This window comes from Plutella xylostella, chromosome Z, assembly GCF_932276165.1.
Source record: "Plutella xylostella chromosome Z, ilPluXylo3.1, whole genome shotgun sequence".
Taxonomy (NCBI): Eukaryota; Metazoa; Arthropoda; class Insecta; order Lepidoptera; family Plutellidae; genus Plutella; species Plutella xylostella.
Window position 1 is genome coordinate 1111244 of NC_064012.1, and position 209593 is coordinate 1320836.

A 209593-nucleotide genomic window follows, 5' to 3' on the forward strand; every position below is an offset into this window, starting at 1 on the left:
GTAACTTCCGTGATCTGAATTTAAACTGTTATCATAAAAAACAGGGATATTTAGACAACGTATGTTACGTCATTGACTGTTATTTTTTGTAATTTCAATTTATTTTTCAACCCACATACAATATGCATAAAATGTTATATGGCATCAAGTAGTTATGTGTTTATAAGTAATATTTAACTAGTTATTAATAAAATGCTGTTGGTTCTCCACGAAAATGTAAAAAAACACACATAATATACTAAGAATGTACAGTAGTGTAGGATAGGTTACACACATTCCATACTTTCTCAAACATTACTAAATACAATCACGTGCAATCATAGAACAACGCGGACACGGGTGTTCCCTCTACTATATGCCTGCAATGAAAAAAATCAACCATCCATTGACGTTCCATATGTCACACTGGATCTTTTTCATTGCTCGTGAGCTTATTATTAGTCCAGTCAATAAATGACTCAAAATTAGGTGTAGAGTGCGTGAGCAGGTAACTAAGCGATTCCTTCAGAAACTTGTTCAGGGGGCTTAGGTTGTTAACATACCAAAAGTCCTGACTCCTAGGTGATGAGCGGGGGGGAGGAGGGGGGGATAAAGGTACGAATTTTTGGTTTTTAGCTTATATCTCGAAAACGGTGCATCGGAGAGAAATATTTTCAAGTAATTAAATAAAGTTTTTAAAATTATCTAAAACTTTTATATCATATGTTTTTTTCTAATTCCTAACCGTTTTCGAGCTATTACCCTTGGAAAAAATATGATGCAATGTTTATGAATTTTTTGACATGAATACTTTTTCTTGTAAATTTCAATTTTTTCCGATAATAGCTCGAAAACGGTTAGTAATTAGAAAAAAACATATGATATAAAAGTTTTAGATAATTTTAAGACCTCCATTTTAGTAGTTTATAATATTTGTCTCCGATGCACCGTTTTTGAGATATAAGCAAAAAACCAAAAATTCGTATCTTTATCCCCCCCTCCTCCCCCCCGCTCATCACCTAGGAGTCAGGACTTTTGGTATGTTAACAACCTAAGCCCCCTGAACAAGTTTCTGAAGGAATCGCTGAGTTACCTGCTCACGCACTCTACACCTCATTCCTTGACTGGACTATATAAAGAAAAAATATTTTTATGTGTGTATGTTTTTAATGAATAATAAACTCTAATTTAAAAAATCTAACGAATTATTTTCAATTAAGAAATTAAAGTGCTCTTGTGAAGAAAACATCGCGAGGAAACCTGCACAATTGCAATCCTAGATTCTAGATGTGTACTCTAAGTGCACTGTACTCATTCCAAATGGCGATTCCGTGAGACGAAACGGCTCACGAATGAACTATCACGTGAGTACAAATGAATTGTCGAAAGTCTTTAGCTAGCCTACGAGTCACATCTGTCTAAACTTGACGATTACAGTCATGAGAAAATGTCTGAAACTGATGTTGAATAAAATTATTGTTCATTATCGTCAAATTCAATCCGCATGTATTTAAGTGCTTCAACGATTAACAAACTCCCACTCAATATTTATTTCCATCCAAAATAATAAATAGAGGTATTTTTACAGGAATCCTTATAAGCGTTCTCTTCAAAAATTGGAAATCGCTTTCACTAATTGGTTCTACATTGAACAGTATGATAAATAAAAAGCAAATATTTCCGTTTCCAATTTCGTTACCTTGAATTTACTTGTTTTATTACATAGATACTTAGGTACTTACATTCTTTTAGATAAGCTATTTAAAATTTATTGATTTAGTTTAACTAAGCCGTATAGGGCGTAGGTAATGCACCTTACAGCTCACACTTCAGGTTATACACTCACACTTAAGGTTGTACACTCGTGAGTTATGAAATATAATAGTTCCACTTAATAATCAAAATATTAATGTTTTTACGGAAATTTTTCATTGCTCGTGAGTGCATAAGGAATATTACTTAGTAACGAACTTTTAAGCCGCAACGTATGTACATTTTTTCAGTAACCAGTTACTCTATCTTATGAATCATCATCATCATCATCATCATCAGCCAATAATCATCCACTGCTGGACATAGGCCTCTCCCAAGGATGGCCTTATGAATGAAGCAGTTTAATTCAATGAAATACACAATATATTACATAGTCGTGGTTAGTGTAACAGCGCTCTAAAGCTTAGTTTATCGTCATCGTCACCTTATCGTTTTCACGAAACGTAACGCACATAGGATTGAGACGGTGGCGTCAACAGTGATATGTGTATCTTAAATACATCATGAGTATTTTAAGATTACTTTAATATCAAAATTGCGGCCTTGGTAAGTAAATCAAAATGTAGGTTAAATAAATGTAAAAACAAGTCACGTATTTCTGTGCGCGAGATTATGTTACGTACTACTGAAGTCAGTACGAAAGGGGTTAAACAAATGCAGCCGTTATTTTTCAATGTTTTTAGGCAAAGTTTTATATAAATGTTTGCTTTATAGCTTTTTAATAAGTAATATATATATAGTGTTCGGTCAGTGTGACTGCGAGCTTCTCTCGTGTGCTCTCTGGTGGCTGTTATAGCCTAACCTAACCTAACTTATTGACGAAAGTGCGACCGCATTGACGGCAAGTCAGCACTCCTCCGACAACATGATAGCATATGGCTCTCAGTGATCTAGCCTTGAGCTCGTCACGCTTGGCGTCGAGATCTTCTCTCCGTTTTGCCTCGAACTCAAAGACCTTCTTCTGCACGGTGAGCCTCCACTCTGATAAGTAATATAACTACTTAACTAACCAACGGCAAAGTACATCGTACACTTAAATAAAATAGTTCTCAGAACGCTAAAAGTACGGCAATTCTACAATTAACTACATTTGGATTACTTTACTTGGTGGTAAAGAAACGGCTTGATTAAAGTAAAGGAAAAAATATACCGGGAAGCCACACGAACAAATAAAAAAAGCACCTAGGCTTTGCTTCAAAGGAAAGTCATTTTATCTTACACTGATGGGAAAACTTACTATCCTTGTGAAGTTATTAAGGTTTGTCTATAAAAAAATTAATGACATTGCGTTGCACTTTCCATAGTAAAAAGCCACGTAACCAACAAGGTTTCTAAAACAAAACTAAATTTTAATTTGATTAGTTTAAAAATTCATAGAATAAAAGTTTTTTTGAAAAAATTTCCGGAGTGTTGGCTTACTAGTTTACTACTATTATTTGAACACACTGTAGTTTCCTGACATTCACAGACGTGGTAGGTACTATCGGGGAAATTCATGCTTTCCCGATTTCAAAACAATATCGCTTACGCTTCCCGTCGTAACAACCGTAACAACCCCGCCCCTTCCATACGTGTGAACCAATGGCTATTAAGGAACAGGTGTATAGAGCCATGCAGTATAGAGCCATGCTGTTACTGACATGACCTCGTAATAATAACGGCCTCCTTTGTATGTATTTTCAAAAGCGTTGTTTTTTGGTTTTGTCTTTGTTACCTCATTGGTCATTGGTCGAGCGCGTGTATGTGTGGGTGCGGCCGGTAGCAGGCTGCAAGCGGTTCTAACCTTTAAGGTAGGCCAACGGCCGATTCTCCGATAGTACCTAGTGGGTACCTACATAGAATGCCAAATGGCCCAGCTGTATGTGTGTTTAGAAGTTCGTTCATGAACCACTGAACTTGAAAGCTGTGGAACAACATACAAAATACAAACTATCCCCTGTATTCATATAACTTAGAGTTTGAACCAAGGAATTCCTTTCTGAAATTCTTGGACTGATGAAAGATAAGTAGTTCAAGAACATATATTTATTGTAACCATAGACTAATACACTATTATAACCCATTCTGTATTATCTGTCGCAGGCAATTTGTAAGATCTCCCGTTTACATACGGCGTTGTCAGTTTACAAACGCTCGACATATCGATTCTGTGTTTTGGCGTGTCTTGTCGACACCAAATGTCTCATTTTTTTTACTTGGTGTTCTTCTGATTCCTTGTTAAATGTATTTCAATATTGCAGACGGCCTCATTAAGCTAGTCTTTTCCGCTAATAATTTGATAGCTACTATTAGTTATCACTGTACTATTGTGGATTCTACCTACTTATTAACGTACCTACCAACATATACATAACTTAAAATTTATATTACAGTTACTTCCTCTCACGACGGACACATATACATATTTACAGAATAAAATCTTATAAAATATAGGTTATAGCCAGTGAAAGGCTCCACTCGAGTGATCTTAGATAAGTAAAATTTTATTCCAACTGAAGGAAAGTCGAACTGGGTCGATCTCGGGCTGAATTATAACAATGCGGTGCTTTCAGAATTGAGAATAATATCACTACGCGCTTACCACTTCTTTTCAGTACAGCCAGCCACACAGATATCTGACTCCTTCCCAATTATTTCCATACATCTGTGTGGCAGAAGGTACTTCAATTCTTGGGTATTTGTGTAGGTAGTTTATTGCAAAAACGAAGAATAAACATAGTTCTGGTTTAGGCCCGGATTTAGACTATCTGTATGTGTTTTTTTTTTTAGGGTTATAGGTAAGGTGACCATACGTCCCGCTTTGGGCGGGACAGTCCCGCTTTCAAGCTGTCCGTCCCGCTGTCCCCGGCGAGGGCAAAATGTCCCGCTTTGGCCAAACGATAATTTAAATTACCTACATTTTGCACTCGATTTGCAAGTCGCAAGTTGCGACTCGCAACGCGTGGTGCTGGTGACGATGACGGCGCGGCGTACAGAAGAGAGAGAGGGATGGATCTTCCAGGAGCTAGCTATAATGTATTTTTTCTTACTTGGCGCAGATTTTGAGCAGTCTTGGAGTGTCTTTTTATTTGAATTAATTTAAACTAAGTTATAAAATAAAACATGATGACAAATGAAATACTTACAAGCGAAAATGATTGATTTTGTAATTAAACCATTTATTATAGCTGTAGTTTCTATTCTATTCTATTTTCTGTGGGGGTGTCAGTACCTGCACTGGCTGTAGTTTATTTGTTTAATAGTATTTTGATTAAAAAGACACACAAAGATTGTTACCTTTTATGCCAAATAAAAATGAATACATAGCTATTGGTATCTAGACGTGCACGGGATGCGGCCGATACCAATATGTTTTGGACAACATTTAAAAAAACTCAAGCTGCTGTAAATCGAAAACCATTTCGAGATTTAACTCTAAAGGCCACAAAAATATACAGAAAATATGTTATTTTTATGTATTATTTTCGAGAAATTCATAAAATAGTAAGAAAGTGCTGATGTCGTCATGTATCAGATGCGATGAATTTTGATGATCAAAACCTGTAGGTTTAAAAAAAAAGTACCTGCCTACTTAAATTTTTCACTTTATTTTTTTATTGACTTTCACGTTTTATCGTGACGTGTTGTTTTTTGTTTGTTGGTTGGCTAAGGGCTAGTTTCACAATAAACTGTTAGATCATTAACACCCCTGTTACATTGTGACATTTAAAATAAAATCATGAATTCTTGACAGATGTGTACCAATTCCTTGTTATAATGTAACAGGGGTGTTAATGATCTAACAGAGTATGGTGAAGCTAGGCCTTAGTTCATTGTTTACGATAAATAAACAAAGTTTATGTCACTTGTCAGTGTCATTTATGTTTTTTTTTTTCGTAACTAACTACGGCAAAGGACAATCAAATGTGAGCAAAATATGTGACGTCACTTCCGGTTACAAAATTAACAATAACAGGCAAAATGCAAAAATAAAACTACTCATATAAAAAACGATCCTCTAATTTTTTATAAATAAACTTTCCCAATAGCTAATAAATATTTTAGGGTAAAAAAATGAAATGTCCCGCTCTGACAAAAAAAATAAATGGTCACATTAGTTATAGGTAATGTTATCGCGACTGTATAGTCTGTGTATTTTAACAAAATTGGCTGAGCCGTTCAAAGAATATGCGTCTTTTAGTTTGAATATAGAGAGGTTTTAACGTTGGTAGGCTATTCATAACATAACATGATAATGACGCTAGTCAACTCTTGTGATCTTATTCATTTATGAACTTTAAATTAACTAGGTACCTACCTATATATTTTATTTTATTAAAATTATTGCAATAAATGAACTGTTCGTTTGGAAACGACTCTTGAACACAACGACTCTCGGGACATCAAGTGGAGATAATTTACCGAGTGGAGCTGGTAGGACTGTCCTGGCACGGCACAGCAACTACTTATTCCACTGGTCCAATATTTAAGTGTACCCGTGTTTGTTATATAAAAAATTAATACTATTACTTACTTGTACACTTGCGAACAAAGAATAAGTTTCTCCCAAAAAATACTTAGCTCAACCACCAAATAGCTCAAGCCCAAAAGTTTAAAAACAATTAAATTAAACAATTTAATATAAAATTTTAACGGGAAAAAATGATTTTAATACAATTTTTACGTTTTGAGTTGGTTATATTCTGATGACCTGCTAAATGTCATTAATTTTGCAGACCTTTTCCGTTTAGGAGTAAATATAGTGCTATTTCATTGGAACTTTTTTAATGCTCGCTAGCGTATTATAAAATATTGACGCTCTTTTTTTATTTCCAAGTCTTTCGACCTTTGGTTTTAATATTTGTAAATATAACATTCTCTCGTGCGCAAAATTTGTCAAGTTTTCAAGTTTAATAAGTTGCTCCACAGTCAAATCCGGCAAATTTACTTCATTTCGTGATTCGAGGCGCACCACTGGAGAAATAACGTTTCGTTCGTGGCGATGAAACAGAGACTTATGTCAATTTTAATAAGACTTCATAAGATAAAACTCTCTATACAGGGTGGATTGAAATATGTATATGGGACACCAAAGGTAGGTATTTGTAACAGTTATAGTCAGGTGAGTGTGTTACGATCTTATCGAATACCTAACTTTCATTCGTTTTAAATCATTAGTCATCAAATTATCTACAATAATATACTCGTACTCTAGTATCTAGTAGTACTAGTAGTAGATCTAGTATAACCAACCCAATTATGCATTGCCTACGATCACGCTACGAAATTGCTACGCGGTTGCTACGAAAATACTACGAGCTACGATTGCTACGAATGGGCTAATTTGGTGTAGGCCGATTATTGCGAGTTTTTAAATCTCATTAAGTATATTAAATATTATTCTATTCTATTATGTTTGATATGTACAGCACTGAAATATAATATCCACGGATAACTAAGTTATGAAAATACTAAATAAAGTGTATTAATAAAACATTCTCAACGTGTATTAAGAAACAAGTGTATTTTATTTTTTAAAAGCACTAAAATAGCAGCAATTTTTTTTTTATGTTATAAATTTAATTTGATGAATCTTGCAAGTAAATAAAAAATAACTTTAAATACAGTGTTAAAAATAAAGTAAATTCTCATTTAAGTGAAAAAAAATACTTGATTATATAATAAGGTTGTTTTTCTCCAGTGCTTGCCTTATCTCTCAACCCTGTTTATATATATAATCGGTGGTTTTCCATTTTCCCTTCAGTATTTATGAATCAGAAACAAGTGTATTTTATTTTTTAAAAGCACTTAAATAGCAGCAAATTTTTTTCTAGGTAAAAAATTTAATTTGATGAATTTTGCAAGTAAATAAAAAATAACTTTAAATGCAGTGTTAAAAATAAAGTAAATTCTCATTTAAGTGAAAAAAATACTTGATTTTATAATAAGGTTCTTTTACTCCAGTGCTGCCTTATCTCTCTACCCTGTTTATATATATAATCGGTGGTTTTCCATTTTCCCTTCAGAATTTATGAATCAGCCACACAAAAGTTGAAGTGAGGACAAATAAATCTGAAGGTTTTTGGTCACGAACCTCATAATGTATTCATAACAAAAATACTGTCCATTAGGTACCGTATCTATCATTACCACAATTATTAACTGTCTAAATTAATTTGATTTGTATAAAACGACAGTAACGGATAATGATAGAACTTTATTAGACATTCGACTGATTAGGGGCAAATGACGTCGTTACAACCTTGGCACCATTGGGCTTTATTCGTAATAATATAACAATAATATAAATATAAAATATAAAACCGGCCAAGTGTGAATCAGACTTGCGCACTAATTGTTCCGTATCTTTAAATATGTAATCAGTATCTTTAAATAGTACGGCTATATCATTTATAACCGACTCCGAAAAAAGGACGAGGTTCTCAATTCATCTTTTTTTTGTATATTCACCGATTACTCCGCCATTTATGGACCGATTTTGATAAATCTTTTTTTAACGTATTGGGTTCAGCTCAGGCTCTCTATTTTTGGTGGTACGATTCTTTTTTGAAGTTGGTGCCATATTTTCATAGCTTCACATATTCACATAGCTTCACGTTCTTCGACTTTTCTGACCGTCCTCAACGGTCAAGTCGCAATCTTCTCTTTCGTACCCCAGAGCATAATGCGGCAGGGTATTCTGATTCTTTTACTGTGACAGCGGTTCGCTTGTGGAACAAGTTACCACTGGATATAAGACAAACTAAGTCTATAGATCTTTTTAAATCTAAAGTTCGTCTCCACTACCTCCAAGAGCAGAACATTCTGCCTAACTGATCCCTATCTGTGTGATGATGATGATGATAGTAATTTTATGTATGTATGTAATGTATTTATTTAGGTATCATGTGTATATTTATATTGTATAGATAGGTATATATTAAGATATTAATATTTCGGTTAAGCACTCAATATAAACCATCTTCTTTCTTCAAAGCCTTAAGCACTACCAATCACTTTTTCAACATCACCAAAGGTTAACTGGTAGAAAATGCTGCTAGCATTAAGTTCGCCTTTGTACCAATTTACTTTGTGCAATAAATAATTTAATAATAATAATATTTCTTCAGACAAAGTTTCACCGCACCAACACCAAAAAAGAACAATATCTGCTTAGGTATATTTGTACTGTCACATAGAATTGGTGTAAACCTTAAATTAATTCTTACTTTCTAGTGGTTTTTTGAAGTCGGTTTTTTATTATTTTTTAATTATTATCATATGTACAATACACGCTAAACATAGTATGATGCAGGGCAGTCTGAGAACGGCTCAGCTTATTTATATTTAGGTAGGTATACACTTTATTGCACATAAAATAATTTTACACAATAGGTTTTGGAAACATACACAATTCTGGGACAAAGTCGTAATACCTAAAAGCAATTTCTACCAGCCAAGCTTTGATTGGTGGTGGTCGCTTGTATGTAGATAAGAAATCTCTTAAAATGTACAATAATAAATTTAGGTACTTATGTATATTGTATACAATCAAAAAAAATATAATATAAATTAATAAATGGCATTTTTACCAACGTTATAATTGGTATTGTTGAGCTACTCTTGTAATTATTATTACATTAACATAATAGCAGCATATTCAAAAGAACAAAGGAAAAATTCACTTGTAGCTTCATAATTGGCTACAAGCGGGCGAACAAAAGAAATTAAAATAAAAGAGTTGGGAGAAGACTGAGGCCGTTTGTCCACCGCCACCGTCACTTTACGGCATTGTACGCAACGGACGCATCGCAAAAATGTTTTCCACTTCGTCGGCATAGCCGCCGCCGTTTCTACATACAATTTTTCAAAATGAGTTTGGAGCAATACGTACGATACGGATAGGTCGACGCTTACCTTTAGCGACACATACATTGAATGTGCGCAATGCCCGCCCGCGACCTGAGCTTCAAAAGCCCAAAACTCGGACTGATATACAGTGAAACTATTAATTCATGAAATTAATGTTTGAGGAACTAAAATTTTCAGGAGCCTGGCACCATTAGAAAAAAAACATAAAAGTTATAACAATTGTTTATGGCAGTTGGCGGTTGGCTGTTTTTTCAATTTTCTTATTAATTATTAGGATAATCTAGACAAAAACAACTATTTACGCTTGTTTGCAATAAGGAAGAAGAATAAAAATATTCGTAGTCAAGCTAGGGAACTTATTTATCGAGTTTATATGCAATGTTTAGCGGAACATGAAGCTGGACACATTTTGTTGAATTTGGAGGATGTTTACGCACTTACAGCGTCTATGACGGGTATGTAACATTGTAAAAATTGTAATGATTCATTTTTTATCAGTACCAACGCATTATTTATCGATAAATTTAGGTTTAGAGCCCATGTCGAACATAAACAATGTTCGCAACATACCGCTGGTTGTAGGTTTGAGCTGGTTTAAGTTGAGTCAAACCATAACATTTTGATACTTGAAGTTATATTTTTTGTTTACTTACTAAATCTAAATTCCCATTCTGTAACTCTGTTTTTCTTAACTTAAATGTAGGTAGTTTCCAATAAGCATTTTTATTTTATTTTATAGGAGTATCGGCCAGTACCGTGTGGCAAAAGAGGGCTCTATAATGGAATAATTTCTAACTCCTGGAAGAAACAGAACAGGCCGTCTAAAAAGTTAAATTGATGATTTTACTATGTGTGCCCTTCGTCAACAAATCCGGATAGTTTACACAGTTGTAATAACGTTATCTAAATAAATATTTATAGGTTTCACTATTAGCCTTCATATTAACACCTTCTAGCTTGAATAATGAGCTTTTTTCAGGATGGTAAGTTGTTTTTAAATACAGAAATAGGGTAGGTAGTCACAGGCAAAATTTCAAGTATCAAAGTCAGTTTTGTTTCGCTATATAGGGTTGCTACATGAAAGATAGCTGCGCCCTCATTTAATTTCAGGACTATAGTTTCACTGTACACTCAAGAGAAAAGTTCCTTTTACAAAATAACGACACCGATATATAGTTGTTAATATTCAGATGCGCTGTTAAGTGTACTTCAATATTACAGACAGCGTCACTATAAGCTAGTCTATTCCGAATAATTTGGTGCAATTGTCACTGGTACTTTTGTGAGTGTAATGTCGTTTTCGGTGACGGCTGCGGTGGACAAACGGCCTAAGTACTCGTATTATAATGAGGACATAGTTGGCTTTACCTCATTAACTACTCAATTTGTTCACCAACCCGGGGTGGCAGAGTCTTTGGAACACCTAACTCGACGAAACTTGACGAAGATGTTATAAGTTTGAATTGTATTTATTCTTTCAGGCCCTTGACCTCACCTCTAAATTACTCTAATAAAAAACATAACCCTCCTCCTTCGGCAGTCGGGTAATAATACGCAGCATTTTAGGTATTACACGTGTGAGAAATGAAAAAGTTCTACTTACAAAATTAAGAAATTTAAAATATTTACGATTTTAGTTCGTTTATTCTGATTTCTGATACGCTGTTATAGGTACTTTAACATTGCTGATTTTCCGTTTAAAGTGGACTAGTACGGTGGGAAATTATCTTAGCTTAGGAAGGCAGTTTAGGCCTTGGGGATATGTAAGTACAAATGTTCTATTCGAGAGAGCCAGGTGCAGGTGTTGCCACTTACACCCCTACAGAGAATAGAATGGACCCCGTGAGTGACTATTCTTGCTTATAACCCTGTATATTTGACGATGTTACCCTGTATAATTGTATGGTAAATAAGCAGCATTGTCAGTAGCTTATCTTGAACGTGTAAATAGTCCGTTTGAACTGAAAATTGTATGGTCAACGCCGGCTTTTTACTTCTTCAACATTTTAATTTTCCTTTGTTTATGATTCATGAAAAAGGAAGCCAAAACGCGTGGTAGGTTAACTATGTGAAAAGTTGTTGGAATAAAAAATAGGTGAACATTTCAGTTGCTCTCTCTCCACATTGTTTTAGTGTCGGTAACATGAACCCTTGAGAGATAAATAACATGCTTCGGACATGTTACGGGCGGCGGCAGATTGACGCTTTTATTGCACGCCAAGGGCTGGGTAAAGGCTGGGTAAACGCTTTCGACATTTACAGGCTAGTTATTTATTTGACGGTACAAATTTTTAGCACAAAATATACTATTTTTTTAGATAAATACCTACCTATAGGAATAGATACCTACTACAGCGCCAGTTATGTTTAATTGTATTTTAGTTGATGCTAAATGTTGCACTAAGGGTGAATTCGTCCAAACATCACGTTACACGAGAATAACTATACCGGGATTAAAATTATACGCGAGTAAATATCTAGGATAAGTACATTTGCATTCTACCAAGTTATACCATGATTAAATTGAATGAACGAGGAACGAAACTGTAATGCAACTAAAATAAAAATAGCTGCGTTTCAAAGCATGCAATAGAAATGACATGCCAACTTAGTTTGAATGGATTATAAAAGTATGAAATTGTTTATGTTTTAAAATTTTATTCGCTGTTGTTATTCTGAGACTTTGCCTTTTAACGTACTTTTGTTTATGTTTTGACAGATGTGTTTATATGTCATTATGACGGTTTTCTAATCAGCTGATGTGCTGCCGCCATTACAAAATTACTCTCGGATAAGCTCGTTACACGGTCAATTTTGGCGGTATAACATTTTATTCTTGGGATAAGCTAGTTATCTTGTTTTCAGGTTTGGTAGAATGCAAAATCTGCTTACTCGCGAGTAACTGGTAGTTTACTCGTGAGTAAATAGTTACTCGACGTTGGCCGAATCCGCCCTAAGCCGAATTGGTTTAATTTCGGAAAAGGTTTATTTAATTATTATAGAGTATAATATCTTATGTTATAAAAAATACTGAGGCCTTATATAAGGTAACGGGTCCATATATCGCGGTATTCAAAATGGCGTCCTTATTTCGAGTTATATTTATTTTCATGATTATTACTCATTTTAATAGGTTTGGATACTCTAAAATTACATTTAATCGTTCATTATCTTTAACTGAAACTACTTGATGTAGTAAATATGTTTAAAATTGCCTAAAATTACTAAAAACTCATGTAATGTGCCGTGAGGGCGACGCCGCCATGTTTTTCTTTCGGCAGAGGGCGCCCGAATCGTAAAGATCTTTGTTTACATCGCTCTTAAAATAAAATTCTAAACCCTTGTTCAAAGTAAATAAGTTTCATAGTGACTAGTCTCATTCGCTTTAATTGAGGTTTTAGTGCATCCGCAGCATATTAGTACTGCAAAAAAACCACAACTTGAAGAAATCTGGTCAAGATTATTTTCGTTATATTTATCAACAGTGCTTGATACCCTCACACAAGAAGAAAAAAGTGATTGTGAATAACTTCTCTGTTTAAGTAAATATTGTGCATAATTCATGTTGCTGTGATAACACTGAGTGAGTTTACGCGAAACTAGCGCTTCCTATCTGAATAACTGAAAGCTGAAGACAATATTTCTACCTATATTATAACAGCGCCATCTACAATTTACACTCGGAACTAGCACACCACCTGCTCGCTGTGAATCGCTAAGTGGAACGCTGCTGCGCACACGCAGAAGTTTAATTATATTTCACTTGACACGAGGAGGGCGCTGTGTGTCTGTCTGCTACACATATTAGTACACCATGAGTGGAATTTGTTTCAATTGTTCCCAACCAACAATGGTAAAAAACCAATTGAAATGCAATGGCTGTCAACATATTCTACATTACTCCTGTGTCGGTTTAACAGAGGGAGAATTCAATAAAATGCTTCCTATGAATAAACCTAAATGGAAGTGCCCCACTTGCAAGTCTAAGAAAGAGAGTCCTCTGTCAAAGCAACAACATGAACATGGTGCTACACCAACAAACACCACTAAAAGACAAACAGACTCACTGATTCCGGATGTCCCATCATCCATGGTAAATCTCGACACAAAAGCTTTCATTGAGTTTTTTGAGAGAAGGTTTTGCTCTCTCCGGGAGGAGTGGAAGAAGGACATAAGTGAAATCCTTAAACCAGTTCAGAGCGATATAAAACTTATCTCTGAGCGACTTGAGAACTGGGAGAGCCGTCTGGATATTCTAGAGGCCAAGGTAAGCGGAATTAATGACCTGTACAGTGAAAATGAAGCGCTCAAGAAAGACCTCAATAAGATGCAGAAAAGTTTTGACACTCTGGATCAAAACTCCCGACAGTGTAATTTGGAAATCCAAAATATCCCTGAGACAAGTGGAGAGGATCTCGTCGGCTTAGTATGCAATATCGGCAGCCTAATCGGAGTGAGCGTGCCGGTGGAGAGCATTCGTAGCGTGCACCGCACGGCCCCCGGCGCCCAGCGCGACCGCCCGCGGAACATCGTGCTGCAACTCACCACCCGCCGCCTGCGCGACAACCTGCTGGCTGCAGCGCGCACTCGCCGCGAGCTCACCACCGAGCAGCTGTCTCTCCCGCCTCCAGTCCGTCGCTTCTATATAAATGAACATCTCACTTTAACAAACAAGATATTGTTCTCAAAGGCACGCGAACTGATGAAAGCCAAAGACTACAAACATGTTTGGGTAAGAAATGCCAATGTGATGATGCGTAAGACAGATACAAGCAAGATCATAAAGATTCGTTCGGAAGAGGATTTAGCAAAAGTTATCTGACTTTTAACGATATATTTTACTTATCTTTATATACCGAAAATTGCGTTAGAAAACATATTATGCATTTTATACGAGCTTTATGTAATGTTGTTACTCTCTGATTTAATATGTGATTCATTCAAGAAAGTATTATTAATACTATCCTTATCACAAGAACATTGTATTAACGTTTTACTAATACTGTACCGATTAATGTTTAAAACTCTTCAAGCTGTAAACCTATACCATATTCGTATGTATATAACTTATAACCTATGTATACTCAAACACAAAATATATACACTACACCCTAAATACATCCACAATTTCATTAAATATTATACTGCTATTGCGTATCCAAACATATTTCTAGGACTACATTTTCATAACTTAAATGAGTAGTAAAACTAAAGTACAAAATCTTAAACTGGGGCTTTTAAATATAAGATCACTCAATACGGGACAGGATGAACTACAATTCACAATGGATAAATTGAAACCAGATTTATTAGCACTTAATGAAACTTGGACTGGGGACGGACAGGATAAGTACGCGCCAAATATTCCTGGATACACTCTTAAAAACACTCCACGGCCCACCGGTGGCCGAGGAGGCGGTGTAGGATTTTATGTACGTCACGGTCTGCGCGTGCGGCACAAGCCGCACCCCCCCTCCGCGCTGGAGCAGAGGTGGCTGGAGCTGACTCTGGGCGGCGTGGGGCGTGTGGCCATCGGCACCGCATACCGCCCCGGCTCCGGGATGTCTCCAAGTATGGCCATCGATGCCTTGAGCGAATCGGTAAGTTTTTTTGGATATTGTGACTTTGTTTTCATCCTAACAGATTTTAATGTAAATTTGCTTAAACCAAACATGGACTCAGCGCCTGAGCTAATATCATTTTTATCTCAACAAAATTTATATCAATTAGTTAATGAACCAACTAGAATCCACAATAAATCGGAAACTTTATTAGACCTATTAATAACAAGTAATCCTGATCTATGTAAATCTATAAATGTTTACCATAACCCATTGCTAAGTGACCATGCACTGGTCCTGGGGGTATTCAGCATTAAGACTCCCATCAGAGCGCCCCAATTTATGTGGACCCGTTCGTTAAAAAACATAGACGAAAAAGATTTTATCTCAGACCTAAAGGGAACGAATTGGAATGATGTATACAACGCGAGAAATATACATGAAATGGTTGATGTCTTTAATGGGCTTATATGTTTAATTTTTGAAAAACATGCACCATTACACAAAATAAAAATAAAACAAAGTCCTTGTCCGTGGGTCACAGATACCATCAAACAGATGATGTCCTTACGTGATAAAGCTTTATCTCGAGCTTATTCTACAAAACGTGAGTCACATCTCAGGTATTATAAAGATCTAAAAAATACAGTAAATAGTGCCCTGAAAAGAGAAAAAGAGGCTTTTTTTACTCACTTTGTAAATAACAACAAACAAAACCCTGTGAAAATGTGGAAGTATTTGAAACAGACTTCAATTTTAGGCAACAATAATCGTTTAAATATTCCACAACATCTTAACGATCCCGATAAGATAAACGACTTCTTTTTGGATGTCCCAGGTGACCCTAAAATCGACGAAAATTTATTGAAATTTTATAAAAGGAACAAATATGGCTCAAATGAATTTAAAATTGACAGCTGTACTCAAGATCAGGTTCATAAAATAATTAAATCAATAGGTACCAACGCCTCCGGCTATGACTCTATATCAATAACAATGATTAATATGACGCTACCGATCACCCTTCCCATAATCACTGACATGGTCAATAGATCGATTTCGGAAAGCAGCTTTCCCGAAGCCTGGAAATTAGCTAGGGTTAAACCCTTGCCAAAATGTGCAACTGTAGAAAATATTAAAGATTTACGTGCCATAAGTATTTTGCCAGTAGTGTCAAAAATCTTGGAAAGAGTTGTGTGCACTCAGCTGACAAACTTTTTAGAACAGGAATCCATACTTCCTCCTTTTCAATCAGGCTTTCGAAGTTGTCACGGTACTGCTACAGCCCTAGCACATGTATGTGATGATATTTTAACAGCATCCGATACTGGTAAGGGCAGTATTTTAGTTCTGTTGGACTTCTCTCGAGCCTTCGACTGCCTCAGCTCCGAACTATTGCTTGCCAAAATGTCGTATTATGGAATCTCTGAAACGACTTGCCAATGGTTTCAATCATTTCTAACAAACCGATCCCAATACGTAGTAACTGAAGACGACCAGGGAAATGTTAGGCAGTCGCAGATTAAAAATATTTCGAGAGGTTGTCCACAGGGGTCTATACTAAGCCCTCTCCTTTTTATAATGTATACCTCAGATCTGATCACCAACTTAAGGCACTGCAAGGTGCATCTGTACGCAGACGATACTCAATTGTATTATTCCTTTGATCACCGACGCACAGACGAGGCAGTACAGCGCATAAATTCGGACTTGGATTTAGTTTACAATTGGACAAAGAGAAACTCTCTAGTTCTTAACCCCTCCAAATCAAAGTTCATGGTCCTTGGAACAAAACAACAATGCGAACAAATCACAAAAAAATCGCCTCAAATTATTATAAATAGTAAAACGGTGGAGAGAGTCTCAACGGCAAGAAATCTGGGCCTACAAATGGATGAGCAACTAAAATTTGTTGAACATATAAATCAAAAAATCAGGACTGCATTCTTTCGTCTTAAAGTTCTTTACGGAATCCGTGACTTTCTGAAAGTAGACGTAAGGGTAACACTGACGGAATCACTAATCCTTTCAATTTTTAATTACTGTGACTGTGTGTATGGGCCTAGGATCTTTGAAAAAACCAGTCGAGCTATACAGCGTGTCCAAAATGCATGTACACGTTTTTGTTTTGGCATACCCAAGCGATCCCACATAACACCCTATTTAACAGAGCTGAAAATTCTGAAAATGGAAGGGCGTAGAAAGCTGCATCTTGCAAGTCTCGTCCATAAAGTGGTTCATACAAAGAAACCAAAATACTTGCACGATAAATTTGAATGGCTCGGAGACGCTCACAACAAAGATACTCGAAGTAAGGTCCAGAGTAAAATGGCCATTCCAAGTCACAAGACAGCTAATTTCAGATCAGGGTTCAGATTCGCGGCATCAAAAATCTGGAATGATTTGCCTCCTCCACTACAACAAAACATGTCGAGCTATTGCTTCAAATTTAAACTGAAATCTTTTCTTATTAATAAACAAATTGAACTGACGGAAAATCTATATATAATATCAAAATCTGTAAAAAAGAACATTAAAAAAGTCACGAAGATAAATAGGTAGTCTAAATAGTGTACATATGCTTTTATGGATAAAAACAGGTTTATATATATTGTGTTTATACCTATGTGTATATATGTATTATTTATGTTTTAATTATAACTTTACTGTCTCTGTGTCACTATAATATGTATGCGTGTGATCATATATTTTGTTTTAAGTATAAAATAAACTCTCACTACAAAAGATTCTAACTGTAACTCATATAACAATATTAATAATCAATATACCTACTATGTAAATAAACGAAAACAAAAACATTGCATAATTTAGGTTAAATTTTTAAAGAGTACAAAATGCTAATTTACGCAATTGATAATATTATTTACTTTCTTTCTATTATTTACTTTCTTTTCTTTTCTTTTTGAGCAACCTCTGCGCTTTGTTAAACAAAATTTATTATATCCACTATAGGGATACGCTGAAAATCAGCGCTGTATGGATCATAAGTAAATTTGTGAATCCGGCAGCATTTGCTGAGCGTATTTCCAATTGCCGGAACAAACTAGTGTACACCTATGAATAAGTAGTAAGTAAGTAATTTTTTATGTTGTTTTATATAACTATAATAATATTATTGTTTAAAAATTTATGGTTTCTATGTGTAAAATGTTTAGGATTAAGTACTTATTGTGTTTGGCAATAAAAACCATTTTCTTTCTTTCTTTCTTTCTTTCTTTCATACAAACGCGACCCGGCTTACGTAAGGCCAGCCATATTTAATAATTGTGTTTTTTAATATTTATACGACGTTCAACTTTGTAAATAGTTTATATTTAGTTTATTATATTCTTATACTTACATTAAATTTAAATTTTAACTCTTTTTAAACTAATTTAACCCCTTTAAACTCAAAAACAAAATACCTCGGTATAAGGGCCTGATTTTTATACGTTGTTCCTAACTCCGAGTTACCCTCGGTATAAGGAAAAATACTATGTCATGATTTTTAGCTTATAACTTTACAAATAATAACATTTGAAGTATATACTTGATTACATAATAATAATGATGAACGTGACAAGCTTATAACCTAATTCGGCGGTACAAAATATCCTCTAGGAATCTTAATATGACACGATAATTGTTGACCCAAAAATCATGGTTACATAGAAAACCTTAACTTAGTATGTATATTTGAAATGATAAAAAACAGTGTTATTTCATCGCTATTAACGTAAGTGATACATAATTTTACCAATATTTTATGTATGATTTGAGTAACAAATCTATGTTGTTTCTAAATCGATAATTTGATAACTCGGAATATGGATTATTAAAATACTTGCTGAACCCCTAATATGGAGTATGACATTTTACATAGGTAGGTACCTCGGAAATCGGAATATGACTACATCACACCTTCGCAGTGTCATCCGATGCCGTCATCAAACCATAAAATCAAGATGAATTAGCGACTTTCTTCCTAAATATAAAAGGGGTGTGGATAGATATGCCTGACTTTACGAAACTACTACTAGATACTACCTACTTATTACTCTTTATAAAAGAAGAAAGAAAGAAATTTGTAGACGTAAACTTTTATTTGGGTCAATAAAATAACACACACGACGGTTGAGTTTTTATAACACTTATATACACAATTGCCTAATTTCATTTCTGTATTTTATTTCCATTATCCTTCTACTTCGAGGTCTGATGGCCGTTGTAATATTGTTATCCCAGAATTCCCAGATAAATGAATGTCCTGTATACTGCATTTCATGTTTGGTTTAGGGGTCTGGTTGATTTTTTCATTTTCTTGTTGTTGTCACTGAAAAATAAAGTAAGTAGGTAAATTGTATGGATAGTTGACAGAATTAAGCTTATCCTTATAAGTTGGTACCCATTTTCACAAAACTTAGTGAGTTTAGAAACGAAAACGCTAGAACAAAAACCTAGGTTAGTAACTAAACTGATGCCAAATTACTGATAAAAACATAAAAATATTTCCATTTTACGTAATTTCCTAAAATAATTCGCACACAAGCTTACCTTATCGATTTTCCAATTGCATATTGCAAATACAAACATAATAATTTAATAAAAGATGTTTGTTTTCTAATGTAAAGACTTAACAAAAATACTTTCAAAGAATAGCGGCAAACTTTTCGGCGGAAAATTGAACATGGCGCCGGCGCGCCTCCAGTCCAGCGCGCATGCGCCATAGAGATGTACCTAGTGCAATGTTCCTTGCTTCCGACCTATGCTTGAATGAAAAAATAATCGATGCTGGATCGATTCCTGGGTAGATACTTTTATTATAATCATATTCGTTTATGGTAAATACATTAGGTACTCATCGGAAATTAGTACTGATAAGGTATTTGGCTTTTGTAAGTATTCGATACTTTTCCTCATCCCTTACACATCTACTTTTATTACGTATCATCAACTTTTAAACATTTAAGTAAGAACATAAAATATCGTGGAAAAAATTTAGACCTTACTTAGATAAAAACTATAGTAAAAAATGTTTAAATCATTCGAGTTCAATAATCGATTATATTCGATTACTGTCACTATTTCATCAATTTACCCCATCTCTACTCTATTTTTTTTTAATCGCTTGGAAAAGTCCATAGAACATCATAAAAGCATTATGAATATTTTTTCTAGCCAATGTTACCAGTTGCAATAATGAATTATGAAAATGTTACATAAATAATAGAAATTATCACGAAAACCAATATAAATGGAGAGTATTTAATTCTTTTCATTATTTTCAACTACTATTTAGAATAATTAAATTTATTTGGAGTACTTTAGGGTTAAAAAAGTATATCGATATTTTAGATTGTAATTTCCTTATGTTCATGGCCACACTCATGGAGCCACTGACAGGACTAACTCGGAATATGGAACAGGCTACCTCGGTATATGGAAGAAACCATAATCCTACCTCGGTATAAGGGCAAATCGACATGTGTAATAAATTATATTTTTTTAAGTATAATTAATGTGTTATCAATGAATCTGTGTTAAGAAATATAAAATTTAACGTATATTCTTACAGAAGACAATATTTCACATCAATATTGATGGTTACAAATGCTTATTTTTCTTACTTACTTTCAAATGTTGTTATTTACCTCGGAATATGGACCCGTTACCTTAATTTTATTATCATCCAAGTTTTTTGTTGTTTGAGCAATCACCAATTGGGTCACTCGATCACATCGACTCGAGAGAGCAATTGGACTACTCGACTAGTCAATTTGTCAAAGCGGTCAATTAGTGGCACATCGCCTGTGTACAAGCGAGCCAGGTGTACGCGAGTGTACCGCGGGGGGGGGGGAGAGGGGGGGCCGTAGTAGCGCCCCGCAGCGCGCCGGCGTGCCCCCGCCCTCGCCCCCCGCCCCCCGCGCACCTACTGCGACATCCAGCGCGACCCGAGAATGAGCCTCGTAAGTAAAACCAATGGCAGCGGTGAGTGGTCGTAGTAGCCCCTGTATCTCTATGAAACTCCCTCTTCCTTTCGATGTTTCTCTTGACGGCCTTGATGCATCCGCCACTGTCCTTCCGCAGCACTGCCACAGAACTATCGCATGTTTCTATACGCATACACCTATCTGTGTTGAATGATATTGAATGATATTGACGTAAAGTACTGACCTCTCCTCGAAGCGGATGCTGGAGCGGCTTATGTCGCTCCAGGCGCTCATGGAGCGGTGGCGGCGGTAGGAGGCGGTGGCGCGGCGCGGCTCCAGCTCCGGCGGGAAGTTGACCTTGGTGGAGGCGCGCGAGGAGGGCTGGTCGGCCTCCGCCTCGGCCTCCGCCTCCGCCGACAGCTCCATGTCGTCGTCGGGCTCGCTGTTGTCGCTGGCGGGCGACAGCGCCTCGTAGCCGTAGCCGGGGCGCGCGGCGGCGACGGCGGGGCAGTCGGGCGCCGGGGCCGCCGCCTCGGGCTCGCGGCGCCGCGCGCGCCCGCCCGCCCCGCGCTGCCGCACCGCCGCCGCGCGCTGCGCGTGCCGCGCCTTGCCGTGGCGGAACGTCGTGCGGCCGGTGCTGCCCGCGCTGGACCCGCCCTCACGCACCGCACTCACGCACAGTCACTCCTGTTTATCTTACGACCGATCTGTGTACTAATAAAACTATCACCGAATGTTTTTGTTTCAATGAATTTCAAGAGTTCCGCTTCACAACAGCTCGCGCGAGCCCGCGCGCGGCTCTGGCCGCCGTCACTGGCGCGGCGGTCAGCATTTCACGATATTTTTTATTGACGGTTGCTGTGAATGTTGTGACCTTCGATCCGAGGTCGCAACGAAATTTAATCGTCCGAGAAGAAAGAATAGTGGGATGTCATGCGACGAGCGAACGCAACACATAGTCTGACGGTCGGAACGAAAAGCTTTCGTTTGTTGACCTTTTACCGTCGCCGTGCGGTAACAGATCCCGCCAATGGGACTTGGTTAAACAACAGAGTAGATTCATATATGAAGGCTATCGTCGTGAAGTGAGGCTAGATGTAGAAAGAGCATCGTGAAGTCGGCGCGGGTGCCGCGGGGGCGCGGGGGGCGCAGGGGGCGCGGGGGGCGGGGGGGTCTGATCGATGCGGGCGGAGCGTGCCGAGCCCGCGCGCGCCCTGCATGAATAAAACATGAAAATTCCTTTAAATGTCAGAAGCTTGTAGTAATTTTTTCAGGTATTTATGCTGAGGAGGTTGACGGAAGCTCGCGTCGTCGTCCACTGTTCTCACTTTAAACATTGCGTGCGCCCTCATTCCGCCCGTTAACTACACGTTATGTACATAGCTTTACCTATGTAAGGCAAAGGCAACACTTTATAAACTGTGTCGTTTTTGTAACAAAGCACTAATGGGCTGCAAGCTGCATCGATGCCGGACAGTGACAGTGACGAGACGAGGCTGTATTGCCAACTTTTGTTGCTGACGTCCATGATAGCGGCACGAGGCAGCTCGCATGCTGACGCTACTAATTAACGACTATAACGACGGTGCAGCCTCACTCGCGCCCCCTAGCGACAAACGAGACCACCTATAAATACTTTAGGTGATCTAATTCTAACATAGAACAAGGCGGGCTTGAGTGTTCAAACGACGTCCGAACTGCTCAGAACGTTGGATGTGTTTATAAATAGGAACTTATATTTAGAATCTATTTAAGCATATTACAGTAATGAACCACTTCAAATATAAAGAATCCATGACCGTTTAGAAGAAGTATAACACAGTCTAAAGTCCTTCTTCGTGGCTTTTTTAGCAACTACATAAATGGAATTGGCTTGCACTGCGGGCATTTTCAATTAGTGCCGTCGCACTGAAAGGATTCGTCAGTTGGCTGCGTGTCTTGGTCTAGCTGTACACGAAGGACTGTACACTGCAGATATCTTAGATTAACAATATACAAATCAGATGGAGGATGTATGGATAAAATGTCTCGACAAATAGCACTTCTACCACTGAGCTCTTCTTTTGAATAAAGAGTTCGGTTAGAAGATTTGCTTCTTTATTCATTGGTACCTACAATGGTTGTCATTAGACTGAAATTAAAACGGTTTGACAATAATCAATAAAAATACGGACAGAGTTTGCTTTGTTTTTGTATTGTGACACAGCATCTGGATCGTATATTGTTATTCTAATAGCTGAAATTACGCCACTTGCCCGGTTCTTTCGTAAACTAGGTTAGACCTATGACGTGCTACCTACAAATAACCAAGGGTCACTCGCACCTCTCGTGTCATAAACACCTTCAATGGACCATTTTGAGTATAAAACTTTGTAATCTGGCGTATTGTATTAAAAGCATTGACTTGCGAACTTCGACTGGTGAACTTATTTGTTTCTGGAGCGGTTTTACGGATACTATTAGATGCTCCCAACACCATTGATTTTATTATTTAATACTTATTAAAAATGAATAAAAACTCAATGAAAATGTTGTTAGCACAGGTTTTGCTACGACCGTAGCTCGTAGTACCTGCGTAGCACTTTCGTAGCCTACCCGTCTCGTAGCAAATTCACAATCTGAGTTAGGATTTTATTGCAAAATAGTCACTATTATTATTGCGTTTACGACACGGCAGTGACTGAATTAATTGTCAAGAAGCCAGTAAATTTCATAATACACTCACGGGCAATGAAAAGGTTCCACTGAGAAATGCACCATATTACTCCTAAACTGAAAAAGCTAGCTTAATGACGCCTTCTGCAACATTGAAGCACATTTATTTTAACAGAGCATTAGGATACTACCAACTAAAAACGGTAATAATTAGTTCAAATTTTAAATTAAATGTTTGAAAAAATTTGGGTTGTTTGTTGTCGGAATTTTGTGAGTGGAACTTTTTCATTGCCCGTGAGTGTAGTAAAAAGAGTTTTTTGTTTAACTTAATAAGTACTAGACCAAATAAATAAAACATCGATATGAACAATGTTTACTGGTAAGTACGTGTATTCCTTACGGGAAATCATATTTTAATTTTGTGCTATTTTTAATAACTTCTTCGGTGGCTGATTTAGCAAGTGTAAGGCTTGACATAGGTACCTGTAAATCCTAAAGACGTATGCTCCTGTCACCAAAGTATGTACGCTCTCAAAACAAAACAATGCATCCAGGGTCACAATCACAAGATTCACTATTTCGATATTTATCCATAATTTATGCGAAACAACAATTTTCTCGCACAACGCGCCCGCGGCGGCCATTGAACACTTGACTTCGTACTCGTCCGGTGTCGGCGCCGCTGATTGGTCGCGGAGTGATCCGCGTTTTTCAAACGGACCAATGGCGAGCAGGTTCACCGTTTAAAATACAAAATTCTCAAGCCTGTAAACAATGTGTCCATGTTTAGCAACCACAGGAAGTAAAATGTTACGCGTAACCATCTACTCATGGGGGTTCTGAGTTCGTTTCCGCCAATAATAATAATAACGCATCTTCACACATCTCTGGTAGTAGGTACAACGCATTCTCACATGGGATATAATAATAATAATATAATAATATGTGGGGACATCTCACACACGGCCAGCCGACCCCAAGCTAGGCAGAGCCTGTGTTATGGGTATCGGACAGCTGATATATCTACACAAATACATAGATAGATACATATTCAATATAAATATGAACACCCAAGACCCGAGTACAAATATCTGTCTTTAAACAAATATCTGCCCCAGCCGGGCATCGAACCCGGGACCTTCGGCATAGCAGTCAGGGCCACTAACCACTACGCCATTCGTAAGTCCAATATAAAGACCACGCTGTCGAAAAATACAGTCTACAATCAGCATTTTCGGGATTCTTTAATAAAATAACTTCAAGTTCGTAGGTAATCTATATTATTAAAACAGATTCTCTACCACGAAATGTTATTTCTCTAGTTGAGCATTTCTACTCAGACGAGATTAAGTAAATTTACTTCGATTTGACTATCGAGTAACTTAAAAACTCAAAAGGATAGCAAATCTTGGACCGGAAACCTTATTTACCTACCTATTAAATCTATATACTCAAACTTTCAATCGGCTTGGGTCATTTTGATGAAACACATGTAGGTATTATCATCTTATTACTAACTAAACTAGCGAACATCGGTCGGGCATTTTTATCTCAACGTAACCACAGACACTCGGACACATACCCGAATCAAACTTATAAGTAAACCCCTCAAATCTGCAGTTAGAAACACAAGCTGTTATTTCATTTGCGAAGATTGTCGAAGCCGTTTGCTTCAACTTAAGATGAGTGGGTATTAGAAGATCTGCTTTGTTGGCGCTTAACTAAGGTTCCACTAGTCGGTCGTTGGCCGTGACGGGGAGACTGAGTACTGGTAATGGTTCCGTTGCCCCGCTCGGGGTGAAATACTGGGAAAGACAAGGTCTGATATCAAAGTGTACAGATAAGATAAACATTTTAGAGAAAGAATTACCTCGTGGATGATCCGGCAAACAAAAACGATAAAATAACAAAAGTAACAACAAAAAATGTGTTGTTTTTAGTGTACCGATCGAAAGGGTCAAAACAAGTACCTAACATTCAAAAGCCATACAATTTTACATTGTTTGAAAAATTACAGTGTTAAATACGATTTGGCCTCAATTCAGTTCCTAACTTAGGACTCGTATCACATATTGATCTATATCACCTGAGAGAGACTCACTCTTCCTCACTCTTCTTTGTCTTAATACGGTCAAGTGCATACCTACATATATGTATATATATCCCAATGTAATAGGGGGCGGGCCTATTGCCATTTTACGGGCACATCCAAGACCCGAGAACAAATATCTGTGTTTAAACAAATATCTGCCCCAGCCGGGAATCGAACCCGGGACCTTCGGCTCAGTAGTCAGGGTCACTAACCACTACGCCATCTGGTCGTCTACAACTCTACACCTATATCTATACCTACACACAAAAGCAAAAAACTTTTTTTATTTCGCTTGTCTTAAAGTAACGGTAGGTACTTATACAATGTTTGCACTTCTAATTCCAAAGACGAAATGTAGCCGTGTTAAGTTCCTTCGTATTCAGTCAATATAATCTTAGTAGGCACTAGGTTTTCATCCAATATAGCTACCTAAATGATTCAATTACCCTGATAATTGGATATACTAGATAGGTACATCATCTATCTAGATAGGTACGTCATATTATTCGTATTCTTATTTTGTTGTATCGAACTGAATTTGTATTTCTAGGTACTTGGTTGATTTTCACTATGGAACCGTAATAGGAGTTTAAAACACAATAATAAGCTATTATAATCTTATACAGTCATGAATTCTGATTTTCTGTTCCCTAAATACAGCCAAATCCTAATAGCTGGTCTAAACCGGCCGGCTATCCCTGGAGACTTGTGAATAATTAAATGCATTGGGCTTATACGAACCTGTTTGGTGGGACGGAAAATAATGAACAATTGTAAATCCACCGAATTCATGACTCATAACTAATGACATACACGCATAATTTTACATATTGGTATTTTATGCTTTGGCATAATTTAATATGCATTTCCTATGTGCATAATTAATGTTAATTATTTGTATTGGATGTCATAAAATTAATCTGCTATAATATACCCGGAGGAAAGTCATTGTACCTACTCCGGGTAGGTTCGATATTGTATGTCCTAAACTCCTAAACAAATTAATAGTAAAAAAATCAAATTAGTAGTGACGGCTTGACACAAAACCAACCCATACATTAGTTGAATTCAGTTCACACAGTTCACGCAGTGGACCAGCGTGGTGGGAAATGGTCCAAGCTTAGGAAGGCAGTTTAGACCTTGGGGATATGCACAAAGGTTCCATTCGAGAGAGCCAGGTGCAAGTATCTACACCCCCACAGAGAATAGAATAGTTGAATTCATGAAATTCGGAAAAGCTTAGTTAAAAACTAGTGCTGCCCCGATACTTACTTACCTATAGTCCTGTTACTACCATGTGGAGCTGAAGGCGGAATCAGACGGTTTAATTTTCCTTACATTTAAATTTGCAGGACGCATATCGATGTATGGCAAAATATAATTTCAACTGCAACGTTAACTTTGTTTTTGAGAGTTTATCTTTGTACGGAACCCTCAATGCGAGACTCCAACTCAAAAGGTTTTTTTTGGAGGACCAAGTGTAGGTTTTTCTAAACCGATCGAGAAGTGAAAATGGACGCAATTTTGTATTGCGCGGAGCTAGTGCAGCGCGTATACCGCTAGGTGGCGACTCTCCCACGCCATACAAACTTACTCTACTCGAACGGTATAGAAACTCGCAGTCGCCATGCTGTCTCTTAATTTCCGCCTCCACGGACCTTCTTCAGCTCCTGTACTGGTCTACCCGCCCTCCTTCTTTCATGGGCTGCACAAATACACCAAATTCGTTCAACGTAGTAATGGTGTAATAGTGGTACATTATCCCCGAGGAACAATAGTAGGTAGTGTGTGCTCAGACTTTTTGGTAATTAGGTAAGTACTTTCTGTGGAACATGGCTCCCTATCGCGTATAATTGTTTTTAAAACGATTTTCGGATTCAATTTGTATTGAATTTGATACTGCTAGTCTACTACTTTACAGTGCTATGTGATTAAAATGTATAATTCTTGTTTCGAATGTCATACGAATATATTTTTGGTCCCGCGAGTAACAGCTACAGCTGGGCAACTTCTTGCGCGGCCCTCCTTGCGCGGTGAGAAATCGATCGGTAAAGTAAACAAATAACTATATATCTATTTATAATGAGTTTATTTTCCAGATATAGACACTGTTATCTTAAATGTTATACAAAAATCTTTGGTAATCCACTGTTTTTTTATTTTTTTTACACAATAATCCTGGCTAGAAATTGAGATTGGGAAATGGTGGGAAACCGATAGTTATTGACTTCGATATGTTCAGATACCTCTTTACTAACTTGTTCACCAAGTTACGGTAAAAAATTGTTTTCCAATCATTTCCCTCTATAATTATTTGTTAAAAAACTGTTTTAGGAAGTATTGAAAAGATTATGTATTGTAATGTCACACCAAGTATTTAAATCTAACAGTTATACTAGATAGATAAAATTGAGTTTAAAAGTTTTATACAAACAAAGTCTTATAGTCAAGGATATTCGAGTTATTCTGGAGATTTTAAGATATGGAGATAATTATATAGCAAATTTAAGTTCAAAAAAATATAGGAAGAAGCTTTATTGGAAATAAACTATCCAGTACTGAGGAAAATACAAGTAGGAGTTGAAAAATATCAAGTCACATGTCTTAATTACTGAAATTCAAGTTGTTTTACAACACGTAATATTATATAGAGACTCACAATCTCAAAACGCTTAACATAATATAGTCTAACATGTATTACTTACTACCTAAATATTATGATCATAATAAATCAAAACTGGGCGTATAACAATACCTTTGTCATTTATAAAATTATGTAATAAAATAATTATAAATCTAAAAATATAAATGCTCATAAAAATACAATTGATATAGAACTATTTTTGAATAAAAATATTAGTAAATAAATGCGTTAATAAACATTATAAATACGCTTATTATTATAGACACGGATGTTATACATTGTTTATTATAATGTCATAATTATAATAGAGGAGGCCGCACACGATTCCATTTTCATATACCTTCATCATCATCATCATCGTCATCATCGAAAGGCTTTAGATAATCAAATCGAGTGTGGCCACATGCGCCATAGCCTAAGTAACATTTTTCCTCAGAACCGTTGTAGTTAGTGTGTTTTTCTGAAAGTAACTCAGTAAGTAATAATGTCGTAACATTTCTTTTCGTTCTACAGAAAAAAACCTTGAGCTATGGCCCTTATCATTAAATATAATATATACTATGTTTGTTCCTATAGCTAATAATTGGCAATTTCACAGTAGAGCAGTCGTTTATGTATTTGTTAGTTAGTTGGAGCCACATAACGACCCGTCAAATTATATAGATCCAACTAACTGGACTGGGACATCGACAGGCAGTTTGTAACTTATCATTAATGACAATTTAAAAAGTTTTTTACGAATATATTTTATCAAACACATAGATGAAATCAATATTTAAGAAGTTTCTGTTCTTATTTTACTGGATTTTTCTAATATTTCAACCAACTATAGTTACTGCAAACAAAAACATATTAAACCATAAACTGCACTTACAAATTGCCCGTCGCTGCCATGGAGATGTCTTGAATAACTGCAATGACACGACAGGAGCGCGGGCGGCGTGCCTGCCGCTCGCATCTATCGCATCACTACGAGTTAGCTCCAACACCACCACGGCTCGAGTCCCAGATGTCTTACCGTAAGGTCTGAGCGATCATCGATTTAGTTACTCATTTTTGTAAGGGAGGCAAATAGTTAAGTGGTGACTGGAGAAGTGTGACTTGTCAGTGGTTGGATCAGTTACGATTTTGTAAACATAGCGATGCGGTCGGTATAACCTATTCACCGATGGTTGTGCTATAAAATGGCTATCGTACGTATCCCTAAAACCCTCCCTTCACCAATCACCTAAAAGACACCCCCAGTCACCAGTGGCGCCACTTACAACCTCAAATCCCACGCCCGCTCAGACCTCACAGCCCCGTCATTAGGGTTCTACGGGTCGACGAAGGAGATCATGATATAGCGGGTTCCGTTGGTGACCTGCAGCCCTTCATGGTAGTGAGTGACCCGGCCGGGGTGCATGAGCAGCCAGCCCTGGCGAGTGTCCCGGACGGAACAGTCGTAGCGGAGGAACTTGCAGCCGCCTCCCTCGTAGTCCACGTCTGGAAGAATGGGAGTTAGCTTGAGTTGGAGTGGAGTAGATTGTTGTGATAGTGATAGTTTTATTCATATTTATTCATTTAAAATACATACATATTACACAATATAAATCCGCCAAACTATAGACACATAGTTTGTTGGCGGAGAGAGCTCTCTTAAACATAAACCTTAAATATCTACATTACCTGCTATATCTACCTACCCATGTTAGTGACTCGACTTTATGATGATAAATTCGGGACACTAGACATAATACATAGTTACTTAAGTAAATAATTTAGTTAAGCTATGCAACATTTTTACACTTCACATTATACTCGTATCTGTCGCAGGTGAAAAGAATGAAGAGGCAATCCCTCAATGATTAAAAAAATATACATTACGATTCGTAGTCTCTGTGAAACAATCAGATCAAGCAAGCTTAGGCTAAGCAACCAATTCGTTGTTGGATTTTTTGGTAAATGATACGCCAATATGTATGAGTAAACGTAGCATCACCGTTCATATCGTTCTCTTTTAGCGCCTCAGTGACGCTTAACAACAGTGATAACTTTTCTATGTACTTTAGGACAACAAGCCTCTAGAATCGTGCGGTGTAGAATAGCACCATCTATGCTCCACAACTAATACTACTACTAGAAGGCGTATTAAGATTGAGAGTCAGGTTGATGGTGAACGTGGCCGCGTCTCGGGCCTCGTCCGCTGTAGAATAGCGCCATCTATACTGCACACCTAGAACTATATTGCATGTATAATCCTAACTAATATTATAAATGCGAATGTAACTGTGTCTGTCTGTCTGTTACTCTTTCACGCCAAAACTACTGAACGGATTTGAATGAAATTTGGTATGCATACGGTCTAAACCCTGGGAAAGAACATAGGCTACTTTTTATCCCGGAATTCCCACGGGAAAACTTTTAAAGGCGAAGCGAAGCGCGCGGGAACAGCTAGTGTAAAATATAGCACGTGAACTCACGAGGCGTGTTGAGGGCCAGGTTGATGGTGTAGGTGGACGCATCATGATGGGGGCGCAGCGACGGCTGCTCGTCGGGCCGGTAGCGGACCACGAAGTTCATCACTGATACCGGAGGCTGTGGAGGGAATTAGAATCGGTTAGCATTAGTTTCTGTCATGGCATGAAGAGGGGGCATGAGGCTTTGTTAGAACTATTACAACTACTGTTTTTGTTGTGACATCAGATGTGTGGATTATTTGCTCTGACTCCAGGGGGAATGTCTAATGTCTATCGATTTCGATTTTTGTATGAAGGTACTTGTGAATTTAGAGGGAGCGAAAGAAGTATGTCTGGGTTATGACCTGATTCTATTTGTTAAGAATTTTGTATTTAGTGTGCGAAATGTGTAAGTATGTGTACATTTTATAGTGTAATATTTTAAGCACTATCAGTGTTGGTCACACGGTCTATTCAGAGTTTTTCGGTATTACCACACTGATCAAATTCAACCATTCGTAGAAGAGTAGCAATAGAGTAGTAGATAGTACGAACAAAATGTATAAAATGACTCACATTGTGATAATACCCGATGAAACTATGTACAATATTACTCACATTGTGATAATACCCGATGAACACCATCTCCTGCAGCGGCCTCACGTACTCCTTCAGAATGTGCAGCCACTGCCGCTCGAGCCCCACTTGCGACATGTGGATGTCCCGAGTGGGCACCGCCTCGTAGCCGCCGGGGAGACGGTCGTCCTGGGGAATAGGAGGGGGTAGATTAACTTCACATTTTGGGTGTCAGATATACAGGGTGTTGCAAAAAGGGTATACTATGGCGAAAGCTACATGTGCAGCATGTTATATCTAAGCCCGAAACTGAAATCAGAATTTCGAAATTAGACCCTTTTTGCAACAACCTGTAGAAATATTTTTTCAGCTCAGAAACCTGACCTTACAGGCTTACGATATTTCAAAAGATATAACGAAAACGGTGATGCCCATTTTTCGGGGGGTTCAACTTTTTATGATACACCCTCTTCTCTTACCAAAATTATAGACGTTCATCACCTGTAAAACTTACGGATGCAATAAATTATTGAGCATTGAGAGTTACATTGTTACTGACGGGGTCAGGTTTCTATGCAGGCCACTGTACATACGTTTCCTTTATGAAATGTCGAAATTTTAGGAAACTTTATGGTGTTCATTTCTTGTCCGAAATTGTGACTTTAATATCGTTGTTTTATCATCGGTATACTTACTAAGTACTACCCAATTCATTCGTTCTATTTACCGCAATCGCCGTATAACCAATCCGGTCCGGAAGCTGTACTATAGTCCCATACGAACCCATAATGTTATGTAATGTTCTTTTTTTTTAGATTTTATTATCACTCCACAGACTTTATGTCCGTGTCTTTTTGAGAGATCAATATATTGTGAGAGTTTGGTTGTTGTTTTTTCTTCATCTTTTAACTACTCACTACTCAATTTATTATTTTTGCACTCCTGGAGGAAAATCTACACAGACATGTAATGTTGTTCATCTCACCTTGTTGTCCCCTGCGCTCCACTTGCCGTAGGCCTCCATGATGGCGATCCATTCCACGCAGAAGCGCTGCGACATCAGCGGGAACCAGTAAACGTCGGGGCAAGGCTGCAAGAATACTCGCAAGTTAGTCATGTGGAAACTGAGGGAAGATGTAGCGTGGGACGCCCTCTAGGCCGCTGGAGCGATGACCTCTGGGTGAGGCTGAGTACAGCCGTAGTGGGTGATGATTATTATTCACATTTAAACATAAATATAATAATAACCCCTTATTCAAAATGCAACTGACAGCTGTTTGATAAGCCATGAAGCTGGATTCTTGAAACCTAATGTGTCGGTGGTGGTAGGGAACCTGGCCTTACGCCAAGAAAATAATCCGATTCTCCTCAAAACTCACGTTAAACAAAACCCAACCAACCTGCAAATGCGTCCGGTTGTCCTCAAAATTCATCGCATAGTCGGGGTGCAAGTACCGCGCCTCCCACTCCTCCTTATTGTCTATGACCTGGTACATGTCGGGGTGCGTCTTCGTGACGTCATAGGACTCGGGGTTCACCAGGTGCCCGAATTGGAACTCGTTGCTCACGTGCATGAAGATTCCCTGGGGAAATGATCAGAACCATCAGATTCACATTTAACATTATTTTATCGACTTGGCTCGGTTGCCGAGAAGAAATGACGGAGAGTGATAGTTGTTTAAGGCATTGAGTGCAACACTGTGATACGGTACAGCTACGACAGAAATTCCTGTTAAGCCGCGTACAGACCGGGCCTACGAACGCCAACGAACTGGTTTCGTTGACCTTCGTTGCTGCAATCTGCCCTGTATTATGTATGATAAATATCCATCGTTGGGCGTTCCTTCGGAGTTCGTTGGCCCGGTCTGTACGCGGCTTTATTCAAAACACATTGGGTTACACCAATTTTGCGCTCAACGCATCATACTAAAGAAATATTGGCACACGAAGAGTTCGTTGTAATACCGTAATTCGATGCATTAGTAGCATTTCAATATTTTAGCGATCGTTTCTACCGCTGTGACCTGTAATTATTTAGGTCGTCGTGATAGTTAACCCAAGTTATTTGTGTGACTAAATCTACGTCATAGATCTCCTTCTTTCGACGAAACCCATTTATGCAACAGCCCAGTATAAAAATTATATTATTAAAATCATAGTGTACCAACCTAATGCATTGAATGTACACCGATTCTCATAACGTAAGTTAGGTTTTTTATATATTTTTATAGTGATTCTAAAAGTTTTAAAAATCCTTGGTGCTTAAAAACATTTACCATTATGATACTTGATCCTAGGATAAATATGTACACTAGGTTTTAAGTTGTACTGCTTATATGTAAATAAAGAACTTAAAAAAAAAATGTATCAAAATTAAAGCAGGTATACTCACAGCCTCCCTCAAGCTCTGGCAGAAGGCCATGTCGGGGTCCACCTCAGGCCGGCTGTAGGTCACTTTGCCGGAATACTTGCGCAGGACCGAGCTCTTCACCAGGTACACGTTGGTGATGAACGGCACGTTCCATATGCCCCTGGAAGTAATTAAATAAAATAAATAAATAAATATGTGGGGACATCTCACACACGGCCATCCGACCCCAAGCTAGGCAGAACCTGTGTTATGGGTGTCGGACAGCTGATATATCTACACAAATAGATAGATAGATACTAAATATAAATATCAACACCCAAGACCCGAGTACAAATATCTGTGTTTAAACAAATATCTGCCCCAGCTGGGAATCGAACCCGGGACCTTCGGCTCAGTAGTCAGGGTCACTAACCACTACGCCATTCGGTCGTCAAGTGGACACGGGGTTTTAGTCGTCATTGCTTAGGACGTTATTAGTAGGTGTACAGTCAGCTGCGTAAGTAGCTATACACTTCTGCACCTTGTCAAACTGACGAGCCGTCAATGTTTCAATGAATGGATAGGCGGTTTCAGATTAACAACGTACAAAAGTGTACAGCTTTTTATGCAGCTGACTGTACCGAAATATGCCATCATATTTTGTGCCATATAGCTTAGTTGTACGAAGAAGAAGGAGTGTCAGTTCTTAAGAAACATCTCGATAAATAACACCCCACTTCTACGGTAGTGAGCTCTTATTTCGAATTAGATCGGTTAGAATATTTGTGACTCATTGATACAGGTCGAAATTAAAACGGTTTTACTTGTTTTTGTGTGTGACACACCATCTTGTTCTGATATTATTAATCAAAGCTATGGTGTTTAGGTCGAAATACAATGAAATGTACAGAATTTTCTGCCTTATAAGGTGTTAAGGAATACTAGGTCCGAGGAATGACTGCATAGAGCATATGCCACGAAATATCTGGGCTCCTGATGTACGTATAAAGATACAGTGTTGCTGTGCTCCTTAAGAGTATGGCGTATGGCCAGCGGTGGATTGGCTCTTAATAACTATGGTATAAATTTGTAGTGAAACTAGATGACCTTGTACTATGGATACTTCTAGAAGAGTCAACAGATCATTTGAAAGCAGTTACCATATTAGAGTCAAGTGTTTACCACTTGAGGTCCAGGAAAACTGTTCCCCCCTTGATACAATTTCCATAATAGTCCACCAGTGCACTACAATGTTGCAGGTGCTATTTATTTATTTATAACAAGTAGGTATAGTTAGAATCACGTAACTTGACCAAAACAACGACATACTGTCAATAGCAGCTAGTGAGACGATAATAGTGAGGGGATCCATTCACTCAAATATTGGCTGAAAGAAATAAGCCGATTATACATAACAGAAAAAGACAGAGAATTTTTTTAAGTTACGTGTATCAAATCCTACCTACTTTTGCTACTTGTTAAATGAATACAATGTACCTAAGTTCAATATTGAGATTACAAACCGGCAGTTCAACATAACAGTATCCAAGTGATAAAAAATGAGACTTCTGATGACCTTTAGTGAAATGAATAAAAAAATGTGTAGCAACAATAGGAGATTGTAGTTTTATGCTGTACTCGTATGTTATATATTAGATGAAAAAACTACAGAATATGATCTAATGAAACTAGTAATTGGTGAAGACTGTGAAATGGCCACTTTGTTATACCTACTTATTGTACATTTTATATACCTACAGAGGTTCATTCTGCACACTAAATAGAGCAATAGTTAGCCCATAGCAAAACCCGGAAACAATGTACGGTGTTTATCCTCAAAGGGATAGCTTCATATAGAATTTCAATCCGTATTATACCAGTAAGTATCATCATCACGACCTATCACGTCCACCACGCTGGACTAGTGCGGGTTGGTGGACCCCAACACAAGCAAGCTGTGCTAAGACGGTTGTCGGGTAAGTGGGCAACCCGACTGTCAGATTTTCTTAAAAATTTGCTGCACAAACATGCGTTTTTCTGGTAAACGCATCAAATGCACATACTAATTCCTGAGGATCTCATTAGATCGTCTGCAGAAACGAACACAAACAGAGTATAAGAAATAACTTGGTGTGAACATAGTACCTATGCTTTTCTTCTCAAACATTTTAAGGTAGTTGACAAAGCTAACAATAGATCTACCATATTCAATAACTCATACTCTACAAATACGCCACCAATATTCACACCTACAGATCTAATCAGCGCACGAAATAAGCAATTTGCACTAATAGAGATCGGGGGGGTTCACAAAACGCAATAGGATATGACGAGAGGTAGATGCCGCGAAGGGGAGACGTATAGCCCTCCTGCACTGCCATTACTCAATTGAGATCCTCATGAGGCCAACACAGGACCTCACAACGTGCCAAACCGCGCGCAAATAGCACGCGTTCCGAATTTGAATTTTCGAAATTGGGATTGGCCGTTATGGTGCTTCCGAAGACCCTGGGTTTCTTGCTGGTGTGCCTGGCGCTGGTCGAGCTGGGCGCCGCCAGGCGTGGTCGCACTAGGAGCAGGACAAAGTCTAAGGTCAGTGGAGCTTTCATGGACTTAGAGCATGGGACGCCTGTCTTGACTTCTGTTGAGGTTGAACTTTGACTTATTGATGATGCGACCTGCAACATTTCTGCCGCTACCGACTGTAGTCTCCAGAGACTTTAATTATAAAGAGAATTAACAAGACAGCTTTTGCGCTGTAATATATTGTTGGTTGGTTGACATTACCTCTGGCTGGTAGGTTGATCCTTTCTGTGTTCCTCGAGGTAACCCTTGACACCATCTCGGCCAATTTCCATTCCAATCACATTTTTACTTATGTTCTGTGTACCTATTGTAGGTAACAGGGTGACTTCTGTGTTGTATGATATATGTGTAATTATACATCGATTAAACACGGGCTGATTAGGTAGGATCCATTTCAGATTTCATTATTTTTAGATGGACAGAAACTACCTGTACCAATATTTTTTCTCTTACAGGTGCAAATTGGGTTGCCGATCACAGGAAAATACAGGGACCCTGAGTCCGATCAATATTACAACAACAATGATGTAAGTATTGAATATAGAATTGACTCCTGATCCTGAAAGAGTCAGCGGCCCAGTTGTCTCCTTATTATTGGCACTGGTTCTACCTTTTTTGGCATAAGTTTTTTTTGCCTAATCTCGTATTGCATAGTAACGTTTGGTCAAAGTCTCGTTACGCCGAAAATCGTATGGCATAAATCTCGTTTAGTAAAAAGTTATTTCGCATAACATTGTTTAGCCTAATAATGGTATGGCCAAATCTTGAATAGCCTAATAATGCTATGGCATATGTTTATACAAAGTAATAATATTCGTTTGGCTTTAACTTTGACGGAGCGTCTCCCTACATAGCGCTAACTGGTGCCTTGTATTGTTTCCGCTGTTTGGAAAACGCTCCGCTCCGCTTCGCTGCGCTCCGCTTTGGTTTTGATGAACATGTGCACCTAACACGCTCCTCCTCGCTTTGCTCGTCGTCGCACCTATTTTTAGGTTTCGATCTCATGGGGTTTGTAATAACTGGTCGTTAACTTTCGATTTTTTGATCATACAATATCGTGATTTTCGGGATGTAGGAGAAAAATACCACAATTTGTTCATTTACTACATACTTAATATATTATTTATTAAGATAACATTAGGAGAAACAAGATTATACATAGGTATAGACGAACATAAATTTGAGCAAACGAAACTTAGGTGTTTAAAGATTGTGCCTAAAGAGTTTTAGACGAAACGAGCCTTATGCCACATAAGTCTTGGCAAAGTGATGGTTCGGCCAAAAAAGTTTAGACCATACGAGTTATGCGAAATGAGTTTTGGTCAATAAAGATTATGCCAGATGAGCGGAACCCATTGGCACTGCGTGATTGATCTACAGGAAGTGAACTGAATAATCGTATCGGGAGGCAATAAGGAATAATAAGAAACCAATCCATGGTTGCCAAAACATTAACTTACGGGAAATATCAAATATTTAACATAATAAGCCAGCTATTGGTTGCAAGTCCAACTAAACCACTTGAACGTGCTTAAATCAACTCATAAATAAGGCAAAATAAAAGGCGAGCTTTCTTATTATTCCTTATTGCTCTCCGATAAGTTTATTCATTCACTTCCTAGAGATAAACCACGCAGTGTAAACAATAAGGCGTAAACTAGGCCGTTGACTCTTTCAGGCAGTAAAGTTATTCTTAGCTTATACAGCGCTTTAACGACCCCGCATCCGGGTCGCACTGTGAAAACTAACTAATCACGAATTTCTAAAATGTACACGTTGGATAATTATTTTTTATCACTGGAAAATTATAATCCACAGTACGTTTTTCCGGTTCGGCCGGCCGATGACCGGCAGCCGGTAGTGGCTGGATGAGAAAGATTGAGGACATATTGTGCTGTGGCGCTACTTGGGATAGACTTTATATTCAGCCGTGAGGAATATTTATGATACAATTAAAATGTGACAAAGCAGCTGGCTGCTCATTATTCGCCAATCTCAAATTTGTACATATTCAAAATTCACTCACACACTAGGACATCCGCGAGAAAGCTCGCCAGCCTAAAGTAGTTATAGGCAGCTACTGTCATTTGCCAAGGTTTAGTTCATGGTCCAGTACTTATCCAGTTACTTTTTGGCCAAATCTGAACAACCCTTTTCATTTCAGGGCGCGAAAATACTGCTAGCCTCGCACTTCGACCTTGAGTACGTGTTGGGTCACAAGATAGCGTTCCTCTGCATCGCCAAGGGATCCCCACGACCGCACATCACCTGGTTCAAAGACGGGACGGAGATATTCGCCCATCACTATCTACATGTGAGTAGCAGCGCCACTGTGATTGTCAACAAGACAATTTATTTGACCCGGTCAGCCCCTACTGGGTCTACTACGGCTATGCGAATACTATGTTTCTCCCACACGATTCTTTGACAATATCATCTTGTTTCTTTTATTATCCTGTCTCTATTGCCAGGTTACTGAATATTTTTTACAGTATTTGTTGTCTCATGCGAATTTGAAATATTTTTATATTCATTTATAATCAGTTTAAGCGCCGTAAGCGCCGTTTGCCGCAATATTTTTTTTTACTATTTTATAATCGGAGAGAGTTATATTTTAATAAATTCAAAATAAAAAATCGATGAAGCCAAAGCTCAGTGTAATCGGGCCGTTGTTAATCACGTGTCATTGGAGGTCGCGTATCCGTGAAGTCGGCGTGACCCCACACTATGAAGTTGACACGGTACAATTTGCTATACAAACGCTATTGTTTTATTACAGCCATTAGTATCAATAGATTGAAGAGTACCGCGGGTGATTTGTTGATAGCTGCGAAGTTTAGCTACGACTTATTCAGATGTTTTACCAACAAACAGACACAATTTAAATTCGTGTTGAGATTCTGGACTAGAATGCAGAATTTCTTATAACGCTGTTTCTTGATGATTTTTAGTAAATGCATAATTCTTAGAATTAAAATAGATTTTCAATAATACAATGTCGTCATTGCCTTGATTGTTATAAAAGGAATGCGCTCCCATGACTCCCGGCATCCCATGTAACTGATTACTAATGCAGAAGCGACAGTATCATATAACTGAACATGCCTGTCGGAACACAGATACAATTACGTAATTCTAGGAAGACGCACGTTAATAATAATAAAATATTTAACTGGCTAGGTTACCCAATTATTATTTTTATCTTTCACATGTATTGATGCCGTCCGGGACATGGTTACCTAAAATTTAATAACTGGTCTCGTGCGTCGGACCTGATTAAACATTTGTTGTTTTAGGACTTGGGGTCATAGTCATTATCTTAAAAAATAGTTGTGCGAATTCAGGAATTTATGCAGCTTACTATTATATTATTAGTACTATGTAGCTTATTATAAACGAAGAGTTTGTGAACCGACATACTTTGATATCACTCATAAGTTTTATTCACCGTTTCAACAGATGTTTATCTGAGCCATCGGATGGTGTAATGCACAGTCATTATGGCAAAAACTCTGACTGTTATATCGAAGCGGATAGTAACATGATCAACTTTAGGTAGCTGTTTAAAAAGCTCTGACTGTTGTGTCGAGGCTTCCCGGTGATCAGCCGCTAACCAGTAGGTATCTATGATCTATCCGATGAACAAACCTATCCTATTAACGAGTCTATCTTCTCTCATGCAGATCCACGAATGGCCAATCGATGAAGACCGCGTGAAGTCTAAGATCGAAATCGACCCGGCGACCCAGATGGACGCCGGCGTGTACGAGTGCACCGCCGACAACATGTACTCCATCGACCGGCGCTCCTTCAAGACCGACTTCTCCATCGCCTTCGACTAAACGCCTTTCGGAGTAGAGAGTTTGCGCGGTAGAGCTTTATGTAATCTCAGGGGGTGAATCTCTGAATAGACGAACGAATGAACAAGTAATCGGCACGCTTATTGCTTGTCAATTCTCGTTCGTACGTTCGCCGATTAAGAGAGTGACACTCCTGCTATAGCCGCCGTACCAACGTCTTTTAAAGCGATAAGTAGTTTACGTAAAACTGCTTATTAGTGTTGAACGTTTGAGTTGCAAATAGATGGTGGTACGGGGGCAGATTGGCTTTATTAAAACGGGGAGAGCTATTATGTACTGTAGATTCAGCTATCGCTGACTGTAAAACTTTACTATACTAATAACTTTCTCGTTCAAACTGAAAATATAAGCTCTACTCGTTTAATCACTAATAAGTAATTATTTGTATCACATCCTAAGCGATGTGACACATTGTGAATAAATATAGGCAAACAAAATATCTTTTATACAGTGTTTAATCGCATCCCCGCTATTGTACGCGCCTTGTAAAGGACACATTTTTATTTCCATTTTGTAATGACATTAAATAGTAGTAAAACTTGACCAATAGGTAAATGGCGTTTTTATTCGAGTACCTATAGATATTGATTTAAGGTATAGATATACATTATAGGTAAGTATAAAGTTTTTGCATTAAATGAAGAAAACATAAAGCTGTACAAAGCTATTTGCGATATCTGTACAAAGCTTTTAGTGAGGAAACCAGCACATCTAGATTCTCTGTCTGAGCATCCATTCAGAAATTTACAGTCGTGAGCATGACATACAAGTATGTATATAAATGTCTGTTTGGATGATGTAACTCAGTGTTTTTCAACCTGTGGGTCGCGACCCCCTGGGGGGTCGCGAAGCTTCTGTAGGGGGGTCGCCAAGGGGCGAGAAAACTGGGAACTTTAGTACAAACAATAAAGACAATTAGTACTCATACTTTAAAAATTTAAAAAATCTTAAATGCGAAGGCTGAGCTTGTTTTTTATTAATTAAATTATCTCATGGATCTGTTTTAGTACAATAGACCACATCCACACGGTAAGGCAGATTACACAGAATACCCAAGAGTATAATCAGCCTCTGTGTCTAGCCTTTGTGGACTATGAAAACGCCTTCAACTCCATCGAGACATGGGAAATTTTGGTAACGTTGCAGTGATTTCAAATCGAATGGCGCTATATCGAGGAGTTGAGGAGTCTGTACGATGCCGCCGGACTTAGCATATGTATAAATGGCGAGTACATGACACACCTCTCTGCTTCGCGGACGATATCGTTATTATGGCAGAATCTCTGCCGGAACTCAGCTGGATGATGGACGTGGCCTAAATGCTGCTTCCCAACGTGTAGGCTTCGGGGTATAAATTTGGACAAGACGAAAGTCATATAGGTACAATGCTCACATCGAACTGGAGCCGATGATCGTTGGTGAGGCAACAATCGAATTTGTGCAAGATATGTCTACCTCGGGGAGACAAAAGGGAAATTCGGCTAGGCAGAAGCAACTTCGACAAGGAGGCTGCAAGGCGCATCCAACTGGGTTGGGCTTTATTCGGAAAACTTCGTCAGCACATATTCTCCTTGGCCATCCCTCAGAGCCTGAAGACTAAAGATTTCAACCAGTGCGTCCTGCCAGTGATGACGTATGGTGCAGAGACGTGGACACTGACGGTAGGACTGGTCCACCGATTTAAAGTCGCTCAGCGTGCTATGGAGAGAGCTATGCTTGGGGTTTCTCTGATAAATCGTATCGGAAATGAGGTTTTCCGTCAGTCAGAGGACTAAGATTACTGGCATAGCTGTCAAAATATGCAAGCTGAAGTGGCAGTGGGCTGGTCATATCTGCCGAAGAACCGATAACCGTTGGGGTAGACGAGTTCTCGAGTGGAGACCACGAATAGGCAAACGTATCGTGGGTAGGCCTTCCTGCCTGGTTCAAAGACGACGACCACAATTTTTTTTTTTTGTAAAGCCAGGTAGTTTGTCTTTTTACTTTCATTTCACCATTGAAAACTTTTATTCAAGATATTGAAATGCTCAAAAAAGTCAGATAGAAAAAGCTAATTTCGAAAAAGAAATTCCGGGTCGCAATGGCATTAGTTGTACGTACCTATGTACATGGCCACACGTTTTCTAAGTGTGTAATTCTAAAATAATGTGTTTTTAAATCCGATAAGTATGTACTACTTTGAATCCTAATCATGGAGACCATCAATACGTCGTATGGAATGAATATTGGGAATACTGTAACATACACATATTCATGATAAAAAACCGAAAGGGTCAAGGGGGTCGCGAAATATTTTTTTATACCAGGGGGGTCGCGTCATGAAAAAGGTTGAAAAACACTGATGTAACTGAATGTCTCAAAGAGTTATTATGATTATTATGACTACAAGTCTAATAACGAAACAGAATTTGCGGTGGCATACACTTTACAAAGTAGTTCAGACCACGGTTGAAGGATAGAGTTGCGGGACTTGGATTTTAAAACTTATGTTATTTTGAAAACCCTGTAATGGTGTAAACCCTGCTTAAGGTGCTTAAACAAGCAATATGGTGTGATATAACTCATGAATTGGATGCTATCTCTGCCGGTCAAATTGTCGGACTCGATAATTATCGCGCTCAGCATTCAGTATTGTATTTTATTATTACTAGTAGCAGTGATTAGATAAAACTATTCTGTAAGGGAGACTCTAGTTCAATGGTTTAGTTAACATTGGGAATGTGCTGAACATAAGTATTTTCATTGATCGTGGACGGAAATGTTTATCTTGGCGTAATGTGACGTCCTCTGCAATACACAAACTCATACTAATTTATAGATTTATCGACACAAATGGTCTGTAACTTCATTTCTTTGACGGATGATTGCTTTCTGATGTTATCCTCCAGAAAAACCCTCTGGAATGAAAAGAATAAAACTCAAAAGCCACTCACTTGATAACATTATACGCGATGTCCATGTAGTCTGTCGACCTCGCATAGAATCCAGCCGAGTTAACCGCTCCCCAGAAGTTGGACCAGGCCAGCCCTGGCCGCATGATCTTGGGCGCTATGACGTCATACCCTGACGTCACCAGGTAGCGAAGGGTGTTCTTGTCCACGCGAGCGACGCTGTCGATCGAGAATATGTACTCGCAGGCTGTGTTCAGGCATCGCTCCCTGCGGGATAACATGGGTGGATGTAAAATATGGAGATGGTCAGTTAATGTTTATTACACCCGCGAGCAATGAAAATATTCTAGTGAACTTTGAACTTTTTCATTGTCCGTTAGCATACATACAGAATGATGGCGCGGCAATTTTGAATTTTATAACTTAAGGAAATACGCAAAGCATCAAACTACAACATTACAAACAGTCGCCTGGAAGAATGCTTAGCTGCGCTTCGTAATAATGTATCATTAATTTACCAGTAGGTAACTATATCATATATATACTAATAAATAATTAACGTTTATTTGGTCAAAAAAGTCTTGTATGCAAACTGAGCTATTTGGAAACGCTATAGTTTACAAACACATTTTCATTTACTAATGTATGTACCTAGTATCATTATTTAGACTAACTTAAGAAGTGTTTTAGTTTCTTGTCCTAATGTTTTCTTCAATATTTTCAAACATGATGAAGTTCGCACAGGCATCCTACAGCGAAAACAATCAGTCGCATTGCTTCAATGTATGTTCAAATTAATATAATATGTTAAAATGAGACGCGAAATAAAGGTTTCTATGTCTCGTAAAAATACAAACTCTTTCTTAAAACTTTGATTTCGTGCCCGAAATCCATTTCAATATCATGTTTCTTGTGTGACCATGTCATCACAATTTGTGCGATGTACTCAATTATTAGATCACTGTTTATAAATAACAATGCACATAACATCGAGTCATAAATGGAACAGTGGAGCTAGCAAGTATACTAGTTATATGCTTCTGTACTTTGTGTTTAACATATTTCGTAGAAGCCATACGGTGAACCAATCATGTGTCTCAATTATAATAGTACCTAAACAATAAAGAAAATGAAATAATGGTCAATTTACGAATATTGTTTAAGACACAATGAATTGGTTATCAAATCTTTGATATATTCTACATTCCTTGGGAGGAATCTCTATTGATATTAAATTAAAACAACATTCTAGTCAATTAACAAACAAAGCCATAATCACATAACTATAATAACTCAAAGTCACTCACGTGGCCAGCTTCCTCGCCTCAGCTTCGTTCAGGAAGTCGCTCGGCTTCACTCTCTTGGCCGATATGTACTTGTCCGAATGTTCTTTGAAGAACTTGTCCACCAGTTCCTCATGGTACGGCTCGTTGTTCCTCAGGAACAGATGGAGCTTCTCCTGAGGGTAGCTGAGGTCCAGAAGTTGCTGAAGGAACTCCTCGAGGAAGGGCGTTGGCTGCTCGATGAATACGGAGAGGAGCACTGTTGGGAGGTCCTCTTCCTGTGAGGATAGACGGAGGTTTTGAGTGTGAAGAAGTGAGTTGTTCTAATAGTGTAATGAGTAGCATGTTTTGACAATGGACAAGTATTGAGCTTATCCCATTGACATTCAAACCTATGGAGGAATACAGAAATAATGTCGAAATCAAAATGGATGCTTGGACTGGCTCACAGCAATTTTTACCCTGTGAAAAGGCATTCCTTTGCTTTCTAAAATCCAAATCGAGGAATGGTTATAGACCGACCGTCAATGTGGCAAACCACATTATTATTAATAACATCCAATAATCCCCTGGATAAGGGGACTGTCTTCTGGACTTCTCTCATACAACATTAGGTACCACTAGCGACATCGTATGGAGTTTATGTGCCCTAAGATCACGAGTCCAGTAAGCTAAAACCTCGACGCTAAAACACAACCCTCTCTACTGACCTTAATCTCCAGTTTCTTCTCTTTGCACAGCTCGCACCCGTTGGTTGGGGACCAGGAGTGAGCGAGATAGTTGCCGAGCTGGTTGAGCGTGAGCTTGGCCGGCCCATTGCCGTGTACCACCAGGGGGCGCTGCTTGGTCACTGTGTTGTTGATGAACGGCCATTCTTCTGTCGTGTTGGTGTTGAGCTGGATGTCCGCTGTAGGGGAGTGGCGGGTTAGTGAATGACGAGGAACGGAGTATTTATGGATTAACCCTTCAGAGAGAATTGCCACTTTTTTTTCAACACTTGTCGTACTTAACTACGATGTGGGATCCATATTAATTTTGCCCAATTAAGTGTTAAGAAATCAAGAGGACCGTCCAAGAAGGATTACCTATAAATGTGTAAGATTGAAATAAATGAATGTTTATCATCTTCATCTCTAATGTACTAGAAAAACGAAACCCTTCAAAGCTTCAACATAATATTAGAATCATTCATTTAGATGCAAAGGTGCTATTGCTACAAACAAAATACAGATTCACACATCAAACCGCATAAGTATACATTACTCGTATCTTTTATCAGTTTAAAAACAAGTCAACATACGAATTTCCAATTAAGCGAGATGCATGCCTAAGTGAAACAGAGATAGAATACCGAATCAAGAGTCTGATTACATGAGGCTGCTTCCTGCCAGATTGAACAGTGTGGATACGCCGACGTATGTAGCTTCCCATTAATATGAATAGACGCATTGTATTAGGGTCGCCACTAAATGATCACACTATAATAACATGTACTTTAAATGCGACAGAGGCAAGATATGGATGTTGTTGGCTCTTTTTGCTGCAATGTCTGAGTAAGGTATGTCATGCTAGTATTTCACATAGTCAGCCTTTCAAAAGAAGGCAAAAGGAGACATGATGAGACATCTTCAATTTATAGGACACCTCATCAGGAAACGTACGACAGAATATCGTAATTTTCTCCATGTATTCTATGTAAAAATCTAAATCTGCCTTTATAAATTTAACTCGAAAATTATGTTGCCGGAACGGAAGTCTGGTAGGTAACTAAAATGCATTCAAATAACGAAAAATCCATCCAACAACATCTATTTTAATGCTGCAGACTGCTCACAAAAATCATCATAACAAAAATCACTTACACAAAACGCCGTTGAGATTCTGGAAGATCTGTGCGTCGTGGTCGAGGTTGATCTTGAAGGAGTCCCTGGTGGCAGGGTCCAGGTACACGCCGGTGTAGAACAGCTGGTCGTCGTCCGAGTCCTCCACAGCCTTCAGCTGAACTATCTCCAGCAACTCCGAGAGGTAACCTGGGGTGGGGGGGTAGCGTCAGCGATCGTGAGTATTATAGTCTGTTGTTTTAACAAATGAGTACTGGAGTATGCCTCTCGCACAATTTTCGGTGTTGAAAGATTGAGATGGGCCATTGCTGGGACCAATAGTATCGCAGTAAAAAAAACGTTGTTTACTCGTTTGTTAAACAAAAATATTTTATCATAAGTTTATAGAGTTTATAGTTAACCGTGAAATCAGACACCATAGAAAATCATCGTGTTCGCACGATATCGCTACTTCTGAACGCAAGAGGCTAAGTTATGAAGTAGCAACTTAATATTATAAAGAGGAAAGATTTCTGTGTGATTTGTGCACAAAAGCAAAAAATAAAAACGACCGTTGGTTTTCATGAGTTCTGAAGACATAAAGGCTATTTTTATCCTATAATTCCCACAGGAAACCCTATAAATGCGAAGCGAAGCTCGCGGAAAAAGCTTGTCTTGGTATAAATAAAAATGAGTCACCAAATTTTAATCTGTTGCTAGTTTAGTTGAATTTGAAACAACAATGCTGATGTAAGGTTACTGGGCTAGGTAAGGCTATCAGTTATGGATAAGATACCATGGAAACATAGGCTCATTTAGTAATACGGTCCAAAGACTCAGTAGTAAAACCCGATTCCCACACTATTTAGTGTCAGCTATACAATAACTGCAGTCACTGAAATATTTCAGGCATATTGAGAGCTAAACAAAATGCAATACTATACGGAACTAAGAGGATAGTAACTGATTGCAGAGCTTTATTATTTATTAAAGAACCTATGGCTGAACTATTATAAGTATGTAGTAGTAGTTAATTTCGACAGTACTGAGGAAACATAAAAGTTTTATTTAGCCTTTGTGCCAAAGTACAGCATGGAATTGGATGCATCAAACTTTCTTGAAGCCAGGTCATTGAACCCGATATACTAAACAAGTTTCATAATTAGGAACAACGTCTTTTTGTATTTGGTGTACAAAACAGTAGTACATGCAGAGTCAATACCTACTCTTTTCTATTATTATTTATTATCGTACGCATACTGGTCATGTTTCGTGATTGAATTGAAATGGGCACAGCAGAGATTGATATGAACTCTGACACTCATGTAGTTTCAAACGACGCTCTAGAGATCAATAACCTCATCACAGAAATATTAGGTTCAATAAACTGTAGCTATAATTTATTAAACTGTTAAATGAAACTGCTACTGAAATTATTGCCATCGCACTATCTTGTTTCAGTGGCCATTAACTGTATTTAAAACATGTGATTCATTGGTCATTCAGCTTATCAGATTTTTTGCCAAATCATCAAAGTGGTGTGCACATTACCACTAATATGGCTAACGAAACCCGAATACCCGCTCCTAACAGCGTCCCTGAAGTCAGCAGTCGTACCCTGGTCTAGCTCTAGTGTTAACCTCATCACAATAAGAAGAAGTGTACTCTTTCTATGGTCACCTTTTAATTATGATGTTACAAAATAGCTTCATTCTTTCCTGTTGTTATGTTATGACATGTCATCATAATAATATATCTACTTGCCATAGCTTAAGTTCATCAACATTGTATAATTTTAGTACCTACATGATTAAAAATATTAAACTGTCAAAATACATACCAATGAACATTCCGGAGTTCAGATAGGGGTTGTTGGCGTCGGTCTTGGGGTACTTGGCGGCGAGCGTGGCGTCCGGCCAGCAGTACTGCTCGGCCGAGAACAGAACCCGGGTCTCCGGGAACGACTTGAACCGCTTCACGATCTCGGGCAGCTCCGAGAGGTACATCACATCGTAGCTGTGACAGAATTAGGAACTTTAGTTTGTCACTCATTTTAGAAGTCTGGTCATGCTGGATGTGGATGGACAGTTACTAATATTGTGACAATATATGTCAAAGGACTAGAAATAGAAAGAGAAATAAAGTTTCATGGTACACCTTATAATATTTTTCTAGAAGCTGCTTGATATTGAATGAATTACACCACCCTTCTTCTTCTTGTAGAATTGATCACTGTGGTGAAAAAATCCCAGTCATATTAGATTTAGCTACTAAATGCCCAGGGTGTACCTGACATAATATGAGGAAAAGGTATACATCACACAGGGTTCATGAAAGCACCTACTGAGAAAACAATGTCATAAGACCACAAACCTGTCAGTGAACAGCACAATGGTGTCCTCCTTCATGTCCAGCGTGGTGAGCTTCTCCTTCAGCAAGTTCACCTTCATGCCGCCGCCGGGGAAGTCCATGTTGCCGCCGGTCCATTTGCGGCCCATCCCGAGCACCTCCACATCAATGTTGTACACCTTTGCTGATCGGAGGAATCTCTGCAGGCCATGATTGTCGTCAGTTGCCACAGTCAGGACCACAACTTTTTCTGTAACAATGTTTATTTTGTTAAAGTAAGAAAAAAAATGTGATTTGGGCTAGATAGAATAGGTGTGTTTTCCTGAAAAGACAATATCATAAGACCACAAACCTGAACATTCAAGTGATTAAATCATTTTGAATTGATATTTTATAAAACAGGGACTTGACTTCAAACGATAGGGGACCCACCCATTAATATACTATACTTACTGGATGTATGTAGTAGTATGTTCTCTATAGGTAGGTATATTGTTCAAGTAGTACTAAATTATGGGTTAGTTGGTCGTCTTAGGGTTGTTAAAGAAACATAGGATGTAAATAAGGTGGATAAGTAGGCAACAAATGTTAAATTGATAGGAACGAAACTTACCGCTCGAATTTTTAGCCAAACATGACGCCAGCAGTAGAACAACACAATGAACGAAAAATACAAACTTCTTCATCTTACCGGAGCATTCAGGATAAATGTCTTAAAATTTTAGGGCATTTCTGAGTACGATCAAAGTATAAACAAAAAACTTATAGCAATCGTATTTATTTGAAATGATTTTTATAACTTAAAACTATCAAGAATCAAAAGAATACTGTGGCCACAACAACAACAAACGGTCGCCGCTTGGTTTCAGTTGAACGAAATTAAATACAACATTAATTTATTAATTTAGATTCACAAAACTAACACCGTCCGGTGAAGAGTGCGTGAGAAACAATGAATTTATTAATTTTTCTCCGTCCGCGAAAGGAAGGCGGGGTGACGTAAGTTAATGGATGACATTTATTTGACAACTAAAGTGACAGCTACGTTTACTCTGTGAGGTGGCAATCAAAATTTTATATCGTGTCCATTGCACGAGCCGAGCGATCTTAGAAACTTAGAATAATAATGATTTGAAAGTTAATTTTCAACTCAAGAACATAATGTGGGTACTTACGACGACTCTTCTGACGAGAAGTAGTACCTACTACTTAGTTTCAACTGCAACTAAGTACTTTTTTGTTTCGAAAGTAAATAATATATATTTTTATGCATCACGCTGGCAGCATTACCGCGCTGCACTGCGAGGGAGATCCTCTGCATCAAGTACGCCCCAGAGCGCTTCGAAGGTGTGTTTAATCATTTAGTGTTATCTCACTAATAAAGTTTCACCCTAAATTGGTTAATAAAGATATTTAATATTTTTATGCATCTTTGATTAACAATATTTTTGCAAGATATTGGAAGATTTGGAAGGAGACCCGTGCCCCAGAAGTGGGGACTTGATGGGCCGTGATGATGATGATGATTGCAAGATATAGGGTACCTAGTTGCCAATAGCCGAGCTATGTATGACGCGGCTATCGAGTCATAGTAAATGCCCAACATGCAGATATAGATTGTGAATGGTTAGGGGTTAGGGGTTAGGGGCAGCCTAAGAAGCCTATTTGTACTGAGTATCGAACCTACTAATTACTAGTAGTACTAAAGAGCAACTTGGTCTATTAGGTCCTACCTACTAACTAGGTACTTAGTTATTTTGTTGCAAATGGTATGGTATAAGTAGTAACGGGGTGACTCAGATGATCATTTTAAAACTTTTGCTCTACGGCTTTTGAAATGTTGAAAATGATACTAAGTACTTAGGTACCTAGTTAGGTAAGTATTATAGAAAGCTGAAAGGGGGTGACTCAGGCGATCATTCTAAACAACTTTTGCTATACTTACGCTTTTGCAATATTCGTATAGTATACTTTTAGTCACCCTCGTTTAGCTTATCATTTATCATGCTATTTTTTGCAACACACTATGCAAATAAATAGGTAAGTATAGTAGGTAGAATACATAACGTCTACATAAAAAATAATAATATACCTTTCCCGAAGAAGCTGGCTTCCTTGCACACCTCATTCTGCAAGCTGTCCTTCAGACAGACCTCTTCCTCCGAGTGGACACAGCTGATGATGGAGCCGAGCACAATGAGGACCAGGGAACACTTCAGCCCCGCAGAGACAACCATCTTGTCCGCAAGTCTTTCGACAGACTGAGGTGTCCGCGACAAATAACGAAAAAGTTGCGGAGAAGAAAAAACTCAATAGATATCTGGTACTCTGGAAGGTTATTCTATGCTGACGAAAAACGAACGAACGAGAGCTGTCATGCAATCGGCATGATTAATACAACGAAATACAGTCGTGACTGGCATAGCAGCGCTCCGAAATTTCATTTTTCGTCTTAGAGAGTGACCCCTTGGTACCGGGTAATTGCGTAAAACGAAAATCTATCACGGACCGCGGAGCGCAGGAGCGAAGCGAAAGTTCTGATTCAAAGTAGAGACAGTCTTTTATTTTTCCTACTATTCTTATAAGGTGGTCTGGCTGAAATTGTTACTTACGATGTTCCTGATCTCAACAATAGCAAATGCTTAGTTACAAACAATTAATACACCTAAGTAACTACACTCGCCAGAGTCACCAGCAATGAAAAAGTTTCACGTGCCATAATGTTAGTGGAACTTTGTGTCTGTGACTGTATGAACTTTCTACCTGGATATATAACTAGAACCATGGAAGTAGATTTTTTGTACTTCCATTCCTAGCTCTTCAGACGCTAGTGACATTAAACTGAAATGAACAATGTCCATTAGGAAATACAATAGGTACCTCTACACCCTACACCATCTACACATTATGAGCAAACTGAAAAACAAAGGAAAGTGTGGGATGAGACTTGAAAACAAAGGAACGTGTGGGATAAGGTAAAAACTTAATTTCCCCCAGATTGGATTTCACGAGTAGAGAAGGCTGTGATGCCTGTGATGTGTATAAATATAGAGCCTTTATCATATCAGACTGGCGCCATGTTTCCATTGGAAGGGGGGCTTATTTACCATGACAACGAAACATTCAAGGCTTTAGTTATATGTGTAGGTAATATGATACTTTCTTCTGATGTACTTAGTAGGTACTTTCCACCACCACTCAATGTGCTCCTTGGGACAATACTCGGTGGATATTATTGATTATTGGCCGATATTATTCTTAGCGTTACGATAACCAAAATTACAGCTGGACTATGGTTTATCACCGTGGTAAAAGCCATTAGCCAGTATTTGCTTAGTAGTATGTAGTAGGTAGATATGCAGTGTGCACCAATGAAGTGCCATAAATATTTGGACGAATTTCTACTTCGTCTGGGTGATTGTTAACAGTCACAGACTGTCCAACAAAAATCGCTTTAAAAGTACAATCGAAGAAAAAAGATTGAAACGACGGATCAATAAGATAAGTGAAAGTGGTAAATGTGGGACAGCCGTGCAGTCATGCTTCAGTGCCTGTAGGCAAAATGAAAAACGGAAATTGGCTTTTATAGAGGTTCCTAGGTAGGTACATACCTATATCTACTTTATCATCTAGACACCCAAAGATATATTTCAAATACTTAGCGAAATTCTAACGGAATTTACCCGTCATAATACTATCCAGGCATGCGGACATTTTCCACCTGAAGAATATCTCCCCAATTTATCACTACCATCATTGGGATTGGCAGCTTTTTCTCATAGGTGCATAATTAATTTACACATAGGTATATAGGGGATAAGGAAAACTTAGAAAATACTGAGTAATAATCGTTGCCATTCCATACATTCTATGGTTATGGTACAATGGTACGGTACTTATGTACCGTACCTACCTTTATTTTCAAAATTATATTATAAATTGACCTAGCCACGGGACCGTTTCTGATAACGTTTCCACCCTGTAGGTAGGTACTTATAGCAAAGTTTCCCAGCGGGTGCAAAATCATCCTCCTCATTTTATTTAAAAACAAAACACAGCGCATCCAACTATGTCAGTAGAACCTGTGCGCCGCACCTATACAGCTTCCCTCCAGATATCCAATTAGCAGTAACAGGATTAGTCGGTGGCTGGCGACCCGTGTTGCAGTGGCTCAGTACTGGACCTGGTGCTGAAGAGGACACACCGCAGCCATGGTGAAGGAAGACCCTGAGACGACGGCGCTCAAGAAAGAGCTCACGGATTTGATCGCCGAAGTCAAGGTGGGTCTAGAGTTTTGTTGCATTGCGTTTTGTCTTAGTATAGGTAACTACTATAGGTACTTACTGTTTTGTGGCGATGACTTAGCTATGTCTTTTATTAATTCTTAAAAAAACTGTGTAATTTGCGAATGTAACTGATAAAATTAATGTAAAGTTTGTGGAAAATCCCCCAAGATTTAGAGGCCGCGCTACAGGCACTCCTTATTAACTTACAATAATTAAATTAAGTACTTATGAATACCTATGTAGGTAGACAGTAATGCTCCTGTATATACAATAATATACATCTCCGCCCCTAGATGTTCCAAGGGCCTCTTCTGCTTTGCGCGGAGACCCAGTGATCCTGCAGATTAGCTTACTGCTCCACTCTACATTAGGGCGAGGTCCCATTGGTTCGCGTCATCGTAAAGGAACTTTAGCGACGTATAGCACAAATAGGGCTTCACCCTGACAGAAAACACGATTTCCAAGCACAGCTTCGCTAACCAAGACTCTATGTCGTTTGCAAGCTCCTTTTCGTTTTTTTTTGTAAAGCAATATTAACGCTCTTCAAACCCGTGGTCACCGCCCGCCCGCTGAAAAAATCAATAGGCGTGTATAGATATAGATAAAACATTATTTTGTTAATAACAAGAGGCGAAATTTGAAGCAGACCAAAAAGGAGAAGCAACCGCATAATGTTGGTCCTTAGAAACAAACCAAAGATTTCCAGTTATCTCCCAGCAGTTAACCTAGATTGATATCTCTTCCCAGTCCCTCCAAGAGAAGGCCGTGGACGCGAAGCTGGCGGAGAAGTGTGGGGACCTGGGCGACGTGCCGAAGATCCGGCTGCAGGTCAAGAAGGCGCTCAAGGGACACATCAACAAGGTCAACTCCGTGCACTACAGCGGCGACTCCAGGTATTGTTGCTGTTTCAGGAATTATGAAGTAATTACCTAGGTCTTTACCTAGTTAGTCCCAAAACCATGATAGTTCCTGAAATTGGCTCCGATTTATGTGCCGAAACTTTTGTGCTTTGTCAAACTAACCAACTTTCAATCTTTTTAAAGAATGAATAGTAGTTGGTTTGTTAGTTAAACAAGGTTCAAAACTCAAAAGTAAATTTGCTGAAAACTTCAGAGCTACCAAGTTGTACCTACCATACGTTCATCAATCTTACAGAGCGGTATAGCAACAGCATAGGTAGATGCTTATAAAGAAAATAGACGTATAAAATAAATCACGTATTTTTCCATGGGGGCTTAAGGGCCCGTACAGGGTGACGTTGACGTGCCGCGCCAATTTTGGGTTTTCAATGCTCTTCACACAGCACACGCAGTGACACGCACACATGTAAGTTTGCACAGTGGGTCAATAAACTTTTACTCGCCAACTTTATTGACAATTATTTTCAAGTAGTGATTTGAGGGTAAGTATAATTTTTTATTACACTGGTAAGCACCAGAAAAGAGTAGAAATTTATAGGGGTGCCACTTTTTTCCATACTCGGACCCCGATTAGCTTTCTAAACAAATGTGGTATTTACTTACTTGTAGAAAGGTAACTACAGGTATTAAAGTGTAGATACTAAGGGTATACTAAGCCGAAAGGGGATAACTCAAGGGGACATTCTGAAAAACTTTTGTTCTACGAGTTTTGCAAATTCGCGAAAAAAAATATTCGTAATCCATGGTAAAAAGTCACGTGTCATCAAAGTTTCTAACAAAAACGTTTTTTTTTTGTTAATTTTTAAAACTCGTAGAACAAAAGTTCAGAATGACCCCCTGTCTCACTTGTTTTTACAAGACTGCCGAAGGAGGAGGGTAATATTTTTCGATTGTATGTATGTATGTTTGTAAGCATATTTTTTGGTAGCAGAATAATATTTTTTCTTATTTTTAGGGTTTCGTACCTCAAAAGGAAAAAAGCAACCGTTATAAGATCACTTTGTTGTCCGTCTGTCTGACTGACTGTCTGTCACCGCCCTTTTTCTCAGAAACGGGTAAAGATATCAAGCTGATATTTCGCATAGATATGGGGAGTACCCCAAAAAAATATTGGGGTACTCCCTCTCCCATACAAGCAAATTGGGGCTGATATTTTTTCCGGTTATTTTGATGGTGTAGGTAGGGTATCATTGAATAGGTCTTTTAATATAATAGGTATAAAAAAATGTTAAAATATAATTATTTTGCCTTTACCCTTAAATTTGGGGACCACACCATAGACAAATCCTAATTAAAAAATAAATTTCAATAGATGGCGTGTTTTTATGTTGGGTAACTCATCGTTCGGGTCTTGGATGTGCCCGTAAAATGGCAATAGGCCCGCCCCCTATTACATTGGGACTAACATAACACTCTGGCGAAAAGTGGGTGCAGCAATGCACCTCTGCCTACCCCGCAAGGGAGTACATTAGTACAAGGCGTGAGTGTGTGTGTGTGTGTGTCTGTGTAACTCAGAATAAGAAATGATGATATCTCAGAATAATAATGGTTAAAGATGCTATTCCGCTGAGCACCGAAACCGGTGGGACACAAGTGAAAAGTGGTCATGGAAATGCACTAGGGTAGACCCTGCTCCTAGAACAAGGCATGAGTTTGTGATTTGTGTGCGTGAAAAGCAAGGATGGAAACTTTGAATATTTTCTTGATTTTTTTATTATTGATGCAATAAAATATAGTATTTTTTCTGAGTTACCAACCGAAGTCACCCAGTGACAGGGTGACTAGATAGGTATTTCTGCAAATTACGCCATCTATCGTTGGTTTTTTTAGTAACTACTGTCTATAGAAGAAATTCCGTCATTGTCAATTTTACGTTACGAATGACTTTAGTAAACCCAGTAAACCTAACTAATCCAGAGGAAACCTAAAATATCTTTCTGTCTTTCTGAAAAACATACTTAATAGCCCAAACTCGATGCTTTTAGCTATTAACATCTTTGAAATAAAATTCAGTCACCACCTTGTTACTGCCCTCATCAGATCCTCACGACACCATACCTCATCCAGCACCATGAGACTGTGTTTTTGAATCCTAACCTAATGTTCCTACGTATTGTCATCACTTAGATCCATTCGCTATATTCCTGCTCCTCATCAGACCTTTACGAGACTGTAATGTCACGCGAGAACATTGCCCACTATCTAATTTAATTTAATGTATTGAATATAGTGTAAGAATTATGCTTCCTCAATTTCAAATCAAATTATGTTGGTGTCATACCTAAAAGTTGAAAAAGTGCAATGACAACCAATGTGCAGTGATTTTGTATCTGTACACGAAAAGATCGCGAGCTGTCAGTGCTGCCTAAACCGACGTGACCCTTCTTTGGAGGCCAGCGGCCGACTGAGTCAAACGTCTCTTGTGTTTATGATTTTATAACACAGAAAGCCGCCATAGATATTTGTATGAAGATTTGAGGGAAAAAAAATGCTCAAGTTTGGGATTAATTTACACAAAATAAGTGTGTGGTTATTTAAAAACAAGGTATTTAGCGCCTAGTCCAAGCATTTATCTTTATAATTTGATAAGAATCATATGAAAATTCTTGATAATTACGACACAGTTGTTACAATACGGGAGTGTGATTTACTGGTTTTTCGAAATTAATTTACAGTTATCCATAAACTTTTACTTAAATTCGAATGATTCAGCACCTAGCTAGACTCTTCGGCTACCTGTGTGATTTTTTTCAAGGCTGTAGAGCATCATTTACTACATAATTCTATGACAATGCCAACCCTCGATTACCTATTGCCGACCCTTAACAATATACTCGAATATTCCATGAACTCCTAATTGGCTGCGTATACATACTTATACGCCTACAGAGTATTGATTAGAAAGTAAATGCCTCATATTTCTTGCAAGTACTTATTAGATGTTATTAGTAAAATATTATTATAAGAACTTGGAAGCTGAAAGATCTTTTCGTAGGTACCTACTTATATAGGTATCTACCTAAGTATAAAGCTGCGTACAGACCGGCCCAACAAACGCCCAACGATGGATATTTATCATACATAATACAAGGCAGATTGCAGCAACGAAGGTCAACGAAACCCGTTCGTTGGCGTTCGTTTGGCCGGTCTGTACGCAGCTTATAACGTAGGTGCGTATAACATTACTCACCGTTTCAGGCACTGCGTGACAGGTTCCCTGGACGGGAAGCTGATCATCTGGGACACCTGGAGCGGCAACAAGGTGCAGGTCATCCCGCTGCGCTCCGCCTGGGTCATGAGTGTGGCCTTCGCACCGTCTGGGAACTATGTCGGTCAGTCAGTTATGTCAAAAGGACCTATCTGAAAACTATACTACGCGATTCTCCCTCAGCACGGGTCTGTTAACAACGTAGAGAGAACATTCATGAAAAAATACTGCGCTGTGAATGGTGGACGTCTGTAAGGCCCGTGCCGCGGGTAGATTTAAACTCCAATCGAAGCGTTGTCCCCTGATTGTTGTGGTGGCAACAACGAGCAACGTAGCTCCAAAAGTGTTAAAAAGATAATCGTCAGCGTGGTCTGAATAGGAACATAATATTTAGATATTTGAACGTTACATACGTTCCAACTCCAACTTCGAGCCACTGAGGAAACTCAGGAAGATATGGAGGAAGACTGTTCTTTTAAAAGTGGCCACATTCAGCCCACAGGGCTTATTTTTATTATTATTATTTTATTCTTTTATTGCACAATATACAGTACTTATTGTAATTGGCTCAACGATTTCTCTCTCCAGTCTTCTTTAGTACAACATATCTCTGAGTACAACACGTTCTCCCGCAGCTTGCGGAGGCATGGACAACATGTGCACGATCTACGACGTGAACAACCGCGATTCGACCGGCGCGGCCAAGATGGTGCGGGAGCTGGCCGGCTACGAGGGCTTCCTCAGCTCCTGCCGCTTCCTCGACGACAACCACATCCTCACCGGCTCGGGAGACATGAAGATGTAAGGGTTTTAGGGGTTGGATGTAGAGTTATGGCCAAGAACATGCAGTAGCTAAATGTCCTTTACCGTCCAAACTCTGAACTGTTGGTGTTGGATGAAGAAGTCTCACTGTTGTTTCGCTTTGTTGTAATACAGTGATCGAACGAACGCTTTATTAGTCATCTTTCCTATAATTAACATAGGATAAGCGAATGAATCTGTATAGGTTCTGAACATTGAATATCTTATTTTCAATTTTTCCACAGATGCGTCTGGGACCTGGAGGCCGGGAAGCGTGAGTGCGAGTTCGACGCTCACGCGGGAGACGTCGTTTCTATTTCGCTGAGTCCAGGTCAGTTTATGTCTGAATATCTCTTTATACTTACAACATTTCACATTGACCTTATGTAGCTGAAAAGTACATTTAAAGAATTCGCTCACAACTACCAAAATTACGATCGTTCACCCTAAGAGACTGTTTCACCTACTTCTGTGGTTTCTTCCAGACATGAAGTCCTACGTGACGGGCTCCGTGGACCGCACCTGCAAGTTGTGGGACGTGCGCGATGAGAAGGCCAAGCAGACCTTCTTCGGACATGAGGCTGATGTCAACAGCGTCTGTGTAAGTGTGCATCCAGCTTGCTTAAAGAGCCTTAATGCTAGTTGGTCCAGCTGATTGATTCGTGTGACCTCGATTATCTTTAGCTGGTTTTGTTTGGGTATCATCATCAGCTAGAGTTTGACTGTTACTGGTCATGCCTCGTCCAAGAAGCGTGATGACACTTTCTTTTCGGCCTCCCTCGTCCAACCACTTCCGATTGGCTATCTAAAGTGAACCAAGATTGTGTATCCACCTGTCGGTGAATAGTGATATATTATTATTAGTAGTTGACTACAATCCAACCCCTACTCTAACTAGCAGTTGTCCAATGGCACTGTCTCCATCTTCATCGCATAACATCACCCAATAACACAACAACTTAAGCATATTATACCCCTCCAGTTCCACAACAGCGGCAAGGCGTTCGCGACAGCGTCGGAGGACAAGACGGCGCGGCTGTTCGACCTGCGCAGCGACCAGCAGCTCGGACACTACACGCCGCCGGCCAACAGCGGCTTCACCAGCTGTGGTCTGTATACTATCTGTAAATGTTTCTGCATCTGGCTCACTCGAACCTTTGTGCGTATCCTCTTAAAGTCTAAACTCTTAAATGGGGACTTTTTAACACCAAACTGGTCATGGCTGTTGGTAGGTTTACAAATCTTGACGTGCAATTTTCTTTAGGATATTTTCTCACATCTCTGATAGACAGGATAGGCGGGCACTTTGGTTTTCGGTGGTGTTTTGTACAGGATATTACAAAAGAGCAGTTGTACTGTGAGAGAGCATTTGAAATGCGGGAGGGGGTGACTCAGCTGCGCATTTCAAGACTGCACCCTTTTGTCATCCCTTTTCAATTTGCTACGGCTTTGCTGTTTACTTAATCTTACTTTTCGGACAAAATATGAGCAGTCCTATAATTATTTTATTTACTAAGTAATTCGTGTTATCTTTTCAGCACTCTCCCTCAGCGGTCGATATCTGATGGCTGGTTCCGATGACAACCAAGTGCATTCCTGGGACACTCTCAAAGTATCTCATACAGGTTAGATAAGCACATACTAACACTATTACGAAGTTGATGGTTTTATTAGTTGATGGTTTTATTAATTTACTATACTTACATAGGTACCTCTATAGGGTGTTGCAAAAGTCGTAAGAAAGTAAGCCGAAAGTGGGTGACTGACTGAAAATGAGACCAGTTCTTTCCGGGTGCTATTAGCCTTTCTCTTCACCATAAAAGTTTAATATTTCCTCGCAGGTACACTGATGGGCCATGAGAACCGGGTGACGTCTATATCCATGTCTCCCAACGGGGTAGCCCTGGCCAGCTGCTCCTGGGATCAAAGTGTCAAAGTCTGGGGATAGAGCTTCATCGCATTTTGACCTACCACTAAGATGGATGAGAGTGAACAAGATAGCTGAATTGTCACTGAGTTGTAATTGGACTGATGTGAAAAACGACGTGTTTCGTGTTTTTTAAGTATTAACTATTGATCAGTTTGGTTTGGGCAATAATTTAAAGCATGAGCTCTTTATTTATATTTTTGTCGGCTACCTACTTCGTTCTGAAATGAAATTATACTTACTGAATTTGTTGCAAGTACCTAGTTCTACAGATAGAGTATACTGTGCATACTGTGCAATCGTCTCACTATTTAAGTTTTATGCCGGTTTATATTGTTACATTGAGTTGTATAAATTGGTTTGGTATAAATCTACACCATTGTAGCTATCTACTTTAAAGTTGAAGTCAAACTATAACTTCTATATTATTTAAGAAACATGATTTAATAAACTAACATAAGTTTATGTCATGATTTTTTTTTATTACGACTTCTCCTCTTTTATTCTAGGTATTATGTATCTACTTAAGCAAACGGGATCAGCAGAATCTCGTATTTGTGATTCTTATTATAATATTATGCCAGGGTTTATTTTATAAGTTATACGTAATGAATAAATTGATTTCATTATATGTGTAACTGGTTGGTAACCCTCTGTGGTTTTAAAAATTTAAAGTAGATGAAATATATTGGCTTATTTCTATCATGAGATATCATCGCACTAACATTAGTCCGCGTCGAAGTTAAATAGGCCTGAGTTTAGTACTTAGGTGGTGTCTACGGAAGACCCTATCCATTTCAGGATCGCCATGCCACCGATCTAACATACAGAATACATATAACATACCCAGAATTTTGAAATTCTGATTTCATTTTCTGGTTAGATATACTATGCTGCACATGTAGGTTTCGGCTTAGTATACCCTTTTTGCAACACCCTGTAGTTACTTCCTATGTCTTCATTCCTTGAAAATTATGTAGGTGTTCAGGTCGTGAAACAAAAATTAAAACAAAAAACTTTTTGGAGGCCATACATATTACTTAGACTACCTAACCTACATAACTTTTCTGCCTTTTATGTAAAAATCCAGAACTTAAGTAAATAGGGACACATTTTTATGTTTTCTATTGAAATGGAGCAAAAACAAGTATAACTTACCTACTCAAGTTTTCAATAAAGCATGGTATTAGGTAGGTTTCATAGAAAAAAAAATAAGTAAAAAGTCAAATATAACGTGAGTGTTTACGAAACTGTAATAATGGTACCTACTTATACACGTATGTATTACTTACGTGGTAAACAATTAAAATTGGTTGAGGTACGTAGTATGTAAAAACTGGGATTGTTTAATTTTATACTTACACAAAACGCTACTAAAATTAAGTTTTATAAAAATATTTATTTTAGAGATTATAAATTAATGATCACGCGTTACCAAAAAAAATTCAGTTTAAGTAAGTAAGTATTTACTTTATTTCATTTATTATACTCTTAGCTTTTCTTAATCTATGTTAACATTATTAAGTACTTATACAAAATACTCAATCGGTAAACCGCAAACACATACTTAACGCTATAAAACTGATTTTAGACATACTTACCTAACTAAAAATGAAACTGGGTTTAGGTAAGTAGATACCTAAAATAATATACATACATATCTAATAACCAAAAAAACAAAATAAATCAACCCTGTTATTTTTCCTTATAATTTGTCAATACCTAAGGATTCATTTATAGATATTAATATTGACTGTCAAGTCTCAGCACACAATTATAAGTACGTCTCCATACAAAAAATGTGTCGACAGGTTGTGACCGTTAGGTACGTGTCTATCATATTTTAAAGGGAGCATCAAAATCTATACTTAAGTATAAGTTATATTCTTTTCTTCTTGGCATTTCAAAAATATTGAGCAAAAGTTTGTTCATAATATATTATTATCCCTATGTCCGCGTGCCTTTATTATCCGACACCCTGTATTTTCCATCATTTTATAGGCCAAGTTGCACAAAGAAGCTGTAAACTAAGGTCGGCCTTAAATATCTTTATCTGATTTGTTTCGTAAGTTACTTACGTAAGGCACATTCGATCAAACTAAGTATTACCGCTAAATAATTTAGGCGTCTTGCGTTTTTCGGTGTTCTAAAATACCCTTCGTGCAACTGGCCCTAATTCTGACAGTCTCACAACTCGTCGTAGAATCTCCTAGTGTTCCTGTTGAACCAGAGCGGCAGACTGCCCCACAGCTTAGAGGAGTCCGCCAGCCCGCGCCCCATGGCCAGGGTCTCCCCGATGTCGAGGTACTCCATCGTCTTGCTGTCTGTCACCGGACGCCATTCCACCGGCAGCTTGGTGGGGAGGTTCGGGTTCCTGCAATTAGTTAAGGTAGAGTAAGAACTTATGAGTTAGAGATGAGAGATGACAAATTAGAAGTTCTACAAAGGAACGATATATAGCTTCTATATCTATATCTTAATATTTAAAGACATCTCCGAAACTATGTAGGTGAAACGGATAAAAAAGGAATTTATCCGTGCCCAACCTCAACACTGCCGAAATTACATTATGTCTTTAACTTTGGTAGAGAAAGCTTATCGTATAATCATCATCCAACATGCTGCTTGATACACGCCTATCCATCAAATAGCCACCGCTGTAATATGGGCTCCTTACTCTTCAACCTTTCATATCTAGCTTAAACCAGGTTATCAAAACTGTCAATATCGTATCAATTCCTCACCCAGTGGTAGCGAAGTTGGTGAACATGGTGATGATGAGGTTGCTGATCTCTATGTCCTTCTCGGAGAAGGGCTGGCTCAGGAAGTGGATCGGGAACAGGTGCATCAGCTCGTCCGCGTGACACACACCTGGAACATCAAGATAATTATCATTAACTATGATTCATATTTTACGGTGACAAACTCTTAAAAACGCTCTTGTGTTTATCAGCAACATGATAGGATCGAAGATAACTTTATTTCATGAAAAGGGTAAAGTGGATCTTTCTTCTTTTACGCTTAATTTGTTTACAATTAATGTGATTTTATACGCTATAAGTAAGCGTTCCCGTGACCCGGTCCCGCGGTTGCTGTTTCAGTTAGTTAGACTCCGTCGGGCAGCTTGAATGCATCCGACAGTCGGGTCGACCACTTACCCGAAAACTCTCTCAGCACATGCTTGCTTGGGGTCCACCAACCCGCACTAGGCCAGCGTACTAGGACTATATAGGCCTAAAATCCTTCCTTTATTGGAAGTGCCCCAGCCGTAAGGAGGTGAAGGGTGGTGATTTAACATACCGTGGTCTCCGTCCTCATCGCCGAAGATCTGCGAGAAGCTGTTGGTGGCGCGGTACGTGAGCTCGTAGAGGTACACCGGCTGCCGAGTGTACTGCAGCACCAGGTCCACCGCGTCCACCATCGGGAAGTTGAAGTACGAGTCGGAGTACGCCTGCGGGGTAAAAGGGTTTAGGAGAGCTGGTGGAAGTTTTCGTAACCGTTCGAGCAGTGAAAAGTTAAGGAGAATTTGTATGGTGTGTAGGTTTAGACAACTCGGTCGCTGTTGCCCATTCCCTTCTCCCTATGTTATACATGTACGGGTAAGTAGAAAGGATAAATAATCGCTTCACGCACCACAATCGACCTCTGAGCTCTACCACGAACGATAATCTTCACCACACCAGTCGTTTGATTTCTACTAGCTAACACTAAAGCCAAAGAGAGAACGATGTCTTCTTTAACGAAAAGAGCCTCCTCGGCAAACGTATCAATTGGTCTAGGCAGTCATGGGGTGAGCTATTCAGACTGGTATAAATCCTTTTACCCTATAGTCTAACTCTAGTGTTTGTCATCGACACGCTAAGAAGAACTGCTCCAACCATACAAAGTCACTCACCTTCAGAATATTCCTCTTGATCTCCTTCTCATCCTTGGTATCCAGGTACTCCTTCCTCAGCGCCGCCGTGATCTCCTGCTGCTGCGGATGGTTCTCGTAGTAGAACGTCACGGGGCTGATCACGTCGAAGGCCGACAGGAACTCGCGGAGACGGGTGCTGTTCTCGGTTATCCCTGGAGAAGAATGGGAGATGAGATTTAGATCTTACTATTAATTGTCATTACCAGCACCAGCAAGAGTTAATAATCGTCCAGTGAAACTGTTTGTAGCGCCACTGGTTTTATTAAATTAATTTAAAAAAAAATAAAAAAATATTTATTTCTGAATATGTTTACAGTATTCTTAAAGTAGGCACTAGAGCGTACAAGTTCCCCAAAATTGATAATGCGCATAGAAATCTTCGTCATTGTTCGGCAACGGTCGTATTCCCGAGCGTTAGAAAAACTATTATGTATTTAGAGTGGATAAGTGCATTTTCTTCATGAAATTTTAGTAGAATTATGTAATTGGTGCTAAAAGAGATAATTGATTTATCAGTAACGAAATTTGATTCGATAATTCATAATATTCCATAATATAAAAATTTACTTCGAAAATGTTACAGTAGGTACTTTTCAAGTGTCTTACTGAAGCTGATGTAAAGATGGATGAAAGAAGGTTTGAATAACACAAGGTTTATATTATAAGGAGAAATGGATTTCAAACACAGGTTTATATAAAAAAATTGAAATCTCAGTTCAAAAGTATTTACAGCACTGATTATTTCACATTAATAAAAATGTTTACATTAAAATCTCAGTTCAAAAGTATTTACAGCGCTGATCATTCACAATAATATTACAATTACAAACTTGGTCTTTTGGGTGTGGCTTTATTGGCAAAGTGAAGTCTATCAATGTGACGCATATTTTATTCTTAAATTTGCTTATGAGGCACATAAGCTATAATATGGCATCGTCAAAAATAATTAAAGTTGAAATTAAATTCACATTTGAAAAAAATAACAAGAACGATGTGTAATTGCAGCTCTTTATAATTCCACAAAAGTAATATTGATCTTGACCTTGAGACCCTTGACTGATCGGTGACAGCCACCGACCGCCCAAATTGTTTTCGATTATGTGTCACATGATATTGACTACTATTTCTTTCGAACAAGGATCAAAATGCAAGTGCTTTGTTTAAGGCACTGATTCGGGTGTTTCCGGGAATACGACAGTTTGCGAAGATTTGCATGCGCATTATTAATATGGGAGAACTGTAAGTACATGTTATTTGTATATCTGGGGTCAGTGGTGTCCTAAATAGGTTTTTTTAAAACCTGTAGAAAGGACTACCGGTAAAGTAGGTACAAAAAATATTACATTTCCAATTTACTTAACTACTTTAACTTAGTTTAACAAAAAAATAAAAAGATAAAAAAATCAGAATTTTAGTTAAAAGATAAGTATTTATAAAAAATTGCAGTAATGCGCGTGTGAGTAGAGGTGTGTGTGTGTGTGTGTGTGTGTGTGTGTGTGTGTGTGTGTGTGTGTGTGTGTGTGTGTGTGTGTGTGTGTGTGTGTGTGCGTGTGCGTGTGTGCGTGTGTGTGAGTGTGTGTATTTGTGAGAGTATGATTTACAGCTAAATTCGATATACATAATTAATATAATTTATAATTACAGTTCAATAAAGTTATCAATGACTTGATAACTTTCCGTTTCATCATAATTTAATTTTAGGAGTAGATTAGTTACAATATGTTTAGTTTCTATGCTATTCAGGTTATAGACAGTTTTATATTTATTCACTTTGTTATAAAGATAGGGTCCGAGGTAAAGAAAGAATCTTTTAGTGAATGTAAAGTTAGGAGTGGGAAGTGTACAGATTCGGTCTTTACGTCGTGTGTTAGAAATAGTGTGTGGTGTTCTGGTGTGTTGAATAAGAGTAGTGTTAAGAATAAAAAGTTGTCTAACAGAAAGTACCTTACATAATTGATACAGTTGAAATGTAGGGAAAAGGAAAGGTCGAAAAGTAGCAACTTTTAAAATTACACGTTGAGCTATCTCAAGAGGCTTAATATACGTTTTGCATTTTAAAAAAACTGATTCGGCCTCTTTAGGCATTTGTGAGATATAAAGCCCGTAATTACTTTAAATCTCCAATAACACTAAACGTGTGCTTTGTGATAATGCGATCGATGGCAGATTGTTATTCATCTCGAGGAAAACCAATTTCCGTAGTTTATCCAACTATGTGCTTAGTACATATTACACTGAGCTCGCAACAGTCGTAACATAAGGAAATGAGTTACAACTTATAATAAATTAGAGCAGAAACAGATTTTATATCCAAGAGACGATACGTACCAGTTCCTGTCTCTGTGATAGATAGGCGTAATAAATACATTTATTGATTTATTGCCATGCCTATCTACGTGGTACAAGTAAGCTTGAAATTACTTATTTACTTTCTCCATAACTTTCTTCAGGTAGGTAGCAGATTGGATAACTCGTACGCAATTCTAGTAAGTAGTCCTCAATGTAAGTAGGTAATATTTCATTAATTAGATTCGACCTTTAAAAATATGGCTAAGAAAACTTTGGGTAATGTCCTAAAAATCACCCTAAAAAACCAAATGCTAATCGGTTCCACCGTTTGGGAACTAAACTACCACAGACACATACAGATCAGACATGCACTTACATCTTAAGCACCCCCCTTTTCCATCAGGGGTTAAAAATTATGCATTTATGTATAATATCATTAGTAAGTATACAGAAGTACTCACAGACAGACTTCAAGCAGCCCTCGTCCTTGTTGAGCCCGGTGAGCCAGGGCACGGCGGCGGCGGCGGGCGTGAGCCGCGGGCTGCTGGTCAGGAAGGCTCCAGGCAGGTCCGGCTCCACCACCGCCTTGAACGGGGTCATGGGCTCGTAGTCCCACGCCTGGTGAGGAGGTCAAGGGTTAGAGGAAAGGGAAAAAGGATGCATGTTGGCGTCTGTTATGAACTCTGTTTTCAGTTTGACCGGAAATAATGTATGTCGCTTCAGAAAGTGCCCGTGGCTTGCCCATGGTAATGCCCATGGATAAGTTTGCGTGGCATCTTGGGTTTGTTTATAAATAGTTACTTATTATTTATTACATAAATAGTAAGTAGTCTGTAATGTAGGCTGGATGTATTAGTGTGTCAGTATAATATGTTTAATTGAGTAAATCATCTTACTTACTCAATTGAACACGTAACCACTAGAAAAATGGATGAACGTAATGACGTTAGTCTGGATGGATACAAAGTAGGCAGGGAATATCCCATTTTGCTATTTTTGCATGCAGAGGAAAAGTCCACTACAGAAACGGCTAGTCATGATGACTAATTGGTGAGTGTCCATGATATCCTCAATAACACTTACAATTTATTGACTCTCTCAATATGTATATTTAGTACCTTATATTCTGAATGCGTAAATGAATAGCGGAAAATTGAGATTGTTGTTTTGTAACATGGTTTTTCTTGTAAAACACGTGGAAAGCTGTTAGTGGGAAATCAATTTGATAATATTACGCATAGCTACCTAGCTATACTGCTAAAACAAATAAGGTTAAACAGCATTTTTTTACTTTATGAATTCTCACAATTTTATGAATTTGGATTAAGGCTTACCTAGATATACTAGGTTACTGAGAAAGTATTTATTCGGTCCGACCCAATTGTTTGCAAGTCTTAGTAGTCTCCATTCAGTAAAAACTTACTTAATTAAAGTGCAATATTATATTTAACGGACCCTTTGTCGAAAACAGTGGAAACAAAAGACAAATCCACATTTTAGATCACAAAATCGTTTTTAAGGAAACAAAAAACAACTCCATTGCCTTATTATACGCACGCATAATTTTTGATACTCACATAGAACCTGTACTCCGTGTCGATCATTTCCCTCGCGTCCTTGCCTCGGAGGCAGTTTATCATCAGCTCTGAAGGTGCCTGCGGGCATTCCATGAACTTGGCCAGGCGGAAGGCGTTCCTCAGCGCCTCGCCCGGCGGAGCCTCCGCCCAGGGGACTAACGCCGTCCCGGACTCCGAGATCGCTTTGTGGAATAGCCCTGTCGGTTGAGAAAGTAAAGTTGAGTTATGTGAGTTAAGACGTGTGGTTTGTACAAGGAATTATTCGTCCACAGATAAGGACGAATTTGTGGGCGAAACATTCATTGGTGGATCTAATATGTTCCCTTACATTTTAAAGAGGGATGTTATACTTACTTAATTAACTACTACTTAATGGTACTTAGGTACTATCTAAATCTAAAACTTTATGATACGTATTTATGTACATTGTACTTCTCAATCCATGTACAATGTACCTAGATACGTATCATAAAGTTTTAACAAAGAGCATTCAAAGTGTTCTTATGAAATATAACCTTCGATTAACAAAACCACTTCTAAAATTATACGTAACACGTGTTGAGGAAAATGATTAAACTTAGTACGTACTTACTTACCTAATTTAATATTCTGACTTTGCGTTAATCGTTGATATAACAAGTTTTAAGTAATTATATAAATATTTTATCTAATATTTATGTCATATGGTTAACTAAAGTGTAAGTAACAGCTTTTCCACAGTCAATATCCTGGGATTAGCATTGCCTCCGGTCTTGGAGAAAGCTTGAGATCATTCGTGTTGTAGATTTCTCAAACGTAGCCTAGAAGCTAAAATACCTATGTACTTTGAATTTTAATATCAGGGTAAATAATGTGTGTTATCAACATGGATGCCGGAAAACCACATTAGCCTAGTTCCACCACAATACAGAACCGACATCGACATCGACATCTGACGATTGCGAACGTTTGCGCCAAGACGGCCAGTAACAGGCGGATCTCCAACGTACCTACTTATGAAACAGTTTGTTACTGAAAGTCACGCATAAAGCACACACCTTGAATCTTAGCATAATTCTGATTGCGGTGTGGGTGTGTTGAGCTTTACGTAAGCCTCCTCTTTTTTTTTTCTTTTTATAATAATCTACTGAAGGTTGGTGCGGTCACAGGGAGTATTCCTATCTCCTTTGCCAAGCACACTCTCTCAAGACAATAAAACAGCAACTAACCAGCACTAGTAGTCGAGATCATGTGGTAGTGCACGCTGGCGCCGCCCGCGCTCTCTCCGAACAGCGTGACTGAGTCGGGGTCCCCCCCGAACTGGCGGATGTTCTGCTGCACCCAGCGCAGCGCCGCCTGCTGGTCCTTCAGCCCGTTGTTGCCGGGGCAGGCCTCGTCTTGGGTAGAGAGGAAGCCTAGGGGACCTGCGGGAGAAGGTGTGTGTGAGATGGTAGATGTCGAGGCTAAAGGTGCCAAATGACCGCGGACCACATGAGGTTGCAGCAGATGATGTGTCGCAACGTAGTTACTGCTGGTTTCTGTGTCTTTACATGACTCTTGAGCACTCGACGAAACTGTAGGTAGATAGTAATTCAAAGGCAGAGTTATAGGAGGTCATCCTCATTAGTCGTACATTGCCTCGGAGGTCCGGCTTAATAAGTGACGTTTGATGGACTTTTTATTTCGGAGACCCAAATGCCATCCACCCAAAATTGCATTGACGGAGTGGGCTCCATCTGGCAAGCAAAAGAGAGGATGAACTCCGATGAACCACACGGACACACAGTCCTCCTGTCGTGCAAGAGATATCTGGCCTCAGCATGCGCTGGCATATGAAATCGAAGGCGTGGCCCAGAATCCCAGGACCTGATGATGATGATGATGTGCAGTCGATGCATTTCCTTTCATTCGTTATCTATCTAAAACTGACCTAATCTGTAGTTAGTAGCGACCAGCAGCACGTCTCTATCCAGCAGGAACTCGGGCCCGTACATGGCAGTGGACGAGTCCCCGCACATCCAGCCGCCGCCGTGGAACCACACCATCACCGGGAGCAGGCCAGACGAGATGCTTGGGGTGCCCTGGAAGGGGAGGAACGGGGGGGTCAAATGATGAACTGAAAGTTCTGTCACCTGGTGGACGGAAAGTTCTGTCGATAGAAAACAAAGTAAGTAATCTCCGATGATAAGGTAGATCTTCACTTTTGTATTACTTAGCTACAAAGTTTCGATTACGACGATAGCGCTTGCACACCTCGTGTATTTGTTGGTATTTCCATATTGTAGTCTTGGGGTAATGCTGCAGTAAGCATGAGCAAAGTAGTGTGCTGGAGATGCTTGTTGGTTTGTTGAAGCACGATCATTGTAAACCAAGAAACTTTTTTTACGTACGTTTTTACGGCTTGCCACCAGTTTCCTATTCTATACAACCTTCAGCCAATGCGTCCGGTGCTCAACTTCTACTGCTTCTTTCCATACTACAAGCCTCAGCCAATTCATCAGCTGCCTCAACCACTTCTTACCGGGTTCCGCTCATCTGGCATAATCTTTATTGACCAAAACTCATTTCGCATAACTCGTATGGTCAAAACTTTTTTGGCCGAACCATCACTTTGCCAAGACTTATGTGGCATAAGGCTCGTTACGTCTAAAACTCTTTAGGCACAATCTTTAAACACCTAAGTTTCGTTTGCTCAAATTTATGTTCGTCTATACCTATGTATAATCTTGTTTCTCCTAATTTTATCTTAATAATATATTAAGTATGTAGTAAATGTACAAAATTGTGGTATTTTTCTCCTACATCCCGAAAATCACGATATTGTATGATAAAAAAATCGAAAGTTAACGACCAATATAATTATTACAAACCCCATGAGATCGAAACCTAAAAATAGGTGCGACGACGAGCAAAGCGAGGAGGAGCGTGTTAGGTGCACATGTTCATCAAAACCAAAGCGGAGCGCAGCGAAGCGGAGCGGAGAGTTTTCCAAACAGCGGAAACAATACAAGGCACCAGTTTGCGCTATGTAGGGAGACGCTACGTCAAAGTTAAAGCCAAACGAATATTATTACTTTGTATAAACCTAATAAACCTATGCCATAGCATTATTAGGCTATTCAAGATTTGGCCATACCATTATTAGGCTAAACAATGTTAGGCGAAATAACTTTTTACTAAACGATATTTATGCCATACGATTTTCGGCGTAACGAGACTTTGACCAAACGTTACTATGCAATACGAGATTAGGCAAAAAAATCTTATGCCAGAAAAGGTAGAACCCTTCTTACCAGATCATCAACCCTCGGCGTGTACAGGTTCAGATACAGGCAGTCCTCCTGCCCCACGATCTCCTGTTGCCGGGTGTAGGGGTTCCTCTGCACGCAGGGCGGGCTGGGCTGCGTGGCGTCGCGGACTCCAGTCCAGGGGGCCGCGGGGGCCGGCGCCTGAGGGGAAGGGGAAGGGGGGTTAGATGACAGTTGTTATGTGACGGAAAATTATGGGTAGAGGTGGTAAAAAAAAGTGTGCTAATGTCTGTTTTCTTTGAATTCAAACACAAACACTGCAACCTATTTTTTTTTATTAATAGATTTCATTTTTCATTTTTTTCAATAGCGTAAAAAACGAGAGTTGGTTAGTGATAGGACATACTAACCTTGAACCTATGTAGGTACCTACCTTCCTAGTTTCTGTATTCAGAAATAAATAAAGTAAAATCAGCCCTATTTCTGGCCTACAAAAATCGGTCATGTGGGATCTTCCTCATCCACCGACTTATTACATACCAGAACAAATTGTTCGATATTAAAATATAATACGTAACAATATAATAAGTATAATAAAAATTAATATGATTAAAATTACTGCAACTCAGATGACATCGTATTCTTTGTGTACTCATAACGAGCAGCACAACCTTCACACTTCAGCAATTAATCATCGGAGTGTGGAGACTATGAATACTATGGTTTTTTTTATTAAAATAAGTACATTATTATTAGGTTACGGAGGTGTTATTATGTAAAATATGTACATACATTGACGGGTAATGAAAAGGATCCACCGAGAAAAAGCACCAAAATACTCGCAAACGGAAAAAGCTAGCTTAATCCCGACTTCTGCAACATTGGAGTACATTTAACAGAGCATCAGGATATTACCAACTAAAAACGGTATGCCGAGTGTATATTATGTACACTTACTGATAAAGTATACGTATAGTTAGACAAGTTATTAATAATATAGGCCGTTGCAGTCACATTAGCTACCGTTCAGTCCAGCTTACAGGATTTGGAGGGGTCACTCCGACTTGTGTTTTTTTTTGTTTCGGACTCACCGATTGCATTACTACTGCTATCGTGCGTTTCAATGTTGTGAAGCTAGAATCATAATGATACTTACTTTAGTCGATTATTACTAGTGGTACTTATGGCTAGTGGCTAGAACCCTCCCATGGTATCACCACGGGTCTCTCCAGATTGACAAAAAACGAAACCAACGAGAGCTATGCTTGCTAGACAACGAGCCCTTTTCGAACGGAGAGCAGTATGTAGAAATCTGTTAAGTATGTCATAAGTAGGGTTTCTGCTCGAGAATTCTCGAGCTCGAGAAGATTCGAGAAATTCGGCTTGGTTCGAGACGAGAAAAAAATCTGAAGACTCGAGAATTTCTCGAGCCTTGAGATAAAAATTAAGAATATTTAATTCGAATTTTCCTGCGCCGCTTTACAACACACACGCATACCATGCGCGTGTATTATGTTTCATTATCCATTTAAGCTAATGCTGTACTGATAATACCAATGAATGATTAAAGATAACGTAGTAATAGTTACGTACTGTTTCTTAGTTCAGGTGGACCAAAAGAAGTCATCCGATGGCTCTCATTTTTTTTCTAAATGAAATACTTCGATTCTGTTTCTTGATTATGTTTATTTGAACCTTTGCAATTTTATTGGTAAAGTTGAGAAGATGATTTCGGCCAAATGGGCGCCGTCACAATTAATTGCCATACGGGCTCGTTTTATAGAATTTCTCATCCCTTCAGCGAGAACTTCGGGCGAGATATTCTCGCACTTGTGTCGAATGTTGTCCTTAAGGGCTTCCAGAGACACGAGCTTATTCACATAAACACGGGACTCCAAAAAACCCCAGAAAAACTGTCTGAAACGGTTACATCGGGCAATATTGCAGGAAAAAATTACAGATAAAACGAAAAAAAGGTGACTCAAAAACTGAATAAACACAATTTATTCCGCGTTCTTGGGGAGTATATCAATCCACGGCTTCTGAACTTGTATTCTGCATTTGTCTAGTCCACCAATATCAAAACTGATTTCAAATTGGGGGCCATTTGCACAAATGAGAGCAACTTCCAACAGGGTGATTACTTTTGGCCCACCTTGTACTAGTAATAAGTAGCTAGCTAGACAGCTAATTATTAGTATTAGTAGAGTATTTTCTTTGTGATTAAGTTGAAAAAGTAAAAAAAGGAGATTTTGTGTCTTTTTATTTAAATTAAGCCTTTTTTCTAAAGGTCTTCTTAGAAAGGCTCGAGACTCGAGAAGACTCGAGAATTTGGGCTCGAGAATTCTCGAAGCTCGAGAACGAAAACAGGTCGAGAAATCAGAAACCCTAGTCATAAGTATGCGTGCATACCTATCTGTGCGTTTATACAGTATGTATAGGTATATTCGGTGCGTTTTAACAGAAGTTTTTAATTAAGTTAAGTACTTAAATACTTTTTCAATTCAAGAAAGGAAATATACATTTACATTATTATAAAATGTGTAATAGGTAGGTAAATTAATAATTCTCATCAAATATAATTTGTTATCATTATCATAAAATATAAAATAATCGTGTAAAATTTAAGCAATCTTTTAAAGATTAGGTACGTTAATGGCAAAACTATGTCCACGTTACAAATCTTGGACCTTGATAGATAGAGACATTTATCAATAGGGTCATTGACCCCCAAAAGCAGCTCTCAAAACCTATTACCTGCGAACATATTCGGAACTAGTCGGCGGTTCCAATTCGATAGTGAATTCGCGAGGCATTAGGTACTGCTCGGAAAGAATAGCGAATTATAGGTGCACCATAAAAGCCTTCTTGTGTGTGGTATAACCGGGTCCCATGCATTTTTGCAAAAAGCGATGCGCTGACCACGACTCTAGGCCGTTGTTAGTATTAGACGAACCGTACCGATTTCATGACAGCTGGCTTTTGGTCGTTCGTTCGTTCGATTTCTGTAGTGACCCCCCCGTACCTTATTTATAAACGTCCAGCGCACCCTTCACAGTCAGTGACTTACTGGGAATAGTGGGAATAGGTACTCTAAACATGGGGGTAACCAATATCGCCATAGTCGGTTAGATCGTAACCAGGGATTGGTTCATCAATTGGTTCGTCATAAGTCAACCAATAATTCCTGGTTATGCTCTACCCAGTGTCTACCCACTATGGTGAAATTGGCAAAGTAAAGCTTTATGTTAGTCGCCGACACAATAAGAAAGCATGGAAAACGCATGATTTTTAAAAATTTGGACTCATTAATTATGCCATGGCAATGAAGTTAAAATTATGGTAATTTGGTCAATGCCAGTTTGGGTAACTGCTAAGGTTACAAAATGAGCTAAAGTATAATTAGTTTACATAGGAATATACTCACTAAGTACATAGGGTTACATACCTATTAGTATCGCTACATTTACTACCACTAATGAATAGTGTGGAAGAAGGTCGTTTCCGTAAATTAGGGAAATATCAAACTTAACGTTTTTCCAAAATACTTTATCCTGAATAAAAACCATGTTAACGAAATTATCAAATTAGTCACAATAAATATTATCCGTTTCTATAAATACCTAAGTAGGGGTCTACTGCTTGCCCGCGAAATAAATAACTCGAAAACGGGCCTGCCTAGGTAATTATAGAAAATGAATTCGATTTTAATTCTAGTCTATTCTACTTACATTTACTTAATACCTATAAAGTGATCAAGTTTATGAGGCAGTACTTATGTAGGTGGAAGCGTTAATCTCTGCATTTACTGAACTGAATCCTAACTAATATTATAAATGCGAAAGTAACTGTGTCTGTCTGTCTGTCTGTTACTCTTTCACGCCAAAACTACTGAACGGATTTGAATGAAATTTGGTATACATATGGTCTAGACCCTGAGAAAGAACATAGGCTACTTTTTATCCCGGAATTCCCACGGGAAAACTTTTGAAGGCGAAGCGAAGCTCGCGGGAACAGCTAGTTTGATATATACCTAAAGTAATATTTTAACCATTTAAACTTCCCTGCAATATGCTCGGGAAAAACTTTCAGTAAAAGCCAATCTTTCGGGAAAACCTATTAAGTAACACTTGTTATATAGTACCTAAGTACCTAATTAGTGTAAATATTTTTAACGTCATACTTAGCTATTGTAGTAAGTATTTTAATTATTGGTGATCTAAAGGTAGAATAGAAACTCTTATCATCTCTGTTATACATGCATTTTTATTTAAATATTAATACAATACATATTTAAATATTACCTACCTACTATTATTATGCTATGTAGGTAAGTATGTGAATATGAATATAATTATTTATGCGCTACATGGTTCTAGATATTCTTAATATTTAGTTTGGTTTTGGTAGCTAAAACAAACCTATACTTAGTAAAAAACGTTAAGGAAAAACTGTCTTAGTCATACATTATTATAGTATCGGAAAGATTATTTTAAGGAATATTGTAATTAAATATTAAACATTTCCTATACCGAATGCATAATTTATAGTTTTTGCTAGAACAGGTTCCAGTGAGAATGCTATACCTATGTAATTTTTTTTTCAGTTTAGGTAACTTACCTACGTAAGTAGGTAGGTTACCTAACTTTACTTACATAGGTACGCTTCAATATTTGAGAACGCTCTGGTATTTTTTTTTACCTACTCTATGTATGTATCAACATTAAATAACTGATTAAAGGTATCAGCATAGATTATACTGAATTAGTTACCATCAGAGTGCATTGCCTTTGTTGATAAAAATCTATCTTTCAGTAAGGTACTTACTTGTGTTTATCTAATTAGTTATAATCATCTCGATAAAATACTTATATTATTTTTAACGTAGGTATAATAAAATTATAATCTATCTATGCCATCGAAGGTAGATAATAAGTAGTACGTTCGTAGTACCTTAATACCGTACCGTAGTACCGTAGTCTCTAATTATCCTTTAAGCATTTGATCATTAACCGACTAGGAAAAGAGGAGGAGGTTCTCAATTCGTCTGTATACGTACTTAGGTTTCTTTGAAGTAGGTTTGTACCCAACATAGATAGGTAGGTTCTACTAGATACTTGTGTATCCTTTGAATGGACAGTTTTAATCAGATGAGATTCAACAATGAGCCTGCGCCTGTGATGAATTTATCACAAAATTTCGGTTACAGTTAAATCCCTACGGATAAACCCTACAGATAAACGCTGTAAGTAAGTTTATGTAAAAAAAATATAAGTGAAGTTTTACTGCGTAGTTGTTTTCCACGCCTTCATCAACATAGCAGAATTCAATCGTTTAACTTAAAGAAAAAACGGGCATTGTAAACATTTGTCTGTTGGATCACACATAACCTTGCCATGTTCCGAAATAAAAACTAGTTAACTTTGCAATAGATCAAAAGGTAGCATAATAGAGATAAATATCAAATCGTATTATAACTTTTAACTGCGTCTTCACAGGGGCGAATTTCCCGTTTTTAAGCTTATCTTTAGTATAAGAACCTGATTGGCTCGTGGACGTTATGATGTAACAATAACATAAATAAAATATAAATACTTACTCGATCTATGAGACAGTCACCTAATCAATTTAAAATTTTATCAAATAACTGAATACCCTGTGAAAGATTAGGAACTATATAGGTATTACAGTCCAACTAAAAAAAAAATAAAGTCGTGAAAACGGAAGTGGATCCTAACTAATTGTTTAAGATCGTATTAAACCGATCTGTTATAGGTATTTATTAAAGGACAAATCCGTTAAAAATCCATAATCAATCGGTATTTTATTTTTAAAATGTAAGTAAGTAAATAAAATAACTGATGATCATAAAAAGTCTTAGCAAAATCGCAGTCTTTGTTGTCTGGACTTTATAGTTTAACTGTACTTATTATATTCAACCTAGTTATGAGTGAAGTTAGGTGAACTGAAAATAGTTAAAGCTACATATAATGCTACGTAGGGAAAGTATGCGAGAAAAGTTTCAGGATTCAGGGTAGGCGGCAGAGGTGCATTGCTGCACGCACTTTTCGCCAGTGTTATGTTAGTCCCAATGTAATAGGGGGCGGGCCTATTATTACCCTTTATGCTATAAGGTACTCTGATTCAAACTCAGCTAAAACGAAGTATTTACTTATAATAAACAAGGGAACGTAGGTATCTCATTTCATAATCCATGTTGATACACTATTAGGCACATACCCAAGTAACATTTTTGGTTTTAAAAAGGTTTTGAAAAGGTTCTAGAACCTTTGTATGGAAATCAACTCGTGAGACTTAGAAGGCTCGATAACCTTATATTAACCTTATATTAACCTCCTGAGTGCAAAAAGGGCCCACGTTTTAGAACCTTTCTGAGAGCTACAGCAAAACCTATAGCTCAAACCCAGAACCTTTTGAACAACTTACACAGAACCTAAATAAAACCTTCACAACCTTAATTTAACGTTAACATAACCTTGGAAGACAGCTTTTAAGTTCTAAATTAGTCCTGGATGTAACTCTACTATAACTTGAAACATATTTGATGGATATTTGTAATGCCTTCCCAGGACTCTCGGGTCTTAAAATGTTTCTGTGTAAGATTTTATAATAATTATAATAAATGGCGCCATTACCTGACACTTTCCAAGACTCAAAATGGCTAACTTGTAAGTGTTGTATTAATACAAAATATAGTAAGTAGTTAGGCTGAAGTCGGGAAATGTGAAAACCTTGTGCGACTAGCACTTTATTGTGATACTTTCGGATAATAGTTCTGTATAAGTGACGGGCCTTTTGTAAATGATAAATTTAAAGATATTTTAATTTAAAAAAAAAGATAAAATTTTATGTTTGGTGTAAATTTATATTAGAAATAAAAGTACTGTCTATATAAAAAAAAACATATATTTGGAATAGTATAGGAAACGCTACTGAATTTTCCCTTATTCATTAAAATGTATCTTTTTGGTAAGTTTTTTTTTTATTTCAGTGAAAAAATATGGCGGCCGTTAGGAAATTACTAAAAAGCATTAAACATATTTTGAGGATGCCTCTAAAGCTTTAAAATATTCTTGTAGGACTTAAATCATGCATTTAGCTCATAGCCAGTGCTTAATGCTTTTGGTTTTCACCAAGTAGTCCTAATTTGTTTGCCTAGACAACTTTTATCAACCTAAAGGTTTAAGATAGGTTTTAAAAAATACTTATAAGTAATTTAAATATTCCATAACTTTATGGTTGTATCAAGGTTAAAAATTTAACCTTAAGCTCTCACTTTAGCATTAATGCTAGCTTTTCTAGAAGTAAATCAGGAGTCTACGACAACTATAAGATCCTAGAACTATATGCTCCTGAAATACATGTTAAAATAACGTTAATATAAACTCTTATCAGCAGCTACAAGGTTGTATTAATAAACAATTAGTTTTAGGACTTAGTAATCATTCTCAAGTACTCAATATGACCAGATAGCAAAGCATTAACCTTTTCACAACCCTTATAAAACCTAAAGGCATTTCTTACAACCTAAGCTCGAATGAAATGTTACTTGGGTAGTTTTCCCCGTACCCCTGTTATACATACATGCCATGGGGCCTATTCTACAACTTTTATAAGTATGTAATTAAGTACTTACTAAATATTTATTTTTTTAATTTATTACAGTAAAACATGGAGAGAATTTAACTAAAGTAGTATACTTAGGTGATGTTACATTTTCATACGACTTCAACAATGTCGCAGGTCAATAACCATAGAAATCATAGAATACTGTATGAACTAATATTCTACTAACGCATGCACTATATCACTACAGACACCATTAAGATACCCTGTGAGGTCTGTGGGAAAACATAACAAAAGAAACGCTAGTGCGATAGTCACACAAATCAGACAAGTTCATAAAGAGTTATTGACTCTTATATCTTCCTATATAATCTATAACTATTGTAAGGTATTGTATTTCTGGTCCATTATGATGTACTCGTAACGACCCAATAACAGGCCAGGGTGACAACCCAGCTCCAAAATGATTTTCGTATGAGAATGTTTTTTTAAATACACCTAAATATTAATAGATAATTATTGAACAAGATTATCATTAGGACTATATAGGACCCCTGAAAGCCTCTAATGGAACCCCTGGGTACCGAGGTACACCAATCGGGGACCGCTGCCGTAATGTTGGTAGTACCTACCTATAGGTACATATAATAGTCTACTCAATCAATATCTATAATGATTAAGTAATGAATAAGATAAGCCTATTTAGTACCTGCATATACCAATAATATTTCACCAGGGTTTTGAATATTTATACGGAGTTAGGCATAATATTTAGATTATTATTTTAAATAAATTCGCATTGCATACCAGCTCAGAAATACCAGCCTAATTAAGCCTAACCTACACACTACACATTGGTATATATCACGATTTACACTACCTACGTATGAATAACTACTAAATTAGTTTCTAATAGTAGGTAAATATAGGTACTTAATCAGGTTAGGAAGTTTTTTTTAATAATTAGTTGGGACTTTACGGTGAAACATTAGTCACTCAAAGTGACAATGCTACGTGAGTGAGCTATATTATAGATTTTCCCCCCTGGGTTTCATTTCATATATTGATAATTACCTAGGTTTATTGGGGTTGGTTGGGCTTACGTGTTTAAAGTCTGGTGAGGAAGGTATATTTCGACCTTCCTCACCAGACTTTAAACACGTAAGTACTATATAGCTACCTATCGACTCTACTTTTATGTCATGAGCTCATGCGCCATCCACATCCAGAGACATCACTGGGTACCTCTAGGTACCTACCTATTAGTCTTATTTCACATCCGTTTTTACCGATCCTGTGAGATTAAAGAAAACATTGAAATAATAATTTTGTAGGTATGTAGGTATACTTATTTACTAACTACTTATCTATGAAAGTATTCTTTTATAAGTAATTGGAATGATTTTAGGTGAGTATAGATTGAAATGCAGTAAAAAGTCGACTCAGATCACTTTAAGATTATCATCAGCCATGGAATTAAGTATAAGTACAAGTAAACCTTTCCCCTGGAGAACCCCTTGTTACCTTATAGTAACTACAGATATCTAGAATGTCTAATATGTATATAAATGGGTTTTGACGCTTCATTAGACAAACTTTTTGTGTAAAAAATAAATTACTAAAAACAATAGAGAAATTTATTCGCTTAGCACGCTTGCATGATTTTATTAGACGTAGATCTCAAGTTCAATCAACTTGCTTAATGACCTGTTATGATCTAACCACTTAAGTGAACCCATACCTTGTAGTAAGTTAAAGAATGTACCTTAAACCTGAGGTCTCCCAGTGGAGGGGCTGCGAACGGTACAGACGTGAAGGCGGCAATTTTCCTGCCATCCCGAGTCTTCATGTAGAATCCGCCCACATCACCAAGGGCCGTGCTCACCACCGGACCCGCCTCATCGCCCGTCGCGAAAACAATCGAACATAAAACCAAAGTAATAAATTTCCACATCGCAGAATATTAAAGACCGCTGCTGGTCGTAGCGTGTTGGCTTATCGAATGCAGATGATGTAGTGAAGAGTCGGCGCTCCGGACCCGCGAATAAAAAGTTTAGATACGAAGTAGTTTCCTAGGCGGAGGCTCTACGCGTCTAGCTGAGACGCCGCCGCCACGAATCTACCGTTTTTGTATAATAACTAGAGGTATAATTATTATTACCTAACTGGAGCTAAAAACCCGTGCTAATGGTGACAAATGGGCGAATAGCTTGTGAACTGCTTAGCCCATTATGATGAATGTTGAAAAACCATCATCACCCAACTATTGTGTGATATGATTGTCATTAAAAAGTAATAATAAAAGCCAGGGGCGTATTTAAAGATTGCGCGCCCTGGGCTCCTGTAGTTTTCCGCCCCAATCGCCCCATCAAGGAATGAAAGATTTTTTTTTCTGTACACAAAGTTAGTAACAAACTTCTTTATTACATCATCGTAATCAATTTTGTTAGTTAAATCAACTTCAATGTAAAAATTTGCCAAAAAATTCAGCCTTTCTTCGATAAGACTGGATCTTAAATAGTTTTTTATTCTTTTTAAAAAAGAAAATGCTGAAAATTCTGCCATACAGTTTGTCACTGCAGTACAAAGAAACTGTGGCGGATTTAGAAATTTGCCGCTAGTAGGCCATTAAATTTTGCCGCCACTACTGATTTCTGAAATTCAATTCGTTAGTTTAATCTCGTTATTAGTATGATTGTGAACTTAATAATGATATTTCTATCTGTCTGTCACCAACTTTTTCAGATGTTTCATCAAATCTTTTTTAAGGTTCCGTACAAGGAAAAAAGGAACCATTATAGGATCACTTTGTTGTCCGTCTGTCTGTCTGTATCACTACCCTTTTTCTCAGAAACGGGCTAAGATGTCAAGCTGACATTTCGCAAAGATAATATACATTCGGCCTCGAAAAAGTAGAATAAAATATTGTTTTTTTTGGGTGTCTACCATACACGCAAACTGGCCCAGTTCTGGGCATGTATTATTTAGCGACTTTGTTGGTTTGTCGTCGACACGATAAGAAGAAGAAGAAAATGGGCATGAATTTTGTTGTTGGTGTGGAGTATCGTTGAATAGGTCTTTCACAAATATTAAAGGTCTGCTCAAACCATTTTTTCATTCAGTAATTGGTTTACGATATATTAAGCTTCAAAGTGCAAATTTTTGGTAGACTCAAGGGTCCTCCCCCTAAATGTTTGGTCCAATAAATATATTAAAAAATCACTGATTTACGAGGGCGATACCGAAATGATCGGGAATAGAAAAAAGTACAAAGATATCATAATATTATTTACTTTTATTGTTTTTCAAAGTAGTCTCCGTGACATTCAATGCACTTTTTCATTCGATTAAACCAATCATTGAAACAGTAATTCCAGTCTGAAGTGGATACTGTCAAAACAGCTGATTTGTAAGCTTCGACCGCCTCTTCTGGGCCGCTAAACCGTTGACCACGTAGCATATCTTTAATTCTTGGGAATGTAAAATAATCATTGGGGCTCAGATCAGGGCTATACGGAGGATGGTCCATCAACTCCACGTTTTCCATATTTAAAAACTTTCTTGTTTTGCGAGCGGTATGAGAGCTTGCATTATCGTGGTGAAGGATTATACGACGATTCGGGTTAGTTTTACGAAGTTCTCTTACGACTTCCGGCAAACAAACTGTTGTGTACCAATCAGCAGTAACCGTCCTTTGTTCTTGTAATGGAATCTTAGCCACATGGCCAGTTTTCGATACAAACGAAGCGACCATTTTTTTCGACACGCTGCGTGAGCGAATAACTTTTGTTGGCTTGACCTCACCTTCGAAGACCCAAACTGCCGATTGATGTTTTCTTTCGGGCTCATATGAATAAATCCACGATTCATCACCAGAGACGATATTGTAGACAGCATTTGAACTGCCTCCATTGAACCGTTGCAGAGAAGATCGACACCAATTAACACGAGCCGACTTTTGTTCCTCGGTCAAACGGTGGGGCACCCAGCGCGAAACTAACTTCTTGACACCCAGTTCTTCATGTAAAATGGTTTGAATGGCTGTCATACCAATGCTGAGAGAAGCCCGAATCTGCTCGTATGTCACATGTCTATCTTCTTTTATTAACTGGCGTACAGCATCGATGTTATCTTGTGTTACCGCTGTTTTTGGCCGACCAGTAGAAGGGACTGTGGTAAGAGAGGAACGTCCACGGCGAAACTCAGAATACCAACGATATATAGTCGTTTTACTTGGTGCTTCAAGTTTATAAATAGAAACAAGCTCGGCGAGACATTGTTCTTGAGATAAACCTCGACGAAAGTTGTGAAAAATTATTGCACGGAAATGTTCCCGCGTAAGCTCCATTTTTTACACCGACTTGTCAAATTCAAATGGTCAATACTCTTTTATTTTTGACTTTTTTTAAAATTCGAAAATGGAATTATGTTTGAAAAAACACTACATTTGATACACCAAAAAGGTTTCACTCTAATTTATTCCTAAGTATTCTATTCCCGATCTTTTCGGTGTAGCCCTCGACAAAATTCCACACAACTACCATTACCGCCGTTTCTAGTTTGTCCAAATTCGAAAATATTCCCGCCGCTTCTTGTCGCGTTACAGGCTTTTTAGCAATATCATCTTTGATTGATTTCAAAGTCTGAATAACTGCGTGCCAAGAATCTCTTAAACGATTACATATTTCTTTTCTGGCTGACCAACGTCTCAAATTCACTTTATTCAGGGTTTCGCCTTTCCCGATTTTCACTCATTAATTTAAGCCAGTGTTGTGTAGAGTTTACAAAAATACGTAAATTTCCTGTAGCAGTATGAAAATCGCCAAGCTTCTGAGCATGATTCAGCAGCCGCAGTTGCAGTTATACTTATTATATTACAGTGCGTTTATTTAATTTGTTCTTCTATATTTGCCGCCCCTCTAAATCTGCCGCTCTAGGCACTGGCCTACTTGGTTTATTGGTAAATCCGCTACTGTAAGAAATATACGCATCGCAATTTCGATATAAGGAAATGCCTCTTTTAATAATTTTTTGTTCTATTCTGTTCCATTACTTCGCCGCCCCAGAGCCTGTCTATAGCAGTCAGTGTAGAGTACCTACCGACCTACATAGGTATAAGAACATTGTGGTGATAGATTTGCATAGACAATGATAATTATCTTCTGAACAAAAAAAAAAGATTTTTCTGGGAGACGACGACAGAGTGAGGTAAAAAAAATTTTTTGAGTCGGAAAAAAATTAGACTATTCCACCGGTTCAGAAAAGAACAAAGGCCGGCTTTCATACTTTAAATCAAATTTCTTAAGACATGAAATCAACATGTGAAAAGATGGCTCAGGGCCGTTCTAGACTTACCTACGTCCTAAAATATTGTTCTGTACTTTTTTAATCCTCCAACCTAAAGTCCAAGGGCGGCCTGCCGGTCGCCCCTGGGCCGCCCCTCGCCGCCTGCCGCCCCGGGCTGTAGCCCTTTTAGCCCTAGGGTAAATACGCCCCTGATAAAAGCGTGTCTCGTTAAGACAGCCGTAAGCCGTTATTTGTATAGAAGATCTAGACAATCTAAACCACTGTTGTTCTTTGAAAAAATCAAAATAAGTTGCCCAAATTAAAAAGTTACATTTAAGTACTTAGGTACCGACTTACCTAACATACCAAAATATATTCAGGTACCTAAGTAGTTAAATATGTGAGATTAACGTATTTTACAATCATGAACCGACCATGTCTTGGTGTATTGGTGATGATGACCTGGCTACAGGCAGCTTCTAGTACCTACATATCAGAGGTCTATCACGTAACTTTAAAATAACATTTAGAACTCCCTAAAAGTTTACTTAGTCGATCTGGGTTGGCTACCGCCAGCACAGGTTTGTAGTACTCAGGACAATTACTGCATACTGCTAGTACCGCTACCACAGTAGGTACCACTGGTGATTAGCGTCATGGTCAAGTCACGATGCGTCGTTGTGTTCTTTGCCTCACGTGCTGGATCTGTCGACACGACCCTGCGTTCTATAGGGTGGACGCTTACTTGAGCTGGAAAAATAACAAACGAAAGCTAAGATGAAGTCACATGAAGTGCTCTCGTATTCTACTATCCTGTGATCTGCCAAAGTGTATTTAAGTTAAAGTTTACACAAGTCGAATCGAAATATCTACTCACCGCTACATTTAGTAACTACCATAATTTCAGGCGCTACCGCCTCCGGGACAAAGATTAGGAAAACCTATGGTTACCGACGTTTTCCATCCCGCTGGAACGACCTTACCCACTTGTTCCTGAGGTGAAGTTTTTTTATATATATGAAGCTATTCACACTTATCGGAAACCGATTTTGTTCATCGGATAAAAAATCGGTCGTACCCGAGCCGACTATTAAACGGGATATCATAAATTGCTCAGGTAGCCTATAGTGGCTGGGTGAGGAAGGCCGAGGACAATGTTGTGGGTTCCTTAGGAGAGACCTATGTCCAGATTGCCCTAGTTATTTAGTAGTATTACAGGTGGGCTGATGATAATGAAATCAGCTTGGCAAATTATGGAGTATTACATGAAACTCGTCGGGAGGACGACAAAGGCGGTCACAGAATGGTGGCCTAGAGACGGACGAAGAGCGGTTGGCAGACCACCTGCTAGATGGTCCGATGACATCTGCAAGGGTGCAGGGAAGCAGTGGACCAGAGCGGCACAGGACCGGAAGAATTGGCGTACAAATAAGGAGGCCTATACCCAACAGTGGGCGATAGAAGGCTGATGATGATGATGATGATGATGATGATGATGATGATGATGATGATGATGATGATGATGATGATTATGATGATGATGATGATGATGATGATGATGATGATGATGATGACATGAAATTTATATTATAATATCCCTTTTCACCTAGAATTATAGGTAGGTACTTATATTGTTTTGCGAAAATAAAACGACTGATTTCGTCAAAAAACGATAAGTCACACCAATTTTTATTATTGTACTCTTTACGTGCGTTTGTATCAATATACAAATATATATATTAACTTGCATAAAATTCAAAGCATTGGTGATAAAAATGTACTTATAAAGTCCAAATAACATTTCAGTCAAATGCAATATAGTGATTAAATATCATACACATCTACGATAATAATAAAGTATAACATACAATAGCACCCTACCTTAACCATTAGGCCGACCGCGCACTATGCAGCCCAGGCAGCCCACAACACATAATTTGTGAAACATGTTTTACTGGCTGTCGAGCCACGGCTGCCTAGTGCGCGGGGGCCCTTAAAACGAATGTGAAATTACAAGTTAGCGTGATACTTCTTGTAGGGCGCGAGTCCGGCGGCGAGCGCGGCGCCGAGCTCGGGGTGCACCTGCGAGAACATGGCCACGGCGCGCTGCTGCAGGAAGCCGGCCGCGTCCTTCAGGTGGTCCACCAGGTTCTCTGCGAGCCGGGTCCGCGCCGCCGCGTCCAGCGTGCGAGTGTAGAACAGCGTGGCCTGCGCGAAGTTGTCCTCCGTCTGGCCGCTGTCGTAGCGGTCCACGTCCCCGGACACGCTAGCACGCGGCTGCAGGCGCGCCGCCCGCGGACACTCCTGCGGCCCCGAGAACGAGTTGGGGAAGTAGTTGGGGCAGCCCTCCTGGTTGTCGGTGATGTTCTGCGGCCCGTCGCGCTGGTAGTGGCTCACGCGCGCGCGGTACGGGCAGTTCACCGGGATCTGCAGGAAGTTGGCGCCGAGGCGGTGCCGGTGCGTGTCGCTGTACGAGAACAGCCGCCCCTGCAGCATCTTGTCGGGCGAGGGCTCGATGCCCGGCACCAGGTTGGCGGGGCTGAACGCGATCTGCTCCACCTCCGCGAAGTAGTTGCGAGGGTTGCGGTCCAGCACCAGCCGCCCCACCGGGATCAGCGGGTAGTCCTGGTGCGACCACACTTTGGTGAGGTCGAACGGGTTGAACTTGCAGCTCTCAGCCTCGGCCATGGTCATGACCTGCAGGTAGAAGGTCCAGGAGGGGAACTCGCCGCGCGCGATGGCGTTGTACAGGTCCCGGATGGAGTAGTCGGGGTCGGAGGCCGACAGCTCGGCGGCGCGCGCGGCCGGCAGGTTGCGGATGCCCTGGTCCGTCTTGTAGTGGAACTTGGCCCAGTACGCCACGCCCTGCGCGTTCACCAGCTTGAAGGTGTGCGAGCCGTAGCCGTTCATGTGCCGGTAGCCGTCGGGCAGGCCGCGGTCCGCGAACAGGAATAGCACCTGGTGCACGGACTCGGGCCGCAGCGTCAGGAAGTCCCAGAACATGTCAGGGTCTTTCAGATGCGTGGCGGGGTTGCGCTTCTGCGTGTGGATGAAGCTGGGGAACAGCGTGGGGTCGCGGATGAAGAAGATGGGCGTGTTGTTGCCGACGATGTCCCAGTTGCCGTCCTCGGTGTAGAACTTGACCGCGAAGCCGCGCGGGTCGCGCACGGTGTCGGCGGACCCGCTCTCGCCGCCCACGGTGGAGAAGCGGACGGCGATGGGGGTGCGCTTGCCCACGGTGTCGAACACCTTGGCGGCGCAGTACTTGCTGACGTCATGCGTCACCTCGAAGTAGCCGAAGGCGCCGGCGCCCTTGGCGTGCACCACGCGCTCGGGGATGCGCTCGCGGTCGAAGGCCGACATCTCGTCCAGGAAGTTCACATCCTGCAGCAGCGACGGGCCGTTCTTGCCCACGGTCTGGATGGCGGTCTTGATGCCCACCGGAGCCCCAGTCTTCGTCGTGATCACTCCCGGGGAGCCCTGCAATTCAAACAGAATATTGATTTGAGATATAGGAGGAAAAGCAGTTCACATTTCGAGTTCTTAGTTTCAATTAGACAAAATATATGAGTGCTATAACAAAATATATAAGGACGGAAAATTATCTCGGTTTCCGTGTAACGTTAGCTGGAGATGGTACTCGTATTTACGCAGTTGTATTCTAATTGCTACTGGCAAGAATAATATGGGTAGAAGCTAGATAGAAATACATAATTAACATCAATCTTCACATCCACATATTTGTCACTCTGATCATAAAATAATACGTCTCTTTATAATTATTTTAAATATCGTTATACCTATATAGATACGTGAGTATAATTACCAATGTAATATAGGTATAATACACGTAAGTAAATTTTGCAAATATGTATTAGGTGTACCTACCTAATACGGATGTATCCAACAATAAACTTTACGGATACTTACAATAGGGAATATGCAAGAAGTTCAAATAAAGGTCAAATATTATTTATAATAAACTTTGTTATTTCATAACTACGAATCCATCAATATTTTTGATTATAATTTATATTTGAGCAAGTAAATGAAGTTGAAAAGTACAAAAAAACTTCGGTAAATTCTAACTTCAGAGAAACGTCACCCATTTTCTTGGGGCGGATGTGACGTCAAAATCCTTTATATATCAATCTCAGAATAATAACTTCTTTGCGTTTACGGCGGAAGTTAAATAAATGTAAAGTGTAAACAAAGAAATGTTAATGTCACCGAGTGTTTGTGATGCTCGTTGTGATCAGATACGATGGATCACATAAAAATTCTTCCAATAGATCCTAGCCTCCTATAACCTCTCCACTTCTTGTTTGATATGCTTGTTTGTTTGCAAAGTTTAGGACTTTTTATATTTTTTGTTGGTAGTGTATGGGCTGCCACTAGTTGTTCTTTTGTAATGAGGCGTAAACAGCCATTCGCTAGTCAACGAGCCACTCAAATATGCTCCATATTGCAACACAATAAAATTAAATTTGTATTGTAAGTATTATGACATGAGCATGACACAAGTTGCTCTTTCTACTTTTAGGTTATAATGGCAGTCGTTAGTATATTTCAAAAGTTGATATTTTTTTCTAAATTAAGTTATGGAAGAATTCTCGTAATCAGAAGAACTGGACACATTAAATTTATTACGCAGTATGAACGAGTAAACTGCGCCAGGCCAGCTGCGGAAAAGTTTTTATTATAAATAAAAGATAATATGTATGTTATACGTTATTATTTTTGTAGAATTAAATTCGGGGATAATCATGTAGCATGTGAAAGAAAACATCGTGAGGAAACCTCAATATTTAGATTAAGCATATTTAGATATGTGAACCCACCAATCCGCAGTGGACCAGCGTGGTGGGAAATGGTCCAAGCTTAGGAAGGGGGTTCAGACCTTTGAGATATGCACAATGGTTCCATTCAAGAGAGCCAGGTGCAGGTTCTTACACCCCCACAGGTAATAGAATAGAATGACCCACTAACCCTAGCCTCTCTTACTGAGAACCAAAGTTACAGTAAGTACTTACATACAATACAAATATTACTTTATATTCATATTGCCATGATAGCGTAATATTGTGTACAAAGGTCCTCTGGTTTGCGCGCTCCCATTTCAAAACAGCCACTGGTCACACTTTATTACCATTACAAAACAGCCACTGATCACACTTTATACACTTCCTTTTTCGTTTGTTACCATGACAACATTGGTTTGTTGAAAATACAAAAGTACTCTGTGATTACTTGATTAGGTAAAAAATCTATGCCGACTGACGGGAATCATTATTCTGAGCCGTAAAATTAAAAGATTATGACGTCACACCAGCCCGCCATCTTGACGGGAATTTCAAAGTGGTCGTGATGGTTTTAATTTTTTAACTTTCTTTAAAATACCTTAAATTACTTATTTTGGCGTTGAATTTTTTTTTACTATAATAAAGTGATGTAAAACTATCCAATAAAAGTATTTAAAAAATTTATGCATATTCCCTATTGAATTTTAGTTAAGTATGGTGAGTTTTCTGAACAAATGAGGAGGCCTATACCCAAAATGTGGGCAATAGAAGGCTGATGATGATGAGTTTTCTGAATATATCTCTTGGCTTTATATTTCATACACATAATAATGAATGTAATGTGTATGAATATTATATCCATAATGGCCTACGCAGACCGCATCATTTTAAAACATACCATAGGCTTTATACGCACTGTCAATTCAAACCATGTTGTGAATTTAATTGATTATAATACAATTTCAAAAAACAATCGTCTATATGAAGTACACATACAAAAGTATAATCATGTCTTTTTTCTATCACGATTTATAAACGATAAACTGGAAAGTTAAATTGGTCTTCATTTATTGGATAGTGCATTATGTTATGAAGGTCACCCACAGATCAATATTAGCAGGGACAAACACATTATAAGCTGTGTTTGTACTACCCAATACCTACACACAGGACATGTACATTATAATGCAAGTCAATACGTCCAGGTGAAAAAAACATCGAGAGTACACCTGCACATTATGATTATGCTTTTATAGATTGTGTAAACTAAGTGCATTGAACTCATCCCAAAACGGCGATATTATGACTCGCGACCTAACGTGAGTGCAAATGTACAGCGAAAAGCAAGTGGAACGCTAGCGAGTCACTTCTAAGGCCTGGGTCTCCTATTTACGCCGTAGTTCGCGTCCAGCGTCACGCCGTAGGCCGCGTCACGATGCTCACTATAGAAATGTACTGATGCGGTCTCCCTCACACGCCGACGTTGGCGCGTAGATGTAGTGAGCATCGTGACGCGGCCAACGGCGAGACGCTGGACGCGATCTACGGCGCGTAATAGGAGACCCGGGCTTGAGCAATACAGTCGTGAGCATATTGATGGATGAAGTCCAGTACCAGTACACACTACTCGTACGGTAGGTTCATTACATAATGTCATTAAACTCGTTTGTAAATGAGTGTAAATATGTAAGTGGAGCACTCCAAGCCACCGATATCGATAGTGTTGTTTGTTGATCCAATCTTTATACAATGTATAATTCCTACTATAACTGGTGCTAACATTTCGATACTACCTACTTCATTTAGCATAATTATTATAATACATAGAAGTGGTAACCTCTGTTTGTCAAGACTCCTTATTGTTTTAAATGTAGGAAGGTACCACATACTAAGCATGACTTGCAACTTGCAACTTTACGAAGACAGATATATGTAATATGTACTAATTGTTTATTTTTTGGTTAAAGGTGCCAATCGACTACAAGAGGTAGCAGCAGAGGAAGAGGACGTGTTGAGTACTTATTTTAATAGAATAGAATAGAATAGAAATCATTTATTTGACACACAGCAAAAAAAATGAAAAAACAAAAATACAGTAAATTTCAAACACAGCTAAGTACTTATACATATATAAAAAACTTAAGTAATAATTAAATCAAACAAAAAAAATATATGTACCAGTACAAAACATTGGACAATATGCTGCGTGTCAAAAAGGCACATCCACTCAGCTATTGCTGCGCCTTAGAGGAACTCGAAGGACACAGCACTGGTGTTTCAGTGGATGCCCAGCGTGACGCACGAAACAAATACAAATAATATTGACAAAAAAACAGTTATTGCGCGAGCGACGGCGCAGCGTGATCACGTGTACTCCTGAAAACGGGATTTTGGCAGCCATGTGTATAAAAAATGTTTTCACTTGACATGACTAATAAGTTAGTACACTTTATAGCCCCATCCACACGCTTGGCAAACAATGGCAAACAGCCAACAGCAAACACGGACGTGTGGATGGGTGTTTGTCGTTGTTTGCCTGTTTGTGTTGTGTTGGGTAGTGTTCGGCATCGGTGTCGGTTTTTCTTGCCAGATCAAAGGATGTTTGGCAAACAGTTTGCTACGTATCCACACGTCTGGCAGCGGTCAGTATGCGCGCTAGCATTGCGGGAGGCGGAAGGATGGGGCTTATAACTCCAATGGATGACAAAGAGTTGTAGAACTTGAAAGTGAGTTCTACGTTCTACGTGAGTAAAATTTTGACATTGTGATTTTATTGCCATAACTTATAAATCTTATAATATGGAGACGAATGTTCTAATGTACTTCTTGTTTTAAAGTTATTCTTCAGTAGGTACCTATTCTATATTAACTTTTTGTACCATTACAGCATAATGAGGAAGATTCTGAGTCATTGCTGCATGTTCCGGACATAATAACATGAGTAATTATTTTATTGTATTGTGTATATGTGTACAGTAACGCAAGTACCTACTACCAGTAGATAGTACTTAAGAATTAAGGATGCTGTTTCGACATGCCTGATATTTTATTTGCCAGTTAAGAGTGCAAGTGAATCGCGCGAGACGCAATAGATTTTTTTGGTGTCTGATTGGTTAGGCATATCTATTTTTTATATGATAAACTGACCAATAAATGAAAAAAAAACATTACATTTTCATAGAATATAATTATTTCAGGGAAAATATTATTTATTTCTCTGTGAATGGTCTTATCACTCTTTTATCTGGCATTCTTGCTTGGTTAATAATTACGAAATATCAGTTTTTATCTTATCTAAACCATTAGAAGTAAGTTAGGTGTCAATATCATACAAAAATACAAATACAACCTTTGTGTGATTGCTAAAATGATAATTTAATTATTAGGTAGGTACTTCAATTTATTTATGTACCTACCACAGTCTTCACATATGGTTTTCATAAAAGTAGCAAGTCACATTTACATGAATATTATATGCCTACCTGTATTTAGCACTTCATTGTTTTGATCATATTACTGGAAAGGAACTCAACAAATAATTGGTATATTATTAAATACACTGAGGAGTGACCACTGACCACATGAATTTTGCAATAATCCTAACTATAATATTATAAATGCGAAAGTAACTGTGTCTGTCTGTTACTCTTTCACGCCAAAACTACTGAACGGATTTGGGTGAAATTTGGTATAGATATGGTCTAGACCTAGAGTCTAGACCCTGAGAAAGAACATAGGCTACTTTTTATCCCGGAAATCCCACGGGAAAACTTTATAAGGCGAAGCAAAGCTCGCGGGAACAGCTAGTGTTGTATAAAATAAATAATCTCACTTGCACCTCAATCACAAGGGTCACTTGGAAGGTCAATCCCAAATTAATTCGCAGTGCAAAATAATTACATTACACTTGATAATTATAGAATATAAACAAAACACAAGATATCAACTTGTGGGAAGACAATAAAAATATGAACTTTGTAACATGCATTGAAATGCTACGAGTTCAAAGGTTGTGTTAAAGCTACGCTACAACTAAGTACAGTAAATACTACACTGTAATTAATAAAATGTGCATTGTGAGTATAGTGATATTGAAGGCAAAATAGAGGGAAAACGTAGTAGAGGAAGACCAAGTAAAGAAGTGGTTGTACCAAGTGATGAAAGAACTGGCTTGAGACAGACTGTGGTATTGGGCACTCTACTGACTAGAGCTCCCAGGATAAGTAGAGGAATTTCTATATATTGAATCCAAGAAGAAACATTATATAAAATGCCATGCCATGCCATTCTCTTATACTTTGATCTTATTTATTTCATACTATAAAGAAGAATGATTCAATAAATAATTTCCCTGCTCAATAGTACAAGGCTTTATTATAGTGTTAGTGTGAAAATTATTACCTTATAAATATACACCTGTAATGTAATGTATACCTATAAGTATATAGTTTTATTTATGTACATCTATGTAGCTATGGAAAACTTATACAGTGACCATGACCAGAAATGGTACATAATTATAATTTCTATAGCTTTAATTGCAATGCAGTTGTTTTAAGTATCTATTCAATGCATGCCATGAAAAAGTGGTCAGACAAGTGCTGAAGCGAGTTATCACTGAACATGTTCCAACTATCATATGTGGTAATGATAATTCTAGAAACTATTGACAATATTATCATTTTGCTGAGTAATACTATCCAGGCTAGTAAAGAGTATTGACATAGTACCTAAGTATAACTGATAAAAGAATAAATATACTATATACTAATACTATGATACATAATATACACTAAATAAATAAAGAGACACAGAGTGAACTGAAGAGAGACTCAAGAGCAATTACTGTAATCAACTAATGATGGTGTAATATTTATAGAGGTCAGAAAGTATCAGAGAGTCTAAAACTTAGGTTATAAATTACAAAACTGTTGATATTAGAATTAAATATGGTGCTCACCGCCACAGATTTCTTGTAGTTGACCAGTTGGTCGCTGGCCGGATCCCTGGCAGCCATCGTATCAGAAGCACAGGAACTTATTCGTTTTAAAACCCGAGCGACACACTCTTTGCGACCACCAGTCACAAATAACAATGTCGGCGGCTCGGACCTCCCTTTATAGACTTTGCGCGATAAACAACTATCGCGCAAAACGAGTCGAGAGCCGGCGCTCCAGCCGCGGCCAGTGAACAAGTTCACACTGTTTGAGAAGCCCGCCTTTACACAAACAAACATTCGCGTTTACGCACTCTGATCTCACATTCTTTGAGTGCAACTCTGTATTCGCTAATGTGCTCTGTATGATAATAATACTTTACTTTGCTAATTTTTTTATTTTATTGTAAAGTGTTGTAAAGTTTATCTTGTTTTGGTAGTATTTTTCACGTAAATTAGCTTTTTGACGTACAAGTACAAAAATCAACAAAAATCTAAGACAAAGAGGGTGATATCTATGACGTCACAGACTAGAAAAGTGATGACGTGACAGAGGTAGCGTGCGTCGTAAACTCGTAATAATTATTCTGAGGAACCAACGGACGGAAATCGTATGAAAGATCAAAACATTTATTTATTTGTATTTCCATTAAAAACAATGATTACGATCTACAGAGAGTCTTCAGGCAGGCAAAAAAAAAAGAGCAGAAAATTTAAATTTCCTATGTTCCTTTTTTACAGAAAAATATAGTTAGTAGGTTCATTGTTACCCAAGGGGTGAAAGCCGCTTATTTAGTCCCCGAAGTGGGGTTCAGCCCGAGGGACTTATAAGGAGTTCAAAACAAAAACAAAAAAACGGAAATTTTGCAGGTTTTGTAGGTAAGTACCTACCTATTGTAATCGCATAATTGACACTTCGGATTAGTTAAGTAAAACCGGCCAAGTGCGAGCAGTAGCAGCAAATAGTTAAATCAACCTATCCCAAAAACTATAAGAGATACTTTGATCAAACCAAAAATCGTTGAAAGAGTTAATTAGCATGCATCACCTCTATTTTTTTTAGAATTTTATACCCCGTAGTTATAAAAATAGAGGGGGGGGGACATACTTTTTACGACTTTGAGAGCTGATATCTCAAAAACCGTTCACTTTAAGAAAAATGTTTTTTAGAAAACTTTATATCATTTTAAAAGACCTTTCCATTGATACCCCACACGGGTATGTACATCGAAAAAAAAAATTTCATCCCTCAGTTACATGTATGGGGGGCCCCACCCCCAATTCTTTTTTTTACTATTTAGTGTCATATTTTTGTAGCGGTTCATACAACACATATTCCCATCAAATTTCATCACTGTAGTACTTATAGTTTCCGAGTAAATCGGCTGTGACAGACGGACAGACGGACAGACGGACAGACGGACATGACGAAACTATAAGGGTTCCGTTTTTGCCATTTTGGCTACGGAACCCTAAAAACTAATTTTTAGGGTTCCGCACGTCTACTAGGAACCATTATATAAATGGTTACACACAAGGTACTTATTTGACATAACCGGTGGTCGGTAATCAAACCAGCTCAATGCACTCAGAAAAAAAGAGCGTGTCGGACACGCACAGGAAAGGGTTCCGTAGCGATAAGAAAAAAAAAACATACCTAGGTAGTTACACAATTATTTATTTGACTCAGGTACATTGTATACCTATACCTAGGTACCTAGACCTAGTTACCTACGTCACCTACGTGTCCAATTCGATTATATAACATAAAAACTAGGTCTAGGTTAATCACGCGACTAATTACCTAGGTAGGTATTAGGTTTATCCACCTGGTGCACAGTTAAAAACGGATTTAATTAATTATCATCGATTTAAGTATAGAAAACGTATTAATTCTTAATTAGCATTATTGGGTAAAATCGGGATAGGTACCTACAAATAGGTATACACTTAATTATATTATGTCAGAATATTATGTCCATCGCATCGCAGTCGACAATGACGTGGTTAGAGGTAGGTATGACACGTATGACATGTGAAAGGTCAGTAGGGCAGACTAGTCTGTATGTGTGTGTGTACCTAGACTTGACTAGATTGGCTAGGTGTGTCGATCAATACCTAGGTAGGTAAAAATCGAATTCAAAAAATATGAATAAGTACCTAGATAGGTTACCTATGCCATCCGTATCCCGATTCCTGATGTAGGCACTAACCAGGTGTTAATTAGGTAAGTAAGTTGTAAGTACCTTACTTAATAGTTATTCTTTAAGCTCACAATTTCCTGCAAATCGCTAGATTATAGGTAAGGTACCTACCTGCGCCAAAGATGGCCCTATTCCTAATATCTAATACTACCTTCAAAATTTCATACTTCTAAAATATATTTTGTACTTAAATTTGTTCGGTTAGTGCTATTATACAAAACTGCAACCTCACATCAATATCTTTTAAGTGGTTGACAGTTCGCCACTCACGTCGCAAATTGCCTACGATTTACAATATCATGTTTACAAACTTTTTAATACCTAGTTATTTCTTTAAAAAACCAACTGTTTCCGTTTTTTTATACGGTAACAAACAGACTTTCTTAGGTTCAAGGGCATTCCAAAAAAGCTAAGTATTGTTCGTATTCTCTGTTGAATTTCATTTAATTTAAGTAGTTCTCATCGCTGTGAAAAGTTCCTATGAAGGCCCACCACACGCGTTGCCAAGATGGCCCGGGCCTTATAGGACTATACAATTATCATAGTTTCTTAGGCGCACGTACCTTACAACAAAATACCTACTACTCGTATAAGGCCGTGTACGCACCGCGAATATTTTTCCGCGCGTTAGTTCGCCTGTTGATTTTTTTCCGCAAGTGCGGATACTCCTAATTTCCTATAGTATTCGATGGAAATATATTCGCGGTGCGGACACGGCCTAAAGACCTTTTTGTTTGCTGTCAATATTTATGAATTTTTTTAGCTACTTAACTAATACTGAAATACTGAAATACTGAAATACTCATTTATTCATAAATCGATAATTTATAAGTCAAAGGAAAAATATATGGTACTTATATGAGTACGTATTACAAAAAATGTCACAGTAAAAAAGCATCATTCACATTATATTTCAATGTCAAATTAATAAATTCATACTATCAATGTCAAATAAATTAAATTAATACAGTATTATTGATAGATGTCAAGTTAATTACAATTAATACAATTTATCGCCATAATAATAATAAATATAATAAATCAATATAGGTACAATATTTGTACGAAAATATATCAAATCAAGGAATGGCTTTCACAGTCTGAAAGTATTCGTTAGTTGTATAGCATGCCATACCAACCAGTAGCTTTTTCAACTTAGAAATGAATATGGACTCACTAGGCACACTTTTTATTTCGTCAGGGAGAGAGTTGTACACCTTGGGAACAAGAGTTTTAACTATTTATTGATTTTCTACTTTAAATGTGTTAGCTTTCCCATAACTAAGTTCTTGTATAAGTAAGTTTTGTCGTTGTTGTATGGTTTTATTCCATGGTCTTACCATCCCGAATTTTTTACAAATAAGTAGTATAAATACCTACCTACTTGTATCTCAAATAGGAAATATCACAGCACAGGGATAGGGACCAAGGCCATTAAAGTATATTTAGTATAAGTACCTTGCCTCAAATCTTGATTAAATCAAAGGCTTAACTATCTTGTCGACGTCACATTTCTGCAATCAATAATGAATGTGTAGCCTTTTAGTTAATTTAATGTGGCACGTTCCAATTAATAACAAATCAGCGAATCATTTGCTGACATAGGTAGGTACATTTACAAACACTGTTCAAGCATCATACCGCGTCCAATTCTGCTATCCAGCTTACGTGGAACTTAGGCGCGTATGTTAAATGCTATGCCATCCCCATCAAATATTGGTATTAATTGTATACATTGGTGATGGTGACTGGCTGTACTTATCTCAAAAGTGGTTTGAAATAAAACTTTCATTTTAATATAGGAATTGTCCACCAACCCGCACTAGGCCAGCGTGGTGGACTAGGCCTAAAACCCTTCCTTCATTGGAAGGAGGCCCGTGCCCCAGCAGTGGGGACGTGATGGGTCGTGATGATAGTAATAGTCATTTTATGATAAAAATATTGATGCTGTCCTGCAAATAGTAGACCTACGCAAAATGCAACTATTTTCTGACTTCATTAAATTCACGAAAAAAAAATTGCGTCAGCGGCGTCATCAATGTCTACGCTTTGTCTACGATACATTATGGAGTAACAGGACCAACTAAAACATGATATTCTACCAATCGTAACAAAGGGTTGACATGATTTACTCTACCTGCTGAACTACAGTAAATATATCTACATTTACCAGAATCGGCCCGCTTTAAACAACGACAAATAACAGAATCCACTGTTAGTTAGGTATAATCTTAAAATCCGTGACTGATTCTGTGTGACGTGCTTAATGAGAGAATTATCTCGCATTCTCTCTGGTCGGAGCTGCAGCAGTTAGTCCGTCTCTCTCGCGACTCCACGATGGTGCCTCTGCTCCTGTGTTTACTTGTGCTGTGCGGTGTGGACGCCAGACCCAGCAGTTGCCAGCAGTACTGCGAAACTACGTGAGTACTTCACTACTTGTGCTATGTTCATACTGGGCCTACTAATACAACTACGACAGTATAAAAAGGGTTCTTGAAATAATAATGACTAAATGTAAGTACTTAGGTACTTATATTACTTGAATGGAATAGGTATGTTCTGCTCAGTTAATATAAATAACTAAAATGTGTTGGTGATAATTTTAAATTTCTTTGGTGGAATGCAGTTTGTTGGCGAAATATATTTTAATTTTATTTAGGTACTTACTTACTTAATATTATTAACTTTAATGGTGTTAAGTAAACATAAAATAAAAATCTAATACCTACATATAAACATCTAGTTATATCTGTATGAAAAACCACTCCATAAATTGTGTCTGTCCGTGCTTGGATAAATTACTGACTCTTGAACCCGTAAATTAAAATCTTTTACAAAATTTTATACCTCAGCATTTAGTTACCTACCTACCTTTTAAGAAAACTCATAGGTACCTATATATTTTACAGAAAATCAAAAAGCTGGCCACTACCGGGTTGTAAATGTAATGCGATGGACCGGACAAAGTCTATGCGCTTGCCACGAGAAGATCAGCTCGAGCCATCCAGCATCTACTACACGCCAGCGGAGCCAGAGCGGCCGCACCCCGCGCACCCCGCTGCTGCCCCCCTGCCCTTCTACATCATGAACCCGGGGAGGCGCGTCTACCACGGCCGCCTCAACGAGGTCGCCGTCAAACGAATCGTTAAACCAACACCGAAACATCACATTAAGTTCCTTAACAACGGTTCGATGAAATACAGTAACCCCATAATCTTAAAGAAAGACAATTATGACACGAATATTGCAGAAAATAATAGTTTAGAATGTCTAGATTTACACATTCTCGTACTCGCTCGTAAGGATAGCAGTAATAATGCTGCCAAGCTCGTTACAGAGGAAAGATTGAGAAAATATGAAGATATGTCCGATTCTGACATAATAATGGCTATTCAAACGAAGTGTAATCAACCAATAGAAACAGTTGGTGAAAATCTCCGTAATTTTGACAAAGTGAATCCAGAGGAATTAGATAATGTTTTTAATGGACCCGGTAATATGTTGTCCCTCAATAATGAAGATGTGGAAGCAGTTACTGATATTACATCCATTCAGAATAAAAATGAAACACAAACAGATATTTTGAGTGAACCTGCCTCCGCCCACTCTTTAGAAACGATATCTGAAATCACTAATATTCCGATAGAATATAAAACACAAACAGATTATGCAGAGTATAAAACTGTAACTGAAGAAATTGCTCACCATAATAATGTAAATAGCCATGAAAGTATATTCTCCACCCCATCACTTATAGAAGCTAATAATAACCAAAGTCAAAGTACTACTGAAATTCAGCCAGTTGAGAAAGTACAAACAAATCACAATATAGAAAATGAAGAATATAAATTAAATCGTACATTTTCAACTTTGAATTATAATGATGTTGTGACTGAAACTGCAAAACCGTTGGAAATGCTTTCTTTCACTAAACCTCCATCATCTGAATTTCAAGAAAGTGGCTTACATGATATTGCTACAGAGCCAGCTATGTACGATGAGAAAAAGGACCACCTCTTACCTGACGGTCCTGATCCTGATCCTGAAAGTATTATTGATGCAATAAACCAAACTACAGAAACCAATTCCAATCAACAACAGTATAACGTTACAGAAATAACTAGAAGAAGCGGAGCCAGGGAATTATTGAAAGAAAGCGATGTAAAGATACCTAAAATGATTTCAAAGGAATTAGTAAATGGTAGTTTCGTTAGTGATGTTCTCGGATATGAAGATTTGGCCAATGGAGATTTTGAAAGTGACACAAAAAATTCTCTTGAAGGTGATGAGTCTGAAGCAAGGAACATAAGTACTTTCCTGTCGAGAAGGTCTGAAGTTTTGCTACACGAAGATATAAATAATGATACAAAAGCGGATGTTATAGACGTTAAGTATAACGATTTAGGCAATGAAGATATGCAAGCAGATCTCGAGGGAGCTGCGTCTGAAGTGTCAGTAAATTTCGCTGCTCCGTCAGAAGCGCCGCGTCAGTCCGAGATCGTTGGTAAACTATACTTTATGTCCAGTGATCAGCTCATACCAGCACGCTTCGTACAGAACCCAGAAGGTGAAATAGTGTTAGGACTTGATGGGCCGGCCTTGTGTGACAAAATAATTTTAAATAACAAAAATAAATCTGTAATATTCTCAAAACTATGTTCATTTATAAATACGCCCAATTTCTGAAATACATCGATAAAAACCCATAAAATACTTGTTATTTTATTTCAATCATTGATATAAGTAGGTAATTATTATATTGATTTCAATAGGTTTCTTTAGGAATTCATTTATTTTTCTTCGTATAATATAGCGCAGACTTCAACGGGACCAAAGGTATACCTACTCATACTCAGTCGTACTGATAATATGTTGTACTTAACTAAACTTTCCGAATGAATAGTGCATAATGTTCATGATACAAAATACTGACCCATCCCATAACATAAACATAAAAATTTATTTCATAAAACGTTTTTTTTTTATATTATCTAACAGAATTCATTTTATGTCCTTTAAACAATAAAATTATACTTAGCTCTTTTCATAGTAGATTAACAAAAAAACATTTGTATCAAAAGTTTTACCCCATGGAATGGGATATAGGTACATTGTTTCCCAAGGGGTGAAAGTCACTTATTTAATCCCCGAGGAGGAGTTTGGCGCAGAATACTACAGGTACTGTATGCGTATTGCGTACCTATTATACCTATCAACAACAAAAAAACCTTAGTGCTTGGTTAAGGAGGCTTCTATTTGAGTGGATGAATATCAAACTTCCATATGTCCACCTACCCGAAAAATTAACTTTTTGATTTGGTCGTGTTCTCCGTTAAAATGTCAGTTTGCCTATGCCCTTCAAGTTCCAATAAGTGCAAGGCATCCATGAGAAAAAAGCCGTTAAAAAAGTAAGTTTTTTTCAAATCCTTTTAAGTCTAACCGTTTCACATTACAAATTTTCACAAGTCCATTCCGGCCAATCACAGAGCGTAATTTTTTCAACATGGCGTCAGTCTTGGTGAGAATTTCGAGGCTGTGGTGTGTGCTCCCAGTGTTTTATAACGAATATGAATGAAAATGTTGAGGAAATTGTGATTGTGGACCCTGAAATAAATAAATAAATAAATAAATAAAAGGAACAGATTGAAGAGTGTAGCAAAAAAACGACAGAAAACTATGGCAAAGTAAGTTTAAAACCCCTTTTTTTCCAACCCACGTGTCAATCACAAAGCATTTTTGTAATAAACACAGGGCCGTATCGGGTAGAATATATAATACGGTAGGTAGGTACTTTTCTACCGATAAATGTTGGTTGACTAACTTCATTGTATTTAATAGAATATAGACTATATTAGTCTTACTGAGTCTGGCCCATGATATTAGTATTTTTCAAACAACTATAAGTCCTTATGACTCATATCAAAACAGCATAAGTCTTGTATGGGCATATCAAACTGCTATAAGTCCAAACTGTTTATTAACTTTTACGCCTTTCTATGAGTGTTATAATGGATTTGTTTATTAAAATACATTCTTAAGGTCTCAAGTCAACTGATTAAATCACGGGGCAAGTTCTATGACCATTAAATAATAGAGAAAACAAAAACCTCCATTTCCCAAATTTTGCGTGGACGTGACATATGGCAGTTTGATATTCATCCACTCATTTATTATCATAGGTAGGTACATCGCATTTTAGATAATACTTACTTAATAGAAATAAATTTTCTCCGGACTTAACAAGAGATAAGTAGGTACTAAACAAGTTAAGTACTAGTGTGAGTGTGTGTGTTTATTGTTATGCCTCTTTTCTGGTGTTTTCTGAAAGGTCATTGAACAAAATTAAGCTAGTTCTAGTAAAATTTTCTATAGATTCAAACTTATAGGCACCTCAAATACTTCGTTAACGTAATTTTTGTGATCAAAACTTTGTTGAATCTAGCCCTTTTTTAAAAAAAAAAGAAATAGCGAATTCTATAAATAAATCTTAATAACCTAGAATATAATATTATCTTGAAGCGATAGACATCAAAATATGTCAAATTCGAAGAGATTTTTTTTAGGGGTTCCTCCTATACTAGTCAAGGGGGGATGAAATATTTTTTACCGTTGTTTGGATGATGTGGGGTATCGTTGAATAGGTCTTTAAAAATATTATAGGTATACTCAAACCATTTTTGTCTCAGTCAGTCAGTTAACGAAATATTAAGCTTCAAGGTGCTAATTTTTATTAGACTCAAGTGTCCCCCCCGTCCCCCTGTGGGCTAAATGGTAGGTCCAAAAAATATGAAAAAACTCACAGATGTAGCACATATGATGAAATTAAAAGGAAAACTATCACAGGTAAGAAGACTTTACAAGTTTACGAGTAAGTAATAGTCGTAGTAGTGTGAATACAAACTTACATTTAAAGTTGCAGAATTGACAATGACGTATGTTGGATGTGCCCGTAAAATGGCAATAGGCCCGCCCCCTATTACATTGGGACTAACATACACTCTGGCGAAAAGTGGGTGCAGCAATGCACCTCTGCCTACCCCGCAAGGGAGAACATTAGTACAAGGCATGAGTGTGTGTGTGTGTGTGTGTGTGTGTGCATGCTTCGAATGTACCTATACAAGGAACATGTCTCGTAGACTGCCGCTCTTGAAAATACCTACAATAATAAGTAATGTAATACCAAACATAATCGCAAAATCTGATCTCATTCCGCTGACTGGTTGCGAGGCCTTTATACTTCGATGGTTTTTACCAAAGAACAACGCGGACTCGGTTATAGGTACAAATACATCCGATTCGTCGAACTCGTGATGATTTCAAAAGGTTATTTATATTATTTAACTTTTTATGAAAGGATTAATGATAAAAAATACTTATTCTACGAACTGAACACTATAAGGGTTGCCATGTTAAAAAATAAAAAATAACATATTCGCATATAGCAACATATTATTTTACCTTTTAAATTTATCTATGGTTTTACTGTGTTGCCAGTATAAGTAGTCTACTTATCCCTATTTAAGTATGATTGTTTTTATCCTATAGATGATTTATTTAAGATGAAGTTGAGGAGAGCAATAGCTTTCCTTGATATAAAATACGTAAAGCAGTGCCTGTGTTCGGATAACATACTTATTACAAACGGTATACAATTTCATATTTTATAGTAAACTCGAAAAAGTCCCTGAAAATTGTAACTTTTGTATTTTTTTCACGCAACATGGTATCACATGCGCGGAGCAGCGGCGCGCGGCAGCCGGCGCGGCTGTAGTTTCGGATTGATTGACACGATCGAGAGCGGTAACATCGAGGAGAGGTCGTGGAGGATTTTACCATCTCGCCACCAGCCGTTCGCCAAATTACACCATGGCTGATACCGAAAAGGCGCCGCAGCCGCAGCAGCCCCAACAGCCGCAGCAAGAACAACAAGAGGCGTCGCCAACCCAACCCAAGGCGGCCGCCAAACAAAAGCAGGTCATCGGTAAGCATGCTACCGCCATCTTAGTTTTGTTGCCCCGGCATTTTTAGCAAAAGCACATGGTATCAATTTCTTTTTGTGACTCAATATTCCTTAAAATTAATCCTCTACCCTGTACGTAATGAATGCATACATTTTTTAAAATATGTGTCCGTCCTTCGTGATAATAGTTGTCCTAGATGAAGCAGTTATTGATCGCCCGCCTCTAGCTAGTTAGGTATGTGTTGACCTCGGCGGCCCCTCGCGGAGCATCCAATTCATGCGCTGACTGCAAAATCAATACTTCTGCGAAGGCGTCCTGCAGGCGCGTGCAGTTTGTCTCTTTCTGATGCATCCGTGCGACAATATAAACAATAATGTAGTTCATATCACATACTGCGCTCCTCTCTTCTTACTGCTAACCGCGTCGATACGCAATAAGTACTTACGCCCACATCTATCTTGTTTGATTTCGTACATCAGGCTACAATATCATGATAAATTATCTTTAGATAAAGTAACAGATATTGACAATGCCTTTTAAAGGTACCCATGTCATAGGATACCCTCATCATTCATAAGCATCGGACAGTAATCATTGACCCTCTAACAGCCCTAATTAAATAAATACTTAGAGACTGTTCACATTAGAGACAGACAGCAATACCAAGTACCTATTCTAAATAATGTACCTATTTAACCATTTCAGTCAACTCTGCTAGATTGAATTCTGAAAGAAAATCATTTCTTTTTAGTCATTTGGTTTGCCTTTATAACAGCAGATCCATAAAATGTAAGGTGCTGTAAAGCACTTTGACCTATAATGTATGTCTCATGAAGTTTCTATGTCCTATCTCACTGGATTTGCTGACAAAGACTCAAGGTCCTCAATATTGAGTAGCTAAGAGTCGAGATCCTTTATTACTTAATAGCCGCTCAGTGCCAGCATGCACTGGTACATAGATAGTTCGTGCCTAGTAACAAATACATGCAGTCCTCTTAGGTGTAGAAAAATCATTATAACATAACTAATAGTTTTTCTTATTTATTCCAGCTGAGAAAGTTTCGGGCACAGTGAAGTGGTTCAACGTTAAAAGCGGATATGGTTTCATCAACAGGTAAATAAATGTTATACAAATATTTTATCAATTCTCTCATGTTGGTGACAAACACCAGAGCTAGCCTTTAGCATGTCACTGCATTGGATTAGGTAGTCTGACTAGCCCCAATTGCGGACTGACTGAGGTCAGCAACAGATGTGTAGAGTGTGTCTTTTCATTTAAGACATTGTTTATGTTCAGCAAGCCTGTCTCAGTATTATTATAAGTAAAAATATATTATATGTTTAGATTAAAAAGCTTATTCATATTAATAATTGTACAGGAACGATACCAAGGAGGATGTGTTTGTCCATCAAACTGCCATCGCCCGAAACAACCCTCGCAAGGCCGTGCGCTCCGTGGGGGACGGAGAGGAGGTCGAGTTTGCTGTAGTCGCTGGAGAGAAGGGCTATGAGGCGGCCGGAGTTACTGGGCCTGGGGGGGAGCCGGTTAAGGGCTCGCCCTACGCAGCCGACAAACGCCGGGGCTTGTACCGCCAGTTCTACCCGCGTCAAGGCGGCGGTCGTGGTGGTGAAGGCGCTCCACGCAGAGGCGGCATGCCACGTGGCCCGCGTGGCCCGCCCCCGCCCACCGAGGGGGGCGCGCAGGGAGACGAGGGGCAGGAGGGAGCCGGAGCCCCGCCGCAGCGCAGCTACTTCCGCCGGAACTTCCGCGGCGGACGTGGCCGTGGCGGCGGCCCCGGCCCGATGAACCGCGGCGGCGGAGGCGGAGGATACCGCCGCATGCGCCCGCGCAACAACTACCAGGGGCAGCAGGCGCCGGGCGCGGGGGCCGCCCCCGCCGGCGCCCCGGCCGCGCCGCGCCAGAACGGACAGGAGGGCGAGGCCCCGGCCGCCGCCTCCTCGCCGCAGCAGGCTAAGGCCAAGACCGCCAAGCCTGCAGGTACTACCATCGAGACCACCACCAATGAGAGCCAGGCCTAAACACCCGCGGCACAGCCCCATAAGTAGTGCTTTGATGTTCTAGCTGTGCTGCTCTCTCATACATGTTTAATGTCTTGTCTGTTCATCTACGAGTGTTTAAAATAAAGTTTGTTCCACATGATGAGATATAATCCGTCATTCTATGTGTATTTTAACAGCTATTAATTTCCTGGAGGCTTGATGCCCACATAGTGTAAGACAATTGCATGATTTTTTAATAATATTGTAACATAATCTTAAAAGAAAATGATGCAATTGAAGAATCTGAATTTTCCGAAGCGGGTAAAATTGGAATTATTATTATGGTATCAGTGTCACGGATCAAAATGTGATTATTTTATTATGATAATAAATAACAATTATATTATTTTAAACTATTTTAGAAGTTTGGTATTACAGTATTTGGTTTTAATTACATTTTGTGCAATTATGATTGTGTTGTGAAGTGATACACATGTTCCAAATCCCCAAATCATGTATTTTTTAAAGTGAGAGTTATTTATTTTATTAAAATTCTTTTTGCATGTTTTTAACCAAAAGTGTTGATTTGTTTAGAATGAATTAAATTATTTGTGTATTTTCGTAAACACTCTGGGAAACATAATAAACATCTTTTTACCTGTGCGAACTTTGTTTTATTTACTTAGCTAGCGAAAGGACATTAGGCTAGGCTTTGGAGGAAAATAGAAATAAATAAGTATAATAAATGAGTCGCCTACCTACATAGGCTATAGGTAATATTAGATCTATGGGTAATATTGATAAATAATGGTGCAGTCGATGATACTAGACGAGTTATGTGTAGGCAGGATCTGATACGTAGAGGAAAGCCGAGGATTGAACTACATAAATTTAATGATACGATTCGGAAGTAGTATGTAGGTAGTAATAAGTAGTTATAATGATACTTATTTATACAGAAGTTGTATAATTTCGTAAATATGCGTCTGTGGCGACATCTATTTTCTCACCAAGGAAGCAAGACGTAATCTCCAATCCAATATTATACTAACACAAAGAAATAACAGTCGCTATGTACAGATGGCGGTGAGTAGCTCAGTCGGGTAAGCGCCCGCTTCTCAATCAAGAGATGCGGGTTCGAATCCCGGCGCTGACATGTACCAATGAGTTCTTTTAACTTAAGTACAATGTATACCATCGCTCTTACGGTGAAGGAAAACATCGTGAGGAAACCTGCATATCTAGATTTAGCACATCAATCTAGATATGTGAACCCACCAACCCGCAGTGGACCAGCGTGGTGGGAAATGGTCCAAGCTTAGGAAGGCAGTTTAGACCTTGGGGATATGCACAAAGGTTCCACTCGAGAGAGCCAGGTGCAGGTACTTACACCCCCACAGAGAATAGAATAGAATAGAATAGTACAGATGGCACTACACGCATTATTATATATCAAAACGAACTTTTATTAGTTAAAGCGTTTTTGAGTTGTTTTGTGAACATAATATTATGACCAATTTATGTACTTATCACTGACTCCCAGTATACGTATGAACACCCATGAAAATGCAAGCAAGTTCACATAAACGGAAAAGCAAAATCAATGCAAGACAAGCTACATGGCGAAAACCACACATTGCGTTGACAGCTTGTGGCGATAGGCTGAGCCTATGTACAAAGGCAAAAAAGTTATAAATGTACCCAGAATACTAACCGCACTGAAGACAATATCACGGCGTTAAATTGGCAGGCTTTGTAATTTGTGCAACTACAGCAGTCGCAGTTGCAAAATTATAGTCAGTTAGGAAGGCGATCCTTGGTTTAGGCAGTGTCCACACCGATCGATGGTAAGGAGAAATTACTTCTAAAAATAGTTAAGTCAAAACAAAGTCTCGGAGCTTACCCTAAGTAAACAAACCTCTCTCCAGTGAATAACTGATTTAATTAAATAGTTGTTTTTGTAAATATAACTAAAATGGGCAGTAAATACAGGGTAGAATTTTATGAGTGATCGACACGAAGACAGGTTAATCTTAACATTATTTTTTGTAGATATGTTAAAAATTTACGTTATAAATATATATTACGACACATTTCTCAAAGAATTTGGCTATGAGTAAATTCACATGGCTTCGATTTGATCACTTGTACAATTCTATAATGTTAAATTAAACAACGATTCTGTACAAAAATCTCAAATAGAGATTATTTTTCATATATTTTTATAAATTTAATAATAACTTGTTTCACTAATTCTCGGTTGAATACATACATCTCTCTGAAATATTAAAAGCTCTGTACTAAGTGTTTAACTCTAGTTATATTGCTTTTTATTTCATTTCACAGTAGTAAGCATTTTATCGGTTGATATAGGAATATTCAGTAAAGATTTGCGTTTCTCATAAAAAGTTTATTTACATAACATAAATAGTAACTGACAAGTTATTATAGGTAGGTAGATAGAAATAAAAACTCGGTAGCCGGTATGTGACAAATGGAAAGTTGATGGGATAGATGGCGTGACGGTCGCGGGGCGGCGCGGGCGCAGGCGCGCCACTCATTCCTCGACTCACATACTTCTCACTAGCAATTTATGTCAACGTGCTAACCGAGACACGACTAACATCATAAAACTAAACAATAAAATATCTACTAAAATAATAAAAAAAATGTTTTACAATTTAAAGATAGGTAGGTACATCATAATATTTCCAAAGAAATGTACTCTATCCCTGACATGTAACATTAGAAAAAATATACGCACTATCCCAGGGCGTGAGGGGCGGCCGCTCTCCACGCCTTGCTTCAACATTTACTTGGTTTTTTTTATCTTTTTGAAATTGATATTATCAGTTTTATCCACTGCCTATGCCTAAATCAATAAAAACAAAGTGATATATTAGATATAATAAACTCTTTAAACCTTTTTCATTGAACGATGTGATCTGCCTGGCCCAGCAACAGTCACGCCTAAAATAATGATTCAATTAAATCAAATGTTTCAAAAATGTATGACTTAGGAACTATGGACAAATTTTTAAGTTTGTATAAAATATACATTGGATGCAGTCCAGCCACACTTATTTTGAGACAACTTTTTTGCTACAAAATTTAAAGGAGCGCCCAGTTTGTAAAGAAATAAATAACATTGTTACCAACCTTCGGTTAAAATGTAACAATTCGGAAAATAAATTACAACGTTTATATCATCGTATAAGCGTTCATAATCAGAATACATCTAATTCTCTTATAATTAATTATATTTATTTCTAACTGACTGGCGTGTCATTTAAATTTTAGTAGCATTCCACCATGCCGGTTCAATCAATAAACAAAGACAATCAATCGTTTGGATCCTAAATACTACATTTTTCAAATAATCATCAATAGTACAGCGATTGGACGGGCCAGCGCAAAAAACACCATTCAACGCCTAACTTTCGCATCCAAGTACGCACTATATCCGTATTTATAATTAATTAATCAAATATTTATAAAGACGGTGAAAACCATTAGGGTTAAATCATTATGATACAGAGAATTTTATACAACATCAACTTAATTTGTAAATTTTACCGTGGAGCCAATCAGTTTCGATAGGCACCATCATAATTTGGTGTTTTGACAATTATTGACTTCCCGAAGTGAGCAATCCAAACAAACTTGAATAACATTGGGCAGACTAGTGTGGGTGAGGCGAGAGGCGCGCCGCCGCAGCCGTCCTCACTCAAACTCTTACTGGTTCCTCATCATTACTATTTCACTGAACCTAAATATCCCCAACTCGTCCACTATTGAACGACATTGGGAATAAATAGATGTGAATTTGTTTTAAGGCTCTTGACGACTCTTAATATAACGATAATATTGGTGTTTGTTTTGCATATATTATTGTAACAGTTAACTCTAGAGGCGAGGCCTGTCGCGCTCCTCATCGGCTTCAGTATGTATCATATAGCCAAAGCGATTCAGGAATTCAACTGACATTATTAATTTACACTATTTCAGAAAACATCTGACAATATTATTATAATAATTATGGATCATATCACCTTAAACTGTCAAAAAAATATTCTCTGTAACATTAATTAATCAGTATAAACATTATTTATGTAATAAGCTTTATAAAATTACATTTCATCTATGATTGCTTGTTGTTTATGGAAGCTAAAGTTACCGTCCGCGCACCGGGAATGAAACACCTTCAATAAATAGTTTTACCGTATATAAATAATGCTAAAATTATCATCGTATATATGAGAGAACCAAAGTAAAATTTTGTGATTTTCTTTGTGAAACAAACGAGTTCAATCAACAAATTTCACCATCAAACAATAAGAACTTAATAATAAAAAATACAAGAGGATAAAATATATAAATAGGCATCAGTATCATAAAAAGCTAAAAGATAAAATTGAAAGGACCTTTAAAAACATTTAAAATTGAAAGATAGCAAGTAACTATTCACGAAAAAGTACTCTTTAAAAGTAAAATAACAAAGTTTGCAAATTCAGAATCTCGATAAAAACTATATCGCATAAAAAATATCATACAACTTTACTTTTTCATGGTTTCGTTATGTTTTAAATGTATGTATTAATATAATAGTATTCATATATCTACGTTTCCGTGTATGATGACTCTAATGTATAAAAATATAGAAGACGTAAGAGTGAGGTTGTGGCGCGAGGGCCGCCGGCGCCGCGCCGCGGGGCAGGCGGGGGGCGCCGAGGGGCGGGCGGGGGGCGCGTCAGTCCTCGCTGCACGAGTCCTCGTTGTCCGCCTCCTTGATGTTGGTGAAGAACGACGTCAGCGCCTTCAGCATCACGCCTGCAACACACACGCACACACTATTACACCTACATACACAGCAGCGAAATTCGACGTAGTCGCATCGGGAGTTTAATTGTTACTGTTAGGGTTTCAAGTTTAATAATAAAAGTAACCATTCAATGCAAATGTTCAAAATTACCTTTTCCTTCTGGCTCCGTTTCAGACATCTCCCACGCAGTGAATCCTTCCACTGTTATTAAATATTGGTCGTGCAAACACTGGAATATCTCCAACGTGAGACCTAAAAAATATAAATGCATTAGAAACTATCAAAATTGAGAATACAAACATCGATATACGAAAGCGACATCAAGAACATTGACAACAAACTGGGGGCAATAAAAGTCTTGAAAAATTTTCCAATACTTTATTTCGTCAAAATTCTAAATCCGAAAATTAAAAAAGGAAAAAAAAGGGGGAAACTAAAAATGAAAAACCCTAACTCCCTAACCAGGCCTAACTATAGAGGTGTAAAAATGATACATTACCTTGGGGGTGTTCTAGTCTATGTATTAATTGCTGAATGCCGATGAGGCAGTTGGACTCCCGCGCCGGCCTCGAGTCGCCGAAGTCGTTGATGAGTCCCGAGTACTTGTTCATGCGGTCCTGGTTGAAGTGCGGCTCGGCGCGACCCTCGGGGCCAAACAACGCGTGCTCGCAAATCGCCTGAATTAGCGACCTCATGAACCAGTCAGAGTTAGAGGAATTACCTACGTTGTCCTGAAAAGGTCCGGATGTTGAAATACAGAGTATGCAGTGTAATCGACGAGCGCACGCCTTTGGTAATTGTAATCATTATGGCATGTAGTGACTGGAACATTTACTTGTTACATTTCAATGGCTACGCTGTTTTTGCTGACGCTTGTGTCTATGCGAACATTCTAAAGCCATTGGTTAGAATGTTGTTAGTTATTATATTGAAATGCTTGAGGAAATGCTCTAGTTTGTACCTACCTTGACTCTTCTCAACGATAGGTTCAACTAATATCATACAATTGTTAGTACATTTTCATTTTTTTCAGTGGTAAATAAGGTGCAAATTTTGTCAGGGATCGAACCGCATGAATGGCAATGAAAACGACATCTTGATCAATAACTATATCTTATGAAAAAAAAAAAAAAACCTTACCGTAAATTAAATATAATGTGATATTGGTCAAGATTTCGGGTTCATTGACGTTTTTGCGAGTCAATCCATGATAAAATTCACGCTTTATAAAATATATTTATCATTCAATAAACAACCGACAAGGTCTACAAATGCATATGGAATAGAAAATAATAGTTTCCAATCATAAAAGTAGATGTTATATTTTTGAAACTACAAAATATCTTCATACCAAATTATACCATTGAAAGGTTAACCACATAACACAGATTCTGTACTAACGCACTCTAAGGCGCTGTAATTTACTACTAATTAGCCAGATCATTACAACATAACTTGAATTAATATCGCAAATAATTTTGTCACCATATAAATTCACCACATGGAAAAATATATGAACAAATCCATAAAATTTTAGCCAATTCTAGACAAAATTATTCGTGATAACGTTATTTCAGTATGTTATTATTCAGAGATTTGAAATAAAAGAAATACACCACCACCCACAAAACGTTCGCAGTTATAATAGTTAGTATGGATTAGTTCACATTAGTTAGTTAGGTTTTGGCGCTGGCTCAGGCCTCACAGTAAGTTAGGATGGTCTATGGCAGTCGCCATAGCCGAAATCGGTCGGAAGGTCATCATCATCATCATGGATGAGTAGAACATAAGGATGGATTGAGTGCCGGCCATGATGCCGCTAACTATTCTACAAACTAGAAGATTCCTGCTACTTGGTAAAATGGTTACTCGAAAAAATGATCGACACTCTCTTTAATCGTAGTTATTGAACTATACCTACTACTAATGATTATTAATTATGTGGGTAGGGAAAAAATAATAAATTCTCATCTCATACACAGAATATAATTATATTATGATTATATGAATATAGACGTATATTATATTGGGGGTACACAACATTGATTACATTTGTTACATTATATACGTTTACGATCATAAAATACGTAGCTTCGTCTGTTAAGAACGCAGAAATAAACATGGTTTGGAAACACCCTCATTACATAATGGGTATATGTGAACATTACTTCGTTTCTATGGCACATGGGACACCCTACATAAGAGTGTAGATCAAGATTCTTTAAAACTTGAGATATGTTAGAACGATTTATGCCGGTCAGGGGCGCCCCTATATTATAGCCCTTGGCCATGAGCTGAAAGTTAATAAAAAAGTGTCACAGAATGCACTATTTGGAAAATTTTAAGAAAGGGTATGGCGTGATCTTTGTGGATCTGAATTGAGATTGATGGGAATACTGAAACATACTACTTGTAACACTATTCTCATTGCCATTTTCCATGGGCAATTCCCTTGTCTGACTTTTATTTGCTATAAATAACGCATTTTTATTAGCAATGGAAATAGTGAGACCCATCCTTTTAATTAAATTATGAATCAATGTCATGTTTTCAAGTTAGAGTTAGTAGGGTTTTTATTAAGAAAATTTAAGCGCATCTTAACTTGACCACTTATTTTAGCACTCTAACATAGGTGAAACATGATAGGTTACGAGCCGTATCGCCGTTTTTGAATGAGTACACTACATATAAATGCCAAAATTTGATAACCTCGGGACCATTTGGGAGTTCAAACAAGTGATCAGTTGAAGAATGTGCTTTAAGCATGCACGCGTCTGCCGCGACGTGGGGACACGTACCTTGACCCAGCCGCGTATGCACTCGCAGTTCTCGTCGTTGTTCATGAGCTGCAGCAGCTTGGCCTGCGCATCAGCCGGCGACAGCGCGCGCGCCTCGTCCGCCGCCTCCGCGCCCGCGAGGAACTCCAGCTTGTTCTCTTCTAGGAACTTCTCAGCCTGCAAACAGGATGCAGAAGTTATTAAAAATGTGTCAACCATTTTGGTGCTATTCTAAAGAGTTTCTCAGCTCAAAATCAAATGCCATGATGCTGAGCCATGTTGGTCGGACATAGGGTATGAACAAATTAACTGTGAGTTCGATTCAACCTACAAGCTCTCAGTATATATGAAAGAAGTTAGGTTTCTTTGCAGTATTTATCCCAGTATGTATCCCTGCTCCTAGAACAGAACACAATCTTAATTACCTGATCCTCCTTCATCCAGTCTTTTAGTTGCTGCTCCGACTCGACCCACTTGGTCTTGACGAAGGTGGGCCCCATGCTGTCCTTCAGCTGGCGTAGGATCGCCTTCAGCAGCAGGTGGCCGTGGTCCACGCTCACGATGGGGCCGCTGAGCCTCAGCACTTGCGCTAGTGTTATGTGCTGAAACATACATGCATGTTAATATTACACTCTATTATTTGATCAAAATTTTATTCATCACATGAGATATTGTAAAATATCCAACTTACCTTCTTCTCAATTTGGGGCACGAAAAACATTCCTAAATATTCATACAACATAGGGATATCTATGTATAGATCTGGGGCAAATTCAATGATCTCTTTGAAACCAGCCAAAAAGTTGTCAGCCGAAATTGTTCCGGTTGAAACTAGGTGTAACAGTGATTTCGTGATTGCGGCTATGTCCTTGGCAGACCTGAAATTAAATAATATAGTCAAGTTCAAACGAATAGTCCAAGATCGAAACTTGCTTGAATAAATAAGTACATCTCATTGTAATTTAAATATCGATATCGACCTACAGATAAACCTTGCATAGAGGGTTTCTCATTGAGATGGTAATAGCACAGACAGACTTCTGACGGCAGCATCCTGTTCAATTGTAATCGGCGCTTTGAGAGCATGTATAATTAAGTAGGGTGGCATAAGAACGTTTTTCAAACATGGGTGTTTTGTTATACACGGGCAAATCTTAGCGAACCATTCCCACCACGCTGCCTAATACACAAGTAGTTTGTCCAGACACTCACTTCTCAAGCGCAATGTTGAGTATCTCTCCGACCACGCCGGCGTGGTACTGCGCGGGGAACAGCTGCTTCACGTCGTGCACCATCTCCTCGCTGTCCGAGTTGATGAGCGCCAGGCCCACCATGGACTTGACGGAGTTCTTCTTGTTGTCGGGCAGCGGCTCCTGCGGCGTGGGGGGCGGCGGCGCGGGCGCGGCGGGGGCGGGCGCCGGCGGCGCGGGCGCGGGGGCGGTGCGCGTGCCCGAGTTGGACCGCGGGATGCCCATCGAGCCCGACCGGCTGTTTCCGCCGGACGCTGCACAAATGACACTTTCGTTAGATACTTGGAAACATGTAAAAAGTTGGAAATGTGACTTGTGGGTCTGCGTGAAGTATGTTTGGATTTATTCATGTGTACTGGTGTGAAAAATTATTTATCAACTGGTAAATACAGGCTAGACTGGGGAACAGGCCTCGTTATAACCGATATTCTAATTTTGTTAGGTTAGTAACAAACTATATCACAAACATGTTAGTATCATTACGTAAGAATAAAGTAAAAGATAACTTACAGAAGTCATTCCGTGAGCTAAATGTGGACCTCTCTATAGATGCCCCCTTTGGTGAAGAGATGTCCTTCAGTCCTAGGAAGGAACCAGTAGAAATAATTAACGTAACAACCAATTATTCAGAATAAATATACAAAAAACCGACTTGTTCAGAGTAGTAACTTACCATGTAGAGAAGTAGGGTCTGTGGAGCTTTCAGCCAAGAGACCGTATTTATTATTTGTGGTGGTTGTGGGCAATCCAATATGAGAATTACTGGAGGCCTGGGCAGTAGTGCTCTTACTGCCTGAGCCACAATTCCACCCTGTGTTCGTAGGAGCTAATTTGATAGTGCTAAGATTCTGGAACAAAAACCATATACCATTATAACACTGTCTTTCTAATGAATGAGTTATCTATGTGTGAGGCCCCATTGGTGTAGCGTAATGTCGTCCCAAAGGAACAGTCCTAAAAAAATACGTCCAGTCCTTTGGAACGAGACGCAAAGCACCAATCGGGCCTCACCCTGTAAACAAATGAGCACACATACCTTATTATTACTAATGCTACCAGCCTTAAGTTTAGTAGTGTCTACAGAGTAATTAGTGGGCCGGGAGGCGGTGGTCTTCCAGTTGTTGGCGTCGAAGTTGTTGCCGCCCTGCCCGCGCCGGTTGTCGCCGCCACGCTTGCCGCGCCCGCCGTCGTCGCGCCGGAACCCGCCCGACATCGGCGCAGAGTTCATCAACTGTTACACAATACACAATCATTAATACTTGGTACTGCAATGAAGTAACATATGGTGTAGTAGAAAAGTAAACATAACAATCAACAAATAATTGTTAACAAAATTTAATTGGTTCATATCTTTCAGAATCACTCAATTTCACGCACACCTTCCGAAAAACACACGACTAGGTCACTTACCTCAATTTGCCGCTGATGCTGCTCAGCCTCCTTCTGGATCTGATCCATCATCTTGGGCTGCGAGTCCACCACGCTCTTGATGAGCCAGCGGCGGCGGCGCAGCTCGATCACGTCTTGCAGCATGAAGCGCACTCGGCTGCTGATCTTGTTGGACTTGCGCTCCACGATGTCCTGCATCTTCTTGAACACGGCATCGAGCTGCTCGCGAACCTAGACACAGAATGGTGTAGTGGTTAGTGACCGTGCAGCTGCTATGCCGAAGGTAGGGTAGGCAGATATTTAAATAGAGATATTTGTACTCGGGCATTGTCTATTATCTATGTATGTAGATATATCAGCTACCCATATAACAGGCCTAGTTTGCGGTTGGATGTCCGTGTGTGAGAATGTCGTATTATAATTACCTCGCCCTCAACCTGCTCGCCGATGGTGGTGAGCAGCTTGCACAGACACTCCAGCTTCTCTTCCTCGAGCTTGTCGATCAGGTGGTTCATGCAGAACACCATGATCTTGGACGTGAGCATCTTCAGTTTGTACAGCTCGCCTGGAACAAACAACGGTCGCTCGGTTAATCATGGTCGTAGGTAAAAGTGGGATACCCAGTAAAATTGCACATGTTGTTGCGTTATACAACTTGTAAAATATGTGTGTATTCGGACCATAATCAATTTGGAATAGTGCAAATTTTTTTGTAGTTACGTAACGAATTATCGTATCAGACAGTATAGAACGCTGAGCTTAAGCTTGAGCCAATATAATATGCTAAGTCACGGCAAGAAATTTAGACAAAGAAGTTTAGTTGAGTAAAGCCAATTCAGAAGAGTGCTCACAGAAGCAAAGGTCGCAAACAGAAATCCTTTCGCTTTTGCATAGAATAACAAGTGAATAATGAATAGCACGCAGCAATTTATGCTATCAATATAAACACGCTCATTATCTTTCAAAGGGGCCACGGGGATAACTTGGAATCGTGTTCATTAATTAGTCAGATATGAGACAAATAGGAACATTATTATTATACTTGTGTGTACATGGTGGACATGTGCAAGACATACAATGTACGGTACCATATGTCTTGGTATGCATTGACTACACCACTTAAATTTTGTGGGAACACCAAAACACTAAACTATAGTTAAGTAATTCTGACGAAAAACGTTTTTAATACACGTCTCTCTTTTTACATAACACAAATCAATCAATTTAATTTAGCCTTATGTGATAAACAGTGCAATATTCGCCAGGCAGCTTTGCCAACTTGTCTTGGTGCAACCATTGCGACAAGTTGGACAAACGAGTATTTGGTTATGTAATCGTTATCTTTATAAAACGCAAGCATAATTATTAATGTATTTAGATAGATTTAACATACCTAAGCTTTAGTAACATGACATGGCATCTTATCTAAAATTACATTCTAACTGGACACATCAACGCAAATAGAAAGTAATGTACAAATAACTAGTTTTGATGATGATGCAAATTTATAGGTCATTAATCTACATTTATTACTAATGAGCAAAACAATTTACAATAGTTAATTTTGTTATTCATTGATTACTTTAAAATCATCATAAGACTAGTACGCCAAGCTTAGAGCGTACTGTTATTACACTCACAGTGACATTATCCCCACTTTTAGTTTCATGCAAGTAGGAGTAAAAATATTATAGGTAAATTTTCAGTAAAGCAAACAAAGTAAGATCGATGCAGAACAAAGACAAATGTGCGGCGATACAAACACAAAATAGAAAGGGACACAGAACAGAAGTGGTAAAAACGCTATCAAAGTGCATAGTGGTGGTTATATTTAGAAAGGGTTACTAACCGATAAACCGCACGTTTCCGACGGAGCGCATCCTCATGCGCCGGTTCTCCTCGTTGAGCAGCACCGCCAACTCCTTGCGTTTCGCCTGAAACGTCACAATACATTCAAACACCCATTCCATCTCTTTGACTAACGTACAACCTAGAGCTTCATATCGAAATAACGACTTACCGGGTCCGTGCATTCGCTCAGTTCCTTTTCTAGTTTGATAGCATTTTCGTCAACTTTGCCGGTGACGAACTGCTGTTGGCACTTGTTGATGATGAGCGCCCTGAAGTTGACGCACTGGTCGGGCGACGACGCGTTGTCGGCCGGCACCTGCAGACACGCTTGTTTAGTCAATAATACACTTATTTGCAGCGGTACCTAAAAGTAGCCTCTTCATGTTATGTGGCGACAGTAAAATACTATTTATGGCTCAAGTCAAGTTCGGCCGAGGATAGTGTTGTGGCGCTTGCTCAGGCCTACGATTACGTGCTAATATTGATGCAAATTCTCACCTTGAGCTTGTACAGCTTATTGCACATGGCGGCGTAGGCTTCCGAGAAGTTGGGCTCCTCGATGGCCTTCTCGAAGACGAGGTCGATGACCCGCACGAGGCGCTGCTGCGTGTTGATCTCGAGCCCCTTCACGCGGTCCATGAGCGTGTCGAACTTCTGCGGCGTCAGCTTGTTCAGGATACCACGGAACTTCTTCTCCAGGTCCTGTTAATAGGGTGATAGTAACGTATACATAACTGGCAGCTTACAAAAGGCTTTAAAAGCCACCACGTGATTCAGGAATTTAAGTTACGTAATCACATACACCAACTATGAATACGATCGATAAATGTAATTTGAGTTTACTAATAATAATAACGTAAACATACTACTTGGCACATTCTTCCCACACAGTGTCTTCTATTTACAATTTTAATAATTTGTAAATGTATCACTTGTTTTTTACCTGTGTCTTGTACTCCTCCTCGCTAATGGTGTCCTTCTTGAAGCGGGACGGCTTCCAGGCGTTCTCAGTCTCGTTGAGCTTGACGTCCTCCCGTAGGGACAGCGACACGTGGATCACCGGCTTGTGGCCGCCGTTGCCGCCCTGGTTGGGGGTCAGCTTCACGCTGCCCTTACCTAAAACGGAATTTCTGTGTTAGTAGTTGCCCAATGTGTAAGTATTATTAACGGTTTGTAAGGCCCACTGACCCAACATACCACTGGGGGCCATATTCCTCCCATCCTTCTTGATGTCCCGACCGCCGCCGGGGGGCCCCCGAGACACGTTCCCTCCCGTGTTCTTCACGAATGAGGGGAATAGCGCGTCGTTGATCGGCCTCGAGATCGGCGTGAACGGCATCGTTTCCATCTGCGAATTAGACACCGATGAGTCAGCAATCACTGCACACCTGTATGAAATGCTACGCCATGTGATATGTGACCTAATTACTTACCCTAACAACCTTCTCCATAATGGGAATATCAGGCTTGTTCTTCGATAGAGGATCATCTCTGATCTGTTTCAATAGTCCGAGATCGTAGCATCTCTTGCCAGATTTGTTCAATGGCGACCATTGATCTGTGGAAAATAGTTTATGTTAGGTGTAATCGATATATAGAGCAGACGTTCAAAGAATAAAATGCACGAGATAAATGTAATAACGAGCGTACCATCAGTGTACTTGTACTTGGGTACAAAGACAGCGGGCGCGGGGGGCGCGGCGGGCGCTGCGGGCGCGGCGGGGGCGGGCGCGGCGGCCGGCTCCTCGGGGGCCGGGGCTACTTCCGCCTCCGGCTCCTCAGTCTTCTCCTCAGAGGGAGCCTTCTCAGGAGTCACCATCTCCTCAGGGCTGCTAGCCTTCACAGGCTCATCCTTAGCATTACCATTCGCTTCTGGCTCCTTCACAATGGCATCAATATTGGCACTCTTGGCACCCTTTTTACTCATATTCTTGGAATTTTTGTTAGCCTTTTCGTTCCTATTAATATCTTCCTTGTTACTATCAGTCTTGTTGATAGTAGGGGTAGTATTGTTTCCATTGGCAGTGTCTGGATCTAAGTAAAGTTGAATCCGTTATTAGTTGGAAACACTAGTAAAAATAAGAGAAGTCAAATTCAAAAATGTTATACATACCAGTAGTTTTATTATTCAAATTGATGTCTTTCATTTTGGATTCAGGTTGATTGCTAGACCGTATACAACTAGCTATACTTTGAGTTAGCTTCACTTGGGCTTCAAAAGCGCTTGAAGCTTCCTTTGATTTCTGTCGTTCAAGTTCTGGCTTGGGAGCAGACGGCAGATCTTTGGCAACTTTCTCGATGCTGGCTGAGAGCAGCTCCGTGGCCGTGGGGGCGCTCGTCACCGGCAGCGGCTTCACAGTTTCACTCTTAGTGTCAGTGGGAGGAGCAATATCACTCTCTACGCTCACTGAGGTCTGTTTCGTTGCCGCTTGTTGCTTTATAAACTCAGTATGTTTTACTGAAGGGATTTGACTAGTTTGGGACTTTGCTACTTCTGCTATATTATTAACAACGGCTTCCACTGAATTGGGTGTGACTGTGGACAAGTATTGACAATTAACTAATTGAGACTATTAAAACACACTTTATACCTCTAAGGGCCTTCTAATGATTGAAAGCAGTAAAGTTAGCTTAAATTAAAATATTTCAGCACAAAATACCAAATAATTGGCATCACAGTTTCAATCAAATATTTGGTTAAATATTTTTTTGGAAAATATCAAATTGTTTATATTATTTCACAATATTCCTAATAAACAGTTTTTTTAAACCATACATTTTAGCACTTCATTAATAATGATAGATATTGTCTAGTATTTTTAACTGAATTACAGTCAGTAATGTTCAAAAACAAAGCCAACGAAAATCAAATTTTAACTGAATATTTATCCCATATTGGTGCTACAACTTTAGTATGCGGCCATTCCGCCTCATAAGTGTTGTTAGGGTAAGGAAAGCAGAGATACTGATATATTCTTGACTGTAAAATACTGTTGAAAGTAAAGCAGATAACTGATAAGCATGACATCATTGTTGGCAAAGTGGGTAAAGGTCAGGAAGTCGCATTTGTAATGCAGCAGTATACCTCATACAAATGCTAAATACACCGCAATGACAATGAGCTCCAATAACAGATCAGTATCTAACCAAATTTTACACCACAGATTGATTTCAGGCTCAGCTTTGTTGTAGTTACCTATCAACTATAACCTATTAAGAGTAGGATATATTTGGCTGAAAACTTATTTAATTATCATGGTTTTTTTAGGAAATTATTTCAGGATAACTTAATTGTTTTAGCAGAGCCCAGATTATAAAAGTAGCTAGCCCTAGATACCAAACAGATTTTTAACAAACATGGTATTTTATAATTTATTATTTTCATCATCTGACCAATATGTGCAAATACCAATTGATTCAATATCATTATTTAGGAAATTCATAATTTTACAGAATATAACTTTTGTGACTCCTTAGGACATTCAGCAAAGCAATTCACAAATAGTCATTGAACTTAAGTGGAGCTACATTTGTATCTTATTATAAAATAAAACAGACTGTATCTCTTATCTCCATTAATGTGAATGTTTTAAAAAAACTGGTAATTTTGAGAATTGTGAAACAAAGTAAGCAGGACTCACATATAGGTGTATAACAAGTTACACCATAGCCAAGTTCATTAAGTTCAGAAGCCAATCTATTAAAGAACACAAACTGTGCACTTTAGCTTAGAATAGTATTTTGTATGAGAAATTTCTAACCTTGGCCCTCACACTCAATGTATCTGGGGTATGAAAATGTGATCTACTTGAGGATTCATGTTTTATTTTAATAACAAATTTGGCCTCAAATATGCCTTGGTGTTAGTGTTGAATGTTTAAAGAACATAAGCAGATAATTCAACCATTCAAGTAACTCAGGCAGATAGTTATAATTTTACCTAAAATTTAGTTTTTGTCAAGTTGCATAAAGTAGTAAGTGATCTGTTCACTGAGGCTATAATGTGACACCTTATCTACAAACAGCTCTACTTAATTATGTAACAATGTGGTGGTGGCAAATACTTGCATGTTGATTAATGAGGCCTTTTAAAAGTGGTATTAATTTGACCCTGACATTTGAAACAAAACTTTTCAGTAAAGATTTCATACACAAGCAGTGTCACAATTGCTGTCCCTAAATAAAAAATACCACATGGAATTAATGCAGGCCACAGGGACCACAATATGCATGCAATCAGGCAACTATAAAGGAGACTGCAGTACTGGCAAGTGAAAAGGAGAACACGACTTTCAAATTGAATAATTACAGATGGGTGCCAGGTAACAAAGAAAAGCCAATTACACAAATTAGGTAGTGGTCATTAGTTTTATCACCACCCATTTTTAGCAAATCAAGAATATCAGGTTCTGTGTCACAATTTTCCTATGATGTGACACTTCTGTGCCACTAGACAGAACTTGCCAAGCCCACATTCATGGCCGAAATCTAGACTCTAGACTGATGGATCGATCTAGGAGACACCATTGCGGTTCGTTTAGAGCTGCATCGAAATCCATATCATATAAAGCACCAAGTTCGAATTCTATAAATAGATCCGTGAAGTATTTCCACGTGGGAGTTCCATTTCGTTTCGTACATACCTGAGATTCAGTTTTACTCGAGCGCCTCTTGATAACTAAATTTCACAGTCTCAGTTCCAATTTCTTTCAATATTATCTAATTATTATATGACTTAGACCTTAAAAAACGATTTTTGCTGCACAATATGGTAAAAGAAAGTCCAACAAAAGGTCACTCAAGGATGTAGAATGTCCGACTATTAGCACTCGTTTCACTTGAACCACATCACTTATTTAATAACTTAATAGATTGATTGCAGGTTTTAACTTAAATTAAGGTTTTTAACGTCAAGAATATATGTCACGATTAAATTGTTACAAAAGTAATTTATAACTTGCAGATCGCAGCTGAGCTCCGAAAATGACTTAGGCTAAAAGCCGCCATATTGAATTTTTCCACATGCGGGCGGACGACGAAGGGCCGGACTAGTGATGTGACATATAACCGATTCAACTTGAAGAATCGAGTAAGAAATAATCGATTCATATGGTCTCAGAAAATGTACTCAGATTTTAATTATTATTTTCTTGTATGATATTTTGTAAGTATTTTTTGTATATTACACTCCGATAAGCGGGTTAACTTTTAATATTTACACCCAGACACGTTCGTTAAATAAATAAGTTTATTGGTTAACAGTATTTTATTTAAAAGCCAGAAAAACATTTAAATTGGAGAAATAGATGGCGTTATCATAGTGAAATAAACGGCCAAACCCTCAGAACAAAGTTTTTTTTGGTTGACTCACACTACAGGGTTATTGGTAAGTAGACCGGAATCCTTTCAGGAGGTGATAGAGGAAGGCATTTCCAGTCGATTGAACCCAATAATGCATTATCCTAAACTTAACCATTTTTGAGATATTTAATATTTTAGGTTTTTTTAATTTTTTGCCAAAATTTTATGCTTAAAACCGAAAATAAAAAAAACTAGCCACATTTCAATATTTTTTTTGGTTGTTTTGCATAAGTAACACCTTAATAAACTAATTAAAATAATGTACAAATGTGCATTATTCGACTTCAATTAGACATAATACCTCAAAATAGTTAAACATTTTGAAAAAATATTCAAAACGCAAAAACCAATAAATTAAATTAAAAAAGATTTTCATATGACATTTTGTTGTGCACTTCAGCTTAAAAACATGGTCAACTAATAAGCTTTCAAACAAGATGATTCAATACCAAATCGATTAAGGTATCACCAAGATATACTTACCAATAACCCTGTATATTCTGAGGGGCTGACAGTAGTGTTGTAAGCTTTTGAATACGCCATCTTTTGACTAATGCGAAAACTCAACTGGCAAACTGTCAAGGAATAATAAGTGCCAATTTTTCCATTGTCGGTTATCTAACCGGCAGGGATTGATTTATAAATTAAACGTCATCTCCATATAAAATTCATGACAGATGTGTCAAAAGTCAACAACTAATCCCTTGTTATAATGTAACAGGGTGTTAATGATCTAACAGAGTATGGCTAAAATTAGGGCTTAGCCATTATTAATCGGAGATCTAATCACTAATGTATGATGCAATATAGCACGTATTACTTATTCTGAGTAGTCGATCGAAGTAAGCCCGTCGTGGTTAAAAATTATGCCTTCTATCGGTTGGGCCGGTCTGTACACAGCTTTAGTGGATGTTGTCTATGAAAGAAGTCCACGATATTCTGACAGCTCATTAGTAAAAAAAAACTAAACATAGATGGCGCTAGTAAAGCTAAAACTTCATTGTACGACACCATCGCAATAAAAAATGCAGTGGTATCGTACGAAGATTTTACAACCATATTTGGACTATTTGTCAGCACTAAATTTGCAAAATATACCTAGTCGAGTTTGGTAATGGTACTTAATTACATTACACGGATAGTTCACAGCGTCATGAAGACCTGGTATGTTGGGTGAGATAACTTGGTTCCACTGTAAATGCCATGAATCTGTTGCTGAAATATTTTACGGAGGAGAAGCAATGTTGCAGCGACGCCTATCTCCAGTGAAGTAGAAACAATTAAATGGTGATCGTTGCAGTTGAATATAAAGCCTGTTTTTAACAGCACTGCGGATATCTGAGCTGCATACTGTGCATACTGTTAAAAACAGCCTTATCCGTGGGTCATTACAGTTTACCATAGTTTACGAAAACCGTTGGTAAAATCAGCGGAAGCTAGCTTGACAAAAAAAGGTTGCAAATAAAAAGAGAAAAATGATTTTTTCTTTTTCGCTAACCATAGCAGCCAGTACTGAACCCTCAGAAGAATGAATATTGAATACTTACATTCAGCGGGCGCTGGCCCGTTGAGCTTGGCGGGCGCGACGGCCTCCTTGGCCTCGGCCTCCTTCTGTTCCTTGTGCTCCTTGCCCTCGGAGCGCACTCGCTCGCGCGGCAGCCGCTGCGGCTGCGGGGGCGGAGCCTCCAGCTTCTCAATCTTCTCTACCTCTTCAGGTTTACTCTTGTTCACTTTCGGCACCACCTTATTAGTAGCTATATTCTTATTCGTATCTAGTACTAGAGGCTGTAAAAGTGTCTCACTAGTCTTTTGGGTTTGTTTCACATTTGTAGGCAATTTAGGCACTATAACTGGACTGTCGGATATAGCCGAGACCACGGGCGTCTCGCACGGCTCGACTGCTACCTCCGCCACTATACTCTTATTTTCATTAACAGCTAATATATCAGACTTCACTATATTATTATTAATAGAACTTATTGCATTTGTTTGTGGTTGTGTGATTGGTGTTATGATTGGTGTTACCGTTTCTATATTTTTAGTAGTAGTGTAATTCGTTTTTATAGTACTTTCCGACGGCTGGTTAGCGGCTTCGTTAACCATCCTAGTAAATTCTTCGGCAATGCTGATTCCGGTAGGAGTAGGTTCCTATTAGAAACATAAAAGAACACTGAGTAAGGATGAACTCAACAACATTGTAGGTAATGCTCTGAACTGGGCTGGTATACTTACAGGTTGAGGTGTTTGCCGTTCACTCGACTCTCTGCTTACATATTGACTATCGTTTGAGATATCTGATAAAATGTCTTGTCCTGGAAATTAAAATATTGGTTACAAGTGTGTCTTCAATAATATCTCATTCAAAATATTTATCATTAAATAACATTCTCAATTAAGTTAACATTGTATTGAAAAAAGAGTACTTAATGAAAGCAGAAAAGGCAAAAGGTAAATAAGGTATATTTCGTGTATTTTCCGAATTCGTGGAATTGGCGCCTCCTTCAATTCTCTTAGGCTTACAATCCCTCTTTTTAACACCCCCGTATATTGAATTATTTCACTTACTTGTGACTGGGTCGATGATTTTTAGACGGTGGCTGGTTCGTTTAGTTTGAGCGGGGCGCATATCTGGGAATAACATCAATATCATTAGAATTTGTCACACCAAAACATAGTTAGAATAGAATAGGTATATTTATTTGACTATAAAATACGGCACATGGAACAAATAATAATTACAGGCAGAAAGAAATGTACAAATACATGCATTTCTATCTTGTATTTAATACATCACCAATACGGGTGCGTTTTTTTACCAGATTTCTAACAAGCACGAAGGTTTGTTTTTAGTCAACTCTTTATTGCACAAGTTTATAAGTTGGCTTAATTTGAATTAACTCATAATATTATGTTATTGCAGAGATAAGCATAGCAAGTGTTTCGTTTTGGAGACTGCCCCACTTAGGTTCTATTTAATTTCTAATTTCTGTTAGGATGCTCTCTGCCCGGCTGGCTTTGCTAGCGGCCGTTCTAATTACCCACTTGAAGCACACATCATGTTAAGACTCACTCTGCATATTAGGGTGCATATGCGCGGCCGGCGGCTGCTGGTGCGGCAGCGGCGCGGCGGGCGCGGCCTGCGCGGCGGGCGCCTGCGGCCCCACCATGGCGGCGGCGCTGGACCGGCCCTGCCCGTTGCCGCCAAGGTTGGGCGTTTGGATCTGCTGGCTCGTCGCCGCCGGGTAGTAGTCTGGAAGGTGAAGAGGGTTATAGTGGTGTTTCGTGCAGGTTTATTTATTTATTCTTTTATTGCACAATATACAGAAGTAATTATGTACAATCAGGTGGCGATGAATGTCGGTGGAAAGTGCGTTGTAGCATTTTCTTCGGATCAGAATAGATGTGATTGGGTAACTAGTTGGGGTTATTGTGTGATCGAGTAAGGTTATTGGACCAATACCCTTACTCAATACTATTGGTAATCCTTTCTAGACGACGTTGAGCGACGGTATGGTATATCTTTAGGCTGTTTGCATAATGGTAACTTTACTATTCGATATTTTAAGCCCTTACAATGTTACATACAGTACGAAAATATTTATTTGCACCAATAACAGATACCTATATAAAAACGACAGTACATTAGCAGGTGTGGACCTACGAATAAACGGATGAATTTAACATCAATGCCATAACCCATTTGTCGATTACTCAAGTGACGTATTACCTACCTGCATATTTTATGCGTACGTTAGGCACACCTTGGGCAGTCAGGGACTAACAACAAATTTGACTCCCTAATCCTTGAACCACAGTGCCTAGTCCAGTGTTTGTAACCGACACGCTTAGAAGATGATCACGATGGGGATGATGGACATTGTCATTTCCCGTTCTTACCGCTGCTATTTCATTAACATTGACGGCAATATAACCGAAGCATAACAGAAGTTATGCGTTACAGAAAATAGCACATTCAAACCATAGAAATGTCGCTGATTACTGGGTCTATGTCAACCCACGGCAGAAACTTCCCAGTGGCTGACATTGGACGGTGAGTTCACGCAACTTGGAGGTGTTATTAAACTTGTCAAGTTATAAAACTTCATCAAGTTCGCTACAGGTAACGGGTACAGTTTCAAAGTCGTGGTTATGGCTGGAAAGTTGCTGAAAGGTCGCCGTAGACGGAATTGTCAAGAAATAAGCTCAAGTAATTACGGGGCGTTCTTTATGGGATTTTATGGCGCGTGTTTTAAGACGAACTCTGCATGTTTGCCTAGCGGTCTAGAAATATGTGATACGGTATGATGCGGTATAGACTCTTATAGCACATGTGGCATTCCCCGATACGTAGCTGAACATCAAAAGAATATGGCTTTTAAAAAGCGGTTTTCAGAAGTCGAATTTAATTTTCTGAAGTCAATTTATCTCAAATGACTGTTAATATTACACAAAGAGGAAAACCGATACAAAACAGTGGCGCAAAGAAAAAAATACAAGCAACACATCCGACTTATTCTTCAAGGCTACCTACAGAAAAAAAAAAAACTGTAATATGTACATCAAATTATACCACACATTTATACGTAACATTACATACAACGCGACAGTATCGGCAATAATAACACCTTTCCATTTGACAGTTTTATTGCTAATTTCTAATACATAATACCTACATAGGACACCGTAAGTACCGAGCAGACTGTCCTTGCCGTGTCAGAATCGGGCCACCATTAAAGACAATACTCCAGGGTGTACCTAATACTTATATCCTATTGATCGCTAATGTACTGTGTCACATTACACCTTCCAGACAAGGTTATTATGGCGCCGGTTCAGTTTCAGCCATACACGTCATGTCTGTCCTTTCTCATGTCTTCGAGTATTTTCCATCTGATTTAATCAAATTCGTGAGAGCCTATAAATTATATGTAGATTTATGAGAACCTAGAATATTCCACGAACACTCGTAGGCTCTCAAAGAGATATTAGAGGTAATTATGGCTGGATGAAGCGCTTGATTTGAAATTAAGGGGTGAGATTTTTACAAATACTAGACAGCGAATAAATAGGACATGTTCCTCGGGACTGTGATTAGATATTCACAAAAGTGAAAGATATAATGTCGCATGCGTCCGATATACCTAAATGAAATAGATGTTTGTATGCATTTGCAATAGTTAAGATCTATACGAGAAACCCATCTGAAAGCGCAAGAGTCAGAGCAAAATAATAATTATTATTTCTATATATTTAACATGAAAACACGGCCTGCTGAGCTGGAGTAAGCGGCATTGCATATGTGTAAAATGTAGGCAGGCATCTGGCAGATAAGCAATGCTAACGATTATGATTATTATGGGGTGATGGCCGGTCGGTCCACCTGTGCGATAGGCACAGTAAAACACTAAATTATTTTATCTCAGATACTAAATTGACAAGTGCAAATGTCTAGTTGAATAGGTAAACCAATTATACAATAATATCTCAGATATTAATCCTGTCAATTTAGTATCTGAGATAAATCTGGGAGCTTCGCATTGACTACAACAGTAAACATCTCCACACAAATCAATACCATACCGTCACTGAATTACGCCGTAATAGAACGACACAAATATACTTTCGCATTTACAGCATAAAGGTGGGAGTTCATGGAGAACATCATGGAGTCCATATAAATACACAAGAAAATAGAAAGAACGTTGCGACACGTCATTTACTGTAACCTCATGTATTCTGCCATCAATGGCACCTATAGGAATAGATAATAAAATGAACAGAGAGCTCTTAAGTTTAGCTTAAGTGGCAGTGAGACGGCCATATATGGTAGACGAGTTCTCGAGGGAAGACCGCGAACTGGCAAGCGTAGCTTGGGACCTTACACAACCGACAGCGGCTGAATAAGGACGGCCGATGACAGAGTGTTGTGGAGATCCTCGTGGAAAGGCTACATCCAGCAGTGGATGATCAGGCTGCCTGCCTCACCAGAGCGTAGCGGGCTAGTGGAGCCGTATGAGAGGCTATAATTATCCACTAAAATTGCATGAGTGGATTTCTTATGCTTTTTGATTGGTCGATTTTTAGCTCGCATACCGCTCCGCTAGGCCCCTCCGCTCTGGACAGGCAGCCTCACAGGCCGATGATGATGATAAAAGCTGTCTCATACTCACATGATTGCGTGTGATTCGGTGGAGTGCCGTAGCTGTAGTGAAGCTGGGGGAGGTACTGGTAGTACCTGCCGAAATAGAAACAACAATATGGTTATTAACTGCAAATATACGTACAGAAAAAAGAAAATAATTATAAATGTTATCTGGATAACTATTTGGTCTTGAATGCGTATTTTAGTTAAAATACTAGACAGCGCGAACAATGGTAGCAATTATTTCATTCCCTTGATAATATTTTACGCGAGTATAAAGAACAGAAAGAAACAACACTGCTAAATAAACTATGCCCTACCTCGAAGAATAGTCCCTTACAATAGATAAATATTAGTTATCGGGTGACATGTAATTACATGAAACTGAAATGGGTAACACCTTAATGGCACATTATAATAGTCGCAAGACATCTGATAAGGTTCCCAAAGTGCTCGATATATCACTTCAAATAGCATTTCCTTGAATACATGCTTGCATGGTGGGAAAATACATCGAGTATTCCGAGAATAGGCGACAAAGTATGTTTCAGTAAATAAAAGCTAGATAAAGATACAAATAATTACCATGGAATCATAATGAATGGAAAGGTCGATCATTTTCCATAAAAAGTATACGCAATTTGAAAGATAAATATGGTAGTAGTAGATATATTTCTAAGAAAAATTTATTACGCATAATTTCAAGTTCTGTTCTCGTACCACGATACAGTTTTGCGGAGCAATATTGGTTGAACTATGGCTGAGACGTTGTTGAATTTATATTGGTTATGCCACATTGAAGGTATTGGCTGTAAAACCGTATGCCGTTTGAGTAGAAGAGTTCTCGATGGATATCATTAACTACCAAATGCCTTGCAAGTGGCCAGTAGTGGTTGGATAAGGAAGGCTGAGGACAGAATGCTGTGGAGTTCCTCGAGAGATGAATATTTCTAGTATGATTGTTGGCCGATTATGTTGAGGCTAACATTGAATAATATTATATTTGAACTACATCGCTGCACTATGAATAAAAGCGATGGTGGTACGGCGACAAAAAAATCAATCTCCCAGATTTCCCCGAAGCAGTCCTTGTAGAAAGAAAGCTGATTGCACTTAAGTTCCGAGAGGAAATCTAGTTGTAATAACAGCAATTTCTCAGATTGTTTCAATTGAATATCACCAACGGAGGCCGCAACCCCCCAGGAGGTAATGGAATCAATAAGTAATATTTGTTGAAGCCAATTCAATTAGAAACAGCACTCTTGACCTCGTAAATTGTATTTTATACAACTACTGACATATAATTTTCTCGATTCAATTGCGTTTATGTTTATTTACTTTTCTTATTGTTTTCATCATTTTAAACTACTGTTTGTTTACCTATACATAATTATATTATATTTCAAGATAGCAAAGTTTGTACAAAAAATTAAAGTGTACCTCTTTTTCCATCGACGATTAAAAATAACCCGCCAGACCAATGGACACCAAGTATTGCCTTGGGATACCCTATGTCTAGCAGAACGCGATTGTCAACTGATAAAGGTCTTCATGGTTACCATCGTGATTGCTCACTAATATATTTTATAGCCACTCTATTTCGGTATGATAATGATTACAATTAATATCTAGTATTAGTTATCTCGATGCACGTAGGCGCTCGGCGAATCAATACTTATTTGGCTGGCTAATCCTTTCACCGACAAGCCGTAGTCTACAGCTCTCTAGTCATCGATAGCTAAGAAAAGAAAAGTGATATTTACCCCTGGCCGCCCCTCTGCTGCGGGTAAGCGGCGCTCGGCATCGTCATCTGAGGGTACACGAGGGTCGGGTACATGACCGGCGGGTTGCCGGTGGCCGACCCGCCCTGGATGTACGGCTGCTGTTGTCTGTGGACACGGGTGGGTAGGCATCAGTGAGTGGGTTCTGGGAAGGTGGTGCGTTCTTAAAGAAACGGTCGTTCGAACGTCACCGCGACGCCTCAACTCACGAATGGGGCCGCGTGGTAAGATGTTGTGATGTTGTTGTAAAGCACGGTGTATGATGTAGACTCATGTGATCATTCCTTATTCAGTTAGAATCATAATTTTAAAGAAAACAATAAATTTGTTTCACGAAGTAAAGATGATAGAAAGTTTGTTGGTAAGATGAATGAAATGTGTGTTTTCATTCCGCGAAATTTTAATTCTATTAAAGGGCTCTTCAGATCGAGAGATTTTCTGAAATTGAAGAGTACTCGATAAAACGGGATATGTAGTAGCAAGGGCAATTAGATGCAAACTTTTCATAAAATAGGTATCTTTATTTATCGTTTTTGTTGCACTCTATTTATTTTTAAACTTACTGTGCATATACTAATAAAGTTACAATAAAATAAACAATATTAACAGATAGTTTCTTGAAAACGATTAAGCCATTTTGTCAAACAGATTTTCTGGTATCTATCGATGTATTCCGATCGACAGAACAAAGGCAGAGCAGAACCGAATTTCGTGAGGGGGATAAACAGGCACTGAACATCGGCTTTCAATGCGCTTTAACCCCGATGCATCTGCAAATGATAACGCTGACATACGGGATTGAGTCTGACCCGGTTTGCAGATACGACGTTCAATGCTATTGAGAGGGGTGAGTGGATGAGATTTCTGTATAGCAGCTACTAGAGTGTAACATGGGTATGTGTTGAAATAATTAACTAGGTACAGAGTGTAATAGGAACTAATTTAAGGATATTTTCATTGTGATCTCCAAGCTATCCTAGGGCTACACGTAAATTAGATTCGGCCCGGCGGCGATCTTCATAAACAAACAGTGACCCTTGCTGGCTACGCTGCAGGATGTTTAATGTATGTGCGATGTGGTGAATAGTGAATAATGTAAGCACTGGGCTACTGTTGACGAAATACGAAGTTTCGGAGGGCTGACACGCGATTGGGGCGTTTAGCTGATTCACATAGAGTCTACGTTAGCTCAGCGATCCGAAACTTGGTGTTCCATCAAGTAGGTGAGCTGACCTGGGGTGGCTGGCCGGCCGGGTGCCGTGCTGGGTCGCCCTGAACGTGTAGTTGTACTGCGGCCTGGCCTGCTGTGACTGGTTCTGGGAGGGCCCGAAGTTATGCGCAGGCTGCGGTAAACACATTGGAAATTAAGATTAGCTTGCACGTTTTCATAAACAACTCGTATATTGTTTATCAAAGCCTGCACGTCAGTTTTTGTACAGTCAATGCTGTGGAATAATGACTGAATATGGATGAATCGTTGCCGCCGTATCACCATCTCACAGGGACACATTTGCTATTCAAAGTGGCAATGGTTGTATGAATTTGACTGCTTTCCGGATTATCTAGCCTTTTCTAAAAGCTGCGCTTCGATTCGAAACGGAGTTTTGATCTTCTTTACTATTTTATTACAAAATTTGTATATGTATACGTATATAAACTCGTAAGTATTGTAACAGCTTTTAGAGGCAATAAGAGATGGTGGTGCAGGCTTCCGAATTGGGTGCTATAGAACAAAGTTCAGTATAAGTAATTAAAGCTTTGCTGATTTCCAGGCTAACTAATAGTTAGTCAACAAAAACACAGCGTACTAATTGATATTGAAAGTAACTTAATTAACAAACTGTTAGTTAAACTCTCAACTAACAATCTGCGATTAGCTAGGTTCTCGTGTAACATAGTTTTATTTGTGTTGTATTCATTATTAAAACTGGCAGGGAAAGTTGTAAAATTAAATCCAGTTCACCGTCACAAAGCTGGAAACGTGTTCAACATACAATGTCATTGTACATACTTTTGCCGAAGTTTAAAAAGTAATTTAAAACAGGCAATAATAGCAATTCGAAACTGTATTTCAAAACAATGGCTTTTTCCTTATTGTTTTATAGAGCTTCATGACTGTGGCTTTGAAAAAGTTTGTAAAGGTTTTCAGTTTTGTAAGGTTTTTGTTTCTAAAAAACTGAAAATAAAATAACAGCGCGTGTAAGCTCAAGGTCTCCTAAATGGAGCTTGAGCTGTGCGTAGCCCAAGTTCAATTCATCATATTATATTTGGCACTTCAGATTAGCTTTATTACAAATTCAGATACCGAATAACAAAAAATATTAGCCGAGCATCCATAATCAAAAAAACAAAAGAAATGAACGGCATGTGCTAATAGCATAACACCGCTGTGATTTCCTCGCACATGCAAAAAATCTCTCTGGAGATCGAAGATCGACGACAGGCCTGGTAAAGATTGAAAGAAGAGAAGTAAACTCGACAGTATTTCCTCCCGAAATACGAGAGACGTATCAACTGTTCTTTCGTCCGTCGCACTCAGCAGTCCCGATCTACACTCGCGAGCAACCAAATCGACTCAAGCCTTGACGGCGCAAACATACATTAATACAAGTAAAATTATGAATAGAAATAATAAAAATGATATGTCATTTAAAAGCTTAAGATGTCAGCTTTAATTTGATATCATTATTATTGAAATCCATTCATCATTTTTGAAATAAATGATGTCTGAACGCAATTGTAGGAAAAACGGGAATTTAGGAAAAAAGGGTATGGGTATCGTATTATACAAATTAAACAAAAAATGTTAAGATAAAAATTTATTTATTTAAATCAATACTTTGTATTGCCCCCTCTTGCCCTAATTACAGCCTGCAGCCTGTTTCTCATAGACCTTATCAACTTTTTGACAGTTTCCTGAGGAATGCCGTCCCACTCCTCTAATAAAGCTGTCTTCAGCTCGTCCACGCTTGCAGGGACTGGATTCCTGGCCCGAACTCTTCTTTTGAGCTCGTCCCATAAGTGTTCGATGGGATTCAGGTCAGGACTGAGCGCAGGCCAGTCCATCGTGCGCAATTCCTTCTCTCTCAGAAACTGCCGACTGACTCGTGCCGTGTGGCAGCGGGCATTGTCGTGCATTAGCACGAAGTCTTCACCGACAAATTCTGCATAGGGCACAACATGACCGAGTAGAATGTCGGTGATGTACCGATCAGCTGTTAACCCGCCTCCTCGGCCGCCTCCAGGCACGAAAACAAGTGCGGTTTTTCCCTCTAGAGAAATACCAGCCCACATCATGCAGGAACCGCCGCCATATGCTACTGTTTCAGCGAAACAACATTGGGCAAATCGTTCCCCCGGACGCCGGTAGACCCGGCCTCTCCTGTCACTGCCATGCAGACACACTCTGCACTCATCAGTAAACAGGACCGACCGCCATTGCGCAATGCTCCAATCGAGATGCTCTCGAGCAAACTGAAGACGCGCTTGTCGGTGGCCTGCAGTCAATTTGGGGCCTGATGCAGGTCTTTTTGGTGTCAAGTTGGCTTCCTTCAAGCGTCTTCTCACTGTCCACTCGCTGACAGCCACTTGTCGTACACGTCTCAGTTCTTGCTGCACATCAACGCCCGTAAGGTGTCGATTGCGCAGCGAGGTTGAGACAATGAAGCGGTCGTCTCTCTCTGAAGTGCAGCGGTGGCGGCCCGTTCTTGGTCTTCGATTGAAGGCACCAGTCTCTTGGAACCGTCTGTATACTCGGGATACAGCAGACTGGCTCAAGTGGAGCTGGGCAGCGACTGCTCGCTGACTTAACCCTTGTTGCAGCAAGGCAACAACTTGAGCAGCTTCTTCTGGTGTGGTATCCATGGGTTTGCGAAAACAAGGAATACAATGCAACGAGATGTGTACCGGTCAACTTGCAACAAGCGACTGATAAGGTACACCGGATGTGGAAAGGTTTTATAGCGGGATCAGGTAGCGCAAGGCGTGGATTCCTAATGAGGTAATTAACACTGACGGGCAATTAAAATGCGTCATTAAATCTGCGCTTAGTTTTTTTTTATGGTATTGATCTTAATTGAAAGCCTAATTCTTCAGCTTTCGAATGACATATCACTTTTATATTTACCATTTATCGTTTTAGGAAAATCAATGTATATGTGCGCCGTGAAGGCTTGAGTCGATTTGGTTGCTCGCGAGTGTAGTTTGTCACCGACACGGTAAGGTGAAGCGGCATGCGGCATGACTGTGGTGTTACCACCATCCAACATTAGCAATTAACAATCCATAACTTGTATGGATCTAAATAGATGACAGACGAGCGACGCTGCTAACGGATTGTTAATTGCTAATGTCGGTGGTGGTACGGTAGCTGTAAGTTTTTAAACCATAAAGGAATGGATCCAAAAAGTAACGACCACAAGTATAGTGCGACAAACTTACCTATCTGTTCCGGTGAGAGCGAACTAAATTGATCCATATCTCATTACTTGTTAATAAACCCATCTAATCTTTACCAATATACCATTATTGGTAAAGATTAGATGGGTTTATTAACACCGCAAGAGCGAATTAACAATACGAGCAAACTTAAAATCTTATAGAATTAAGAAATATTAGACATTTATGTGAGTGGTCACCGGAACAGATAAGTTTGTGGCACTGTACAAATAAAGTTATTTTTTCGTCAATTCTCACCATGGATGTCTTGGACATGTCCTGCTGCTGCTGCGGCGGCGGCTGTTGCGCCGGGCCGCGCATGGAGGGCTGCGAGGGCGGCTGCGGCGCGCCCCCCTGCATGTAGCCCGCGCCGCCCGCGCCGCCGGCGTGGTAGCATTCCGCTCCTGCAACGGGCCAACCTGACATTGTTAGCTTATTTTGCACCAGTTGAGTTGTTTAGTCGCTAAATTACTCTCCACAGGCTAGTAATTTAGACGGGTGTATAGTAATTTAGTGACGTGCTATACTACCACAAGAAACTTTAAACAGAACTTTAAATGAAATTTGACAAATTTGGTTGGTGTTTGACAACTATTAAAAACTGTGGGCGTTACCACAAAAAAATTGACAGCATTTAACAGATGTTTAGCGCTGTCAAACGCCTACAAAATCAGTCAAATTTCGTTTTAAACACTTGTTAAACAGTGTTTAAAGGTTTTGGTGGTAGCACAGTGTAAGTTTTTGTGATATAATAACTTGCTATTGTCTAAAGACACGTTTAGTTACCAAATTAGCCAATACCAAGTGATTTAGTCTTAAATTATTCTCCACTGACTAAATTTCTAGCCTGGTGTGAATAAGGCTTAAACGATATATCACTGTCGTGTCGCTCATACGAGTTAAGAGAGAGATATTACTGTCGGTAGGTATAAGAAATACCGTATAGCGGCAGCGATATCGCTTAAGTCTTGTTAGCACTAGGCTAATAATTTATAATAATAATAATAATAATAAGTTTATTTGCCAAAAAGAACACAGTTACAATTAATGTACAAACAGTAGGTATATAGGTACAATGGCAGAGAGTCTGCAGTAGAAATATATGGGGTAGTAACCCCTAAACTAGGCAGAGCCTGTAACTTAGGGGATACTTAAATATCCTTAATTGCTACCGGTATGCAACACACATTACTACATGGATTTACGTAGGACATTAATTGGATTGAAATTTTGGGATAAACATTATTTAAATTTAAAGTTAACTTATGTTACTGAAATAAATAAACAATGAACAATGATATTATATAAGCCAAGATATAACTACATTTTACATATAAAATACTACTTATCTAATTTAGTCATGTAGATAGTAATAAAGTGACTAAATCACTTGCTATTGGTGAACATAGCAACTAAACTTGTCTTTTATAGACAATAGCAGATGATTTAGTCACTAAATTACTAGCCTTGTGCGAACAAGGCTTTAGTTCTGAATAGGACTAGAGGTTGTATATTCGTTGAAATTGTGTCAGTCTGTTTGTTGTGGTAAACGTCGTGGCTGGCTGTTCATTGGAAACTTTTAACGAAGGCGAAACTTTGTAAAGCCATAGAACGGCTTCTGTTACAGTTAGTACGTAGTTTCTATGATGGGGATTATGCTAATTGAGAGAGTAATGGATTGTAATGAATTCCGAGACTCGAGCAGTCTCGACGGACAATAGGTTTTTATAAGAATACAAATATGAAAATTAAGTAAGATGAAGTTTTTTATACTTACTGTGTGGTGTTGGTGCCCTTGGGTAACTGTTTGTTGTTTTGTTAAGAAAATAATAACTGAGAAAAGTGTGGCAAAAATAATAATAGAAAAGTGTTTAGCGTCTACAGTCTAGAGCAAAACAAAAAATAAGATAAAACATTGTGCCAAGTAAATCAACATAAACTCAAGAACAAACCATAACAGACCGAAAGCGAAGTTGACAGAGCGGCGGACTTACTTGCTTGAGCTAATAGTCGGTAGTGGTGTGACGGCATGCAATTAGGGTTAGAGTATCTAGTCGAAGGCTGGTCATGTTTGAGAGGGCTAGCAGAGTTGTTGTACAGGTGGACTGAGACGTTGTTGACGGGTTGCAGAAGGTGCTGCATCGGCAGCGGCGGCGCGGCGCCCCCGGCCCCCGGCGCGTCGGCCGCGCGGGCTCCACCGCACACGTGCGACGAGCCCGCACAGTTACCCCCTCTTAGCGCAACCATTGCACTCTCATCATACAGTATCTTAACAACTTGGACTAGCCAAATGTAAAACCATTCCCAGAACTGGGGCGATAGGATCATAGATGATGCCCCCTTATCACATAGCGTGGGTACCGAGATAGCGTCTATCAGTCAGAAGGGTATTATGGCTAGTCAGATTAGATGAGGAAAGTTGAAGCCTCACTGCATTGTGCTAGGTTAATGTAAATGCAAAGTCTAGTTTCGTTGTTCAAATACACCCGCGCGACGCATGTTGCTAAAATGTTTGTTATCCGCATTCACCGTATTTAAATCGTAATTTAATGCAGCATAGAGAAAATCGATAAGGAAACGCGCGCTACATCGCTCCGGGCGCTCGCCGCCCGACGCCCGCGGTCGCTCGGCACTGCTCGCACTGCACTACACTTGCACTAATCAATTTTACATATTGTTACTAGTTAACATTTGAGCAAGATTGCTGGTGGACATTTGATAAGAGACTAAAACTTGCGGAGCCCTTTCATTGTGAAGCACGTGAGAAGGGATCGAAGGAATGAAAGAGACAAGGGTAGTGAGTGGCCGTGGCTGTAGGTGCGGGGCGTTCCCTCGCCGACCCCTCGCGACCCCCGTACTGTGTGCGGCGCGGCGAGGGAGGCGAGCGCGGCGTTCATTGCGGCGCGGCGCGGGCCGGGGCCGCCGCCCGCCGGCCCCGCGCGCCGCTGTACGCCGCCGCGGGGGACGCGACCGCGCCGCCCGCCGCCCGCTCCCACCCCCCCGATCAAACGACAGGGGCACATTTCCAAACTGAAGGACCTAGGGTTGCGGTTGCGATTGCGAAACTACCGTAACGACCGTTTTCAATAACCGATACATGCCACATTTTGTATTACATTTCATTTTATTGAAGGATAATAATAAAAGGATTAATTGCTCGGCAGAAATTGGTAATGCTAGCGGAATTCTCGTAAATGAATTCTACAATTTCGGACAGTATGCCCATTTCGTGATGAATAGCGCCGAGAGAAATAATTAATGTTCGCATTGAAGCGAAATGCAGCAATATTGATTGAACATGTGAGGTATTCGCTCAAATGCAGGTATTTGAGAGCGAACCGGCAGTTTCACAACACAATGTGGAGCTTACGGGATAGAGCCGGATTACTTCTGCCCGAGTCCTGCAGGTCCCCTTTCAATTTGCCACTCTCAAAGGAAGAGGGGATTCCCTCGAATCAGCACAAGTTCTCGTCTAGGTACGTAGCTTGTGAATAATCTCGACGAAATAATATAATTATAGTCTTGCCCATAGTTAATATACAGGGTGTATATAAGAAAGGTTAGTATGGGAAAGTTTGGAATAAGACATAGAAATATCTGTTCGTAGGAACCGTGATATGAATATTTCCACTCCGTATCGACCATTAAGGTTGTCGTGATCCGATCGGTAAGACAAAGACGTTCGAACCACGTGGCCACATGAGATTTTGTACGTCTGCCGATGTTCACGCACATCTCCGTAATTACTATTTGGACTTATAGCTGTTTTGTAGACTTTGTATGAAAAACAAAGTACGAGTAAAAACAAAACACATTGTTATTAATTTCTTACAAAAATTATGTAGTCACAAAAGTATGTACTTATAGGGCTTCCGTTTTTACATATTCAGGTACGGAACCCTAGAAAGCGGACGTCAGGAAAATAAGCAAAAAAATCTGCGAACACTTCCGGACAATCCACTGGAAAACCTTTTAAAAGGTTCGCGAAAGCCTGCAGGCTACATCCAGGTGCTATAAAATGTATTTGAAGTTGAACCAAGCGGTGACAAAGGTGCTAGTGCTTCGAAATCGAAACTAGACAAAATACCTTGACCCACTTGCGAGCGAAATGCACCCTCCAACGCCAAAAAAGGTGCTGAAAATCTGCCAACTGATGCAGGCACCCGTTTAAATGAACTCAAGAACACTGAAATAAAATGGCAGGCAAAATACTTTATGAAGTTGTAGTTTTTAAGTTTATCAAGCGATTTATGTTGCCATGAGTCGTTTACTTTTAAAGAAGCCTATTGTTTTTTTTCTCACAGTGAAACTCCACGCAATATTAAGATTCAACCTGAATTAGAATGTGCCTTCATAACTCCTGAACTAGCGTGTTAAGAAGGTATTGTACATTGTACTTAAAATCCTTAATCAGTGCAACCTAACATGATCACATGCCAGGATTCGAACGCACGATCCTACTCTCTGTCACAGTGCAGTCGCCGGCTTTGATACAGACATTCTGTATCGATTGAACGTTTCATGAGCGAGATATTGACAGCTAATCGTTTTCTCGTCGGCGGCGGCACACAGAATGGACAAGGGGAAATGGCTGGGGTCATTGCCAAAATAGGAAAAAAATCCAACTGTTAACGTTAACTGTAAGTAACATAAAAGTAATGCTCGAAAATAAAGGAATTATTAAGAGGAATATAAAGCTACTTACAAACACTTACTACTCCTACTTAAACACTTACGAGAATATTTCCGATAACAGTAAATATTTCAGAAATGTTTTATGAAAGGTAAGTTTGATTTATTACTGGCTTTTCTATATTTCTTTTCAGTGATACGCAAGGAGGGAAATTCGAGCAATCTTCATTAGAAAACATCATAGAAAAACAAATGTAAATAAAAATGAGCCGTTTATTTAATGTTCCACACAAGTGTAGCAGTGGGCGTATAAGTAGGTACAATACAAGTGAAATAAGTACCTGATTTTATATGTTTCTGAGTCGTTCATTCATACTAACGTAAAACAAAATCTGAAGAAATAAAGTATCCACAAAAGTAGATCTGAAATAATTTTTAAATAACTTTCACATTGTAACGAGGAAAATTTTATAAACGATATAATTTCGCGGCACAATATTTGCACGTCTGTTTTAATACTACACCCCGTATACACTGTCAATTAAGCTTTTGCATGTGCAGCATTTACACCGGAGTACCGGTATTTACTGAAACGTAATAATTTCGTGAAACGTGCTCTGAAAGGATATTTCGGCATTAATTGAAACGCCTGTGATAAACGGCGAGTGAGCCATCCAAATAAGCGGATATACAGGGACACGTTCGTCGATTTAGCTGTGCATGAGAACTACCGACGTAATGCACAAAGCTGTTTCCCCATAATACACAATTTACGAATCTGTACTCTCGGCATGTTTCCTAAATATAATTTTTAGTTCGCTTTGTAAAGATAAAAGTATGACACATATTTTATTACTTTTTTATTATAAATAAGTGTAAATAAACAAAGGTATTTTAAATATATAACAAGATTATGACAGACCCCTAGCCATACTTGTCTTAGCCCCTAGCCAAAAGCCCATGCGAAGTATGGAAAAAAGGCTTACTTTTTTTAGAGCTCGACATTTACGTTTCTACATCAAATGTCGAACTCCATAAAAAAAAAAGTTTGCGTTTCGTTTGCTCACTTCGCTGGGGCTTTTGGCTACAGCCTCTGTTTTCATTCAAATGGTGTACACTTTTCAGTGCTACCAATAAAGCTGGTTTCACATTTGTGTAATTTCCCCGTATCTTCGTATCGTATTCCTCGGCGCGTGTCATGACCGCTAGTTTGACGGAATATTTGATAGAATATGTGCTTCCAAACTAGCGATCATGATACGAGCCGAGTCTACATCTGGTATCCAATACGGGGAAATGCCACAAATGTGGAGTCGGCTTTAGTGTCGTAATAAGACGTTGAGAGAGCGTTCCGCGCGATTGTTCCGCGAACATTTGACTAAACCTTGGCTATGGTTTCGAGAATCGCTTTGTTTTCAACTTCTGTGCGTAAATACTGAATCGATACTTCTCGACATTGTAAGAACTCACTGAGCAAACACAAGGTTGGATGATCGATCAATTTTATGCAAATGTAGTCTGTCTAGCCCTTGGGAGACAAGTGTGATTAAACGTAGGTATTTGATATGCATTAATTAACGAAGGTAAGTACGTAATTTAATGTTAAAATAACAACTATATTTCAGAGCGAAGCAAAATTCTCCTACATTTCCAGCACTTTCAATTTCTGTTACGGTAAGAGGATTGCTTTCAAATGCATTTAAGTTTCTCTGGAAATAGAAACGTTAAAAGTCCTCAGCAATTTCTTGCGAAGGCTACGTTAAGCTCATTAGGAAATGTTAAAGGAGTTTTCACTCGGAGCATACAAATTCAATCAAAGAGTTTTATTGCTTCAGTACCTTACTATTTCCACTACAGGTAAGGTTTTATTTCTAATTTTTATTACATTTTCTCAATTGAACGGAAGCTTACTGGCACTTTGTCGATAGTCTTACTTTGTACGTAGTTTTACTCGGCCTTTTGTGAGTAATATTAGTCTAGAATCTACTCAGAACTTACGCACTGTCATCTCATTAGTATAATTACCGGCTGGACTACATTTTAAAGGTCCCTTACATAATTACTTAGCACAATGACAATAGTAAACGTCTAAGGTATTATTGTTTTTTTACACTGTTCGTATTTATAAGAGAGTAACCGAAGCCTATCGCAATTAACTATAAAACGCATAAAAAAATAACAACAAGTTTTTGTACGATTTCATAATGATTTTAATAATTATTAAAAAACTATATGATGATTGACAAAATCATTAAGAATTTTCGGAATCGCATATAATTATTATGATGATAGATTGCTATTTATCGATAAAATATAGATCGCTATGCCGACAAAGTAAAAACATCACTGTGACGTACTGAATGTATAGGTGTACCTGTATGGTGAAATTGCACATTGCGAGTTCTGTGTATGTGTATACTTCATATATTATACATTTTTAGGCAGTTTGTGCAAACTGTATTGTATGAATACCCGTGCGTTTTCCTCACTACATAATAATCACTGTGACCTAGTCTCGACACCATAAGCTTATCAGTATATTTTAGATATGGAATCAGTGTACCGAACCAGTCCAAAAATATATTATAAAGACACCAACATTTTTAGACACATTGTTAGACGCTGGCCAAAATTAATGACCGATTAACAAACGGCACGTATAACTATACGAAAATGCTCTTGTCCAAAGTAGTTAAATCGAACCTCACTCTAACTAGACCGCCGCTTTTATCTTCCAAAGTTTACTTCACAGTGAAGTATCACACCTGTGTTGGTATAGCAATTAATTAGAGGACGAGCCACTCCGCTTCCCACCGCCACTGATAGAATGCACCGGGTCTGTACGTCTAACCACAGCCTTAGTTGTCTTCATTGTTGGTTCAACTTCAATATATGTACACGTAATTACTTAATTACTAGTCAACAATTAACACAACTCTCTCAACTTTGTCAAAGTCTCGTAAAGTTATTGTTAGTGTTGCGAGCAACTTGGGACTGAGTTTGATTTGCAAGCAACAATACAGCCTCAGTTCTAATATGTACCGTGAATGTAGAATTGTTTACCACAACCGACATAGTATCTGTGTGTGTGTGTGTTATTTAATATTAGCCAAGAGGGCGTGGGAAATTATACGAATACCGTCAGGAGGAAAAATATCGTAAATATTGAAGTTGTCGAGCTGAATTTGTAAGCTTGAAAAAACCTTGCCAGGGACGGTTTTAGTTTAGATTGGTTGAACGCTAACATTGAAATAAATTCAAAATTAAAGATAACTTAGATATTCAACCACATTCTACCTATACATATATTTTTGTATAGTTATTCTAGCATGAAGCTGGTTTAGTTACGTATGTATTGAATATCTAATATGCATATTTTTAACTGTACCAAACTAAAACAATATTTGTAAACATTTAATATATTGTAATAGGTATATTATATTATCGGATGTTTACTGTATATTGCATGCCTCAAATATACCCCCATGTATTAGTGTGATTATATATTTTATATTATTGGGCCTGGAACAATACATAAAAGTCGAAAAGAAAGTAATTAAGTAGTGAAACTTATACAGTTTACTAATTTAAACAGTCAATTCATTTACTAAATAGCTGTAAACATAACAAATAATTATGTTTATCAACCAAAATAGTAAACACGTCTCTCGAAACGGCCGCGATTGTAGGATTGTCACCACTTTAGAAGTCATCTACAGTACTTAAAATCTCTAGGCCTGCTATACAATTTTGGCAGAGCCACGAGCATAAAACAACGCCGACTCGGGTGTCCACGAGTCATGGCGATGCCCAACATGTAGACACAGAATTGTGATGATTGGCAAGTAGGTACCTACTTACTCGTCGTCACTGCCTCGACGGCTGAGCCAAGGGACACGCAAGTGCGACGCCAGCATGTGTACGGTATATTTGTCATGAGTAGTCATGACTTGCCATCGTTTAAGTCGCTTTTTTATGGCTGGTGTAACTTCGAAGCAGTGCCTTTTTTCATATTCAGACATCATCACAAATCAAAGCCGGATTCGTACATCATTCATCTCATCATCAAATATGTGGATGGTATCAAATTATAGCAAGCGTTGGCCAAGTAGGTATCTGCCAATAAAAGTCAACGTGTAGGTATACTTAGCGTGAACACGAGGCAGGCTTTACCGTTTAAAATGATAGACAAAACATTAGTGCTTTGGGTGTTATAACAAGAACACTGCACTGCTACTGTAGCTTATAAATAAATATTGCAATCCATTATAGGAGAATAACAATAATATATTTCTACTTCGGTTAGACCAGACAGTCTGACCGTGTAAGAAATAACCTGAGGAAGTTTTGGATTCCATTTTAAAACGGCTGGCTTCGGCGGCATGTAAGCTGCATTTTACATTGATTTGGTCTTGTCGGAAATAGTTCGACAGTGGATCTGTAGAGCAGATGCTGGTTCATGCTGTACAGAAGATGGTCATGTTTAGCTAAAATGATTGTTTTTATTCCAGTTCAGCTCAGGTTTGATAACTCTAATCAACTCTGTACATATATGTATGACTGACTAGGAAACCACGATTATGTTTATTCCAAAGGGAGTGTGGTCTCACATTTAAAAATGCCTTTGATTTACAAATGAGTATAAATAAACTATAGTAAGTACATAGTATACTTGGTCATAGTCAAACTTAAAGAACTTACTGGCTGAATATAGGTTACATTGGTTTTCTTAAGCTACCCTCTGATATGGCGTATCAAATTATAAATTGAAATGGCGGATGATCTAAGATGGTGGCTGCTACCCTCATGTCATGACTCATGATTTCAAATGTTTTCGTTCTTATCTGTGCTGTACGCATAGATTTTAAAACGCATAGGATAGTTAATTTACGTCCAAAATGTTTAGGTCTCAAGTTACTTAATATTTTTTAACACACATCGGTTTCACATATATATCGGGACATTTGATTTGACCAATTCCATGAATTGCCACATAGTCTACTTTAACTGTAGCTAAAACAAATATTCATCATTCAAGATATGGGGTTTAGGAACGAAGCCTCCTCAAGTAGTGTGTCAACTGTGTATATGTTTAAGACATCATGAGTATTCTGCGACTGACCACTACTCTGACCGCAAATCTTCACATCTGCTCACAACCCATCAGGTCCCCACTGCTGGGCCATTGGTCTCCTTCCAATGAAGAAAGGGTTTTAGGCCACCACACTGTCCTAGTGCAGTGAAACCCTGGTTCCACCAACCCGCACTAGGCCGCTCAGCACAAGCAAGCTTATGCTGAGAGAGTTGTTGACCTGTTTATGCAGGTAAGAGGAGAACCCAACTTCTTCAGAGGACAATGTCCAGAACCCAGGGTTTCACTGCACTAGGACAGCATGGTGACCTAAAACCCTTTCTTCATTGGAAGACCCAGCAGTGGGGACCTGATGGGTTATGAGCAGATGTGAAGATTCGCAGTCAGAGTAGTGTTGAATGATGAAGTGGATAATGCCAATTGCATGCTCTCTAGAACCCAGGGTTTCACTGCCATATCTTCAACTTTAGAGCATAGCTTGAAGTGAGGCATAGAGGACCAGGGAAACCTTGTATATGATTGGTAAACTCAAATTAGAATTTGCATACTGGATGTTTGTCTAACTGAGCTAAATCTTGGATCTGGATGTCTACAGTAACAGACCCCAAATATTTTTATATTACCACCAGGTTCTAAAGTGTGTTTTGTGTATGTATGTCTACTGCCTGTTTTGTTATTAAAATAATTGTATCCCATTTTATTTCTGTAAATAACTAAAAGTGAATAGTATAAAAACCATAGTACTCATAATTATCAAAGTATAATTAATAACTTGTAGCTTCTAAAATGTGGCAGCTACATTTAAACTTTAACTACTGCAGGTGGCATTGCTATGAAAGGAGAATAATTGATTAAACTGTTTCTTCCATGATAAATAATTTGTTCTGAAATAAATGATCAATGCAGACATTAGAAAGTATACATATTATAGTTAGTATGGAATAATGTAATTACTTACCTGCACTGTTTTATTAGATAAATGCAATGTAGTGAAAGAGTACTGCATTACCTACTAGAAATATAGACTCAAAAGTGAAAGTCTGCTAAGGGCACAAGTAGGAATTTGACAATAGTTTTGGAATTATTTTAATCTTTGTTCTACCCATAAGTCTCTGGATATTTAGGTAGATCACTGGACCACTCCAAAAATAAGCAGATTGTTAGAGAGTAGTGATAAACAAAGTATTTACCTTAATAAACATTTATCTTTAAGAATGGCATTTTCATATTTACTCAATAAACATGCTCTGTAAACTGTCTGTTATTCTTATTAGCTACTTAATAAAGGAATACCAATGAACTTTTAAGATATGAAAGGTGCTAGATAGTGTAGGTGCTTGAGTGCATGGTAGGTACTTGGTTGATAGAATCGGGTTATCACAAACAATAAAGGATCTCATGGTATGTCTGCTGTCTTGGAATACCTACTGGTCGATTGAGAAAGCACATGTGTTTTTTCGAAACAACAATCTACACAAAATAAAATAGAGATTCGGAATTCGCTTGCGGTTCGTCTGGATGCTCAAGGCGGCAATATTACGTAAATAATTAAATAAGCTTGTTAGAAACCATGTGATGATTGAAAAGGATACGGTCCTGGTCCTCGTTGATTCTGCGCCAGGGGCACCTGATTACCGTTGCCGCTCATTCTCTTGGCACCATAGGTCTCGAGACACGTACACCACTCAAGGTGGCACGTAAGATCGCCCTAACCGATTGTAGGACACATCCGGCACGCAGATGATACACACTGATGTCAGGATGACAAGTCTCACTGTTTAATTCAACCCCGAATTCAACGTTTCTAGTAAAAACATCGTACACCACTTGCGAAGACACGATACATAATTTGAAATAAATTACATGTAGCTTTAGGTCCAGTCACTAAACAAACGACAGTACAAAATGGCGGATGTTAACCAATAAACAAACGTGACAGTCACTGTAGAGTTTGAATTTTGTTAAATCACTTATAGCAAAGTTTTCCCGGCGAGTAATGTTTCTTTAAAATAAGAATAAAACGAATTAAAACGTATAAATATTTTTCTTCAATATTAATGTTTGTTCATAAGTTTCGAATAAAATGTTAAAACATAAACTGTCATTTGACCGCTCACGTCTACTCACGTCACACGCATGCAATGCAAACTTTTTGCTTTTTTTTCTACGCATCTCTCAGTGTTGCCATCAATATTTAAGAATTGTTTTAATCTGTGTCTGATTTGTCCCATCACTACGAGAATTTTCATAACCCGAGCTAACCGAGTTTTCGAAGCTTATTGTATGATTTTGTAATAAAATCACGATTACGTTCTCATGGATGTTGATCTTATGGTTACATTGTCATTTCATTTGCTACAAATTTTTATTCTCGCTCATATACAATGAATGAATCGAGTAAAATATTACTCGATTAATCGAATCGTTTTATATGAAATTTTAATCTGTGTGCTTTAGCCATGAGTCGCATGTCTTTTTTCTTTGTTGCCAGTTGTAATAATATAAATTAGTAAGTAATAATAATATTGTAACCGTGAGATTTTTATTATTCTGAGTACAGTCGAGCAAAAAATATTGAGGTGAGGGTAGTCCGGGTAGTACCACAGTACCTGACTTGAGAGTATGAGACTCCTAGGTTCCGCGTGCACACGAACCAGCGAGCAAATCCGCAGGTTGCAAGTCCGCAGACTTATGTGCTCCAATGGCGTAGGCCATCTGTAGGCCTTTGCATCGAGAGTTCGTTAGCGCGATGCCAGCGGTTTTGCTCGCATATGGATGAAGGTATTATTTACGCCTCGATGGGTGGTATAAAAGTCCTCCCTGTTATATTTTAATGAAATAAATAAATGGTATTAGCCTTTGTATAATTGTAAACAGAAATCAATGTCGTATAGCTTCATGATTTCACTGTATTGTTCCGTGAGTGAGTCTACACTCTGGCGCCAGTATTCCCCGCGACTCCGCTCGTCTTGTATTTGTATCTTGATTTCCTTCAGGTCTGAAATAATCATAATATTACCTATAGCTATAGGCAACTCCATTTACGGCAACATGTAGGTTTAAGTTAGTTAAAGAGTTGTTAGAGTACGTACGTTACGAGAATAAGTACAAGTTAGAGAGATATTCGCACTACTGTATCGTTTCATGTTTTATTCCTTTCATCACCCTACAAAGTAAGCACATTACCTTACTTCGTAGCGTTCTCTCTCCCACACTCCCCAAACAGGCTAACTATATACATGTATTATTTGCTTTACTCTGGCAAATTATAATAATTATTATTAAGCTTATAAGTATTGTATACCAACTAGTTTTAAGTATTTTTTTGAAAAGATGGCTCAGAAGTTTCTTGCCTCCGTTCTTCTCCTAAGACAGAAAAACATCCGAACGGAGAGTAGTTTGTAAAAATTTAAGTCACTCACTTTGGCAAACCCCACAGGCTATGAGGTTGAGCATCCTCTTCACGTCGACCTCATCTTCCACCATCCCTATGTAGTAGAACCGCACCAGTCCTGGCATCAGTTTGAAGACGCGGCGCAGGGGAAACGGTGTGAACCGCCATTGATGCAGGCTGAACGTTACTGCAGGCACAGAATAATAACTAGTCCGATACCTCATGCCCCACGATCTTAGACTGGGTATAAGTAGCTGGTATTTTTAGGTATGTGGATGATAGGGTTTTTGGTGCTTCTACGAGAGGTCTATATCCCATTCCAAGGGTAAAAACATCTGACAGAACGCTTATTTAGGAGGTACCTATATACTTAGTAGTAGACGATTATTGGCTGATGACGATGATCTAGTTCTTGATAATCTAGCCGGGTAAACCCATACAATAACGATGGATTCGGGAACATCTAGGTAGGTACTATCGGGAATAAGTATTCACATATTTTTATCGAATAAATGATAAGTATGTTGTTAAAAGGGTCTTTTTTATGAATGCACGAGGTAACTTTTTATGTGGATTACTCCTGCCTGACTGTATTAGTTATTCCATAGCAAACCATAACTTTCCCTTTATCTCCTTTCCTTTCCCCATCTCTTTTCCCCACTTACCGAGACTATGTCCGTACTGGTAAGCCACGTGGCGGGCGAGGCAGTCAGGGTCAGAGTGCTGTCTCTGCTGCTCTAGAACGTCTACTCCGAGTTCCAGGTGCACCTCGCGCACTGGCATGCTTGGTGATAGGAAGCGGCGCGCGTTGTCGTAGTCTCGGATGCGATCTGACGGTAGGATGTTGTTTTATTCTGTGGTTTATCGACTGTGAGAGCCTTAATTTATATCATTAAGCATGTCGTGGAAACCACGAAAAGGTATTCAAGGTGTGGTAACGTGGACCCTCTCATGCCCACTGGACTGTGAGAATTTTAGACAAGTGTGGAAGAAGATTGAGAACCTATAGGACATAGTGTTGTGGTTGTGGCGCATAGCAGAAACATTAATTACATATATTTACCTGTTACAGTACACGAATACGACGAATCAACCTATACCTCCTAGAACAGAGGGGCAGAACGGCATAACAGTCACAATGGCAACACTTACGAAAGGCCATGGTCAGGTAGAGGTCGGGGCACGCCACGGCCACTCTGCGCCACGGCGCGTCGGGGATGTGGCGGCCCCCCGCCCCCCGCGCCGGGTCCGCCACCCCCGGGGTGTGCTCCTCGCGGCAGATCAGCTGAGGGCAGACATGATGGGAGTCACTAGGTTTAGAGTGGTGGTGTGGTACTGTTCTGGAGTTTATACAAACCACCTAGTTAGTATATTTGGGCTAACGAGTTTATCACGTCAGATACCTAAGGATACCTCACGTGCTTTGATATTCACCTGTTTCAGGTGTAGGAAGGTAAGTTGCGTAAAACGCTCGATCGATGACTTGGACAGTGTGGAAGGGATTGGAAAAAGGCCGACGACAATAGTGTGATTGGTCCATCAGTGGCTTCTGATTACCTATTCGTCTTTTTCATTCCGAAAATAAGCCAATTTCCTCAATTATGACCTTTATGACAACAACCTGAAGCCAGAAGTGCGGTGTCTTCAACACAGGTAGCAGCGCAAAGAGCGCGCGGCCCGTGTCATCAGCCAGATGGGCATACTCCATCGCCAGGAGACGCAGACTCTTCAGTTGCACCAGGCTCCGAGTGAACCAGAGCGCCGTGGAAGATGTGGGGGCTCCGCCTGGAGACAAGAGTTATGCTGGAGTATAGGCCTGTAGTTATACTTAGCTATTGAGTTGCGAATGTCACCTGCTCTCGCTCTCGCAATTCACCTGCCAAGCTACTGTAATGTTCTGGCACTGCTTTTGGTGTGCCAAAGCCTTTACATAACTTAGTAGATTTCATTTAGTACACTGATGTTTATAAGTAAATATAGTTATTCGTTTTATAAGAAGGGTGGAAAACAGTTTATTAACAAAATAGAAAATAACTATAGCCACCGTGATTTTCTATTTTAAGATTAAATTTAATGAGGCGTAGATAATTCACCCTTAGGGCGATTAAAAGTGCGTAGGTAGATCGACGTAACATAAAATTTGTTTACTGAACGGATTCATTAATGAACCTGTAGGTAGGTTTTTTTCCATCAAAATAGAATTTAATATTTTTCTCACAAGAATGAAAAACAGCCCGCCCACGCCCACGCAGGATTAATTACCGAAAAAATATGTTTAATTTAATGCTTTTCTTTAGACATCATTACGCTGATAAACAATAGATATTTAAGTAGACCTATTTTTTCCACAAAATACTGAGAAATCTCAATTTTCAAGTTACGAAAAAACAACTGAATCTGGCCATAAAAAACAAAACGGTTGCCAACCAGTAACGTAGCTGTAGTTGATAAGCATCGGGTTTTCCGTGGGCAGCACGAATCTCCACAGGAACAGGTATTTGAGCGAGTCGCTGTTGAAGCACGCGAGCTGCTGCAGCAAGCGGACCGCCTCCCCGCGCCGGCAGCCCAGGTGCTCCAGAGAGACGAGTTGCAGGTTGTCCTGACCACTGGAAGTAGGGATGAGAGAGGCCTAGAACCTTGTATTCTTAGCATACTCAGGCGAATGAGTGGCTCATTTGGCCGAGCCGCCCAAGTGGATAGGTAAGGTTTAAGTGTGCCGTACTACGAGAGATGTTCAGCTATATGTAGATGTGTGAAATCCCTTCCCTCCAGTGTTAATGAATATGATTGCCATTGTCACATCTCTGGTGGAAGGAATGTGGTATACAAAATAGATTTCGTATTCTAGACAAATTGTGGGTTCCCTAACTTTATAAATATGCCATCAGCACCCTAAGGAAGATTATAGTCCTATGCCAAAGATTATGTTCACCCACCGTAGTGGTCCAAATACCGTAGCTATCGAAGTAGAATTCGATGACCCTAACCCATTATTGATATATGAACTACCACCACGAACTTTACCTTATTATATCCAGAAGTTCCTTCATGAATGTTTTTCTTTGAAAATGATCCATACGATCTAGTTTCAGTAACTGGTCAGGAATTATCAATCTCTCCATCTGAACTTCACTAGTTATCATTTTCTAGAATAAAAAATGTGTATAAGTATTCTTTTAAGACACTCGGGAAATTTATTATAGTTTGAAACTATCGGTAACGGTCGGTATTCTAACTTCACTCCTTTCTTCGGAACCTTGTACTAGTACTTAACTATTTAGTAATCGCAGCTTTTACTCAACCTTGTGGTCTCTCGCCAGTACTACATAAATAAGGATGTATGTACGACAAATAACGTGAGCCTTAACCTAGCCTGTACCTTCTCCTAAACATTACTCTGTCTACGCAATCATGCCCAACAAATCCTAACAAACTTTAGGGCAAACCATTGACTATACACCCTAGTTAGCTACCTTCATAGTCCTGCCCACAGCGATATACTTGTTCTTATCATAGAGCGCAGTGTGGCGTTTCCCGGCCGCATTCACCCTCCACAGGTGCTCGGCGTGTTTGGAGGTGAGTTGGAGGTTGGGGTACTGCGCCGGCAGCAGGATCTGCTCACAGTGGAGGTCCCCGGGGAAGTAGCGGAGTGGGTCGTGTAGCGACCAGTAGCGGGGGTCTGTGCTTCTGCGGAAGTTGCATTGTCGTTTCGGAGAGGATCCCTAAACGTAAGCGTTTACCTATGGGTATCGTAAGTAGCGGATCAAATGTATGGAGAAACGGCGTCGGCAGTGCCGATGAAGTGGACGCATTTTTGTGAATTTATATTCAAAGAAAGTTCCGTTGCTTACGATACTGATGTGGACGCTTATTGTATAAGGTGGACGATTACTTTGGACCGCCTCTTTCTAATTGTGGATATGGTGGGTAGTAAACTAGTAACAATTAAAGTATTTAGGTACCTAAAGTCGTCCAAGTAGTATAGGTACTTGGTAACGCGCTGATAACAGCGACGTTCAAGGAATGTATGGCTTATCGGTGACGGTTAACGTTAGTGAATTTTATCTGCCTACTCTCAATATTCCTTATTTCTAACCCAAGTGTAGGTAGTTATATAAATTGTAGCGAATATCAAATATGCATTATATTGCCTATTTGTATTTAAATCTCCGTAGCCAAACCGAAGTAATATGACTAATTACCACGTAACTGAGCCGAATGGATGAAATTGAAATACTTAAACAATTAACTAGTTACCATCAACAAAAATCCATCCATCACACAGGTATAACGCACCATAACTTCTACTGGTGAAAAAGATAGCTGCTCTTGGCCATCTTATCACACATATTAGTCGTAAGATAAGCGTCCACGTATCGGTCGGTACCGTAGTTACGTATCGTACCAAACGGATCGAGAATGCCGACAAAGCGGACGAACTATATGAATTTCTATACAAAGAATACTTAATGCTATCCGTCCGTTACGTACGATGCCGAAAGGGTGGTCGCTTACCTTCAGAAATACACGACGACCAATTGTTCAAAATCTTCAAATCATTTACTAACTTAAGAACATCATCATCAGGCAGAATACCATCCCCCGGTTCGACATAGTGCATCCAGATGTGAGGGTGTTGCGTGAAGTCCAGCGCGGCCAGGGGTCCCGGGGCCGCCCTGTAGCCGCGAGGGTACAGGGGCCACGCCACCGCCTCCAGGTGACCGGCTATGCGGAGGCATTTGCAGTCTTCTGCAAGTGGTCACGCGTGTTGATATGAGGGTCTAAGTATATGGGTTATTTGACTGAGACTGGACACATCCGCTAATGGTGAGCGGTCAGCTATGTGTAGGTATTGGTTTATAGCCAAGGTTTAGACGATGACTTTTGTAGCTGTAGCAATAAATGTTTATCTTGTTATAAATATTTATTCAACTACTTAGAAACAGTTTTCCCTTGTGTTTCTTTAAAAGTATACAATGTATCTAAATTTCTAGGAAAATTTTCGTTAATGTTTTGACTTAATCTTATCTCTTAAAAGCAACGAAATTTCCATGAAATGAATGATTAAGCTATTATTGGTTTTACGCGTAGGGGTGTTCAGATACAGACTTGCGTGGGTGAAACCCCTTCAATGGTTACGTTTATTTAAATGGGATCGAATAATTTGTAACTATGAATTATTTATCTTATGTACCTACTAGGTGTTATATTTGTAATATTTTAATGAAGATAAGATTGTTCGTCTTTTTCCAACGCCCGTGTAAGAAGGTATTTTTTGTCTAGGATTAGGTACCTACCTACTAACTACTTACCTACCTATCGTGAAACAGTGTCCAGCTATGGATAGCTATCCATAGCATAGAAGTGGACAATTTACTGGCTGATGATGATGCTGTATTCTTAAAACAAGTAGGATAAGTAGACAATTAAGTAAGTAAATAAATTGGTATAATAACTTTCAGTGCCGTCGTCAATTTCAACTGTCTGAATCATTATCTAGCAGAAAACACTTGAAAATATTTACGAAAAACTAAAAAACCAACTAAATATTAAAAGATCAACACAAACAAGATTCTTTGATTTAGTTATCCAGAATACCTACATCAACGTCACATTAGAGATATTTGATTTTATTTCTCTGTGAATCGGCCCCTACTAACGCTAAAGTAATAATTACAAAAGTATAGTGTTTTTTTGCAAAGAGAGCGGTGGTAGCTCAGTCGGGTAAGCGCCCGCTTCTCACGCCAGAGATACGGGTTCGATCCCGACGCTGACATGTACCAATGAGTTCTTTTAACTTAAGTACAATGTATACCATCGCTCTTACGGTAAAGGAAAACATCGCGAGGAAACCTGTATATCTAGATCTAGCACATCTAGATATGTGAACCCACCAACCCGCAGTGGACCAGCGTGGTGGGGACATGGTCCAAGCTTAGGAAGGCAGTTTAGACCTTGGGGATATGCACAAAGGTTCCATTCGAGAGAGCCAGGTGCAGGTACTTACACCCCCACAGAGAATAGAATAGTGTTTTTTTCCAATGTGCTCTAATGTTGGACGGTTATTGGGTTATTGCTTGGGCATTGCATTATTGGCATAATCTCACATTACCCCAGAAAAAAAACTCTGTGTCGGCCGGGTGTCGAACCCGGGCCCCTTAGCGCAACTGTCATCTTTATTAACCACTGCGCCTTGTCATGTAATCAAAGGGCGGCGGAATGGACCTATACAGGATGTTGCGATTGTGTGCTATACAGATGTGTTTTAAATTGAATGAATGGAATTCGCAAACAAACTCTTCTATAGTTAAATGTCACGTTATAAACAATGTTTCTATATGGTTTCTATGAAGAATCTACTAATGAACACACCCCAAATTACCAATGTTTTAAAAATAAGTAGGCAGACACCAAAAAGGTAATAAAATACCGAAATGCAGTTTTCTAGTTTAATTAGGTCGGTACTTAAGTTACTTTAACTGTAGTTAGGAATTAATATTTCGTAATATCAAAAGCGTGATTGTAAATTCTTTGGTAGAAATATAACAGCAGCTATACTTCTGTTTGTTCACACTTGAATAGTTACAGTAAGGGCCCATTCACACCAGGTCCGTCAGCGACGATTCCTCCAAAAACACGAATCGTCTTGTGTGAATGGGCTCTAACACGTCGTGCCTACGCTCGAGCTTTGTCAAGGGCTCACCAGAAAAATGGACGTAATTCAGTTTAAGTAATTCACCATAGTAGGTACCTTGGATCAAAATAAACTTGACAGATGCAGTGCCTTCTTCATAAATCTAATAAAAACCAGTCTTTATTAGGTCATTACTATTATTTATTAATTATGCCCTGTTATGTTATATAAAAAATTACACATATAACTGGAATTACTTCTTATTTTCATAATAATTTACCTTAAATTGGAACCGGCGGCAGTGGCATCAGTTATTTTGTTTTGATCTAAGATCTTCTGAATGTATGGGCGCGTCTGACAAACGAATTCTGGCATTATTTAAGGGGTACGCAAAACAGATTACACATATATATAATATATCTAGAAGGGTAAGGGTATATAACAATAACTATAAATAGTCTAAAGCCAGTATTCATTTGACAGAACAGATTAACTAATTAAGCATAACACCAAAAATAGCTACCAAGTTACCAACATGTTAATACAATAATATATAAATGGCCTCATTCTTAAATAATGTATAAGTTTCAATAACAGGGAGCCTCACGCGAATCCTACTACGAATTTATTTACTTTTATAGCTGCACCTGGCTGCCAAACAAATCAGTCTTGAAACACATGTTTAAACAACATTACGAATTGTATATTGATTATATTATTAGTAATTAAGGTTCCCTGCTATCAAATAACAACACACCTAATTTATACGGACAGTTAAATTATATTAAGTGACGCTTAATTAAGGTAAATTCCTCTTAAAAGGTCAAGATTAGGCAGAGATCTGAACCCGAACCGAGATTCACCGTAAAGGAAACCACGCAATATCAGCGGGTACTGCAGTATAACCTAATTTATATACAGAGTGCAATATTTATAACCTTTGAAGCTCTATCGCTTTTACATGTCCACCCTGTACTTTATTTAATAATATGGCATTTCATTCCCCAGCTTCTATTGCGCGGATCGACTTAACGGAAATACCTACGCTTTAGTCAGGTGAAACAAGGTTCTGTTTTTATAGCTACATAAATTAACATAATAAAATATCCGAGTTATTCCTTTATCTCAACATACAGTCACAAACCCTCGCTTATCTTACAATCCATTCCGATCTAAATATAGCACCACCAGGAATTGAAATAAATTATGTATATTCTTCCTCTTTATTCTTTCTCGGCCTCATTGTGGCTCGCGCTCAGCGCCGTCTGCCCCCAACACCTGCACTCGGATACCCGCTAGCAAGCAACCTCCGTATCTCCGCAAAAACGATTACATAACATCAAACATTACACTTACTTACAATACATTTCAATATCAAACTCCGCTTTAGCCAACAAAAGCACAATACGTCTAGAAAAAACTTCCAGTAGGTAAAATTCGTCTAAATGCAAAGTCCATATCTCGAATAACAGTTAAAAGTCCCTCCCTCAGGTTCCACTCTAGATATCTACGCAGTGGATGGCGGCGCGTGCGTGAGATGCGTGGAGTCGGCGCGGCGCGGCGGCGCGGGGGGCGGGGGGCGGCGGCGCTCCGACCGCGCGACCCCCGCACCCCCCACCGCCCCCGCGCCCCCCGCCGCCCCCTCCCAGTTCTCGTAGCACGGCTCGCAGGGCCCGTAGTGCTCCTGCAGCCACATGCTGACGGAGGCCTCGCGCTCGCCCCGCGGGTACTCGCGGAAGCCGAGCACCTCGTGCGGGGTCGCCGCCGGCTCCAGCTTGCACTTCTGCGCCACCTGGCGGGAGAATAGTGGAGCGGTTAGTGACATATACTGCTATGGGAGTCCAGGGTTCCGTTGTCGGTCAAGGCAGATGGTTCGATTGAATATAGATGTTTGTACTAGAGTCTTGGGTCTTAACATGTCCAATAGAGATAATTATTATTATAGCGGGATTATTATGATTACCTGCCACTTCTTGCGCATGACCCGCTGCAGGTCCTTGAGGAAGTCCTTGGGCGGGTTGCTGGCGGAGTCCGCGAGCTTCTTGGGCGAGGACAGTCTCGTGGTCTCGCAGCGGCGCGGCGGCGGGGGCTTGCGGGGCGAGGCGGGGGGGTCTCCGGGCAGGTTGAAGGAGATCTTCTTGGCCTTGCGGTCGGGGGGCGGGGGCGCCTGTAGTTCAGCGAGACAGGCGGCGTAGTGGTCGGGGGGAGGCGGGGGGAGGGGCAGGTCGTCGACGGGCTCGGCGGGCGGGGGCGGGGGGGGAAGCGAGTCCAGGGATAGCGTGGAGCTGAACATGGCGTCGGGCGGCGGCGGCAGCTGGTCGGGGGCGGCGTATACGGGGGGCGCGTACGCCGGGGGTGCGTACACGGGGCCGGCGGTGGCGTACACTGGCCCCGCCGCGTACAGGGGCGCGGGGGACGACGCCGCGCCGCCGCTGCCCACTGAGTAGATACTGCTGTCTGTTGTCTCTGGAATTTGACATTTAGAATGTTAATGACGGAATTCTGGGCTAATTTACTTATTTATTTCAGTTCTCACCAGTCTATGCCACAATAAGCTGACAGCAAACAAGTGGCATAGCGTCACTCATTAACCCCACACCACCAAGAGGCACATTTTATCCACCTCCCATATATTTACGTGCAGTAAGCTTAGTATGTATATATACATAAAATGGACTACAATTAATTTCTACACCAAAAAAAAATTACTCTTACTTTACGTATGGTATTGAATAGTTGGTTCCATACCTATAGAGTGATGCCTGGTAAGCGTATGATCATCGACGCGGGCGCGCGGGCGCCGCGTCAGGGTGCCCCCGTCCGGGCCCTCCTGCCCCTTCTCCGCCATCTCCTTGAGTTGCCGGGTCATCCAGGTGAGCGGGATGTTCGGCTTCATGGACGGCTTGCGCTTTATTGTGCCTGCGAGGTGACGGGGGATGTTAGCAAGAAAGAAGGCTGAGGATTGTGTTTTAATGATCCGATGTGTAGTAGTAAAAGATTATTGGCTGATGGATAAATGATGATGTTGAAAGGAAGAGAAAGACATGCTTCTCAGTGTAGATAATATAGCGAGAAAATGTGTTAATGCCATGATGTTGAACTCTCTCTTGCTTGATGAAGTTTTGGGCGTTCTGTGGTGGCCATAAACATGCCATCCTTCGGTCCATTGTAGGTCTCTCCGAAACTTCGTGTTTCATCACACAAAAGTACCCTCACTATTTAGTGATGAGTAACTCGGACTACGTTTTACGACTGTCGATCGTGCACACCACATCGTACCGACGGTGCTGTATCGGTTGCCTAATTCTTGCAACGTACTAGATATTTAGCGATCCTGTTAGATCGTCATCTACACGCTAAGAATAAGAAGAAGGCCTTATCTATTTGTCCTTACTTGGCACAAAAGGTAAACAATCTTTGTGTGTCTTTTAATAAAATCATTATTAAACAAGTGAACTACGGCAAAAATTATTTCCTATCAATTATTCATTGGTTGTTAACCTAGTTTTTAAATAAATTCAAATAAAAAGACACACAAAGACTGTCTACCTTTTATGCCGAGTAAGAATGAATGCAGTATACGTACCCATGGGGAACTCGCAGTCGAAGGCGCTCTCGGAGGCCGTGCCGCCGTCCGACAGGCAGCCGCTCGAGCTGGACGACGAAGCGCGGGAGTGCCTGTATGTACATGTTACACCTTTGTTACTATACGGAACATTATTGTATACCTTTAGTGGTGGTAAAAGACTCGATACAACTTTGTTACTATACGGGACATTAGTGTGGACCTATAGTGCTGGTAAAAGACTCGAGTGTTTTATATACCTTGTTTCACGGTGAAATACATCTGACAGAACCCTTATTACATTCGAATAAGGGTACTTTTTGTTTGTATCAGATGTCTTTCCCGTGAAATGAAATACTTATAGTCTTCATTTAGACACTTGAGTCCTTTTGAGAGAATAGGACTCGTTTAGTCACATGCATAGAACAACGCGGATTCGGGACATAAGTTCTGAGTCATGTCAATGACTGGATACTTTTACAACAATAGGACTTTATATCCTTAATTGTTATGAATATCAAGCTTTCTATATTATGAACATGTAGAAACTGAGCCTTCGCTGGTACTAAATAACGATAGGTATACCGATTCGAATGATCAGGTTTAATTTAACTTATAAATACTTTTGGGACTGTGTGCACAATGTTTTATGGCACATTAGGACAGTTTAAAATTCAGAATACCATGCCATTATTACAAAAAATATGCTTATTGAATTGAAGACAGTAAAAAATTACCACATGTTTACAAAGAAGAGTAAATCACACATTATTCAAAAGAAACACAGTAATTAATGAATATACAATAAATTACTTTAAAATATAACAAAAAGAAGTGCAGTGCTACGCAAGCATAGGGTCAATGGGTTATTTTGGTTCCAACTGAATACTATGAGTGCAAATAAAATTTATTATTACCATTTGAAGATAGGTAAACATCAGCCTACCCTATTTACGAGACACTTAAAACAAAAAAAAACCAATGAACGCAAGCTCCCTAGCCACATCACTACATTGTCTAAGGTCTATGGAACCTCCTTCATTATGACCTAGAGCCCTGGAATTCGAAGTGATAACTGATGGACTGCTTGGCTTCCCCCTACATTATTCATCACGACGCCCGTGTCAACCTCACGAATATCATGATGAAGATAACTTACACTATGTTTATTCATGTGTTTTAAATTAACTGTTAAATTCAATGGACCTTAGCTCGTAAAATGAAAACAGAGCTAGAATAAAATTTCTAATTATACGAGTACGCAAGTTTATTATAATTGAAATTATCTTATTTTGAAAAGATTTTAACTCAAATAAAGGTGAATCCAGTTAACATCAGTTAAAATAGTGATATCCCATTTACGTTTTCCTCTATTTTATGTCGGACTGCATAAAACAAGATGATTTTACTTTTCATACAGCACGCTCATTCTAAATGGAGAGTAATGAGCATTCCTGAGTTTATGTGTTTGTTCTGCGACGTGTAAAACTGCCACAATAATTACTAACCTGAAGTTAATTAATGTAATCATAATAACTCATGTCATCATCGCATTTTATTGGAATCATAGTAGATGTATAATTGACATGAGTTAATTATGATTATAATGTTTTAGGTAGAGGTATCCGATGGAGAGATATGATAAGTTTCCTTGGTTCGTTTACTTGATACAACTGAGACAGACGAATGAATGTGAATCAATCGCTTATGCTAACGCTTAATGAAATATGAATTCGCATTTATAGTATTGCAGTATTTTATTTTGGTAATTTAAAATTACTTGTATACTAATTGTTCACAAATTTACATGGCATAAAGTTGGAATAGCTATTCAGAGTTTTTGGACTCTAGCTATAACTACTTATCATTATGCCAGCATTTATTAAATTTGAGGATAGTTTTGAAAGCGAAGTAATATGAAGAAGAGAAGTATTCGCTAACACAGCATAAAACACAAGATAGTATGAGGTATGAGTCACAACATAAAATAAGGGTGGAAAATGTTAATCACGTATGTTAGTCACGCAAGCAATGATACGCAAGGCGGTGCATTGTAAAATTATAATAAAAAATATCGATATGACTTCTGCATTGAGACTTACAGTAAGTAACTACATGGTTATAAAATTTCCATGTACGTAACTTTTACTTGAATAGGTGTCGAAAATTCGAATTTATGTTACTTACAGAACAGAGGAAAAACTTCCTTTCGTATGGTATCATTATGTCACTAGAGGGAAAGCTTTTCAGTTATAATAAAAAAGGTACTGCTGTGTTATTCATTAAAATATATCAGTAACCGAAATTTTTCCATAATTATGTCTCAATTCAGAATTCACATTGAAAACAAACACAAAAGTTTACAAATAAAAACGAAGTCAATAGATGTAAGTAGGCATAGTTGGCATTCTGAAGTTTAATCCGCCTTATGAACAAAGGATTTTGTTTAAATTTTCATTGGACATGGGTTGATTGGTGGAGATATCTGAATTTCTATGATGCGGCACCGTACCGCACCATCATCTATCATCATGGCTGTCCATCGGAGCGGAGCGGGCTAGCGGAGCGTTATCCGAGTTAAAAATCTACCAATAAAATTGCATAAAAACTCCGCTCATTAAATTTAATTGAACCATCATTGTCTCACACACCGCTCCGCTAGCCCGCTCCACTCTGGTGGACAGGTAGCCTAAGAGCCCTGCTTCACTAGGAAGCCATGGGTACTAGAAGTTACAGTGCTCCAAAATTGATAATGCGCATAGAAATCTTTGACAGATCGGTTGTTTTCGATTAGGTATGTGACACATGATATTGACTCCTATTTCTTTCGAACAAGGTGCAAAATGCAAGTGTTTTTTTAAGGCTCTTATGATATAATGTTTCGAGTGTGAAGATCTGCATGTGCATTATTAATTTTGGACAAGTGTACACAAAGTTGTGAGACTGACCTGCCACTGCTGGTGTCGACACTGGAGGAGGCGCAGGACGCGGAGGGGCTGCCCGCCGCCGCCGCGCCGCCCGCCGACTTGGCCGGGAGAGACGTGATCTGGAAGAACGGAATATGGAGGTCAGGTATAGCTGGAAGATATAGGGCTTGTTGACACTTTAAACATAGATTTAAAATTTATGTTGGAATTTCAGTATTTCGACTGACGTAAAGAGTCGAAAAGACATCGGCCGTTTTTGCCTCGCTTTTATGAAAAGTCGCGACCAAAACCCGAAATACTTTTAAACCATAGTGTTACCAACTTGTTGAAGTTATTTTAATTCAATACAAATGGAAAATGTGAATAATATTTTAAAAAAATTACGTATTTTACCTATTACGAAATGTCACCATAAAATATGATGTATCTTTTCCCATTTTTAAATAGGGGGGCAAATTGACATACAAAATGGCCAATTCCCTTTGCGTGTTTCAAAGTAAATTTTAACCTTCTTGTAAATTTAAAACACGGTGTACCAATTTGAGGCCCAGTCTACAGTTCCACAATAGTGCCTACCAGCACTAGTACTTACCGAGCAAGACCTGGCGTGCGCGAGGTGGTCGAGGTCGTCTTGAGTGAGCTCCTCCACGAGAGAGCGGTAGTTCTCTAGCAGACGCCGCCCGTGCTGCAAGTGAACATACAAATACATGACATTTACTATAGAACTGTTGCCCGAGCACAGGATTCGAAACCTCCGTTTACGTTGCGTATTGGTTGCGTATCGTCAAATGTCACTGTCAAAATGTAAGGCAAATTTGTTAGTTCCAAAAGTGGCATTTGTTTTTTCCATGTTAGGTGGAATTTCACCAAACGCTAAACGTATTTAGTAGCCTGTCATACGTCTGTCAGTTAGGGTGGCTGTTACGAACTTCTATTTAAATACTACATAAATTTATTTAGCTAATTTCGTTTAATGCACTAAACAATTTTATCCTAAACATGTTTAGCTTCATAATTCACCATGGTCTTTCAATTACTATTTAGTTAAATGCGTTTAGCATCCTGCGATTTGTTATTTACGTTCAGTTCCACATCTTTTAATGAGAGACTTCATATTTTTTTTATTGAACATTCGAAACGACTCAGCGTAAAACGGAGTCAATCTATAAATGTCAAACATAGAGAAAATAACACTACTTATTTCAAAACAAAACTTATTTCGGCTTTCACCGCGTGGTGGTGTTTGTATTTATTTGTTGTTGTGATTTCAAATTAAAATGAATAGTCAAGCAACTTCTTCTCGTGTTCGTGCCCCTAATTTTACAAGGGAAGAACAAGATTTATTGTGCAATGTAGGTATTGGAACCATACTTGCACAATATAGAGAGCAAAAAAACGTTGTTCCTGAATGGTATCAGGAGGTTTAATGTATATTTTATACAATAATGCTATTGCATCTCTATGAATGATTCTGCAAGCTGTTGGTTCTTCCACACCTATCACATCTCCACAAGTAATTAACTGACTGCCAGTTGCATAATATCGGAGTGTGCATAACAACTGGTTCATTGGAGTAACTGCATTATTTCTGTAACAATAATTATAGGTATAAATAAAAGTATAAGATAATTATGTAGTCAGATAACTTTATTATTTCAATACATTAGCTACTTACCTGGTGGAAATAAATTCAAGATGATGTTGAATTTCTTGTAGTATAAGCGATACAGTTTAGCGAGCGGTGGTAGCTCAGTCGGGTAAGCGCCCCCTTCTCACGATGCGGGTTCGAATCCCGGCGCTGACATGTACCAATGAGTTCTTTTAACTTAAGTACAATGTATATCATCGCTCTTACGGTGAAGGAAAACATCGTGCGCATCTAGCACATCTAGATATGTGAACCCACCAACCCGCAGTGGACCAGGGTGGTGGGAAATGGTCCAAGCTTAGGGAGGCAGTTTAGACCTTGGGGATATGCACAAAGGTTCCACTCGAGAGAGCCAGGTGCAGCTACTTACACCCCCACAGAGAATAGAATGGAATAGCGATACAGTTTTTTTTGTCAAACGAAATATTCTTACAATTTTTTTATCCGGTAGTGTCTCAAATAAGTTAGTTCTTTCTGCAATATAGCGTAATGAGCGAGGTCTATTCATATAGAGAAGTAATTCTTCATCATCGTCATCAAACAAAATATCCCACAAATCCATTATTTATTAGATAACCTCAATAACCTCTGAACAATGACCTCTGAATCTCTCACAGACAACAACTAGACATCACTGAGGAAAAATGCTAGAAATTGAAAAGTTCTCTTGACAGCCGGTCGGTCAGCTGGTCGCCGCGACTGACGCCATGACATGCGTAGTAGATAAATGTGTTTAGTAAAGTTAAATAGCCATTTGACCGCATTTAGGTTTAACAGATTACTAATCATATTTAAGTCGTGGTAAAAGATGTTTTACGAAATTTAAATAAAAATTGTGTTTAAATAAAAAGTTAAATACATTTATCACGTTGATAAAAGCCACCCTTAGTACAAAATGTATTTAAAATTTGATTTAAATACGTTTAGCGTTTGGTAAAAGCGACCTTTCGTGTAGATTCGAAAATAGTATCGAATCCTATGCTCGCGCCTCTGAATGCGTAAAGCGTAATACATTCACGGGCAATGAAAAAGTTCCAGTCAGAAAACCACCAAGTTATTCCTAAGCGGATAAGTGTCGCTTAATGACGCAGTCTGCAATATTGAAGTACATTTAAAAGCTCACCTGAATATTACCTACCTATTAAATGTATAAAAAAATTGGGGTTATTTAGTGTTGGACTTTTGTAAGTGGAACCGTTTCTTTGCACGTGAGTGTATCTTGAATGCCGGTAAATCAGAAAAGGTGAAAGAGATATCTTCAAGGGTTCATTGCTTGAGAAATGACTTGTCTCTAATAGCTATTTGGAATTTTAATTAAAGGGGTGTTCGGTAAACTAAATAGTGAGTAAATAATATTTGATTATGATTATGAGATTTTGATTATGAACTTTCATAAATATCATTGGCAAGAACGTATGCTGTAGCATAACGGAACTCAACTCACGACTTGGCAAGACAAGGTGAATTTTAATCACGTCTTATCATGCGCGTATTGCCTGTTATGCTACAGAAAACCAAATCACTTTAACAAAACGCCACTAACACAAACACACTAAACTCATCAAACTCCATTCCACAATACCTTAGCAATCCTTATAGCCGTGACCCATCTCTCCATGACTTGCGCGTCGTCGGCGCACAGGAACTTTATAAACTTGACACTCTTCGGCTGCTGCAGCCGCGGGTGTTTAATCGCGAAACAGTGGTCCGTGGGCGACTTGTACTTCTTGCGCCAGTTGACCCCGAGGTACACCTCGTTGGTCTCGAAGGTCGCCAGGCAGACCAGCTCTTTGAGGGTTTTAGCTTTGTCTTTCGGTGAGTAGTATAGACCTGTTAGGGGAGAAGTTTAGTTGAATTGAAAGTCTACGATAGAGTCTTGATGGGATGTTGTATGTTTTTCTCTGATGCTATACTTAAAGGCCAGAAAGCGACTCTGGGGGTTATTCTAAACAACTTTTTCAAGTTCACAATAAAAATACATATAAATGTTTAATATACCACTTTTGACACACTCAGTATCAATGGAATAATGTATAATATTATATGGTAAGGAAATGAAAACAACTAAGTATATTCATACCAAACGAATCGTCTTAAAAACGAGACAGATACCTAAAGTAGGTCATCGCAATCTTCCCCTTTACCTTCACCGCAAGCGGAACTAAGCACGGTGATAAAGAAAACACAACAAAATGACATTGACTAAACTCGTTTCACGCAACTGTATAAATTACAACACCATCTGTGCCCTTCCGCCCGCTTAAACCACACAATCGCATAAAACAATAGACTACATTTCCTCAGCAACTTGCCTGAAGGTCTCAGTACGAAGTGGTACTTCTTCCATCCCTTTTTGGCTTCGCTCTTTAGATAGAGGGGTCCCTCAATTTGCGGCACGGAATGTCCTGCTATGGAGGGAAGGATGCTGGTGGCTCCCGTGGACTGTCCGAAGAAGTCCTCTAGTATAACTTGTCTGGAATGGTCGTCGTGCTCGCTTGAAAAGCCTGTGGAAGAATTAGTTACAGTTACAGTTTCGAAGTTGCTTTCTCCTTTTTGACAAGGTTGGATCATAACTAAAATAATATTTTGAACTATTTACTAAAACAATAATTTAATTTGTAGTTACTCATGCAGATGCATAAATCTCATAGGTACATAAAAGCTGTTTTTATGTAATTTTCCACACAATACAAACACAGGAGTTGATAACAAATATCTCTAACCATATGCAATAAATACGTCCATACATCCAATACCGATTCCCTTATCACACCAAACATTATTCAATGAAAACTAACAGTAACACAACATCAGAAGTCGAAACCGATCCTCAAATTCATAGACCGTATTGTAAAGTTACAACAAGGTTAAAATTTACTCTGAAACTCACGAGTTTCGACTTTACGTCAGTCAAAAAGTAGAATTTCGTGTATCACTGATCGCAACTCAATTTTAAACCTATTTTAGAGTGTCAAGCTCTATGAATTTGGCGAAATAAATTTTACTAAAGTGGTTAACAATCAACCCCTCACCTCGATCGTCCTCAGCGAGCAGGAACCGCTCGGGGGTCTGGAACACGGCGATCTTGTCCGGCCGCTCCGCGAACAGGATGCGGTTCTTGGACTCGCGCGTCCACAGCATCAGGTTGTCCACCAGCACCTCGTGGTCCTCGTACACGCGCTCTGTTGAAAAGGATGTGGTTGAAGAAAAGCTATGGGTATGTTTGGGCAAAGACCTCGGAATGGAATGGGAATCTAGATTAAAAAGAGTCTATCAATGCTGTAATGTAAGGTTTTATCTAACATTAATAAATAATTTTTAACCTATAGCGACTTTGTGAGCATACTCAGTATGTTTTACGAAGATATACCTAGCTTGCAATATAAAAATATTCCATACACATAAAAAATTGCAATTATATCTAATATCCATCATAGCAGTAACAGAATATTAAAATCCAACTCACCCATATAAAGATCGGGCAGATGCTCTACAATAGCCCACTTGGGCTCCATAGACACGTGGTTCTTGTCAGCCAGCAGTCGCGTCACATACCCGCAGCTCATCTTCTCATCCACCAGCAGACTCTTCGATGACCCGTCAGCAGAAAACGCCTTTATAAACAACTTCTTGACGCTCGCCTCCCGCATCCGTTCCAACGCCAACTTTATCTTATCTGCCTTCTGCTGAAAACTCGCATCCTAGAAAGTCGAAAGCGATAATTGTTACAACCGCTTACACAATGTTTAATATTTACTTTCACAGCTGTTATCGTCGAGATGCATTGATCGTAAAATATAATGGATTATGCAAATTGCTGTGTTATGATAACTTGGCCGTTTGATTTAATTGTACGGTTCGGAATTGATGTGCAATTACCTTTTGGTTTTGATGTAGTATTAGTTTTAGCGCTTTGCATTTGGAGCCGGCAGAGCTTGAAGCCGAGGACTCGCTCGACAGCATTGAGACCTGGAAATGGACATTCATCAAATTACGTAACGAAAATTACAGTTAGTGAATATTATCCCTGAGATAATGAGTGAAACTCTAGCAAATTGTAAATGTTGAGTGACATGCATAGAGAAGACCCCCATCACTGACATTTTCAGTGTCTTTTAGGTCACACTGCTTGGACAAAGGTGTTTAGCTAAAAGTGAATAATAATTCCTGCAGCATCCACACCAATACTTCTAAAATAAATGCAGTTTGTCACCTCAGCACTGTAACAGAAGTAACTAATCACCACACAGATACCTGGTCAGTACTCACAGTATCACTAAAAGCGGAGTCATTGTCGGGCGAGTCGGTCCGGGCGATGCTGGAGGCGGTGTCACTGCAGTCCTTCAGGCACTCCGGCCGAGCCTGCTCTGAGCCCTCCGCCGGTGGCTGCCGCGGTAGGTACCCTGCGGGGGAGACTGGCTTGAGTATGACCTTATAGAATAAATTAAAACCCTAGGAATGGAGACAATGTTGAAGTTTGCCTAAGAATACACTTGCTAAGTCAAAGAAACAGCACTATCTTTCTTGAGTATTCACCTCACCTACCTATTAGATTTTTAGTACATACATTGCACTTATTGTTAGGTTTAATTTAGGCAAGGTCGCCTGGTAGGGTTGTTGCTATGTGGACATTTATAATAATAATTTCACAGAACTGACTTTTTTGAATAAATATTAAAACCTGGACAATAAAGTGAACAGTCTGAACACTCTGAACACAAGAATCAGCACAAAACCTCATTAAAAACAATAATATAGTAGAACAATAAAATCAACCTACCAGAAACCCTGGATATCTCATCATCGCACTCAGAGTCGAGAGCGCAGAGCTCCCCGAGGATGGCGTCCAGGTCCGCGTCCTGCGTCTCCTCCAGGTTGGCCATTGAGAACCGGTATGAGTCGATGCGCGGAGCTACAATCTCTAGAGGCCTCAGCGAGGACTCACTACTGCTGTTGCTCGTGTTTAAACCCTGCAAAGAAGGAAAGGGAAATGTTGATATTTTTGTCATGTCTGGAGTGTGAAGATCACAAAACAACAGCTTAAAGCAGTCTAAACCCTAAATATTAAAGAATGAGAATGATTATTTTATTTTGACACTGAAATAAAACTAGGTCATTATAATTTAAAGCAACTATACCAGCTTCCCCTCAGGATTCTTATCGATGAATAATACCAGAATTGTTACATTGTTGGTAAGTAATACAGTCAGGTTGTAACTATGCAACACATGTAATGGGCATGTTTGTATTTATTTCATTAACAATCAAGACACATAATAATAATAACCATTCAATACTGTTTTAGTTTTGGCACAATGTCCGAATGTGTTTAATAAACAATCAAACAGTAGATGTTTTCGGGACGCCTGTGTTCGATCAATACAAAACTTGGGAAAAGAGGTCAATGTAACATACCCCAATGTCCATTTCCAGATTATGAGTGAATTTCCCGCGAACATCAAGGAATGTGGATAAGAAGCCGGAGCGGCGGAGAGCCACACGCCTGATTCATATGTTAGCACGTTCATCTCTTCATTTGCATCGCAATCTTTGGATTCACTAACTGCAATGACTCACGCACGACTCGAATCTACTTCTTTACAGTTCACGGGTCATAGATAGTCTTTGGACCGATGAAATACAAAAAATCATACACCGGTCACTGGACAGAAACAAATTTCCACATCTGCATCACCGAAAAAAGCCGCAAATTGTCCAAAAAACTAATTATTTTCAATAAAAACACACAAACGCTATGCTCGCCATCGAAATGAAATGACATTTATTTTTTTCACAGACCAATAAAGCAAAGGACCGTTCTTTTCTTTAGGGCAAGGACAACACTTCAAAAAGCTTTATGAATTTTACGAATACAAAAATGAAAGCTCACACGACCTAAATTCAGTTTATAAAGCTCACGTTATTTAATTTATATCTCACTCTAAGTAATCGTTTTAAAATAATTTATTTTCTCTTTGTTCCAAGCTATTAACTCCAATCTACAAAACAATCTTAACACGAGCGAGTCACACAAGCACTCTGTGAGTATCAGCGCACTAGCGAACTGCGCAGCGCTCCGCGTGCCTACCACTGCGATACGAATGCACGCACGCCCGCCCCCATCCGTCGCCTCGCCATCGCATTGCCTGCACCAGTGATACCAGCAATCAAAATAAAATATCCCTATTTCACGTAAGAAAATACATAAAAATATCGACATCGAAGTACGTACCTACTTCAGTAAAGTTAATTTCGACTAAGTACCTAACTATTTGGTTAGTTTTCGTATTAGTTTTAATGATATCGGGCTTGTTACCATATTCATACTAAAGGAACAAAGGCAAACACTGAGCAAGTTAATCTAATGCCCCTAAAAATTGACAAAAAACGGAATTTTCTAGAACCACAGATGAAAAATTATGTTGCCGAGACTCTTTAATATAAACAGATTTTAGCTTTTTTTATTTTAAAAAATGTGCAGCAAATTATTTTTTTACAGTAAGTAAAGTAGGCAAGAAAATTAGTTTATAATGTAGCAGATAAAATAGTATTAGATTCTATGTTTATAATGAGCTATTCGCACTAGCGCTTACTAAAATAGTTATGTTAATAACCCTTTCTTCTTCTTCATTCCCACTACTCCTCCGAGAAGTCTGGGGCTGACACCAGGCGCTTCCATCCTTCTCCCTAATTTAGGCAAATTCTTGTTAGCATGGCCACTCCGGATCCGTAAATTTCCCCTTCTGTGGGCAGTGTGGCAGACTGGTAGCACAAGGCACGGCGGGTGTGAGGAGGGCGGAGGAGGGGCATAGACAAACTGCCACAGCAATGGCACCATCAGTGGCGACCTCGCTGAGTATAGTGCCACAAACTTATCTGTTCCGGTGAGAGCGAACTAAATTGGTCCATACCTCATTACTTACTAATGAATTTCATATTGACATGACATAGATTATATGGACCAATTTAGTTCGCTCTCACCGGAACAGATAAGTTTGTGGCACTATAACGAGGCTGCTAAAGATACATTTTTTTCAATCTGGAACTTTTGTTGAGGCTGATAAAGATGCGGGTAAACATAGTGTTCTTTTTTCTATGCGGGTAAAGTAGAGTACAACCACGCAAACTGTGCATGATGGCCTCACATAATAAATGTACATTTTCCTATCCCGTATCCTCATCTACGAATAGAAGTGAAGCTGCCGGTAGTTCCGTTCGAATATAGGCCTTTAAGTTAAAAATAACTACCAAATTTTACTGCCCTAAGTCATGGCCTAAGTATACTTAATTTATTATCATTCCCTAGGTAAGTACAGTCAGTGAATTATCGCTGTAACTCCTGTTACTTTGCCGCCATCGTCACGATCCGTTGTATTGTTATATTTAACTGCCTGAAGCGGGTCCCATTCCACTTTTGGAGAGGCAGCTTTTGCGATTAATGAACTTTTTCAGTTTTGACTATCGGGAATTACGAGAGAGGTACTAAAAGTACTTACTCAAATCGCTACGATTGCTAATCATTAGTAACCTTTACATTTAGGTACATACTCTAGATTTTTTAAATAAATTACTATTTGCTTCACAGTCTACTCTTGTCGGTTAGACGTCTCAAGCTGCATAGTAAAGGCTGATGCAGCAGCTACCAAGTCAACATGTTTCGTTTTTCCGGTTTTGGTGCGGAACACTAAAAATGGATTACACGTAATGAGAAAACCTCTGCCCATCGGAAGACGTGGCGTCATCCGACTTTCATCCCTATTACGAAGGTATTAAAATGTCAGAAAGTTTCCAGTAAGAGTGAGGTTTTGTAAGTTGGTTTGTACGTGGGCGAATGTGTGGGATGGTTGCACCAACAGCAACTTGCATTACCAAAACGTATCAAAATTTATTAAATTACTTTAAAAGCTCGCTTGTAGTGACATAGAAAGCTTAAAAGTTATAATATTTTGCAAATAATATGTCTAGGTACTCTGTTTTTCCATTAGGTATGTACTTACCTACCTATTTGTAGTAGAATTCTCTAAAGAACTAGAATAAAAAATGATAATTTGTTAATACACTCACGAGGTCGCAAGCAATTATAAAGCTCTTAACGGCAATGGCAAAGGTGGAACTTTTTAATTGCTCGTGAGTGTATCATCTGAAATGAACTGGTGGTGGAATCTTCACATGACGAGCATAGACTAATACGAGCAAGCTACGATGAACTGGTAGAAGTCTGTTATCTTCTGACGTCAAGAATGGTCGAAGGGAATATGAATGTGATGATGATGATGAATCATTCAATCAATACATAAATAAATTGAATATGGAGTACATTATTCATGATGGATGCAGACCATCTCCATTAAGATGCACCTTCCTTGTTCAAATGCCCATGTCTACCTCTGATCGAAGCAGCGAATTTCAGAACCGTCAAGTTGTTTGAACCGAACTGAACTTACTCAAATCGTCGAAGTATTAAAATGATAATCATTTTCTTCTTAGTTTAATTATTATATTCAATAAGCCTTAGGTAGGTACCTACTTACAAAAATTTTATATTGTAAAGCCTACCTAATAAAATTATCTTCTTTGTAATTAAAAAAAAAATAGAAAAACTAGGACATAAAGCTGTAGCTATTCATAATCTCCCAGTAAGTAGTAGTACTTTACTTGCAACAACCTATGTCTTTCATGAGTTTGTCACCCACATATTCACATCAACAAGGGTGACTGGATGTGGATAAGTTATAATTATAAGAAGGGGCGGAAACAAGGGACTATTCATATAGTTATTTAACATAAATAGTACGTGTTAAAAATAGAATCCTTTTCATTTTAGGGTCGCGTATTATTTTGGAAGAGGAAAGTTTACTTAACTATACTTAGAGGAGAATATTGTAAGAATATTGTAAGTATTCACCAAAAAGTTTTTTGGGGTGAATAAAAGGCATTCTTGAACATAATCAATCAATTTATTATTAAGTATAATAATGTTATTTATTAAAATAACCATCCTAACTAATATTATAAATGCGAAAGTAACTGTGTCTGTCTGTCTGTCTGTCTGTTACTCTTTCACGCCAAAACCACTGAACGGATTTGAATGAAACTTGGTATACATATGGTTTAAGCCCTGGGAAAGAACATAGGCTACTTTTTATCCCGGAATTCCCACGGGAATACTTTTTAAGGCGAAGCGAAGCGCGCGGGGACAGCTAGTTATTTATATAAAGTACTAGCTGTTCCCGCGCGCTTCGCTTCGCCTTAAACAGTTTTCCCGTGGGAATTCCGGGATAAAAAGTAGCCTATGTTCTTTCCCAGGGTCTAGGCCGTCTGTATACCAAATTTCATTCAAATCCGTTCGGTAGTTTTGGCGTGAAAGAGTAACAGACAGACAGACAGACAGACACAGTTACTTTCGCATTTATAATATTAGTTAGGATAGTTAAAATCATTATTAATATAAATTATACCTACCTACTTAAAGAAAACCACACTTGCCAGGGGAAGTAAATAAAATAACAATGTTAACTGCGTGCACGTCGAGATTAGTTTTAAAGAACAGGTGTAGGTACTGCGGGCGACAGGTGGTGTGCTTAAAAAAAACTCTTCCTCTCCGAATGCATCTGTTTTTTGTCCGAAAGCCAAAGAGGATACAGGACCCCTATTATACTCGCTTACAATGTTTCCGAGCTCCGAGGCCTACTTAAAGCGTTTCCAGACAAAATATCATTTAATTTACACGCAAATTTAACAGAAGGTTGCTTCTGTTGTCGTTTGTAAGTTGAGTAAACTGTTATTACGTTATTTGTTACTTTTTAAGTTAAAGATCTGCGCCATAAGGCGAGTAACTATTATGAAAATGCTACGAGGTATGTAAGTAATTCGTAAGTAAGTATGAAGGAGATTACGATATGCTAGATTGACTTTTGGATTGATTTTTTGAAATGTTATGTAGGGGAACCCGGGGTAAGACGGGGTCGCTAAGGGAAAATTAAAAAAACAACAGGTATTTATAACCACAACGTTATCAATTATTTATGGCTCATTAGGAACTTAATGACGAACACTTTGGCACAGCTTTTGCCAAAAAAGTAATCATTACAATTGACTTATTTTAAGAAATGTAAAAAATGGGAAATAAACCATCTTGCCCCATGTACGGGGTAAGATGGGGTAAGTCTACTATGTGGGGCACAAAACAAACAAACAACACTTCTTCTGTGATTTTATCGTCAACACCAGCACCTGCAGTGTGAGCCCAACGCCTGCACCTTTGAAATCCGACCCACTTTTCCTTAGATTTAAAGTAGGACTGTTGATATCCTCAAGTAGAGGTAGACACAGTCATCTTCGTTGTTATTATTATTCGTAGGCAGTATCTGTTTTGTCTTTTTAGCCAACTTCCCTGTAGCCCTTTTAGAGCCCTTCTACAATGTCAAATATCGGTTAGGAGAAAAAAAAAACTTAACTATGCTAGATCCGTACCCTATCTTGCCCCTCCAAAAATACCCCGTCTTGCCCCATGTTATATTATTTATAAAAATAATTCATAAAAAAAAATATTTTCTATGTTAAAGTGATTATGCACGTATTTAAACAAAGCGTACCAAACTTTAAATAAAAATAAATAATTTCCAAAAATGCCACTGTTTTACTTACTGTGTTGTGACGTTGTTTCTACCGGTCAAAAATAACATGGACACTACGCAAAAACAAACAATTGAGCTTACACAAAAAACGCATGCGCTCACCCCTGCTGTCACTGGCGCACTAAAGGTCAATCATTTAAGCCTTTCTATTGGCTCATTACTCAGATTCCTAAGATGTATAGTTTTGCATATATGTGGGGGGTCCCGTCTTACCCCGCGACCCCATCTTACCCCGGGTTCCCCTACCTACTTAGTTAATCTAAATACTCTTCACTTTTTAACCTGTAATCACTGCTGTGTCCTATTCATAGCCAATACCAGCCGGTCTTATAACATATCTAATACATATAGTAAGTATATAACGATTGTATTTACAAATGTACCTACTTGCTATACCCATAACCACCGAACTACATTAAACATTTAATTTAGAATATGACCCGAGTTATGTTTTTAATAAAATGCACGATTCTTTCAATGTACGTACGTACCCAGCTACCTAAATTCAACAACTCTACATTGTTCTTTTAAAACAATGGTGTCTATCTAACTATAATACATACATAAGTAACTATCTACCTTTGTACATACATTTTAAACGACAATGTTGCTAAAGCAAAAACTTTTAAGTAAGTAAAGAAAAAGACATAAAAAGTCACTTATGGTAGGAAGGATGCCGCAAGTAAACTACCTCGTAATACGTAGTAAGTACTTACACGTAGGATATCGTATTCTAACATTCATTGCAGGATTCTAAACATTCCAAAGTTTGTTTTAACAGGCATGCTATAAAATTGGTATGTATTAATAAGTAGGTATATTATCACTTAAATATAAGCAGCCTTGTTGCAGCTTACTAAAAGCACCTGGCGAATGCAGCGTCCAAACTTCAAGAAATCAGATAATATACAAACTTTTACCAGTTTACCGCCAACACGAAGTGTAACTGGCCACTTATAAAAAAGAAAAGTAATCAACGACAACAAACCTCAAGAGCTTTGCAAAATCTTGGTACAAACGCATCTGCGCGCGCACCTGTCGGCAAGCTGCGCGGCACACGTGTTCCAAATACGAACCTCCAATATCATAAAGACACCCGGACGAGTTTTTTTTTCTTTTTTGAAAAAACTGACGATGCTGACGTGCTACTTGAATGCCATTAAATAAGGAATTGTCCGATTTTAAAATAATTTACGGGTAGAAACTAGAAATAAGACATAAACTATTGGCTAGAATTAAGTACTTAAGTATTATTATAAGATTACAATTATTAGTTACTATGGATCGACAACTACTCTCTAATTTTTAATTGAAAAGAATTCTGACATTTTATAAGTGATCCTACTAAAAAAGTTTTTTACCGAAAAAAGGAAAAATTGCGATCCATTTCTGGGCAATAATTTTTTCTTAATATTTTTATACAAAAAGATAAATCTAAATATTTACTTGCTCAAGTAAACTAATACAAAAATAATAAATATTTGAATATAATAGCTGTTCCCGCGAGCTTCGCTTCGCCTTAATAAGTTTTCCCGTGGGAATTCCGCGATAAAAAGTAACATATGAGTTAATCCAGGGTGTCAGCTAACTCCATTCCAAATTTCATTAAAATCGGTTCAGCCGTTTTGACGTGAAGAAATAACAAACATACACACGTACATACATACATACATACACACATACACTTACAAACTTTCGCATTTATAATATGAAATAGGATCACGACTCACGACCAATGTATCGAAATAATTTTAATTGCTTTATTTTATTCTTTAGCATGGCATCACTTCCTACTAAATTCAGGGATAATAAACCTTTTTAATCAATTTCAAAAAAAGATTGTCTATTCGGTAAGTACATATATGTTCGGTATGTATGTAAGATTATTGGAACTGCACCATATTGACATATGACAATATATTAGGGCTAATAAACAAATATTCAAAATTTTATAAATGTTTATGTACCTATGTATGTTTATATGCTTGTTGGTATGTATGTTTGTCCACGCATACCTCCGAAACGATTGATCCGATTGTCACTATTCTTTTTGAGGGTTCCGTACCTCAAAAGGAAAAAAAAGAACCCTTATAGGATCACACTTTGTTGTCACCACCTTTTTTCTCGGAAACGGGTAAAGATATCAAGCTGATATTTCGTATAGATGTACATAATTATGATGAAATTAAAAGGAAAACTACCTCAGGTAAATAAGTAGACTTGTACGGAACACTCAGTGCGCGAGTCCAACTGGCTCAGTCGGGTAAGCGCCCGCTTCTCAAGCAAGAGATGCGGGTTCGAATCTCGGCGCTGACATGTAGGTAACAATGAGTTCTTTGAATTTAAGTACAATGTATACCATCGCTCTTACGGAGAAGGAAAACATCTAGATGTGTGAACCCACCAACACCGCAGTGGACCAGCGTGGTGGGAAATGGTCCAAGCTTAGGAAGGCAGTATGGAGATGCTGGAGGCGCTTCCCCATGGCAAAGGGAGGATCCTCCGACCGGTTCTACTCCTTGGTTCCTAGTGTAGGTTTCATCAAAATCGGTTAGTGAGTTTTTAAGAAAGATTTTCATTCGACTTCTTTGAATGCTCGAATGCGCTCATATGTTCTCAGTCTCAGTGTAATTTGCTTCTATTTCTTGTCTACATCTTGTTATATTTGTTAAGTTTCTGTTAGGTTTTTCCTTGTTGACTTTTCGCGTTGTGATCGTTTGTTGATTTTTATAAACGTTATGGAGCCACAACCTGGCCCTTCCCGGGAAACAGCCCCAACTGACAGAGCACAAGAGTCAGACTTTCTCTCTCCCAGAAAAAAGCGTCCTCGTGGTTTGTTTTTCGCCAAACGAAAAGACCATCATTCTAAATATTTACAAATATAATATAGAAAATTGGCCGGAAACAACTGATTGGAGTGCAAAGGAATGTGCTAAAAAGACTTCCGAGATGATTGGCGTGAGTCTTTCAAGTGTCTATAAAATTATCAAAGAATATAAAGACACAAAAGAGTTTCAGAAACCGAAAAAGAGTGGTCCGCAACTATCTTTCATACATTTTGATGACTTTACTTTTACGACAATTCGACGAAAGGTTCACGCGTTTTTCTACAGGAACGAAATTCCGACTATTGCAAATTTTTCACCTCTATTCAAATACGAACGCAACATCGGCCTGACATCGGCGTACTACGGCTACCGTTTCAAAAAGAATTACTAGTTGTTTTTAGATATATTTTCTACGACAGCGATAATTATATAAGATAATTGAGATTATCTTTAATTGTATTTTTCACTGTTTGTGATATATTTAGGTACGGTAATTATTTCTCACCGTAGGTAAATCCCCTTTTAATTTGGAGCGCCGCACTTAATAAAATGGATACAGGGACTAAAAAAAAAATATTATAGTCTCAGATGACCAGACTCGTATTGAAAAAGTGCCCAGCCCAAAAAGGTTTGTGATCTCTGATTTGTCTAAAATTGATAACTGTCAGAATTCCGTAAGAATACTAATTACAGTGTAGGCACTACGTAACGTTGAGGCACCCTAGGTAATAATGCGTATCGTACCTCTCATACCTAATGGAGTTTTATAGGCACGGCACGTGTCATTAATAAAACAGTTTCACACTTAAGTGGTTAAGAACTTATTTAACTTTTCAGTGATAGTCACACATATTAAACTAAATTATGATAGAACAAACTAACGAACTGTGCTAATGGCTAGTGTACACAGATGAAGCGGTAAAGGTTCGGTTTCCAACATTTGTAATTTTTTGTCGGATAGGCATTATGGCTGCCCTTTATTTGTGCGTACAAACATACATTGGGGCATGATTGAGATGGGCATAAAACTCACGAAATCTGGGTGCAAAAATGCACCTCTGCCCACAACACATTGGATTGAGTGGGTAAACAAAACCTCTAGGTAAACCTTAAACTCTGCAATGTAGCAATAACCGTTGTGGTTTCAGAACAATAACGGCCCCGCTCGCGCTACGATGTTTTGGTTTGTGGTCATAGAGGATAGAGAGTGGTATTATACACTCGAATCTACGTTTGCGGTAGTCAATTTCTCGTGTGTGGGGTCGTCCCCGTCTCAAAGTGTGGGGGGTTTCTACCCGACCGCTACACTGGACCCTAGACCTTATACAGGTAGCCGGTAGCGACTGTAAGCACGAAAGGAGCCCCTTTGATCGGCATAAATACAACTACAACTATTGGATCTGTCCTATTCGTAGGATCTGTCCTAATACGCCCTACACACCCTCGAGAGTTAAAACCAGACCCAAGTAACTGACCTTTCACGATAGCACTAAAGCATGAGAGAAGCCTCCTCGAGGAAATTTAGAGTTAAATGTAGGTCCGGCGCACCCTGCGCACACTCCACTAGCCATCAAGCTGGAAAAGTCCAGCTCTAGAATTTCTTACTAACTAGCTGAGAAGACGTTCCGTCCTGGCCATCGACAGATCGATTTAGAAGAAAGATCTTACGTTCCTTATTGGCTGTAAACACCTCGAAGTAGAAGAAGAGTACTTAATGGATATGATTATGCTGAGGTGTCTGATGTGGTTGGATGTGGTATATCTAGCTAGTACTACAGCATCTGTGGTGGACTTACGGCAGTGAGCACGGTGAGCTCCCCGAGCCACTCGTTGAGCAGGGCCTCGGGGTCGTCGGCGCCCGCGCCCGCCTCCTCCACCAGCGCCATCTAGGGACAAACAAATTAATACACCTTTAATATAGCTATATAAGGTTATATCTACTTCAGTCAATCAATAGTCAATCAATGTCTGGATTCGATGGCTCTGCTACTGGTGGCGGCACACTGACTGGAACGGGCGAAGGAGCAGTACGCGATGCACAAGAAGTTATTGAGTTCACAACTTCGCAGAAGGGCAGGACGATGATACGAGTTGGCTACTACACTTTTAGTCTACGACCTACATTAGGTTTACATAAGGTTTTAATATTTCCCTCTACAATACGCTTTAACAAAGTGACCCATATAAGGTTCCTCAGCGGTCCTCAAATCTTGAGGAACAGCTACAGTAAGTACCAACACTTTATTATTAAAACCAAAATGAGTAATATTAGTATGGATCTGACCGATATTTTTCAGATAAGAGATGCTGTTTTTATGGTAGCAGTGTTCCTAATTGCTGGTGCTAAACTAAGGCAGCTGCTAGAGGGCTACTATTTGACGAAAAACTAAAGAACCAGAGCAATCATTATACTTAAGTCGCACGGAAACGACCCGATATTAGTTTTTCGCTAGCTTGAGAGACCCCTAGTGTCGGCGTATTCAGACATACTTATCCTTATCCACATCGCTATACTGAGCGTGGCGATACCTCAGTCAGTCCCGCTATCTAAAAGCTCAAGTTGTGTGCTAAGCTAACGAAACGCAAACCTATAGTTTGTCTTTCGTTTCTACATACGAGTAATATGTTAAGGTCCACACAAAAAAGTTTGTGATTCGTTAGCGTATTTACGAGCTTTAACTGCGGCTTCAAAAGAGTGCTACAACATTATCTGTAAGTATCTGTAGAAATCTACAGTTTCTCACAGAACATCAATAATTGATTGAAAGCGTTAATGTCCTCTTCTCCCAACCTAACAAGGGTTGTCTGGAAGAAATTGCTTTTTGGTAATAAGCCCGCCTTTGTACATTGTTAGTTTTCTTTTAATGTTCTTCTCCTTTTTTATTGTAACATTAGAATGTAGGTACAATAAAGTGTTCATAAATAAATAAATAAGTTTACCACATCCTTAAGCTATAAGTATATTCCCTTATCGATAATGCGATACAACTTTTATGACTAGATCTTGATGAAGATATCAGGTGTCTGGACTCATTGGGCACTAGATCATTGAAGCATGTCCTGAGAGGCAGCGGAGCAATCAATCAATCAATCAGTTCGAGTGTGAGACACGCAGATCTATTATAGTGAGAGTGAGAGGCCACAACTTGAGTGGAGCTCTTACATCAACCATTTAGGATGGATTCAACTGGCCTCAGGCTAATAATGGCATAATGAGCTCCTAATCGAGCTCCACGGCACACGGCTATCACAAGAGTATAATAGTTATATCTACACATAGTACCTAGGTATCAAAGGTATCTGTTCAATTTCATAGATTAAAATTATAACGAAAAAAAAAATAAGTTTCGTAATTACAAATTAAAAGGTATCTATTTCAGTCAACCTGAGTCGGTCGAAGCCTGAGTCCTAGTTATTCAATGTCAATTTTATCCTGATAAAGTCAGCTTCATTATAGTAGCTCATAGGTACACTTTGGTACCTTGTCCATGTCCAACTCACAAACTTCTATGTTTGTGGTAATGACTGCGATTTGTGTCTTTGACAAGGTACAATGCTAATTTAAAAACGATACTTAGCTCGAAGGGCTCGATGAAAACGTCTAGTACAGTAAAAATACTTGATCTTTCAGCAGTTCAGCACCTATATCTTCGTTCTCCCATGCCTCATAATAATAAAGTTTACACTAGGATAATAAGAATATACTGTAGTCATGGGCTACACATCGGCATAATTATGTTTCATCAAAGGCTGCTCTGGCGGGTCATGGCGCTATAGAGATTTGGCCAGTCTCCTTTCGACCACCTTTGCACCCCGGTGTGTACCATTATGACACATTCCATTACACGCTTCAGCAGTCGCTTATTCACTAGCTTTTCGCACGTTTTAGTATAAAAATTCGGTAATATAGCACAGTTCTAATGCATAACCGTGTGACGTAAAGCAATGGGCCAGTCCGCCAACGGATGCAGTTGTCAGGCACAAACTCGTTACGTGACCATTTCAATCATTTCTGTTGAGTGTCATATCTGATTGAATGATTCCTGAGTCGGCCAGACAAAGTGTTTGTTGCCAGTTGCCACATTCGCAGTGGTCAATAGGTACATACACATATTACACATTCATATGCAGCATATGCTCACGACTTTAATCCCCGAAGGGGTAGTCAGAGGGATGCAGTGAATCGCAAGCGAATCACCCTCATCTGGAATCTAGATGTATAATTGTATATATACCCTACATAACTACCTATGGTCAGTTGGTAAGTACTTATGGATTTGCTTAGTGCTCAATAACGCAATAGAAGTAACAGTAACTAGGTACTTAAAACCTAATACGGACAGGGACGTGTATGGACGCTTTTATGTATTATTTCCAAGGGCACTTAGGTACCGCTGGTAATGTACTGGTTACAATTGAGTGGTTTTTCTGTTTCAGGTAAGTGACTACCTCTTGTTATGTACTGCGTTTGTCCGGGCCTTCTGCAATACAGCCCAAAATGTGACATAAACTTGCAGTACCTACTTAAGTAGTACAACACTGATACAAATATTTTTACAGGCGACCCCGAGTGACCCCGACTCAACACAGGAATTATTACGAGGACTGAATGCTGAATGGCAATATGTTGCATTTTTCAATGAAATAAGTGCAAATGCCATGCATCGCTTGCGACGACGATGGGTCCTGCACATAATACTATGTACATAAAGTATCTACTTATACATATGTATAGTGTCGGATATGTCGCGGCGCCGGCCGTCTCGACGGTACGTAAATACGAACAAATTATGGACGCATACATACATAAATGTGAGCATAATGTATAATTGTACAGTCAGCAATGGCGTGAGGTGCGGCCTCTTTTTCGCGCCTTATCAGCTAATGCTACTTCCTGGAGGTTCATACCTAAGGAACGTTTTTAATATCGGCTTTTTATACTATTTTGGTTTAGGGACTTTGATTTCTGTAGTAAGCATGTCAGTCAGTTTAGTGACTTCTAACTAAATACTCGTCTAGTCCAAAAAGGCCCAACAATTATTTTCATCTACCTACTCTACCAGCCCGGCTTCAACTGTTGTGTACACAAAAGAAGTAGAGCAAATTCAGCCGGCTAAATTACATAACAGTTCTCATGTAATGTAATGCTAAGTCTGGTCGTTGGCTTATGGTGGAGAAGTAGGCGATATATTCCGATACAAGCGAGGTCCCGGGATGCGGGTCTGGGGGTCAGCGGAGGGCAGCGTGGGGCGGCCGGTTCGAGAGTAGAGAGGGAATGCTTCTGGCGAACTGTTGACGGTTATGGCTTGGGTACTAGTTGGGTTTGTGTGCACGGCTTAATCCTGACACAATTTTTAAGCACTCATTACAACTTTTTATTAATTTAATCGTATGGCATTATGAAGTCAAGATGCAGCCAAGAAAGACACCACCTTAGAATCTGATCATTTATACTATCTTAAAAGTTAAATTCGGTTCGGCTATATAGTTCAAATCTTCACAGATACATTTGTAATATTTCTATACGTGAAGGTAGGTGTAGCTTATAAACCTCTCTTCTTCGGTCTAAATCAAATACAAAGGATTAAGGAAGTTGGTTCCCGGGAGCGAGTAGTGTTGCGTTGTAGTCGATACGCTTCCGCCGGGATGCGCGGGCGCAATCTATCTCATGGGTGTCACTTTATCTTACGAAAACCTACGTTCCAAAGCACTACTGTGCTAACCCCGAGTCCACGACTTTAGCTAGTTATATTTACAAGCTTCGGGTAGCCTGATAGATCCCGTTCGTCCTTTGTTTGTCTAGAGTAGCCCCGCATGCATTGCAGTCGGCGCACGTCTCGAGCATGTCCTGAGTATTGTCGCGCGCCGGAAGTGCGGGCCGGAGCGCACGCGTGACCCGCATGCGCGCGCGCAGCCCGCCGCAGCACTAGTGATGGGCCGTACGACGGCGATGTCGATAGGCAATACGTCCAATAGTATAGGTACGGGCATACGACGTCGTTGTCGATTAGACAATACGTCCAATAGTACACTCACAAGCAATGAAAAGGTTTAAGTGACAATAACACCAAATTACTCTAACTAATCATTATATGTGGTTTAGTGGTAATTAAGCTGATAAGTTAAGTAAATAACAAAATGTATCATAATCAATATTATCACAGGCGTATTTAAAAGACTCAGCACTTACCTCTTAGTTTAGTAAAAAAAATAGTACCTACTTACTACTTAGAATAGCATAATATTAAGCATTTTTGTTTCGTAGAGCGTAGGTAATATTCAAAATTACAAAACTTTGCACAATTAGGTACACGATAGTTTGAACGATGATGTAGTCGATAATGATTACCGCCATCACTATTCAATGGACAACATTTCAAAAAACTAAAGCTGCTATAAATCGAAAACCATTTCGAGATTTAGCTCTAAAGGCCACAAAAAAAATGTTTTTGTATTTTTTGGATGTATCATTTTCGAGAAAATCATAAAATAGTAAAAAAGTGCTGATGACGTCATGCATCAGGTGCGATGCGTTTTGATGATCAAAGCCTATAGATTTAAAAACAAAGTAACTGTCACTTTCATTTTTGATTGAATTTGACGTTTTATCGTGACGTTGTTGTTTATTTGGGTCATTTTCATTAATTCTGTTCTGACACTTTCTGACTATTTTTTTATTTATTATTAAGAGATGACCTCTATATAATATGTCCCAGAGCATGCCACTGCCTACACAGCTGAAAAAATGCGTCTGCTTATTTTTTTACATGATAAGTACGTACTTTCCATCATTAGAAATATCAATGTCATTTGAAAATGACCCATTTGTTGGTTGGCATGTAAACAAAGTTTAAATGTCACTTGTCAGTGTCATTTATGTTTTTTTTCGAGACTCAGGCAGTAGACAAAAATAAAAATTGAGCCTAATATGTGACGTCACTTCCGGTTTTAAAATAATTAACTTTAAAGTTAAAAATAACATTCAAAAATTAATGAATATACAAAATAAAAAAATACGGGTCCACTAATTTTCTATAAACTTTCCGAATAGCTAATAAAAATATAGGGTAAAGAAAATAAAATGTTGTCCATTGAATTGGATTCATGCCATTTGTCATATCTGTATCTTTTGACTGTCTCGCTGATAGTAGCAGTGTAATGTAAACACTTTATAGCTATTGAAACAGTAAATTGAAATTTTGCCGAGGCTGTTGACATTTGGCCAGTTTGCTTAACAATATTGTAAATATCATATCATCCTTTTATACATTCATAAATATTATTGCAATCGCAGTATCTCATATTTATTTTAATTAGTAAGTATTATAACTATCTGTTTGTACTTATAAAGTCTGGGGCAAAGAAACCTGACCCCTCATAGAGTGACAATATGCTACTGAGAGGGGTCAGGTTTATCTGACCCCGACTGTACTCTATGAGCGACTATTCAGGAACGGAAGCATGATTCAGTGCTTCTGTTTAAGAATCGAATCGCAGTGATTGTAACTGTGACTCTAAACATAGGGGATGACGAACAAACAATATCGGCAGCTTACCGCAGCGCTCCGAAACTTCGGAAAAGCCAAGCTGCAACGCTAACCACACGAATTTATCTCATGCCGATTTTGTGACAATTCTCGTTAGTAAATTCGAGACTTGTGCTGTCAAGTTCTGTCTATTGCGGTCCGCGGTGTCTATTTTTAAGTATGTTGATGAATATTTTTTAAGTTTAGTACAATAGGTAGGTACCAACATCCATTATTTTTCTTACAGAATTAAACAGTAAAAGCTTTGAAAATTACATCTTGTGATGACAGTTTTTTGGTAAGTAGGTACCTAAGTAATTTATGTCTATAAATAAGTCATTCCTATTTATTTTTGTCATTTCTTCTATTTATATCTCTTTAGTCATTATTATTAAGTTCGTCATAATCGTCATTAACGATTTTCCTTACTCTCTAAACTACTTGAAAATTTTGAGATTTCTTTCGTACAAACTTACTTACATAATATTCTATGAATTTTTATCTACATAATAATATAGAATGACCATCGACGACGGTTATAAAAAAGCGCCCCCGTCCCTTTCCTAGTCATCAACGATAAGAAAACGGCAATGGTGTCAGATATTTTCGTCGAACGCAAGGCAGGGGGTCATTTGCCTTCTATGAAATTACCTGCGATCAGTACCGGCGTTAGGGTAGGGCGCGGCTGGGCGACCGCCCAGGGGCGCCGGACTTTAAGGGGCGCCGTGAAGCGGCGCCCCTTTATATTCCCATCTCTTTTTTTTTTTTTTTTTATGCAGCCTGTGTCGTGTCCCACTGCTGGGCAAAGGCCTCCTTATAAACTGACCACCGTTCCCGATCATGTGCTTCCTTCGGCCATTGAGGCAAAAACCTGTCGAGGTCGTCCCGCCATCTCCGCCTGGGTCTTCCGCGTCGCCGACGTCCATCACTGGGCACCCACTCGGTGACAATTCTGGCCCACCGGTCCGGGTGCATGCGACAGACGTGGCCTGCCCAGGCCCACTTCAGCTTCGCAGTCTGTGCGCCCACATCAGTGATACGAGTCGAGGAGCGTAGCGTGGTGTTCCGGATTCGGTCTATCCTTCGTACACCAAGTATAGTACGCTCCATCGCTCTTTGGCAAACCTTGACTTTGGACTTCTGATGTTCGGTCAGAGACCAAGTCTGTGCACCGTAGGTTAGGACAGGCAGTATACACATGTCGATGAGTCGGCGTTTGAGTGTGAGAGGGAGAGTGCCCTTCATTAGATCTTTCATGGACCAGAAGCTCTTCCAGGCGTTGTTAATGCGTCTTTCGACTTCTTTGTCTTGCCTGTTCTCGAAGGATGCTATCTCTATAAACGAAAAAAAAAACGATGTGTTGGCAACACTAGAATGGAACGCAGTGCTCAATCCGTTCGGTCGGAGCACTACATACCTACATACAGTCCATTTTAGATGGATGTATGTTGTGCGATGAACTCGTAAGTCTGAAATCGTTTTTGCCTGATCAGAAAGTAGTTACTCCTGTTTTTGTTTTTAATTTTATCAAAAACCGCAACTTACAAGAACTATATCCAAATGTTTGGATAGCATTTATTAACACGTTCACGGACAATTGATGGTTAGAAAATATTTTGATATGACACTTAAAATCCCATACATTTTATCGTTCCGCCTTGAAACGTATTGCCGTATCTCGACATATTTTATTTACGTAATGTGACAGTTACGGCCATAGACGGTATCGTCTACAAGCGGTCCGCCACATCATGCATATCCAACAATGCGTATAGTGACATCTACGGCTACAGGCGGCAGCCGCCAGTTTTTTTCAAAGACCGAATCATTTTCAAATAGGTTTGGACGTTTTTCAGATACAAAGTTCCACTTTTAGCATGCTATTTACAATAAATAAAGCTGATATAGTAAGATTAAACAAAGGGGTTCATTGACAAAAGCTAAAATTTTCTAGTTCCTCATTACAGTTATATCTTCGCTTTTCTATGTTCCATTTAAGTAATTATAGTATTTGAATCGAATAGGTAGGTATCCTATATGCAAAACAGTATAATATTTATCGATTTATTATTAATTTACCCCGTAATTTGCCACAAAAATTACCAGACTACCACCCGTTCTACACAACATTTCCGCGACGCGCGCGCCGTGACAATAAGGCCTGGGTCTCCTATTTTCGGTGTAGGTCGCGTCCAGCGTCGCGCCGTGGGCCGCGTCACGATGCTCACTATAGAAATGGCGCTCACACGCCGACGTTGGCGCGTAGATATAATGACAATTGTGACGCGGCCCACGGCGTGACGATGCTCACTATAGAAATGTACTGATGCGGTCTCCTTCATACGCCGACGTTGGCGCGTAGACGTAGTGAGAATCGTGACGCGGCCTACGGCGTGACGCTGGACGCAACCTACGACGAGAAATAGGAGACCCCGGCCTAACTTCTGGAAGGTTATTTTTATTTGTAACGGTTACGGCAACAGGCGGTATGTCACTATAAAGTTCACTTATGTGTGTGCAAAAGAAACCCCGACAAGTTCTTTGTTATGACACCTAGAAACAGATGAATTAGCACAATACGACACTAAATCATGCATCTCCTGTTAAGAATACGGAAATGATACGGCTGTTACGGCAATAGAAGTTGGACGGCCACAGGCGCGTAGTCATATTACAAGGATACTCAATTACGGCCCTCGACGGATTGTCCGTAAACGTGTTAACTATTCCCGTAACGGTTGCTAGGGGAGAGAGGAGTTTTTCTAAGCTTAAGCTGATAAAAACCTATCTGCGATCGACAATATCTCAATCTAGATGGCAAGTTTGTCAATCGAAAATGAAATTGCTGAAAACATCGACTTTGATAACTTAATAAAAGAGTTCGCCGATAGAAAGGCTAGAAAGGTAAAATTTTATTAGTTTTTTAAATAAATGTTTATTTCTTTTCATACGTGGTTATTTCATTATTATCCTTCGCCTTTTTTGTATGGGTTTGAATTGCAGTTAGGGGGCGCCGTAGAAATCTCGCCCAGGGCGCTGGTAGTACTAAAACCGGCACTGCCTGCGATATCGATGCCGTGCTCTCATCTTTGATGACCGATGATAAAATACGTACCTAGTACCTACACAAGACCGCGATAAAGATACTACAGAGTTTTTTTTTACATTAGCTATTGAGATTTACAATAATATAAATATGTACTTATGTATTTCTTTAGCACCGCGGAAGTCAGAACTGAAAAATCGGATCGAGCCGGATAGGAAAATAAACTTTTCTTATGACACCTTGTGTAGGTATTCTACTTCTATACTACTTATACATATAAAATTGTAAGGGTGATTTCAATACGTTCACCACTTGAACTTGTTTTAGAAAAAATATATTTGGGAAATGTATATTCTCGGAAACTCATTATTTATTGATTACTTAGGTATGGGTCGAGAACTACTTAGGAAACTGATGTTTTGTGAATTGGTGTTAGGGAAAGGATGTTTAGGCAAACATTTTTCTTTAATTCCGTTACACATAGTACTTACCTAAGCTGTGGTTATTTATTACAAACACGTGTACACTGGACAACTGGACATAGGTACCCGCACACTCATTCCGACCTACTGAGAAGTAAATATTGAAAGAAAAAAGCGATCATGTGAGCTAATGGTAAATATTAGCATTTTTACTGGCCGTAATACCGGCGATGACCCGATTTTTCATTGAAATTTCATCCACAAAACTCTTTAAAAGCTTATCCAATTATTATCCATGGACAAAATGTAGCGAATATTGTTACAAATAAATTTGACTCGCAGATTTTTCCGGTTCGTATGATACATTTTCGGTACACTATAAATTTTTGGTGGAAATTCATCAATTTAAACTTTATTCGGAAGCGAGCTTTCATTTAAAAAATACATGCCACTGGATTTATTTGCAATCGTTAAAATATCCTGTAAGTAAATAATACTTTGGCTTCAATTTACATAAAATATCACTTTTTCATACAAAACCAATATTTTGATTATTTTGGTACGTAAGTAGTTACGTTACGCGTATCCTGATCTGAATAGTTGTTCAAAAACTAAGGAAAGGAACCAGTACAGCTGCCTACTGTTATATTCTATTAGTAGCTTTGCCGAAACAGAAAAAAAAATAGAGTTGGAATGCAAATACGATTGATTCAACAGCGAATCAGAATATTACCAACTAAAAACGTACAGAAGTAAATGTTTTGATCAAATACTAAATGAAAAGTTTTAAAAAATAGGGCGATTTGGTGTCGGCATTTTGAAAGTGCTGAAACTTTTTCATGACTCGCGGGTGTATAATTATTATGTTCCTCAGTGATGGTGTTCAAACAACACTTTCACACATATTTATTAGTTTTCAAGAAATGGCCACGTGTTTGTATTCAGTCGGCTTCTCGAGCGCGATGGAATCATGACTGCGGTAGAGTTATTGATGTTTGGCTTCAATAATTAACTACCTTTTTACGGAAGAGCTTTTTGCTGGTTAGTTTCGTAAGGGCAATTTCTGAGAAATGAAAATTGATTTATTTCTGCGATAGAGCGGTGGGTGTTTGCTCAGCGTGTTGGGAAATGGTCCAAGCGTAGGAAGGCAGTTTAGACCTTGGGGAAATTCACAAAGAGAATAGAGAATTTCCACTCGAGAGTGCCAGTTGCAGGTACTTACTTACACCCCCACAGAGAATAGAATATATCACGTGGATATTTTATTTATTTTATTTTATTTTAATTTATTGCATGGAAAACCAACAGCTTTATACTAATAACAAGTTAATCTTATTTAAACATAAATAGACGAAAAGCTAATTATAGGTTTTCGCATATGGAGACGATATAACAATAACAACACATACTCACCTAATAATAAATTCTACTTAGATTATACTTATGCTACTTATTTATTTGGTATCTATTACGTACTAAAGTTAGTTATAATATGTTTTCTAATAGAACATAAGCTGCCGCTAAAGAGGTCCACACTATTACTATTACACATCTGGTTAAAAGTATTACTAGCTCTTACTAAGAATGAATTTTGTCTGAAGTTGCTGTTACATTGAGGAATACTAAGAAGCGGTCTGTTACGCGTTCTTCGCCACGGAACTCTTAAACCAAGTTTACCTAGCAGATCCGGACAGTCAACGTAACCTCGAAATATTTTAATTAAATAAATTATATCACCGATATCCCTTCTTAATTTAAGAGGAAGCAAGTGAAGTTTGATACATTTACATTCGTAACTTGAATCAATAAGTTTGAATTTAAAGCCGAGATACCTAACAAACCTTTTTTGGATACGTTCGAGTCTGTCGATATAAATATCATACTGGGGATTCCAGATCTGGGAAGCATACTCAAGGTGGCTTCGGACATAGGCGCAGTATAATATTTTAACTGTCTTCATGCATTTGAACAAGCGAGAAGAACGTATTAAGAAACCGAGGGCCTTAGAAGCTTTTGTGATTATGCTATCGATATGTGAATCAAAAAGAAGCTTACTATCATGCACTACACCAAGGTCTCTAATTTCTGATAGGCTTGTAAGGCTCTGATTCTGAAGCATGTACGTACTCATATGTTTGTTGCGTTTTCGAGTGAATGAGATGTGAAAACATTTATCTACATTTATGTCGAGTTTATTATTGAGGCAGTACACACTAAGTCGATCTAGATCATCCTGCAGGAGTTCCTCATCAATTGAGTTATTTACAGCTTTGAAAATTTTCATGTCATCAGCAAACATTAGATATTCGGAATTACGAAAGCAATCATTGATGTCATTTATAAATATAATAAATAGAAGGGGCCCCAGAAGAGATCCTTGCGGGACACCAGATGGAATGTTTATCCACGAGGATGTAAAGCCATTTAAAACAACTGCTTGAGATCTTCCCGTGACATAAGATTGGAACCAGGAGAGCAATGCACCGGTAACACCTATTCTACTCAACTTTTTTAATAATAAACTATGGTCTATACCATCGGTCAGCAACAGGCGGACCGCGGTCCGTTTGCGGACCGCGAAAAGTTGAACCTCGGACCGCCAAATATTGTAATGTAGGCATGTAAAGTATAAATAAATACTTTGAATATTATTGTAATATTTTGAAACAATCTAACTTAGTACCTACCGAATCTAATAAATCTGTTTTACAATATCTATATCGATCAAAAACATCGCGCCGCCGCCGCGCCGCCCGCGCTGTCGAGTCGCCGCGCGCGCTCTGTTCATAGGTAGGTACTTATAGCTTCTCCGACGACCATAATTATTATAATAAGCACAACATTTTTGGCATATTTGCATATCGAGCAGTGGTGGCGTAGTGGATAAGGCCTCGTCCTTTCAACCGAGAGGCCGTGGGTTCCAATCCTGGCCTGTACCAATGAATTCTTTCAATTGTGTTTTCAATTAAGGAGTTTAAGTACATAATACCACGTGCTCTTACGGTGATGGAAAACATCGTGAGGAAACCTGCACATCTAGATTCTAGATGTGTATCCTAAGTGCATTGTAAGTTTATCCCAAAACGGCGATATGGTTCGCAATCTATCACGTGAGTACAAATGTTCTGCGAAAAGTGGGTGGCTCGCTTGTGAGAGTTGTGAGCCACCTCTGACTACCCCTTCGGGGATTACAGTCGTGAGTGCACATGTATGTATATGTACCTATGTATGTTTGGCCGATCTTAGCAATGAATTCGCCACAAGGTTCCGAGACTTTTCTGAGATGGGCAAGCTATCTCTGAAGTCACCCTTTTAAGTTGATGCAGCCGTCGAATGGACAGATGTGGCTGCCAAGCAAAAGTCCTTGCTGCCAAGTTATTTAATCTACCAAAGGCGTCACTTCAAATGGAAATAATCGATCTGCAAGAAGATGTGTCTTTGCAAATATATAAAAAGGTGTCAACTGAAGGATTTTGGGTCAAACATGTCCCAGACGAATATATAAAAATTGACTATTTTTGGTTCGACATACATATGCAAAACACCTTTTTTTAAAATTTCAGAATTATTTGAAAAACAAATATTGTTTGAGATTAACAGACGCTCACTTAGAAGACACTCTTCGAATTAGCTGTTCTTCACGAGAACCAAACTATAAAAACCTGGCTTAAGACCGCCGATACAATTTTTCTCACTAATTTTAGTAATAAATACTTACTTACTTATTATATCAATTGTTTTTTTTTTCTGGACCTTTAAAATTTTTTCGATCAATATCCGGACTCTACCTAAAACTACTTGCCGACCCCTGGTCTATACGATCAAATGCTTTACTATAGTCAGTGTAAATAACATCTACCTGACTACCACCATCCATTTTCTCGGTGACAAAGTCATTGAATAACGCAAGATTAGAGACAGTAGATCGCCCTTTTAAGAACCCGTGTTGCATGGGGCTGAAAGAAGATTTAATGCAACTATATAATTGGGTATAGACTAATCGCTCAAATACCTTAGCCAGAAGACAGAGCTTAGATATTGGCCTGTAATTGTCAATCTTATGTTTACTGCCCTTTTTATGTATAGGAGATATAAAATATATAAAATATTTACTTCTATTCTATTCTGGTAGGGGGTGAAGTTCCTGTACGTGGCTCTCTCGATTGGAACCTTTGTACATTTCCCTTTGATTTCAGCTCAGCCGGCCTAGCTCCCGAGTAAACTGGAGTAGCAAAGCCTGGGTGTTGCAATAGCTGAGATAGGCGCTCTGTAGGAGTCTATATACTTCTAGGATTCAGGATTCAGCCGACAATTTATATCCTACAACACCTATAACTACAACACTATACATAGGTACCCATGGCACCGTGCCAGAGAATATTGGCAAAACTTTGTCATCGAAGTAGTTAGGTACAAAGCTACTTCAAACTGAAAAGCGGTTGGTCTAACTAGTTCCGCCGCAAAGCACCTACCTACTTCGTTTTATTTAGCACTTAATTACCTAATATACTCAAATGAGTACCTAACTATATGTAGTACAGACCCGACTACAAATTAAATTACCCTATGCAGTTACAATATTGTATAATAGTTCATATATCTAGGTACCTAGGTAGGATAAATAGAGGTGCAATCAAGCGCCTTATTCAGGACATTTTATTCTATGTGAAGAAGTCAGTACCAGCTGTTTTGCAAATAATTGGTGAACTTCGCAATCGCTAAACAATCCGTAGTTTGTTAATCATTCTATTCTATTCTATTCTATTCTATTCTCTGTGGGGGTGTAAGTACCTGCACCTGGCTCTCTCGAATGGAACCTTTGTGCATATCCCCTAGGTCTAAACTGCCTTCCTAAGCTTGGACCATTTCCCCACCACGCTGGTCCACTGCGGGTTGGTGGGTTCACATATCTAGATGTGCTAGATCTAGATATGCAGGTTTCCTCACGATGTTTTCCTTCACCGTAAGAGCGATGGTATACATTGTACTTAAGTTAAAATAACTCATTGGTACATGTCAGCGCCGGGATCGAACTCTGGCGTAAGAAGCGGGCGCTTACCCGACTGAGCTACCACCGCTCTTTTTTAATCATATTTTAAGTTATAATTAAAAGTAAGACATAGAGCTGCCTTAGAGCTGCACGTTTTTGTGCTCGCAAATATTAGGTCCTTACATATGAAATTGGCGTTTTGTCGTACTGGCCACTTTGATCTCAAATATTACCTTTATGGTTAGGAATTCCAAATTCAAATTCATACAACTATTTACTCATGCATTTGTGTTTCAAACCCCCTAATTCATTTGTTTTTTCTTCTTATGTTTTTTTCTTTGTGTCACTCTGTTTACAAAATGGAAAACTTGAAATATCGCGTTATTTACGAGTATGAGTTCCACCGTGGCACCAGTGCTGCAGAAACGGCTCGAAGGATTAATGATGTGTATGGTGACGGTGTCGCAAAAGAAAACACAGTGCGTTTTTGGTTCCAACGTTTTCGTTCTGGAAATTTCGACCTGCAGAACAAGCCTCGTTGACGGCCGGAGACCAAAGTTGATAATGAAGAATTGAAGGCTATTGTGGAAGCGGATCCATCGCAAACCACGTCCGAGTTAGCTGCAGGCTCCGGTGTTAGTGATAAAACTATTCTAATCCACTTGAAGCAAATTGGGAAGGTGAAAAGCTTGAAAGGTGGGTACCTCATGAATTGAGTGAAGCAAACCGACAAACGCGCGTCGACTGCTGCGTTACGTTACTCAACCGGCACAATAATGAAGGAATTTTAAATCGAATCATTACCTGTGATGAAAAGTGGATCCTCTACGATAATCGGAAGCGCTCATCGCAATGGCTGAACCCTGGCGAACCAGCCAAATCCTGCCCTAAGCGAAAATTGACAAAAAAAAGTTGCTTGTAAGTGTTTGGTGGACTAGTGCCGGTGTCGTTCACTACAGCTTTCTTAAATCTGGCCAGACGATTACGGCAGATATCTATTGTCAGCAACTGCAAACCATGATGGAAAAGCTAGCTGCTAAACAACCGAGGCTGGTCAATCGCTCTAGGCCACTGCTGCTTCAGGACAACGCTAGACCACACACTGCACAACAGACGGCTACCAAATTAGAGGAGCTTCAATTAGAATGTCTTAGACATCCACCGTACTCTCCGGACCTTGCTCCAACAGATTACCATTTTTTTCGCAATTTGGATAACTACTTGCAAGGAAAAAAATTCAACTCCGATGGGGCAGTCCAAACCGCCTTCAAAGATTTTATTGATTCCCGCCCGAATGGTTTTTTTAGTAAGGGGATCAATGAACTACCTATGAGATGGCAAAAGTGCATACATAGCAATGGTACATACTTTGATTAATTTAATATATATCATTTTAAAAAAAAAACGACCTTATGTTCCTCCTATAGAAAACGCCAATTTCATATGTAAGGACCTAATATCAGACACACTACTATAAATAATCCCTTAGTAAAATTTAGGCTGTCTTTCCACCAGATATGTGCTCTATAAAGCAAGCTTTTAAAGAAAAAAAGCATTTCTACCAGTGCTGTGCTATATCTATGCATCAATGAATATGATTGGTGGATAATGGATATCACAGAACACTATACAATACCTCTATACTCAAAAGGAGATCTCCGCTATCATAACTACTAGGTACCACCAAACATTTAGCAATTGTAAAAATATGCTACTAAAGGATTTGTGGTGGTAACCCTGCTGTTGGATAATACCCTTTTTATTCCGAGTTGCAGAAAGGAACACGAAGCTAACGTCGGCATTAAGTTCATGTATGTCTCTTTCTGTCCGTGTACTGTCAAAGCAATACATTTACTGCCAGTTTCTATAACTCTATCTATCTATAACTGGTAGTTACTTTCATATGATTTTGACAGATTGTTACTTTTGATTAATGTCAAAATCGTATGAAGTAACCACCAGTTATGGATAGATAGAGATATAGAAACTGGCAGTTAGGGCCAGTTTTTTGATCCGTGGTCAACTTTAACCATTAGTCAAGTCACGTGTCAAGCATGACAGCTGAATACGAATTTTGACTAAACTAGGGACCAAAAAACTAGCCCTTAATGCCGACATTAGCTTAAAGTTGCTAGTGCAACTGTGTTCCTTTGTTAATTAATTAAGTATCGCTTTGGCACGTAGAATAGGGTCGTACAGGCGTCATGGCCGCGCCGCCGCGGTCGCCGCGCCGCTCGGTGCAGTGGCGACTCGCGGTCAATATCGCGTTGCATATCGCATGACATCTTCACGGACACATCCAGTTGCACATGAGGGAATAACTACGTGTTTATTTATTATCTAGTTATATTGATTGTGTGGCTGTTTTTTTTAGTGTTCGGATATGCGTGTTGACATTATTTGAATACATAAATAGTAAGACAGTCAATGGATAAGATAATGATTAGTGATTTTGCGGCTTATATCCGTTTTCCTTAGATATATTTGTACACCTTTCACAGTCTTGGGCGAAGCAGACCCCTCCCGGGTAGGTTTCAGGGTAATTTGAGTCATTTTATTAATCGCTTATTTTACTGAATCTCAATCAAATGGGGAGGGAGATATATGTTTGCGGTATCAGGAGCCAATCAATACGTAATAGTCAGGTAGACATGTACATATGTATCCACAGTGTACACTCATTGCATGCTATTCTGCATTACTACCCATAGCATTCCCCCTAGAGCGGGGAATGGAACATTACTGCCCCCCGCGAATGGGGAATCGGACATAATTGATCAAACACGCAGCCGAAACCACCAGGGTTACTCTTTCTTAACAAAAAAAAAACGACGAGAGCTGCCATGCAATCTGTAGGTACGGTGGCCTACGTCTAAAAGTATACGGGCGGAGTTTTTAAAATAGCGATCCCTGATGATGAAGGGACCAGCTACATCTGTTATAAATCCGGGGACGTGTTGTGTGTGATGTGTGTAGCAGTGGTGTTTACATGGATGTGCTTGAGCAGCATGTGAGCTTGAGATCGGTTTTTTAAAAACTCCGCCTGTATACTTTTAGGCGCAGGCCACCGTACGTTTGAATCATGAAGTAGAGTCATTTTATGTAGAGTGACCCACAGACGGAGTATGTTAATTGATAATACTTCGGCCATTGCATCATATGCCATTGAACACGATTGTGCCTACGCATAAATGTTGCATAATTATGCGGGATTCAGACACCACAGATAGCCAGTACAGGGAATTTTGTGCGAAAAATCGATAACTAAATCTGGCAGAACTTACGGGTTTAACTATACGATGAACAAAAGCATGAGTTTGAATAGAATTGTATAAAAAACTAATAGGTAGGAAACCCAGTTTTCGGCATAGGCTAACTAACTAGCAAACAAATATCTACTTAGTATCAGATATCATCATCACTATCGTCATCAGCCTTCTAATTACTGAGCAAATGTACCTACCTATCTATAGAAAATGCTTATATTAATCGCGACTAACGTATAAACTCTTCGGTAAATATAGAAACGGTAAAAAACGCGAATTAACTTTGTTCCAGAGGTTTTCAACCCCTATTGATTTCTCTGCAGCGTAAACCCTGAAAACGTTCGCTATAAATTGCTTTCATTCCTCTCTACAGGTATATTATCTACGTATGTACTTAGGTATGTAGAATACGCTACTTGGTATTGATACCTCCACAATATGTAGATTCCAGACACATAAATCACCTCTTGAGACACTCTTAACTTCGAACTGATAAACGGTGAACCTGAAGAGCTATTATACAGGGAGGGAAATTATCAGTGCAATTAAAGTAGGCAGGTCGATGTCATCCCGATCCATAGGTACCATTAGGCATTTGAAGTCACCGAACAACTTTCATAATGGACCATGACGATCTTTGTACAATTCCGCCCAAACAATTTGATAGTTCCTGAAGTTCATATCCGTAATATGTAATTAATAATACGTAGGTAGGTATATGGAACAGCTAAAAGATCAGTATATCGGGTACATTGACCTGCCGACGGGTAACGCACTGATAAATTTCCACCCTTTAAACATAAGGTAGTTGCCATTTAGTAAGTTTGTACGTACGAAGTATGAAGTTAAATCTGTTGATATGTTATGCAAGTTGGAGAAAGAGGCCAAGGACCTCGAGGCAATGGCGCTTACAATGTGATATGAACTGGTAATTGATGTGGCACTTTGTCTCATGGTGTAGATATACTATACGTTATATAATTATATATGTCGCAGGCAACTGGTTTAATCTCCTGTTTGATTGAACCGCTAGCCCGTTCATTGGATGACGCTATTCAGTTGTATGACTAGGCCGAACGTTGATTGTACAAGCGTCACAAAACGTCCAACTAGTTAGCGGACTTAAAATCAGTCAGGTGGTGAATAAAACAAATATGGCGTCTAACAGCGAACAGCTGACACAAAAAGCACTTGTATTGTTATTTTTTGCAAATAAATTAGCTTTAAAGTGCGTTATTATGTTAAAATAGTGTGACAACATGGATTTACCTATTATTTCACGGCCGGCGGATAGTTTCAAAGAAAAAATGTGCTGAAACTGGATAATTATGAACAACAATATCAAGGTACGTTTATTGTTATTGTTTAGTTAATTTGTGAGATGAGAGCTTTGTAACATAGTCTTTTTGTTGACTCTTGTCTGGTCATGTTCATCCTAACCAGACATTACAAAGTTGCTATACTATATCCCATTTAACGACTTCGCTGAATAACGTTCAGTCAAGACGTTGGACGTTACAGTCAACCACTTGACGAGTTGTTCTTTAGTCATTCAACTGAGTAGCGTCATCCAATGAACGGGCTAGCGGTTCAATCAAACAGGAGATTAAACCAGATGACTGCGACATATACATTACAATGTATATAATGTATAAGTATAGTGGCATGTAGGTACGTACTTGATGAGTAAATCAGGGATTAATATTTAATATAGGTAAAAAAGTACTTACTGTTTACACACCAATTTGTACACCAAAAAGGATAATATCATTAACAAGTTGTATCTTAATTAGGGTACAGTATAAGGCAGACAAATCTGATCCTTCTCAGAAGCATTGTTACTATGAGACTTGGGTCAGGTTTCTCCGCACATGAACGTACCATAGACTAATACACATAACAAATTAGTCTATGACCGTACTAAAGCCGGCCTTAGCACTTAAAGCGATCTCTGCCAGACAACCTTTGGATGGGTGGACTAAGAGATTGAGATTGGGTGCAGTACATAATAAGTAAGTAAAAGTATAATGTACCTAATATGATTTTTATAACACAGATAACCTTTCTAGACGCTATGAAACAAGCATTACCATTTACGTGGGTTTGAAACTTCCTAAAAGTTAGACAATGGAGTTAACACAGGTTTGGCTTTGCCCACCAAATGCTTCCTTCGCCAGTTTATTTTAGGGTTCTGTATTTGAATCATTCATAAATTATTCCTAACGGAACTTCCCGGTGAGTATACCTACCTACTTGAAGAAAGACGCTACTAGTCAGGGGAGTCACTCTACATGACGAAAAAATAAGTTTCGGAGCGCTGCATGCTGCGGAAGCCACGACTCTATCACGTTGTAATAAACGTGCCGTTTGCACGACAACTCGCGTTCGTTCATTTTTGGTCAGTATAGAGTAACCCTCCAGCTCCTAATCCTTACGCTTCCGGTCACACACAACACCGGTTTCCGCTTGTCTATTGCAGACACACACACAGACATACAGAGATAAGTAGGTATCACATGGATAACACCACATAACGACACGCCCACATTCTGATATCAAGTTATTAAATTTTATTAGGTGCTGATGTTACGATTTGCATATTTGAGAAAATATTATACTTACCTCTTTATATTTTTACCTAACCATAATAAAATCATAATTGTCTTATACATAAACTACCAGTTTTAAGAATTTACCTATTCACTCGCAATTTAATAGACATGCATCACGTTTATGATTCACTCAGATAACGCTATTAATAAAGTCGACGCCAACCTAATGTGAATCACACTGGAAAAGTGGTTTAGCATCTTAAACAACTTATCAGCAAAACCCCTTTGGGGATATTCTATTCTAAGAGGCGGTGAAGCTCCTGTACGTGGCTCTCTCGAGTGGAACCTTTGTACATATCCCCCTAATTTCAGCTCAGTCAGCCTAGCTCCCGTGTAAATTGGAGCAGCAAGCCTGGTTGTTGAGTGGAACCTTTGTACATTATGTCCCTTATTTTAGCTCAGTCAGCCTAGCTCCCGTGTAAATTGGAGTAGCAAGCCTGGTTGTTGTAAAAGCTGAGATAGTAAGCCCTTTTGGGGATATCGTAGATCCTCTATAGCAGCGGTTCCCGATTAGTGATTCACGGAAGCTAGGGTTTCTATGAGAGGGTGTTAGGGGTTACGAAGAATACTGAAATCAGTAGCGCAAATAATAGGTGTAGGTAATGGCAAAATAGGTTCAAGGACTCAATCAGAATTTTGAAACAAAAAGACTCGAAACCTCGTAGAAAAAAATTTGCCAAACGTTGCTCTAGCTACAGTCTAGACTTGTAAAATCTAGATAGAGAGTTACAGTCAGAGGGTCCTACTATTCCAATACCTAAGGTCTTGGTATAAATAGTGAGTTATAGTTTGTCGCGATCATCTGCTCGGAACATTAGTCACTGCTATAAGTACAATACAACACATACCACACAGCTAGAACACAAATCAATAAATATATTATATATGCATTATATACCAACAATATTTTACAATCTCCCTCTTATGTAAAGTGGGTCCCTTATCTAAACGTTTCACATTCGGTATTCATTTAATTGCTAGTTATGATTTTGCAAGAATACCTAATAGAGTAAATAAATGCAATAACACCTATTAATAATTTAATCTGCAACCTGTAACCTACATAGTTATACCTACAGTCAGTGTATAGTCTGTATAGATAAGTATTGATAGGCATTTGGTTTCGAAACTGTCTCTGTAGGTTTTCCACAACATTACTTCACAGCAGCAAGCAAGGTACAGTTCGGTCCAAACAACTTGACAGTTCCTGAACTAGGCTACGGTTACAGTTTTGTGTTTTGTCACACTATGGGCTATCTTTGAATGAATGAATAGGCGGTTTGTTAGTTTGATATAAGTAATGTAAACACTCACACCTTGTACTAATGTACTCCCTTGCGGGGTAGGCAGAGGTGCATTGCTGCACCCAATTTTCGCCAGTGTTTATGTTAGTCCCAATGTTAAAATAGGGGGCAGGCCTATTGTCATTTTACGGGCAAATCCAAGACCCGAGAACAAATATCTGTGTTTAAACAAATATCTGCCCCGGCCTGGAATCGAACCCGGGACCTTCGGCACAAGAGTTAGCGTTGCTAACCGCTGCACCATCCGGTCGTAATTTGTTAGTTTGACAAGGTACAAAAGTGCATTCGCTGCCAACTTCAGAACCACCAAGTTGTTTGAATGAACTGTAGTTACTGAGCCACCTACGTATCTACCTACCAACATTGTGGTGGAGGTAGGTTACAACTATAACTCTATACCGAATAGGCAGTGGGAAGCTCAGCCTACACACATTTCACATTCAAAACTGACTAGTATTGCCTGCCTTGGAATTGGAAGAAGTTAAAAACGCTGAGACCTACCTTGGTGACATAAAAACATCGTGTAAGTTTTAAAAACACTGTCGATATCAAATAAAAAATATAATTGATGCCACAACAAGCCATTGCACGTGTCTTAAAAATTGCAGAGTTTGTAAAGTATAAGTGCAGTAACGCAATCTTACAGTAAGTAGTACTATTCTATTCTATTCCTTGGGATTATAGAAGTAGCTAAGTTACACCGCCTATCGTTCCTAATTAGTACTAACTTAATTACATAAGTAAACTTAGTTAATAAATGCATAAAATGTTAGTAAGCTGGTATCTATGGTTAAACGTGGAATATTTTCCAGATATAAGGTTAAAATGTTAATGTCAATTAAAATTAAATGGCGGACTTCGTAACAGAGTTATTCTGCAACATCCATCTGTTTTCGTAATTAACATTATTGATTGCGGGTGCAGTGGAACAGTGCATGCAAAGTGACTCACACCAACTTTGCTCATCCCCCTGGGTAGGCAGTGGGTACCCACTCACTCACCATGTTAACTTGTAGTGGTGGCTATGGCAGTAACTCAGCTAACTCATGTCATATAAGTGTAATGAGTTTTGTGGATAGGCCTCACTAATAAGTTTCAGATTTTATGACAAGTTGAAACTCTTTTGGCATTATAAGCCCTTATGTATAGTATACCTATTACCTACGTACCTATTTTGAATTGGATTAGTGTCAAGTAAGAAGTAGAACATTGATATCCCACCTTATTAATACAACATACCTACCCTGCCCACACCAAAAAGCATCAAAAGTAAACTTAAACGTCGCATATGTTTAAGCTTAATTAAACACATCACAAAAATAGCTTTCGCCAAGCAGCAGTGTTCGCTGTATTTCAGTGTCCGCTCAGCATATTCGAGTTAAACATAGCCTTATAATCACGACAGGAAGTGTGTCTAAATATGGAAGTAAACCGCATCCAAATCTGGCCAGCATTTCCACAGCAAACCCTGTGCTGGTCGGACAAAGAGACGATTCGCTTAATATTATGTACAGACTTATAATATAACCAATTCAAAACAATTAAAAACACTTACCTACGTACGTATCAGCGCCCGGTCATCGCTCCCGTGCACACAGTTTACAAAACAAACACAAGTCCTACTAAATTTAACATAACACCACAGACGGAACGGTCTAAGATAAATTTAATTAAAAAATGTGATGGTGCACCGAGTCTGTGCGCATTCTTACAAGAATTATATCAGACTGAATTGTCAGTAGTGGAGCAGTGAGTACCGACCGGTCGGTCGTGCCCGCCTTGCACGGAATACGTGCAATGCAATAGAATAGGAATACTGACTGTACTCAAATCGATGTGGTTGTGTGTTTGTAGGCGGAAGTAAGCGGGGCGGTGCGGAGAGTCAGTCACCGCCTGCTGGCGCCATCTAGGTTTAATTTGCAGTACTAACGGTACTATAGCAGCGCCATCTCGTTGATCTGGTAGGAGTTACGAACTATAAAAACATGCAGTAAAACATTGTTGTTAGCTCGGATGCCACTTGGCCACCAAGTTCAAGCTAAAGCAGATAGATGGTGTTGTTTTACATTTGTGTGAAGGTAGTCGGTACTAGTCGGTAGAGATAATAAAGGGGAAAATAAGGTAAAAATGCATTGGTGCACGAATTTCCGAAAGTCTTACACAAGTTGTTTAGAAAGACACTGAGAGTCACCGTCTTTCGGCTTACCAGTTTTGCAACATCCAGTACTTATCTACATAATTTATTATGTAGGTACATAATAGTTAATACACTTTTAGGAGTAAGTACCTACTTAGTTACCTACATTAATATAAGAAGTTAGAACTTAAAGGTACTTACATACGTACTGCTTTGTTTGTTTACTGCTCTACTTTCGTTTAAGATAAGTACCCAAACAAACGTTACGCAGTACTTAACTAAGTAATTATATTCATGCCATGAATTACACAATACCTGCTCATAAATAAATGCCATATTATTAAAATCGTGATGTCAAGTTCATGCGTTATTATTTATCGAAGCGACCGGCGAAAGCCGCCTTATTCAGGACGAGTTCGCCTTTTCATAGCTATTCAGACATTGTACATTAACTAAATCTGTGAAAGCTGGCTTACAGCCACTAAAAACACGCAAAAGTTGCTTGGAAGAGATCGTTTTTAGCGATAAGGCCGATTTGTAAATTGTGATAAGTACTTGCCGCTGTGGGACTTGATTACCTTATTATATTAATCGGTTTTGGTATTGCAGAGTGGCTCGTAATAAGACGGCGAGGGACAACCTGACCCACCGGGTCACTGGCCGGATCAGCCCACGGGTTGTGTGGACGTGGACTGCTGGCGGCATCTGGAGGGTTACTCTATACTGAAGAAAACTCTACTACTCTATACAGAGAGCTCTGTCGTGCAATCGGCACGTTTAATACTAGATAAGTAGAGTCGAGAATAGTTCAGCAACGCTCCGAAACAAAATTTTGTGTCACATAGAGAGACCCCCTGCATTTCGCGCTAGCAACGACGTTTGTGTTAAGGTAATCCCTTGGGAATTCCGGGATGGAAGCAACTTCAGAACTCCAAAATCTGCGTGTGCGGCCAGATCATATCAATCCAGTCTTTGTGAACGGATCCTAATCTTCCTAGATCTTTAGCAGTGGACGAACTTCTTATTCAAGTAATAAATAATCAAAATAAGAATGATTGTTAAAAACTACTTTTATAAAATATACTTACCTAATAATTATAAATCAATGTCTTCCTATATACTATTAGCATCGCATGAATATGCTAATGTGAACCACGTGTGGTTGATTCTGTCCACGTAAGTGCCTGATGAAGTGTATCTAAGGAAATATCAGTCGAGATTGGCGGAAGATGAAGGTAAGTTGATCCGATAGAAGCTGGTACCTACCAGGTACCTTAGATGAACAATACGAACAGATGGTGTGTCAGTGCACCTTATCTGTAGGTATAGAATAAACAGCCCTAAGTGTGGATGGGTCTGATGTGGTCCTAAGGAGAAAGTTATTGATATTCAGTGAGTGGTTCCATGGTCTGTTGGTGGAAAAAAAGTTCGCTTTTGCTTTCGTTTGCTGCGGAATTTATACTGAAATGGACCACCGAAAGCTGGTATAACATTAAACCATTCTGTTTCGTTTGAACCATGTCATAAAGAACCTATGCCCATACGTGCATTATCATCTGATCCATCACTCTCGTAACCCAATGGTACGGATAGACCGACACGACTGGAGAGAGACATCCCTACCACTCATTCTTCCACTTAGGCATTACCACCAAATTGCTACGAAGAATCCGCATGAAAGTTTATATTTCTCCAATATCACAACAATAGATTCCTGTCAGATGATGACGATGTCCGCCATTTGCACCCGGCGCACGCGCCAGCCAATAACCTTACAGCTGGAGCCTCGCGCATGCGCGTCAGGTGCCGCGCAGGGTTCCTCTATGCTGACGAAAAACGAATGAACGAGAGCTGTCGTGGAATCGGCATGTTTAATACAACGGTGTAGAGTCGTGGTTAGGGCTGCAGATTTGTTTCCCAAAGCCTCGGAGCGTTGCTCAAACTTCGAATCTATATATAATCGTATTTAGCGTGCCGATTGCATGAACATTTTTGTTCGTTCGTTTGGCGATTTAGTGTAGTGACCCCTCAAGTGACCGTGTCGCGTAGTTCCGCCACACACGCGCCATTTGAATCTTATATATTTACCTAGATATCAACATAGAGCATTGTGATTGTATGATCAGAAAATGTGAGTACAGTGCGAGTGTGACCAACTTATCTGTTCAGGGATAAGATGGGTTTATTGAAACCACAAGAGCGAATTACCACTACTGGTAAACTAAAATCTTATAGAATTAAGAAATATTACAAAGACCAATAGCTATGATTGGTTGATATCAAACGTGTCCATAGCAACGTATCGTAGTAGAAAAGCAAAGTTCTCATGTGTTGCAGATTGCAGATACGTCCTTCCATCCCTATTAGAAGCTGACAATGGCACAAATTACGCACTTATAACAAAGCCGTTTGGTAAATACTGGCTATGAGCCAGCATGTTAATTAATATAATGATTAATTAATATAATGATTAAGTACTTATAAATAAACAAATTCTAATCGATAGATCGTCATCATCAGCTTACGACTCTGCCAAACGCCAGACGTAGGATGGACGCCACTGGATGCGATGCATAGCTTTCCGCATCCATTCAGTACTAGCAGCATCCTTTAGCAAGTGGTCAGTTGGTCACCCCATCTAGCCGTCTACACTCCGCCATCTATTTAACAAATATTAAAAAATAATACGTAGGCATAAGTACTAGAATAGAATTATTATGCCACATAGGTAACATGAAAACTATTGAAAACACCCGCACAAGAGGCCTCAGTGCTCAGGGATCGCTATTAATACAAAAACGTAGAGATTTATTGCACGAATAAAAACACAAGTACCTCGGACGTAGATCGATGGAATCAGAAATAGCTCAGCAAATTTATGTTTTGCGGAAGCCCAGTAGAAGTTTCTAATTCAATAGTCCAAATTCGATGGTATGTATTGTAAAGTGTTGAATACGGCATATGTATACGTAACGTATCAAATTGACAATGAAAATATTGAAAATATTTTCAAAATATGCCTGAATATTTTAAAAACGTTAACCGTTAAATTGCGCCCTAGAGGAAAGAGAAATGGCAAAGATTGGAAATGAAATTAAATAATATTTTTTGCATTCGGGTAACAATTCTATACGTACATACTACATAGGTACTCAACACTCTGTTAGAACCTAGAACCTAGTACCCTACAAAGCTCTGTTCAGATTTATTTTTAAATAGGTATTACTTAGTTCTTAGTACACTCACGAGCAATGAAAAAGTTCCACTTAATAAATGCCGACACCAAATGTCCCAATTTTTTAAAAACATTTAAGTAATTTAAAATTTTAGCTGTTATGTTGCAGACGGCATCATTAAGCTTGCTGTCTCCGTCTAGGAGTAATAATAAGATGCTATTTCCACAGGAACCTTTTCATAGCTCACAAATTACTTATTAGTAAAGGATCAAAACCAACATCTAGCGTTATGTGATTTTAATCTCCGTTGCCGCCATTAGCATAACTCGTCCACGTTAAACCTATATGACCAAACACTGTGCGGTGTTATTAGCATAGCTGTTTAAATTCCGTTTTTTTTAAATAAGCACCGAATATTTGCTAAACTTACGAGTGGTGCGTGCCATACAGCCGTGGGCAATGGACTTGTGACATGCAACAAAGTAGGTACTTACTTTAGCAATAGAATGGAGCTTTTTTTATTTATGAAGTCAGTAGTAAGCCATGGCCTGTAGTGGAACTAAAGTAGGTATAAAATATATTTTGGGTGTTAGTACGCTTGGTTTATTACTCAATCAGTGTTATCAATGAACATAGTAATAGTAGAGTAAGTATTATAAGTATATTTATAACTTGGAGGGTTAATCTAGCCTAACAACAAAAGGAATGAACGAGAGCTATCATGCAATAGGCAGGAGATTTCGTAAGCAATGGTAACCCGTAACTGCATGGACTGGGGACCCCGAACATCGCATTCGATGCTCTGGCGATGGCCAATGACATGCGGTGGTATAATAATAATAATAATAATAAAATTCCTCACAACATCGGTCATTTCATCCCAAAATTAGGCCCTCCTCACTTGGCTTACGCCCGTGAGATAGGGAATAAACCTCCAAAAGGAGTGAAAATATAAGAAAACATATAATAATAATAATATTTCTTTCAAAGTCGGATACTGAAGCCTTCCGACTTTCACATACAGTGACCCAATCCACCATAGTACCTACACACCAGTAAACTTAGGGTGGCTCGCATTTACCCTGCTTTTGATTAACTGTTTGGTGCAAGCCGTGTAGTCACCCTCGATCCAGGCTAATGATATGACTGACACTCACATAGACAAAGAATAACTGCATAGATAGGCTAGTCTCACAAAGCTCCAACTCGTCATGTTCCTAAGAATCCTAAGATGCCTGAAGCGGGCAGTGGGCGGCACACGCCAGGTTTAATATTCTAGATTAAACTGAAATAGCTTAAGTAGACTCAACATAGGCTATTTCAGTCCGATGTTTATCGGATCATCGAGAAGAATCTTTTTAATTTAATTTAACAAATAACAATTCAGTACGCAGAGTCCTGGTTTTATGTTATCAATTGAAAAAATATTTAAAATAAAATAAATAAACAGGGTCTTGTTGGGGTCACTCTTTTCCTGCTCATGACCTCTTACATTCAGTATAATTAAAATTACACTTAGTTGAAATCCAGTAGATATGAGTTTGCAGTCGTTTTGTGCAATGCAATCATCAATTACTTTTGAAAATAATATTACTTATTTAAACTTTTGGGAATTCTTGAAAATAATCTCTTTCCAAATGATCTATTCCAAAACATCAATACCATTGGTTAAGTTGAGTTCAGTAGAACATCCTGGGTGATCACCGGACCGAGACGCGGGTGTGTGTCAAGGCGCAACAGTTTAGCCCAAACAAAGCCTCTCGATACAGGGGGGTCACTCTATAAAACGAAAAAAATAAAAAAACCGACTTCAAAAAACCACTAAAAGTAAGAAATAATTTAAGGTTTAGACCAATCCTAGGTGACAGTACAAATATACCTAAGTAGGTACTGCTATTTTTTTATGTTGGTGCGGTGACAAAGTAATCTGAAGAAATATGGCACCAACTAGGGTAGGTACCGTTGGCGGTGGAATTAAATTCTGAAAAAAATGGGACCACTCCTGAACTCAACCCAATACTTACATCAAAAAAGAATTTTCAAAATCGGTCCATAAATGGCTTATAGTAATCGGTGAACATACATTAAAAAAAACATACATACAGACGAATTGAGAACCTCCTCCTTTTTTCGAAGTCGGTTAAAAACGAAGTTTCGGAGCGTAGCTACGCGAGCCACGACTGTATCTCGTTGTATTATACGTGTCGATTGCACGATAGCTTTCGTTCGTAAATTTTTTGTTAGAATAGAGTAACCCGTCAGCGCCATTCAATTTGCAACAACAATCTAGGCTGTGGGGCAAGCCACTACCGAATTGAAAACGTACTCCATTGCCTCAAATTGACTGTCGAGTTGAACCTTTGGTATTCGGTAGGTACTTTATTGCAATATTTGACGATTGAAAATCGTTTAATAGTTGATACAATTATATTATCATGTTTTGTATTCGGTTGCTTGTGCTGCGAGGGTGTGACGTAAAAAGGCTTAGGGACTTTCAAAACCAAGTACTTATGTAGTATTTCAGACGTATTATTCGTATATTTCGTGTATACGTACTATTTATATATTTATAGACGGCTTGCAAGGGTATATTTATTTAATTATTATAAGTACAAAAATATAATAATGTTAGTACAAAGGTGGTCTTAATGCTAAAAGTATTTTCTACTGGCCAACCTACAGGAGATACAAACAGGAAAACCAGTTAAAACTCGCCAAAAAATAAATATAGGTACGGTCAGCTGCATAAGAAGCTATACACTTTTGTACCTTGTCAATCTGAAACCGCCTATCCATCCATTAAAATATTGACGGTTCGTCAGTTTGACAAGGTACAAAAGTGTACTTATAACAACTTATGCAGCTGACCGTACTTAATAACTATAATATTTATGTAGTTTCCATCCAGTAAGTTTACCATCCTAACTTCCTAACTGTGTCTGTCTGTCTGTGTGTTACTCTTTCACGCCAAAACTACTGAACGGATTTGAATGAAATTTGGTATACATATGGTCTAGACCCTGAGAAAGAACATAGGCTACTTTTTATCTCGGAATTCTCACGGGAAAAACTTTTTAAGGCGAAGCGAAGCTCGTGGGAACAGCTAGTCCTATATAAAAAAGTTGAACTCATTATATATCTGCTGGTCAAATTCAACCAGAATGTATGGAACAGCTGTTCTTTTGCTTTTGCGCGATATCAGACTTAGACCCTCTTTGAAAGTTTCTAGTGCTTTGATGGATCCTTTTTCTCTGAACATCTGAACGATAAATAGTTCGGTTCTTTATACAGGGTGTTGCAAAACTTGTAAATACTAGGATTCGAAATCGCATGACCGAAACAAACAAAAACTCCGCCGACCAAAAGTCACGTGGCTATGAAGTTTTTGTTTTCAAGTGAAAGAAGACAAACAAACTCTTACATTTAGGACAAATTTTTCCTTTCAAATGCCTAACACAATTTGGTGAATAAAGTCTACAGAACAGCAAAACATTTATTCAGACAAAAGGTAGGATAGGTACTTACCTCCACCTTTCAAAGCATAGTCTTACCAACATTGATAAAGTTCCAGTGCTTCATTTATTTCATCAGTACAGCGTATCAGAATATTAACAACTAAAAACATAAACATATTGGGCCTTACCACAAAAACTTAGACAGTATTTAACAGATATTTAGCGCTGTCAAACGCCTACGAAATCTGTCAAATTTTGTTTTAAACACTTGTTAAACAGCGTTTAAAGTTTTTTGTGGTAGCACAGTATGTGTTAAAATTTTGAATTAATAAAAATTCAGGCCTTTAAAATTTGATGTTGGCCTTTGGTCGGTGGAACTTTTTCATTGCTCGCAAGTGTATTATGTTATGGACCAAAAGCTCTGCCAAGCGTTATCGAATTGTCTTTGGACTTCCTTTTTTAAAGATAGATAGATAGATAGATAGAATATTCTTTATTTGTACACATAAAAGAAACTTACAAAAACTTAAATACTAACAAATATGTACAAAAATGGCGGTCTTATCGCTTAAAGCGATTTTTTCAAGACAACCTTAAAAGGATGCTATTCTATTCTATTCTCTGTGGAGGTGTAAGACTGTAAGTACCTGCACCTGGCTCTCTCGAGTGTGGATCGCTCAAAGGATGCTATCTCACCTAGTTTCTAGACTTGGTACTTATATTTATATGAAAATTATTAATCTATTGTTAACTTCGCATAGCCTATCTGAAATACGATTCAATGCAAATTATGCAGTTTGCTGAAAGTTTCTAGAGATAGTCGTCTGCAGTGCAGTGTCTAACTTTAGATAGGGGTCCTATCACTTATTGAGTCCCCACTACTGACTTACTTACATCTCTACCGGTGGGGTTACCACCACTGAACA

At 38.9% G+C, this 209593-nt stretch overlaps 11 protein-coding genes and 1 long non-coding RNA gene across 20 annotated transcripts; 5 read left to right on the forward strand and 7 right to left on the reverse strand.

The window, feature by feature from the left end:
- The first annotated feature begins 13540 nt into the window (after positions 1 to 13540).
- On the forward strand, positions 13541 to 14425 carry LOC105391557. Its single transcript, XM_011563045.3, has one exon. The coding sequence runs from the start codon at positions 13541 to 13543 to the stop codon at positions 14423 to 14425; it is 885 nt and encodes a 294-aa protein (XP_011561347.3).
- Positions 14426 to 27907: 13482 nt separating this feature from the next.
- Positions 27908 to 49640, reverse strand: LOC105394559 (procollagen-lysine,2-oxoglutarate 5-dioxygenase). Its single transcript, XM_048632675.1, has 13 exons — positions 49252 to 49640; positions 48663 to 48888; positions 48130 to 48305; positions 46332 to 46499; positions 45180 to 45376; positions 44494 to 44747; positions 43229 to 43453; positions 33892 to 34030; positions 32900 to 33082; positions 32485 to 32589; positions 31542 to 31688; positions 30948 to 31062; positions 27908 to 29970 (listed from the first exon to the last, which is right to left on the reverse strand). The coding sequence occupies exons 1-13, from the start codon at positions 49322 to 49324 to the stop codon at positions 29801 to 29803; spliced, it is 2178 nt and encodes a 725-aa protein (XP_048488632.1). The 5' UTR covers positions 49325 to 49640; the 3' UTR covers positions 27908 to 29800.
- LOC105394557 (immunoglobulin domain-containing protein oig-4) lies at positions 36221 to 40469 on the forward strand. Its single transcript, XM_011566463.3, has 4 exons — positions 36221 to 36441; positions 36891 to 36962; positions 38600 to 38749; positions 40119 to 40469. The coding sequence occupies exons 1-4, from the start codon at positions 36340 to 36342 to the stop codon at positions 40275 to 40277; spliced, it is 483 nt and encodes a 160-aa protein (XP_011564765.2). The 5' UTR covers positions 36221 to 36339; the 3' UTR covers positions 40278 to 40469.
- A 3051-nt stretch (positions 49641 to 52691) lies between the features above and the next one.
- On the forward strand, positions 52692 to 59836 carry LOC105382674 (guanine nucleotide-binding protein subunit beta-2). Its single transcript, XM_011552596.3, has 9 exons — positions 52692 to 52918; positions 53672 to 53817; positions 57043 to 57176; positions 57688 to 57853; positions 58099 to 58184; positions 58339 to 58454; positions 58836 to 58962; positions 59392 to 59478; positions 59695 to 59836. Exons 1-9 carry the CDS (start codon positions 52850 to 52852, stop codon positions 59799 to 59801), a joined length of 1038 nt encoding a protein of 345 aa, XP_011550898.1. The 5' UTR covers positions 52692 to 52849; the 3' UTR covers positions 59802 to 59836.
- Positions 59837 to 61239: 1403 nt separating this feature from the next.
- On the reverse strand, positions 61240 to 80469 carry LOC105382675 (venom carboxylesterase-6). The gene is made up of 10 exons (XM_011552598.3): positions 80142 to 80469; positions 70835 to 70990; positions 69472 to 69622; positions 68771 to 68965; positions 67563 to 67759; positions 66447 to 66603; positions 63676 to 63848; positions 63081 to 63231; positions 62525 to 62651; positions 61240 to 62154 (listed from the first exon to the last, which is right to left on the reverse strand). The coding sequence occupies exons 1-10, from the start codon at positions 80328 to 80330 to the stop codon at positions 61968 to 61970; spliced, it is 1683 nt and encodes a 560-aa protein (XP_011550900.3). The 5' UTR covers positions 80331 to 80469; the 3' UTR covers positions 61240 to 61967.
- A 4850-nt stretch (positions 80470 to 85319) lies between these two features.
- Positions 85320 to 93814, reverse strand: LOC105382676 (catalase). The gene is made up of 2 exons (XM_011552599.3): positions 93425 to 93814; positions 85320 to 87142 (listed from the first exon to the last, which is right to left on the reverse strand). The coding sequence occupies exons 1-2, from the start codon at positions 93698 to 93700 to the stop codon at positions 85673 to 85675; spliced, it is 1746 nt and encodes a 581-aa protein (XP_011550901.3). The 5' UTR covers positions 93701 to 93814; the 3' UTR covers positions 85320 to 85672.
- A 4109-nt stretch (positions 93815 to 97923) lies between these two features.
- Positions 97924 to 99724, forward strand: LOC125491264. Its single transcript, XM_048632797.1, has 3 exons — positions 97924 to 98024; positions 98514 to 99414; positions 99719 to 99724. Exons 1-3 carry the CDS (start codon positions 97942 to 97944, stop codon positions 99722 to 99724), a joined length of 990 nt encoding a protein of 329 aa, XP_048488754.1. The 5' UTR covers positions 97924 to 97941.
- Positions 99725 to 103355: 3631 nt separating this feature from the next.
- On the forward strand, positions 103356 to 106229 carry LOC105382706 (Y-box factor homolog). Its single transcript, XM_038121902.2, has 3 exons — positions 103356 to 103585; positions 104616 to 104679; positions 104945 to 106229. Exons 1-3 carry the CDS (start codon positions 103471 to 103473, stop codon positions 105603 to 105605), a joined length of 840 nt encoding a protein of 279 aa, XP_037977830.1. The 5' UTR covers positions 103356 to 103470; the 3' UTR covers positions 105606 to 106229.
- A 1516-nt stretch (positions 106230 to 107745) lies between these two features.
- Positions 107746 to 147245, reverse strand: LOC105382707 (eukaryotic translation initiation factor 4 gamma 1). Of its 7 annotated transcripts, none has more exons than XM_038121909.2 (30): positions 146693 to 147245; positions 137154 to 137179; positions 135635 to 135780; positions 132173 to 132282; positions 130922 to 131047; positions 129187 to 129251; positions 126087 to 126266; positions 125582 to 125644; positions 125249 to 125328; positions 124564 to 125164; positions 119769 to 120191; positions 119306 to 119689; positions 119089 to 119213; positions 118844 to 119003; positions 118599 to 118771; positions 118154 to 118357; positions 117825 to 117971; positions 117654 to 117738; positions 116230 to 116369; positions 115826 to 116035; positions 115452 to 115646; positions 115089 to 115263; positions 114926 to 115009; positions 114378 to 114669; positions 113857 to 114043; positions 113591 to 113767; positions 113187 to 113342; positions 110888 to 111119; positions 110539 to 110640; positions 107746 to 110396 (listed from the first exon to the last, which is right to left on the reverse strand). In XM_038121909.2, the coding sequence occupies exons 1-30, from the start codon at positions 146746 to 146748 to the stop codon at positions 110317 to 110319; spliced, it is 5184 nt and encodes a 1727-aa protein (XP_037977837.2). In that variant the 5' UTR covers positions 146749 to 147245; the 3' UTR covers positions 107746 to 110316. The 7 variants fall into 7 exon arrangements, with proteins under 7 accessions (XP_037977837.2, XP_037977836.2, XP_037977831.2 ...); XM_038121908.2 differs by having other exon boundaries at positions 135635 to 135795; XM_038121903.2 differs by lacking the exons at positions 137154 to 137179; positions 146693 to 147245 and adding an exon at positions 137371 to 138052.
- A 702-nt stretch (positions 147246 to 147947) lies between these two features.
- On the reverse strand, positions 147948 to 154029 carry LOC105382709. The gene is made up of 10 exons (XM_048632494.1): positions 153951 to 154029; positions 153063 to 153243; positions 151968 to 152181; positions 151519 to 151640; positions 150922 to 151100; positions 150116 to 150279; positions 149647 to 149779; positions 149160 to 149324; positions 148523 to 148681; positions 147948 to 148098 (listed from the first exon to the last, which is right to left on the reverse strand). Exons 1-10 carry the CDS (start codon positions 153985 to 153987, stop codon positions 147953 to 147955), a joined length of 1500 nt encoding a protein of 499 aa, XP_048488451.1. The 5' UTR covers positions 153988 to 154029; the 3' UTR covers positions 147948 to 147952.
- A 900-nt stretch (positions 154030 to 154929) lies between these two features.
- LOC105397384 (amyloid beta A4 precursor protein-binding family B member 1-interacting protein) lies at positions 154930 to 201710 on the reverse strand. 3 transcript variants are annotated; one of them, XM_048632496.1, is made up of 15 exons: positions 201459 to 201710; positions 178530 to 178619; positions 168049 to 168238; positions 167538 to 167671; positions 167148 to 167237; positions 166735 to 166969; positions 166301 to 166450; positions 165581 to 165772; positions 164851 to 165098; positions 162213 to 162305; positions 161642 to 161739; positions 158715 to 158806; positions 157877 to 158047; positions 157092 to 157594; positions 154930 to 156920 (listed from the first exon to the last, which is right to left on the reverse strand). In XM_048632496.1, the coding sequence occupies exons 2-15, from the start codon at positions 178617 to 178619 to the stop codon at positions 156636 to 156638; spliced, it is 2571 nt and encodes an 856-aa protein (XP_048488453.1). In that variant the 5' UTR covers positions 201459 to 201710; the 3' UTR covers positions 154930 to 156635. The 3 variants fall into 3 exon arrangements, with proteins under 3 accessions (XP_048488453.1, XP_048488452.1, XP_048488454.1); XM_048632495.1 differs by having other exon boundaries at positions 201455 to 201710; XM_048632497.1 differs by lacking the exons at positions 178530 to 178619; positions 201459 to 201710 and adding an exon at positions 168684 to 169356.
- Positions 162548 to 163481, reverse strand: LOC125491182. The gene is made up of 2 exons (XR_007268167.1): positions 163296 to 163481; positions 162548 to 163208 (listed from the first exon to the last, which is right to left on the reverse strand). It is a non-coding gene; the product is annotated as an uncharacterized LOC125491182 (long non-coding RNA).
- Positions 201711 to 209593: the final 7883 nt, after the last annotated feature.

Bases quoted from the DNA above. Each gene is read 5' to 3' on its own strand.
- LOC105391557 (XM_011563045.3), top strand. From the start codon at position 13,541: ATGCTTCCTATGAATAAACCTAAATGGAAGTGCCCCACTTGCAAGTCT.
- LOC105382676 (XM_011552599.3), bottom strand. From the start codon at position 93,700: ATGTTTGTTTGTGTAAAGGCGGGCTTCTCAAACAGTGTGAACTTGTTC. The intron at 87,143-93,424 runs GTGAGCACCATA...TTTGAATTGCAG, and splicing joins ACTACAAGAAATCTGTGGCG to GGCTCCCCGGGAGTGATCAC.
- LOC125491264 (XM_048632797.1), top strand. From the start codon at position 97,942: ATGGTGCCTCTGCTCCTGTGTTTACTTGTGCTGTGCGGTGTGGACGCC. The intron at 98,025-98,513 runs GTGAGTACTTCA...TATATTTTACAG, and splicing joins CAGCAGTACTGCGAAACTAC to AAAATCAAAAAGCTGGCCAC.
- LOC105394559 (XM_048632675.1), bottom strand. From the start codon at position 49,324: ATGAAGAAGTTTGTATTTTTCGTTCATTGTGTTGTTCTACTGCTGGCG. The intron at 46,500-48,129 runs GTATGTATTTTG...CCCCCACCCCAG, and splicing joins GAACTCCGGAATGTTCATTG to GTTACCTCTCGGAGTTGCTG. The intron at 45,377-46,331 runs GTAAGTGATTTT...ACTCCCCTACAG, and splicing joins GAATCTCAACGGCGTTTTGT to CGGACATCCAGCTCAACACC.
- LOC105382674 (XM_011552596.3), top strand. From the start codon at position 52,850: ATGGTGAAGGAAGACCCTGAGACGACGGCGCTCAAGAAAGAGCTCACG. The intron at 53,818-57,042 runs GTATTGTTGCTG...TCACCGTTTCAG, and splicing joins CACTACAGCGGCGACTCCAG to GCACTGCGTGACAGGTTCCC. The intron at 59,479-59,694 runs GTTAGATAAGCA...ATTTCCTCGCAG, and splicing joins TCTCAAAGTATCTCATACAG to GTACACTGATGGGCCATGAG.
- LOC105382707 (XM_038121903.2), bottom strand. From the start codon at position 137,704: ATGATCCTATCGCCCCAGTTCTGGGAATGGTTTTACATTTGGCTAGTC. The intron at 129,252-130,921 runs GTAAATATCACT...CTATTTCGGCAG, and splicing joins CAGCAGAGGGGCGGCCAGGG to GTACTACCAGTACCTCCCCC. The intron at 110,397-110,538 runs GTAATTTTGAAC...TGTGTGTTGCAG, and splicing joins AACGGAGCCAGAAGGAAAAG to GCGTGATGCTGAAGGCGCTG.
- LOC105394557 (XM_011566463.3), top strand. From the start codon at position 36,340: ATGGTGCTTCCGAAGACCCTGGGTTTCTTGCTGGTGTGCCTGGCGCTG. The intron at 36,442-36,890 runs GTCAGTGGAGCT...TTTCTCTTACAG, and splicing joins GGAGCAGGACAAAGTCTAAG to GTGCAAATTGGGTTGCCGAT. The intron at 38,750-40,118 runs GTGAGTAGCAGC...TCTCTCATGCAG, and splicing joins TCGCCCATCACTATCTACAT to ATCCACGAATGGCCAATCGA.
- LOC105382675 (XM_011552598.3), bottom strand. From the start codon at position 80,330: ATGTGGAAATTTATTACTTTGGTTTTATGTTCGATTGTTTTCGCGACG. The intron at 68,966-69,471 runs GTCAGTTTTAGA...CTTCTCCCGCAG, and splicing joins CGCTACTAACTACAGATTAG to GTCCCCTAGGCTTCCTCTCT. The intron at 62,652-63,080 runs GTATGTTAAATC...TTGATGTTCCAG, and splicing joins CGATGAGGACGGAGACCACG to GTGTGTGTCACGCGGACGAG.
- LOC105382706 (XM_038121902.2), top strand. From the start codon at position 103,471: ATGGCTGATACCGAAAAGGCGCCGCAGCCGCAGCAGCCCCAACAGCCG. The intron at 103,586-104,615 runs GTAAGCATGCTA...TATTTATTCCAG, and splicing joins CAAACAAAAGCAGGTCATCG to CTGAGAAAGTTTCGGGCACA. The intron at 104,680-104,944 runs GTAAATAAATGT...ATAATTGTACAG, and splicing joins GGATATGGTTTCATCAACAG to GAACGATACCAAGGAGGATG.
- LOC105382709 (XM_048632494.1), bottom strand. From the start codon at position 153,987: ATGATTCAGACAGTTGAAATTGACGACGGCACTGAAA. The intron at 149,780-150,115 runs GTTGTTGTCATA...GTCTGCCCTCAG, and splicing joins CACCGCACTTCTGGCTTCAG to CTGATCTGCCGCGAGGAGCA. The intron at 148,682-149,159 runs GTAAGTGGGGAA...CTGTGCCTGCAG, and splicing joins CCAGTACGGACATAGTCTCG to TAACGTTCAGCCTGCATCAA.
- LOC105397384 (XM_048632496.1), bottom strand. From the start codon at position 178,619: ATGGCGCTGGTGGAGGAGGCGGGCGCGGGCGCCGACGACCCCGAGGCC. The intron at 165,099-165,580 runs GCAAGTTGCTGA...CTCCCCTAACAG, and splicing joins CTTCGTACTGAGACCTTCAG to GTCTATACTACTCACCGAAA. The intron at 161,740-162,212 runs GTAAGTACTAGT...CCGTTCTTCCAG, and splicing joins CGCACGCCAGGTCTTGCTCG to ATCACGTCTCTCCCGGCCAA.